The sequence below is a fragment of the Jaculus jaculus genome, chromosome 13, assembly GCF_020740685.1.
Source record: "Jaculus jaculus isolate mJacJac1 chromosome 13, mJacJac1.mat.Y.cur, whole genome shotgun sequence".
Taxonomy (NCBI): Eukaryota; Metazoa; Chordata; class Mammalia; order Rodentia; family Dipodidae; genus Jaculus; species Jaculus jaculus.
The window spans coordinates 38,659,717-38,948,074 of record NC_059114.1 but is presented as its reverse complement, the minus strand read 5'-3'; the positions used below and the strand labels follow the sequence as shown (position 1 = coordinate 38,948,074).

Here is a 288,358-nt window from a genome sequence, read left to right as displayed (position 1 = left end):
GCTGCTGGCTTGGCTTCCTGGACCCTACAAGCTTGCTATGGAAGCAGGCCCTCTGTTCCACTTTCCTGGTTGAAGGACATCTGTGTCCCCAATTTCCAGATCCCCTGCAGTGGAGGGTTGTGCACAGAGTGAGTAGGCCATATCTCCCTTTCCCCCACCCTCCAATTTCCCTAGTTCCTAATGGTTCCCTGTTGCTGGCATGGGCTACCTGGACACTGAAAGCTTGCTGCAGAAGTAGGCCCCTTGCTCTGCCTTCCTGGTTGAAGGGCCCCTGAGTCCCTAACTCATGGATCCCCAGGTCTGGAGGTTGCAGCCAAAGAATAAGCCAGAGCTTGTGATTGGTTCTCCACTTCCCACTTCCCTGGAATTGGTATCCCTGCTGCTGCCTTGGGGCAGCCTGGTCCCTGTGTGGAGGCTGCAGGAGCAGACCTTTTGCTCTGGTTTCCTGATCAGTGGTCCCCTGGGTACCCAAACTTCTATTCCCCTGAGCAAGAAGGGGAACAGGTCACTGTACAACACAGTCTCTTGCCCCTGACTCTCCAGCCTTCAGGCTCCTGGTTCTCCAAGCCCTGGTCCCCATGTGCTGAAGAGTACATGCAAATGGAGTGAGTAGGCCAGAACTCCTATTTCCTCACCTCTCAATTCCCCAGGTATCCTTAATGTACTTGAATTCTCAGAACTGCACACTTGTTGTTATAACCCCATCACACACCAATCTGCTTCACATTTAAAACAGAACTTTCACTGAGGATCCTACAAGGACAAATACTTCCTTCCCCCACAAAGGAATAAAATGTTTCCCCAAGATGGGTAGATCACAACACACACACACACACACACTCACACACAGAGACAGAAAACTGAGAGATCTTCACCAAGGATGCCTCGTCACAAAATGGAAGCCTCCAATGAACTTATAGAGAAATCAATAGAAATTGAATCTCAAAATGAAAACATAACAACCAGTGTGACCCTGATCAAAAGAAATGATGAACCAGAAACAAGTCATCAAAACACCAACAATCACATCAATGAAATTGAGCAGAATCATCTCTTAGAGAACTCAGCTTTTAACACTAGGCTTAACTTAATTGAAGAAAACCTTAGAAGCCTTAAAAGAGATGTAAATGAATTGAAGATGAGTCAACAAATGAAATATCTCAATAACCAGTTGGTTAAGCTTAATGAAGACATGATCAAGAATGAATTCCAGGAAGCATCAAGAAAATCAGAACTCAAACTAAAATTGTACCACAAAAAAGAGATGGAAATGATGCAAAATAGCACAACAGAAAACAAAAATCAAATAGAGCTTATATATATAAAAAAAAAAAAACTCTCTAGAACCCCTCACTAATGGAGTTAATACAGTGGAAGACAGAAACTGTGAGCTAAAACACAAGACAGACGATACTGGTTGGAAAGCCAAAAATTGCTAAGTTCAGAGCTTTGGGACTTCTGGGTAAGGTGGCAACATAGGAGCCACAATAATACAGCCTAGGGAGGGATTTGAGCATAACCAAAGCAAAATACACTCTTTGTCTGAAAAGTGAAAGTTTTTTCCACCACAGTGGAGAAGGTGAAAGGATGGAGAATGGTATTTCAAGAAAAGGGGCCCAGGAAACAAGCAGGGGTTGCTATGCTAATATCTGACTGGATAGGCTTTAAATCAACATTAGTGAGGAAAGATAAAGAAGGTCACTTTATGCTGATTAAAGGAATACTTAACAGGAGGATATTACAATCCTTAACATATAGCCACCTAACATGGGGGCTCCCAGTTTCATCAAAAAAATCCCAAAAAACAAAACAAAAGCACTATTAGACTTAAGGTCACAGATAATACTAAACACAATTGTGGGTGACTACAATACACCACTCTCATCAATTGACATGTCATCCCAGCAAAAAATAAACAGAGAGACATCTGGATTAAATGATGTCATGGAACAAATGGACTTAACAGATATCTACAGAACATTCCCTCCAAATAGTACAGAATATACATCTTTCTCAGCAACACATGGAACATTCTCCAAAATAGACTGTATATTACAACACAAAGCAAATCTTGACAAATACAGAAAAATTGAAATAATCCTTTGTGCTCTATCTGACCACAATGTGATTAAGCTACAAATCCGCAACAAGAAAAACTACAGAGAATACACAAATATATGGAGATTAAATAGTACACTATTGAATGATGAATAGGTCATAGAAGACATCAAAAATAAAATCAATAAATTCATATAATCAAATGATGAAGAAAATACAATATACCAAAACTTTTGGGACACAATGAAAGCAGTCTTAAGAAGGAAATTCATAGCTCTAATAGCCTATATTAAGAAATTAGAGGGCTGGAGAGATGGCTTAGCAGTTAAGTGCTTGCCTGTGAAGCCTAAGGACCCTGGTTTGAGGCTCGATTCCCCAGGACCCATGTAAGCCAGATGCACAAGGTGGCGCATGCATCTGGAGTTCATTTGCAATGGCTGGAGGTCCTGGTGTGCCTATTCTCTCTCTCTCTCTCTCTCTCTCTCTCTCTCTCTCTCTCTCTCTCTCCCTCCCTCCCTCCCTCCCTCCCTCTCTCCCTCTTTCTCTCTCTGTCAGTCACTCTTAAATCAATAAATAAAAATAAACAACAAAAAAAGAGAAATTAGAGATTTCACAAGTAAACAATTGAATGCTTCACCTTAAGGCCTTCAGAAAAGAACAAGGGCTGGAGGGATGGCTTAGTGGTTAAGCATTTTCCTGTGAAGCCTAAGGACCCTGGCTCAAGGCTTGCCTCCCCAGAACCCACATTAGCCAGATGCACAAGGGGGCACACGAGTCTGGAAATCATTTGCAGTAGCTGGAGGCCCTGGCACACACATTCTCTGTCTGCCTCTTTCTCTCTCTGTCTGTCACTCTCAAATAAATAAATAAAAATAAACAAAATTTTTAAATAAAAAGAAGAAAAAGGCAAACCAACAATCAGTACACAAGAAGAAATAATAAAGATTATGGCAGAAATTATTGGAATGAAACAACAACAACAACAACAAAATCCAAAGAATCAATGAAACAAAAAGTTTGTTCTTTGAAAGGATAAACAAGGTTGATAAAGCCTTAGCAAATCCAACCAGAAGAAAGAGAAAAGATACAAAAGTTAATAAAATTAGAGATGAAAAAGGCACCATTACAAAGGATACAAAAAAAAAATTCAGAAAACCATAAGGATAAACATTAAGAATATATATGCCTCTAAGTTTCAAAATCTGAAGGAAATAGATGATTTTCTTGATTCAGATGACCTACCAAATTTAAATCAAAATGATATAAATGATTTAAATAGACCTATAACAAGTATAGAGACCCAGGAAGTTATACAAAGTCTCCCAACAAGCCAGGCAAGTGACACATGCCTTTAATTCCAGCACTTGGGAGGCAGAAGGTAGGAGGATGATGGTGAGTTCAAGGCCACTCTGGGACTACATAGTTAATTCTAGGTCAGTCTGGACCAGAGTGAGGCCCTACCTCAAACAAACAAACAAACAAACAAAAAGACTTCCAACAAAAATAACATTCAGGCCCAGATGAATTCACCATAGAATATTATGATACCTTCATGGAAGAACTAACATCATTGCTTCTCAAAGTTTTCCATTAAATAGAAAGGGAAGGAATTCTACTGAACTCCTTCTATGAAGCCGGAATCACCCTGATAACAAAACCAGACAAAGAAAAAAAAAAAAAGAAAATTATAGCTCCACCTCCCACATGAACATAGATGCACAAATTCTGAACAAAATATTAGAAAATAGAATACAACAATATATCAGAAAGATTATTTACCCTGACCAAGTAGGCTTTATCCCAGATATGCAGGGATAGTTCAACATACACAAATCTATAAATGTAACACAGTATATAAATGAATGAATGCCAAAAATCATCTCAAAAGATGCAGAAAAGACATTCAGCAAAATGCAACACCCCTTCATGGTAAAAATCCTACAGAAACTGGAAATAGAAGGAACATATATCAACATAATAAAAGCTATTTATAGCAAACATATGGGGAAAAACTTGAAGCTTTTCCACTAAATTCAGAAATAAGTCAAATGTGTTCACTGTCCCCACTTTTATGCAATCTACTACTGGAACTCCTCACCATAACCATAAGGCAAGAGACATTCATAAAAGGGATTTAAATTGGAAAGGAAGAGATCAAATTATCATTATTTGTAGAAGATATGATTCTATACATAAGGAACTCTAAAGACTCTACCAGCAAACTGTAACAGCAGATAAACACTTTTAGTAATGTAGTAGGATACAAAATTAACATAAAGAAATCAGTAGCTTTCCAATATACTAACAATAAACGTGCAGAGGATGAAATCAGGGAATCTCTCCCACTCACAATTGCCTCAAAAAAGAAAAAAAAGAAATACCTTAGAATAAACATACCTAAGGAAGAGAAGGGTCTATACAATGAGAACTTTAAACACTCAAGCAAGAAATTAAAGAAGACACTAGGACATGGAAAGACATCCCTTGTTCTTGTCTTGGAAGAATCAATATTATGAAAATATTCTTACCAAAAGCAATCTATACATTTAATTCAATCGAAGGGGTGGGAATCACTAATCTGGACCTAAATGGCAATGGTAGCATAAAATTCTACTTCCTAAAAGGCAGACCAAATGGTTGAACCTTCACTAGACCCTTACAAGAAACACCTGAACCACAAGACACTGGAGAAGGTAGGATCAAATCTAACCTAAGTCTTCTACATCTTCCCTCCCTCCCTCTTCCCCTCCCCACCTCTCTCTCTCCTCTCTAACTCTTGTATATTAGTTATTTTTTTCCTCATTTTCTTAGTGGGCACTGACCTGTAACCCCCACTACCAGCATGGGGCTATCATCCACAATGATCTTTTGATCAGAGAAACCTACAAGTTTTCCTAAAAAAATGACAGACTTCTGGGCTGGAGAGATGGCTTAGCGGTTAAGTGCTTGCCTGTGAAGCCTAAGGACCCCAGTTCGAGGCTCAGTTCCCCAGGTCCCACGTTAGCCAGATGCACAAGGGGGCGCATGCGTCTGGAGTTCGTTTGCAGAGGCTGGAGGCCCTGGCGTGCCCATTCTCTCTCTCTCCCTGTATCTGTCTTTCTCTCTGTGTCTGTCGCTCTCAAATAAATAAATAAATTTATAATTAAAAAAAAAAGAATGACAGACTTCTGTCAGAATACTTGATGACCCACATTCTTAACATAAATAAAAAAATAAATCGTAAAATTCATTTGGAAGTACAAAAAAACCTCAAATAACCAAAACAATTTGAGCAATAAAAATAAGACTAGTGTTATCACCATATTCAATTTTAAGCTATATTAGAAAGCCATAGTAACAAAAATAGCATGGTACTGGCACAAAGACAGACATGTAGATCAGTGGAACAGAACAGAAGACCCAGATGTAAATTCAGGCAGCTATAGCCATCTTATTTTCAACAAAAACACAAAAAATATGCATTGGAGAAAAGATAGCTTCTCCAACAAGTGGTGCTGGGAAAATTGGATATGTATATGTAGAAGGATGAAAATTGATCCTTTTCTTTCTCTATGCACAAGAATCAAGTCCAAATGGTTCAGGGACCTTAGTTTCGGACCTGGAACTCTGAAACTGCTAGAGGAAAAGGTGAGGAAACACTTCAACATATTGGCATAGGCAATGACTTCCTGAATATAACCCCAATTGCTCAGGAAATAACACCACTAATCAACCACTGGGATCTCATGAAATTACAAAGCCTTTGCACAGCAAAGGACACTGTGAATAAAGCAAAGAGACAACCTACAGAATGAGAGAAAATCCTTGCCAGCTACACATCTGGCAGAAAATTAATATCCAGAATATACAAAGAACTTAAAAGACAAAAAAATTAGAAGTCAAACAACCCAATTAAAAATGGGCTATGGGGGGGGGGGAGGGAGGGTATTACCATGGTATTTTGTTTTTATAATCATGGAAAATGTTAATAAAAATTTTTTTAAAAAAATGGGCTATGGAACTAAACAGAGAGTTCTCAAAGAAAAATTACAAATGTCATATAAACATATAAAAAAGTATTCTACATCCTTAGCCAACAGGGAAATGCAAATTAAAACTACTTTGAGATCCCATCTCACTCCTTTAAGAATGGCTATCCCCAAGAAAACAAATGACAATAAATGTTGGTGAAGATGGAGAGAAATCAGAACACTTCTACACTGTTGGTGGGAATGTAATCTGGTGCAGCCATTGTGGAAATCAGTGTGGAGGTTCTTGAGACAGCTAAAAATAGATTTACTTCATGATCCAGCTATAGCACTCCTAGGCATATATCCTAAGGACTCTTCTCACTACCTTAGAGATATTTGCACAACCATGTTTATTGCTGCTCTATTCACACTAGCTAGGAAATGGAACCAATCTAGATGTCCATCAACACATGAATGGATAATAAAGATGTGGTACTTTTACACAATGGAGTTCTATTCAGTGGTAAAGAAAAATAAAATTATGAAATTTATAGGGAAATGGATGGATCGGGAAAGGATTATACTAAGTGAGGTAACCCTGGCCCAGAAAGCCAAACATCACATGTTTTCTCTCATAGCTACAAATGTTTAGACTTGTGTGTGAGTTGGAACCAAAAATCAATAACAGAGGCCAGTAAACTGGAAAATTCTATAAGGGAGGGAGGAAAGGGAAGAACACTAGGGGATTATATTATATATATGTAAGTAGAAGAACAAATTACAGGGAGCGGAATGGCCTAAGTGAGGCCAAAGGAAGAGTTTGAGTAAGAGAAGTGTGGGGAGATGGTCAACCAAAATTCAAGATCTTCTGAATAAGACATATGAAAGCCTACTTCTTTGGATAATGGCACATTAAGGAGACATAGATTGCTAAGAGAAAATGTTCAGTGCCAGGGATAGGATATCTTCCAGTGAGTTGTTGGACAGGGAGGTCCCTTGTTGCCTCCAGAAAATTATATGCTATTGCCAAGGACCTTGGTTTCCCACAAGTAACTAATGGTAAGACCCTATTGCTGAAGACTTCATATGCCTGGGTGGCAAGGTCACTAAGAAATCAAGCTGGTGCTGAGCTGAAAACCTTCTCCCTATAGAAAAGTCCACTGACAGCTGGACAAAGCTACACTCCATGCAGGCCAGTGGGAGACAGAAGTCATCAGCAGTGAAAACAGTGGACACTGGAAGCATCAAGCTTGGCCAGACAAACCAAATGACCAAATGGGTACAACTGTGACATGTGTGCTCTAGGGGAAAACCAACTGCTCTGTAATTAGACTGGAGGCCTGCTCTATGGGAAAAATACATGCCTAGTACTGAAAACCTAATCAAAGTCCTATGGCAGTAAAGGTCATGAGCCTTAGGTGTATAAAGCCTGATTTGTCTGGCTAAATGCATATATTAATCTCACCAAACTGCCCTGAAAGCATTTCACTTAATGTTCATATTCATATATTAATGCTACTCTCAATTTTGTTTAGAGAAGCTTCTCTTTTCACATGGCAGTGATCACTGGAATGACCCAAAAGGCAGCATAGTACTGAAAAGAAGTTACAGAGTAGTGTCCAGCACTGAAATATCTCTATCACACCCTCCAAGGCTCAGGATCAATTGTGGAAGTGGTGGTGGAAAGAATTTAAGAGCCAAAAGAAGGGTACCACTCCTCAAAATGCAACTGTCCAGACAGAAATTGGCCTTGATATCCATGACCTCACAGTGCCTAGCAATACCTTCACAGGAACCTAATAATAGGATAAAAAGATGATGACATCAAAATAAAAGAGAGACTCATGTAGAGAAAGAGGGGATATGATGGAGAGCAGAGTTGTGAAGGGTGGTAAAATGGGGGAGGGAAGGGAAATATCATGGTTTATTTTCTGTAAGTATAGAAGTTGTCAATAATTTTTTTTAAAAAAAAGGAAAAAACTTTTCTAAGTTCAAAAAATCATGCAAACAATACAAGGGAACTGTACAATAACCTAAAACAGTCAAACATCTAGATCATGGGTATACCAGAAGGAGAGAAAATCTAGGCCAGAAGCATAGAGAACATATGCAACAAAATTATTGAAGAAAATTTTCCAAATCTCTCAAAAGAGAGGCCCATCCAAATAAAAGCTACTCACAGAACACCAACCAGACAGGACCAAAGAAGAAACTCTCCAAAGAACATCATAGTTAAAACTTTTAACAGTGAAAACAAAGAGAGAGTGCTGAAAGCAGCAAGAGAGAAACAACTCATTACATACAAAGCAATACCATCAGAATTACCTAAGATTTCTCAATGGAAACTCAGAAATCCAGAAAGGCCTGTAATGGACCACTTCAAAGTCTAAAAAACTATGGCTTCCAACCCAAGCTACTATACTCAACAAAAGTATCCCTCATAATAGATGGTGAAAGGAAAACTTTCCATGAAAAAAATCAACTCTATAATTATATGGAAACAAAGCCAAACCTACAGAGAATACTTCAGGGAATACTTCACACAGAACGGTCAAACAACCAATCTTAAGAGCCTACAAGAAGATCACAATAACCAAAACTACACCAGACTCAAAAGAAAGTACAAAACACAAGAAAGCACCAAACCCCATAAAGTACTCCATCATGCCAGGGATTAAATCAAACATCACACTTATAATCTTAAACATTAACGGTCTTAACTCACCCATCAAAAGACGCAGGTTAAAAGAGGGATCAAAAAAAAAAAAAAATGGACCCAGCCAGGCATGGTGGTGCACGTCTTTAATCCCAGCACTCAGGAGGCTGAGGTGGGAGGATGGGAGGATCACCATGAGTTCAAAGTCACCTTGAGACTACATAGAGAATTCCAGGTCAGCCTGAGCTAGAGTAAAACCCTACATTAAAAAAAAAAAAAAAAAAAAAAAACTAGACCCTTCTTTCTGCTGTCTTCAAGAAACCTACCTCACTGCTAAAGACAGACACCTCAGGATGAATGATTGGAAAATGTTTTTCCAAGAAAATGGAAATAAGATACAAACAGGTGTTGTTATATTAATATCGGATTAAATAACTCCAAACCAAAAGTAATCAAAAAGGACAACAAATGCCACTTTTGACTCATCAAGGGAATGATCCAACATGAGAACTTGACAATCATAAATCTATATGCCAAAGTCAGGTGCACCACAGTTTCTAAAGATCTACTTGACAACAAAACACAGAGAAACACCAACACAATCATGATTGAGGACTTCATTATTCCATTATCATCAATAGACAGATCATTCAAGCAGAAAATCAACAAGAAAATAATAGAACTCAATGACACCATAAATCAACTAGACCTAATGGACATCTACAGAACTTTCCACCCCAATTCTACAGAATACACATTCTTCTCAAGAGACCACAGAACCTTCTCCAAAATAAAACAAATATTAGGCCACAAAGCATGCCTCTATAAATTTAGGAAAATTGAAGTAACTTCCTGTATCATATCAGATCACAATGCTTTAAAGCTAGATATTAACAATAAGAAACCCATTAGGAACTCCACCAGCTACTGGAGACTGAACAACACACTTTTAAAGAATGAATGGTTGTAAAAGAAATTATAAAATACCTAGAACTAAGTGATAATGAATGCACAACTTACCAAAACTTATGGGACAAAATGAAAGCAGTTTTAAGAGGAAAATTCATAGTGATAAAGGCCTTCATAACAAAGACAGAGAGAAACCAGTTAATAACCTAACTGTCTACCTAAAGGCATTGGAAAAATAAGAATAACCTTAAGAGCTCCAGATAGAAAGAAATAATCAAGATAAGAGCAAAAGTTAATGAATTGGAAATTATGAAAACAATTTTAAAAACTGATAAAGAACTAAGTCTTTTAAAAATAAATAAAGTTGATAAACCCCTGCCCAATTTGATAAAGCAGAAAAAGAGAATTCTCAAATAAAATAAAAAAAGAAAAAGAGGTCATAATAGGTATCAATGAAATTGGGAGATCATTTAGAACATACTTCTACACATTTACTCCTTAAAATTGGATGATCCAGAAGAAATGTGAATTCCTAGCCACATATCACCTAACAAAACTAAACTCAGAGCAGATTAATCTCCTAAATAAACCTATCACATCCATTGACATTAAAAAGGTAATCAAAAATCTCCCCCAAAAGAAAAGTGCAGGACCAAATAGCTTCTTAGCAAATTCTATCAAACCTTAATTGAAGAACTGAAAGAATTTTTTCTCAAAGTGTTGCACATAATCAGAGAACAGAGAATCCTCCCCAATGCCTTTTATGAAGCTAGCATCACCCTAATACCAAAACCAGACAGATACAACAAGAAAACTATAGGCCTATATCCCTGATGACTTTAGATGCAAAGATCTTGAATACAATATTCACAAACCAAATTCAACAACGTATCAAAGGCATTATCCACCTTAAGCAAGTAGGCTTCATCCTAGGGATGCAGGGATGGTTCAACATATAGAAATCAGCCAACATAGTACACTAAATAAACAAACTTAATCATAAGAACAACATGATCACCTCAATTGATGCAGAGAAAGCCTTTGACAAAATGTAACACAACTTCATGATGAAAATTCTGGAAAGAATAGTTATGGAGGGTTTATATCTCAACACAATAAAGCCTATATAGAAAGCTACTAAAGGTCAAATAATATTTAATGGCGAAAGACTCAAGGAGTTCCAATTGAGATCAGGAGCAAGACAGAGATGTCCACTCTCACCACTGGTCTCCAACATAGTACTAGAAGTCCTAGCCCAAGCAACAAGAAAGGAGAAAGAAATAAAAGGGATACAAATTAGAAAGGAAGAAATCAAGTTAGCCCTATTTGCAGATGACATGATCCTATACATAAATGACATGAAAATCTCTATCAAACTTCTGAAGGTGATTGATTCCGCCAGTAAAGTGGCAGGATACGAAATCAACACACAAAAATCAGCAGCCTTTCTATATGCAAAGGACAAAGATATAGAGAAAGAAATAAGTGAGACTGTCCTATTTTTCAATACCCACAAAAAATTAAATAACTTGTAGCAACACCAAAGGTGTGAAGGACCTATATAATGAAAAAAAAATTTTAACACAAGAAAAAAATCAAGGACTTGAAAAGACTGAAAGACCTACCATGCTCCCAGATAGACAGAATTAATATTGCAAAAATTGCAATTCTGCCAAAAGTAGCATAGAGATTTAATGCTATTCCAATAAAAATTCCAGCATCATTCCTCACAGAGATGGAAAAATTGATCTCAAAATACATATAGAATGGCAGCAGGCCTCAGATATCCAATCATATCCTCAGCAAAAGAAAAACCTCTGGAAGTATAACCATATCTGATATAAAGCTATATTACAAAGCTATAGTAACAAAAACATCATGATACTGGCATAAAAACAGAAACATAGGCCAATGAAAAAGAATTGAAGACCCAGATCTTAGGTCAAATAACGATAGCTACTGAATCTTTCATAAAGTAGATTGGAGAAAAGACAGCATCTTCAACAAGTGGTACAGGACAAAATGGATGATAACCACATGGATAAAAATGAAATTAGATCCTCTCATCTAACCATGTACAAAAATGAAGTCCAAATGGGTTAAAGGCCTCAATATAAGCCCTAAAACTCTTCTCCTAATAGAAGAAAAACCAGGAGGAACTGTCCATAATATAGGAGTGAGAAAAGACTTCCTGAGTAAAACCCCAATAACCCAGTAAACTAAACAATCACTCAACCAATGGGAACTCATGAAGCTTAAAAAACTTTTGTACAGACAAACATACCATAAGCAGAGCCAATAGATTACTCACTGACTGTGAGAAAATCTTCACTAGCTATACCACTGACAGAAAACTTATATCTAGAATCTAGAAGGAACTCAAAAAATTAAAGAATTAAAAAATCAAAAAACAACTATAAAAATGGGGCAGAGTTGGGTTCTGGTTAAGATGGTGGCATAGGAACCATGCCAAAGAAGCCTAGGGGAGAAAAAGCCAAAGAAAACCCAGCAAAATGCACACTTTTACTAAAAAGTGAGGTGTATAAGAAATTAAAACAGCAGCAGAGAAGAAGGAGAGATCAAAAGCATCCAGAGCCCACACAGGCAGGCCGAAACAGCTCTGGCAGCGAAGCGGCGGTGCAAGCCGCCGCACTGGTTCCAGCAGCAACAGCAGAGGCTCCAGCACCAACAACAGCAGCTCGAGCAGCAGTGGACCAGCAGCAGCAGCTCCAGCAGCAGCGGCAGATATAGCAGTGGCAGATCCAGCAGTGGCAGCCTCAGCAGCAGCAGCAGGTCCAGCAGGGGCAGTGCTGGTCTGCAGGGCCACAGTTGCCAGGCTTGGTTTGTCCCACAGGAAAAGCCAGTGCCCAGCTCCACAATTCATGACCCACATACCTCAATAAGGAGGGGCAAATGGGGAGGGAGTAGGTCATGGATGAGCCTAATAATGGTACCAAACTGATTGTATTTGCTTAATATAAAACTAATTAATAAAAAAAAATATCCACTAAAAAAGATAAATAAATAAATAAATAAAAAGCAGAATCGTACAAATTGTTCTCTCCAAGAAACTCACCTTTCTACAAAGGATGGATATTATCTTAGGGTAAAAGGTGGGAAAAGGGTGTTTCAAGCAAAGGGGCCTAGAAAACAAGCAGAGGTTGCTATCCTAATATCTGACAAGGTAGACTTCAGTCCAACGTTAGTCAAGAAAGATAAGGAAGGTCACTTTATATTGATTAAGGGCACACTCCAACAGGAGGACATTACAATCCTAAACATATATGCACCTAACATGGGGGCTCCCAAATTCTTCAAACAAACACTATTAGAACTAAGGTCACAGATAACACCAAACACAGTGGTAGTGGGTGACTTCAACACCCCACTCTCATCAATTGACAGGTCATCCCGGGAAAAAATAAACAGAGAGGCATCTGGACTAAATGAGGTCATAAAAGGAATGGACCTAACAGATATATACAGGACATTTCATCCAAAGGCTGCAGAATATACATTCTTTTCAGCAGCACATGGAACATTCTCTAAAATAGACCATATATTAGGACACAAAGCAAGTCTTAACAAATTCAGGAAAACTGAAATAATTCCTTGCATTCTCTCTGACCACAATGGAATTAAACAACAAATCAGTAGCATGAAAGGCTATAGAGCATACAAAAAATCATGGAAACTAAACAATACACTACTAAATGATGAATGGGTCAATGAAGAAATCAAGAAGGATATCAAAAAATTTATAGAGTCAAACGATCATGAGAACACAACATACCAAAATCCCTGGGACACAATGAAGGCAGTTCTAAGAGGTAAATTTATAGCCTTAAGTGCCTATATTAAGATATTAGAAAGGTCACAAGTAAACGACCTAATGCTTCACCTTAAAGCCTTGGAAAAAGAAGAACAAGGCAAACCAAAGATCAGTAGACAGGAAGAAATTATAAAGATTAGGGCAGAAATTAACAAAACAGAAACAAAAAAAAATACAAAAAATTAATGAAACAAAGAGTTGGTTCTTTGAAAGGATAAACAAGATTAATAAACCCTTAGTAAATCTGACCAAAAGACAGAGAGAAGACACCCAAAATAATAAAATTAGAGATGAAAATGGTAATATCACAACAGATGCCAGAGAAATTCAAAAAATCATAGGGACATACTATAAAAGCATACACTCCACCAAGTATGAAAATCTGAAAGAAATGGATGAGTTCCTTGATTTATATGACCTACCTAAATTAAATCAAGGACTTGAAAAGACTGAAAGACTTACCATGCTCCCAGATAGATAGAATTAATATTGCAAAAATTGCAATTCTGCCAAAAGTAGCATAGAGATTTAATGCTATTCCAATAAAAATTCCAGCATCATTCCTCACAGAGATGGAAAAATTGATCTCAAAATACATATAGAATGGCAGCAGGCCTCAGATATCCAATCATATCCTCAGCAAAAGAAAAACCTCTGGAAGTATAACCATATCTGATATAAAGCTATATTAATATTAATAATATTAATAATTTAAGTGATATTAATCACTTAAATAGACCTATAACAAGCATGGAGATCCAAACAGTTATCAAAAATCTCCCAACTAAAAAAGCCCAGGCCCAGATGGATTCACTGCTGAATTTTACCAGACCTTCAAGGAAGAGATAACACCATTGCTTCTTAAGTTTTTCCATGAAATAGAAAAAGAAGGAATTCTACCAAACTCATTCTATGAAGCCAGCATCACCCTGATACCAAAACTGGGCAAAGATAGAACAAAAAAAAAGAGAAAATTACAGACCAGTCTCCCTCCATGTTAGCCAGATGCACAAGGGGGCGCACGCATCTGGAGTTCAATTGCAGTAGCTGGAGGCCCTGGCATACCCATTCTCTCCTTCTCTCTCTCTCAAATAAATAAATACTAAAAAAACAATAATAATAATAAAACACAGATTAACCACTGGGACTTCATACAATTACAAAGATTCTGCACTGCAAAGGACATTGTGAATAAAACAAAGAGGCAACCTACAGAATGGGAAAAAAATCTTTGCCAGATATATATCTGATAGAGGTTTAATATCTAGGATATACAAAGAACTCAAAAAGTTAAATAATAAGAAATCAAACAAGCCAATCAAAAAATTAGCTATGGAGCTAAATAGAGAGTTCTCAAGGGAAGAAATACGAATGGCATATAAGCATCTAAATAAAATTTTCTACATCACTAGTCATCAGGGAAATGCAGATTAAAACTACATTGAGATTCCGTCTCACTCCTGTCAGATTGACCACCATCATGAAAACAAATGATCATAAATGTTGGCAGGGATGTGGAAAAAGAGGAACCCTTCTACACTGCTGGTGGGAATGCAATCTGGTCCAGTCATTGTGGAAATCAGTGTGGAGGTTCCTAAAACAGCTAAAGATTGATCTACCATATGACCCAGCTATAGCACTCCTAGGCATATATCCTAAGGACCCATCTCATTTCCTTAGAAGTATGTTCTCAACCATGTTTATTGCTGCTCAATTTATAATAGCTGGGAAATGGAACCAACCTAGATGTCCCTCAACGGACGAGTAGATAATGAAGGTATGGCCCATTTATACAATGGAGTTCTACTCAGCGGTAAAGAAAAATGAAGTTATGAAATTTGCAGAAAAATGGATGGATCTGGAAAGGATTATACTAAGTGAGGTAACCCAGGCCCAGAAAGCCAAACGCCACATGTTTTCTCTCATGTGTGGATCCTAGCTACAGATGATTGGGCTTCTGTGTGAGAAGGAAAAAACTCAGTAGCAAAAGCCAGTAAGTTAAAAAGGAGATATAAAGGGAAAACAAAAGGAAGGGAGGAGGGTACTTAATAGGCTCGTATTGTATATATATTAGTAGAATGATTGATATGGGGAGGGGATATGATGGAGAATGGAATTTCAAAAGGGAAAGTGGGGGAGGAGGTAGTGTACTACCATGGGATATTTTTTATAATCATGGAAAATGTTAATAAAAATTGAGAAAAAAGGGGGCAGAGAACTGAATAGAGAGTTCTCAGAAGAGAAATTACAAATAAAAATTTTCAACATCCCTAACCATTAGGGAAATGCAAATTAAAACAACCATGAGATTCTATCTTACTCCAGTAAAGATTGAAATCATTTAAAAAATCTAACAACAAATTTTGGTGAGGATGTGGGGAAAGAGGAACCTTCAAGGACTGTTGGTGGGAATGTAAAATCAAACAACTTAACTACTTCCAACATATAAAAGCACAGAGTATAAACATTTTCAACTTCTATAATGCATAGCAAGGAGAGACTAAAACAGTGAAAACTCAACCATCATCAAACTTCTGCAGTTCAAGTTCAGTAGAATCGGAGACTGCCAGTCTCCAGATATTCCAATTCTGCCCCTCCAACCTGGCAAAGGAGCCTGGGAACACTTCCATCCTAGGCCAGCAGTGTACTCTATGGTAGCCCTTACATAGTCCTGGCATGTCCAAAACATTTTTAGGTCTCTATGCAAATCATGGTCCATCTTTCAAAGGCTCTTTTAACCTATCAGGGCTCAGGCCCTGCTTTATGCTGCATCTCAGCAGTGGCTCCTGGAATTGTGTGTAATTCATGACCACTCCTCACATATTTTGTATTTTTTAAACTAATACCAGTTGTACAGGACATAGTCATATTCTTAATTCAGGGATGAAAGAAATCATACCCTTAGGGCTGGAAGGATGTCTTAGCAGTTAAGAGCTTGCCTGTGAAGCCTAAGGACCCCAGTTCAAGACTTGATTCCCCAGGCCCCACGTTAGCCAGATGCACAAGGGGGCACACCTGTCTGTAGTTTGTTTGCAGAGGCTGGTGGCTGTGGTGCGTCCATTCTCTCCCTCTCTGCCTCCTTCTGTCTGTCAGTCTCAAATAAACAAATGAAAAAAAAAAAAATCATGGCCTTGAAAAGTAGGTTCCTTCTCCAGTCAACTCTTTCCAAAAGCATTTGCATTTCTATGATAGGCCTTCCTCAGGCATCCTTTCCATTGCTTTAGCATAAAGCAGTTGACCCATCTTCCTTATGATTGTTAATGTGTTTGACAATAGCAGGTTTAGTAACATTAAACCAATCTCAGTGTCTGTAATTTTAACTTGCTTGAGGTTTTCCAACTTAAAATCTTAAATCTCTCAGACCAATATCTTTAGTCAAGCACATCAGTCCATAACAAAATTTAACCTTGATTAAACTCTCTGGGCCTGGACAGAAGTATACAGCCAGCCCTTATGCCAGCAGCCCAATTCCAGCTAAGCCTCAAAGTTTAATATTGTTTGTATTTAGTATTCTTAAACTCTTATCAGAATAATCCATAAAACTTGGCTTGTCATTCCAGAAGGCATCTTCAATTGCAAGCACCAAATACATGCCCATTGTTCCAAAACAAAGGTTCCAAAAGACCAACATCCACATGGTCAAGTACATCTCACCCCACTCCTGGTACCAACTTCTGTTGCAGACAGCTTCAGGTTTGCTGAGGTGAATGAACTTCCAGACCAGGCACAGTTATGAAGGAAGGGATTTATTTAAGCTTACAGAGCCAGGGGAAGTTCCATAATGGCAGAAGAAACCAGCCTGCCTTCACAGGCCCAAGCAGAGAGAGAGAAGTACAAGGCAAATAGCCAAAACCCACACAGCACTGAACACTTCAGGAACTCCAGTTAGGCACACTTTGCACATCTTTAGATTGAAATCTCAAACCCATGACCACACTTTAAGTTCTTCTCAGTGACATTGCCTCTAGCCAGGTGGCTGTGTATGCAAAGTACAAACTAATAAAACGCTAAATAAATTGGGGGGGGGGATCTTTTCAAACTACCACAACCACTATGGAAATCAAATGGAGATTCCTAAAAAAGATGAGCATAGAGCTACCAAGTGACCCAGTTATTCTTTTACTGGGCATATATCCTAAATGCTCCATGTTTTACTACAGTGATAATTGCTCAATCATTTACAGCTGCTCAATTCATTATATCTAAGAACTGGAATCAACCCAGGTGCTAATCTTTGGATGAATGGATAACAAAGTTGTGGTACATTTACACAATAGAATTCCACTCAACAGTAAGAAAATATTATACAATGAAATTTGTAGAAATATGGACCGACTTGGAACATATCATATTCAGCAAACACACAATCACACAAAGAAAAATGCTGCATGGTGTCACTTATCTGCGGTTCCTAACCTGGACCAGCTCCATTTACTGATTTACCTCATAGGCAACCTAAGTTCCATACAATAAAAATGGAAGGGTTTGGGGGAGGGAAAGGGGAGGTTGGGGAAAAATAAACACAAAAACAAATCCAAAATGAACTGATACCACAGAAGCCTTTGTCCTTGATGATATACTTAAAAATACAACACTCAAAAGGAGTAAGGGGTATAACCTGAAAAGAAGAGCCCTGGAGAGGGTGTGATGAAGCTTAAGCTTAAAAAACATTTTTGGTGTCTCTGTTCTGTAACTCCTAGTACCATTAATCAGTTGCTACCACAGTAAGCTCTTGATTGCAGAAACCTAAAAGGTCCCCAAATCAAGACAGGTTTTGTCAAAGCACCTGATTGTCTGCCTGAAGCAAAAGGTAAGATCCTATTGCTGAAGACACCATATGTTGCTGTCACAGAACCTGGAGATACCTGGTGGAAATCCAGAAAACAGCCAGTCCCCAGACAGTCCATCTAGTACTGGAAAGCACTACATGAGCCACTGGGGGAAAGTGGCCAACAATGGTCTGAGCAAGCCAAGGTCTGAGCTACTCAGAAGCAAGCACCCTAAAAGGATGTGCATGCCAGGCCCATAGTGACACACAGCCTTGGTGGGTAATCAATAGCTTTCTGATTGGCTAAGAGATCTGCTCAGTATAAAGGAACCCATATCAGGTATTGGGAACCAGATCAGAATCCTATGGAGACAAAGACTACGCTCTCCAGTGTCAAGCTCTTTTAGTCTCTGGCTAAAGAAGAGTTACATACATCAAATTCTCCCTAAATTAATAATGCTTATCTCATTTAAACTATGCTGACTTCACTCACCATTGGAGTATCTGCTCTTTTGCAGAAGGTAGTGAGACCAGAGGAGATAAATGACCCCTCAAACTTCAGCCAAACCATAGCTGAAACCACAGAGGAACTGGGGAGATGAGCAAGAGTGTTGCTTCCCTGATTAACCTGACAACCAGTGCCAGGGTGAAGGAGACAGACCCTGAGGATTTATTTACCAAAGAAAAGATCCAGAAGCTCCTAAGAACTGATCATTGAAGTAGGTTTAAAACTCACCCACCATGGCACAGGGAATATTGTGGAAAAGGGGGTGTAAGAGCCACAGGTTGATCCATCATGCCCAGAGGCATTCCCTCCCCCAAAATGTAACTATCTGCTGCTCCCACAACACATAACCCATAACCCCACAGGAAATATCTGCAACCCCACTGAGGAGGGTCCCCAGTAGAATGGGGGCAGGGATGAGCGAAAAGATGGTACCAACACATGATGTACCCATGAGAAATATGTTGTTAATATTAATAATAATAAACAATGGAACAAAGAGCTGATTTTTTGAAAAAAATAAATAAGATTGATAAACTCCTGGCCAAAGTGGTCAAAAGAAAAAGAGAGAAGAATCTAATGAACAAGATTATACATACAAAGGCAATTTTACAACATGTAGTAATGAAATCGAGAGAATCATAAGGAATATTTCAAAAACCAATATTCACAAATGTAGAAAATCTGTAAGAAATGAATCACTTTCTTAACTCATGTGACCTACCAAAGTGAAAACTAGGAGAGATAAATTGTCTATATAGATGTATAACATCTAATGAGATTGATGGAGTAATTAAAAGCCTCCCATCTAAAATAGTCCAGGGCCAGTTGGAGTCACTGCTAAATTCTACCAAATATTTATAGAAGAACTAAAACCACTGCTTTTCAAGCTATTTCACAAAATTATAAAGGAGGAAATGATCCCTAACTCCTATGAAGCCAGAATTATACTTACACCAAAACCAGAGAGAGGTATAAGGAAATTACACACAAATATTCCTGATGAACTTACTTGCAAAAATTCTCACTAATATTCTTACAAAACACATCAAAGAACATATCAAAAATATCATCCACCTCAATCAAGTTGGTTTCACTCCAAGGATGCAGGGATGTTTTAACATTCTGATATCAATAAACATCATTCATCACATAAATAGACTTAAGGACAGAAAGCACATGACTATTCCAATAGATGCAGATAAGACATTTGACAAGATAAGACATCCTTCCATGATAAAAACAATGGAGAAACTAGGCATGGAAGGCACATATCTCAAGATAATAAATGCTATGTACAACAAATTTGAAACCAATATAATACTAAATAGGGAAAATTTTAAAGCACTCCCACTAAGTTATAGAAAAAGACAAGGTGTCCACTCTCTCCACTCTTATTTAACATAGTTTTTGAAGTCTTAACTAGAATGATAAGGAAAAAGAAAGAAATAAAAGGGATACAAACTGGAAAAGAATTCAAACTATCCTTATTTGTACTTGATATGATTCTGTATTTAAGAAATCCTAAAGACTCCACCAAACAACTCCTGGAGCTGATAAACATGTTCAGCAAAGTGGTAGGGTATAAAATCAATAAACAAAATCAATAACCTTTGTATATACCAATGACAAACATACAGAGAAAGAAATCAGGGAAGCAGTCCCATTTATAGTAGCCACAAAATTTAAATATCTTGAAATATCCATAACCAAGGAAGTGAAAGACCTACAATGAATGCATTGAAAAAATAAATTGAGGAAGACATGAGAAGCTGGAAAGATCTCCCATGGCCATGAATTAAAATAATTAACATTATTACTAATTATACAATAATAATATATAATGAATAATAATTAACATTCATAATTAAATAATTGGAAAAATAGCCAGCCTTGGGTGGCTGCAGTGAAGGTGTTCAATTCCCCAGTACCCATGTAAGCCAAATGCACAAGGGGCACATGCATCTGGAGCTCATTTCCAGTGGCTGAAGGACTCTCTCTCTCTTCTCCTGCCTGTTTCTCTCTTTCAAATAAATAAAAATAAAATATTGAAAAACAATGGCCAGCCTGCCAAAAGCAATATGCAGATTTAATGTCAACTCCAATCAAAATTCTAGCATAATTCTTTACACAAATAGAAAAATAATATTAAAATCCATATGGAGGGTGGGAGAGATGGCTTAGCAGTTAAGACACTTGCCTGTGAAGCCTAAGCACCCATGTTCAACTCTTCAGATTCCATATAAGCCAGACACACAAAGGTGAGGCAAGCACAAGGTCATCTCACTAGATGGCACAGGCATCTGGAGTTTGATTGCTATGGCTGAGGCCTTGGAACACCAATTCTCTCTCTCTCTCTCTCTCTCTCTCTCTCTCTCTCTCTCTCTCTCTCTCTGTGTGTGTGTGTGTGTGTGTGTGTGTGTGTGTGTGTGTGTGTGTCTGTGTCTGTGTCTGTGTCTGTGTCTGTGTGTCTGTGTATCGGTCTCTCTAAATAAAATTTTAAATCCATATGGAAACACAAGTGGTCTTAGATAACCAAAATTGTCTTCTGGAAAAAGAATACTATTGGAAGTGTCACCATACCTAATTTTATATTGTACCAAAAAGCCATAGTAATAAAATAGCATGTCACTGGCACAAAAACAGACACAGAGATCATTGGAACTAAAAAGAATATCCAAGTAGAAATTTAAATGACTTGACCCACCTGATCTTTGATGAAGAGGCCAAAAAAATACACATTAGAGAAGATGGCATTTTCAACAAATGGTTTGGGATAAACTGGGTAGCTATATTGGAACAATGAATCTAGACCCTAAACTCTCACCCTGTGCAAAAATGAACTCAAAATGGATTAATGGCCATAATATAAGACTTGAAATTGTGAGATGATTAGGGGAAAATGTAGGGAGAACACACTGGGATATGGGCATAGAGAAAGACTTTCTGAGCCCAGAGACAAGCACTCAACCAATGGGATCTCATGACAATAAAAAGTTATTGTATAGCTAAGTAAACCATCAACTGAGTCAATAGATAACCTATCCAATGGCAGAAAATCTTTGTCTGCTGTACATATGAAGAAGTTTAATATTTAGAATATATGAGGAACTCAAAAAGAAAAGCAATAAAATATCCATCAATCCAGTCAAAAGAATGGGGTAGGGAACTGAACACAGAGTTCTCTAAGGAATAAATGCATATAGCCAACAATTGTTTTTAAGTTCAAACTAAAATTTAATTTTAAACTTTTTTTAAAACTTCAATATCTTAGGCCATCAGGAAATGCAAATTAAAACTATGTTGAGACTCCATCTCACTTCAGTCAGAATGGCTTTCATCAAAAAAAAAAAAAAAAGAAAAAGAAAGAAAGATAGCAAATGCTGGAGAGAGTGTATGGAAGGAGGAACCATTTGTTGGTGGGAATGTGAACACGTAGAATCGCTACAGAAATCAGTATAGTGCTTTCTGCAAACCTTAAAAATAGGTCTACCGAGCTGGAGAGATGTCTTAGTGGTTAAGGCACATGCCTACAAAGGCTAAGGACTCAGGTTCACATCTCCAGGTCCCATGTAAGCCAGATGCACATGGTGGCGCATGTGTCTGGAGTTCGTTTGCAGTGGCTAGCGGCCCTGGTGTGCCCATTCACTCTCTCCCCTTCCCTCTCTGTCTCTAATAAATAAAAACAAATCTTAAAATTAAAAAAAAAAAAAAATAGGTCTACCATATGACCCGGCTGTATCACTTCTGGACATATACCCTAAAGACTCTCCTCTTTATGGTAGAGATATTTGTTCAGTCATGTTTGTTGTTGCTCTACAATAACTAGAAATGGAATCAGCCCAGATGCCCATAAATCTATGAATGGATTATGAAGATGTGGTATATATACAAAATGGAATTCCAGTCAGCTACAAAGAAACATGAAATGATAAAATTTACAGGAAAATGGATGGATCTGGATGGTTACTAAATGAGGTAACCAAGGCTCAGGAAAACAAACTCCTCATATTCTCTTTCATATGCGGATGCTAACGTGGAGTAGTTAGATTTGTTTATAAGTTATAGTAACCCTCAGTAATACTGGTCAGGAAGCTACAGTGAAGTGTGGAAAAAGAAGTGGGGAGGCTTAAAGGAGGAGATAGGAAACAGATAGGAAGAGGGACAAAATATAACAGGGAAGTCATAAGGAGAGATGGAAAATGGAGGGAAGAGTGGGGACGGATACACAAAATTAAAAGACCAAAGATGGCATGAGTAAGTACTGTAGAAATGTACTTTTTTTGTTAGGTAATTAAAAGATATAACTTGCTTAAAAAGAGAGTACCCTGCTTGGGTAGAGAAAATTTTTGTTGTAAATCAAAATTGGCAGAGATGGGTCATTGTAATTATAATCACCCCCAGTGAGGAGGGCTCTCAGTGGAATTGTTGGGGGAGGGAGAGCGGGCAAAACAAGGAAACCTGATGGTAATATGACTTATTTATAGTATTTTTGAATATTAAAGTTCCCAGTAAAATTATTTTAAAAGAACCTTTTCTAGCTATATTTGCACAATGCATCTGATATTAATATTAGACATATATTTGAATACATAGTATTTTTAAAATATTCTACCTCACTACTTTAAGATTTTCTACCCAACTCTTGGGTTGGTCCTCAAAGTAGCTCTTGGATACAATATTATTTAAAAATAGCTTAAATAACCTTAAAGCAAGTAGTAGCATACTTCCGCACGAGTGTCTTCATCACCACTACCATCACAGTTTGTTAAGATAATTAGCTCTTTCATTCAAGAATGATTCTGCACTTGACATGTGTCTGGAATAGTCATAAGGAAATGATGGTGAACAAGCATTGTCTCCACCCTGTGCACACCATGTCCCCTCACACAGACAGTTAATAATCAAGATAGGGTACTGATGAGTTCCATGAGAACTACAAATTGTTGACTCACTCATCTGAGGCCAGGAGTGGTCTCTGCATTAGAAATGGTAGTCCAGAAAGAACTGGATGAAGAGGTAATATTTGAGCTGTCTCTAAGTGATGAAAAGGAACCAAGCAGCCTATTTAAAGAGAAATGCAAACACAAAACATACTGGCAAATTACACACTTGAAAACAGAAAGTGAACTCATTGGTTTTATCATGTCAAGGAGGATGGCTGATGCTTTAACATTAAATGTTTTCAGATAGCAAATATTTTAGAATATTTTTGCCTCAAGGGATTTCTAACATAAGCATATGTTGTCAGTTTCCTAAAAAAAAAAATCCTACTGCCCTGTATCAGGCTTTTTTTTAAAAAAATTATTTATTTATTTGAGAGCGACAGACACAGAGAGAAAGACAGACGGAGAGAGAGAATGGGCGCGCCGGGGCTTCCAGCCTCTGCAAACGAACTGTGAAGGCTAAAGACCCTGGTTTGAGGCTCATTTCCCCAGTACCCACAAAAGCCAGATGCACAAGATGCCACATGTCTCTGGAGTTCGTTTGCAGTGGCTGGAGACCCTGGTGTGCCTATTTTCTCCCCCCCCCCTCTCTCTGTCTCTCTTTCTCTCTCTTTTACTCTTTCTCTCTCTCTGTTGTTCTCAAATAAATAAACAAAAATTTAAAAACAAAAAAGAATGCTAATACATGATATATGTATACTAAGTATGTCATATAATATTCATATAATTTCATATAATATATTAAAAATAAATAAATAAAAGGACTTGAAAGGATTCCTTAGAGGTGACTAGTAGGCTGGAATCCATAGAGCTGTTCCTAAGTTCAAGGGTTGAATAAGCCCTGTGGGACATTGCACGTGCTTAGAAAATTTAGTGGTTTCTAGAATACAACTGAAATTTAAGTTTCTCCTAGGGAAGATAGACAACCAGACAGGGCAAGATCAGTTGGAACAAAGAAATGTCACTTTCATTATTCTTTATTTTATTGACTATATTATTTAATTGAATTCTTCTTAAAATTCTTTTCTTAACTAGTTATGGATGTACTCCACATGTAAACAGTACATGTTGGTACTATCCTTTCCCTCATGCTTCTCCCCACCCAAAGGGACCCTCCTCATTGGGGATGCAGGTCATCTCCATGGGGATTGTTAATTGTGCATTGTGAAGATAGCCATCAACTATGGGGAAGAGGCAATATCTCTGTGCATAATGTTCCAATCTGTGGCTCTAACAATCTTTACACCCCCTCTTCCACAAAATTCCCTGAATCATGTTGGGTGTGTTATGAGTCTACTTCAGCAATGGGCTTTTAGGAGCCTCTGGATCTCTGGTTTGGTAGGTGTTGAGTGTGTTCACTGTTTTTCTCCTTCACCATTGTGCTGATATCAGATTCACTGAGAAAGCAGCACTCTTTCTCATTTCCCCAGGTCCTCTATGGTTTTAGCTGGGACCCTGGTGAAGTTCAATGGGTCGTTTCTCTCCTCAGGTCCTGCTTGTGTCTGAAAAAGAGATGCAGATTCTTCAATGGAGAGTGAAGTCAGCACAGGTTAAATGGGATAACCACTGTTAGTTTAGGGAGAATTTGATGGGTGTGGAACTTCTTGTAGCCCAAGATTAGTAGAGCTTGAGGTTGGAAAGTAAACTCGTTATCTGGATAGGATTCTGACTTGTTTTCCAGTTCCAGATAAGGGTTCATTTCTACTGGGTAGATCTGTTAGCTAATCCAAGAGCAGTTGTTTACCCACCATAAGAAACAGGAGAAATTTAAGGTTAGGCTTCATCTCACCCTCTCCAGGGTCCTTTGATTCAGGTGCTTCCCCTAAGGTCCTGTTGAAGATTCAACCTTCTAGTCTGTCTTCCAGTATATAGGATTAGATGGTACCAGTTCCATTTGGGTTCAGTTTTGTGTTTCCTTACCCTCCCCTCAAGCCTTACCCTCCCTGTTGTTCCAGCCTCATTTGTCAGCATCTTGGGCTGATCAAGGTTAGAAGCCACAAATGAGTAAGACCATGAGACAATTGTCTTTCTGTGATTGTGTAAGTTTGCTGAGTATGATCTATTCCAAGTTCAACCATTTTTTCTACAAATTTCATTGTGTCATTTTTTTCTAACTTCTGAGTAGAATTCCATCATGTATATATATCACATCTTGGTTATTCATTTGTCCAATGATGGACACATTCCAGTTCTTAAGTATTGTGAGCAGCTATAAACATGGTTGAGCATAGTTGAAGCATCACTTTTTTGCACTTGATCAAATTGGTCAGGGGTTTATCAATCTTTATTTTTTCAAAGAACCAGCTCTTTGGTTCATTAATTTTTAAAATTGTTTTCTTAGTTTCCAGTTCATTAATTTCTGCTCTGATTTGATTACTTACTTCTGTCTGGAGCTTTTTGGGTTGGATTCATCTTGTTTTTCCTTTAGGTAGATTTGGGAATCTGTCTTTGTTAAGAAGGCATCTAGTTATCTCCTAAGCACTGCCTTCATTGTGTCCCATAAGTTTTGGTATGATGTGTTCTCATTGTCATTAAATTCTAGAAATTTTAAAAATTTATTTTTTATTTCATACACTACCCATTCATTGTTTGAAAGTGTGTTGTTCAGTCTCTAGGAGCCAATGAGGTTCCTGGTGCATCTCTTGTTAATTTTTAGCTTTATAGCATTGTGGTTTGATATCATGAAGAAAATTGTGCTGATTTTCCTAAATATATGGAGGCAGGCTTTATGGCCCAGTATGTAATATATTTTGGAGAAGGTACCATGGGCTGCAGAGAAGAATGTCTATTTTGTAGATTTGGGGTACAATGTTCTGTAGATGTCCATTAGGTCTAGTTGATCTGTGGTGTTGTTGAGCTCAATTTTCTGATTGGCTTTTCTGCTGGAATAATCTGTCTATTGATGATAGTGGAGTATTGAAACCCCCAACAATGATGGTGTCAGTGTTTATTTCTGTTTTGTTGTCAAGTAGGTTTTGTTTTATCAATTGTGGTTTGGTTATTTTGTTTTGCTTCTTGTAGTCTTGAGATTGGTTGTTTGACTCTTCTGTGTGGAGAATTCCCTGAAGTACTTTCTGTAGGTTTGACTTTGTGTTCATATAGTTGTAGAGCTGACTTTTATTGTGGAAAGTTTTTCTTTCACTGTCTATTATAAGGATACTTTGGCTGGGTACAGTAGTTTGGGTTGGAAACCATATGTCCTTAGACTTTGCAGCGTTCCAGTCCAGGCCCTTCTGGCTTTCAGGGTTTCCACTGAGAAGGCTGAGGTAATTCTGGTGGGGTTACCTTTATATGTAATATGTTGTTTCTCTCTTGCTGTGTTTAGGACTTTCTCTTTGTTTTCATTGTTTAGAGTCTTAATGGCAATATGTCTTTCAGAGTTTCTCCTTTGGTCCAGTCTGTTTGGAGTTCTGTTAGCTTCTTATATTTTGATGGGACTATCTTTTGAGAGGGTGGGAAAGTTTTCGTCAATAATTTTGTTGTATAAGTTCTCCATGCCTTTGGTCTGAATTTCTTCCCCTTCTGGTATACCTATGATCTGAATGTTGGGATGTTTATGGGTATCTCACAGTTACCTCATGATCTGTTCATAAAATTTTTGAACTTATTCAAGTTTTTGAATTCATGAACTGTTCTGTGTTGTCTGACAGTTCTGAGGTTCTGTCTTCCATTTGACTTACTTTGTTCTTGAGGGCTTCAAGAGAGGTTTGGACTTGTTCAATTTGGTTTGTATTTTCACTTGCATTTTCTGTATAGTATCCATGCCTCTGTTGAGTGCCATTTTTCAGGTCATTTTCTGATTTTCTTAATGCTTCTTGGAAGTCATCCTTGCATTTATTTTTGTCGTCATTGAGCTTAGCCAGCTTATGATTGAGGCCCTTGTTTGTTGTTTGGTTTTTGGGTTTTGTTTTTGTTTTTGTTTTGTTTTATCTCTCCTTCAGATCACTTAACTCTCTGGAAGACTCTTCAATTTTTTACTACTAGGTCCAACCTAGTGAGGACAGCATTCACACAATTGTTGGTCTTTTGTTGATTTTCTACAAGTTCTACCAATTTCTTGGTCACAGTCACATACCTTGTAAATTAATTTGGGGGTTTTGATCCTGTTGTCTCTTCCATGTTTTGATTAGAGACTTCCATTGTGAAACTAGGCAACCTTATTGAGGTTCTCTCCATTTGATGCTTATGTTGTTCCTTTTGCACTGTTGTCAACCCATCATAGTATGGGAATCTTGTTTAATTAAGGAGGATGCTGTAGTTTACCCTTGAAGTGTCTTCAGTGGTTGTTCCCTTTTATGTTTGATTAGATTAGGCTTTTGATGGCAAGTAGGCCAGTCTGCTCAGGTGGGAGGAGTCAGTGTGGTCTGGTGGGGACCTGGAGACCCAGTGGTGGGGCAAGGAGAGGAGCCTGGAGACTGCACATTCTTGGAGGAAGGTTTCAGGGCAGGGGGTGATGTGACTGCACATTCTCAGAGGCAGGTGGTGGGGCAAGGGGGGATGGCATGGCACCGACCCTTTGGTGGGTGGCAGGCAGGGGGATGGGACAATGCAATCCCTGTGGTGGCAAAGTGAGGAGGAATGAGAGCCAGTTGGTGCAGGTGAGAGATACCTGGCCCAGATCTGCAGAGCCTGTAGGTAGCGCAGGAGCATACCTGGTCTAGGGTCTAGAGGTAGGACAGCTACTTGAGGTTTCTTGGGGTCTAGTGGGCTACCCAAGAGCATAAGAATCAGAAGATTTCCTACTGTGCTCCTCCACACCCTCCCACTAGAGATCTGCTAGGACCTGCTGACCCTGAAACACCGCAGAGCTTTCCTTGTATTATCCCAGGAGCTGAAGCATGGTTAGGTGTATGCCATCTTGACTACAAGTGACTTTTCTTCTTTTTGAAAATTAGGCATAAAAATTTAAACCATAGGGCTGGGGGATGATTCTGTGTGTAAGTTCTTGCTGAACATTCTACACACATCTACCCACACAAAATCATGACTTTCACAATAAATCATGATCATTTTAAAACATAAACCTGAAGTTAGTGTTGGGTTTTTTTTTTAATAATTTTTCATTATCACACCCAGGAAATTTCACTTCTCTCCTTTATACTCTCCTCTCTGTAGTTTGTAGATGGGGCTACTGAGACCTGGACTAAGCTTTCCCATGATCTTAACTAATCAACTATAAAGCCTAGGAGCAGTAAGCACTGTGCTAGTACTAAGCCAGCTGAACAATACCTAATTCAAGGAGCTTTTTAATGAATCCTTAGTTTGTCTAGCTTTCTAATTTGTGATTCTGCTTTGTAGAAGGCACTGTAATCAGTCATAGTCAAGAATCATAAAATATCCTCAACAAGCAAAATCTGTCAGCAGATAGAAATATGTATGAGGACACTTAACAGTTGAGAAGTGTAGTATGAAGTCCCTTTCCAGCAGTTGGGAGAACTCCAGAGAGCAGAGAAACCCTTGCAGGAGGCATGTGTCAGGGAGGTAGTCTGGTTCCCACTATTTGCAGACCTGCCCATGTCTTACTCAGATCCAAAGAGAATGCTCAAACATTTGTATGTTCAGTATAATAACATGATCTGACCTTCCTAGTTCAGAAAAACCCAATGTTCCTTTCTCTTACCAACAGACTTTTACATGAATTGTGTGGGTTGTTTTATCAATTTTCTTCTTTACACAACCCAAGCAAATTGAATTTGTTCCAAGAAGAAAGAATAATGAACTTTCATTAACAAAGTCCCCCTACAAATCCTTAGCATGTAGCACACACTCCCACAAAAGGTTAAATTTGTGTCATATTACTGATTTATAATATATGATGACCTATGTGCTTATCTTCCCCTCAAATTTTTGTCACTAAAATATACCTCACTGGGGAATGGGGACAAGATGAGGGCCTGAAGCTCTGTGTATACTACATGACCCCTATTGGCTAGAATTATATGAGCCAGTTTCTCCTAGTTTCAAAAAAACTAGGACCAGCTTGAGCTGCTGCTTTGGGTAGCTCAAACTGAGAAGGTATTTGGTGCCATGGGAAGTCATTGTTTGACATGAACGTATAAAAAGAGGTAACCTCCCAAGTGGTTGGTAGAGAGAGAACAAAAAACAGATATGCAGAAGCAACCAGGAACACAAGTCAATGAAACCCAAAAGAGAATTATAAAGAAATTACTGCCTTGGGTTCTGACATTTCTGGTTCCTAATAGTCTTTCAATAAATTCCTTTTTATTTGCTTAAATGAGTCAGAGTTCTTCTGTAACCTACAACCAAAAGACTTCACATTCCCACGGGGCCTGGGGGAAGTGGGGGAGGTGAACATATAATAAAGACTGGATATGGCAGAAATCACATTGTTCCATTTGCCAGAACAAAGAACAATCACCCAGGAAGGCAATGGCTCATGAGGTGGCACATCCCAGTACCCCACACCACAGCAGGCCCTGTGCTGAGTTTATGGGGACGATGACAGTCAGTGCTCAGCTAGTGCTCAGAAGGCACTGTGCCTTTCACACCCTCTTGATCACAGCAATTTAATGACAGACGCTAATGAATCCTGCCTCTGCCTGCTTCAGCAATGGAGGAAGCCCAGCTGGCTTCTCCATCATGTACTAAAAGAAAGTACACAAGAGGAAGTTGTTTCCTCAGGTCAGAAACAATTACTGAAAAAGTCTATCCAGGGGCCACTTTCAAAAACATAATGTGCACAGTAGGCAGGAAGCAAGAAACTGTGTGCCAAAACTTCAGTAAATCAGTCTTCCTCTGAGGATGCATTGTATCTACTGAGATAAAATATTTTTCCACTTTCCTCTGCTTCCACATTCATGGCAGAGTGCTCTGTCTTTTCTTGTCAGAATTTCTTGGCTACATATCATAGTTATTTGTCTTCAGTCTTCCATCAGAAGAGAAACACTCTGGAGGTAGAATCCAGGTCAAGTTCATTTTTGAAAACTTGTCAGGGCTGGAGAGATTGTTCAGTATTTAAGGAGCTTCCCTAAAAAGGATAAGGATCCAAGTTCGATTCCCCAGTACCCATGTAACGACAGACACACAAGGAGGTGCAGACGCACAAGGAGGTGCATGTGTCAGGAGTTCATTTGCAGTGACTAGAGGCCCTGGCACACCCATTCTTTCTCTATATACCTCTCTCTCTCTCTCTCTCTCTCTCTCTCTCTCTCTCTCTCTCTCTCTTTCTGCCCCTCTCTCTCTCTCTCACTGTTTCTCTAATAAATAAAATATTTTGTAAAAACTTGCCAAAGTGCATTCTATAATGCCCTGCCCAGAAAACATGCCCAGTAACAAGTGCATAAGAACATTGGCTCTGCCATCTACTTCCTGCATGATCTTGAATATTATTACTCTCTTGAAGTCTTCTTTCCTTACTCATTAAATAAGTTTACACTCTATATTATGCATGTGTAAATAGAAAGTATTAGATAAGCCTACTGTAAGTGCTAGCTGTGAATTGTAAGCTCTAGGCATAAACTATACAGAACTAATCTTGCATAATCTGTTACAACCATCCTACCTGACTTGCATTTCAACTCTAGTATACGCTTAACAGCTATACACCAACCCTACCAGCAGAAGTTAGGCTAGAAGGAGCTAGCAACTGCACCAAGCTCACTATGGTAAGTACACGACACATGACTGCATTGTGCCTAGTTTTGAAATGTGCAAAAATTATACCTGCTCATGCCAAATTAGAGATGGCTTCCAAGTGCCTCATGTTACATTCATCACCATGTCCCAGAATGATGCTGACATTAGGTTTTCCAAAGCTTCAAATGGCTCTTAAAATAATTGCATATTCATTAGACAAATTAGTTCTAGATTATTTTTAAAATCATAACTGGGAAGAGAAGAACAACAAAGAATTGAATAGAATTATGCAGAGAATGTTTAGAATGTAAAACGCTATTCATTCTTTCTGAATTGAAGTGAGGAAATAAAGTGGGGGCAGAAGCAATAAACTCAAACTTAAAAGCTACATACAGAAAAATAGTCTGTCTTCATGAAATGCAGCCCTTGGGAGATAGACAAGAGTTTTTCTAATACTTTTGGTTGGATGGAAATGTACATTGTGCTTCCACCTTTATGGGGAAACATCACTGGGAAAATAATCACCACTATTATCACACTATTGTATCACCTGAATGGAGTGATTAATATGGTGTGACCTCTACACATATGTGGTGGAAACTTGTTCAATGAAGGGCCATAGTCTGGTATAATAAATCAGCTTTATTTTTTAGACTATTATACACAAAATAAGCAGCTACCACTTCACCGAGATGTGTTAATAGGGTGGAAAGTCAGAAAAAAGCGAAGAATGGCCACCAAGGGAGCACCAGGTAGCTCACAGATACAGAAGAGGAAACAACTCCTAGAACACAAAGCCAGGCAGGGGGTGGACACACTTGTGTCCACCAGGTGGTCAGGTTAAGTGGCACACTCATCCTGTGGCTACATGTACATTATTAAGGTATAAATTAAAGAACCCAGCAGCAGTTCCCGTTAGCTGCCAAAGCATGCTGAGGCTGATTACTTCACCATATGTGAAGGGTGGATTCCTGTCGGCTGCCAGAGCCACTGAGGCTGGCTAGCTACACCTGGCTGAAAAATCAAGAAGTGTCTCACCACTACTCATTTGAATCTCCAGGACTGTAAACTCAGCTCTCCACTGAGAAAGGCAAACAGGAGAAAGTGGACATATAATTAGACTTATGGTACAAACTGTGGCTCCTGCTCTGAAAGAAGGCAGAAAGAGATGCTATTTCTGAGAGGAGAAAGGACAGTCCAGGAAAATCAGTGTTTCCAGGCAGTGCCACACAGTTCTTAGACACAGATACCAGTGTCAGGAAGATTTGGATTTGCATTTAATTTGGACTTTTAGTAGCCCTGTGACTTTGACTTTAGGACAATCATTTCCTTCTTCAGCCTCATCCTATCACATGTGAAATGAAGACAGTGATTAAAGGTGCAACCTTTACACTTTGGTAAGAATCTAACAAAATTATTGTCGGGCATGATGGCCTAGTAAATTAGTTCACTAAGGTCACTTTAATAAACTCCACATACTATGTGGCTTAGGCATTAGAAACTTATTTTCTCTTTCATAATTCTAGAAGTCCAAGTTCATAGGGTCATCAGGTTTAGCTTCTGAGGACCCTCATGGGCTTAAAGTAGTCAGCTTCTTCCCGTGTGCTCACATGATCTCTGTATGTGTGCACCTGTGGCATCTCTGTCTAAATTTTCTCTTCTTAAAGGGATACCATTCACCTTGGGTTAGAGCCTATCCTGATGGCTTCATTTTAACTTAATCACCTCTCCAAAAGGCCCTATCTCTCAGTCATCCAAAGGCCCTATACACTCATTCTGAAGGACCAGACATTAGAGTTGAAGCACATGAACTGGGGGAGATGAGTACAAAGTAGCCCATAATACACAGTATAGCATGGGATCTGGCCAATTCAAATGCTCCTGGGCCACTGGCAAGTCTGAATAGCAGCTGGACATGTAGATTGAGCATAGAGAAGTGATGTACACTGGTTGTTGCTGCTGTGATTATTACCATCAGCATAGCCAGCTTTAGACAGAGTGACCCAATGTCTCGTACAGCAGATTCCAGATAACATTGCAGTCTCTGGCAGGGCTGAGAACTGGACAAAACCAAGGATCTTTAGAAGGTATCTTGTGGGAAGACACGAAAGAACTGCAGCAGTAGAAAGATATGGATGGCTCAATGTGGCTCAGATTTTAAGACAGAGATATGAAGGAAGTAGAAAATGACCACCAAAGATATAAGAATCTTGGGCAGGGAGCCTCGTTAGCCCATCCCTGGCTTTTGTTCCAATGAGGCTTGTAGAATCAATCAGAACTTTCCTGGAGTCAGATGGCCTCTTTCTAGAATATCTCCTTCATGTCACCCTGCTAAAAGTCTTCCTCATCATTTCTTCCCAAATAATTTGTTATCCTGCATTGTGTCACATCATAGGTTGTAGGGAGGCAAAAAAAAAAGAAAAAAAAAAAAAAACCTGGCCTTTTCACTCTGTATACTGTCTTTTCCCTATCCTCGGTAGCTTTCCTTCTGCACTTTCCATATGCAGCCCACACTCCATGCTCATCCTTTCATCCCATCCTCGTGACCTCAACAACTCTGTTGTCACAGATAATAAAATGTGAGGTCAAGCCAAGTATGGGGGTTCACACCAATAATTCTGGTACTTGGGAGACTAAGGAAGGAGGATTGCCTTAAGTTTGAGGATAGTCTGGGCAAGAGTTAGACCATGTCACAAAAAAAGAAAAAGGAAAAGAAGGGCTGGAGAGATGGCTCAGGAGTTCAGACACTTGCCTGCAAAGCTTAAGGACTAAAGTTCGGTTCCCCAGTACCCACATAAAGGCAGATACACAAGGTGGTACATGTATCTGGAGTTTGTTTATAGGGACTCCAGGCCCTGGGGTGCCAATTCTCTCCCCATCTGTCTCTCTCTCTCTATTCTTTCCTCCCTCATGCTCTCCCACTTTCTCAAATAATTTTTTTTTGAAAATTTAAAATGAAAAGAAATGAGAAGCAGAGAGAAATCCAGAGACAGTGAGTGATAACAAGTGGAGAGCTAGAATTTAGACCTACTTAAGGGTGTTGACAATTTGACAGGATCTAGAATCATCTAGGAGACAAGTCCCTGGGTATGTCTATGAGAAAAGTTAAGAAGTGGAAGGATCTACCCCAACTATGGCTATGAACATTCCAAAGGTTAGGGGCCCACACTGAATAAAAACAGGAAGGTGGACCTAATCATTCATATTTCAGTGCTTCTGGGCTTGGGTATTATGTGCTCACTTCCTCTGGCTCCTGCTGCTATATCTTCCCTGCCATGATGCAATGTATCCCCAAGTGTGAGTCAAATTAAACCCTTTCTCCTAGAGCTGCTTCTTTTTGGGTATTTCATCACAGCAACAGAAAGGTAATTATTAAAAACCACATCATCATGCTTGAATGTCACTTCTCTAAACCACAATTCTGTTTTGTGTTTTCCTGTGACTACTCTCAGCACAGAGAAAATATGGAAATACCATGCTAGGGTTGGTTAATGAGACACACCAGCACTTAGAGTGCAAACAGACACAAGCAAGACCAAACATCACCATGGCATCTGAGGCCAGTGCCCAGAACTGAGGTCCCAGCACTAGAAACTAAGGATGTAAGGAATCTGCTAACTAAGACCAGGATGCAGGAGGATAGGTATGAAGAAAATTGGACTGTCCATCTCTGGTTCCCTCTCAGCCTTTACTTACCACATAGAATTAAGTCTTATTATTCTCCTCTCTAAATAGTCTGTCATTTCTCTGCCCCTCTTCACCCTAAAAGCCACAATCCTAATCTTTTGGAAACCTAGTATGTTGCTATATTTGTGGATTAGCCCTTCTAGTTCTTGTACATCACTGTGGCCAGCTGGTTCTGAAATGTAAATCTGAGTGTACCACTCCCCAGCTCATATGTTTCATGGGGTGTCCATGGCCCTCAGGATGAGATGCTAGAAGAAGGGGAGAATGACCTGTTAAGCTTTCAGTCACCACCTTCACCTCTCACTTCTCCCCATCTCTCTCCATCAGTGGCCTCCTTTAGCTTCTCTGCTGCTACATCATGTGTTCCCAAGCACCCAGGACTTTGCAACTATTCTTCTTGCTCCCTGCAGTGTGGTTTCTATCCCAGTGCCTTCAGGTCAGAGCTTAGACATGACCTCAGCTAAGAAGCCCTCTCTGCACAGGTATGATCTTGGAGGACAAACTTCAACACAACACAGGCACCTGCCACAATTTCTTTGTCCCCTCAAGCAACCATAATATTCTATGATGATCCCATACCTATTTCAGGAGGGCTATAGAACAGTGCCCATGAATATATAGGAGAAAATTATGTGCATTAGAATAGAAACGAGAGGGAAAGTGCTTGTTATTAAAGACAAAACAAATACCACTGTAAAGGGCAGGAGGCTTCTGTATAGTGAAGAAGCGTGGGAAGCCACTGACACACAGGGACAGGGAACAGTAGCTCTGCTCTACAGAGTCACCAACAGAGGGGATGTGAAAATTTAAGGTCTTCAGCTTCACTGGGCTGAACAATTTCTGCCTTGGATTCTCTGAGAATTTATGGAAGAATCAAAAGCACCATTTGGCTCCTCTGTTCACCCTGGCCTCTCATTTCAGCATTCTGTGAAAAGTCCCTTGTCATTTATTTCCCATCATAAATAGGAAAGGAAAACATGCAGATATACAACCTGTAAACAAGATCTTCTCTTCTGCCTTTGTTCTTTATCATGGGATAAAATGTCTGTTACAATGATGTCAGCAGTATCTTCCTCCCAAGCACAGCACTGTGCCTTCCTGTAACATCTTGTGCTTATCCTTTGTCATTGCACAACCTGTACCCAGGTATACAGCATGTGGTGGTTTGAATTATCTATCCCTATAAAGTCATGTGTTCTGAATGCTGGGTCCCCAGCTGACAGCAATATTAGAGTTAGAGCCTTGCTGGAGGAGGTGTGTTGTTGGGGGCAGGCTTATGGGTGTTATACCAGCTGCCACTTGCCACTGTTTGGCACTCTTCTGCTGCTATTTTCTACTGGATGTTGGCCAGGAGGCGATATCTCGTCTCTGCTCATGCCATCCTTTCCCCTGCCATCATGGAGCTTCCCCTTGAGATTATAAGCTAAAATGAACCCTTTTCTCCTGCAAGCTGCTTTTGGTTGGGTGTTTTGTTCCAACAATGAGAAGATAACTACAACATAGCATTATAAATTCCCACAGTGTAAAGACCATGTCTAATTTATTTATTTTGAAATCCATCATCTAGCAACTATACATGTATAATGGGGGAAGTTCAATAAATAAGCTTGAATGAATATAATATAAGCAACATATTAATGTGTACCACTTCTCATCAATAAGAAACATAATACGTGACATTTCCTTCAGTAGCTACTGCAGCATGCCCTGGCCAAGTGCAAAGTATGGGTCTCCCCACAATGCCAGCTGTAGGCACCTCAATCTCCCTTCAGGAACAGCAGAGGAAAAACCACTCATCTACAAGTGAGAGCTATGAGCAGCCATTTTCATCCAGAGCTTCTCTGGAGACATCTGGACAATTTATAAATGTTCTTGTGGTCCAATACATGGTGCTGAAATCAGAGCATAAGGTTTCCCCTGCTTCTTCCTAGTTCTTGGAGAAAAGTTAGGGAGCTAACTCCAAGCATATCAAAACAACAAAGTACTCAGCATTTGGGTAAATTATAGATTAGAGACAGCAATTGTTCACCTTTTAAAAATAATTTTCCAAATAAAAATTTGAAATTTGAGTGCATTTTGTTCAATGTCCTACAGCTTTGAAAAATACATCATGATAGAACTGAAATAGCCTTACTGCATTCTACCCTCATGTGTTCTAATTTGACTAATTTTTTTGAGTGGTTCTATTAAATAGAACAGATTATCACCTTGAGAGAAAAGGACAAAAAAAGCAATAAAATACAGATTTTTAAGAAATTGTCATTCAGACCCAAGATACTAGGTGATGACCAAGAAAATAGCTAGCTTTGCTTGGAAGGAGGAGTTCTCTCTGCTTATTATCACATCAATGTTGCTGTTATTTCAAAACCTGGTGGACTGTTCTGGAGTAGAACTATGAGGTCTTCTGACCTCCAAGTCTTCTGGAAGCTTTTAAAAGGAAAGTGTATAAGACATGGGGTCAGGAAAGCTGGTCCCAGTCTTACCTTTGTCATTTGCTGGATGCATGGCCTTAAAAAGCATAGTGTAAGAAAGCAACCACAAAAACCCAAAATGTTCTACAAAACAACTGGCCTAGACCCTTCAAAAAATTTCAAGACCGTGGGCTAGAGGGATGGCTTAGCAGATAAGGCATTTGCCTGCAAAGCCAAAGGATCCAGGTTAGATTCCCCAGGACCCAAGTTAGCCAGATGCACTAGGGGGCGCATGCATCTGGAGTTCATTTGCAGTGGCTGGAGGCCCTGGCATGCCCATTCCCTGCCTCTCTCTTGCCCTCCCTGCCTCCCTCCCTCTTTCTCTTTCAAATAAATAAACAAATAAAAAATTTTAAAAATTCAAGATCATAAAAGTCAGTGAAAGACCAAAGCACTATTCTTGAGCAAATCTGACTAAAGGAACATAATGAAGGGCCATGTGATCTTGGGTTGGGGTGGGGCACAAAGAACGTTATTAAGTCAACATTGCCATTCTTGTTTTTATGGATGTGTTCTTACCTTTTCAGATTGTCTCCTTCCCATACAACCTCCATGGGGAGGAGCATAATCTGTAATCAATTTATTTATGTATTGTTAATATTTGTGAGATGGTCAAGGGCAGTTTGGAAGGAAGAAAGGAAGAAAAGAAGAAAAACAGTGGGACCATCCCTGCCAATCCCATCATTTTCCACAAACTACCAATATTTTCTAATCCAGTACTTAGGCACTGTAAACTACTTACCTTATTGAGCTCTAAGTACATAAATAAGTAGAAGCTATAAATCCCATTTTACAGATTATTAAACTAAGAATCTCCCCAAGGTCTCTATCTCCTGATGACCTTATAAAGCAAGGGCTAAGATATAAACCAAGTGTGGACTCTCGTATCTCTGCTTTCTCACTGCAAAAGGCAGCTTCAGAAAGTAGGTAGATTTAGTTTTCTCCACTAAGCCAGCACCTCTTCTTAGCATCCTGAAATCATATGTTCAAGGGCTTGACAGGGCTCCGTTTTCTCCTACTGCTTATCTCTAATACAGGGCCTTCAGTTATGCACATGATGAGAAGGCTTTTAACCTGGTGAGTAGGAGGCTGATCCCTGTCCACCTCTATTGCTGGAGTGACACAGAGAAGCCTCAGAGACACCCCAGGTCTTTAAGGCACCTTATGTGATGCCCTCGAGTTTCACTTTGGCAATTTTTACAACATTAACTTGTCCTTTGGATGGGAGATGAAAAACCTTTAGTAATCATTCAGGGCGTGACTTACATCGGCGGTAATGGGATCTGGAAGCGTGTCCTTGCTTCATAAAGCAAAAAGAAAGCACCGAAACTTTCTAAAGAAGTCCTTTGTAAATATCTAGTAAATTGGGCTAGAGAGATGGCTCAGTAGTTAAAGCACTTGCCTGCAAAGTCTAAGGACCTCGGTTTGATTGCCCAGTACTCACATAAAGCCCAGATACACAAAGTAGTGCATGTGTTTAAAGTTTGTTTACAGTGGCTAGAGGCTCTGGCATGCCCATTCTTATACTCCCTGACCAAAGGGGAATATATATATATATTCACTAATCTGCTAAAGTTGGGTTGGAGATATGGCTTAGTGGTTAAGGCACTTGCCTACAAAGCCAAAGGACTCAGGTTCAATTCTGCAGGACCCATATAAGCCAGATGCACAAGGTGGCGCATGTGTCTGGAGTTCACTTGCAGCAGCTAGGGGCCCTGGAGCACCCGTTCTCCACCCCCCCCTCTGTGTGTGTGTGTGTGTGTGTGTGTGTGTGTGTGTGTGTGAAGTAAATAAATCAATAAAATATTTTTTTAATCTATTAAACTATCTATTGGACTCCAGGCACTGCTTTTAAAATGCTTGCAGTCCAGTGGCAGGAAAAGGCAAGCAAAAAATGAGGGACCTCAGAAGAGAAGCATAAGGAACCACAGGAAAGGGGAAGATAGAGAAAAGGAGTCCCAAGGTAAATGAATCTTGTGCAGGTACCTGAAGGGTACAGAAGCAACAGCATATGCAATGACCTGATGGTGCCAGTATGGCATGTTGGAAGAACTTAGTGACACAAATAGATGTGTTGTAGAAGCTAGGCAAGGCCTAGAGGTTTGGCCTTTGTCCTAAGAGCAATAAGAAGTCAATATTAATCCCCAATAGGAAGATCTTTAGGCTTAGTTCAAGGGATAGCAAGACAATGAAGGTAACTGGTAATGAAACAGCTTTTGTCAGCAAACAGCAACTCCACCAATTATCTTCATGGAAACAACTAAGAAATATGCAACAGACTGGAAATTGAAAAGACCAAAAGAAGTCACTGGACTTTCATAAAGGCAGTAGCTTTGGTAAAAAAAAAAAGCCATGACTTCAAGGGATAGGGAAATTAGAAGAGGTTGATAGTATTAAAATTTATAAGATTGAAGGAAAGGTATGGAGAAATGGAGTTCAAGCCTCTGAGAAGAGGATACCAACTGGCTGGTGCCCATTCCTTTTGGCTGTAAAGGATTTAGCTGAACTGAGGTTTAGTTGTCACAGGAAAAACCACTTGCTAAGTATGAACATTTGGAGAGCACCATGTGGCAAGTTCTGAAACTGCACCACTAGGAGCAAATTTCACTGCTGAGGTGAAGAATCAGTGCTGGGTCACTTAAACAGTAAGGAAGGAGAAAGGCTTTTCCTCCTCTTGCTTTATATCTCCAAGTATATCTTATTGCTGGGAGAGAGAGAGAGAACCAAGCAGAACTGGGCTATAAAACCTCATGGTCTGCAGCCAATGACACACTTCCTCTAGCAAATTTAACTCATAATGGTTCCACAACCTTTCAGGACAGTGCCAGCAACCGGGGATGAAGTATTTAAACACATGAGTCTATGGGGTAATACTTTCAAATCGCCATATTCTGCCTCTAGGACCCATAGACTCCTGGCCATCTCATGATACAAAATGTATTCAGTCCAACTTTAAAAGTCTCCATAGTCTTTACCATTCCAACACTGTTCAAAAATGTATGTGCAGGGCTTAAGAGATGGCTTAGCAGTTAATTCACTTGCCTGTGAAGCCTAAGGACCCAGGTTCAACTCTCCAAGTCCCACATAAGCCAGATACACAAGGTGACGCAAGCATGGAAGGTCACACATGCACAAAAGTTGGCATATGCGTCTGGAGTTTGATTGCAGTGGCTGAAGGTCCTGGAGTGCCAATTCTCTCGCTCTCTCTTTTTCTCTCTCTCTCTTACTCACTCATAACAAAATGTAAATACAGAATTTGTTCTGAGACTCAGGCAAATTGACATTAATACACAAGTTACATACTTCCAAGATACACTGGTGCAAACTAAATATTCTCATTTCAGAAGGGAAGTAGAGGCATATCAAGTAATGATCAAACTAAAGCAAGACCAAGACCCATCAGGGAATATTGTAAATATTGAAACTCAATGTCTGGTATTTAGGACTTGTAATGAGGTCACCAGAGCTTCCAAGGGCTTAGGTTACTTCATCTCACCAACTATGCCCCTCTATAGCAGCTCCACTGTGAATCTGCAGCTTTCCTCAGTAGATATACTATGGTTCTGCCATCTCTAACATCCTGGAGTCTCCAGTACAACTTACGGTTCGCCTTCCTAGCTTCATGCAGTGGTCTCTCAGGGTCTCATGACAGGGCCTCCAACCCTGCCACACATTGCCTTGCCTTTACTGTTCTTTGAAACTGTGGTGATTACGTCATGACTCCATCAATCTTACATCCATCATTCCTCCAAAACCATTATCACATGGACAATGCTGCCAAGTTCTACTGCTAGCTTGGGATGAAACCTGACACCATTGAACTACAACTGTAGAGGTCTCCATATGCCTTTTGGTCCGGCATTGGTGAAATGTTTCCCTAAGTGTTCATGTCTCAGCAGGGAACCCCCTCAGTTTAGGCATTCTTCCTACAAGTGAATTTGGAATTTGGAAGGTGGAACCTCCAGACTGGGGTGTTTTTCCTCTCAGAACACTTTTCCCACTGTCCCAGGAGAGCATAGCAGGTTTCTCTTCACAAATGCTGATCTCTTTAACAATTACATCTGCTTTCTCAGCACCAGCCTGAATGTGATCTTGTCCAGAGATTTCCTCCACCAAATGAATTAATCCGTTACATTTAAGTTTAGTGTCATTTAAATTCTCAGGACAGGGGCAGAAAATAGCCAGTTTCTTTGACAGCATGGAACAGGAACTACCTCCATCCAGCTCCTGATAAAGTCCTTCTCTCCACTGAAACTCTCTGAACCATATGATCTGCATTTCTTTTGGTGTTCATGTCTTTAAACTTCAACCAGAATGCCTCATTAGGCTTTGCTTATAGTACCCAATGTTTTTTTTTTTTGTTTGTTTGTTTTTAGCCCAGAATTCCAAACTCTTCAACATTTCTCCTGAAAACCAGTTCCAAAGACTTATGAGCCAAATGGTCAGTATATCATAGAATAGCCCCATTTCTCTGTACCAATTTTCTGGATAAGTCTTAATCTCATTGTTGGAGCAAAATTCCCAACAAGAAACAGTTTATGGGAGGAAATGGTTTATTTCGGCTAACAGTTCCAGAGGGCAGAGTCTATCATGGCTAAGAAAATGTGGCAGGAGCAGAAATCCAGCATTACATCAACACAGTAGCAAGGAGGAGGAAGAAAGAGAATGAACACTATGCAGTCCTCCCCAGTAACTCACTTTCCCCAGCAAGGCTCTACCTCCTAAAGGTTCCACAACCTTTCAGGAATGGACTACCAACTGGAGATTAAATATTAAAACACAAGAATCTATGGGTGGCATGCGACCTTCAAACCACCACACCCAAATACCCCTCTTCCACAGGCAAAACCCAAAGGGAGCCATCCAGATAATGAGAAATCTGGTTTTATGAGACTGAGCCCTGAGTTTAAGTACCTAAGATGAATTTGGAGTTGAGAAGCAATATCTGAGTAACTATCACATCAGAAGTCTGCAGATTATGTCTCCACAGATACCACCTTAACACCTCTAGGGTTGCAAATAAATGGGAATGCAATAGATTTAAACAAGCTCCAGGGAAAGTGAAGCAAGAGAACACCAACAGACTGAAGTATGGAGAAAGTACCTGAACATTCAGAAGACTATGTTAGCCCTACTATTGTCAGAATCTCACTTTGGCATCCTCAGGTCCCTTTCCTTGTGTTCTCTGTCAAATGAGTTCAGATAAGACACTGCATTATGGAGAAAAGTGTTTATTACAGAATAAAGTGAGGTGCTTTCAAAGGTGAGAGTTAATGACCAAAGGTGCTATTGCAAAGGAAAACACTCTCTGGGAATGAGAGTGGACAATAGCAAGAGACCATTGTGTCAATCTATATGCCAAGACAAGCTTTCTTAAATCTCTGGAACAGATGAACTTCCTTAGGGGCCTTTTCCTGCCCAGATGATTGATAGACCCATTTGAATTAACTCTAAAAGGGGGAGGATATCATGTATTTTTCTATACCAGAAATCCATGCCTCTGCCTAGACCATCCATGCAATGCAGATTCTATTCTTTTGACTAATAATGCTGCAACAGAATAGATTTTTTTAAAAAAAATAATGTAGGGGCTGGAGAGATGGCTTAGCAGTTAAGCGCTTGCCTGTGAAGCCTAAGGACCCCGGTTCGAGTCTTGGTCCCCCAGGTCCCACGTTAGCCAGATGCACAAGGGGGCGCACACGTCTGGAGTTCGTTTGCAGAGGCTGGAAGCCCTGGCGTGCCCATTCTCTCTCTCTCCCTCTATCTGTCTTTCTCTCTGTGTGTCTGTCGCTCTCAAATAAATAAATTTACAAAAAAAAATTAATGTACAAAAACAGCTATGTTCTACAAGGAGGTAACAGCTGTCCATTAATGGCCCTGTTATTTCTACCTTCCTGCCTTGCACATGTTATTTCCATTTTGGAGGGGAGGGGGCTTTTCCATGTAGGCTCTCACTCTAGCCCAGGCTGACCTGGAATTCACTATGGAGTCTCAGGGTGGCCTTGAGCTCATGGCAATCCTCCTACCTCTGTCTCCCAAGTGCTGGGATTAAAGGCATGTACCACCACGCCCAGCTCTGGTAGTTCCAATTTTAAGGAGGAGCAATTGGGATACTACCCCTTTCCTTTAAATTATGTTACCAGGGACATAGAAGCTAAGACACAGAAGCCTAAGGCTCATTATGAGGGAGGGAATCCTTCCTAATAACCTTTAAGCTAGCTAATGTCTAGCTACCTCTAGAATTTCTAACTACACTACCTCTACTACCCACTGGAAAGACACAACTTAAATGGGGCATCCTGAGGCCACTTTAGAATAATAAGCGTTGTACCTCAGCCTTTGTATCTCCACTTTTTTCTAACTGTGATTCCTATCACAAAATGTCTATCTTTTATAGGCAATGACTATGATTAATATGCAATACTATAATGGAGGTCCACTTTATTTCCACTGTCCTGTGGATCCTCATCTCTAAGCTTTCATACTTGGTACAGTTCCAGTTCAGCTTCCCAGTAGAGCATATGACACAGATCTGAGCCAAAGCACCACAATAATTGCTGTAGAGTGTCCAGATGACCCAATCAGACCCAAGATAATTAGGAAAGAGAAGTTATGCTCCCTGCTGAAACCTTAAGTGACATTATAGAGTGTGGACACTTCTGTAACTACTTCATAACCACCAGGGGTGAGCCTGTCTGAATGTGGATTCAGCATCATGGCGGAGAGTACAGAATGCACACGTGGGTCCTGGGAGCATTGTTTGAGCTCTGAGCTGTGCTAGAGGCTGAATCTGCTGTCTATAATTTTCAGGTGGAAGAAGTACAAGTAATACTTTTTCATTTAAGTCATCTAAAGTGGTATTTTCTTTCATTTGCCACAAAAGCTACAATTAAAGCAGGTACTGATAATGACATGATATCTTGCATGTGTCTCTCTACTTTTTCCCCATTTTCAAAATATCCCTTTTGTTCTTCTTGGATCACAGTGCCAACAGGAAAATGACTTCATACAATAGATATTGGCACTGCTAAACAAATAAAACCAGGCTGAATAGATGGCTTAGTTGTTAAGGTGTTTGCCTGCAAAGCCTAAGGACCCAGGTTTGATTCCCCAGTACCCATGTAAGGCAGATACACAAATAAAAACCATACAGCCTCACTAGTAAAGAAATATAAATTATAATAAGAATGATCTCACACTGATAAATTGCCCCAAAACTTTTATAACTGGAAATAATAAATTTTAACAAAGTTATGATGTGCTGAATATATATGTATGTTATACGTGAGAGTGCAAACTGATGCAACTACTTTGGAAATGTATACTGCTATACGTGCCTAAAATTTCCATAACCTGTGACTCTGGTGATCTACTCATAGTTATTTATCTTAAGAAACGGTTTCCCTCCCCCTTCCTCCCCCTCCCTTAAGGAAAAACAAACACAAAACTAACTCCAAAATGAACTGGTACCACAGAAACCATTATCTTTAAAGGCAGACTAAGAGATATAACCATCAAAAGGAGTAAAGGAGGAGCACCTGAAAAGAAGAGTTTTGGAGAGAGTGGGATGAAGACTAAGATTTAAAAAAAATAATGTTTGTCTAAAAAAATAATGTTTGTCTCTGGCCTGTAACTCCCAGTACCAGAAATTGGTTTCTACCGACAATGAACTGTTGATTGGAAAGACCTATGCAATCCCCAAATCAAGATAGATTTCTGTCAAAGCAGTTGATTACCCACCTGAGGCAAAAGGAAAAACACTATTGCTAAAGATACCATATGCTAGCAACACTGAGCATGGAGAGACCTGACTGGAATCCAGAATTGAGCCAGTCCCCAGAAAGTTATACCATTTGGAGTTGGAAAATGCTACAGGAGCCACTGGGGGGAAGTGGCCAACAATGGTCTGAGGAACAAGAGGTCTAAGCTATTGAGAAGCAAAACACTCTGACAGGATGTACAGGCCAGTACAATAGTGGCTCAGAGCCTTGGTAAGTAACCAATAGCTTTCTGATTGGCTTAGAGATCTGCTCAGTTTAAAGGAAACCATATCTGGAATTGGAAACCAGATCAGAATCATATGGAGACAAAGATTATGTTCTCCAGGGGCAAGCTCTCACTAGTCTTTAGCTAAAAGAGGGGTTACAAACATCAAATTCTGCCTAAATTAATAATGCTTATCCCATTTAAACTATGCTGACTTCCTTCTTGTTGGAGAATCTGTTCTTTTTTTTCCAGAAGGTAGTGAGTTCCATGGAGATAAACTACCTCTCACACTGCAGTCAAGCCACAACTGAAACCACAGAGGAATTGGGGAAAGGAGCAAGAGTGCTGCTTCCATGGTAAACCTGATTATCAGTGCCAAGGTGAAGGAGACAGACCCTGAGGATACTCAACACTTACCAAAGCAGAGATCCAGAGGCTCCTAAGAGCTCATCACTGAAGTAGACTTAAAACTCACCTACCATGGCTCAAGGAATTTTGTGGAAGAGGGGGTGGAAAGATTGTAAGAACCACAGATTGAGACATCATGCCTGAAAGCATTCCTTCCCCCAAAATAACTGTCTGCTGCTCCCACAATGCATAACCCACACCCCATAGGGAATATCTGAAATCCCACTGAGGAGGAGGGTCCTCAGCACAATGGGGGCAGGGACAAGGGAAAAGAGGGTACCAACACATCATGTATACATACAAAATATGTTGTTAAGAAGGAGGAAGAGGGAGGAAGAAGAAGGAGAAAGAGGAGGAGAAAGGAGGGTAAAAACAAGAACAACAAAAGAAGTAGTTGCATAAACCACTATCATTCTTTTAAATTTTTATCTATTTGTATGTGTGTGTGTGAGGGAGAAAGAGAGAGGCAGATAAAGAGAATGGGCATGCCAGGGCTTCCAGCCACTGCAAACGAACTCCAGATGCATGTGCCACCTTGTGCAACTGTGGGTACTTGGGAATCAAATCTGAGTTCCATGGCTTTGCGGGCAAGTGCCTTAACTGTTGAGCCATCTCTCCAGCCCAACCTTTACAATTCTCAACCCTTGTCTACCTTTAACTTTTCAATGTTCTATTTAAAGACCAGTTACCAAGGCTGGGGAGATAAATGGCTCAGAAAGTAAGAGCACTTATTACACAAGCATGAGAACATGAGTTCAATTCCCAGCACCCACATAAAAAGCCAGGCATGGCCACCATGCATTTCTGCAGGTCATCATTCAGTTGGGAAAAGACAGGATTGCTGGGGCTCCCAGGTCAATCAGTCTAGCAGAAAAAGTGTTCCAGATTCAGTGAGAAACTCTGACTCAGGGGAATATGATGGAAGAGTGATCAAAGAAGGCATTTGATGTCTTCCTCTGACCCTGCATATATACGCCCAGGGCACATCTATCTGCACACAACACACACACACATACACACACACACACACACACACACACATACTTGTTACCAAAAGTCAATACAAAATTCAACATGTAGTAGAAATTAATGTTCCTATCTGTTTTAAACACCATGAATATTTCTGTGCATACAAATTAAGCTTGGGTTAACGTTTCCTTTTGGAGCATATTGAATCTCTTTGGACATACTTACTATTTAAGTTTTGTATAGTGAGTCTTTATATGCCCATGCCTCACCTCTCCAAAACTGAGAGTTCCTTAAAGTATAGCTTTCATCTCTAAAATATGTATTTACCAATCAAAAAACATGTAGTACCTATCTATTGTGAAGGGGAAATTGTGCACATTAATGTGATAAATGTCTTTCCAGGAATATCTACAATTAAAAGAATGGGAAATAGAGATAAGACTCACCTCAAATCAGTCCTAACAATAGAATCACAGGTAGCTTCAGAAATGCAGTGAACCCTAAGTTCTTCCCAGAGTCTTAACTCATAGTGCAAAGGTAGTAGTAGTTGACATGGCCTCAGTTGCCACTTCCTGGAGTCCCATGACCAGGAAAAGGGCTGCTTCTCAATACCTCAGCTCCTCTGCCTACAGAGAACTTCAGGACTTGAAGTCCCTGAATACACCATGCTACACAGCCTCTGCGTCTCTGAACACTTCCTTCCCTCTGTAATACAACCTGATGAATGCATCTGCCAAGACTCAACACAAATTAGCCTTCTCTGGGATGTGTGCTCTGTGCACTCTGCCTCCCTGACCCACCCAGACTATACCCCATGGTCTTCAATCAATTACCTGACTAATTTGTCCACAGTATCATTAAGTTCTTGAGGTTCTCACTTAGTTCTGCATTGCAGTATCTAGTTTAGACTATGCTCAATAAATTCTCATTGAACTCATTGATTGACTTTAAGCTAATTGTGCTGGAATGTTTTTGAGGATTCTGTGTATGTTGACCAGTCAGTTCTGCAAGCTGCAATGTGTGTGCCCATGTGTTTACAGACACATTGGCACACAGTCACATGCATGTACACAGACACAGATACAGACACACACACACACACCCCCTCAGGCCTCAGGTATAACCATACTGTGAGTTTCTGAGGATCTACAAAGGAAATATTTGACCAGCTGGAGACTTTTTCCCAAAATAGGGCCATGGATCCATCAAAAGAGTTCGGCTGACACTTTAAGAGGTAAAAATATTCAGTGTTTTCACCCAGAGGGTGACATTTTGTCTAACGATGTTAATTTTCTACCACAAACACTTTATACTACAAAAAAATCCAAGTAAATGCTTGTCAGGTCGACAATTACAAATGGCAAAGTGAAGATAGATTAATTCCTGCAACAGTGAACTTGAATTATTCTGAAAGGCAAGTATTTTAAAAACAATTTGACATAGATTAATTAGCTCTGTGCCTTCATAAAGCAAGATCTTTGTTTGGCTTGAAATATATTCCAGTTTGCCTGAAATGTTAAGGACACTGATCTGCTTTACCTGTTCAGTTTTTGTCTGAATTAGAACTCTGAAATATCCAATTATTGTTGATAGTTCTTTCCACAATTTGCACCTCACTTGAGGAACAATTTCACTTGTACTGGATATGAAGTAGATTGTGAACAAAAGCACCCATTTGACAAAGAGAAGTGGAAATACAGATAGACCTCACCAAAGTTCATGAAGCAACTAAGTAATGCTGCAAATGAACAACACTGAAATACTGCTATAGATACATGCATGTGCTGAACCTTATTTACCAGTTTGAGAAAGTTAACCTAAGGAAGACAATATATGTGTGTGGGGATATTTACATTCAAGAAGAAATAATCCTTAAAAATTATTTTTAAATAGAAGAACTAGAGGATCCACGTGTCAAAATAGTATACAGTCTTCATAAATGGTGTTGGAGAGGGACATATAACATTGAAGAAAATATGCTTGATACAAAAGGGCTAACTGGTAAACAAGATACAAACTATATTAGAAAGAAGCAGAAGTGGCTATGAGCGTGGATTCTGCAGTCATCCTGCCTTGCTCAAACCCCAGTTCCACTGCTCATGAGCTGTATAAACAACAGCAGATAAGTTAACTGATCTCTAAGGACCTTGTCTGTAATGAGGATAAATAGTACAACCAAGGAGACAACATCATGAGAACTAAGCCATAATAAATATGTAAATATTGTAAAGCACATGTAAATAAAACATCCAATGAATGTGAAAAGTGCAACGTAAGCATTGGCTCTAATTAACATTTACCATAAGCCTCATAAATGCAATGCATGAATGCATTCAATATTAAAAACCTGGATTATTTTAAAAGCCAGGTGTGATGGTGCATGCCTTTAATCCCAGCACTTGGAAGGCAGAGTTAGGAAGATCACCATGAGTTTGCAGCCATCTTGAGAATACAGAGTGAATACCAGGTCAGCCTGGACTACAGTGAGATCCTACCTCAAAAAACAAAAAAAAAACAAAAAAAAAAAGGACTATCTTAATGAGATTAAGGCTGATTTTAGGGAGCTTTTTCCTTTTTAGAATAAACATGTAACACTTTGTAATTTTCAAGTTTGTAAGTTATAATGAAATTCATCTACTATAATTTTTGTTTTAAAAATATTTTATTTATTTATTTGAGAGAGAGAGAGAGAAAGAGAGAGAGAAGGGGGGGGGAATAGAGAGAATGGGTATGCCAGGGCCTCTAGCCACCTCAAGTAAAATCTAGGTGCAAGCACCACCATCTGGTCTATGTGGAAACTGGGGAACTGTACCTGGGTCCTTAGGTTTTCCAGGCAAGTAAGTTAAACACTGAGTCATCTCTCCAGCCCTTTTTCCTTTAAAATAGCAAGAAAACACCATTTCAAAAAGTATTACAGGATGTCCAGGTAAGATATCAGCTTAGGAGCCATGCCAAACCAAGCTAGAGAGGGATTTAAGCAAAACCCCAGCAAAATACACTCTTGTTCTGAAAAGTGAAGGAATATCAGTTATTCTTAGACACAGTGGAGAAGCCAGAGAGACCAAGACCCACCAGAAAGGAGGAAAATGGCCATAGTCCCACTGAGGCGATCGTGCGTGATCCGCGTGTCCCTATCTGGTGCATTCCCGCCAGGCATGCCAGGCAGATGCAGAAGCAGCAGAGACCAAGAAACAGACTTTTCAACTTCATTAGCCTTCTTGCAAAGTTAAGAAATCTGAAGAAAAGACAGAGGAGATCAACTAAAGAGCTACTGAAAGTATGAGCAACTGCAGAAGTCTGAACTCTCCCATTCCCCACCATCAGAACCATGAACCTCCAGCATTTAGCTCCCAGTGGCAGCACAGCCAGCAGAGCTGATCAGAGGTACAGCTGCGCAGCACAACACGGAGGGATTGAGGAGGGCACTCAGTATTGGTGAGATTGGAAGCCACCCAAAAGGTAATGAGGCTGACTGACAAAAAAAAAAAAAAAAAAGGTAAACAGTCCTTCAAGAGCTAATCTCTCTTTTCTTATCAGAGCAGGTTATGTAGTATATATTGTTGGTTGGCTTTACCATTTTCAAATAACCTGTATTTGGGGGTGGGATTTTACTGCCTTTGGTGCTTTCATATATGTAGAGCCTTTGTTTTTTCCTTCTGTCATTACTGGAGAAAGGGTCTGATACAGATCCAGGTTGACCTGGAACCCAATTCAGAAAAGAAATCTCTACATCCCAGCTGACAAGATTAAGGATGAAGAACAACATACACCCTTAGGGATTTTGGCTTTATATGATTATCTGTTTGTTTTAATCCCCACAATTGCATACTTTGTTCTGGTTTTTATTGATCGTGGATGAACTTTAGAATTTTCCAGTAAATTATTCCACCCAGTCCACTAGAATACTTGCTTAGCAAGTAAAGTCAACACCTAGGACTAGTTCTGTGGCTTGACTGGGGTACAAGAGCAACACCTGGCAACTGGAACTCATTTCCTGAGGGTATATAGAAGTGGATTGTCACATTGGGGAACACTGAAGATAAGTAGAAAACTCAAGCATCAAATCAATTCAGAATGCAAAAGTCACTACATTATAATACAAGAAACTCAAAGAATCAAGACAACAGTCATACCAAAAACTATAAATCTATCAGAAATCATCACCAATGAGACTGTTTTAGATGAAATGCCTGACAAAGATTTCAAGAAAATGATGGTACCTATGCTCAAAGAAATCAGAGAAGAAATGAAGGGAGTCAAAGAAGAAAACAAAGGAATTAAAGAAGGAAACAAATTCTGAAAAAGAACACAGGAAACCAGCTTAATGAAATAAAGAGGTCATTACAAGACATGAGTAAGGGAATAGAAATACAAGAAGAACTAGGCTGAAATCCTGGCTCTGAAGAATACAGTGAATGAAATAAAAAATCTCTGTAGAAAGTCCCACAAGTAAAATGGATGAGGGAGAGAACCGAATATATAAACTACAAGACCAAGTGGCAGATCTAATACAGTCCAACAAAGAGAAAGACAAGCAAGGTATGAATGGGAATTTCAAGGTATCTGAGACACTGTGAAAAGATCAAACATAAGAATTCAGGGTATAACAGAAGAAGAATTTCAATCCATAGGCTTGGTAGGTGTTTTCAACAAAATCATAGAAGAAAATTTTCATCAAATTTGGAAAGAAATTCCAATGCAGATACAAGAAGCTTTTAGGACACCAAACAGACAAAATCTGAAAAGAACCTCTCCTCACCATGTTATAATTAAACTACTAAACACACAAACCAAAGAAAATATCTTGAAAGCAGTTAAAGAGAAAAGGCAAGTCACCTGCAAAGGCAAGGCCATCAGAATAACTGCAGATTACTCAACACAAACGTTAAAAGCCAGAAGGTCTTGGAATGATGTATTCCAAGTTCTGAAAGATAACAACTGTCAACCAAGATTACTTTATCCAGCAAAGCTATCTATCCAAATTGATGGAGAAATAAGGACATTCCACAACAAAAACAGGCTAAACAGATTTATGACAACTAAACCAGCTCTACAGAAAATACTTGAAGGAATTTGTAATGCTGAAGAGAAAGCAAAACACACACAGGAGGAAATAGGAAAAAATAAACCACACTCAAATAACAGTTAAAAGAAATCAGTAAAGGGAAAACAGGAAACACTACAAAATAAGAAGAATGGCAAGAATAAAAACATACCTTTCAATGGCAACTCTTAATATCAATGGCCTCAATGCACCATCAAAAAAGACACAGGCTTGCAGACTGGATTAAAAGGCAGGATCCTGCCACTTGTTGCCTCCAGGAAACTCATCTCTTAATAAAAAATAGACACCAGATGGAAAATTGTATTTCAAGCAAATGGGCTGATGAAACAAGCAGGGATTGCTATCCTAATATCTGACAAAATAGACTTCAAACCAACATTAGTGACAAAAGATAAAGAAGGTCATTTTATACTGATTAAAGGAATTCTCAAGCAGGAGGACATTATAATCCTAAACATATATACACCTAACATGGGGGCTCCCAGTATCATCAAACAAACACTATTAGACTTGAGGTCACAGATAGCATCAAACGCAATTGTAGTGGGAGACTTCAATACCCCACTCTCATCAATTGACATGTCATCCTGGAAAAAAATAAACAGAGACATCTGAATTAAATGATGTCATGGAACAAATGGACCTAACAGATGTCTACAGAATATTCCATCCAAATGCTGCAGAATATACATTTTTCTCAGCAGGACATGGAACATTCTCTAAAATAGACCATATATAAGGACACAAAGAAAATCTACAAATATAGGAAAACTGAAATAATCTCTTGTACTCTATCTGACCACAATGGGATTAACTTCAAATCAACAAGAAAAGCTACGGACCATACAGAAATTCTTGGAGACTATTTAGTGATCTATTTGTAGACTATTTAGACTATTTGTACACTATTTAGTGATCAGTGGGTCAATGAAGAAATCAAAAAGAAAATCAATAAATTCATAGAATCAAATGATGATGATAATACAACATACCAACCCTTTTGGGACACAATGAAGGCAGTCCTAAGAGGTAAATTTATAGCTCTAAGTGCCTATATTAAGAAATTAGACAGTTCACAAATAAACAATTTAATGCTCCATCTTAAGGCCTTGGAAAAAGAAGAACAAGGCAAAACAAACAGCAGCATATGGGAAAAAATTTCATAAAGATTAGGGTAGAAATTAATGAAATAGAAACCAAAACAAAATAATTCAAAGAATCAACAAAACAAAGAATTGGTTCTTTGAAAGGATAAATAATATTGATAAACCCTTAGCAAATTTGACTAAAAGAAAGAGAGAAGAGTGCTGGAGAGTGGCTTAGCAGTTAAGCACTTGCCTGTAAAGCCTAAGGACCCCGGTTCGAGGCTCAATTCTCCAGGACCCACATTAGCCAGATGCACAAGGGGGCACATGTGTCTGGAGTTCATTTTCAGTGGCCATTCTCTCTCTCACTCTCTCTATCTGCCTCTTTCTCTCTCTGTCACTCTCAAATAATAAATAAAAATGAACAAAAAAATTTAAATAAAAAGAGAGATGAGACAAAAGTTAATAAAATTAGAGATGAAAAAAGCACGATTACAGCAGATACCAAAGAAATTCAGACAATTATAAGGACATACTTTAATAATATATGTGGATCTAAGTTTGAAAACCTGGAAGAAATGGATGATTTCCTTGGTTCTTATGACCTACCAAAATTAAATCAAGATGAGATAAACCATTAAAATAGACCTATAATAAGTACAGAGATCCAAGCAGTTATAAAAATTCTCCTAACTAAAAAAAGCCCAAGTCCACTAGGATTCACTGGCGAATTTTACCAGACCTTCATGAAAGAACTAACACCAATGCTTCTCAAACTTTTCCATAAAATAGAAAAGGAAGGAATTCAACCGAACTCCTTCCATGAAGCCAGCATCACCCTCATACCAAAACCAGGCAAAGACAGAACAAAAACAAAACAAAAAGAAAATAACAGACCAATCTCCTTCATGAACATAGATGCAAAAATTCTCAACAAAACACTGGCAAATACAAGAATATATCAAAAAGATTATACACCCCAACCAACTTGGCTTTATCCCAGGGATGCAGAGATGGTTCAATATACACAAATTAGTAAATGTAATAATATATCATATAAAGTCTGAAGGACAAAAATCACATGATCATCTCAATAGATGCAGAAAAGGCATTCAACAAAATTCAACAACCTTTCATGGTAAAAGTATTACAGAAACTGAGACTCAAAGGATCATATCTCAACATAATTAAAGCTATTTATAACAAACCTACAGCCAACATAATACTAAATGGTGAGAAACTTGAAGCTTTTCCACTAAATTCAGGAACAAAACAAGGGTATTCACTGTCCCCACTTTGAGTTAATATAGTACTTGAAGTCTTAGCTATAGCAATAATATAAGAGACACACTGATAAAAGGGATACAAATTTAAAAGGAAGAGATAAAATGATCACTATTTGCAGATGATATAATTCTATACATAAAAGACCCTAAAAACTCTACCAGCAAACTGTTAGAGCTGATAAACACGTTTAGCAACATAGCAGGATACAAAATAAATACACAGAAATCAGTAGCTGTCCACTATACTAACAACAAAAGTGCAGAGAAGGAAATCATGGAATCTCTCCCATTCAGAATTGCCTCAAAAATAAATAAATAAGGTACCTTGGAATAAACTTAACTAAGGAAGTGAAGGGGCTCTACAATGAGAACTTTAAAACACTCAAGTGAAAAATTGTAGAAGACACAGTAAATGGAAAGATATCCCATGTTCTTGGATTGGAAGAATCAATATTGTGAAAATGTCAATCTTACCAAAGGCAACCTACACATTTAATGCAATCCCCATTAAAATTCCAATGGCATTCTTCACAGGAATAGAAAAAAATCCTAAGAGTCATTTGGAAGCAGAAAAAACCTCAAATAACCAAAATGATTTTGAGCAAGAAAAATAAGACTGGTGGTATCACCATACCCAATTTTAAGCTATACTATAAAGCCATAGTAACCAAAACAGCATGGTATTGAAACAAAGACAGACTAGTAGGTCAATGGACCACAGTAGAGGACCCAGAAATTAATCCAGGAAGCTACTTCCACCTGATTTTTGACAAAAATGCAAAAAAATATTCATTGGAAAAAAGACAGCCTCTTCAACAACTGGTGCTGGGAAAACTAAATATCTATAGGTAGAAAGGTGAACATAGATCCTTGTCTTTCTCCATGCACAAGAATCAAATCCAAGTCAATCAGTGATCTTGATATCAGACCTAAAACTCTGAAATTGCTAGAAGAAAAGGTAGGGGAAACCCTTCAACATATTGGCATAGGTAATGATTTTCTGAATATAACCCCTATTGCTCAGGAAATAAAACCACTAATCCACTACTGGGATCTCATGAAATTACAAAAATTTTGTACAGCAAAGGACACTGTGGATAGAGTAAAGAGACATCCTACAGAATGGGAAGAAATCCTAGCCAGTTACATATCTGAATGAGGATTATTATCCAGAATATACAAAGAACTCAAAAAACAGAACAATAAGAAATCAAACAACCCAGTCAAGAAATGGGCTATGGAACTAAATAGGGAGTCCTCACTGGAAGAAATACAGATGACATACAAATATCTAAAAAAGTGTTCTACATACTTAGCCATCAGGGAAATGAAAATTAAAACTACCTTGAGATTCCATCTCTCTCCCATCAGAATGGCTACCAATCAAGAAAACAAATAACAATAAATGTTGGTGAGGATGTGGTAAAAGGGGAACCCTTCTGCACAGTTGGTGGGAATGTAATTTGGTACAGCCATTGTGAAAATCAATGTGGAGGTTCTAGAGACCCCTAAAATTAGATTTGCCATATGATCCAGCTGTAGCACTCTTAGGCATATATCCTAATGACTATTCTCACTACCTTAGAGATATTTGCACAACCATGTATTGCTGCTCTATTCACAACAGCTAGAAAGTACAACCAGCCTAAATGTCCATCCACAGATGAATGGATAATAACATTGTGGTACATCTGCACAATGGAATTTTATTCAGCAGTAAATGGATGGAAAGGATTATACTAAGTGAGGTAACCCAGGCCCAGAAACCCAAATATCACATGTTGTCTCTTATATGTGGATACTAGCTACAAATGTATAGACTTGTCTGCAATCTGGACCCAGAAATCAGTAGCAGAGGCCCATAAGCTAGAAAAAAGCTATAATGGAGGGAGGAGATGAAAGGTCTTAAGAGAATGGTATTGAATATATGTAAGTAGAAGAACAGATTACAGGGAGGGGAAAGGCCTAAGTGAGGTCAGGGGAAGAGATTGTATAAAAGAAGGGCAGGGGAGAGGGTCAATCAAAATTCAAGATATTCTGAATAGACGTGAAAATCTACTTTCTTGAATAATAGCACATCCAGAAGCCATAGATTGTCACCAGAAAATTTTCAGTGCCTGGGATGGGATACTTTCCAGAGAGTCATTGGCCAGGTATTTCCCTGCTGCCTCTGAAACATTATAGGCTATTGCCAATGCACCTGGTTCCCCATGAGAAAGAGATGGTATGACCCTATTGCTGAAGACTTCACATGCCTGAGAGGCAAATTCACTCAGAAATCAAGTGGGTGCTGAGCAGAAGGCCTGCTCTCTATAGCCCAGCCAACTGAAAGTTGGAAAAATCTGCACTGTATGTAGTCTTATGGGAGACAGAAATCATCAGCAGTGAAAACAGTTGACACTGGAAACCTCAAGTTTGACCAGACAGGCCAAATGACTCAACGAGTGCAACAGTGGCATGTATGCTCTGGGGGAAACAAACTGCTCTCTAATTGGACTGAAGGCCCACTCTATAGGAGGGAATATATGCCTGGTACTGAAAACCTAATCAAAAGCCTATAGCAGGAGAGGTCATGAGCCTTGGGGGTATAAAGCCTGCTTTTGTCTGGATAAATGCATATACTACTCTCACCAAATTGTGCTGAAAGCACTACACTTAATTTTCATGCTCATATGTTAATGCTACTCTCAGTTCTTGTTAGAGAAGCTTCTCTTTTCAGATGGCAATGACCACTGGGATGACCCAAAAGGCAACATAGTGCTAAGAAGAAGGGACAGAGTAGTGTCCAGCACTGAAACACCTCCCACCCACCAAGGCCCAGAGTCCATTGCAGAAGAGGTGGCAGAAAGAATGTAAGAGCCAAGGGAAGGGTACCACTCCTTACATAAAACTGTCTGGACAGAATTTGGCCTCAATATCCAAGACCTCACAGTGCCTAGCAATACCCACACAAGACCTCACAATAGGAGAAAAGGATTATGACATCAAATTAAAAGAAAGACTAACTGAGAGAGGGAGGGGATATGACAGAGAGCAGAGTTATGAAGGAGAAAGTGGGGGAGGGGAGGGGAGGAACGGGAAATACCATGGCTTCTTGTCTGTAAGTATAGAAGTTGTCAATAAAAAATATATATTTAAAAATTACATAACAATAAATTGTAGTATTCACATAAGTGTCATATACAGTTGCACATTTTCTTTGAAATTAAAAAAAACTCTAGTGTATAATATAAAGTGTGACATGACTAGTTTTGGTGTTTCGATTTTTTTACATTTTTAGGACAACCCCATACATATGGGTAATATACCACGATCACAATCCCCTCCAATCACTTCCTTGCTTACCCTGAATCTCTTCTTTCCAACTAGTCTCTCCTCTATTGATATCAGCATTTTTCATCCTATTATGCAGGTCTTTATAGGCACCAGCCACTGTGAAGACATAAATGCTATGGCTACTTTGTATCTGGAAGACAGGATTACAAAGGACCCTTCCCCTTCTTTTGGATCTTACATTCTTCAAGACATCTTTTCCACAATGCTTCCTGAGCCTTAAAGAGTGTGATAGAGATGTCTCATTTAATGCTACTCCACTTTCATCTCTCAATACTTTGATGAGTTTTGAGTCTCATTTATTTCCTAGGATCAGCTATTTCTATTTGGCATTCAGAAATGCCATTCATTTATGCACTTAACAAGTGCTTAATATAGAAATAAAGCACAGAAACCCTTGCTCCTCTGTAGTTTCATATTAATATGTGGAAAATTGATAAAAATATATTTAAGGAGATGATATGGCATATTAAAAGGCAATAATTAGGTATGAAGGAAATGAAGCAGCATGCAAGGATTGTGCATAGGTACAAGGGGAAGGCAAAAGTTGATTATAATTTGTAAAGGGGTGGCCATATCACAGTGACTGGAAAGAGTGAGAAATACAAAAGAAAACATCCCATTATTCCATAAGTAGTTACTGACCACTTAGAATAGGTCAGGGAATGGGCTAGCTGCTAAGGACACAGTGTCCCAAAAAGTTATGACTCCTGTCTCACTTAGCAAAGTATAAAATCTAGTGACCAAATACCAATAAATCAAGTATATTCATAAACAATGACAAAGAATGCTAAATGGGCTGAAGGAAACAGTTGCAGGAGGGGACCTCCCCTGTTATAGGGAAACTCTGAGAAGGTGACATGGAAGTGGAGCCCTAAGGAATGAGAAGAGCCAGAATTGCTGAGCCAATTGGTGAGAATTCTAGAATTTTCTAGTATAAGATTCATATGATTGGTTTCAAAATAGGAACATAAAAGTATATACTGGAAATAGCATATCTTTGGACTAATTTGAACAGAGAAGTGTGAGAGAACCCAAGACATGAAAAATAAGTCTGAATACACAAAACACAGACAACTAAAGAGCAAAACAACATATATGTAACTAAGCAAATTTCTGTATGATATATATATCATATATTATGTTATTTATGATATTTATATAGAGACCATATATTATATATGGTCTGTATTTTATATATGGTATGTAATATATACAAAATGCATGTGAATAATAATTTACAAGCATATGGAAAATATGGATTTAGTTATAGAATATGTGGGTAGAGATCTATAGATCGTGATGCAGAGATGGACAGATAAATTAAGCTATCTCAGGTGTCAAGCTTTCCCCCATTTAATCTCACAACAATCCTTAGAAGTCAGTGCATTCACAGCTGACAAAACTTAGGATAAGAAATTTCCTTCAGGTATCAGCTTCTAAATGGTTCAGTCAGGATTTGAACATATATATAATTATAATATATATAATGTATATACAATTTTAAAGGCCATGTGTGTAACCAGTAGCCAGCAAGCTAACTTCTAATAGACCTGTCTTTTCTATTGCTGGTTTTTCTATAAAGTTTTATTGGAACAAACAATCCCATGCACCTTGCACAGGTTACTTTTATGCTAGCACAGGAAAGCTGAGAAGTTACAATGGAGACCACAGAACCTGCAAAGTCTAAATCATTTAATACCTGTCCCTTCAGAGAAATTTTTCAACCCCTGCTCTGTTTTTGTTTTGTGTTGCTTCGCTTTGCTTTTTTTTTTTTTTTTTTTTTTTTTCATGGTAGGGTCTCACTCTGCCCAGGCTAACCTGGAATTCACTATGTAGTCTTACACTGGCCTCAAACTCACAATAATACTCCTACCTCTGCCTCCCCAGTGCTGGGATTAAAGGCATGCATCACCATGCCCAGCTTTCAACTTCTTATCTTTAGTGTTATTTTATCAAAAAAAAAAAAAAAAAAGCCTACTTTGAGGATATGGAGAAGCTGTCATAACTGCAGTCCATTCAGATAAGAAATGCCTCTTGGGCCCGGTCTGGTTGCCAGCAAAGACTTTGTGCAAGTGAGCCCAGTTGTCTGGAGTGAGTAGCAAGACTCCTGTTTCCAGGCTCCTCCCACCTCCCTGGTCTGGGTTCCCTGCACCAGTCTGTGTGTTGGAGGGCACAGCTTGTAGTAAGTAAGCCAGGTTCCTATTCCCTTGCTCCTCTCAGTTCCCTGGTGCTGGTAGGTCCCATTGTGCCTTGCTTGGAGAGGCCTGGTCCCTGTGTGAGCTGTGGAATCAGGCCTAGTGCTCTGGTATCATGACTGGACACTAAGTACCAAGATCCCTGTTCACCTGAGTTAGAGGGTTCAAGAGTCAAAGGACACAAACTTGCTTCCTCCTCAATAACATACAGTGTCTTCCTAAAATGGGCAGACAACAACTGGAAAAGCCAACGAAAGTCAAAAAACAGATTTCCAACAAGGATGCCTAGTACTACAATAGAAGCCTCAAGGGAAACAATAGAGAAATCAACAGAAATTCATTCTCAAAATGAAAATACAACAACCAATGAGACCCTGATCAATAAAATCACTGAACTGAAAACAAACCATCAAAGAATCAATGAAATTGAACAGAATTGTCTCCTAGAGCATTCAAATTTTGACAGTAGGATTAATTTGATTGAATAAAATGTTAGAACCCTACCAAGAGATATGAATAAATTAAAAGTAAGTCAAGAAATGGAAGATATCAACAACTGGGTGATTAAGCTTAATGAAGACTTGATCAAATGCATGAATGAACTCCAGGAAGCCTCAAGAAAATCAGAACTAGACTTCCAGTTAAGATGGTGGCTTAGGTACCATGCCAAAGTAGCCAAGGGGGGAAAAAGACCAAAAAAAACTCAGCAAAATAAACACTTTTACTAAAAAGTGAGGTGTATAGGAAATCAAAATGGCAGTGGAGAAATAGAACAGATCCAGAGCCTGCACAGGGCGGTAAAAGTGGCCTCAGCAGGTCCGCCGACTGTGGTGGTGGCAGTGCACCAGAAAGCCGCCAGGCTCGGCTCCAGCCACAGAAAAAGCCAGGTGAGGGAAGCTTCCACTCACACCAGAGCTCTCCGCAACTCAAGAAACATGAAGGGAGAGCAGCAATGAGCAATGGAGGAGCAGATCACAAGGTAGAAGAACATGTGGAACAGCAAGAGAACCAGAGCAGCTGTGGCTCCCTCCCCTCCCACACTGCCTGTGCCCAGCTCCAGCGAACAGAGCAGTGGTCACAGGACCCGGTCACGCCAACTTGAGCGAACAGCGGGACCCAAGAAGGAGCAGAGTCTGGCAGCAACATCAGCGGCTCTGGCACCAGCACCAGTGGCCCCAGCAATGGCAGATCCAGTAGCAGCAGCAGCGGAAAATCCAGCAGCAGCAGCTCCGGAGGCAACAGTCGCAGATCCAGCAGCAGCAGAGGATCCAGCAGTAGCAGCTAAAGCAGCAGCAGCAGTGGCAGCAGCAGCGGTGGACACAGCAGAGGTGACAGACCCAGCAGCAGCAGCTTTAGCAGCAGCGGCAACTTCAGGAGCAGCAGTGGCAGTTCCAGCAGCAGGGGTGCTGATCTGCAGTGCCACAGTTGCCAGGCTCAGTTTGCCGCACAGGAAAAGCCAGTGCCCAGCTCCAGAAATCAGAACAGCAGCCCAACAACACAGCCAGCAACTTGACTGAGACCAAAGTCATCCAAAAAGGTAACTGGGATTGATTGCACCAGGGAAGAGTCTCACTTGGTCACAAGTTGACTTGGATCCATAAACAGACCAGAAATCTTAAATTCTTTGCTGCTAGAGGATCTGGTTCTTATAATAACTACTCTTGCATAAATATTCGGTGCTGTTTTTGATTAAATGTGTACAGTGTTTAGTTAAATTATAGAATCTACCTGTATTTTATTCCACTCAGCCTACTTGAATACTCCCATAGCAGGGAAACTCAACCCCTAGAAACACCTTTGTAGATATTCTGAGAGACTTAAGAGTCACACCTAACACCTTAAGCTCCTATCCTGAAGATATATAACATCAAATGAATTGATACAGCTAAGAATACCTAGCTAGCTAGAAAATCCAAGCATTAACTTAATCCAAGATGCAAAAATGTATACATTATAACAGAAGAAACACTAAAAAGCAAGACAATATAAATCCACCTAACAATATTAATGCATCAGAAATGACCTCCGGTGAGAACGAGTTAGAGGAAATGCCTGAGAAAGATTTCAAAAGAATGATTGTAAATATATTCAAAGAAGTCAGAGAACATATCAAAGGAGTCAAAGAGGAACTCAAAGAGGAAATCAAAAGAATCAAAGAAGATGCAGGACACCAATTTAATGAAATAAAGAAGGCAATACAAGACATAAATAATGAAATAGAAATACTAAAGAAAAACCAGATTTACTAGCAATGAAGAATACAGTCAATTAAATAGAAAACACTGTAGAAAATGTCACCAGTAGAATGGATGAAGGAGAGGACAGAATATCTAAGCTAGAAGACCAGGTGGCAGATCTAATACAATCATAACAAAGAAAAAGACAAACTTATAGAAAAGTATGACTGGGAATTTCAAGATATTTGGGACACTATGAAAAGATCAAACATAAGAATTCAGGGCATAGTAGAAGGAGAATTCCACTCCAAAGGCATAGTAGGCATCTTCAACAAAATCATAGAAGAAAACTTCCCCCAAATTGGAAAAGAGGTGCCAAGGCAGATACAGGAAGCCTTTAGAACCCCAGCCAGACAAAACCTGGAAAGAACCTCTCCTTGTCATATTATAATCAAACTACCAAACACACAAACCAAGGAAAAAATATTGAAAGCAGTTAGAGAGAAAAATCAAGTTACCTACAAAAGCAAGCCCATCAGGATTACAGCAGATTATTCAACACAAACTTTAAAAGGCAGAAGGGCTTGGAGTGATGTATTCCAAGTTCTGAAAGATAACAACTGTCAACCAAAGTTACTTTATCCTGCAAAGCTATCCATTCAAATAGATGGAGAAATAAGGACAATCCATGACAAAATCAGGTTAAAGGAGTATTTGAAGAAAAAAAACAGCTCTACAAAAAATACTTGACAGGATCCTCCATGCTGATGAAAAGGAAAAGCACACATGAAAAGGGCACACTCCAACAGTAGGACATTAAAATCCTAAACACATATGCACCTAACATGGGGACTCCCAAATTCGTCAAACAAACACTATTAGAACTAAGGTAACAGATAACACCAAACACAGTTTTGGTGGGTGACTTAAACACCACACTCTCGTCAATTGACAAGTCATCCCGGGAAAAAATAAACAGAGAGGAATCTGGACTAAATGAGGTCATAGAATGAATGGACCTAAGAGATATGTACAGGACATTTCATCCAAAGGCTGGAGAATATACATTCTTTTCAGCAGCACATGGAACATTCTATAAAATAGAATATATATTAGGACACAAAGAAATTCTTAACAAATTCAGGAAAACTGAAATAATTCCTTGCATTCTATCTGACCACAATGGAATTAAACTACAAATCTGTAGCAAGAAAGGCTATAGAGCATACACAAAATAATGAGAACTAAACAATACACTACTAAATGATGAATGGGTCGATAAAGAAATCAAGAAGGAAATCAGGAAATTTATAGAGCCAAATGATAATGAGAACACAACATACCAAAATCTCTGGGACACAATGAAGGCAGTTCTAAGAGGTAAATTGACAGCCTTAAGTGCCTATATTAAGAAATTAGAAAAGTTGCAAGTAAATGACCTAATGCTTCACCTTAAAGCCTAGGAAAAAGAAGAACAAGGCAAACGAAAAATCAGTAGGTGGGAAGAAATAATAAAGATTAGGGCAGAAATTAATGAAATAGAAACAAACAAACAAAAAAAACAATCCAAAGAATTAATGAAACAAAGAGTTTGTTCTTTGAAAGGATAAATAATATTGATAAACCCTTATGAAATGAGACCAAAAGAAAGAGAAAAGACACACAAACTCATAAAATCAGAGATGAAAAAGGTAACATCACAACAGGTCTCAGAGAAATTAAAAAAATCATAAGGATATACTATAAAAACATATACTTGCCGGGCGTGGTGGTGCATGCCTTTAATGCCAGCACTCAGGAGGCAGAGGTAGGAGAATTGCTGTGAGTTCAAGGCCACCCTGAGACTACAGAGTTAATTCCAGGTCAGCCTGGACCAGAGTGAGACCATACCTCAAAAAACCAAAAAAAAAAAAAAAAAAAAAAAAAAATATATATATATATATATATATATATATATATATATATATATACTCCACAAAGTATGAAAATCTGAAAGAAATGGATGAGTTCCTTGATTTATATGACCTACCTAAATTAAATCAAAGTGGGATTAATCAATTAAATAGACCTATAAAAATCAAGGAGATCCGAACAGTTATCAATAATCTCCCAACGAAAAAAAGCCCAGGCCCAGATGGATTCACTGCTGAATTTTACCAGACCTTTAAGGAAGAGCTAACACCATTGCTTCTTAAGCTTTACCAGGTAATAGAAAAAGAAGGAATTCTACCAAACTCCTTCTATAAGGCCAGCATCACCCTGATACCAAAACCAGGCAAAGATAGAACAAAAAAAGAAAATTACAGATCAATCTCCCTCATGAATATAGATGCAAAAATTCTCAACAAAATATTGGCAAACAGAATACAAGAATATATCAGAAAGATCATAAACCCTGACCAAGTAAGCTTTATCCCAGAGATGCAGGGATGGTTCAATATACGCAAATCTATAAATGAAATACATTATATAAATGGGTTGAAGGACAAAAATCACATGATCATCTCATTAGACGCAGAGAAAGCATTTGACAAAATCCAACATCCCTTCATGATAAAAGTCCTACAGAGACTGGGAATAGAAGAGACATATCTCAATATAATAAAAGCTATTTATGATAATCCTATCGCCAACATATTACTAAATGGGGAAAAACTGGAAGCTTTTCCACTAAAATCAGGAAAAAGACAAGGGTGTCCACTGTCCCCACTTTTATTTAACATAATTTTTGAAATCTTAGCCATAGCAATAAGGCAAGAGACACACATAGAAGGGATATAAATTGGAAAGGAAGAGATCAAGTTATCATTATTTGCAGACAACATTAATCTATACATAAAGAGCCCTAAAAACTCTACTAGCAAACTGTTAGAGCTGATCAAGACCTACAGCAAGTAGCAGGATACAAAATAAATACACAGAAATCAGTAGCCTTCATATATGCTAACAACAAACACACAGAGGATGAAATCAGAGAATCACTCCCATTCACAATTGCATCAAAACTGTAAAGAATCTTGGAATAAACCTAACCAAGGATGTAAAGAATCTCTACAATGAGAACTTTAAAACACTCATGCGAGAAATTGCAGAAGACACTAGAAAGTGGAGAAACATCCCTTGTTCCTGGATGGGAAGAATCAATATTGTGAAAATGGCAGTCTTACCAAAAGCAATCTACACATTTAATGCAATCCCTATCAAAATTCCAAAAGCATTCTACGTGGAAATAGAAAAAACAATCCAAAAATTCATTTGGAATCACAAAAAACCTCAAATATCTAAAATAATACTGAGCAACAAAAATAAGGCTGGTGGTATCACCATACCTGATTTTAACCTATACTACAGAGCCATAGTAACAAAAACAGCATGTTACTGGGACAAAAACAGACCTGTAGATCAGTGGAACAGAATAGAGAACCCAGATGTAAGCCCAAGTAGCTATAGCCACCTGATATTCAATAAAAATGCCAAAAATACTCATTGGAGAAAAGACAGCCTCTTCAGCAATTGGTGTTGTGAAAACTGGATATATATCTACAGAAGGATGAAAATAGATTCTTCTCTCTCGCCATGTACAAAAATTAAGTCCAAATGGATTAAAGACCTTAACATCAGACCTGAAACTCTGAAACTGCTAGAGGAAAAATTAGGGGAAACCCTTCAACATATTGGTCTTGGCAAAGACTTTCTGAATGCAACCCGAAGTGTTCATGCAATCAAACCACAGATTAATCACTGGGATCTCATGAAATTACAAAGATTTTGTGTTACAAAGGACACAGTGAAAAAAGCAAATAGGCAACCTACAGAATGGGAAAACATCTTTGCTAGATATATATCTGATAGAAGATTAATATCTAGGATATACAAAGAACTCAAAAAGTTAAATAATAAGGAATCAATCAAGACAATCAAAAAATGGGCATTGGGGCTAAATACAGCATTCTCAAAGGAAAAAATAAGAATGCCACATAAGCATCTAAAATATGTTCTACTAGTCATCAGGGAAATGCAGATTAAAACTACATTGAGATTCCATCTCACTCCTGTCAGATTGACCACCATCATGAAAACAAATGATCATAAATGTTGGCGGCAATGTGGAAAAAGAGGACCCTTCTACACTGCTGGTGGGAATGCAATCTGGTCCAGCCATTGTGGAAATCAGTGTGGAGGTTCCTAAAACAGCTAAAGATTGATCTACCATATGACCCAGCTATAGCACTCCTAGGCATATATACAAAGGAATCATCTCATTTCCTTAGAAGTATGTGCTCAACCATGTTTATTGCTGCTCAATTTATAATAGCTGGGAAATGGAACCAACCTAGATGTCCCTCTACTGATGAGTGGATAATGAAGATGTGGTCCATTTATACAATGGATTTCTACTCAGCGGTAAAGAAAAATGAAGTTATGAAATTTTCAGTAAAATGGATGGATCTGGAAAGGATTATAGTAAGTGAGGTAACCCAGGCCCAGAAAGCCAAGCGCCACATGTTCTCCCTCATATGTGGATCCTAGCTACAGATAATTGGGCTTCTATGTGAGAAGGAAAATACTTAGTATCAGAGGCCAGTAAGTTAAAAAGGAGATATAAAGGGAAGAGAAAGGAAGGGAGGAAGGTACTTAATAGGTTAATATTGTATATATGTAAGTACAATGATTGAGATGGAGAGGTAATATGGTGTAAAATGGAATTTCAAAGAGGAACGTGTTGTGGGGGCGAGGGAGGGTATTACCATGAGATATTTTTATAATCATGGAAAATATTAATAAAAATTAAATAAAACAATTAAAAAAAGAAAAAAGAAAATCAGAACTAAAATTGAAATCATATCTCATAAAAGAGATGGATACAGTGCAAAATAGCACAAGAGAAAACAAGAATCAAATAGAAATTACAAAACCTTCTGTGAAACCCCTCACTAACAGTGTTACTCATGAGGAACACAGAACCTATGATCTTGAAGACAAGATAGAAGAAATTGATCAGGAGGCCAAAAACTTTGCTAAGTTCAAAAACGGAAGTGACCAGAATATGAGGGAACTGTGGGACACCCTAAAATGACCAAACATATGGATCATGGGTATACCAGGAGAGAAAATCCAGACCATAAGTATAAAGACCATATTCCACAAAATTATTAAAGAAAATTTTCTGAATCTCTCAAAAGAGAGGCCCATCCAGATATAAGAAACCCACAGAATACCAAACAGACAGGACCAAAGAAGAAGTTCTCCAAGATACATTATAGTTAAAAGTCTTAAGAAAGAAAGCAAAGAGAGAGTGTTAAAGGCAGCAAGAGAGAAACAATTCATAACATAAAAGGTAATTTCATCAGAATTACATTAGATTTCTCAGTGGAAACCCTGAAAGTCAGAAGGGCATGGAATGGAACACTTCAAAGTCTGAACAACTATGGCTTCCAACCCAAGCTACTCTACCCAGCAAAAATTTCCCTCATAATAGATGGTGAAAGAAAATTTTTCCATGAAAAAAGTCAACTCTATTATTATATGAACATAAAGGCAAACCTACAGAGAATACTTGGAGGAAAACTCCACACAGAACAGTCAAACAAGCAATCTCAGGAGCCAAGACGAAGATCACAATAACCAAAATAGACCAGGCTCAAAATAGCACAACACGAGAAAGCACCAAACTCCATAAAACAGCTCATCATGGTAGGGGTTAATTCAATCCTCACAGTAATAAATCAAAAAATCTGGAACCAGATTGGAGAGATGGCTTAACACTTGTCTGTGAAGCCTAAGGACCTTGGATTGAGGCTCAATTCTCCAGGACCAACGTAAGCCAGATGCGCAAAGTGGGGCATGTGTCTGGAGTTCATTTGCAGTGGGTGGAGGCCCTGGCATACCCATTTTCTCTCTCTCTCTCTCTCTCTCTCTCTCTCTCTCTCTCTCTCTCTCTGTCTCTTTCTGCCTGTCTGTTGCTCTCAAATAAATAAAAATAATTTTTTTAAAATAACTGAATCTTTCTATCTGCTGTCTTGAAGAAACCTACCTGGCCACTAAAAGCAGACACCTCCTCAGGGTGAAATGTTGGAAAATAATATGACAAGTAAATGGAAATAAAAAAACAAGTGGGTATTGCTATATTAGTATCTGACAAAATAGACTTCAAACCAAAAGTAATCAAAAGGAAAAAGAAGGTCACATCTTACTCATCAAAGGAATGATCCAACATGAGAATATCACAATCAGAAATATATATGTGCCAAACACAGGTGCACCACAGTTTATAAAACAAAATCTACCTGACAATAAAACAGAAATAAATGCCAACACAATCACAGTTGGAGTCCTAAATACTGCTCTATTAACAATAGACAGATCTTCCAAGCAAAAAATCAACAGGGAAGTAATAGAGCTCAACAACATCTTAGATCTGCTAGACCTAGTGGATATCTACAGAACTTTCCACCCCAACTCTACATAATACACATTCTTCTCAGCAGCCCATGGAACCTTCTCCAAAATTGACTACATATTAGGCTATAAAGCATGTCTTCATAAATTCAGGAAAACTGATGTAACTTACCATTTCATGCCAGGTCACAATGTTTTAAAGCTAGAAATTAACAAGAAACACATCAAGAACCCCACCAGCTCCTAGAGACTAAACAACACAATTTAAAACAATGGCCATGGAAGAAATTTAAAAATAAATTGTAAAATCCCTACAATTGGATGATAATGAAAGCACAACATACCAAAACTTATGGGACTCAATAATGGCGCTCATAAGGGGAAAATTGATAGCCTTAAATGCCTTCATTACAAAGTCAGAGAGATCCCAAATCAGTAAGCTGACTGTCCACCTAAAGATGCTGGGAAAACAAGAAGAATTCAACCCAAAGGGCTCCAGATGGAAAAAAATAATCAAGATTAGAACAGAAATTAATGAATTGGAAACTTTTTTTTTTAATTTGATGAAACAAACTCCTGGTTCTTTGAAAAAAAAAATAAACAAGATTGACAAAATCCTGGCCAAATTGACCAAGCAAAAAATAAAAAGAGAAAGAGAAGTCTCACATTAATAAAATCAGAAATGTAAAAGGACAGATCACTACAGACTTCAATGAAATTGGAAGAATCATCAGGGAAAACTTACAAAACCTCTACTCCACAAAATCAAATAATCTGGAAGAAATGGATGAATTTCTAGATACATACCACCTACTAAAACTAAACTCAGAGTAGATTAATCTCCTAAACAAAGCTATCACATCTATGGAGATTGAAAAGTTAAACAAAAACTCCCCAAAAAGAAAAGTCCAGGACCAGATGGCTTCTCAGCTGAATTTTATCAAATATTCACTGGAGAACTGAAACCAATTTTGCTCAAACAGTTCCAGATAATCGGAGACCAAGGTCTCCTCCCCAACTACTTTTATGAAGCTAGCATCACCCTAATACCAAAACCAGACAGAGGTGCAACAAGGAAAGAAAACTTTAGGTCTATATTCCTAATGAACTTAGATGCAAAGATCCTGAACAAAATACTTGCCAACTGAATTCAACAACACATCAAAAGCATTATCCACCTTGATCAAATAGGCTTCATCCCAGGGATTCATGATGATTTAATATATGCAAATTGGTCAACATAATACACTATATAAACGACCTGAACCATAAGAAACACATGATCATCTCAACCGATGCAGAGAAAGTCTTTGACAATATACAATACCACTTCATGATCAAAACACTGGAAAGAATAGACATGGAGGGTTTATATCTCAACATAATAAAGGCTATATATAAAGATCCTAAAGCCCAAATAATACTTAATGAGGAAAAACTCAAGGAGTTCCCATTTATATTAGGAAAAAAGCAGGGATGCCCACTATGACCACTGTGCTTCAAGAAGCACTAGTAATAGAAATACTAGCCCAACCAACAAGACAGGAGAAAGAAAGAAAAGGGATTCAAATTAGAATGGATAAAGTCAAGTTAGCCCTATTTGCAGATCGCATGGTCCTATATATAAGTGACCTGAAATTCTCCATCTCAAAAATTCTAAAGGTGATAAATTCCTTCAACAAAGTGGCAGGATACAAAATCAATGCACAATCAGTAGCTTTTGTATATACAAAGGAATATACAGAGAAAGAAATCAGTGAGGCTGTTCCATTTCAATAGCAACAAAAAATTAAATGCCTTTGAATAACACTAATCAAGTATGTGAAAGAATGACATAACAAGAACATAAAAACACTCAAGAAAGAAATTGAGGATGACTTGAGAAGTTGGAAAGACCTCCCTTGCTCTTGGATAGGTAGAAGGAATGTTGTGAAAATGGCAATTCTACCAAAAGCAATATTCAGATTTAAGGTAACCCCTATAAAAACACAAGTATCATTCTTCACAGAGATTGAAAAAGATCTCAAAATTCATATGGAATGGCAGAAGGCCTCAGATATCCAAAACTATCCTCAGCAAAAAATAAAAAGAAAAAAACTTCTGGTGATGGTATCACAATACCCAATCTAAAAATCTAAAGCTTTATTACAAAGCCACAGTGACAAAAACAACGGGGTACAGGAATAAAAAGAGAAATATAGACCAATGGAACAGAATTGAAGACCTACACCTTAGGTGAAGTAACAATGGCTGCTTAACCTTGACAAAGGCACCAATGCTGTAGGCTAGAAAAAAGACAGCATCTTCAACAAATGGTGTTGAACAAATTGGATGACTATATGTGGAAAAATGAAATTAGACCCACTCATTTTGCCATAAACAAAAATCAAATCCAAATGGCTTAAAGACCTCAATATAAAACCTGAAACTCTTCAACTACTGGAAGAAAAATCAGGGGGCACTCTTCCATGATATAGTACTGGGAAAATACTTCCTGAACAAAACCCCTGTAGCCCAGGAAATTAAACAAGCATTCAGCTAATGGGAACTTAGGAAGCTAAAAAGCTTTGCACAAACATACCTTAAGCAGACCCAATAAATTACCCACTAAATGGGAGAAAATCATTGCCAGAATCACTGACAGAAGCCTAATATCTAGAATCTATGAAGAACTCAAAACACTAAGCAATAAAAAAAAAAAAATCAAACAATCCACTCCAAAAGTGGGGCAGAGATATAAATATGGATTTCTCAGAGGAAGAACTACAAATGGATAACAAACACACACTTAAGACAATGTTCAAGACCCCTAACCATTAAAGAAACGCAAATTAAAACAACATGAGATTCCACCTTACCCCAGTAATGATAGCAAATATTGAAAACTCAAATGAAAACACATGTTGGAAATGATGTGGAGAAATAGGAACACTCATTCACTGTTGGTGTGAATGTAAGATAGTATAACCACTATGGAAATCAATATGAAGACTCCTGAAAAGGATGAATATAGAGTTACCAACAGACCCTATTATTCCCTTACTGGGCATTTGCACTAAAAGTTCCACATCTCAGTTCAGAGAAATTTGTTCAACCATGTTTATAGCTCCTCAATTCATATTAGCTAAAAACTGGAATCAACCCAGGTGTCCACCAATGGATGAATGGATAACCAAGATGTGGTATATCTATACAATGGAATTCTACTCAGCAGTAAGGAAAAATGACACATTGAAATTTGTAGAATGGTCAAACTTGGAAGAGATCATTGTGAACTCACACAATCACAGAAAGACAACTGTTACATGGTCTCACTTATCTGTAGTTCCTAACATGGACCAACCCGAGTTGCTGGCATACCTGAATGGCATCTTGAGGCTTGGACAATAGGGAGGGCAGAGCTTGGGGGAAGGGAAAGGGAGGGAACACAAAATTGAACCCAAATTGAACTGATACGATAGAATCTTATATTCTGGAAGTCAGAATAAAAAGTAGAACTCTCAAGAAGACCTTAGAGGGAGCACCTGAATCAAAGGGCCCTGGAGAGATTGAGACAAAACCTAACCTCAAATTTCTCCTGTTTCTCTTTCTTCTGTCTTTTTCTTTTTCCTTGGCAATGGCCTTTAATTCCCTGTACCAGGATGTGGTTTACATCCACAATGACCTGTTTATCAGAGAGACCCACTAGATCTCCCAAAAAAAAACAAGACAGACGTCTGTCATAGCACTTGATTACCCACCAGAGGTTAATGGTAAGACCCTACTGCTGAAGACACAATATGCTGTTAGCAGGGACCATAGAGAGACCTGGTTGGAATTGGAAGAGAGCCAGTCCCCAATTAGTCCATCTAGTGCTAGAAATCACTACATGAGCTACCAGGGGAAAGTGGCCAACATCTGTCCAAGCAACTCAAAGTCTAAGTGACTCAGAAGCAAACAACCTGACATGATGCTCATACAAGTGCAATAGTGGCACACAGCCATAGTGGGTTACCAACTGCTTTTGGGTTGGCTAATAGATCTGCTAAGTGGAAAGGAAACCATGTCTGGAACTGGGAAACAAGTCAGAATCATATTCAGATAATGATTTTGCTTTCCATTGTCAAGTTCCCACTAACCTTAGACTATAAGAGGGTCTACGCCCTTCAAATTTTCTCTAAATTAATGGTGGTCATCCTATTTAACTGGTGCTGACTTCATTTACCATTGGAGAATCTGCTTTTCTTTTTCAGATGGGAGCTGGACCTGAGGAGATAAATGACCCAGTGCACTCCACCCCAGGCCAAGCTTAAACCACAGAGGAATTGGGGAAAATGAGCAAGAGTGCTGCTTTCTTAGTGAACCTGTTATCAGCACGAGGGTGATGCAGATAGACAATGAGGACACTCAATACCTACAAAACCAGAGATCCAGAGACTCCTAAGTGCCCGTCACCGAAGTAGACTTAAAATGCTCCCTGAATGGCTCAGGGAATTTTGTGGAAATAGAGGAAGAAAGATTGTTAGAGCCACAAGTTGGGACATTTTGCACAGAGACATTGCCTCTCCCCTGCCTGCATAATATATGACCCACAATCCCATGGGGTTGACTTGCATTCCCAACAAGGAAGGCCTCTTCAGAAAAGGGGAGGAGAGGAGGGAAAAGATGGTACTAATATGTGTTGTTTACACACAAAATATATATATATGTATATATATGTATAAAGAAAAAAAAAGAAATGCCTCTTGGATATGGTGCAGTCTGCTTAAGCAGTTTAACCTCACAGTGAGCTGGGAAGTACAGACTGTGCCTTTAAGGTTTAATGCATTTTATGCTTGAGAAGAATTACAAGAAGACATTTCATGACATTTGAAGCTGTTTCAATTTCAGCTGCCTGCTATCTGACACTCCAAAATAAAAATCACTAAAAATTTACAGCCTTTAAAGCTCGCATGTGAGATCTGTGATTCTCCTGATACCTCTCAAATACAATATATATATATAGATAGATATATTAGAAATACCTCTCAAATACCATATATATATATATTAGAAATCCTATGGGTTGCAAGGCAATGAAAAATGTATAGATTCAAGACTTTTGATATTATAATTAACTAAAAATAGTATGCAGACCTCTTTGTAAGCTTCATCATACACTTCTATGACAAGTGCAGAAAACAGTTAGGTTTCAGTGTCAAATATACAAAACCTCATTATTCATTCATTCAACTCATTTTTACTGAGGAGCTGCTTGATGCCAGTCATTGTTGTTGCCTACTGAATAGCACATTGTCAAGTTTCAGTGGCCTTAAGCAGTGTCACATGCTCCTCATCAATGATATTTTTATTTTTAAGTGAGATATAGAAGAAAGTATGCCCCCTCTTATCTTGGAGCTTTAGTCTACAGAAAAACATAGAATCAGAACAAACATACAAATAACAAAAGTGCTCATATCATGAAAATTGCCTTCATCCACTGTGACTGCTATCACAAACTGCCATAAACAGGTAGCTTATAAAACAAAAAGCAGTTAATGTCTCATAGCCCTAGATGTTGGATAGTCCAAGACCAAGGCACTGGAAGATGTGCTGCCTGGTGAGGACCTGCTTCCTGGCTCAGAGAAAGGAGCCTTCTCATGGTGTTCTCACCCCATAAAAGGGAAAAACTCTTAGGCCTTTCAGTGAGGAGGTATCTAAAAGCTGGGCATGGTGGCACACACCTTTACCCCAGCACTTGGGAGGCAGAGGCAGGAGAATCACTGTAAGTTTGAGGCCAGCCTGGAACTACAGAGTGAGTTCCAGGGCAGCCTGGGCTAGAGTAAGACTACCTTGAAAAATATAAAATTTCAGTGAGGGGCCTATGTACATTCGTGAGGACTTTCATCCTACTTTTGGATCTTATCATCTCTCCAAGGCTCCACATCCTAATATCAATCAATCAGATACCAGATTGGAAGTAGAAGTTCAACGTGTGGATTTAGGGGAGATACTGTCATTAAGCCCCTAGTACCAGGAGGGCTAGAGTGCTAAGGAAAACATAACAAGGCATCTGGCTCTCATTTAAATACTAAGAAAAGCACCTTGGAGGAAGTAAGACCTGACGGTAGAGCAAAACATGGCCAAGCAAATCATTTTTGTGAGCATAACCTTTGCCACAGTGTCCACATTCTAGAATGATGATGATTTGAGGGAACTGGAAACAGGATATGACAACTTACATGTGCAAGTTGGATATTAGTTTCATAATCCCTGTACACATACACACACTAGCTTACACATGAGCAAATTAAGTCTGAATGAGAGAGTCACTTTATTTTCTAGTACATTCAAGACTGAGGTCCAAACAGGCTATCTTCAGTAGCCAGAGCTTTCCACTGCCTCAGAAACTTTGGCGTGTGTTCTGGTTACCATTTCATCTCATGTGATACTGGGCCACTCTAAGGAAAAGCCATATTTTACATTAAGCTTTCTAAACTTAAGAAGCAAAATGTCAAAAGCTATTATTTGAGCAAAGCTAGCCTCAGACTGACCAGCAACCAGCAACCCACTCACCTACCAGCACTAGCATAATCACTTTGCACGTTTCTTTGCTGGAAAGAAAACATCACCATCAGTGCTTTGAACTTCCACACATTGTGGAAGCAGACCCTCAAAGTCAGTGAAATGCAATGGCTTTTCTGGTTTGTTGGCTGGAACGAGAGGCTCACTTTCCAGGCGTGTATGATGAGGCTCAGTAAACTGGACAGAAGTTCTGTAAACCTCTAAGACCTCCCAAGTGGAAATCTATTTAACTTTTAGAGCAACCACAGACATGGGCAGACACTTGATATGTGATGAAAGATGGTGGAGAGAATGTCAGTTTAACAGCCACTTATTGGAACTTTGGGCATGACCAGTGTTTTCATCCATATCAGCATGCCCACTTTCCTTCTCTCCTAGACGCCAACCTGTAACAACCATTAGACAAAGAGACCTAGATTCAAATCCTCCATATTTACTGTGCAATTGTAGGCAACTTAATTATATACCTGTGTCTACATTCACCAAAACCATATCCTGAAAAAGTATTTCCTTTCCTGAATTTCCATTCTTAAGCCAAACATTTGCAGATATACTGCTGTTTTTACCAGCAGGGCAATGGCAATTCAGTAAATATTAAACATATTTGAATTTAAATAACCAGCCACTGCTTTAAGCTCTCCAGGGACCCCTCTCCTATAGCCCCAGAATCTCTAGCAACAAAAGGGTTAATAACTTGTACAACTGGGACCTCTTGGACCCACAGCTAGTAACCTTTCTCATTAGTTGCTCAAGACAGTCAAGGTACTCCTAAGTATCCAGACTTGCTCCCCCCACTGCTTCTCCCCAGGGCCTCAAGGAGCTAACCACACTTTATCCAAGTACCTTGGCCCTGGCCCCAGCTAAGCAAGCCCTCAATACCCACTGGGATGCAGACCATTAAGGCTGCGAGTGCCTGCAGTTTGAGACCAGCATTCCCTAGATTATCTCTGTGTGGCCACTTGTAGAAATTTCTGCCATCCAACTTCAGGCCCTGTGAGAGCTAGAGAAAGATGGAGATAGCATATGGTTGAGACAAGAGATAGTAGGAGCCATTCCAGGCTCAGGACAGTGGGGCATGCTTCTACTTCGGGGCTGGCAAGACAGTTTTGGAGTCTTACACTTATCATACCTTTCTGTGCTTTACAGATAAGGAAATGAAGGATGAAGAGATGCTTAGAATGTAAATGGCAAAGGATAGATCCAAACCTGAGCACTGTGGCAACAGAGGTGTGAGGTGTATGTGTAACCTTCACACTACACCACCTCTCCTCTGACCTCAAGTATACTTGCAGCTTAATTAAAAATGACATTCCAGTAAATGATTTTCATGGCTTAGTTGGTAACAGAATTTGACCATATAAAAATTTTAGGCAAGATTATAAAATCTAGGAAAGAATTTTAATATAATTGCTTAGTTCAGCAGAAGCTATGAGAGGTCTACAGACCACAAGTACTATTGCTGATTTGAAAAGAAACACTACTTAAGTCTCCCAATGACTACCAATGAACAAAGACTGGTGCTAGAGCTTGCTATAAGTACCCATGCTAAAATACAAGGCATCATTTAACAACTGAGACCTATGTCTTCAATACATCCCAACACAGTTTCTAAAAACCAACATATAATCTATAAATCATTATCCTTTTAGTGACTGTGTTTTATAACTTAGACCATTTGATAAGCAGTTAAATAGTTTAGATCTGAAAATAAAAAGGAATACATGGCTAATTTTTATTTATAATTTGATTCATATGTTAATGAGCAGTGTAAGAATAAGTTTTTAATACCATCTCAGCAAGCACTCATAAAAGGATGTTTTCTTGTATATAAGAGTGAGCCTGTGAATGCATGGTAATCTGTGCACAATATTTCAGCACCACTGCTTTGCACAGAAGAGCCCTCCAAATCTTGCAACCCCATTGACCCTTCATCTCATCTGTGGCTGAGGGCCAGGCTGTGCAGAGAACCAGGATAGCCAGATCAACAAAAGATGCTGCTGTGGAGTATTTATACTTTTTTCTCTCTCCTTATTTTAGAATACATGAAGGAATTATTTCTCTACTTCACATTGTCCTAATAGAATGCATCATATGCATAGCAGGTTTTCTTTGATTGTAAGGGAAGAAGGAAGGATAGAAAGAAGGGAGGGAGAGAGGAAGAGAGGACCTGACAATTAGCTAAAAAATCTCACATCATAAGAAGCCAAGAGGTAAAGCAATTCAAGGCTTCCTGTTCCCTAAAGTGCTAAGAAGCCTTTCTCTGAGGCATTCCCCAACTCCACTTGGACTTTAGTCCACACACAGAGATCAGAACTGGGTTATATGCACAGCTCCAAGCACAGGAAAAAGGAATCGTCCTACAGGCGGCTGACTCAAGCAGTCAGTCAAGATGTTTGCTACTGTCCAGAGAGTATCTCCAGTGGGATTTTATCAGTCATAAGTCATAGAAGATATCATTTGGGCTTCAGCTATACATTCCTTTGAAAAGTCTTAAAGATAAACCATAAAACAGAAATGAAATCTTTTAACAGATTAACATATAGTTATTTCCCTATCGAAAGACAGCAAAAGCTGTCAAAGCAATCATTCATCTCTCAACCCTGACTAAAATATGCATTACTTATGCAAACATGATTTAGGTCTATATTGGAACTGATCATCACCATTCTTTCATATTTCTGACCCATTGTCCATCAAGTGATAAGTGTGTAAAGCATTTGTAGGAAGCCGGTCAATTTGTTAAGCAAGAAGAATCTATTGAGCACAGATATTTAGTAATATAGATCAGATTACTAAGTAGATTGCTCAAAACATCTTAAATTCCTTAAGCAGTTGAGTCTGACTTAGAATGGGCCTTTAAATGAGTCAGTTTGGCCATTCAGGCACTATTTCCAAGTACCCTGGGCATCTTGTTTGTTTTTGCTCTACTTTCCACAAGCCACAAGCCTGGCTTCATCAGAATGCACAGGATAGATATTTCCCCAGACATATACAATAGTTTAAGTTTTATACTTTTACACATGGTGTGTGTATACTATGCATGCCTGTATGTCTACATGGAGATGTGTGTGTGTGTGTGTGTGTGTGTGTGTGTGTGTGTGTGTGTGTGTGTGTGTGTGTGTGCAGGTGTGGGGGGGTGCACATGGTGTGTGTATGGTATGCATGGCTGTATGTCTACATGTAGATGTGTGAGTGTGTGTGGAGTCTGGCATTAGTTGTCATCCTTAATCACTCTCCACTTTGCTTACTGAGGCAGGTGCTCAGCTGTACACAGAACCAGCTGATTTAGCCTAGCTCACCTCAGGGAGCCCTATCCTTGCCTCGCAAGCATCGGTAGTACAGGCAGGCCACCATTCCCACCAGCATTTCACGGGGTGCTAGGATCCAAACTCTGGTCCTCATGCTTGCATGGCAAGTGCTCTGTCCACTAAGCCGTCTCCCCAACTGAAGCATTACTCTTAGGACAGCAAAATTGCTGCCTCTATTTCCAGTCTCACATTCCTATTGTGAACAATCCAGGAAGGGAAAAAATGTCAGTTCCATTAGAACAGAACCAGGTCTTGGGATCTTCTTCATTGTCCTGAAATGGATCACATGACTCAGTACAAACTAGTAAGGGCAACCAAGGGAAGAACATGCAAATTGGTCTGGATCAATAATAGCCTAATTCTTGAACTGAGTATTCGATTTCTCCCTCCAAAAACTACATGTCAAAAGAGTGTGGTAAGAGTATAGATACAGAAAAACATGAAGAAAGAAGTGGGGTGCTGAAGTAACAAACCAATTTTTACCATACCTGCATTCCACACTTGAGGTCTTCTCTAAAGGCAATTTTCTAGCCAGTCTCCAGTGTCCAGGACTACTTCAGAGTGATATTTTATAAAATCACATAGCAAATTTCATTCCAACTTCAGAAAAATAAATCCATGAAATCATGGCATATTTTATTAACAACTTCTCAAGAATGAGAGGCATGGTATCCAAAGCCTCCTCCCTAGGGGTCCCTGGCACAAGTTTTGAGGCTGTGGTTCTCCCTGATGTAGCATCATGTCAAAGCAGTTTCTGGCTTCATGCTCACTGAGCTGTAACTATCACTAATGGAGCTTGGAGATTTACTTACTGGCATTAGTCACGGGATGTAAGACAAAGCCTGGCTAAGTGATGAGCTGCCAACCCAGTAAAAATTAGTATCATTTTCACTCAACTTTTCTGCATTGATGGATCAAAGCTCTCTGAACACCACAGTCAACCGGGAGGAGATTCTAAAACCTGCATCTGTCCATCCATCCCTGAGCTGTGGCCTAGAAACCAAGCAAAGACACAGAAGGCATTCCAACCTACCAGTACTCTGTCAGGCAATGAGATGAGAACTGAGCAAAGCAGGTCTGCAGCCCAAATGTGACGTCTCTGTTTTACCATCCCAAGAATACAAAGGTCAACAATAGTCTCATTATAGAGTAAAGCAGTGTGATATACCCCAAACACACAGGGAATCTGGAATCCATAAGTTTGTATTTGACAAATCACCATTTGAGTAACTCATTTCCTGTCCATAGGATTCATTTTTCTTCCTCTGAAAAATGAGAGCAATATAAAGGTATATATGCTTTTTGAAGTATTTACCTAATCCACAATTAGCCCCTTATAACTATCACTAAATAGAAAAGCTAGTTTTCACACAGTTCCCCAGTGACAGTTTGTCTATAGTTGATTGGAGTGGTACTGAAACCTGGTTGAAGTTGGCTTGCTCCAATTTTTTTCTCCCTAATTACATTAAGAATTGGGTCAAAGATGGAGAATGGAATGTCAAAGGGGAAAGTGGGGGGAGGGGAGGGAGAGTATTACCATGGGATTTTTTTCATAATCATGGAAAATGTTAATAAAAATTACATTAAAAAAAAAGAATTGGGCCAAAAAGGGAAAAATTAGTTTCCTTTGAAGTGTTGGGACAGGTAGAATGGAGACTAGTTATTCACAAACAAGATTTTCTTGTACTGATGGGCAGATAAAAACAATCCATAACAAAAAAAAATTAGAATGCAGACATAATAGGGAGCTGAGAGGAGACCAGACTCCTGACTCCTCCCCATAACTCTTCGAAAGCTCAGAGGATCCCTGCCCAAGGTGCCCACAGCAAGACCATATTCTCACAGACAGCCATCTTCCATCTCCTTAATTTCTTAGGACACTCTGGTTTGTTTCTCTTACTTGCAAGCAAAGCCTTTTGATGAACATGATATTGAACGTGTTAGGTAACTGAAAATTAAGAGATAACAAGGTTTGTGATTGGAGACACTATATAAACTAATTAACAGAGGCTGAGGAGATAGTTCAGTGGTTAAGAGTGCTTGCTACTCAAGCATAAGGACCTAAGGGGGCAGGAGGCCACCCAAGTTTGATTCCCTAGCACCCAGGTAAACTGATTGAACCTGACAGAATCAGTAGCAGCTCTGGGTTGAATGAGAGACTCTATATTAAAGAAACAGGCAAATGAGTGAAAACAGGAGGACACGTAGATTCTCCTCTGCCTTCCACATGTGCAGACACAGAGCATATATGACACATATCAGATCACACATACTCAGCACCCCCCTAAAAAAATGAATACATTGGACCTGACTAAATACATGTCCATTTTTAAAATAAGAGACTAAAATTATCTGGGGAAAATATTTACCATTAATTAAATAAAGTTATACAAAAGGAATGATTTTTATTAGAGGTCATCAAGCTTTTTCCACAAAGGGCTAAATAACAAGCATTTTAGAGCTTGTGGTATTTTGCACTTAGTCACAATTGCTCCATTCTGCTAGTGTATTATAGAAGCAGCCATAGATAACTCCAAACATACTGTCTTCTAATAAGGCTATATTCATGTACAATGACCATATACAATGAAAATATTTTTAATTATTTAAAAATAAAAAATATTGTATTTATGAGCATCAAGATGTGCATTGCATATTAACTTTGTTACAAAATAATATTCTTCCATTTTTTGATCATTTGAAATATATAAAGTATAAAATCTATCTTAATCTGTAGAACACCTATACATCAATACACAACTTTGAAAATCATACTTCAGCCGGGTGTGGTGGCGCACGCCTTTAATCCCAGCACTCGGGAGGCAGAGGTAGGAGGATCGCCATGAGTTCAAGGCCACCCTGAGACTACAGAGTTAATTCCAGGTCAGCCTGGACCAGAGTGAGACCCTACCTCGAAAAACCAAAAAAAAAAAAAAAAAAAAAAAAAAAAAGAAAATCATACTTCAAAATTTTAAAATAATTTATCTTAAGGTGGTGGATGGGTCAGGTGTGGTCCATGCCTACAATCCCAGAACTCCAGAGGCTAAAACAGAAGTATTGTGCATTGGAGGCCCACCTAGAGTACAAAGTAAGATCCCATCAAAAAGAAGGAAGAAGGCTGAAGAGATGGCTCAGAGGATGAGTAATTCCCATGGAAGCATGAGAGCTTGGGGGGGCTGAGATTGCCTGGCTTCAATTTTCCAACACTCACATAAGCAGCTGAGTATGGCCACACACATATGGAACCCCAGTCTGGTGAATCTTTGGGGTTTGTGCAATCAGTGAGACACTCTATCCATAGGGAAACATAGATGAGCAACAGTTGGGAACCTGTGATTCTCTGCCCTGTGCATGTGTGTATATGTGGTGCCTACACTGCATACACATGTGCGTATACTACACACATACACCCACACACACATGTTAAAAATAAAAGAACAAAGGAAATTTATAGAAGTTTCAGAAAGTATCCTCCATGGATGAGAAAGACTTTGTTCTGACTTCACCTTAACAATAAACCTTCTATTTACAGGATTTTTAGAGGAGAATAGATCAGTTGCCAGGAGCATATTTTGGGTGGTGCTCAAGTTTGATTGACAGAGTTGGGTTACAGATTATTTTCTCTGCTGTGCATTTTCCTTCCCAGGATGCATCTGGTTTTAATCATATGTATGCCCAGTTATATACAGCCATAAGATGGTAAATAGGGGTTTGTCCCTAAAAACCCACAGTTTGCCCTAGGCCCTAACCCAGTCCAGGTCTATCTAAGAATGTATTTGAGTGCATACTGACCATGAAGAATGATTGTTAAAAGATAAAACTATTTTATTATGTGGAGCTGGGTATATTCCACAGCTCAGTACAGCTGAGGGTCTTAGGTTCCCAATAAATTGCTAGTACACTATTTAGAAGGGTGTGTTTCCTGCCCAAGCCAAGCAGTGTCCCAGGGCACCCTAACTATTCTCTTGTGCTTACCCGTCTCAATTGCTGTCCTATAAGAGTGTCTGAAAGGGACATTAGAGTCCTGTGTGTGAAGCAGCCAGGCTTGTACTTCTCCACCCACCTACTTCCACCCATAAAAGCAGTTTTATATGTTGAGCTTCTGAGTAATATTTGTGTTTCAGAAAAATTTCCATCAACAAAAAGGAAAAAAGTAAACTTTTGAAGACAACTAGTATCAAAAAAATTAATCAAGATACAGAAGAGAAGCAGATCACATGCCTGTAAGCCTAACACTCAAGAGACTGGGGCATGAAGAGCATTTCAGGCATATCTGTACTACCTAGGAAGTTCTACTTCAAATAAAAAAAGGAAGGGGGGAGGGAGGAACAGAAGGAGGAAGAATGGAAGGAAGGAAGGAAGAAAGGATGGAAGGAAGGAAGGAAGGAAGGAAGGAAGGAAGGAAGGAAGGAAGGAAGAAAGAAAGAAAGAAAGAAAGAAAGAAAGAAAGAAAGAAAGAAAGAAAGAAAGAAAGGAAGAAAGGAAGAGAGGGAGGGAAGAAGACTAACTCTAACATCTTATTTTTAGCTGTGTGACCTGGAACAAGTTGCCTTATTTCTCTGAAACCCAGTTTTATCACTGATAAAAATAGTTTGTTGAGTTAGATTAATTCTAAATTCCCTTCCAGCTTCCGGTGTAATTCTATTTTAATTGTCATCCCTTTTTATTTATTTCTTCATGTGTTTTCTGATTTGTTCTAATTTCTTTACATTGAGCATGCATTTTTTAATGAAAGAAAAAGGTTTTCAGAGACATAGAAATTAAGTTAAATTAAAATTTAAAAATTTCCTTCCAAGTATTCCCTATACTTGCATTGCTTTTAACAAAAGCTCCAAGAGATGGTTTCCATGTTTTCATCCAGGGAGAACAGAATTAAAAGTCATGTTGCAGGGAGAGCTGGAGCCTTCCAAAGCAAGCGATGCCTAATCTGTTCTATTTCTGAAGCACGAAATAAAACCAAACAAAAAAGAAAACTAAGCTCCCGCTTCACCATTGCCAAGTTTCCTCATGCATAAATAGAGATCCATCCAGAAAAACAACGTTCTCAGTAGGGTGGGACAAATCCTAGTGTGCTTTTGTGGAAAATTCCCCCAGCAAGCTGGCATCAAGGACTCTGTCTGCAGCTGTCTCTGTATATGGCCATAAAATTACCCAAAGGTGACAAGATGGCATGAGCTGTGCAGTGGACCTGGGTGGAAAGCTGCCCACCTCCCAAATCCCAAGCAAGCTGTGGAGCTGGCATCAGAGAACTGACTGCAGAGTGAATCCTGAAGGGTGAGGTCTGAGGAGAGACCAGGAATCTCTCTTCTCCTTTCTTTTCTGATCCATCCCCATCCCAGAACCACCCACTGTGAGTCTCTCTCTCTCTCTCTCTCTCTCTCTCTCTCTCTCTCTCTCTCTCTCTCTCTCTCTGTGTGTGTGTGTGTGTGTGTGTGTGTGTGTGTGTGTGTGTGTCTAGGTGCATGTGGAGGCCAGAGGTCTCTATAAGGTACTTTCCACCTTATTTTTGATTTAGGGTCTTTCATTGAACCAAAACTCACTGATTTTCCACTAGACAACCAGCAATCCCAGGTGATTCTCCTGGCTCTACCTCCCCAGTCTTGGGATTAGAGGCGCACACCACCGTGCTAGCATTTTATGCAGGTTCTGAGCATCCAAACTCGGGTCCTGGTCCCTTGTGCTACAAGCACTGGGATGACTGGGCTACCTCTCCAGTCCCCACTGTGAGTTTCAACACTCCTCAGACCCTTTATTCCATAGACAAACCAGTTGATGCTCTCTTCATTTTCCTTGTCTGTGCCTCTCTCAGCATGAGACCCAAACATTTTAAAAGGTAAATAAATAATTATGTGGCTTCTTGTGCCATCTCACACAGGTGATTAATGGAATTACATTACATAAATTACATTTAGTTAATTACATTAGTGGAAACTGAGGAACAGCTTTCAGATTGTGGAGTCTGACTGGTGAGATTGTTAGAAGTGCTAGGTCAAGCCTAGATTATAATAATCTGATCATAATACAAATACACTAGAACTGTCTCACCCCACAAGGCCAAGGCTTCCATTAGCCATAGTTGATTCAGTGAAATGGAAAGGATATTGTGATGGGAGGAAGAAAATGGAGCTAAAGACAGGTGCAGGAAACAAGTGTGGTGGTTCATGCCTATACTCTCAACTCTCAGGAAGCTGAGGCAAGAGGATTGCTTAGAGTTCAAGGATGGTCTGAGATATAATGGGACATGCTGACTCAAAGGGAAGTGGGAGGTTGGGGGAGATACACAAAAACTAAATCTAAAGTGAATTGGTACCATAGAAACCTTCCTCCTGGGTAGAAGACTAAAAGATATACTCCTCAAAAGAAATATGGAGGGATCATTTAGTAAGAAGGGCTAAGGAGAGAGTGGGATGAAGCCGAACCCTAAAATATTTCATTCTGGATTGTAACTGTCAGTACCAGAAGTTACAACTCACATTGAGCTGTTGATTGGAAAGATCTGAAAGGTCCCCAAAATAAGACACGTTTCTGTCAGAGTACCTGATTATCCAGCTGAGGTAAAAGGTAAGACCATACTGTTGAAAACACCATAAGCTGCCAACAAAGAACATTGAGAGATTCTGCTGGAATCTGGAAGGAAGCCAGTTCCCAGATAGCCCATATAGTGCTAGAAATATCTACATGAGTTGCTGGGGGAAAATGACCAACAGCATTGTCAGTAAGCAGGAAACACTGCTATACAAAAGCAATCAGCCTGATAAAATGTACACCCCTGTGTAACAGTGGCACCCAACCTACATGGGTAACAAATGGCTCTGTGGCTCAGTGGAAAGGAACCAATAGCTGGAACTGGGAACCAAGTCAGAATCCTATGGACACCAAGATTATGGATTCCACCAAGAAGCTCTCACTAGTCTTTGACCAAAGGAGATGCCATACTCAACAAAATTTCTCTAAATTAACAATGCCTATCCCCTTTAACCTATGCTGACCTCATTCTCCATTGAATCTATTTTTCTTTATCAGAAGGCAGTGAGAACCAGAGACAACTTTATTTGTCTATCAGCAAGACAAATAAAGACAGCTGACTCCCTATTAGAAGATGAACCATCCCTCACACACCAGCCAGGACCCAGGTGAAATCACAGAGAAATTAGAAAGATGGACAAGAGTGCTATTTCCATGGTGACCATGACAACCTGTGCCTGGATGAAGGACACAAACGCTAACAATACTCAAAATGTATTAAAGCAGAAATGCAGAAGCTGCTAATAGTGAAACACTAAAGTAGACTTAAAACACACCCACCAACATCTTAGGGAACATTTAAGAAGAAGGAGTGGAAAGATTGTAAGAGCCACAGGGTGGTAGGGAATATCCAGAGGCATTGCCCCTCCCCAATGACTGACTGCTGCTCTCACAACTCATAACCCACAACCCCATGGGGAATACCAACCACCCAACTGAGGAGGGCCCTCAGTGGAATGAAGTCAGGGAGTAGGAAATCATGGTACCAACACATGATGTGTCCATACAGTATTTCTAGAAAGATAGATGACATATAGATTGATAGATGGTAGATAGGTAGATCAGATAGATAGATAGATAGATAGATAGATAGATAGATAGATAGATAGAGAGAGAGAGATAGATAGATAGATAGATAGATAGATAGATAAGAGAGAGAGAGAGCTGTAAGAAAATACAGAGATGCTCCAGCTTCTTGGGAAATGGAAGCAAGTGGATTGCTGGCTAGCCTGGGCAACATAGAAAGATATCTGAAACAAAGGAAAACCAAAAAGAAAAACCAAGAAGGAAAAATATTCTAGTCCTAGGTCTATATTTTTGAAGACCATAAAATGAACCATCCCTGTTTGGAGGGGGCAGAGCAAGTATATTTTTTTCTTAATAATACCAAGATTGAAATTTTACATGATGAGACAGGAGCTAAAAACAAGTCCAAAGATTTTTGTATTCCTGATTTGTTTTCAAATGCAATACTCAAGAACATATATAGGAAGTGCTCACTCTATTCAGATGCTCTCAGATCCCAAAGCTATGGTGACAGATTGGAGGCTGTGTAGATGAGATGTGTGATCTTACAGGGAGGGCTCTGGAAGGTCTCCTGTCCTTCTAGAAAACGAGTCTCTAACCTATGTAATTTCTATCTCTAAAGCAGAGTGACTTAGTGTTATAGCTTTCTTTTGCTTTATTTCAGAAGGAAAAGGACAAATTTCTCACTGATCTACTTAGTAATAATGCATGTTACCAAGGAGGTAGAAGAATTCACATACAAGGGACCTTCTTCCAAATGATCTCTAGATGCTCCAGTCAGTCACAAAAACTTCAAATGGATGCCAAGATATCTTGTTTACCGTACTTAAAACACAAGACTTTAGTTATTTCTGATGCATATGAAGATAGGCAGAAAAATAGATGGATGAATAAAGATAGGCAGATAAATAGATGGGTGAGAGGTATAGAGTTGGGTGACAGGTAGATATTGGTGATATATACATACTTGCATACATACACATATGCATGATAAATATAAAGATAATTATAGACTTTAATTATATTTCTGCTCTTCTAAGGAGGAAATCTCCAAGTATATATAGAACATTTATAAAACTGATCAAATATTGGGTAATAAAGTATTAGCAAACCATAAGGAAAAATTATAATAATCTGATCATAATACAATAAATAAAAAATTAAGTTTAAACTTTAACATAGAAGTGAAATGTTCCTCTTAAAAGGGAAATATAATCCATTATTTCATAATTTCTACAATAATAAAAAACTCTACACATAAGAATCTATAAGTATTTAAACAGTAATTAGAAGACAGTAATTGATAGATACATATATCATTAAAATGAAATAATAAAAACAAATTAATTATAAATTAATTTTTTTTCAAGGTGGGGTCTCACTCTAGCCCAGCCTGACTTGGAATTCACTCTGTATTCTCAGACTTGCCTTGAACTCATGGCTATCCTCCTACCTCTGCCTCCCAAGTGCTGGGATTAAAGGTGTATGTTACCGCACCCAGCACAAATTTAAAATTTTTTAGAAACAATAGTCAAAACTTGGTATAGAAAGAAAACAGAGAAAGCAGAAATCATGGTCACCAGGAGAAATAGAGAAAATTTAATTAATAAGCAAAGGTCTTGTTCTTTGAAGATTATTAATAAAGTAGAAAAATTACCCTTTCTCTTGATGGAACAAACTAGTAATTAAGTACAAATTATGAATTGGGGCTGGAGAGATGGATTAGGGGTTTAAGTGCTTGCCTACAAAGCCTAATGACCCATGTTCGACCCTCCAGATCCCACAAAAGCCAGATGCACAAAGGTGAGGCAAGTGCAAGGTAGCACATGCCCACTAGGTGGCACAAGCGTCTGGCGTTTGATTTAAGTGGCTGAGGCCCTGACAGGCCTATTCTCTCTCTCTAAAATAAAAAAAAAAAAAATTAAAAAGCGAAATAAAAGAAAACTTTAATGTTCTGTAATTATATACCTCTATGAAAATAAGTTTGAAAGCCACTATCAAATGGTGATTTTTTTTGAAGAAATAGAAATTATAATATTGATTGAAGTTGTAAGCTAAAACAGGGCAGTTTTAGCTTTAAAAAATTAGAGAACCTTAAAAATATTTTTTAACTACAGAACTTTATTAAATCTATACCTCTCACACAAAAGAACCATTAAACCCAGAGATCTCACAAGGAAATTTTACTGAACTCTAAATTATACAAGATAGGTCCAGTGCTAGTAAAATTATTACAAAGCATAGAAATGCTGTCAAAATCATCTTATGAGGTAAGCATATTAATATCTAATTCTAATTATTTGCATTTTGGGTAATACTTAGCTCTAAAAAATTAAATCAAATCATTGGATGATATAGTTTTGAATGTTAATGCAAAATAGTAAATATTTATTATGAAAATCATAACTTATTACCACACTGTGAAAATAATCCATAGTGATCAAGTAGGCATGTAACATACATTCAAATTTGGGAAACCCATGAATATAAAGCCCACACACACATTGACTCTGAAGCAATGATCATACTTAATATAAAAACATTACAGAGGGCTGGAGAGATCGCTTAGTGGTTAAGGTGCTTCCCTGAAAAGCCTATAAGGATTCATGTTTGACTCTCCAAGTCCCACATAAGCCAGGCGCCCAGTGACACAGTGTGCAATATTGCACATGCACACAGGGGGCACACACATCTGGAGTTCAATTGCAGTGGCTAGAAGCCCTGGTGTGCCAATTCTCTCACTAGCCACCCCCACCCCCGACATAAAAAAGACCAGTCTGTTGGGCTTGCCTCCAAACAAACAGCAACATAAAAATAAAACACTACAGATAAGTTCAAGACTTACACCTCCAGGACAATCCCAAAGATCTCTGTCTTCATATATTTACCCAGTTTATATACACATAGATCCCTCCACATTGAATAGTCCCAGCCTGCACACCCAACAAATATTGTAGAATTCCATCATATGGTGTCCAGTGTTATGGAAACAAGTGGAGCTTCCATCTTGTTCTCTCTCTTGGCTCACATAGCCTGTGAAAACCAGCTTCTGTGGTGTGAAAATGCACATGCAGTCTTGTGAGGAGGTTTACATGATGAGAAACAGAACTATCACAGGTCAGTACCAACTTTAGAGCTGCAGGAGTGATGAAACACCCATCTAGTCTGACATGTTTGACACCCCAACCACTCTCCTGATTATTACATGATGAGAATCCTCCCTACCCACTACCAAGCCACAACTACCCAAGTGGGCCTCTACTGAACCCCTCTCCTATAGAAAAGTTGGCATTATTAATGTGCATTGACTGGAGGCATAGATAGGTAGTAGAAGTGCTGACCTGGCATGTATAAGGTCCTGGGTTCAATTTCCAAATTTCACACACACAAACAATACTGTGGAACTGGCACACAGATACACAGACTGGTACAATACAATAGGATGGTCAGCCAGAGTACCAAGTACATAAGAAAATTTAACATCTAATAAAGAGGATCCTTAAAGTACTGCATACTGGTAAACATTTTATTAAGTGGTACTGAGATACCTAGTCTTTAAAAAAAATACAAATAAGCCCATTCCTCACATTATACATGGAAACAAACTCAATCCACAGATACATTTAAAAGTAAAAAATAAGAGCATATATTTACTATGAAAAAATGCACTTGAATTCATCTATAACATGGGTATTAAAAAAAAAATTCTGGGGATTAAGAGATTGCTTAATGGCTAAGGAACTTGTCTGCAAAACCTAAGGACTCATGTTTGACCACCCAGGTCCCATATAAGCTAGACACAGAAGGTGATGCAAGCACACAAAGTTACACTTCCCACAAGGGAGTGCACATGTCTGGAGCTTGATAGTTGTGGCTGAGGCCTTGGCATCCCAATTCTTTCTCACCCTGTCTCACTCACTCACTCTCACTCACTCTCCCCCTCTCCCACACTCTCACACACTTTCTCACTCTCACTCAGTCTCTCTCAGTCTAACTCTCTCTCTCTCATTCTCTCTTGCTCTGTCTCTCTCTCACTCTCTCACATAAAAAAGATGGGAGGGCGGGGAGGGAATCAAAGAGTGGAAAACAGTAATCCGGACCCAAACGGCAATGGTACCATAAAATTCTACTTCCTAAAAGACAGACCAAATGGCTGAACCTTCACTAGACCCTTACAGGAAACACCTGAACCACAAGACACTGGAGACGGTAGGATCAAGACTGACCTAAATCTCCTACATCTTCCCTCCCTCCCTCTCCCCCTCTCCCCTCTATCTCTCTCCTCTCTAACTCTTGTATATTAGTTATCTTTTTCCTCAATTTCTTAGTGGACACTGACCTGTAACCCCCACTTCCAGCTTGGGCCTACCATCCACAATGAGCTTTTGATCAGAGAAACCTACAAGGTTTCCCAAAACAATGACAGACTTCTGTCAGAGTACTTGATGACCCACCAAAGGCCAGTGATAAGACCCTATTGCTGAAGACTCCATACACAGCTGACGCGTAAAATGGAATGACATGGCTGGAAGCCAGGAGAGAGTCAGTCCCCAGACAGTCAGCGTGTCTAGTGCCAGAAGGCGCTACATAGGCGACTGGGGGAAATGACCAAGATCTGTCCAAGCAACACATTGTTTAACCTAATTAGCAACAAATAACCGGATGTGATGCCCACACAAGTGCAATAGTGGTACACAGCCATGGTGAGGAATCAATTGCTCTTGATTTGGCTAACTGATCCACTCAGTGGTACTAGACCCTTAGCTGGAACTGGGAAACAAGTCAGAACCATACCCAAACACAAGCCCACTCTACAATATCAAGCTACCATCAATCACGGGGTATAAGAGGGCCTACACCTATCAAACTGTCTATCAAAAAAGTAAGTGTTATCTCAATTTTCCGGATGCTAACTTACTCTCCGTTGGAGAATCTGCTTCTCTTTTCCAGATAGATGCAGATCCTAAGAAGAGAGCTGCCCCAACACACCTCAAAAGGGGCCCAACTGAAACTAAGGACAACTGGCGAAATTAGCAAGGGTGATGTTTTCCTGTGAACCGGATACCATCACAAAGGGGAAGGAGATCAACGCAGAGAAAAATCAACTCCTACCAAATCAGAGAGCCAAAGCCTCAGAGGTCCCCAACACCTCAGCACTGAAGCAGACCAAAAATGAACCCAACATGGCTCAGGGAAATCTTGCGGAAGAGGGGGCGGAAAGAATGTCAGAGTTAGATGTTGGGTCATGATTTGCAGAGACATTTATCATACTAATAACTGGGGGCTAACTCCACAATGCACGACCCATTTTCATTAACAAGGAGGGTCTAATGGGAGGGAGTAGATCACAGATGAGCCTAAATAATGGTACTAAACTGCCTGTATTCACTGAAATGAAAACTAATAAATTAAATTAAAAAAAAAAAGTCCAGTCTATTGGATTTGCCTCAAAAAAATTTCTGACTATGACTGAAAATCTGTTTTGTATAAGATACAAAACTCACATATTTATTTTCCTTTTAACTCAGCAATATCAATTCTAGAAATTTACCTTTAAGTTATGCCTCCAATAATAAGAAAATACATTTGCATCTGGTTACCCATTGAAAGATTATTTATAAACCTAAAATCCTGGAAACACTTAAAGTACTTATACATAGTGGGTTAGTAGAATAAATTCTGTATTATCATATTTGTGTGTATATCATATATATGGAGTTCTATAATTATGTGATATGAGCCAATGTTATCTGAGAGAAGATATTGCTAAATGGCAAATGTGACATGCAAATGTTTCCAAGGTGACCACATAAATGTAGTTAGTTACAAGGAGAGAAGTGATCCTTGGAAAGCTCACCTTAAACAAATGGTCACAATTAACACCTTCAGCAATGGTTTAAATTTATTTGTATCCTATGTTCCCTGATATGATGCCCATAGGACACAACATACCCTTGTAGTAGTATTTCTGCCAAAAGAAAAATTTTATAATAATGGAAAAAAATTCAGACAAACCCAAATTTACCAACAGTATCCAATAAAAAGTTAATGTTATGAAAGACAAATAACTTTGAGGGACAGGAAGACAGTAAGGACACACACACAAAAAGACAACACAGAGAACCTGGTATGGAGCGGGATGCAGTTATAAAACTCATTTTCAATATGATTGGCAAATTTTGAATATGGACAGCAAATAGGGTAATATGGAATTATTGCTAAATTTCCTGATTCCTTATGTATACTCTATCAGTTTTTCTTAGAGAGTACATTGAAATGATAAGTAAAGAAATATAACTGCAATTCACTTGCAAATCATTCTCTAAAAACATAAAATAGGTATATGAATGTGTTGCACAAATAAAGTTTTAGATAATGCCCAGGGTTGTTAGAACTGTGGGCCTCTTGTGTATTTATAACCTGGATATTAGGAGTTTATACTTCTGTATTTGTTCTGAATATTAAAGTAGCACTACTAGTCAAATTTAATATATGGTCATTGTCAAAAAACTGCACATGAGGGCTGGAGAGATGGCTTAGCGGTTAAGCGCTTGCCTGTGAAGCCTAAGGACCCCGGTTCGAGGCTCAGTTCCCCAGGTCCCACGCTAGCCAGATGCACAAGGGGGCGCACGCGTCTGGAGTTCATTTGCAGAGGCTGGAGGCCCTGGCGCGCCCATTCTCTCTCTCCCTCTATCTGTCTTTCTCTCTGTGTCTGTCGCTCTCAAATAAATAAATTTAAAAAAAAAGTGCACATGACACTGGTTAAAAATGGCAAGGAAGGCCAGGCATAGTAGCACATACCTTTAATCCCAGCACTCAGCAGGCAGAGGTAGGAGATCACTATGAGTTTGACATAGATCCCTGCTGTAAAAGAGTGTGTAATTGGGGGTTGGATCTTCAGTCCAGCCCTATTAAGTGTGTTCAGAATAGCTGTTGTTCTGGAATTTCATATTTGTAGCTTTTTGTTTTGCTTTTATCAAGGTAGAGTCTCACACTAGTCCAGACTGAACTGGATTTCACTATGTAGTCTCAGGGTAACGTTGAACTCATAGCTATCCACTTACCTCTGCCTCCTGAGTGCTGGGATTAAAGGCGTGCACCACCACACCCAGCTCATATTTGTAGCTTTTGGTGTTTGCTGCCTGTTTGCTTGTTCTCTGCTTAGATGTATGAAAGGGATCCAGCCTCTTCTGCCACTGATAGAACTTCCCTTGGATCTGCAAGACTGAAGTCATCCCCTTCCTCCTATAAACTGTGTGTAGTTTAATACCTGCCCCAACAACATGAAGCTAACATGGAGAAAAAAATGCCTGTATTACTCTGCATTATCTTCTTTCCATAAATCAAAATTACACTACATCCTCTAATTTACAGGTTGTTTCTCTAAATGAATAAAAAACAAACACACTTCTGGAGCAATCAGAGTGCAGACACAGGGGAATTTCTACAATTTCCCCCAGATTTTTACAGTTGTCTAGCCCACATCAAATTCAAGTTTTTATTTCCCAATTCAAAGCAAAAAGGTAAAATTCTGCTCCTTTCCATCCCTCTTATTTTCTCCTTTCCCTCTCTCCTTCCCTCCTCTTTCTCTCTCCCCCTCAAGTTATCACCAGAACATGTTACTTAAGATGATTGTTAAAATCTTGACATGAGGAGATGATCATGTACCTAAGAAATAAAGTTATAACAATTTGAAGGTGCTATATTGTAGTTCTGAAGATGGAGGAAGAGCCCAGCCACCCTCAAGGGAATGTAGCTACCCAGATAAACTGGAAAGAGAAGGAACAGATTACCCATGAGAGTTGCCAGAAGGAACATGTTTAGTCCAATGAAGCCCATTTCTTGCTTCAGTCCTCCAGGAAGATAATATAACTGCATCATTTTTAGCCTTTAAAGTTATGGCACTTTGTTAAAGCAGCAATAGAAAACTAACATACCAGTTTATGTAACAGTCATTAAACTCTAAACGGCTGCATGTACAATGGCATAAATTGGTCTTAGAAGTAACCCTGGGGAAATAGAAAGCTCAGCTTTTTAGACCAAAAGTCTAGAGGATGGATAAGTGGAATGTACTAGCAGTAATTACCAAGAATGCTGCATAAATCAGCAGATATTGTGGAAAATGGGGAGGATTCATAAATACAACCAGCAGAGGATCTTTTAATGGCTAACCTTGAATACAGGTCATACTATATGACAAACACTATGGTGACCATTTTTTAACAATTGCTCAGTCATCAACTTTATTTTACCAATAAAGAAATATAAATTCAGATTGCTTAAATAATCTGTCCATTCTCATCAGTAATAGATGGCAGACACTAGCCAAACACTTGAACCATGATCCATCTAATTTGAAAGTCTAATACTAACATCAGATGGTAATGCCATTTCATCTGACCAATAGAAATGTTCAATTAATCTAACCTATCTACCTCTATTACTGTAATAGTGAGGACCACAGCAAGAAATATAATAAATCATTGAAAAACTTAAAGGGAATTTAATAAAGGGCTTTACACAAAGACATATTTCTATACACACTCAGTAACACATCATGTAAGTAAGAATGGAATTTAGTTCAGCTCTGGGAAAGTAAAACTGTATGACAATGGCATGGGATAGAATAAAGAAAATAGTTTGTAGCCAGGTGTGGTGGCACATAACTTTAATCCCAGCACTTGGGAGGCAGAGGTAGGAAGAACTCCATGACTTCAAGGACAGACTCAGACTACATAGTGAATTCCAGGTCAGCCTGGGCTACCTCAAAGAGAGAGAGAGACAGAGAGAGAGAGAGAGAGAACATAGTTTGTGGTTGGGGAAACAACTCAAAGGGCATTTAGACATTCATTTTTTAAATTTTTTTGTTTATTTTTATTTATTTATTTGAGAGTGACAGACAGAGAAAGAGGCAAAGAGAGAGAGAGAGAATGGGTGCCTCCAGCAACTACAAACCAACGCCAGATGCATGTGCCACCTTTTATATCTGGCTTACATGGGTCCTCGGGAATCCAGCCTTGAACCAGGGTCTTTAGGCTTCACAGGCAAGCAATTAACCACTAAGCTATCTCTCCAACCCCGACATGCATTTTTGTTGTCTCCATCATGACCCAACTTTATCATGCATTTACATTTGATGTTTAATAAAGATGTGGCCATGTGATAACTCTGTTCATCCACTTACTGGGTGCTCCTGGCCAAGCTATACCCCACTGAGTCTTTAGCTTTTCATTTTAAACCAACCTGTGGCCATTTTCACAGATTTGCTTTTGTGAATTAAATTAAATAAAGGATATAAAGTATTTAATAAACTAAAATGTCCTGCAGGGATACAAGGAAGTATAGTTTTGATTAAACAGGTGAAATGGTGATCAACATGCTCAGAGACAGTGAAAGACCAAACCAGTCTCACAGCTCCCTCAGATATAAGAGCTTCAACTCATCAAAGAATGTTGGGATTTGTTTATAACCTTGCTAGTATGCAGGCTTATCCCCCAGGACTTATCACTGTTTCTGACATCTGGGAAATGCAAATTGAGTAGCTCCTTTTAAAATAAAAAAAAAAAAGGGACTTCTGGTTAAGATGGAGGCATAGGTACCATGCCAAAGCAGCCTGGGGGGGGGGGGGGATGACCAAAAAATACTCAGCAAAATACACACTTTTACTAAAAAGTGAGGTGTATAGGAAATTGAAGCAGCAGCGGAGAAGTAGAAGAGATCCAGAGCATCCAGAGCCCACACAGGCCACCAAGAGCGGCTCCGGCAGCTTGGCCAACCACCAAGGCAGCGGCGCACCACAAAGCCGCCAGGCTCGGCTTCAGCCATAGGAAAAGCCAGGTGCGGGAGCTTCCCCTCACACCATGCTCTCTGCAACTCAGGAAACATGAAGGGAGAGTGGCAGTGAGCAATGGAGGAGCAGACCACGAGGCACACGTGGAGCAGCGAGAGAACCAGAGCAGCTGTGGCTCCCTCCCCTCCCCCACCACCTGAGCCCAGCTCCGGCAAACAGAGCAGCGGTCCGGGACCCGGCCACACCAACATGAGCGAACAGCGGGACCCAAGCAGGAGCAGAGTTTGGCAGCAACATCAGTGGCTCTGGCACCGGTAACAGCGGCCCCAGCAGTAGCAGCTCCAGTCGCAGCAGCAGCAGCAGACCCAGCAACAGCAGACCCAGGAGTGGCAGCAGCGGCAGACCCAGCAGCAGCAGCTTCAGTGGCAACAGCAGCAGTGGACACAGCAGCAGCAGTTTCAGCAGCAGTGGTGGCTCCAGCAGTGGCAGCTACAGCAGCAGCAGAGGCAGCAGCAGCGGTGGGTCCAGCAGCAGCACCTTCAGCAGCAGCGGATACAGACCCAACAGCGGCAGCTTGAGCAGCAGCAGTTCTAGCAACAGAGGTGCTGATCTGCAGGGCCACACTTGACAGGCTCGGTTTGCCCTGCAGGAAAAGCCAGCGCCCAGCTCCAGAAATCAGAACAGCAGCCTGACGACCCAGGCAGTATCTTGACTGAGACGAAAATCATCCAAGGGAACTGAGATTGCACCAAGGAAGGGTCTCACTTGGTTATAAGCTGACTTGGATCCTTCGACAGACCAGAAATCTTAACCTCTTTGTTGAAAGAGGATCTGGTCGTCATAAAAACTACTCTTGCATACATACTCGGAGCTGTATTTGATTGAATGTGTACAGTGTTTAGTTAAATTTTAGAATCTACCTGTATTTTATTCCACTCAGCCTGCTTGAATACTCCTATAGCAGGGAAACTCAACCCCTAAGAATGTCTTTGTAGATACTCTGAGAGTCTTAAGAGCCACACCTAACACCTTAAGCTCCTACCCTGAAAATATATTACATAAAATCAATTGATACAGCTAAGAATACACAGCTAGCTAGAAAATCCAAGCATTAACTTAATCCAAGATGCAAAATAATATACATTATAACACAAGAAACACTAAAAAGCAAGACAATATAAATCCACCTAAAAGCATTAATGCATCAGAAATGTCCTCCAGTGAGAATGAGTTAGAGGAAATGCCTGAGAAAGAGTTCAAAAGAATGATTGTAAATATGTTCAAGGAGGTCAAAGAACAAATCAAAAGAATCAAAGAGGAAATCAAAGAGAAAATCAAAGGAATAAAAGAAGATGCAGGACACCAATTTAATGAAATAAAGAAGGCAATACAAGACATAAGTAAGGAAATAGAAATAATAAAGAAAAACCAGTCAGAATTACTAGCAATGAAGAACACAGTTAATGAAATTAAAAACTCTGTAGAAAATCTCACCAGTAGGATGGATGAGGGAGAGGACAGAATATCTAAGCTAGAACACCAGGTGGCAGATCTAATACAGTCCAACAAAGAGAAAGACAAACTTATAGAAAAGTATGAGTGGAAATGTCAAGATATTCATGACACTATGAAAAGATCCAATATAAGAATTCAGGGCATAGTAGAAGAAGAATTCCAAGCCAAAGGCATAGTAGGCGTCTTCAACAAAATCATAGAAGAAAATTTCCCCCAAATTAGGAAAGAGGTGCCAATGCAGATACAGGAAGCCTTTAGAACCCCAGCCAGACAAAACCCGGAAAGAACCTCTTCTTGCCATATTATAATCAAACTTCCAAACACACACACCAAAGAAAAAATATTGAAAGCAGTCAGAGAGAAAAAGCAAGTTACCTACAAAAGCAAGCCCATCAGGATTACAGCAGATTATTCAACACAAACTTTTAAAGCCAGAAGGGCTTGGAGTGATATATTCCAAGTTCTGAAAGATAACAACTGTCAACCAAGGTTACTTTATCCTGCAAAGTTATCCATTCAAATAGATGGAGAAATAAGGACATTCCATGACAAAAGCAGGTTAAAGGAGTATTTGAAGACAAAACCAGCTCTACAGAAAATACTTGATAGAATCCTCCATGCAGAAGAAAAGGAAAAGCACACATATAAGGAACCTAGGAAAAACCAGCAATACTCAAATACTAGTTAACAGAAGAGAGCACAGGTAGAACCAGAACCACAAAAAAAAAAAAAAAAAAAAAAAAAAACGCAAACATAAATACACACCTTTCAATAATATCTCTTAATATCAACGGCCTCAATGCCCCAACGAAAAGACATAGGTTTGCAGACTAGGTTAAAAAGCAGGATCCTACAATTTGTTGTCTCCAAGAAACTCACCTTTCTACAAAGGATAGACATTATCTTAGGATGAAAGGTTGGAAGACGGTATTTCAAGCAAATGGGCCTAGAAAAAAAGCAGGGGTTGCTATCCTAATATCAGACAAGGTAGACTTTAGTCCAACGTTTGTCAAGAAAGATAAGGAAGGTCACTATATATTGATTAGGGACACACTCCAACAGAAGGACATTACAATCCTAAACATATATGCAGCTAACATGGGGGCATCCAAATTCATCAAACAAACACTATTAGAACTAAGGTCACAGATAGCACCAAACACAGTGGTGGTGAGTGACTTTAACACCCCACTCTCATCAATTGACAGGTCATCCCGGGAAAAAATAAACAGGAAGGCAACTGGACTAAATGAGGTCATAGAAGGAATGGACTTAACAGATATATACAGGACATTTCATCCAAAGGCTGCAGAATATACATTCTTTTCAGCAGCACTTGGAACATTCTCTAAAATAGACCATATATTAAGACACAAAGCAAATCTTAACAAATTCAGGAAAACTGAAATAATTCCTTGCATTCTATCTGACCACAATGGAATTAAACTACAAATCAGTAGCAAGAAAGGCTATAGAGCATACACAAAATCATGGAAACTAAACAATACACTACTAAATGATGAATGGGACAATAAAGAAATCAAGAAGGAAATCAAGAAATTTATAGACTCAAATGATAATGAGAACACAACTTACCAAAATCTCTGGGACACAATGAAGGCAGTTCTGAGAGGTAAATTTATAGCCTTAAGTGCCTATATTAAGAAATTAGAAAGGTCGCAAGTAAATGAGCTAATGCTTCGCCTTAAAGCCTTGGAAAAAGAAGAACAAGGCAAACCAAAAATCAGTAGATGGGAAGAAATAATAAAGATTAGGGCAGAAATTAATGAAATAGAAACAAAAAAAAATCCAAAGAATTAATGAAACAAAGAGTTGGTTCTTTGAAAGGATAAACAAGATTGACAAACCCTTTGCAAATCTGACCAAAAGAAAGAGAGAAGAGACACAAATTAATAAAATCAGAGATGGACAAGGTAACATCACAACAGATTCCAGAGAAATTCAAAAAATCATAGGGACATACTATAAAAGCATATACTCCACAAAGTATGAAAATCTGAAAGAAATGGATGATTTCCTTGATCTATATGACCTACCTAAATTAAATCAAAATGAGATTAATCACTTAAATAGACCTATAACAAACATGGAGATCCGAACAGTTATCAATAAACTCCCAACTAAAAAAAGCCCAGGCCCAGATGGATTCACTGCTGAATTTTACCAGACTTTTAAGGAAGAGCTAACACCATTGCTTCTTAAGCTTTTCCAGGAAATAGAAAAAGAAGGAATTCTACCAAACTCCTTCTATGAGGCCAGCATCACCCTGATACCAAAACCAGGCAAAGATAGAACAAAAAAAGAAAATTACAGACCAATCTCCCTCATGAACATAGATGCAAAAATTCTCAACAAAATATTGGCAAACAGAATACAAGAGTATATCAAAAAGATCATTCACCCTGACCAAGTAGGCTTTATCCCAGAGATGCAGGATGGTTCAACATACGCAAATCTATAAATGTAATACATTACATAAACGGGTTGAAGGACAAAAATCACATGATCATCTCATTAGATGCAGAGAAAGCATTTGACAAAATCCAACATCCCTTCATGATAAAAGTCCTACAGAGACTGGGAATAGAAGGAACATATCTCAATATAATAAAGGCTATTTATGACAAGCCTATAGCCAACATATTACTAAATGGGGAAAAACTGGAAGCTTTTCCACTAAAATCAGGAACAAGACAAGGGTGTCTACTGTCCCCACTTTTATTTAATATAGTTTTGGAAGTCTTAGCCATAGCAATAAGGCAAGAGACACACATAAAAGGGATACAAATTGGAAAGGAAGAGATCAAGTTATCATTATTTGCAGATAACATTAATCTATACATAAAGAGCCCTAAAAACTCTACTAGCAAACTGTTAGAGCTGATCAAAACCTACAGCAATGTAGCAGGATACAAAATAAATACACAGAAATCAATAGCCTTCATATATGCTAACAACAAACACACAGAGGATGAAATCAGAGAATCACTCCCATTCACAATTGCATCAAAAAAAATAAAGTACCTTGGAATAAACCTAACTAAGGAAGTAAAGAATCTCTACAATGAGAACTTTAAAACACTCATGCAGAAGACACTAGAGTGGAGAAACATCCCTTGTTCCTGGAATGGAAGAATCAATATTGTGAAAATGGCAATCTTACCTAAAGCAATTTACACATTTAATGCAATCCCTATCAAAATTCCAAAGGCTTTCTTCATGGAATTAGAAAAAACAATCCAAAAATTCATTTGGAATCACAAAAAACCTCGAATATCTAAAATAATACTGAGCAACAAAAATGAGGCTGGTGGTATCACCATACCTGATTTTAACCTATACTACAGAGTCATAGTAACAAAAACAGCATGGTACTGGCACAGAAATAGACATGTAGATCAGTGGAGCAGAATAGAGGACCCAGATGTAAGCCCAAATATTTATAGCCACCTGATATTCGATAAAAATGCCAAAAATACTCAATGGAGAAGAGACAGCCTCTTCAGCAAATGGTGTTTTGAAAACTGGATATATATCTTCAGAAGGATGAAAATAGATTCTTCTCTCTCGCCATGCACAAGAACTAAGTCCAAATGGATTAAAGACCTTAACATCAGACCGGAAACTCTGAAACTGCTAGAAGAAAAAGTAGGGGAAACCCTTCAACATCTTGGTCTTGGCAAAGACTTTCTGAATGCAACCTGAATTGTTCATGCAATCAAACCACAGATTAATCACTGGGATCTCATGAAATTACAAAGATTTTGTGTTACAAAGGACACAGTGAAAAAAGCAAATAGGCAACCTACAGAATGGGAAAAAACTTTGCTAGATATATATCTGATAGAGGATTAATATCTAGGATATACAAAGAACTGAAAAGTTAAATAATAAGGAATCAAACAAGCCAATCAAAAAATGGGCTATGGAGCTAAACAGAGCATTCTCAAAGGAAGAAATACGAATGGCATATAAACATCTAAAAAAATGTTCTACGTCACTAGTCATCATGGAAATGCAGATTAAAACTACATTGAGATTTCATCTCACTCCTGTCAGATTGGCCACCATCATGAAAACAAATGATCATAAATGCTGGCAGGGATGTGGAAAAAAAGGAACCCTTCTGCACTGCTGGTGGGAATGCAATCTGGTCCAGCCATTGAGGAAAACAGTGTGGAGGTTCCTAAAACAGCTAAAGATTGATCTACCATATGACCCAGCTATAGCACTCCTAGGCATATATCCAAAAGACTCATCTCATTTCCTTAGAAGTACGTGCTCTACCATGTTTATTGCTGCTGAATTTATAATAGCTGGGAAATGGAACCAGTCTAGATGTCCCTCAACTGATGAGTGGATAATGAAGATGTGGCACATTTATACAATGGAGTTCTACTCAGTGGTAAAGAAAAATGAAGTTATGAAATTTTCAGAAAAATGTATGGACCTGGAAAGGATTATACTAAGTGAGGTAACCCATGCCCAGAAAGCCAAGCGCCACATGTTCTCTCTCATATGTGGATCCTAGCTACAGATGATTGGGTTTCTGCATGAGAATGAAAATACTTAGTATCAGAGGCCAGTAAGTTAAAAAGGAGACATAAAGGGAAGAGAAAGGAAGGGAGGAGGATACTTAATAGATTGATATTGTATATATGTAATTATAATGATTGTAATGGGGAGGTAATATAATGGAGAATGGAATTTCAAATGGGAAAGAGTGAGCGTGGGGAGGGAGGGAATTACCATAGGATATATTTTATAATCATGGAAAATGTTAATATAAATTAAAAACTAAAAAAATGAAAAATTAAAGTCCAGGCAGGTTCTTTTGCAATTACAACTCAAAGGCCACACCTCACTCTTGTTGAAATGGTTTCATTCAATTCCCTCGTGCAATGTATGGTGCTTGACTACTGTTGCACAGTGGAAATACATGTTTATTACAAAGATAAAATCCTAAAAGTCATGAGTGCTTTTGCTTTTTAAAAAAAAATTTTAAGGGCTGGAGTGATAGCTTAGCAGTTAAGCGGTTGCCTGTGAAGCCTAAGGACCTCGGTTTGAGGCTCGATTCTCCAGGAACCACATTAGCCAGATGCACAAGGCGGCGCACGTGTTCCTTTGCAGTGGCTGGAGGCCCTGGCATGCCCATTCTGTCTCTCTCTCTGCTACTTCTTCTCTCTGTCTGTCGCTGTCAAATAAATAAATAAAAATAAAAAAATTTAAAAACTACACATGTTCTTTCCATTTAATTTGTCATTCTGTTTTATTTCAGGATGATGAATCAAAAACTCAGAGGGGAAGTGATTTGTCCAAGAGCACACAGTTTGATCTAATACAAGGATCATTAGTTTATGTACTTAAATTCAAATATAAAGTATTTGAGATTATATAAAATGAGTTAAAATGGACCAGATCAGTCCTTTTTGGAAGATACTTTTGTTTGGATGGATGAACTGGTGAGGCCAAATACATACTAAGGGAATCATGAACAGTGTTGTTTTAATGTCTTCTTTTATAGTCCTAGGCAAAATATTTGTTCAATAAAACCATAATGGAGTGAGGGGAGGGTAGCAGTCAGAGGAGCAAGTATATGCAGAGGGAATTCATGAATGACATGAAATGATTAATAAATCTATGAGGGAAAACTTCATAAGCTCTATGAAAAGAGAGACTTTACTTTGTAAACTGGGCCTGTTCTAATCCCCAAAGTCTCCCACGTAGTTTGGTGAATAATCTGATGCACATGTAGATAAGATGAATAAACCCCCCTTGTATACAAATACATGAAAAAAACATAATTAGAAGTTATGATTCATTTAACAGAAAAATCATAGTTTCAATTTTGTTTTTAATGATAAAACCTAATGTTAGCAGGGCAAAGAAGAAAGGTTCAAGTTCAATTCTAGTTGGGAAATGATTTTGATGAGTAGGGAAAAAGAAAAACAGAACAGAGAGAAGAATAGAAGAAGAGAGAAGAATAGAAGAAGCAGCAGAAAATAAGAGACGGAGGAGGGAGACTAAACTCATCTATTAACCAGTTTTTCATGTCCCAAGTGAGTATACCACTTAGTCAAGATGGGCTTAGCTTCCACCCTCAAGGAGTTTAGAGTCAAGTAGAGGAGACACCACTGTAGGATTCATACTGAGAAGTGTTATGGGAGGGTGAAGCAGTGACACAGCCTCTTGTGCAGGCTCAGATTTCCAGAAGAAGCAAAGCTCAGCTGAGAACTGAAGAAGAGATGGAGCTTGCACAGAGGAACATCACTAGCACCACCCCAAAGCATAATATATAAAACAAACATGAGAAGTCTGTGAAAATGAAGTAGGTAAAATGAAACAGAGCATCAGCTTTGAAAACGTCGGTAGAAGCTGGAGAGATAGTTCAGCACTTAAAGGCACTTGTTTACAAAGCCTGTCAACTTGGGTTCCATCCCCCAGCTCCCATGTAAGGCTTGAATACAGTGTGATGCGTATATGACATGCACACACACACATAAAAAAAATCTTAGGGCTTAAGAGATTGGCTTAACAGTTAAGGCACTTGCCTGCAAAGCTAAGGACCCAGGTTTGACTCCCCAGAACGCACATAAACCAGATGCACAAGGTGATGCATGTGTACAAGGTGGCACATGCATCTGGAGTTCAACTGCAATGGCTAGAGGCCCTGGCGTGCCAATTGTCTCTCTTATAAAAACTAAAAACATTTAAAAGATCAGCAAAATTAACTGGTATCTAATATAAGTAACAAATACAAATTTCTAATGTCAGGAATAAAATTGGGTATGATGAATGATCAGATGATGATCAGAGGAATAACAAAGGAAGCACAAGGAATAATTCAGATGAAATGAACCAATTCATCTTGAAAAATAGAAATTATCACAACTCTTAAAATATGAAATAGAGCCTTGAGAGAGCCTTAAACTGGAAGGAAATTTATAATTCAGTATTTTAAAGAGAAAGAGAAATTTTCAAGACTAGATGGATCCAGTGGAGAAAGCTACCAAATGTTTAACAGGCTGGAAAGATGGTTTAGTGGTTAAGGTGCTTGCCTACAAAACCTAAGGACCCAGGTTTGACTCCCCAGAACCCATGTAAGCCAGATGCACATGGTGGCACATGCCTCTGTAGTGTAATTGCATGGCTGGAGGTGTGCCCATCCACTCTCTCTCAACATAAAGTTTGGAGAGATTTTTTAAAAGAAGAAGAATGTATAACAACTGCCCACAATGGCTTTCAGAGACTGCTGAGCATTTCTGTGAGCCAGGTAGGCACCATATCATCTTCAATTATCTCTCTTAACTCATTTACTCCTTTTAAGAACTCAATAATGTAAGTTCTACTGGCATTCCATCATCTAGGGAAAATGAACACAGAGCTCCAACAACAAAGCTAGGGCAGAGCATTTTAGGACCCTGCCAAAGCTCCTGGTGTTGAGCCTATGTTACCTTAAATTACAGAGCTTGACATGGAGTCACTGATCAATGGGCATTTGAATCCTATCAGATGCAGAGATTTCTTACCTATTACAAAGTTTACTTTTGAATTTCCCTTTTGAGAAGGAAATTCAGATCACACTAGAATACACTAGAGTATACCATTATCATGATGCCATGCCTTCAGAATGTCCTGGGAACAAGAAAATTGGGGGCACTACTTTACTTTCTATCCTAAATAGAAATGTATGTGCTATTTAAATAAAATGGAAGCTATGCCTGCTGGAACTTCATTCAAGTCTCATCCAATAACAGTTAAAATGTATCTGAGAGAATACACCAGAAGGGAGGTTTGTTATTGGAAATGGTAAGAGCTTCACTATGGAAGAGCCAGCCACACCACTGTAATTACAAGTATCAAGAATCAAAATATTGCTACATTAATTCCCTTGTTTGTTATCTTATGCCTTCAAGACTAATTATACCCCTTCCCATTGATTTTAAGAAGCACCTCATATTGAGCACTGTAGACAAAATTGTGGGATGTGGGTATATAGCTGAATTGTTTCTATTTAGAAATACTGGCATGTTGAAAGTCAACAAATAACAATCAACAAATAACATTTTTCTGACTAGGAAAGTAAAAGAGAAATACATCATGACCAGTGCATAGCTAAATACGATCTCTCTCCCTATAAGGAAAAATTAAATAATTTAATGTTCAATAAATATTTACATATTTTCTACTAAGAGCTTTGACAACTAAATGCTCTTCATTGACTTAGTAATCAGTCCATGAAATGGCTGACAGCAAGTTTTGCCTGAATTTACTACATATTTGCTCCATTCTGTTTTACTAAATATTGGTAGGCAGAGGTCATGTGATATAAGGCTACCATGAGAAGACACAGGGTTTATGAGAGTTTCTGTGGTTAGCAGTGGCTTCAACTAAGGACTCTTGCTATTTCTTCAGAGAGATATCAGACTTCTGCTAGCAGACCAGAGCTCTGGCACACGTAGGGAGGCATTCGCAGCTAGCACTTGTATGAAATTACACCACAGGCTATGCCATTCCTTGGCCTCTCCAATAAGGCCACCCTCCTTTAACATTTCCCATATGTAAGAAGCATTACAAGGTTTTCACTGACTTTGCAAACTGCTGATACTGTTTTCAATAACCACTTGTGTCCACCATCAACCACGAGAGTTGTGGAGGGGTATGCTGCAGTGTGCAATAATCTTGCCAGGTTCCACCTCCTTGCACAAAGGGTATTCTCTATGTAGGCACAGATTTTCCTCCTAAGCTCACATGGTGCGTTGGAGACAACAAAGCTAGATGTGAACTCTCGGGTGGTTCTTGTCCTTCCACCTCCACTTTTGTGTCACTGCTCTGTGCAGGAACGGCTGTCGGAACGAAGGGTGTGCACCATTATCATGATGCCGTGCTGCTGCCTTCGGACTGTCCTGGGAACCCGCTCCCAAGTGTTCAGAATCGAGCGTCCCCGCTGTCTTGATATGTAACTTTCAAAATTAGTCTCATGCAATAAACATGTGCTGGCTACATTCAGCAGGTTTATTCTTGCAAGTAAATGGTTAACCATGAAGCATAACAGATTCTGTACTTGGGCTTTTGTTGTCTTGGTTTTTGTCAGGTTTGATTCCCCAGGGCCCATGTAAAGCCAGATGCACAAAGTGGCACATGTGTATGGAGTTCGTTTGCAGTGGCTGGAGGCCCTGGTGCACCAAGTCTCTCTGTCTTCTATTTCTCTCTGCTTGCAAAGAAATAATATTTTAAATAAATAAATAAAAAGCAGCTTGTAGAAGGAAAGGGTTTATTTTGGCTTACAGACTCAAGGGGAAGCTCAATGATCACAGGGGAAAATATACCACATTCCTGACATCTCCCCTGGGTCTCTACTACAACCCATGGTACATCCTCATGGCTCTACACAGGGACTCTCAACAATGTTGCTTCACATGGACATTTCCAAACAAAAAACATTGCAAATCCAATGGACCTCTCTTTCCTGCATTTGCTATACTCAATAGTAGCAAAAGGGGTACTAACTTGTTAATCCAGGGAGGAATAAGATGACTTTGAAAGAGCAGGTCACTCTTTCAGCATTCAGGCTCCTTACTTACTTGAGAGTCCACATTCTTTCTGCTGTACCAATGTGGATCAGCTGGCCTAATCTCCATGATTGTAATCCCTCAACCCTCAAACAATTGCAGCGGAACCAAGCTGTTGTCTTTAGCCCAAAGCTTTCTCTTTTTTTTTATTAATTAGTTTTGTATTCAGCAAATACAGCCAGTTTGGTAACATTATTAGGCTCATCCGTGACCTACCCCCTCCCCTTGGCTCCACCTTGTTGATGTGTATGGGTCATGCATTGTGGAGTTAGCCCTCAGTTATGGGTAGGATAAATGTCTTTGCATATCATGACCCAACATGTGGCTCTGACATTCTTTCCACCTCCTCTTCCGCAAAATTTCCCTGAGCCATGTTGGGTTCATTTTTGGTCTGCTTCAGTGATGAGATGTTGGGGACTTCTGATTTGGTAAGAGTTGATTTTTCTCTGTGTTGATCATCTTCACCCTTGTGCTGGTATCCGGTTCACCCTGGCTTGTTTCACCAATTTTTCTTAGTTTCAGCCGGGGCCCTTTTGAGGTATGATGGGGTAGCCAAAAGCTTTCTTTCTGTGCCATATCCATCTGCTCACATCAGTCCATTTCTATGCAATGCAACCCTGCACAAGCTCTCAGGACCCAGAAAGAAGCAATAAACCTCTCATGCAAACTGCTTCTAGTCTATTCTATACCAAGTTCTTTCTTCCCCTTATAAGCCAAACCTCATAGTCCATACACAGTTCTTATTGCATTCAGGTCTTTCAGCTTTGACCAGAATACACCAAGCTGTACTTAACAACTCTGCAAGGCATCTCTTAGCCCAAGGTTTCAAATTCTTCCACATCCCTCCCTCAAATCAGATTGAAACACCAAAGCCACACAGTCAGATGTCTAACAATAATGACCCTACTTCTCTGTAGTAATTTTACTGTTGCAGTCATCTTCATGTTGCTGAGAGAAAGCACCTGACCAAAAGCAGCTTGTAGGAGGAAAGGTTTATTTTGGCTTACAGACTCAAGGGGAAGCTCCGTGGTGTCAGGGAAAACATGGCATGAGCAGAGGCTGGACATCACCTCCTGGCCATCATCAGGTGAACTGCAGCATCAAGAGAGTGTGCCAAACACTGACATGGAAAAGCTGGTTGTAACACCCATGAGCCCGCCCCCAGCAACACACCTTCAACAAGGTTCTAATTCCCAAATTTCCATCAGCTGAGGATCTAGCATTCAGAACACATAAGTTGTGGAGGACACCTGAATGAAACCGCCATAACCCTGTTCTGAGGATCCTAGGCAATGCCCCTCAGAGGCAAATTAAAGAAAAATCCAGCTGGGCGTGGTGGCGCATGCCTTTAATCTCAGCACTTGGGAGGCAGAGGTAGGAGGATTGCCATGAGTTCAAGGCCACCCTGAGACTTCATAGTGACTTCCAGGCAAGCCTGGGCTAGAGTGAGACCCCACCTCAAAAAAAACAAAAAAAGAAAAATCCACCATCTGCCTGCTTCTGCCCTTCTCCACTTTTTCTCTACAACCCTTCCCTTAAATAAGACCTGAAAACAGTGTAACTGTTCATTTTTCCAGGAAGAAGTGGTTCTCATAGCACTTGACAGGAAAGCTAAGACCTAAGGAAAGGAATTACAATGCTAGCTTCTGACTTCACAAAGAAAGACTACACTGTACACTAGACTGGCTCCCAATGTAATCTTATGCTCTCTGCTTAATCAGATTGAAAGCTGTAATTAAAAATTATGGTTGTCTAGTTCCTTAATGTGACTGCAAGTTCCCCAAAGACTTTCCATCCCATCCAAGCAAACAGCAGAAAACCTGCAATGAACTTCTATCTGATATAACCAAGGATATAACCAGCAAAACAGATCAAAAATGGAAGGCATGAATTGAATGCTCTAAACCTCCATAGCAGAAGCTGTCTCTAAAATGTCATCGGTGAAAGAAAATATCAGACAATATGGCTTCCCGCTAGGCACCCAAATCTAATCAGTGACAGGTATAGCCTTGATAGGTTTTCCCTGTTCTCTCCCTATGCTCACCCCCAGGTACATTTCCATTATAATAAAATGTGCTCTGGGGTCATTCATTTATTAAATCCTTTTTTTTTTCTTCCCCACATTCTAAAGCTCTCATGTTGGTGAATAAATAGCCATTTTTAAGGTTTGTAGAGAAGAATGAGTCTCAGTCCCTCTTAGAACTTTCTAAATACATGTAATGCTTTTATATCTTGTATTTCTAGTTCACTTTCCTTTTTGTAAAGTTCCATCCTGGGTACCAGAAAGACTTTTTTTTTTTCTCTTTTTTTTCTCAACTTTATTAAACAGTTTCCATGATTATAAAAAATATCCCATGGTAATACCCTCCCTCCCCCGCTTTTCCCCTTTGAAATTCCATTCTCCATCATATCCACTCCCCATCTCAATAAGTCTCTCCTCTATTTGGATGCCATGATCCTTCCCTCCTCTTATGATGGTCTTGTGTAGGCAGTGTCGGGCACTATGAGGTCATGGATATCGAGGCCAATTTTTGGCTGGAGGGAGCACATTGTAAGGAGTCCAACCCTTCCTTTGGCTCTTACATTCTTTCTGCTACCTCTTCCTCATTAGACCCTGAGCCTTGGAAGGTGTGTTCGAGATGTTACTCAGTACTCTAGTTACTTCTTTCCAGCACCATGATACCTTCTGAGTTGTCCCAAGGTCACTGCCATCTGAAAAGAGAAGATTCTCTATCCAAAGTGAGAGTAGCATTAATACAAGGGTATGAATATTAAGAGAAGTGCTTACTGGGCAGTTTGATAAGCATAGTATATACACGTATCCAGACATCAGCAGATATTACAACCCTAGGGCTCATGACTACCCCTGTTTTAAGTTTTCAGTATCAGGGATGTATTCCCTCCCATGGATCAGGCCTCAAATAAATAGGCATTTTTAAGGTTTGTAGAGAAGAATGATTGTCAGTCCCTCTTAGAATTTTCTAAATACATGTAATGTTTTTAAATCTTGTATTTCTAGCTCACTTTCCTTTTTGTAAAGTTCCATCCTGGGTACCAGAAAGACTTTTTTTTGACTAGATGACAAGAGCAACTTCGGTTTCCAAAGATGAGACTAATAACAATACCCTTAAACAAACACGAACAGCAGCAGAGGCTCCCTCCAGAAAGCAATTTCCCCTAAAACATCTAGGGAAACTGGCTACAGGGCAATTTCAAAATCTGAGGAAATGATGAACTTTTGAATTTAGGGAGACATCTAAACTCAGAACAAGAAAACAAAAGCATCCAAGCAAGTAGCATTTTCTCCTTTGTCATCCCTTTGGAAAGTTTGTCCTGGCACTGACACAAGGAAGTAATGACTCCATCCTCAGCCTGACAGATGGCAGGCACGGAATGGCTCTAATGTTCTCTGAAAGTGAGGAAGAATAGCTCCGTGGAGCCTAATTTAACATGATAGCGGCTGCCCTTTCTCTCCACCACCTCTTGCATAGCAGCCCTGTACATAGTTCCAAGAGCTACATCTTAAGGTCTGGCAGAGCAGCAACTGGGGTAATCCTTATGGATAAGGAGGGTCCTGGAGTTATTTTCTGAGCCCCCTTTCTACCTGGGATCCTCCTCCAACACATACAATTCAAAGTTTTGGTCATAGTAAAGTGAGTTGCTTATAGTGGGTTAGTTTCAACATTTCATATATTCTTTTAGTATGAGACATTAGAGAATTTTTATGGGCAGTTTTGTTGTTGTGTTGTTTAGTTTTTTGTTGTTGTTTCTTTTCCTGAGGGACTATAGGCAAAACACTAAAAGGGAGTCATGTGTTTCAAACTTCCTCCCTCAGGTAGCTTCTTTAGAGTGAGCACTGATGGGGGAAAAATTACTCTGAAGTTGGTGGGAATCACTTGCCCATGGCTGAACAACCACCTGTAGAGTTTTAGAGAATCCTAATGCAAGAGCTGTGTGGTGGTTTGAACTAAGATATTTAAACATTTGAGCTCTGCTGGTGGTTAGGGAGATTGTGGCACCTTCGGGAGGCGGAGACTTGCTACAGAAAGTGTGTCAATGAGGATGGCCCATGCTACCTGGCCCAGGACCTATACTTTCTCTGCTTCCAGAACAACGCGTTGCTAGGTCTTCCCCTACCATGACCAAACTTCCCCTTGAAACCATGAGTGAACTTAAACCCTTTTCCTACTATAAGTTGCTTCTGATCATGTATTTATTTGTCCACAGCATTGAGAAAGCAACTGATAAGGCTGCAATCTAAGGCCAGTAAACCAGAGAGTCTCTCCAGGTGGAACTTGAGCATCAGTAGTTTTTAAAGCTTACCAGGTGTTTCCAAAAAGCAGGCAAGGCATGCAAAAAGCACTGCATTTTAAAATTTCAACAAGTTTCTATGAGTCAATTTACAAAGGTTAATTCTTATAAATTTACTCCTATTCTGTGTCCCCATGACACTGGGTTTATCATTCTTAGGGTTTTCTCTCTTTTTCTGGTGGTCTCAGACTCTCTAAGGCTTATGTTAATGTTCTGGGGTTGGTCTGTGATAGGTAGCATACCCTCCTACCTGCATACCTCAGAGACATTAAGGGATACACTGTGCTAATAATGCAGTTCTGAATTGTGGGATATCTCTAGACCAACCTGCTAGTCAGAAGTCTAAAGGCAAGAGGCCCGTACCTGCATGGCTGGTACCTTTCTGTCATGCTGCCACCTGGCTCCAGTGAGGAGGTTATGCACAGCTGCTCCATTCTTCTCTCTAGAAGGTTGAGCTACAGAGAAGCTTTTATCTTCCAAAAGGCCTGATATGTTCCTCACAGACTCAGACTCCATCTACCACCATGCTGGTGGGCTTTGGGGACCACCAATCTACATGCTTTTGTGCTTATTTTGCCTCTGTTCATCCTAGGCTAACCTTTCTTTCCTATATCCTGCAAATACTTGCCTCACCCACGAGGCTGTACCTACTCTTACCATCAATCGTTCCCACCCACAGCTGCAATCAGTTGCTATAAAGATGGTTCAAGCCTTCTAGTGACCTATAAGAACTGGGAAAAACAAAGAGAGGAACCTAGCCTTTCTCTTATGCACAGCAGGTGCTCATAAATGCTGATTGGACTAAGACCTCCAGTTGTAAAGTCACCACCCACCTTGACCCTAACAAAGGAAAACCACCAATGGGGCTAAGCCAGACAATTTAGTAACAAGGCATAGAAAAGCCATTGAAAGGAATCCAGGGAGAATCAAAGAAAAAGGACTAAAGTGAGTCTCAGAAATGCACAGAGAGCGCAGAGACCTGCAGGTCTAGGAGCAGCTTCGCCTCTCTGGGGCCACCCCTGCTGCTGTGTGGCTGTTCTGTGCTTCATCTCCTTCCTTGGTCCTCTGCTCCGCTAGTGCATGGCCTGCATGGGTCACCCAATAATAGCCGTTTCTTTATTTCTTGAAGCAACTTTACTGGCTCCTCTTAAGCTTGAGAGTGAAAGTCCTCTGGTTACTCCAATATGTTCATGTAGGGAAGCTCTCAAGAACCATGACTGTTACTACAACCAATAAGCACAAATTATTCTGGGAGATGTAATGTCCCCAGGAAATTAAAGTTCACACATAAATATTACTTGTAATGCCTTTATTTCAGAGTGACTCCAAGATGAAATTTTATAGCCTTACAACTGATTTGTAGCTCCAACTCCCAGTAACACTGAATTAAAACACATTATCCTGTACAAAAACCTGGCCTGAGCAATTTTCATTTGAAATTTAAGTTAAGCCACTTAATTTTCACATTTATAGAACAGAGAACAAATGAATATGCTAACACAATTGAGGCAAACAAGAGTTCAGACATTGAGAGAAATGAGCTCTAGTCACATCTCACGTATCTTCAGGCTGCAGAGCTGACAACTGCAGTTGACATCAGGAGGTCAGACAGAAGAAGGTAGCTGAGCCTCTAAAATGATGGCACAAGCCACTATGGCAAAGCTCATTCATTTGGATGTGATAAGGACCTAGCAGAGCCTCATTCAGAGACTGTTCACTGGACATAGTGTTCAGTTACACTGCAAATGAGAGGAAGGCTTCTAGAGGCAGACACAAATAGCAGCAAGAAATAACAGGAAATAGTGAGAGAAATGAAAAACTCTCCAACCACTGTGAAGCAAAGAATGAACACACTTAGAGCCACTTATTTGAAAGACTTTAACCAAACTCAGTAGGACCCAAAAGAATTAAAAATATAAATGATAACTTTTGAAATTTTTCCTTTGGCAGGCTCTATTTACAAAAGCAAGAAATATAAGGGGGGGGGGTAAAATCCAGGTAAAGATAAATTAAGCAGAAAGTATATGCTATTTAAAAGAATGATCTGGAGTTGTCTGTATTATGTCCACATAATGTCCAAGGAAGGGACAGATGTACTGTTACAAAGCACCCAAAGTAATCCATATGAAAATACAATGCCTTTCCATCCACACATGATTATAAACACATGAGCCCTTCCTGGAAAAAGTACCTCCATCATGAAGGATTACTTAAGCCAGCTTCTCTGTGTGAGGGCTGCATACTGTGTGCACGTGATCAACTGACTGTGAAAACTTTTTAATTGCCAGGAGACCCAGAGATCAAAATACCTCCCCCAAACCTGTTTTTCTCAAAATATGCATCCTAGATGTCCTGAAAAACTTGCCTCAAAGTACAGATCCTGAATCCTAACTGAAATTGCATGAGTGAGAATCTGTGGGGCAAGGACTAAGGACCGGCACTTCAGCACAGTCCCCCCACCCCACCACAGAGTGTCTGAGAAGGTCCCAGGCACCCAGGACATCCTCACCTTGAAGCACAGGCTCAGCCACTAGACAAGAACATACAGGCCAGGTCTATGAATTAATGCTTTCTATTCCTAACATGCCCTGCAAGGCTGTATTCCTGACATTGGCATTTCTTATCCTACACAGTAAATAACAAGTGTGGACTTTGATCATATTTGCATAATTTTAGAAAACCTAACAAACCCTAACCAATTCTAAAAAAGACCATAAGACTTGGAAAGCATATATACACAGCTTGAAGCTATAAATGCCTGCAGATAAAAAAAATACTGAGTAAGGAAGAGTGTTTGATTCAAGTATAGAGAATTACTTGGGAATGAATTAAGAAAAGCATCTAAAAGGCAGAATGCACAAAAGTAAATGTATGAAAACTTAGCTGGGATGTTTAGGCCATTGCTTAACACACTGGAAGCAGAGGCTGAAAAATACTGGCTGGCAAACATGTTTGGACGGCAGAAGATTTTAAACAATTCTGAATTTGTTGCCAACACATGAAAATTGAGATCTCATTTTAATTTCTTTCATTCTTGTCATTTCCTGGAAAGATTAAAAATGACAGAACCAGAGAAAAGAGCCACATGGCCCCAGTGCTGGAGCTGGGAAGCCACTACTTACCCTCAGCCAGCTCCCCATTATCCGGCATATGTAGCTAGAGCCTCAGCGTGCTTCCCTAATTGGAATAGTTGCCAGGACCCTGTGTTGGCCACCCTGGCTTCAAGGAATCACACACAAATCCAGCCCCTCTTTGCCTCACTCTATTACTAGTAAAAATTCCTGCCAAAAATATGCTTTCCTACCATGCACAGGTAAGAAACAAATCAGGAACTGAGCATGGTGAAACACACCTCTAATCACAGCATTCAGGAAGCTATCACAAGTTCGAGGATAGCCAGAAGGAAAGAAAGAAATCAGATGTATGCAAATTTCTCAGAATTTACAATAGAGTTCTTACCCTTAGAGGACCACTGGACACTGCTGAGGAGCTTTGAAACATACTAATTCTGGGGTGCACCTGGGGCTTTGGGATGAAATAAAATCCACCAAGTAACTTTAATGTACAACCAAGGTTGAGAATTCTGGCCTTCAGAGGCCAGAATTATTTTAGCACAAAGGGTAACTTTTATTCCAAAATCAATCTCCAAATACAAATTCCTTGACTCTCACCTCCATAAAAATTCACTTACTTTTTGCAAAGAAACTTATTCCAAATTCAAAAAGAAGGTCAAAGAAATGCTCTAGTTACTACCACTCACTTTCCTTCCTACATAGCTGAACAGCAAAATACCAAGGAAATGAAGGGAAAATATCCAAAGGGAAAAGTCGGGGTACAAACAGCTGAAGCAAAGCAAGAGGGGGTTAAGGTGACAGTGTGTATTAGGAAGTATAATTGCTTTGAAATTTATTAATACACTAAGAAGAAAAACTTTCAAATTCTAAAGTAAGGAACAATTTCTCTAACACTTTGCAGTAATGGCCCAATTGGCCACCTAGGCACAAGCTTTCTGTTAAGTCCTGGGTGTGCACTTAGACTCTGGATTCCCATCATGGGAAATGCAAACTACAGTCATCTAATTTTCAAACAATATCACCACCCTGCATGGTAGTTGAGAAGTAGATTCTCAACAATGATGTAACTGAGTCTGTAAGTGTTTGCCTAGCATGCAGGAAGCCCTGGGTTGGAGCCTAATACTGCATAACACCTGGTGTGATGACTTCCAGCACTGAGGAAGTGAAAGGAGTATCAGAAGTTCAAAGTCATTCTCAGCTTCATAGGGAGTATGAGGTCAGTTTAGCCTACACAAAACTGCCAAAAGAAAGAGGAGGCAGAAAGAATATAAGAGTGAAAAGAAGGGTAGAACATTGTAAATGTGTTCTTACAGACACAAAATGGCCTGAATATCCATGACCTCACAGTGCCTGACACTACCTACACAAGACCTTCATAATAGGAAGAAAAGATGACGACATCAAAATAAAAGAGAGAGTGAGTGAGAGGGGAAGGGGATATGATGGAGAGTGGAGTTGTGAAGGGAAAAGTGTATGTGTGTGTATGTGAAGGGGGATTACCATGGTTTGTTGTCTATAATTATGGAAGTTGTCAATAAAAAATTTTAAAAAACAATCTTTTAAACTGCCAAAAGAAAGGAGGAAAGGAGACAGAGAAAAAAGAAAGTAGATAAAAGTGCATACTCAAGATGTTTTCACATAATAATGGATTCTATTTAGTACACTTCCATCATAGAACAGGCCCAGTGCTAGGAACTTCCTAGACATGGTCTCAGTTAAGTCCACCACCTCATTGTTTTGTACAAAATTAGCTTTGGAAAGATTTTAAATGATATGCATGATCAGAAAATAGTAGGAGGCAGCACTCAGATTTAAAACCAGTGTCGATTTGTCTGACTCTTAAACCCAAGTACTTCAAACAAAACTATGTTGTTTAGTCATAACCCACAAGCAGAAAGACCTGAGTCTACATATTCCCACTTTGCCATGAAAACAGGGGGAAGTGATTTGCTCCACACCACTCGTAGCAGGAGTGACAGAGCCCCCCATGTTCCTCCCAACCAGAGTTCACATGTTACTTCATTGAGCTATCCTGGTTCCCGAGAAGCTTAAACATTGGAGTGCATATAGCTCAGCTTCAACACAGGTCTAGCATGTTGACTTTCTTTTTCATTCTCTGAAATAAGTACCAGGGTGACAATGTTAGTTGTTCCAGAATCCTCTCCTAAATCCAATGAATGATGGTGCTGATAACAAAGGAGCACAAGGTCCCTCCAAGGCCTTTACTCTGGCCGTGGCTACACTGCCACAATCACAGAAAATCAGAAAACCAGCAGGACATCTTGAAGCATAGATATCAACTCATTAATGCTTTCCCCTTTATTCATAAATTTATAAAGAGACCATGTCATTTAAAAAAAAGACAGTTAAAAGATCTCCTCCCACAAGTCCCGCTGTTGGAATCAGGCCCCAAAGGGACTGTGTCACTCTGCTTGTGGCAGGAAGGCCTCCTCTTCTTCATGATGCTGATGCTGTATCCTGAGGCTTGTATCCAGGAACTGTGCCTAGGAGGCCAAGAAGCGATTCTTGAAAAAAGAAAGTAGACATGGTTATAGCTCACCTGAAAGAGAAAGCAACCAGGCTTTATCACCTAATAAACACATGTTGACAATCAATACTTATTTGCCCTCTTTTCTGAAGCAACTCCTGAGAGTCACTTGAATTCTATCACTACAGATAGTTCTTAAAAAAAATTACATTCCTACCTCCTAATGATCTTCGAACAAAGCAAGCACCTCATTTTATTAAGTCCAACTACCTAGAGGAGCTGATTCAAAGAGTTGTTTAAAATATAGCTAAAATTGAGGTCTTAATCTTTTCAATGTGATAGAACTCTGCTATGTTATCAAACCTCACCAAGCTTCTCTCCCAATTTGTTTTGCCAGTGGAAAAAACAAACATATGTCAAAGCTATTTGTTTAATTCAGAAGTGACAGGAAATCAAAAATCCATCAAATGGATATGTCAGCAGCAACACCACAAGCGCACTGGTTAGCAAGATTTATGTGCCTCCATTTTTGCTCACAACAAAATAACCTTCTAATCATTCTAATCCTCAAATGCCTACTTGGACAAGCACATCAGAGTACAAGGATGTAACTCATTTTTGCATGTGTATGTGTGTGGAATACATGTGTGTGCCTATGTGGGTATGTAGGTGTGAATGCACCAGCGTGCATGTGAAGGCCAGAGATCAATGCGAGAAATATCCTCAGCCATTCTCCAGTGTACTTTTTGAGACAGGGTCTTTCTCACTGCACCCGGAGATCACCAGTTCAACTAGGTTAGCTAGCCATTAAGACCTCAGGAATATCCTGTTTCTGCCTTCCAAGTGTAAGAACTACAAACCCATGCCACTATGGCTAGCATCTGTGTGGGTACTGGGGCCCCACAAACAGCAAGTACTTCACTGACTGAACTATCTCCTCAGTCCCTAAGGATGTCACCTTTAATGCTGGGTAGCAACACAGAGAATGTGGCTAAGCATTCTGTGTGAATTTAAACCATACAAATTTGATATGTGTTATGATATAAAAGAATTACTATTTCCTCATGCACATTTATACAAACCTACAAAATGTCTTTTAAAATTTAGAATTGCAAAATTCCAAAGCTACATGACTTATAAACATTACAAACACTACTTCACACCACAATGACACTTTTTAATGTGCTCACAAATGCCTAATATATGTGCATTATATCTTATTGCAATTTTAGTGACTATTGGTATTAATAATTTTTTTTTTTTTTTTTTTTTTGGTTTTTCGAAGTAGGGTCTCGCTCTAGCCCAGGCTGACCCAGATGCATATGTAGTCTCAGGGTGGCCTCAAAATCACACCTACCTCTGCCTCCTAAGTGCTGGGATTAAAGGCATACACCACCACGCCTGGCTTGTGTTAGTATTTTTAATTTCATTGTTATCATTTTAATACTCACTTATGCCCTAAGATAGTATCATTAAAGTCTCCACGAAATGAGAGCATTACAACTAATGCAGGGAAAATAAACTGTCAAACTATGAACTTCAGAACAGGGCTCAGATGTGATCAATGTCTTATTTTAAAAAGGCTATACAATCACCACAACAGTCCTTGATGTTTATTTAGAAAACTATCTTAGGATGCAACTAACCTTTCCTTAATGGGGTTCACAATAAATAATTTGGGCATTGAGAGCTGTATGGTCTCTGTCACACCTATTCAAGTCTGTTGTTACATCTCTGAACACAATGAGGAGAATAAATATATTCCAATAAAACTTTATTGATAATAGCCAATAGCAGCCTTATAGGCTATGGTTTCTTGAGCCATACTTGCCCTCACTTTTTTGTCGTTGTTGCTTTGGTTGGTTTTGAAACTGTTTCACACTGTAGCAAGCTATCCTGGAACTCACTCTGTAGCCTAGGGGTGGTGATGAGCTCTTAGCAATGGTCTTGTCTCGTTCTCTTGAGTAATGGCCTCTTTTCTTTTAATGTAGCACTTACAACTCATACAACAAGTAGTTCCTCCCATACCTATGACTATCTCTACATTTTCCATAATGCTATTGTTGAGAAAATAAAAGGTTCCAAATGGAAGTATCACAAGCCACAAAAACTGTTAAAACTGTTAAGAAAATAAGAAGGAAAGGAATATGGTGGCAACATGACTATAATACTAAAGCCTCAAAATTTTCTATATCACATTTATAGTTATGGTTACATAACTAATTATCTGTCTAAACTCACAAAATGACACACTATAAAGTTGAAAATTAAATCATCAATTTAACTATAAATATTAATAATACCTCCATGAAGTTGATTTGGGAAACAGCTTACAGCCTCAATAGTAGCCTTTATTTATAGCAATTCTAGATTTATATGCTAGTATATATCCTCCATTTTATGTTGGTTCCTCTGAGGAACTGTTCATGAATTTAGAGAACTGAACTATGTAATTAATGCAATGTGGCAATGACTGCATTAAATGCCATTGTTCTCTTCTGAAGTCCTTGCAGCTAGACCACCAGATCTCACCAGAGATGGAGAAAACTGTTTTCTGCCCACAGTGTAAAGCCCAAGTTCATAGCTTAGCCTTACATGGTAGGAAAGGAAGAAGGGAGGGAGGGAGGGAAGAAGGGTGGAAGGAAAGACGGAGAGAGGGAGAGAAGAAGAAGGGTGGAAGGAGTGAGGAAGGAAGAAGGAAGGAAAGGAGGGAGGGAAAGAAAAAGAAAAGGAGAGAGAAAAGGAGGGAGGAAGGAAAAGAAGGATATATAGAGAAATAAAGAAGGAAGGAAGAAAAGAAAGAAAGCAAGGAAGCAAGAAAAAAAGAAAGAGAGAAAAGAAAGTAGGTCCTGCTGTAAACATGTCTAATTTGCTAATGCCTCTAAAATCACTTTAAACCAAAACTGATTTCAAACCACAAGGCCCTGAGTGCCAAGTGCTGCGCCTCATTTCCGTTGCATTGCTCTAGTATGGAGCCCGTCTACAGCCAAATAAGCAAGAAGAAAAAGGGAAGGCAACAAAAGCATGTGATGCTAAAACCAGGAGAAAGATACAGAAGATCATTCTTCTAACTGATTGAAAAGTTAACTGAACACAGCTTTGTCAAACCCAATTTCTTAGTGCAATAGCGCTGACTCTCTCTGTCTCTGCCTCTGTCTGGGGGGTTCAGGTGCCCATCCCAGAACCTGGAGTGGGGCCTGCCATTCTATGTTTAACAGATCCTCCAATGTTTCTGGTGTTCATTAGAGTTTCAAAACTACTATTTATGTTTGGAAACCAAAGATATATGCATTTCTGACATACAAACAAAAGTGCAGGCTCCACTCGAAGTGAACGTAAGGACTGCTGTGGTTAGAAAGGCCCAAAGGAAGCCATGACAGCTGCCTCTGCCCAAGAAAAGTGCTGCAGTCAGGTTCACATTGCTGGCAGAAATCACCCAACCAAGAGCACCTTGTGGGAAAAAAAAGGTTTACTTTGGCTTACAGACTCGAGGGGAAGCTCCATGATGGCAAGGGAAAACGATGGCATGAGCAGAGGGCGAACACCACCTCCAGGCCAACATCAGACGGACAATATCGGCACGACAGTGTGCCAAACAGGCAAGAGGAAACTGGCTATAATACCCATAAACCTGCCCCCAACAATACACTGTCTCAAGGAGGTTTCAATTCCCAAATCTCCATCAGCTGAAGACCCAGCATTCAGAACACCTGAGTTTATGGGGGACACCTGAATCAAACCACCACATTCTGTCCCTGGTCCCCATAAACTGATAACCATACATGATGCAAAATGAAATGCAGCATTCAGTCAAACTTTAAAAGTCCCCATAGTTCTTATAAATCCTAATGATGTTCAAACATTCCCATAGTCGAAGATCTTTTTAAAAACATTTTTTTATTTTTATTTATGTATTTGAGAGTGACAGAGAGAGAAGGAGGCAGAGAGAGAGAGGGGGAGAGAATGGGCACACCAGGGCCTCCAGCCACTGCAAACGAACTCCAGACACGTGCGGCCCCTTGTGCATCTGGCTAACATGGGTCCTGAGGAATCGAGCCTCAAGCCGGGGTCCTTAGGTTTCACAGGCAAGCATTTAACTGCTAAGCCATCTCTCCAGCCCACGTCTAAGATCTTTTAACTGAGCCAAAAAATCCCCCCAAAAGCCACAATAACACAGAATAAACACTCACACTGCAAAAGGTGGCATTGGGCATAGCAAAGAAATCTTCAACCAATACAATATTTAAAACAACCAGGGCAAACTTCAAACTCTGTAGCTCAAAATCCAACTCTAGCCAGTGACAAATTTCCAAGTCTGATAATTCTAACCAGCAACAAGTGTCTAGAGTTCCAATTTACCCCCCCCCCAGCTAGTTTACTCACAGTCCTGGAAAACTTCATCTGGGGCTGGCACCTCTCCTTAACAGCCATCCTGTAGTCTGGGCATCTCCACTGGGTCTCCACTGCAACCCATAGTCCATCTTCATGGCTCCACTGGGTCTCCATGAAGGCAATCGTTAGCTGACCTACTTCACACTGCCCATGGTGGTTTCCAAAACACAAGACCATGTTGCAAATTCAATGGCCCTCTCTTTACTGCATTTCTATACTCCATAATACCAGGTGGGGTGCCAATTTGTTAATGGGGGGACAGAATAAAGCAGACTTTGAAGAACAGGACACTCCTTTAGCATTCAGGCCCCTTCAAAAGACTGCATTCTTTCTGTTGTCCCAGTGAGGTCAGCTGGCCCAATCTCAATGGTTGTAATCTCTCATAAAATTATAGCTGAATGGGCAGAAGTTTCAGCCCAAAGATTTCATTTCTGTGCTATATCCCTCTGCTCACACCAGTCCATTTCTACACACTGCAACCCTTCACAGCTTCTCAGGACACAGGCATAACAGCAAGCCTCTCACACAAACTGTTTCTAGCCCAGTCCAGGCAAAGATCTTTCTCACCCTCTCAAGCCAAACCTCACAATACACAGTGCTTATTGCATTTGGGTCTTTCAACTCTGACCAGAATAGTCCATCAAGCTGAACTTACAGCACTTCAAGGCATCTCTTAGGCCATGATGCCAAATCCTTCCACATTCCTCTCAAAAATCAGGTTCAAAAGGCCAAAGCCACAAAGTCAGGTGTCTAGCAGTAATGAAGTGCTGACCTGCCTTCAAAAATTATACCTAGGGCTGGAGAGATGGCTTAGCGGTTAAGCGCTTGCCTGTGAAGCCTAAGGACCCTGGTTCGAGGCTCAGTTCCCCAGGTCCCACGTTAGCCAGATGCACAAGGGGGCGCACGGTCTGGAGTTCGTTTGCAGAGGCTGGAAGCCCTGGCGCGCCCATTCTCTCTCTCTCCCACTATCTGTCTTTCTCTCTGTGTCTGTCGCTCTCAAATAAATAAATAAATAAATAATTTAAAAAAAATATACCTAGAGACTGTGGAGATTTTAATGACTTGGGAGACACAAGAGTGATAGTTTAACTCTTCTATGTGGCAGAAGACAGATGAATCTTAGAGAATGACAGTGACTGACATGAGCTTAATCAACTGCTAACTCCAATTGCAGCTGCTATACCAGATGTGGTATCCATGCTTGAGCTAATTAACACATCTCCTGGTACCTGGTATGCAACTATTGATCTAGAAAATGCTTTTTCTTCCCTATCTGTCCATAAGACCCAACAGAAGCAATTTGCTTTCAGCTGGCATACCTTCATTGTCCCACCTCAAAGGCATATTAAGTCTCCAGTGCTGCGTCATAACTTAAGCTTGCAGAGATCTGAATTTCCATCATGTCCACAGGGTATCACACTATTCCATTACATTGATGACATTTTTCTGATTGGACTGAATGGGCAGGAAGGAGCAACCATTCTGAACTTGCTAGTAAGCATTTGTATAATAGAGGATGACAAAAAACTTCAACCAAAATTCAAGAACCTTTTACCTTAGTAAAATTTCTAGGAGCCATCTGGTGTGGGGCATGCAGAGACAGCCCTGAAGGACAATAGAGATGGTAAAACTTTGCAGTGGGCTATGGTTTCACATTTGCTTAGAAGAAAAAATGGTCAGCTGTACTATATACTGATTCATGAGATATGGCCAATGCTGAAGAGTCAGACTTATGAGAAACAGGATTAGAAAATGGGTGAGAACAACAACAAAAAACATATATTTGGGGAAGAGGTATCTGGATAGACTTCTCCAAATGGACAAAGAAAATTAAACATAGTTAAAGTTTCAAATGGGGATGATAGAGTAAGTGCCCACAAGACAACCACAACTATTAGAGGCATTGGCACCATTAAGAAAAACCTTACACTTTACAATGGGACAATAGGAAAGGTACCTGAGAGCAAAATCCTGCTCACTGACATCTTCAACTTGTACAAATACAAACTTACTTGAAAGGAGAGAGCCTCAACTGAGAATGTCACTTCCCTGCAGCCTGTGGAAGTGTTTTCCCAGGTTCAGCAGCAAGTGGTTGTGTTCCTTGCACAGAACTCCAGAGCAGGCTGTATGTGAAGCCGTGAAGTGTGAGTGGAGCTGCCTGAGAGGCAGCAGTGGGAAGCATGGGGCTACCAAGCCTGCGGGGCACGATGGCTTGAGGAGCCCCAAAAGCCAGGCATGGAGTTTCCGGGTTTAGTCTTTGCAATGTTGGGCTCTGTCTTGCTTGGCTGCTATTTATATTGAAAGTATGTAACTATTTTTTTTTTTTTAATTTTACAGGGGCTCACAGAAGAATTTTAGAAAAGAATAGGATTTGGAATTTTTCAGATTTTAGAATATTTGCACATACATAATGAGATTTCCTGGGAATAAAACCCAAGTATAAACATGAAACTAATTTATTTTCCATAAAGACCATATACTCATAGCTTGGAGGTAATTGTACTTTTGGTATAGCTGTGTTTTGACTGCCACCTAGCACACGAGGTCAGGCATAAGATGTTCCATTTGCAGCACCATGTCAACATGTAAGAAGTCACAGATTTGGGAGCACTTCTTGTTTGGGGCTTCCATATTGGCTTCTACATGAATAAGATGTATTTGTTTCACTGTCCAATCAACATGCTCCTTTCCTGTTATGGTTGCTGTTCCAGTTACAGTTTTAGAGTTCTCCTTTTATCATTCTCAGAAAAATCAAAGTAAGCTTTAGCTAATCCTGACTGCAGTCTTTACAAATCTATGTCACCTTGAGGGTCCCAATCATGGTAGATTATCCTGAATAGTTTTAGCAATTTGAATGCAGTTGGAACCCAATGCATAATACAAAACTGCTCTGAAAGCGAAAGAACCAAGCAAATAAAGCTACTTAACAGATAACAAAACACCTGTGAAATAGTATTCTATAGGAATCACTGGGAATCCTGCAGCATGAATAGCCCAGAAAGGATGATATACAATGCCAGGTTTAGAAGCATGAAAACATGGCTTTAGTAACTAATTCAGATTTTGCTTTTGGTACTCACTGATTATTCCTTATTTGGCTAAGGGGGCACCACACTGTTCCTTCAGCAGCATCTCCATTATTCTAATTCCCTATGGAGAAAAGAAGAAAAGATCAAAATGCCATATTTCATAGACAAGCACTGTAACATTTATCACAACCTTTCCCTCCAGGGAACCCAGTCCTCACTATATATTCATTTCAGAAAGTAGGCTCATAGTCATTCCTGACATTCTTTTTTTAAAAAAACAATATTTCACTCAGCAGTTCTCCAAATGTGCTTGAACTACTTGGGAGTCAGGCAGAGCAGAGTTTAGGATCTGCTCTTTAACATCAAGAAACAACCAGAGGCACTAGTGAAACAAACAGATCTCAAAAGATGAAGTACAAATGGCCAATAAACATAAAAAATGTTCAACCTCACCAGCCATCAGAGAAATGTGAATCAAAGACATATTGAGATTCTATCTCACCCTACTCAGAACGGCAGTCATTAAGTAACAGCAAATCCCGGCCACAATTATGACAAAAAGGGAACCCTTGTACACTTGGTAGAAATGCAAACTAATCTAGCCACTGTGAAAGTCAGTATGGAGGTTTCTCAAATACCTAAATATTTCAATGAATTATCACCTCACTGAAGTTAGAATGTTACTATGTAAGGTACAAAATAACTAATGCTAAAAAAAGAAAACTGTCATAATCTGGTGGGAATATAAGCTAATATAGCTACTGTAAAATGCATCATGATGGTTCCTTAAAATATAAAAACAGAAAGGAAGGGAGGAGGATACTTAATAGGTTGATATTGTATATATGTAAGTACAATGATTGTGATGGGGAGGTAATATGATGGAGAATGGAATTTCAAAGGGGAAAGTGTGGGGGGGGGAGGGAGGGAATTACCATGGGATTTTTTTTTAAATCATGGAAAATGCTAATAAAAATTTTAAAAATAGAAAAATAAAATAAAAAAATAAAAAATAAAAACAGAGCTGGAGAGATGGCTTAGTGGTTAAGTGCTTGCCTATGAAGCCTAAGGACCCCAGTTCAAGGCTCGATTCCCCAGGACCCAAGTTAGCCAGATACACAAGGGGGTGCACGCATCTGGAGTTCGTTTGCAGTGGCTGGAGGCCCTGGCGCGCCCATTCTCTCTCTCTGTCTCTCTCTCTGCCTCTTTCTCTCTCTGTCACTTTCAAATAAATAAATAGAAATAATAAAAAAAAAAAGACACAGGGCTAAGGGATGGCTTAGCAGTTAAGGTGCTTGCCTGCAAAGCCAAAGGATCCAGGTCTGATTCCCTAGGACCCATATATGCCAGATGGCATAAGGTAGAGCATGCATCTAGAGTTCATTTGCAGTGGCTGGAGGCTCTGGTGTGCCCATTCATTCTCTCTCTCTCCCTCTCTCTCACTCTTTTCCTCCCTCAAACAAATAAAAATAAATTTTTAAAAAGACACAGAATTACTATATTAGCACTCATCCCACAGAGGCTGTATATATTCAAAGGAAATAACATTAAAAGGAAACAAGAATATAGATGTATGACCCAGTTATAGCACCCCTGGGTATGTATCCAAAGGTCTCCAAGTCAACACAGCACAGAGATAACTACACACCAGTGCCTACTGCAACACTACTCACAATAGGCAAGATATGGAATCAGTCTAGGTGTCCAAAAAGAAAAGAATGGGGGAAGAAAATATGGGGTGCATACACACAATGGGATTGTTATTTTACCATAAATAAGACCAAAGTCATGTCATTTTCAGGAAAATTGGAGATAATCATATTAAGTGAAGTAAGCCAGTCTCAGAAAGACAGATGTGATGTTTGTGAGTCCTAGATTTTAAACAGGCACATACATTCATGTATGCATTTTTGATATGGAATAGAAATGAAACTGTCTAGGGCAGCAAAGGGAATTAACAGTAGGGACAGTAGTGAGAAAAAAGGAGGTCAAGGAAACATGTAAAGTCATTGTGTAACATATACTTGTAGGAAAATTAAAGAGTAATAATACTAAAGAAAAAGAAATAGTGTAAGAGAAGTTAAGCAACTTTTCATAAGTTGCCCCACTGCCAAAGTTGGAATAAGATTCCCTAAGTGGTTTTATAGATGAAAGGATGGAACTTCCATTCCAGGCTTATTTTTAGTGCCCAGGATAGGGCTGGGGAGTAATCAAAGACATCATTAGAGAACACAGTAAAATACAAAGCAAAGAATGGGACTGTGATTCAGAAGGTTCTTTGGCTTCTATTGGGGCAACCACCCAAGAAAATGCTGCTGCCTTAGAAGGCGGAGCCTGAAAAGATCTCAGCATAGACTGAGAAGCACAGAGTGTCAGCTGAACGAAGCACCACACCACAGCCAGCAGCACTATTAGCCAAATCTAGACACCTGGACTCTACTCACACCTCAACCAGCTTTGTGCTAGCTACCTCAGGCTGGTCACTTTTACCAGTGCATGCCACGGACTACCACGGCCAGAGGACATAGGGTCAATGGATTAGGGCCTTTTACGTCCAGTTACACATCAGAATTCCTAGGGCCATTCACAAAAGCAAATTAGGGTCACAAGCCTTACACAACAACTGGATCAGAAATTCCAAGGCAGGAGCCTGGATCTGTGCATTTAAAACACTGTGCCATTCTGAAGCATGAATAGGTCATTCCCCAATCTGTGTAAGTAGTAGCTTTGTAATACCTCCAAGATCCCTTCAAATTCTGAAGTCTGGGAAATGATGAAACAGGTTCTTCTCAATCATCCCAGAAGATGGAGTATATACTATACTGTTAAAACTGGTTTCCTTTTAGGGGCTGTAGGTCAATAGGTAAAGTGCTTACTTCACAAGCATGAGGATTGGAGTTCAGTCCCCAGGAACCATGTAAAAATGCTGGATGTGTGCCTCCTGAGGAGGCAGAGACAGAAGGATCCCTGGATCTCACCAGGTAGCCAGTTCAGCCTAACTGGTGACCTTTACAGCAATGAAAGATTCTGTCTCAAAGAAAGATGGATGGTGTTCCTGAGAATAACATCTGAAGTTGTCCTCTGGCTCACACACACACACACACACACACACACACACACACAACACATGTTTGTGCACACACAGTTGCACCCAAACATAAGCCCACACACATATGAACATGAAAAAAAAAAAAACCTGGTCTCCTTTGGGGAGAAAGAAGTGGAAGTCAGACAAGCAACAAAATGTAACTATATTTAAACACTACCCCAGACTATGTTCATTTCTATTCTTATACATTCAATGACAGACTCAGTTGACATTTATTATGTAACAACTATGTGTGATGAATATTAGATGACAAGTAACCTGCCCTGTGCTCATAGAGTTTATAGTCCTGCAGATTCCTGTTTCAACTTTTTGCCCCAATGAGCCTGTAAGTGATGCCCTCCTACTTCCAGACATAATAAAAATTGCCACATAAATTTATTTTCAAACTTCTTTTTGCAGAATAGGTGTACATATCCAGACAGTATGTTTTCAAAACAAAAACAGTACATTCCTTCCTTGGGAGTGAGAAGGTGTGAGCTCTCCCATTCATCTAAATTGAGACAGCCACCACTTACTGAGTGCAACACTAATTGACATAAGTGAAGACGATGCTTGCCTTGGGAATTGAAAGGCATTATTTATTGAATCAATTATGTTCATGTTGTGACAGTTGATTTTTCTTTCCCTCTTTCCCCTTCTCACTTTAGTCTTTTTAAAGAGAACAGTTAGAAATAGAAAGTGGAGAATGAGGGCAGCGAACAAGGTCTATAAAGTGAATTAAAAGAAAAAACAACAGGTATACCACCTATTATTTAGCACCTCTCTCTGGTAAGGAAAAGCCAAATCAAAGCTCAATCGATAGTCCTTTTAAATAAAGTTCGTTCTAACACTCACTCCCAGGAGATCAAGCTTAAAGGGCTAAATTTATGCCCCTTATCACACAATGAAGACTGCATGCAGAACAAACATTAAGTGGATCCACCTTTTAGATATGGCTTAAAAGCTTTTTGGACTGACAAACCATAAACCAGCTTGATTTTATTATCTCTTGCCCCTCAGAGAATTCTTTTTTTCTGTATTTCAAGGCTATCTTTCCCCATTTGTCAATGTGCGGATAAGTAAGCCATCTTAAAGCCTCACTTCCCTAATGCAAGTACAGTACTGCCTAAAGCTATTTCCACTCAAGTGTCTCACAGCCTCTCAGGTTCAAAACCCTTCAACACTTCCTTACTCTTGTTTCTAAGAAATAGCTGATTAATACTAGAAGAACAAAGCATGTCTTAAGACACATTTGAACCAAAGATGGCTAAATCCAGATGGTATGTTTATTTTGTTATCAAATTGATGCTTCCTTAAGAAGCTGATTTACCTGGGAAGCTGCAAAGGGAGTCATATTAGATCAAATTACAAACTTGTAAAGCAGTTCTCAGGAGGCACATCCATGCAGAGCTCTTAACTAGAGAGCGGCTCACTTAATTATCACTGTGATAAAAAAAAAAAAAATCAGCATTTCAGACCTGTGATGGTTAAGTTCTGGTTGTCAACTTCACCAGATTTAGAATCACTATGGAAACAATATCTGGTCATGTCTATAAGGGATTTTTTAAGATTAGATTATTTGAGGCAGGAGAACTCATCCTAACTGTGGGCATCCCTACCCTGCGGGCTGGGTTCTTTGGGACCAAAAAAGGAGAAAGCTAGCTGGACATTCAACACTCATCACTCTGCTCAGCTTCCTCACTGTTGACTGAATATGATGGGCTCCTGCCGCCACGCCTTCCCTGTCATAATGAACTGTAACCTAAACCACATGCTGAAATAAACCCTTCTCCTTTAAATTGATTTTTTCTGGCATTTTGTCTCAGCAACAAGAATCTGACTAACTCAAGAGCCCACTGTTAAGAATTCCTTTGGCTCATGGCTCTGGAGCCAAAGCCACCACAGTGTCAACAGCATTTGACGTAGAGGGCTGCCCTGCAGCTGCGGTGTGGAGATGTGCACAGGGCACGCTACCTCCATGCAGCAGTTACTGGCAGGACACTGAGAAATTAAAAACACCTGAAAGGCATGACCATCTCTGAAAAGTGTTGCAACTTACAGAAAAGAGATTAACCCAATGGAAGAAAGAAAGGAGAGGATAGCCTTGAAGGAAGGGAGAACGTGGAGAAACAACTGGAGAGATATGAGTCAGCTATAGAGTCTAATCATGAGTAACAGACACAGGAAAATGAAGACTTAAGAAGAGGCATGAGGGTGGAAATGCACACAGAACCTGCACTGTTGAAGAACTACCTCCCTGAGTCATGGGAAAATGGCCTGGACATAGCAGGAAACAACCTCTCCAGCTCCTAGTGCCTCACCCCTCCACCACATACATCCCTGCCTAGCTCTACTTATTCTTGGAAAGGAAAATACCACATAAAACTTTTCTGTACATAACCACAAACAACAGTTTAATTGGGAATGATTCCATTAGAGACATTTAGGGTCATGTCCAAGCCTTCTGAGAAACTCTGTGCAAGATCTTAAATTCTGTCGACATAAACTGCCTCATTTGAATATGATGGTAACATGGGCTTGTCCTAAAACTTGGTTAAAATCATGAAAAATCTAGTTATCCTACACCTAGTGTTAAAACATTGATTACTAATTTTTGGTAAACATTAAGTAAATTTCTGCTCTTCATCTAAATCTTGTGATTATCTCACTGGAATATAAATTGCATGAAGCCAGGAGACTTCTCAGTTTTATTCAATATGTATCCTGTGGGGGTGAGGACACAGCACAACTGTGCTTGTTTGACATGCACAGGGTCCTGGGTGCATGCATGTGTATATGCATCTAGACCTTTCTCCATATGAGGGAACTTTTTCTCCCCAACCTGGGAAGGGGGAAGTTTTTGTTTGATTTGGGCTTCCCTGCTAGCTTTCCTTCTGGATCCTAACTCTCCATAAAATAAATCTTATAATTTATAATTCACCCTTCTCTGAACCTATATTTTCAATTGTTTGATAACTTGGACAAGGACCTAAACTTGGAATATATGAAGATGAATCTTCTGCATCTTCATGGACATGTAATCCCTCCATGGACTTCAAAAATTTCCCATCAGAAAAACAGTTACACTCCGTATTGAGCTGTTGATTAGAGATACCTACCAGGTCCCCAAAACAAGACAGACTTCTGTCAAAGCACTTGATTACTCACCTGAAGTAAAAGGTAAGATCCCATGGCTGAAGACACCACAAGCTGCTGACACAGAACAGTGAGAGAACACACTAGAATCTAAAAGGAAGCGAGCTTCCCGATGACTAGCTCATATAGTACAGGAAAGCACTACATGAGATTCTGGGGGAAAATTTCCACCAACATTGTGAATAAGCAGGGGACCCTGCAATCTGAAATCAACCAGACAGACAAGATGTACACATCTGGGTAACAGTGGCACCCAGCCTAGGTGAGTAATGAATGGCTATCTGATTAAGAGACTTTCTCAGTGGGAAAGAGAAAGCAGGGGACCCTGTAATACGAAATCAACCAGCCAGACAAGATGTACACATCCGGGTAATAGTGGCACCCAGCTTAGGCGGGTAATGAATGGCTATCTGATTAACTAAGAGACTTGCTCAACGGGAAAGAGCTCTTACCTGTTGGGAACCAAGTCAGAATCCTATGGGAACAAGGGTCATAGACTCAGTGACAAGCTCCCACTAGCAGTAGTCTTTGGCCAAAAGAGAGGCTATACCCACCAACATTTTTATTAATTAACTGCACTTATTCCCTTTAACATATGCTGCTCTCACTTTCCACTGGGGGGAAAAATTTTTTTTTTCTTTTAGAGAACCTAGTAAAAACCAAGGACAACCAAAATCGATCAACATGACAAAAAAAAAAAAAAAAAAAAAGACAGCTGAATCCCTATTATGATATGAGCCCCTTCTTGCAAAAGACCCATGGTCCAGGTGAAAGCACAGCGGAACTGGCAAGTTAGGCAACAGTACTGCTTTCCAGGGAAGCCTGACAACCTTTGCCAGGATAATGGCAATAGACACTGAGGACACTCAAAATGTATCAAAGCAGAAATCTAGAAGTTGCTGAGAGCTTAGCACTAAAGTAGACTTACAACACACCCACCAAGGCTCAGGAAACATTACATAAGAGGAGGCAAAAAGATTGTAAGAGCTACAGGGTAGGAAGGAGTATCAGAGGCATTTCCCTCTGCCTCACAATAACAAACTGCTGCTCCAACAACACAGAACCCATAACTCCATGGTGAATACCAGTAACCCTACTGAGGAGGTCCCTCAGTGAGTGGGGGCTAAGGAGGGGAACGATACTAACACATAATGTGTCCATACAATGTTTCTGCTTTAATATTTAAAAAAAATCTCCCATCAATCTCAGTACTTAGAAGATATAAACAGAAGGATCATAAATTAAAGGTCATCCTTAGCTGTAAAACAAGTTCCAGGCCAGAATGGAATATAAGAGACTAGGTCCCAAACAAAAACATACAAACAAAAAAAAAAAAAGAAAAAAATACTGAAAGATGTATCTTATGGGAAAACAAAGTTCTGGGACAGAAGACAAGCCATGAATGTCCACTAAATGAATGAGCGAATCCCCCAGTCAGAAAATCAGTCTGCATGCCTACCACATTAGACAGCAAGGTACTCAGTCAGGGAACAGAAATTGCTTACATTTGAATTTCACTGTCTGGGGCAGAATTGAACACACAGTAGGTGCTCAATGTTGATAGGGTATAAAACTAATCAACTTGTGACTTCTGAGTACCAGAAGGATGAGTCTGGAATGAATGGAATTGAATTGAACCTGCCTGGTAGTCAGCATCCTTAGAGTGTGGTTAGAAGGTCAGCACTACAAGAGCTGCTACAGATGAAAGAATGAAACCAGAAAAGGACGAAGGCCTGAAAGTAGGAAGAAAAGAGAAACCAATGCAGAATGACTCAGCAGTAGCAGCTAGGTCCCAAGGATTCTGGATTACTCAGCATACGTTGAGGAAGTTAGATGATCTCCAAAACTGTGGTCTCAGTATAAAGCTGTTGACCACTTAATAAAAAGATCCACATCAAGTCCACTTCAAAATCCTTACTGTCAGGCTGGATAGATGGCTTATCAGTTAAGGCACTTACTTGCAAAGCCCAAGGACTCATATTTGATTCCTCAGTACCCACATAAAGCCAGATACACAGAGTGGTGCATGCATCTGGAGATCATTTGCAGTGGCTATAAGTCTAGTGCATACATTCTCTCTCCTCTCTTTGTAATAATAAAAAAATAAATATTATTTTTAAAAACCTCATTCCCCATTGGCTTGCATTTTTTAAGTTGGCTTATATAAAATGGTTTAGAGGGCTGAAGAGATGGCTTAGTGACTAAGGCATTTGCCTGCAAAGACTAATGACCCAGGTTCAGTTCCCTAGTACCCATGTAAAGCCAGATGTACAAAATGGCACATGCACCTGGAGTTCATTTGCAGTGGCTGGAGGCCTTGACAAGCCCATACTCTTGTCTCTTTTCTATCTCTCTGCTTGCAAATAAGTAAGTAAACAAGGAAAATTTAAACAAACAAACAAAAAAAAACTTGTTCAGAATCTTCTTGTTGACTTAATGCAAAATCATGGCAGTTTGAATAAGAAATACAAGAATATGTAACTTGTGACTACCTCAATCTCCATTGTCTGCCTGTCTGACTCTGTCTGGTCTGCTCTTACACCACTGCTCCAACTACAGCCCTCTTGTCACCTCTAAATACACAGGCCTGTTTTCTACCCAGGAACATGCTCATATCTTCTCCCTCACTATTCTGTGGGGGAAACATCCCCAGATCTTCAGGTAATCGACTAGGGCTGACTTGCTCCATGCAACTCTCAGAGCTCAATTCATCTACCTCCTCCTAAGAGGGTGTGTGCTCTTGATCACCCCAGCTCAATCAATCTACCCAGTATGGGTCAAAACACCCAGGTAGTCTTTACAACATTCACCCTGTAAGAAGGTCTCAGCCTTGTAAAATATTCCATACTGTCCATCCTGCAGTTGAAAGTGTGCCTCATGGGGTAGAAGAGAGATCTCGTGAGTGTTCACTGTAGAATCCCACCCACACTAGAACCCAGCATGGAATAGGTGTCATCTGAGAAGGCCTGGTGGAAAAGAAGCAAGCACAACAAGAATGGGTGGAGAGAGATCTACATTCATCCTTTTCATAAAAACATTAGAGAAATGTGGGCTGCAGAGGTGGCTTAATGGTTAAGATATTTGCCTGAAAAGACAAAAGACTCAGGTTCATTTCCCCAGGAATCATATAATCCAGATGCACAAGATGGTGCATGTATCTGGAGTTCTTTTGCAGTGGCTAGAGACCCTGGTGAACCCATTCTTTCTCTTTCTCTCTCTCTCCCTCTCTCTCTCTCTCCCTCCCTCTTTCTCTCTTTGTGCCTCTCTCTCAAATAAATAAATAAATAAAACTAAATTTTAAAAAGATTTTTAAAAGATTAGAGAAATTCTATTCAAAACTCTCTAGGGGGTTGGAGAGATGGCTTAGTGGTTAAGGCATTTGCCTGCAAAGCCAAAGGATCCTGGTTCAACTCTCCAGGACCCATGAAAGCCAGATACACAAGGGGGTGTATACATCTGCAGTGGCTGGAGGCACTGGTGTGCCCATTCTCTTTCTCTATCTCTCTTTCCCTTCATCCATTTCCCTCTTCCTCTTTCTCACTCTCAAATAAATAAATAAATAATATTTTAAAAATCTAGGAAGAGATCTTTGATCACAATACTGCATCTTTTAATCTGATGCTTCCCAATTCTTTCAGTGTAGGGCTTCATAGTCTCGAAAGCTAGGATAATTCCCAATAACAATAATATAGTCCAAACTTATTGGCACATGTGATATGCCAAGCACTATGTAGTGCCTTGCTGCATTAACATTCCACTCCGCCATCTGTCTTGTTACTTTTATTTGTTAATGACACCAAAACTCAGAGAAATTAAACATCCACACAGAAACTAAAAAACAAGTCACTGGACTCCAGGTAATCAACCCAGAATCTGGTGTCTTAGAATGGAGATGGAGGGTTAGGGCAGAAGTTGGAAGTTTACATGAGAATGTGAAAACCTCTGTTAAAATGCTGGATGCGCTGCAAGAACTTTTCTTCCTTCCCTATTGATTGTGCTAAAAAAAAATCTTGGTAAACAAATCAAATAGCTCAGTCCTACTCACAAACAAAATGTCATGAATTGTAATATAGGAATCAAGATCTAATCACACCTACAAATTATTTTAAAGACAATACTTTTTGTGTAGAATAGCTTGGTAGAATATGTGTCTTCAACAGAATTTCCCCATAGCTAACAGGTTCTTGAATATGATTCATTTTTATTTTCATTAACAACTCAAAATCTTTAGGTATAACTAACACTGAACTACTATAATAATTCATATATCTTTGCTTCATATTATGAATCTTTTTCTCTCCTTAAGATGAATATTTAATTCTCACAACTTGTAACAGGGAAGAATATTTCCCAAAATAATCAAATCTAAAAATTGGAAAAGACCTTATATTATCTAGCCCCAGTACACCCATTCAGTCTATCTCTCTTGGTGTGTCTACTTGCAAATAAAAAAGAAAAATAAATTTTTAAAAATATGGCCTGTACATACTTAATGAACAGAATTTATATTAAACATGGCTTTTGAAACTTCTGGGTAAAATGGCAGCATAATAGCCATGCCAAAGCAGCCTGGTGGGGGTGAATAAGCAGAAAAACAGAAAAATATACTCTTCTGCTGATAAATGAAGGTCTATATGGAATTGACAACCATAGCAGAGAAGAAGAGACCCAGAGCTTCTATCAAGTAGGAAACCAGCCAGAATTAGCTCCCACCACCATACTGGCAAGCCCTGGTCGTGTGCCTGTCCTGCCGGCAGAGAGATGCAGGAGCAGAAGCCTGGTCAACGAAGGGATTTTCCACTAACACCAACTTCCTTGGAAATACAGGAAAGCCTAAGGGGAAAACAGCAAGGACCAGGTGAGCAGCTATGGTACACCTCCAGGTACCCTGCACAGGCCCATCCAGATACAAGAAGTCCACAGAACACCAAACAGGCAGGGCCAAAGAGGAAACTCTCCAAGACACATCATTGTTAAAGCCCTAAACAATGAAAACAAAGAGAGTGTGTTAAGAGCAGCAAGAGAGAAGCAATTCACCAAATACAAAGGCAATCCCATTAGAACAACATCAGATTTCTCAGTGGAAACCCTGAAAATCAGAAGAGCCTGGAATGGAACACTTCAAAGTCTGAAAAACTATGGCTTTCAATCCAAGCTACTTTACTCAGCAAAAGTATCCCTCATAATACATAGTAAAAGGAAAACTTACTATAAAAAAGTCAACTCTATAATTATATGAACACAAAGCCAAACATACAGAGTATACTTCAGGGAATACTCCACACAGAACAGTCAAACAACCAAACTCAGGAGCCAACCAGAAGAAGATCACAATAACCAAAATAAGCCAGACTGCAATCAGTACATAAGACAAGTAAGCACCCAACCCATAAAACACCTCATCTGGGCAGGGATTAATTCAAACCTCATAGTAATAAACTTAAATGTTAATGGTCTTAACTTACCCATAAAAAGACACAGGCTATCAAGATGGATCAAAAAACTGGACCCTTCTATCTGCTTTCCTCAAGAAACCCACCTCACCACTAAAGAAAGATACCTCTTCAGGATGAAAGGTTGGGAAAATGATATTCCAAGCAAATAGAAATAAAAAACAAGTGGTTGTTGCTATATCAATATCTGATAAAATAGACTTCAAACCAAAAGTAATCAAAAAAGACAAAGAAGGTCACTTGTTACTCATCAAGGGAATGATCCAAAATAAGCACATCACAATCATAAATATATATGCCCCAAACATGGGGGCACCACAGTTTATAAAACAAAATCTACTCAACAGTAAAACAGAAATAAACACCAATACCATTGTAGCTGGAGACTTCAATATTCCACTATAATCAATACATAGCTCATCCAAGCAGAAAATCAACAGGGAAATAATAGAGCTCAACAGCATCATAGATCAACTAGACCTAAAAGATATCTACAGAACTTCTTACCCCAACTCCATAGATTACACATTCTTCTCAGCAGCCCATGGAGTCATCTCCAAAATTGACAACATATTAGGCCATAAAATATGCCTGCATAAAGTCAGGAAAATTGAAGTAACTTCCTGCACCATGTCAGATCACAATGCTGTAAAAAGCTAGACATTAACAACAAGAGACACATCAAGAATGCCACCAACTCCTGGAGACTAAACAACACACTTTTAAGCAATGATTGGATCATGAAAGAAATCAAAAAAGAAATTGTAAAATTCCTAGATGTGAATAATAATGAAAACACAACCTACTAAAACTTATAGGACTCAATGAAGGCAGTCATAAGGAGAAAATTCATAGCCCTAAATACCTTCATTACAAAGATAGAGAGATCACAAATCAATAACCTGACTGTCCACCTAAAGGCACTGGCAAAACAAGAAGTAGCCAACCCAAAGAGCGCCAGACAGAAAGAAATAATCAAGATTAGAGCAGAAATTAATGAATTGAAAACTAGGAAAACATTTTTTTTAAAAAAATCAATGAACAAAGAGCTGGTTCTTTGAAAAAATGAACAAGATTGACAAACCCCTGACCAAAGTGACCAAGTACAAAAAAGAGGAGTCTCAAATTAACAAAATTAAAAATGAAAAAGGAGAGATCACTACAGACATAAATGGAATTGGAAGAATCATCAGGGTATACTTCCAAAACCTCTATGCCCCAAAATTAAATAATCTGGAAGAAATGGATGAATTCCTAGACACATACCCAAACTAAACTCAGGGCAGATTACTCTCCTAAACAAACCTATTACATCCACTGAGACTGAAAAGTTAATCAAAAACCTACCCCAAAAGAAATGTCTAGGACCGGATGGCTTTTCAGCTGAATTCTATCAAACCTTCATAGAAGAACTGAAAATAATTTTCTCAAACTATTCTGCATAATCAGAGAACAGGAAATCCTCCCCGACTCTTTTTATGAAGCTAGCTAGCATCACACTAATCCAAAAACCAGACAGAAATGCAACAAGGAAAGAAAACTATAGGCCTATATCTCTAATGACCTTAGATGCAAAGAGCCTGAGCAAAATCCTTGCAAAACGAATTCAACAGCACATCAAAAGCATTATCCACCTTAATCAAGTAGGCCTCACCCCAGGGATACACTGATGATTTAATATACAAAAATCAGTCAGTGTAATACACGACATAAATAAACTGAACCATAAGAACCACATGACATCTCAATTGATGCAGAGAAGGCCTTTGACAAAATATACCACTTCATGATCAAAACACTGGAAAGAATAGGCATGGAGGGTTTACATCTCAACACAATAAAGGCTAAATAAAGCTCCTAAAGCCCAAATAATTCTTTTTTTAAAAATTTTATTTATATATTTATTTATGAGAGCAAGAGGCAGGTAGAAAATGAGAGAGAATGGTTGCTCGAGGACCTCCAGCCACTGCAAACGAAGTCCAGAGGCATGTGCTGCCTTGTGCATCTGGCTTACGTGGGTGCTGGGTAATCGAACCTGGATCCTTTGGCTTCATAGGCAAGTACCTTAACTGCCAAGCCATCTCTCCAGCAGCCCAAATAATTCTTAATGGTGAAAATCTCAAGGAGTTCCCACTGACAGCAGGAACAAGACAGGGGTGCCCACTGTCACCACTGCTCTTCAACATAGTACTAGAAGTACTAGCCCAAGCAACAAGACAAGAGGAAGAAACAAAAGGGATTAAAATCTTAAAGGAAGAAGTCAAGTTAGCCCTATTTGCAGATGACATGATCCTACATATAAGTGACCCCAAAGTCTCCAAACCAAAATTTCTAAAGGTGATAAATTTCTTCCACAAAGTAGCAGGATACAAAAATCAATGCACAAAAATCAGTAGCTTTACTATATGCAAAGAACAAATATACAGAGAAAGAATCACTGAGACTGTCCCATTTTCAATGATAACAAAAAAAAAATTAAATACCTTGGAATAACACTAAAAGGATGTGAAGGAACTATGTAACGAAAACATAAAAACACTCAAGAAAGAAACTGAGGAGGACTTAAGAAGATGGCAGGACCTCCCATGTTCCTGGATAGGAAGAATTAATATTGTGAAAATGGCAATTCTACCAAAAGCAATATACAGATTTAATGCAATGCCTATAAAAATACCAGTATCATTCTTCACTGAGACTGAAAAAATGATCTCAAAATTCATATGGAATGGCAGAAGGCCTCGGATATCCAAACATATCCTCAGCAAAAGAAACACCTCTGGTGGTATCACCATACCTGATCTAAAGCTATACTACAAAGCCATAGTGACAAAAACAACATGGTACTGGAATAAAAACAGAAACATAGACCAATGGAACAGAATTGAAGACCCACACCTTAGGTCAAGTAACAACAGCTGCTTGACTGCTTGACCTTGACAAAGGCATCAATGATGGAGACTGGAAAAAAGAGCAGCATCTTCAACAAATGGTGTTGAACAAATTGGATGACTATATGTAGAAAAATGAAATTAGATCCACTCATTTCATCATAACAAAAATCAAGTCCAAATGGATTAAAGACTTCAATATTAGACCTAAAACTCTTCAACTACTGGAAGAAAAAATAGGAATCACTGTCCATGATATAGGAATAGGGAAAGACTTCCTGAACAAAACCCCAATAGCCAAAGAAATTAAACAAGCACCCAACCAATGGGATCTCATGAACCTAAAAAGATTTTGCACAGACAAACATACCATGAGTAGAGCCAATAGATTACCCACTGAATGGGAGAAAATCATTGCCAACTATAATACTGACAGAAGCCTAATGTCTAGGATTTACAAAGAACTCAAAAACTAAACAATAAAAAAAAAAATCAAACAACCCATTCCATAACTGGGGCAGAGTTCTAAATAGAGAGTTCTCAGAGGAAGAATTACAAATCAGGGGCTGGAGAGATGGCTTAGTGGTTAAGTGCTTGCCTGTAGCCTAAGGACCCCGGTTTGAGGCTCGATTCCCCAGGACCCACGTAAGCCAGATGCACAAGGGGGCGCATGCAGCTGGAGTTTGTTTGCAGTGGCTGGAGGCTCTGGCATGCCCATTCTCTCTCTCTTTCTGCCTCTTTCTCTGTCTGTCACTCTCAAATAAAAAAATAAAAGTTTAAAAAAATTAAAAATAAAAAAAATTAAAGAAAATGTTCAACATCTCTAACCATTATGGAAATGAAAATTAAAATAACTATGAGATTCCACCTTATCCTAATAAGGATAGCAAACATTAAAAAAATCAAATGAAAACAAATGTTAGCAAGGCTGTGGAGAAATAGGAACCCTCATTCACTGTTGGTGGGAATGTAAACTGGTAAAACCACCATGGAAATCAATTTAAAAACTCCTAAGAAGGATAAAATAGAGTTACCAGCAGATCCTATTATTCCTTTACTGGGCCTTTACCCTAAAAGCTCCATATCTTAGTTCAGAAATATTTTCTCAACCATGTTTATAGCTGCTCAATTCATAGTAGCTAAAAACTGGAATCAACCCAGGCGCCAATCACTGGATGAATGGATAACCAAGATGTGGTACATCTATACTATGGAATTCTAGTCAATAGTAAGAAAAAAAAAATACACACTGAGATCTGTAGAAAAATTGTCAAACTTGGAACAGATCATTTTAAGGGAACTCACACAATCACAGAAACGCAATGATCACATGATCTCACTCATTTGCAGTTCCTAAACTGGATCAGCCCAAGTTGCTGACATAACTGAATAGCATCTAAGGCTTGGACAACAGGGAGGGAAGGGCTTGGAGAAAAGGAGACAATGGAGCGGAGGGGAACACAAAGTGTGAACCCAAATTGAAGTGGTACCATAGAATCCTATATCCTGGAAACTAGACTAAAAGGTGGAACCCTCAAGCAAAAGTTAGAGGGAGCATGTGAATTGAAGAGACCTGGAGAGAGTGAGATGAAACCTAACCTCAAATTTCTACTTTTTTCTCCTTCTCTTGCTTTCTCTTTTTTCTTTTCCCTTGGCACTGGCCTATAATTCCCTGTACCAGGATGTGGTCTGTATCCACAATGAGCTGTTAATCAGAGAGACCTACTAGATTTCCTAAAACAAACAAGACAGACTTCCATCAGAGCACTTGATTACCCACCAGAGGTTAATGGTAAGACCCTACTGCTGAAGACCCCAATTTCTGTTGGCACAGACAATGGAGAGACCTGGTTGGAATCCAGAGGAGAGCCAGTCCTCAGATAATTAGCCTATCTAGTGCTAGAAGGTGCTACATGAAAGTAGCCAATATCTGTCCAAGCAACTCAAACTCTAAGTGACTCAGAAGCAAACAACCTGACATAATGCTCACACAAGTGCAGTAGTGGCACACAGCCATGGTGGGAAACCAACTACTCTTGGATTGACTAACAGATCTGCTCAGTGGAAAGGAACCCATATCTCTAACTGGAAGACAAGTCAGAATCATATCCAGATAAAGATTCTGCTTTCCATTGTCAAGCTCCCCTAACCTTACACTATAAAAGTGTTTAAACCCTTATATATACTAGGAGAAGAATTTCATGCCAAATGCCTAATAGGTATTTTCAACAAAGTATTAGAAGAAAATTTCCCCCAAATAGGTAAAGAGATGCCAATACAGATACAGGAAGCGTTTAGAACACCAAATAGACAAAATCAGGAAAGAACCTCTCACTGCCATATGATAATTAAGTTACTAAACAAACAAACCAAGAAAAATATATTGAAAGCAGTAAGAGAGAAACATCAAGTCACATAAAAAGCAAGTCCATTATGACAACAGCAGATAACTCACACTTTAAAAGCCAAAAGCAAGCTGGAGAGATGGCTTAATGGTTAAGGTGCTTGCCTGTGAAGCCTAAGGACCCAAGTTCAATTCTCCAGGTCCCATGTAAGCAGATGCACAAAGTGGTGCATGTGTCTGGAGTTCATTAGCAGTGGCCACGGCATACCCATTTTCTCTCTCTCCCTTTCTATTTGTCTCAAACCAAACTAAATAAATAAGCATAGTGGCACACACCTTTAATCCCAGCACTTGGGAGGCAGAGATAGGGGGACCTACATGAGTTTGAGGCCACCCTGAGACCACAGAGTGAATTCCAGGTCAGCCTGAGCTAGAGTAAGAACCTACCTTGGAAAACAAAAACAAAACAAACAAACAAACAAACAAAAAGCCAGAAGGGGCCTGGAGGGATAGCTTAGTGGTTAAGACGCAGGCCTGCAAGTCCAAAGAACCCAGGTTCGATCCCCCAGTACCCACATAAGCCAGATGCACAAGATGGCACATGCTTCTGGAGTTTGTTTTCAGCAGCTGACGGCCCTGACACACCTGTTCTCATTCTCTCCCTCCCTTTCCCCCATCTCTCTCGTGCTCTTTCTCTGTCTCTCTAATGAATAAAATAAATAAATGCTAAAAAAAAAAAAAAAAAAGACTTTAGGATGACTCAGAAGGCATCATAGTACTGAGAAGAAGTGACAGACAAATGTTCAGAACTGAAATATCTCTATCATACCTTCCATGGCTCAGGTTCCATTGCAGAAGAGGTGGCAGAAAGAATGTAAGAGAGGGAAGGAAGGGTAGGACTGCTTACAATGTGCTCTTCTAGACACAAAATGGCCTAGATATTCATGACCTTGCAGTGCCTGACACTACCTACACAAGACCATCACAATAAGAGGGAAAGATGATGACATTGAAATGAAAGAGAGACTGATTGAGAGAAGGAAGGGGTATGATCAAGAGTGAAGTTTCAAAGGGGAAAATAGGGGTAGGAAGGGAATGATTATTGTTTACAGTTATGGAAGTTATCAATAAAAAATCTATTTAAAAAAGGAAACAAAATCATCAAAAAGAGAAAAGCCATAATGGCTTGGAATGATGTATTCCAAGTTCTGAAAGATAACAACTGTAACCAAGATTACTTTATCCAGCAAAGCTATCCATCCTAATTGATGAAGAGATAAGGATGTTCCACAACAAAAAACAGGCTAAAGGAGTATATAACAGCTAAACCAGCTCTACAGAAAATACTAAAAGGGATCCTTCATGCTGAAGAGAAAAGCATACACATAAGGAAATAGGAAACAATAAACCATATTAAGGTAATAGTTAAGACAAGAGAGTAAAGAAAAAACAGGAAGAACTAAAAAGAAAGAATGGCAAGAATAAATACACACCTTTCAATAATAATAACTCTTAATATCAACAAGCTCAATGCCTCCCCAAAATACACAGGCTTGCAGACTGGGTTAAAGGCAGTATCCTCTGTTTGGTGCCTCTAAGAAACTCACCTTTCATTAAAAGATGGACACTATCTTAGGGTGAAAGGATGGAAAAATGGTACTTCAAGAAAATGGCCCTAGGAAATAAGTTAAGTGTTGCCATCCTAATACCTGACAGGACAAACTTCAAACCAATTAGTGAGGAAAGATAAAGAAGGTCACTTTATGTGGATTAAAGGAAAAATCCACCAGGAGGACATTACAATTCTGAACATATATGTACCAAATATGGGGGCTCCCAATTTCATCAAACAAACAGTAGTAGAATTAAGAAAATAGATAACACCACAGTTGTGTTGGGTGACCTCAATATCCCACTCTCATCAGTTGACAAGTCATCCTGGAAAAACATAAACAGAGAAGCATCTGTATTAAATGAGGTCATACAACAAGTGCCACCCAAAAAAAAAAAAAAAAATCCTTTTCAGCAGCACATAGAGCATAATCTAGAATAGACAATACATTAGGACACAAAGCAAATCTTAACAAATACAAGAAAATTGAAATAATTCATTGTAATCTACCTGATCACAATGAGATCTAACTACAAAAATCAATAGCAAGAAAAGCTACAGAACATACACAAAATCATGGAAACCAAACAGTTCACTAGTAAATGATGAATGAGTCAATGAAATCAAGAAGGCCATCAAAGAATCCATAGAATCAAATAATAATGATAATACAATATACCAAAACTTTGGGACACAATGAAATTTACAGCTTTAAGTGCCTATATTAATAACTTAGAAAGGTCACAAGAAACTAACTTAATGCTCAACCTTAAGTCCTTGGAAAAAGAAGAACAAGGCAAAACAAAAACCAGTAGATGGGAAGAAATAATAAAGATTACAGCAGAAATTAATGAAATAGAAACCAAAGACAAGACAAAAAAATATTGAAACAAAGAGCTGGTTCTTTCAAAGTATAAACAAGATTAATAAACCCTGAGCAAATCTGACTAAAAGAGACACAAGTCAATAAAATTTAAGATGACAAAGGCACTATTACAGTAGATACCAATGAAATTCAGGAAATCATGAGGACATACTTTAATAACATATACTCCATTAAGTTTGAAAATCTGAAAGAAATAGATGATTACTATGATTCATATGACCTACCAAAATTAAATCAAGATGAGATAAGCCATTTAAAAAGACCTATAATGAGCACAGAGATCAAAACAGTTATTAAAAATCTCTCCCAACTAGGGCTGGAGAGAGGGCTTAGCAGTTAAGGCACTTACCTAAGAAGCCTAACAACTCATGTTCTGTGCTCCAGATGCCACATTAGCCAGATGCACAAAGGTGAGGCAAGCACAGATTGCAAAGGCCCACTAGGTGGCACAAGCATCTAGAGTTTGATTGCAGAGGCTGAGGCTCTAATGAGCCCTCTCTCTCTTTCTCTTTCTCTTTCTCTTTCTCTTTCTCTTTCTCTTTCTCTTTCTCTCTCTCTCTCTCTCTTCCCTCTCTGAAAAGAATAATAATGAAAGTAAAAAATTAAAAAAAAATCTCCCAACTAAAAAAAAAATCCAGGCCCAGAGGGATTCACTGGTGAATTTTACCAGATCTTTGGGGAAGAACTAATACCTCTGCTTCTCAAACTTTTCCATAAAATAGAAAAGAAAGGAATACTACAAAACAGCTTATACAAAGCAAGCATTACCCTGGTACCAAAACCAGACAAAGAGAAAACAAACAATAAAAAAAGAAAATTACAATCCAATAGCCTCCTGAACATAGATGCAAATATTCTCAACAAAATACTGGCAAGCAGAATACAAAAATATATCAAAAGGTCATTCAGCCCCAAGTAGGTTTTATCCCAGAGATGCAGGGATGGTTTATCATGTGCAAATAAATAAATGTAATACACTATTTAAATGGACTGAAAAAAATTACATGATCATCTCAATAGATGCAGAAAAGGCACTTCACAAAATTCAACATCCTTCATGGTAAAAGTCCTACAGAAACTGGAAAAGAAGGAACATATCTCAACATAATAAAGACTATTTATGACAATCCTACAGCCAACATAATACTAAATAAGGAAAACCTGAAGCTTTCCCACTAAATTCAGGAACAAGAAAAGGTGTCCACTGTCCCCGCTTTTATTTAATAAAGCACTGAAGTCTTAGCTATAGAAATAAGGCAAGAGACATTCATAAAAGGGATACAAAATGGAAAAGAAGAGATCAAATTATCATTCTCTGAAGATGATATGATTGTATACATAAAGGACCCTAAAGACTCAACAACAAACTGTTAGAGCTGATAAACACTTTTAGAAACATAGCTGGATACAAAGTACAGCTGGATACGCTCAGAAATCAGTAGCCTTCCTATATGCTAACAACAAACATGCCGAGGATGAAATCAGGGAATCACTGCCATTCACAATTGCCTCAAAAACAATAAAGTACCTCAGAATAAACCTAACCAAGGAAGTGAAGGATCTCTACAGTGAAAACTTTAAAACATTCAAGACAGAAATTGCAGAAGACACTACTAGGAACAGGAAAGACATCCCATGTTCTTGGATTGGAAGAATCAGTATTGTGAAAATGTCAATCTTACCCAAAGCAAATTTTTTTTAAATTTTTTATTTATTTATTTGAGAGCAACAGACACAGAGAGAAAGACAGATAGAGGGAGAGAGAGAGAATGGGCGCGCCAGGGCCTCCAGCCTCGTGCGCCCCCTTGTGCATCTGGCTAACGTGGGACCTGGGGAACCGAGCCTCGAACCGGGGTCTTTAGGCTTCAAAGGCAAGGGCTTAACTGCTAAGCCATCTCTCCAGCCCACCAAAAGCAAATTTAATGCAATCTCCATCCAAATTCCAATGGCATTCTTCACAGAAATAGAAAAAAATCCTAAAATTCATTTAGATGCACAAAAACCTCAAATAGCCAAAACAATTTTGAGCAACAAAAATAAGGGTGGCAGTACCACCATACCTTATTTTAGCTATATTACGGAGCCATAATAACAAAAACAGCATGATACTGGCACAAAGACAGACATGTAGATTAGTGGAACAGAATACAGGACCCAGATGTAAGCCTAGGAAACTTCAGCCATCTGATTTTCAACAAAAATGCCAAAAAGACAAGTGAAAAAGACAGCTTCTTTAACACATTGTGCTAGGAAAACTGGGTATCTATATGTACAAAGATGAAAACAGATCCTTATCTATCTCCATGCACAAGAATCAAGTCCAAATGGATCAAAGACCTTAATATCAGACCTGAAATTCTGGCACTGCTAGAGGAAAATGTAGGGGATAGACTGGAGAGATGGCTTAGCAGCTAAGGTGCTTGCCTGCAAAGCCCAAGGACCCATGTTCTATTCTCCATATCCCATGTTAGCCAGATGCACAAAGGAGAGGCAAGCACAAGGTTGCACATGCCCACTATGTGGCACAAGAGTCTGGAGATTGATTTCAGAGGCTGAGGCCCTGGCATTCCAATTCTCCCCCCCCCCCTAAAAATAAAAACTAAAAAAATTAAGGAAAACCCTTCAACATATTGGCATAGGCAACAACTTTCTGAATATAACCCCAGCTTCTCAGGAAAAAAAACCACTAATAACCACTGGGACCTCATGAAATTAAAAAGCTTTTATATAGCAAAGGACACTATGAACACAGCAAAGAGGCAGCCTACAGAATGGGAGAAAATCTTTGCCAGCTATACATGTGACAGGGGATTAATGTCCAGGATATGCAAAGAACTAAAAAAAAAAATCTAAATAATAAGAAATCAAACAACCCAATTTAAAAATGGGCTATGGAACTAAATAGTGAGTTCTCAAAAGAAGAAACATAAATGGCATAAAACATCTAAAACAAATTACATCCTTAGCCATCATGAAAATGCAACTTAAAACTACTTTGAAATTCCATCTAACTCCTGTCAGAATAGCAAGAAAACAAATGACAATAAATGCTGGCAAAGGTGTGGAAAAAGAGAAAGCCTACATTTTGGAGGGAATATAAGATAGTACAGCTATTATGGAAATCAGTGTAGAGGCTCCTGAGAAAGCTAAAAATAGATTTACTATACAACCCAGCTATACCACTTCTAGGCACATATCCTAAGGTCTCATCTAACTACCTTAGAGATACTCGCACATCCATGTTTACTGCCGCTCTATTCACAATAGCTAGCAAATGAAACCAGCTTAGATATCCCTCAGCTGATGAATGGATAATGAAGATGCGGTACATTTATACACTGGAGTTCTATTCAGTGGTAAAGAAAAATGAAATTATTTCCTTTGTAGGGAAATAGATGGATCTGGAAAGGATTACACAAAGTGAGGTAACCCAGGCACAGAAAGTTGAACTCTACATGTTCTCTCTCAAATGTGGATCATAGCTACAAATGTTTAGACTTGTATGTGAGGTGGAGTAAAAATTGGTAGCAGAGGCCAGTAAGCTAGAAAGATACTATAAGAGAGGGACTAGAGGGGAGGATTTAAGGGAATTGTATTACATATATGTAAGAAGATGAATAAATTGTTGGGAGTGGAATGGCCTAAGTGAGGTCAGGGGAAGAGATTGAGTAAAGGAAAGGTCAGGGAGGGTTCATAAGAACTTAAAAGGATATGAATAAGCTGTATGGAAACCTACTTTTTTGGACAATGGAACACACAGAAGCCATAGATTGTTATTAGAAAATTTTCAGTGCCAAGGATGGGATAGCTTCCTGTAAATTGTTGGCCAGGGAGGTCCCTTATGCCCCCAAAACATTTCAGGCCATTGCTAAGGCTCTTGGTTTTCAATCAGGAATAGATGGTAAGACCCTATTGCTGAAGACTCCACATACTTGGGCTGTAAGGTCACTGAGAAATCAGGCTGGAGCTGAGCTGAAAACCTCCTCCCTGTAGACCTGCTGACAGAAAGCTGGAAAAAGCTATACTGCATAAAGCCCTACAGGAGGAGAAGACATCAGTGGAGATAGACAACAGTGGATATTGCAAACCTTAAGTTTGGCCAGACAGGTCAGTTGAGCTGAAGGAACCCCAGGAGGGGGACCCCACGCTCTGCCCGGATATGGCGACACCCCAAATCACTCACGAGAAGCGGTCTTGATGCAAACTGCAAGAGGATTTTATTCCAAGCGCGCTGGGGCCCACAGTCGTACACCACACAGGGGTAGAGGACTGCAGAGCCCTGAATGCAGGAACAGGACAGTTTTTATAGGATTTCTAACAAAGCCTGTGCATTAGACCAATCATTTTTTTAATATCAGGAGCCCGCGGGGTGCGAGCCAGTCAGTTTGTGCCACCCCATAGTTTCTAAGCCAATTAGTTTAATTTGTTCAAGCCCCTCATGGACCAATCATTCTCTTATGACCTTGGTGGTCCTTGGGTGGGAGTAGCAGAGTGTGGTATCAGTCTCCTATGACCTTGGAGGTCAGCATTTGCGCAGCTCCTTAGGTGGGGGTAGCAGAGTGTGGTATCAGCCTCCTATGACCTTGGTGGTCTGAGGCAGGCTGCTACAGCTTATGGTGCGAGCTACTAAGCCTTACAGTGTGGGCTATTAAGGCTTATGGTGCAGGCTATTTACAGAAACCAAATAAGTGGTTCACTTCATTACTCATTTCCCATCCTTGAGGGCTATCTCATGCCCTTTTTACCTAGTTTTATATTAGGAGCGGGCTCTGATATAATGAGAAGAGGGATTCTTTACTTGCTTCCAACAGAGAGTAAAGCCTGGAGTTTGAGGTATGCAGGGGCCCGCTTAAGCTCCCTTTGGAGTGTGATAGTATTTCTGGGCTTCTGAATTCTTGGGCCTTTCAGAGCCAGTAAATTCAATAGCTGCCTGTCTGGTGTGGGGGAAACCAACTGCTAACTAATTAGACTAAAGGCTTGCATCACAGGAAGGAATTTATGCCTGACACTGAAAACCTATGACAGGGAAGGTCATGAACCCTAGGGGTGTAACACCTGCTGGTGTCTGGCTAAATGTATACATTATGTTACCAGACTGCCTGGTAAGCACTTCTCCTGGCATTCATAACTATATATTGTTATTCTCACTTTTGGTTAGAAAAGCTTCTCTTTTCAGATGGTGGTGACCTCTGGGATGACTCAAAAGGCACCACAGAGCTGAGAAGTGACATCTCTATCACACCTTCCAAGGCTCAGGGTCTATTGTGGAAGAGGTGGCAGGAAGAATGTAAGAGCTAAAGGAAGGATAGGACTCCTTATAATGCAGTCTTCAAGATACAAAATGGCCTGGATATCCATGACCTCACAATATCTGGTACTACCTACACAAGACCTTCATAATAAGGAGAAAAAGATGATGACATCAAAATAAATGAGTAACAAATTGAGAGGGGGGAGGGGATATGATGGATAGTGGATTTGTGAAGGGAAAAGTGGGGAAGGGCAGGGAATTATCAGAGGTTATTGGCTATAATTATGGAAATTGTCAATAAATTAAAAAAATAATGATTCAAAAAAAACTGTGGCTTTTGGATTAGAGAGATGGCTCAACAGTTAAGGAACTTGCCTGCAAAGCCTAAGGATCCAGGTTCAATTCCCCAGTACCCATGTAAAACTAGATGCACAAAGAGGCACATGCATCTGGAGTTCATTTGCAGTGGCTAAAGGCCCTGGCGTAATTTCTCTCTCTCTCTTTCTCTCTTCTTTCTCCATCTCCCTCTGTGCAAACAAATATTTTAAATTAAGTTTTAAAAAGTATGGCTTTCTCTTACCATTAATCCAGGCCAGCCTCTCACCTGGAGCCACACTCCACCTGAGACCTTGCTGGAAGCTGCTTCCACACATGAAGGTCTCTCTTCACTGCACCCTTGTCCGCTCTCATCATAACATCTTTACACCCCAGAACTGCTTCAGTGCCTGGCACCTGAGGGCCCTAGTACTACCCTTGCTGTGACAAATTAAAAAAAATAAGAAGATTCCTATGAATTCCCTCTTATCAGCAATTTGTTCACTGTTCACCCAGACATAATGCCAATCATACTTTCTCCTTGTTTCTTCCCTACTCTGAGATAAGCAGTATGCTTGCACATTTCATCAATAAATTGTCTCTACCCCAATACAGAAATCTGACTGATGCCCAAGAAACAAGTATACTCAACAGATGCTCAGACACTCATTTTATGTTTTATTTATCCCCTTCCTTTCTCCAGATTCATACATTTCTGAAAGTCAGCAATATTTACATGCACGGCTAGTCTGCTGCACCTTAGAATGGGTGGTTCTTTAAAACAAAGCATAATTTCCTAAAGCCATAGATCAGTCAAACATCCATCTCACTAAATCTCAGCCACATAGATGTTAACGATAATCTATTTTGTGCTTACTGCATGCATGGCCTTACCAGCAGTATCTCAATGAATGTTCTCCACAAGCCTATGAGTATGAGGTAAAATTTGCTTTCAATTCCAGATAAGAAAGCATCAAAAAAGTGAAAAAAAAAACTTGTTCAAAGGGGACATAGTGTAGGGCTTAAGATGTAAACCTGCGTTTCTGCCATTCACAGTGGGTACTTACTTAACTGAACGTCACACCTACAAAATGGCTGAAGAGAAGATGGGCATCCCGTCTTGCATAATTGCTCTTAGGGATCAAATGAGACATCTAAAGCTACTGGCACACAGCAGACGGGGCTCAGCAATGCTATCCTTCGTCCACTCCGTGGCCTAAAAAAAAGCTACTGACTTTTTACAGCCTGTATCTGTCCAGAGGCCTCTCACAGCACGCAGGCTGCCCATCTCAAGGTATACCTCATTCCCTTCAGTTGGTGTCTATTGGCCCATAGGAAATGTTATCACAGGCTTGCCTCATGCTTCCTCACATTCACAAAGCAAAGTGTAACTGCTCTTTCCATAACCTCTAAGTCACTAATGCTTTTTATGTGCTGAAATGCCAGCTGGGTAAACCAGCATTCCCTAAGCACAGCAGCCATCAGCAATAGGAACACAATTAGAATCTGGGTCCAAAGAAAGACCTGATTCCTGAGCAGGTAGAGGCCTCTACTGAGCCATGCTGACCACATGATATAACAGGTCCCATCTGACCCTCACACCCAATCTGCAAAAGTGAAACACAGAAAGATATAGAAATGTAACCAATAGTACCCACAAATAGGTGGCAGAACCCAGATGTACACACACATTTTTGCAGACACACATCCTCAGTACAGTACCTCCTGTGTTTATGATGGACCACAGCAGTGTGTTCCTGTAATCTCAGCACTGGGGAGGTAGAACAGGAGAACCAGGAGATCAAGGCCAACCTGGGCTACATGAGACTCTACAGAAGCAGAAGGAAGAAAGGAAGGGGGGAGGAGAGAGGGGAGAAGAGAAAAGAAAGTGTTCTCATCTCAAGTTACCAAGCCTCCATGCCATTTTATTCCCATGTACATCTAGGATTTATAAACTTAGAGGAGGCAGGGTAGGAACAAGCCACATGTACTCTTGTACTTACCACAGACAGTTGTGGAACCATTCGAATAAGACAATGCAGCAGACGTATTCAGGATATACAGACATTCCCTTAAAAACAAAAGCACCTCACCACGTTCCAATCTACAACATCCCCAGGAAACACTTCCACTTGAATATGGTACCTACCAAGTAGAAAGTTTTGGTTGCCTGTCTTATACCAACTAGTAAGTCCCTTTATTTCCTATTAAAGGCCTTTTGGTATCAAATATGCTCCTCATTACTTAGGGACAGACCATATTTGGTGAACAAGGTATCAGGTTATACCTAGGAGCCAAAGTGCTGTGATTAACAGCAGCAGCATACACATGTGGCTTGCCTGTGGGGTGACAGAGCTCTGCGTCCATGACAAGTTTAACAAATGAAGCTTTTCAAAATCAAAGTGTTTATGGACTTCCAGTTAAGATGGAGACATAGATACCACACCAAGCAGCCTAGAGGGAAAAAGCCAAAACAAAAATCTCAGCAAAATACACACTTTTACTAAAAAGTGAGGTGTATAGGAAATTGAAATGGCAGCGGAGAAGTAGGAGAGATCCAGAGCATCCAGAGTCCACACGGGCTGGCAAAAGCAGCCCCAACAGGTCTGCCGGCCGCCGTGATAGCCACGGTGCGCCAGAAAGCCACCAGACTCGGCTCGGGCCGCAGGAAAAGCCAGATGAGGGGATTTTCCATTCACATCAGAACTCTCTGGAAACTCAAGAAACGTGAAGGGAGAGCAGCAGTGAACAATGGAGGAGCAGACCACGAGGTAGAAGAACACGTGGAACAGCGAGAGAACTAGAGCAGCTACGGCTCCCTCCCCTCCCGCACCGTCTGTGCCCAGCTCCAGCAAACAGAGCAGCGGTCCCGGGACCGGCCACTCCAACATGAACCAACAGTGGGACCCAAGCAGGAGCAGAGGTAACTGGGATTACACCGGGGAAAGGTCTCAACTGGTCACAAGCTGACTTGGAACCCTCAATAGATCAGAAACCTTAACCTCTTTGTTGTCAGGATTAAGGGGGGGGGGGGCACCACACACCCTAAGGGACAGTTGGAGGATCTGGTTGTCATAATACCTACTCGTGGATAAATACTCTGAGCTGGTTTTCCTTGAAAGTTTACATTGTTTAGTTAAATTTTAAAATCTGCCTGTATTTTGTTCCACTCAGCCTACTTGAATACTCTCAGAGCAGACAAACCCAACACCTAGGGTCACTTTTGTAGATACTCTGAGAGTCTTGAGAGACACACCTAATGCCTTAAGCTCCTACCCTGAAGTTATATTACATCAGATTGTCTGATACATCTAATAATGCCCAGCTAACTAGAAAATCCAATCATTAAATACTCCAGGATGCAAAAATATATACATTATAACACAAGAAACACCAAAAATCAAGACAATATAAATCCACCAAAAAGTATTACTGCATCAGAAATGACCTCCAGTGAGAACGAGTTAGAGGAAATGCCTGAGAAAGATTTCAAAAGAATGATTATAAATATGTTCAAAGAAGTCAAAGAAGAAATCAAAGGAATGAAAGAGGAAATCAAAGGAATCAAAGGAATCAAAGGAATCAAAGAAAACACAGGACACCAATTTACTGAAATAAAGAGGTCAATACTAGACATAAATAAGGAAATAGAAATGATAAAGAAAAACCAGTCAGAATTACTAGCAATGAAGAACACAGTTAATGAAATAAAAAACTCGGTAGAAAATCAAAGTGTTTATACTACAAATTGACCAGCTTCATTAGAACCAAAGCCACATCTGAGAAAGCTACTAAATGGCACAAATGAATAAATAAAATATTTCTATAAAGGTCTGAAGATAAATTGCTGGATTTTGTTTGTTTGGCCAGTGGGTTGCTTGGTTGGGTTGGTGCTTGTTTGTTTCTGATATGGGTCTTCCTGTGTAGCCCAAGCTAGCCTCAAACCAGAGATCTTGCCGCTTGGGTCTCCGGAGAGCTGGAACAGCCTGCATGCAGTTCTCAAGGTCAGCCATTTGCAAAGAATAGCAATGTCTGATAGTACTCATACAGAAAGATGCCTTTACAAGTCCCATGTCCTATAATAAACTAGTAAGTGGAGAACACAGGTTGGAGAATTGGACATATGCTAACAGGCCTTTGATTTTTAAGAGTTACTCTCCCAAGTCAGCAACTAACAGAAAACATTTCTAGTTAATCCCTAGGGTCCTGGTGAAGAGGGAATGAGTTACAAGGAACACTGCAGTGCTTAGTCTCACATTAATCACCCGTAAAGATGAAAGTCTAAATCTACCAGCCATCTTTAACACTAAATAATGCAATGAGACATTTTACTTTGATAAAGAATCAATGGCTTATTTAAAAGTGCCAGGTAGTATTGCTTTTGAAACCACATGCTATAAGCCATTCCTGCTTTTGTTGGGAAACAGACAGGACTTCTTCAAGGTGAGGGACAGACTTTCCAATCTAACCAAGAAAGGCAGATATTCTAGGAAATGGTTTGTTATACTTGCTGAAGTGAAAGAATGGGGTGCTAAAAGAACAAAAGGGAGAAATGTCCCGATCTTCAAGCCATGCAGGCTGGAGGTAGGACTGGATCTTATTGGTAGAGTACTTGCCTCGCAGGCACAAAACCCTGAGTTTAATCTTTAGTATTGTTAAGATCCAGCCAATAAATTTTAATAATGGAAGTAAAAGATTTTCAAATTCAATTTCTTTAAAAGGCATATACCCTAGTTATCAAATGCTCAGACTCTGGTCTGAATATGATACTACCTATTGCTACCTGTGTGATCTTGGGCAAATTAACACAACCCTATGCTTTCTCATCTATAAGATGCTGATGAGAGTACTCACCACGGGAAACTCTTAAGCCAGCTGAACAAGGCAGTGCAGCAGAAGTGTTCAGAATGCACTTCTGAAGAACTCTACACCAGCATGTCACAGAGATGCTAACACATCCATGTTTGCTGCTTCATATTCACAATCACCAAGAACTGAATGGATAAGTACATTTCGGTACATATGTACGATGCAAGTTTATGCAACTACAGCATTGATGAAATCATAGCATTCATGGGGAGTGAGTAGAACTGGAGATCATGTTGTTAGGTAGTAAAGTAAGCCAGACTCAACAAGACAAATATTGGGGCTAGGGAGATGGCTCAGTGAACAAAGCACTTTCATCGCAAGCCTTAACCACCTGAGTTTGGCTCCTCAACACCCATGAAAGCTGAAAACTATGGTAAGCATATGTAATACAAGGGTACCTATGGAGAGAAGGGATGTGGAGGCAGGAGACCCTTCCTCAAAATAAGGACTAACATCCAAAGTTGGCCTCTGACCTCCACACATACATGAGCAAGTGTGCATGTGTGTTCATGCACACACACACCAAAAAGAGGAAATACCACACACACCGTATCACATTGCACACATATGCAAAAAAGTTTCACATTTTGTCAAACGCAGAGCACAAATTAAATTTTTTAAACATTTTTTGGTTTATTTTTATTTATTTTTTTGAAAGTGATACAGAGAGAAAGAGGGAGAGAGAGAGAGAGAGAGAGAGAGAGAGAGAGAGAGAATGGACGCACCAGGGTTTCCAGCCTCTGCAAACGAACTCCAGACGCGTGCGCCCCCTTGTGCATCTGGCTAACGTGGGTCCTGGGGAATCGAGCCTTGAACCAGGGTCCTTAGTCTTCACAGGCAACCATTTAACCAATAAGCCATCTCTCCAGCCCACAAATTAAATTTTATATACATGTAGGGGAAGGATGTGAAAGTAGGAAGGGGATTATGAGAGGGGAGAAAGAGGCCTAGGGGATGGGGGAGGAGACCAACAGAGGGGAATGGAGAAAGGAGACCAGGAAGATGACAGGAGGCATAGAGAGCAAAGAGAACATCAAATAAAAACAATGTACAATAACATATATAAAAATATCACAAAAAACATTTCTTTGTATTCTAAATAAAAATTAATAAGCAATAATAAAGAAAATATTGGAATAAATACTGTTACATTCCCTACTATTCCTATGTTTGACAGAAGTTTCTTTGATTGTTAAGACTATAGCTAAAATACAGAGGAATTATAAAGAAGTCTTACCAATTGTGGAGAATAACATGATAATACATTCATTAAGCCAAGAAATATCTACTGAACACTGAGAGGAGGCAGACTAATAAGGATAAAGTTGTGAGCTCCATCCAAAGTCATTCAGTGAGGAAGACAGTGAACACATTAAAAAAAAAAAAGAAAAAGAAAAAACAGGAATACAGTTACAAGCAGATACAAGTACTTGAGACCTTCTTAGGCAATGGTACAAAACACAAAAGAGTCTTTGCATGAGAATGTATTCCGTTGTGTCATTTGTAATAGAGCAATTTGGAAATAACCTCAAACTCAGTTCTAAAGAGAAAAACAAATTACTAGAGCCACTGAAATATACAGTTAGCCTGGCGTGGTGGCGCATGCCTTTAATCCCAGCACTAAGGAGGCAGAGGTAGGAGGATTGCCATAAGTTCGAGGCCACCCTGAGACTCCATAGTGAATTCCAGGTCAGCCTAGGCTAGAGTGAGACCCTACCTCGAAAAAAAAAGAAAAGAAAAGAAATATTATACTGTCATTAAAATGGCGGTTTTAAAGGTAGTTACTGTTAAAGGAATTTGTGATAAAATGAAAAAAAAAACATGAAATGTATTAGTAGAGTAGTGACAGCTGTTTAACAAGAATGTGCCATGTTGAATTGTTTGTTTCTTGCCTATTTGTTTTGAGCCAGTGCCTCACTATTTAGTACAATCTAAATCCTGCTACCTCAGCTTCCTGACTGCTAGGATTACATGACTACCCACATGTACCACCAAACCTGGCTTCATTTGTGCTCTAATGTAAAGATAATAATGAGAATTTGTGGAGTGTTTGCTGTATGCCAAGGGATGTTAAGCACTTCATTACACTCTCTCCTTTGCTCATACTCTTGAGGTAGACAGCATTATTCAGATGTCACCCACAGAGGTTGAGCTCATGCATTCATGATGAGCAGAGGCTCTGAGATTTAACCCAGGTCAGGCTGACTCTAAAGATAGGCTCATTATAACCATTAAATATCTGTCTACAATGTTATAATGGAAAAAAATAAGTCTTTGCTTTTAACTTCCTTGCACTTTGCTTTTTAAAGGATAACACAACAACCAATCATTTTCTATGTGCCAAGTCCTGACCCAAGTATTTTATGTAACACGTTTACTCTTCACAAGGACTCTATGAAGCAGGCTACAATTCTGGCCTCATATCACAGATGAGGAAAATGAGACAGACAATTTAACAGCTTGTCCAAGGTCACTCAGCTGCTCAATGCAGGGCATTCAGCCAGCTTCAGAGGAAGCTGGGGTGAAAGACCACAAATGGCTCTACTGGAAAAGCAGGTTGATATGTTCATGTGCATGGAGTAGCTACTTAAAAACATTCCTAAGCACATCTTATGAAATTTTTCTGTAAACTTTGAAGGAATATTTGGAGAAGGAATGTAATAATTTCTTTAAATTTGAACCATTTCAAGAAAATTAAAGAACAATAGAAAAACAAGTAGAATTTAGCAAATGCTATTATCCTTAAAAATAATAAAAGCTATACCCTACTACTGGTCACTGATCAAAAAAATTTAATTGTAGCTTTTAAATTCTAATTGAACTGGGAGTCAATATGAAAGAAGCTAATTAACAGCAAAAGACACCATTATCTTTCCCTCTGAAAATTCTGAGAAAAGTAGAAAGAAAAAAAATGTAGGACTGGGCATGGTGGATCCCAAATACAAAAAGTACTAGAAGAAAAATAAGAAATATGGTCTAGGATATAGTCATAGGTAAGAACATTCTGAATAAGGAAGAGTCCCAAGAATCAACAAATGGGACTACATGAAATTTTTAAAAAAAAGTTTCTGCAAAGCAAAAGAAATCATCACAAAAGCAAACCGACAGCTCACAGAATGGATCCTTGCCACCTACAATACATCAGACAGAGGGCTAATAATGAGATTTTACAAAGAACTGAAAAAATTAACCCCCCAAATAAATCACTAAATGAGTTAATGAACTGAATAGACATTTCACAAATGAAGAAACACAAATGGCCAAGAAGTACTTAAATAATGTCCAATTTCCCAAGCTATCAGAGAAATGTACAACTTTGAGACAATATCTTAATCCTGGTTAAGATAGCTATCACCAAAAAAACAGATTACAGATGCAGGCAAGAATGCAGGGAAAGAGAAATCCACACCCACTATTGGTAGGAGTGCAAACTAATGCATCCAATATGGAGGAATCCCAGAAAGCTTTGAGTCAGCACACTGCAGGGTGTATGCATACAGCTGCAATGTAACTACTGGCTCATACACTAAGAAATAACCAACCCAAGTAGCTATACCTAGAATTCCAGTGTAACCTGAGCTGAGGGTGGACAGTCTTCTGATATTTTTGATCAAACTAAAAGCCTTAATGTAGCACAAAAAGCCACATCCAGACCCAACTCCACAAGTACCATTTTTGTCCACCTCTCAAAAGCAGCTAGTCCATGCTCTTTGCAGACACCACCCCTATTCTTTCATCTTTTTTGCCATTTCAATGCAATCTGCCTAGAACTGTTTCAGCATTCAATTCCATGTCTACCTTAAGTTCATACAGGGTAGGTAGAGATTTATGGTAGCCACAAAATCTTGTTTTGTATTTTTATTTGAATTTAGCACAACCTGAGAGAGAACAGACTTAGAAAACCAATACATTCATGGGAAATTACAACCAGAAGTCTGGGGAGAACACAGTGCCCAAATTATCCCAGTACCTGGCTGAAGGTAACAGCAGAAGAACATTAAGAAAGCAAGTTTCGGGCTGGAGAGATGGCTTAGCGGTTAAGGCACATGGCTGTGAAATCTAAGGACTCATGTTCAACTCTCCAGGTCCAACATAAGCCAAACGGACAAAGTAATGCCAGGATACAAGGGGTGCACACATCTGGCATCTAACTGCAGGGGCTGAAGGCCTGGTATGCTGATTCTCTCTCTCTGTCATTGGAAGAAGGAAAGTTGGTTAGTTCAGTCAGAGCTAAGAAGACAAAAGCACTTTCTCTACAGTTTATCTACCTCAACATATGTATACCCAGTGCTGGTGGAGATGGGTCAGACACTTGTCCTATCACCTCACCTAAGCAGTTCAGGAAAAAGCATTTTGTCTTCCACAGTAAGAAGCTCTGAGATCAAACCAGCTGGATTCTAATTCCGGGCCTTCCACTCACTGGCTGGTGACTTTATGCAAGTAATTTATTCACTGTGTGCCCTCATTTCCTCACCTGTAAAAGAGAACATTGGGAATAACACCAATCTCTTTTCCAGAAGGTTACTGGGAGGGATCAATGTTCACAAAACTATGAATGTTCAATGAATTATAGTTACTATCATTACTTGACAGTACATTTATAGATCAAAAACAAGCTATTTTTGAGCCAGAGAGATTGCTCAGTGGTTGAAGACATTTGTTCACAAAGCCTGACAGCCCAGGTTTCATACCCCAGTACCAACATAAAGCCAGATGCACGCAGCGGCAAATGTGTCTGAAGTTTATCTGCAGTGGCAGGAGGCCCGGGTGCACCCAAACTCACTTTCTCTCTGTCTCAGTCTCTCTCTCTCAAATAAATAAGTAAAAATAGCCAGGCATGGTGGCATATGCCTTTAATCCCAGCACTCAGGAGGCAGAGGTAGGAGAATCACTGTGAGTTCAAGGCCAGCCTTAGACTATAAAATGAATTCCAGGTCAGCCTGGGCTAGAGCAAGATCCTGCCTCAAAATAAATAAATAAATAAAATACCCCTTTAAAAAAAAAGCTATTGTATTTATCACTGGTATCAAACTTGAAAGAACTAGAAGTCTTGGTAAGATAAGTTTCGTTCATATAAACAGGATTACAAAATAAAATTACAAAAGCTAGCACATGCTTTACCACCTCTTCTGCTAATAAACCTTATAAAAGTATGTTTCTTATTTTTAACTATCTTATGGTCTCCTCAACCCTTAACCATTATTTTTTAAATGAATTCTCCCTCATGACCTTCAATTCCCACTTTGCTGAATCTACTAGATTTTATGCATACTTAAAGACTAATAGAAGAACATGGTGATAGAATAGTAAGAGAGAATAGAAAAAAAATCAAAGAATTTTAGAACTGACAAACAAATACTTAATGCAATTTGATGTTACAGAAAATGATAGCACTCACAGCAAGCAACATCACCACCAGAGCGTGGCCAAGGCACAGCCTGAGCCCAGGATTCCTGGATCCTGGCTGGGTCAGAATTCTCATGGCCAGAGCATGTGGACACGCTTTCTCCTACCATCACAGAAACAATGACACCCATATGCCTGGGGCTCAGGAAACCACCTTCTGTCATCTAAGACAAGAGCTAAACTTCCTAGACTTCTCTAGCTTCAGAAAATGCACGTCCCAGAATCTGAGCTGGTGATTTAAGGGATTCTCAAAAGCTTTACCATTGAGCAAAGTCTATTACAACCTGGATGAATTCAAATGAGTCTTCAAAGGATTTTGGATTCCTGGGCTTCACAGACAAGGCAAAAGGCATTGATTTAAACTTAGTACATAGAAGGAACAAAAAACTGTCATTGCTCACACAATGCTCATTTTTTCCAAATGTTTTCCCTGCAAAGGCTATGTTTCAGGAGGCTGAAACTGCAGAGGAAACAGGGTGAGCAGTACTGCTGGGGAACAGACTCACAGGAGGACAGGCTGATCTAGAAATAAGCTGTTAAGTATTAGCATCCTTGACAATATTCTCATGGCATCCAATGAATAAATATCACCTAAATCAATCTATATGAGCACTCAAGAGTGGGATTAAAAGCATTCTCGGCAGAGGTAAACTTAAAGCTGGGAAATAAACTCTCTGCAACTGAAGAGAGAATATATTTTGTCAGTCCTTTCAGTGGCTCAAGGAATGTAAAGCCCCCTAAAAGAACACTCGTGGGCAAGCAGGAAAAGTCTACAAGCCACAGTCAGCAGGGTACACAGGAGTCCTTATGTCATATTCCTCACTGACATTCATTCTGCTGAATGATGGTTTTATTTGCTCTTGTCCTCCATCTTGGAATTACTGTTGAAATGCCTGCTCTTTTTTTCCAGGGTTGTGACTGCCCATAAGTGTGTATACATAGGGCATGCAATTTGTTGAAGAGCTGAGCATGATGACCAATCTCACCAATGCCACACACTAAAAAGCTTTGGGGAGGACTTGCTAATGGCAGAATCATTGACTTTTAATCATTTCTAGGGTAGATAATCATGACAGGCACTGACAATGTTGCTTCTTCATCACACTTCAACCAGGTAAAAATGGTTAGCAAAACTTTCCTATTGACAGTCACAGTTCTCTAAGTGGTGAAGTTGTATATTCATTCAAGCCTAAGGGGTGGAAAAAACAGTGACACCCAATGCCAACTTGTAAAGGAAGCTAAAAGCTGGCAGAATTCTTTTTGAAGAAAATTTGGTAATGTGCGTAGTAGATCTTAACCCAAAAAATGACCAGAAATGAACACAGGTATGAAGGATTTACTCCCAATCTTATTCCTTTTTTATCCTTTTCAAAAAACAATTATTATTTTGTTGTTGTTGTTGTTTTTTCGAGGTAGGGACTCACTCTAGCCCAGGCTGACCTGGAATTCACTCTGTAGTCTCAGGGTGGCCTTGAACTCACAGCGATCCTCCTACCTCTGCCTCCTGAGTGCTGGGATTAAAGGCGTGTGCCACCATGCCAGGCTCTTTTCAAATTTTTATTAACAACCATGACGATAAAAATTATCCCATGGTAATACCCTCCCCCCCAACTTTCCCATTTGAAATTCCATTGTCCATTATATCCCCTCCCCATCTCAATCAATCTCTCTTTTATTTTGATGTCATGATCCTTTCCTCCTCTTATGATGGTCTTGTGTAGATAGTGTTGGGCACTGACAGGTCATGGATATCCAGAGGCAGATCCTAAGGAGAGAACTACCCCATCATACCTCAAAAGGGCCCCAGCTGAAACTAAGAATAATTGGCAAATCAAGCAAGGGTGCTGTTTTCTTGGTGAACCTGATACCAGCATAAGGGTGAAGGAGATTGATAAAGAGATCAATCAATTCCTACCAAATCAGATATCCAGAGACACAGAAGCTCCCAAGACCTCATCACTGAAGCAGACCTAAAATGAACCCAACATGGTTCAGGGAAATTTGCAGAAGAGGGGGTGGGAAGAATGTCAGAGCCACACATTGGGTCATGATACATAGAGATATTTCCTTCTACCCATAACTGAGGGCTAACTCCACAATGCATGACCCATACCCCCCAACCAGGAGGGGCCAGGGAGAGGGGGGAGGACGGGGGGAGGCTAAAAACGGTACCAACTTGACTGTATTCACTGAGTACAAAACTAATTTAAAAAAAGTCAAAAAAAGCTTTAAAAAATAGACAACAAAACAAAGCACTACTATGCCAATGGTATGTTATGTGGTCATCAAAGGCCATGCTATCAATAATTGTTTAATGGTTAGACATGGAGGCACACAACTGTAACCACAAACTCAGGAGTCAGAGTTGGGTGGAACTAAGTTCAAGGCCAACATGAGTACATTGTGAGGTCCAAGTTGATTTGCACTATCTAATAAGTACTGTCTCAAAAAGTAAAAAACTAAAACATCAAGTAATATGTAATGATACTGAAAATTGTTGACAATGTATCCACAAATAAAAAGGTTGTTCAATAATTTCAACTCTGTTCTGTTTAAAATAAAAACCATACATACTCAGGTCTATGAACCCTCATACACATGAAAAGATTCACATCAAAATGCTAAATGTAGATATATTAGAATTCTAACTTTTATTTTCTTTTTTTTAAACATGCTAAGCCATCTCTCCAGCCCTAAAATTATTTTCTTAAATTATAAATGTTTGATCAAAGTGCAGTGAAAGTAAAAGTTAGGGGGCTGGAGGGATGGCCTACTGCTTAAGGTATTTGCCTGCAAAGCAAAAGAACCTTAGTTCAATTCCTCAGGACCCACATAAGCCAGATGCACAAGGGGGCACATGCATCTGGAGTTCACTTGCAGTGGCTGGAGGCCCTGGCATGCCCATTCTCTCTCCCTCTCTCTACCTCTTTCTCTCTCTCTAAGAAATAAATAAAATACATACTTAAAAAATATATTTTTAGGGCTGGAGAGATGGCATAGCGGTTAAGTGCTTGCCTGTGAAGCCTATGGACCCCGGCTCGAGGCTCAGTTCCCCAGGTCCCACGTTAGCCAGATGCACAAGGGGGAGCTCCCGTCTGGAGTACGTTTGCAGTGGCTGGAAGCCCTGGTGTGCCCATTCTCTTTCTCACTCTCTATCTGCCTCTTTCTCTCTCTGTCACTCTCAAATAATCAAATAAATAAATAAATATCTTTAAAATATATATATATATATATATATATATATATATTTTTTTTTTTTTTTAAAGAAACAATACAGGGCTGGAGAGATGGCATAGCAGTTAAGCACTTGCCTGTGAAGCCAAAGGACCACGGTTCGAGGCTCAATTCCTCAGGACCCACGTTAGCCAGATGCACAAGGGGGCGCAAGCATCTGGAGTTCGTTTGCAGGGCTAAAGCCCTGGCGTGCCCACTCTCTCTCTCTATCTGCCTCTTTCTCACTCTGTCTGATGCTCTCAAGTAAATAAAAGTAACAAAAAAATTTTTTTAAAAAAAGAAACAATACAGAAATGTCCTTTACTTGCTTTATTTAAAATATTGTCCAGAGGTGCTTCATTGGCACAGTAGATAGTGTATTGGTCTCATAAAATCTTGTTCAGAGCTACTGTGAGGCCATAGGGTCCACTCCAGCACTTGGGGTGGGGAGGGAGGAAGAAACCATAATGCCTGGATCCAAGGTCATAATTTCCAAAGGCAAATAAAAGCTTGCTCAAGCCAGGTATGATGGCCCACGCCTGTAATCCCTACACCTGGGGGACGAAGGCAGAAAGGTGGAGAGTTTGGGTCCAGCCAGTGACATAGCAAGTTCCAGGCCAGCCAGGACTAGAGAGGGACAGAAAGCAAAAAAGAAGAGAGGGCAGGGGAAGCAAGGGAAGGAGGAGGAGGGAGAGAAAAAGGGAAGGCAAGAAGAAGGGAGGGAAATCTTATTCACGTAAGCAAGTGTGTGAAAGGCTATTTACCTACAGATATTTGTCTTAGCAGAGAACCTCTCCTAATGGTAGTAATTATTAAAGTTTTAATATGTGCCAGGTATGTTCACATATGAAAACTGAGTCCTTTAAAATCCCTGTGAAATAAAACTGATAATGCCATTTTTTGCATGCATGCACGTGTGTGTGTGTGTGTGTGTGTTTTCTACCTGTATGTGTCCATGCACTTACCTGTGCCGTTGCCGGTTGCAGGGTGTGCTCACCAGCACTGGCTGCAGGGCAATGTCAGATGTCCAGTTCTATTACTCTGACACCCAATGTTACTTGTGCTGAGTCTCTACACTGGTCCTGCAGCTTGCCATTTTTTCTCAAAATCTAGGCATTGGGGTTATCGATGTACATGATCACACCCAGCAGAGGGTTGTGGGGATTGAACTCAAGCAGTCTGTTGTAGGCAGCTTCTTGTTGTTGGGATGAACTTCCAAACAGACACAGTTTAGGAAGGAAAGGATTTATTTCAAACTTCAGGTCCATCAGTGGTAGAAGGAGCTGCTTCAATACATCCAAGCGGAAACAGCAAAAACCAAAAGCAACAACAGGGAACTGCAGCAAGCAGACCCCTCCCCTCTACCAACACACACATACACACACACACCCAGATCAGACCTCTCTACAGACCTTTGAGCTGGAAATCAGATCCACTCCCAAACACTCCTTAGAGCTGGACCCCAGGATCTGGCCCCATGACACCACCTGGCTGGAGACCCAAGTTACGAGCTTTAATGCAACACCTGAGTCTATGGGGGGCATATTCTCAAACTAGCACTCCCTTTCTCAAGCTCCCTCAGGCCCTCATGCTTGCACACAAAGTGCTCTTCACTGCTAAGCCGTCTCTCTAGCTCAATCCCTCCATTTTCTAGAGGAAACACTGAGGGTGGAATTTGAAGGGTGACAACTAGAAAGTAAGAAAATCATCCTGGGGACCACCAAAGAGCCTTTCTTTTACATTCATCTCTATGCTAAAAGTATACCCAAAACCCTGTTTTACACTGAATAGTCTTGTAAAAGGCATACTGTGCTATGCTTTTAGTTCAAAAGTTGACATTTGGTGTTGTTAGAATGTCTATAACTTGCTTTCAATTTTTCAGCACACATAGCATAGTATATGGCATGTGTGTGCTACAGCAAGTCATACATGAGGTGCCATCAGTGCCCTAATATGGGCTGCACACTCCAGTGCCTGCCTATGAATATTCTAATTAGGAACCTCTCTCTCCAGAAATTTCAATTATCTTTATCCCTGAATATAATTAGCATAAGGGATGTTAGAAATGTGAATTTTCACTGGTAAAAGTACTGGCTTGTTAGCTATCATAATAGATATTAGAAATGGACACTATTAATGCAATGAATGGGATTTAAGATGTGGAGATAAGCTCAAAATTCTACAGAATTGCTCATCCTTGAATAATCAGGATGTATAACTCGCCAAGCAAGCTCTTCACCCTCAAACATTAGGTGATGTCACCCATACTTGAGGACTAAATGGTCCTACGGAAAACCATTGGTTCAGAAAATGTCAGCTGCCTGATGCTATCTGTAAATCAGCATATTGTTTGTTCTACCATCAGTGAAATCCATGTACTTCATGATCAGAACACTCAAAAATGTGGAGACCAAAGTAAACTTACAGAACATAGCCATTTTTGTGCCTAGTTGTAAATAAATTACTAAATACCTAGATGTGTTGTAGAAAATTTTCATCAACACTGGTATGGTGGCTTGATTCAGTTCTCCCCCATAAACAGGTGTTCTGAATGTTCCAGCTGATGGAGATTTGGGAATTAAAGCCTCCTGGAGGGAGTGTATTGTTGGGGGCAGGCTTATGCGTATTGTAGCTAGTTTCCCCTTGCCAAGGTTTGGCACACTCTCCTGTTCCTGTCGTCCACCTTATGTTGGCCAGGGGGTGATGTTCACCCTCTGCTCATGCCATCGTTTACACTGCCACCATAGAGCATCCCCTCAAGTCTGTAAGCCAAAATAAACCCTTTTACCCCTAAACCTGCCCTTGTTCAAGTGATTTGCCAGCAATGTGAATCTGACTGCAATAACTGGTAATGATTTTTAGGGTGCTACTGACCTTTGCCAGTCACTAATTATCACCAATTTTCAAAAGGAATAACAAAAGGCCTTAATAGTTATACAACCTGGCCAACAGATTGGCTTAGTTCAGTAGCAGGCAGCTTCTGACACGACTTCCAGTGTCACTACCTCCTGGCATATGCCTGTGAAAAAAAACTCTTTTGAGGGTGGACTGTACCTGTGACTTAACTTCTAACAGACAAAATATAGGAAGGTAAAGGGATGTCACCTTTGTGATCAGGCAACAAAATTGCATCTCTCCTAGCTATCACTTTTCCCTCCCTCACCTCTCAGTTGTGAAAAGCTCTATAAAAGGCACCATATGACAAGAACTATGGGATGCCAGCTGAATCCTGCCAGCAACAATGTGATTGTGTACCAGGTATGGTGGAACACACTTATAATCCCAGCAAGAGATAGAGTTGGAGGATCAGGAGTCAAGGTCATCTTTGGTTACATATATCCAGTTTGTGAGCAGCCTGGCCTATGTGAGATCCTGTTTTAAATAAACAACAACAGTGCCAGGGGTGGTGGGGCATTCTTTAATCCCAGCACTTGGGAGGCAGAGGTAGGAGGATCTCTTGAGTTCAAGGCCAGCCTGAGGCTACAGAATGTATTCCAGGTCAACCTGGGCTAGGGGAAACCCTAAGTCAAAAAAAAGAGGAGGGCTGGAGAGATGGCTTAACAGTTAAGCACTTGCCTGTGAAGCCCAAGGACCCCAGTTTGAGGCTCAATTTCTCAGGACCCACATTAGTCAGATGCACAAAGGGGCGCATGTGTCTGGAGTTCATTTTCAGTGGCTGGAGGCCCTGGCGCACCCATTCTCTCTCTCTCTCTCTCTCTCTCTCTCTCTCTCTCTCTCTCTCTCTCTCTCTGTTTCTCTCTCTGTGTGCCTCTTTCTCTGTCACTCTCAAATAAATAAGTAAAAATAAACAAAAAAAGTTTTAAAAATAAAAAAATGTCAATGTGAATCTAGAATTGAATCTTCCCCCTATAGCTAACAACAATTACCTCCTGTGAGACCTTGAAGTAGACCCAACTAAGCTGTACCAAGACCTATAGTGAATACCCACCTACAGAATTCATAGCCTGGGCCTTTCAATCTTGATTTCATGTTCTGGTAAGCAGTTCTCTGACCCATAGTGGCCAAGAGAAAAACAGTTGAAAAAGTCCTATTTTGGTTACTCTAGCAGTTTGAATATATGTCCTCCACAGACTCAGGTATTTTATTAAAACTTTTAACTTGGATCTCCAGCCACATGAGTGGAGGAGGTTTCATTGTGGACATGAGGATCCTAAGTTGTGTTTGGGGGCAGATCTGATTTCCAGCCAAAATGTATGTACAGCAGCCTGAGCTCCGGCAGAGTCCCTGTTGTTTGCTGCCCAGTTTTGTGTTTGCTGCTTTTGATGTGTGTGCTGGTGCTAGTGTTTGGCTTGCTACAGTGTTTCTCTCTGCTTGGATTACGGCAGCTTCCTCCACCACTGCTGGAACTTTCCCTAGATCTATAAGCTTGAAATAAATCCCTTCCTACCATGAACTGTGTCTTATTTGGATGTTCATCCCAGCAACACAGCAACGTGAAGCTATCTACAACCATTACCAATACAAATTTTAACCTTGAGGTAAGCAAGAATATTCAAAAAAATAGATTAAGGGGTTGCAGAGTACTAGAACTGCCCAGGCTAGAGACCATTCCTCAAAAAAAAAAAAAAAAAAAAAAAAAGTTTAGCCAGGCATTCTGGAGCACACCTTTAATCCCAGTACCTGGAAGGTAGAGGTGGGAGGATCACCATGAGTTTGAGGCCACTCTGTGACTCCATAGAGAATTCCAGATCAGCCTGAGCTAGCACAAAACTCTACCTCAAAAAAAAAACAAAAACAAACAAACCAAAAGTTTAAATATAAAGTGTGTGCGTTTGTGTGTGTGTGTGTGTGTGTGTGTGTTGGCCAGGAACTGGCAGGAAGATACTGAAAAGGGAAGAAGGAGATCTTAAGGAAAGTGGGAAATAGAGAAATGCAAATATACGTGATAAGGAAGAAGAAGAGGGGGACAACCAGGGAGAAAGAAAGGAACTGGTCAGAGTGGACCAGAAGACAGCGGGGGAGGAGAACGAATGAGAGCAAAATGTAATGATGCATATCTATGAAAATGCTATAATGAAACCCATTACTTTGCACCTTAACCTAAGAAAAAGTTGGGTTGGAGAGATTGCTTAGTGGTTAAGGTACTTGCCTGTGAAGCATAAAGGCCCAAGTTCAATTCCCCCTAAGCCAGATGCACAAGGTGGTGCATACATTTGGAGTTTGTTTGCAGTGGCTGGAGGCCCTGGCATGCCCATTCTCTCTCTGTCTCTTTCTTTCTCTCTCGCTCATAAATAAATGAATAAAATATTTTTTAAATAAATACATAAAATAAAAATAGAAAAAGATAACCTGATGGGCATATGACCAATTTACAGTATGCTCATATAATAATTAATTAATTAAAAAATAAAAACAATAATAAAAAAAGAGGTAGCTCTTGCTGCCAGGACTAGTGCAAAAGGCCTATAATTCCAGCTACTCAAAAGGCTGAGGCAGGAGGATTGCGAGTTCAACACCTGTATGGGCCTCAGAGTGAATTCAAACCACACACCTAGTTCAAAATAAAAAGTAGAAAGAGGGTACTCTACATGGTCGAGTACTTGCCTAACATGCACAAGGTCCTAGGATCAATGTTAGTACTGAAAATTTTTAAAAAATAAAAAGTAAATTTAAAAAGAAAACAGACCAAAGACACACATAAAAAAAAAAAAAATCTGGACAAAAGAAAAAAAAAAAAAAAACAAGGATTGGTAGAGGTCTGGGAAACATGAAAGGATCATACTTACTACTGCAATTGAGAGGAACAGCCAAAACCTATCTGATACACAGCTGGAAGGAATCCAAGCCCGACCATAACCACATCCCACAGCAGAAGCCAGGCCAGAATCCAGCCACACCTCACACTAGAACCCAGGCCAGAACCCAGCCACACCTCACACTAGAACCCAGGCCAGAACCCAGGTACATCTCACACTAGAACCCAGGCCAGAACCCAGCTACACCTCACACTAGAACCCAGGCCAGAACATAGCCAAACCTCACACTACAACCCAAACCAGAACTTTGGCATAGGTTCAGACTGGAACCAGGGATAGAGCTTTGTAAAACCTCACACTAGGATTCCAAGGAAACAGGTCACCTTGCTCCCTGGGGGCAAAATTGGTTTATCAACATTCTTTTAAATCAACCTCATCACAGGCTTGCTAAGATATTCTTTAAGCTGGGAGTGGTAACACATACCCAGCACTGGGAAGATAGGCAGAAGGAAGAGGACAAGGTCACCCTGCGACTACATAGTGAATTCCAGGTCAGCCTGGGCTACAGCAAGACCCTACTTTGAAAAGCCAAGAAACAAGAGATTTTTCTAGTTATTTACAAAATTTTAATAACATAGACACACTGAACAACTGTTTATGTACTCTGTAATTTACAAAAGAAAGTACAGGTTTTGCTTTTGAAATATTCACCAGCTCCCTACACCCCTCCAAAAACAAAACTGCAAATCAAAATCAAAGGTTTTGGTGAGTTCCCACATGGATTCTTTTGAGCTTCATGTTTCACTTCTCTGTGGAAGCTTAGGAGATAATGTGGGTGACAACAATCTTGTCATGGAGTGTTCTTTTTTTAGTCAGTTTGTCTTTGTAGTTAAGGACTGCTACAAATGCTGTGCAAGGGCAGAGCTCTCCTTATGCAATCACACAGACGTGCCTTTTTGTAAGTTTGTGAAATATATTTTCAATGTGTGATAAAATAATTTGTTATTTCAACCACTCTCCTAGAAGGCCCCATTATTAGTTCTATTATTATTCTTACTTTGTTGACCAGAAGGCAGAAGCCCAGAGACTGAATTCAACAGTGTGAAATATTTGCTACTGAAACAATTGTGGGGTAAGTAAAACAATTTGAACATGACTTTGAAGGTCTGGCTTGGACATGCTAAAGAATCAGAACATCCCACCTCCTTGGGGTATACACTTGTTATCTTGGTCTTAAAATTTCCATTGGGGCTGGAGAGATGGCTTTGTGATTAAGGCCTTGCAAAGCCAAAGGACCCAGGACCCACAGAAGCCAGATGCACATGGTGGTGCATGCCTCCAAAGTTCGTTTGCAGTGCTGGAGACCCTGGCACACTCATTCTCTCTCTGTCTGCCTCTTTCTCTCTCTCTCATAAATAAAAACTTCAAAAGCTATGAAATTTTTTAATTAAAAAAATAAAATAAAAATAGCAAGGGCAATAATTCCCTGAGTTCGAAGAAAAAGATGATATACATGTAGCACAAATGAACAGCTGTGGACTCTGGTAGTGTTTAGTTGCATGAGTTCTGCAAGCCAACTATATTGGTTAGTTATTGCTATGTAACTAGTTATTCCAACTCTAGTTTGAAATAACATACATCTGCTACCTCTTTATATTGATTAGGAGGCTGGGCATAGATTCAATTATGTCTGTGTAATGCTTCTCCAACTGAGAAACACACTGTGTGGCACACTCACTAATGCTCACTAAGATTTTGGTATTCACTCTTTACCACAGATGAGAAAGATATACAGTGATGGTACAATTCACACTGTCATGCACACAACTAACTAGCTATATAAGAAAAACTAGCCTACTCTCACCGCTTCTTTAAACATACTACTGGAAGTCTAACAATGAGGCAAGAGAAAGCAATAACAGACATTCAAATAGGAGAGGAAGCAAAAATGCCTGTTTGCTGATGACATGATTTCATCATATAAAAATCCTTACAACATTCAACTAAAAAATTAATAGAACAAACAAACTCAGTAGTTCCGGGATACAAAATTAACATGTAATAAGGCAGTGCTGTTTCCAAACAGTAACAACCAATTATCTAAAGATTTTTGGTGTGTGTGTGTGTGTGTGTAAGCACATGCACATAGAGTGGGTATATGTTGTATTATGTGTGGTGTATGCACATATATGTGCAGATACATGATGCCATGTTGGTACATGTGGAAGCCACAGGAGAGCTTAGGCTGTCCTTCTATAGTGCACACGTACATACTTCCTTGAGACAGTCTCTCCCTCAACCTGGAGCTACCACTGCTCTTTAGGTCAGAAAGCCCCAGTGATTCTCCAATCTCTACCTACCACAGACTAGGGTTATAGATATGCATGGTCAAACCCTGCTTCTTATGTGGGTTCTGGCAAGCCAAACTCAAGAAGTTTCAGGCCCTCCCAACCTCTCATACTTAGGCAACAAGTGCTCTTAACTACTGAGCCATCACCACAGCCCCCAAACTACTTTTTTAAAAGAACCATTTATAATTGCTACAAAAAAAGAAAACCACATTGGAATAAATTGTACAAGAAGCTCAAAAATTCCTTTTTTTTTTTGAGGCAAGTCCAACAGACTGGCCATGTTTTATGTGCATGAGTGACAGGAGGGAAAGAGGGAGAACTGGCATGCCAGGACCTCCGCCCACTGCAATGGTACTTAAGACACGCGCGCCCCTTGTGCGCACATGCAACACTGCACACTTGTGTCACTGTGAGTCTGGCTTATGTGGGACCTGAAGAGTTAACATGAGTTCTTATGCTTTGCAGGCAAGCACCTTAACCTCCAAGCCATCTCTCCAGCTCCACAGTCTTAAAATCATAAAAAGAGTTAGGAAGATAGCTCAGTGGTAAAGTGCTTAAAACTATAAACAGGGCTGGGGAGATGGCACAGCAGGTAACGTGCTTGCCGTGCAAATATCAGGGCCTGAGTTCAATCCCCAGCGCCCACGTAAAACCTGGATGCAGTAGAACATGCCAGCAATTCAAGCGCAGAGGACCCAGTCACAGGAAGATCCCTAGAGCTTGCTGGACAGATGGCCTACTAAAATTGGTGAGCTCTAGATTCAGCAAGAGACCTTGTCTCAAAAGCAGTTAAGAAAGACATCTAATGTCAACCCCTAGCCTCCACACACATACACACTCACACACACACACACACACACACACACACACAGAGAGAGAGAGAGAGAGAGAGAGAGAGAGAGAGAAGAAATAAGTAAATAAACAAACTATAAACATGGCCCTCATTCCTCTGTTCCAACTTTTTCCATCACAACTGAAGTCTTTGTTCTCATCTTGTTTTCATCCTCACTGGCCACACATCCCCTTGCTCTGACTATCACCAGGATATCCCAAGCACACACCTCTGGCTCCACACATGGTACAACTGCAGAAACCACGGATGGGACAGACAAGGACAGAGACCAAGAACATACTGCTGAGTCTGACAAGCTTTGCATCAAACTCTAACTGCACTACATTCTGGGTCTGTAACCTTGAGAGAACTTCATTACTTGGGACCTTGGTTTCCCTAAATATATAAAATGAGGGCAGCAATCTCTCCCAGTGAGTTCTTCAAGAATGCAGGCAAGGAAATGTAAGCTACGTGTAGTGCTTGGCATCTACTGAACACTTAGAAGCTGCTATTGCAATGCCCTCCTCAGGCAAATTAGAGTGAAAAACACTGAACACCAGGCCATACTGAGGAAATTTTTGGCATCAGCAGATGTTTATTCATTGTCTGTCATGTTTCTCCCCAGGAGTGAGATGTCCCAGAATTAAGCTACAGAAGCCATGGTCTCCACCTTGTGAATTTATCCTACATGTGGCCCCAAACACTCTACCAAATGCCTGGTATACAACTGACATTCAAAAGACACTTGTGTAGTTGAAACAAGTTTAAAATGTAGTTGTGTACACTATATGTATCCACATGACTTTCAAGAGGGAAGAAAATCAGCCAGACATGCCTCTAGTCCCAACACATGGGAGGCAGAGGTACAGAAAGATCGCTGTGAGCTTAAGACCTGCCTAAGACTACATAGTGAATTCCAGGTCAGCCTGGACTAGAATGAGACCCTACTATGAAAATAAAAATAAAAATAAAAATAAAAATAAAAATAAAGGAGGAGAGAAAAATAGTGGGGCTAGAGAGATGGCTTAGTGGTTAGTTGCTTGCCTGTGAAGCCTAAGGACCCCAGTTTGAGGATCAATTCCCCAGGACCCACGTAAGGTGGCACATGCATCTGGAATTTGTTTGCAGTGACAGGAGGCCCTGGTGTACCCGTTCTCTCCTTCTCCCTCTCTCTCTTTCTCTCTCCCTCCTCTTTCTCTGTCTGTCGTTCTCAAACAAATAAAACAAAAAATTTTTAAAAAGAAAGCATGTGATTATGATTTTTTAATTCTTGAAAATGGAGACCTGTGTTTTTTAGTTTGTTAAAAAGCTTTCAAACATAATTTTCATGCATTATCTCTGGTAATGTATTGAAATCCCTCAATTGGATGAACAACCTTGGGATGAAAGTAACTTGACCTAGGGATTTGTGCCAGGTCATAAAGGTAGTCAGACAGAGCACAGCGCCCTGCTTGCTCAGAACCACAAGGATACAACTGAGGCTCTATGCCCAAAATCCACACCTGGATCACAGATTGCCAACCCAATGTCAGAAACAGTCTCAAACTACAAACTGCACTAAAGGGGAAAAAAATAAAACTAACCATGCCTCCAGGTCCAAAACCACAAGTTTTACCAACAGCCAGATTTTAATTAACAAACACCAACATATAAAACTTGTAAGTGCCTAGTCTTGCGCTCACTGGGAAAAAAAAAAAAAAAGACACCAGATCCCACCTTTACCATTACTAAACAGCCTCAGGGATAAAGTCCAAAAGTGAAAATATGGTCACTTAAAATGCTCTCCCAGGCACTTGGGCAGAAGACATTTCCACAGGCTCAGCTGGGAAGGGTAACCTGGAGGGAAGGCTGACACTGGAAAATGCCCTCACTAGAATAAAAAAGACAAAAGACACTCAAACATGAACAGCTTTAAAAATTGAAAAAATTAGTCATTGCAAAAGAAAAAAAGTAAAGTTAGAAAAGGCAAAAGCTATCAGGAAAAAATGCATTCTTCTGGGCATAATAAAAAAACAAACAGAAATAATTTGGGGCTCATCACTGGAAAAAGTCACTTGTTTTTGTTTTTCCCAGTTAATATTCATCAGAAGCAAACGGCACACCTCACCTCACTGTGCATTCTATTTCCATTCTATTCATTCCCACATAAATGTATTGAGCACTGTGCAAGGTTCTACAGACTAGAGAGGAATTGGAATTAAGATTAATAAAGCCTTTTTCTCCTATCAAGTAACAGACTCTATCACGAGAACAAAGTAGGAAAAAAAAAGCTTGGGGGAATATTTGTCCCTTACCCTAGCCTTTTCTCTAAGGGGTTACCTCAATTCTAACCCCCATAGTCATGGCAGAGGTGAGCCATATTCTTTCAACCTCTTAGTTTGGTTTCACCTATAGAAGTCAGACAATTCCAGAGGCATTAGAAAAGAAAAAGCTGATAGTCTTTGTGTGGAACAGAATTATGTATAATATATACACCCAGTGGGTGGAAGTCCAGATACCCCACCACATGGCCTGCAGAGCAGAGAAAATCAGGTAACAGAAAAAGAGATGGGTAACACCACAATGCACAACCTATATTCCACAACAAGGAGGGTCCCTGTGGAGGGGGCAGCCAGGGAGGACGCTAACAGTGGTACCAACTTGACTGTATTCACTGAGTAAAAAACTAATTTTTTTTTTTTTAAAAAAAGGAAAAACAGAAAGAATAATAAAAAGAGGGGGATGGAAATGATGCACATGGCTTTCTGGACAGTGTTTGGAGGAGACTCCCACAGGAATGCACACAAGTTCTCAGGCTCACAGTATACAGCTCCCTGAAGCCAGTCAGCCTCACCACTCTTGCAGCCGGATAGTGATGCAGCCCCAAGTTGTCTCTGCTATTTGCAACCAAAAAATAATAAATACAAGAGGAGTAAGACCACAACTCATACTGTATCTAAGGCCTGGGAGCACTTGTGACATTTACAAGACTACGGAGGTAAGGGCTGCATTCCATCCATCCGAAGGCTGTGCGGGAGAGTGTTAAGAGTGAAAGCCGGCTGAAGAAAGATGGGTGGATAAGTCTGGACTCTGTGTTTCACTACTTCTATGACATGAGTAAATTAATTTAACCCACATTTTTCACACAGTATGTGTCCAAAATATATATATAAGAAGGAAGCTGTGCAAGTAATTACTCATATATTGGGTATTTATTTAAGTCATCTGTCATAACTAAAATGTTCACAATTCACATCTTGTAGGGTGAAAATGTACACAACTATTGTATGATTAAGGAATTAACAAGTTCAGATGGATGAGCAGAGCAAATGCAGACCTGCTTGAGTTAATTAAACAATTATGATTTTTCTAAAGCAGGAAAGCATAACCCCCAGGCCAGATCGGCCCCATAGCCTGTTTTTGTGCAGCCCATAAGGCAGGAAGGTATTTTACTGTGTCCAATTTGATGACAAGGAACACTAACTTTGACCTTAATTCAGCTTTTAAATGTTCTCTCCCCCAAAAAGAAATTTCATTTTTCTGATTGATAAATTTGTATGCAAAAGCTATGCTTACTATGTTTTCTACAATATAGAATTTAACAAATGCAACAAAAGTCAAGTAAGTCACAGATAACAATGAAGTTAATTTTCTCATCAGCATCATTATTTTGAAAATTCAATGTGCAGGATGTGAGTTTTGGGGTTTTTTTGTTGTTGTTTGTTCTTTTAAGGCATATGCTATAATATAGTAGAAAAAAAGAGCCCTGGTACTAAAGGTTACATTAGGTAGTCATTCTACAAGTTCAATTCCTCCCTGCAAGCCCAGGCTAGATGTTGGAGTGGTAATTTTTCCTGGACTTTATTTTTAACTTTTGGAAACAAATGAATAAAGATTTAGCGTACTTGATATATTTATTTTTAGGAAACACTATTTTTTATTTGATTTGATTTCATAACTATGCAAAAATATTTAAATAATTCTTAAAATATTTCTGTATTTCTAAAGTCAAACCTGCAGAAGACATAAACTCTGGCTTCTTAAGATGTCCCATCTACCTTATTCTGTAAGATATATTTATATTACTCTTCCATCTTTTTGAAAATAGGTAGAGAGGCTGGAGATGGCTTAGCAGTTAAGGTGCTTGCCTGAGAAGCCTCAGGACCCATGTGCAACTATCCAGGTCCCACATAAGCCAGACATAGTGATGCAAACTCACAGTGCACATGCACACAAGAGGGCACCTGGAGTTTAACTGGAGTAGCTGGAGGCCCTGGTACACCAACTCTCTCTGTCTCCCTTGCCTCTCTTTCTCTCTTTTTCTCTCCCTCTCTCACATAAAAAAAGGTCAGTTTGGCTTGCCTCAAAAAAGAAAGCAAGAAAAGTGCACTTATTTTTCTACACATTGTTTATTTTTTGCTTAAAATTATATCTATATTTTATGATTCCCCCCCCCATTCCATGTTATAGCTCTTTGGTTTGCATTGTATGATTCAGCTAGTGCCCTTGTTCTCGATAGGTCTGTTGTTTCCAGTGTATGGGACCTTAACAGAGTATATCAAAAACATTTTTTTTTTCTAATTCTGGTAGGTCAGCTATAGCTTCTTGTAGAGCAGTTTTTGTTTTTGTTTTGTTCTTATACGTAGGGTCTCTCACTCTAGCTCAAGCTGACCTGGAATTCACCATGTAGTCTCAGGGTGGCCTTGAACTCATGGTGATCCTCCTACCTCTACCTCCCAAGTGCTGCGATTAAAGGTGTGCACAATCACACCCAGCTATTATAGAGCAATTTTTTAGGACAATTTTTAAATTGCCTGAATTTTGTGGGTGAGACCAAACAACTTATCTGGATGAAAATTACTTGTACTTTGGTATTCTAAATTTCTGATTACTTCTTTCACTCATCTTCCTACTAAGATGGTGGCCATTTTCTCTATTGCTAGAATTACTTCATGTATTCTGAATATCAATCTCATTACAATGACCTGGAAAATGCAATTCAAAGCACCTCATTTGTCAGCTACTATCATTCCAATTTACCACAAAATGATCCACTATAGCCCTTTGATTTTATTTTGCTCCTATTTATTTTACTGTGTGTACATTTGCACAAGTATATGTGTGTGGTACTGAGGATTGAACCCAGGGCCTCACACATGCTAAGCAAATACTTTACCACTGAGCTATATCCTCAGCCTTCCTTTTACTGTTTATTTTGAGACAAGGTCTCAATAAGTTACTTAAGCTGGCTTTGAGCTTATTTAGTAGCCCAGGCAGACCTTGAACTACAGTTCTTGTCCATAGCCATGCCACCCTGAATATGCCCAATCTCATCTGAACTACAATTCTCCTGTCTCAGGCTTCCAAGTAGCTATAGTCTTGAGCCACTAGCCCCAACCTGTTAGTTCTTTTTAACAAGCCATAGATTTCTGACCTGGTTTAGTATCAGGCATGAATTCCCTCCCACTGAGCAGGTCTCATATTCAATCAGGAAGGAGTTCATAACCCCATAACTTATGAGCCACTATTGCTTCAGTGTGTACCTCTTGCCAGCTAGTGATTTTGCAGTTTGTTCACACTGTTGGTGACTGTTATCCCCCCGCAGTTCACACAGTGCGTTCCAGCACCGTACAGCTGCCAGCAGAAAGATGGCTTCCATCTCGGTTCCAGCTTGATTTCGCAATGTCCTGGGACCACAGCCTGGGATGTCTTCAGCAATAAGGTCTTACCATCTAGATCTGGTGGGTAGCCAAGTAGTTTGGCAACGGCCTGCATTGTTCTGGGGGCCACTTGGACTTCCCTGACCAACAACTCATTGGGAGGACACTGTGCTATATTGTGTTTATGTACCACATCTTCATTATCTGTTCATCAATTAACAGGAATCCCAGCTGATTCCATTTTCAAAGTAAGAGACATAGAGATGTTGAACATTTTATTAGACACTTATTGACCATTTATAATATTGTCTTTAAGAACTTTTTGTTCAGTTTCCTGCCATTGATATGTAATAAGGCTACTGGTTTTTGTGTGTTGACTTTATATCTTGCCACTTTGCTAAAACTGTTTATCAACTCTGGGAGTTTTTTGGTGAAGTCTTTCCTACATACAAAATTGTGTCTTCTGTAAGTAAGGCTAGCTTGATTTCTTTCTAATTTCTACCTTTTATTTCTTTCTCTTGTCTCATTGTTCTAGCTAAGACTTGATGAGCATGGACACTCCTACCTTGGTCTAGAACTTAGTGGGAATGCTTCAAATTTTTCCCTCTTTAGTATGGCACTGGCTTTAGATCTGTTGTAGATAGTCCTTATTGTGTCAAGATATGACCCCTCCATCCCTAGTCTCTCCACATTTTTAAACATTTTTATTTAACATTTGAGAGAGAAACAGAGAGAGAAAGAGAGACAGAGAGAATGAGTGAGTATGGGCATGCCAACTCCTCATGCTATTGCAAACAAACTCTAGATGTATGTGCCACTTTGTGCATCTGGCTTTACATGGGAACTGGGGAATCAACCTGGGCTATCACACTATATAAAACAAGTGCCTTTAACTATTGAGCCATCTCTCCAGTCCCTCTCCAGTGTTTTTACTATGAAGAGATATTGTAGAATATTGTATTTTGTCTAAGGTCTTTCCTGCATTTATTGTAATTGTCATGTGATTTATGTCCTTAAGTTTATTTACATGATTATTATATTCATTGATTCCCAAATGTTGAACCAGCCCTGCATCTCTGGGATGAAACCTACTTCAAGGTGATTTTTTTGTTTGTTTGTATTTGTTTTTCAAGTTAGGGTCTCACTTTAGCCCAAGCTGACCTGAAATTCATCATGTAGTCTCAGGGTGGCCTTGAACTAACGGTGATCCTCCTACCTCTGCCTCCTGAGTGCTGGGATTAAAGGCATGTGCCACCATGCCCGGCTTTTTTGATAATTTTTATGTCTAAGTTCATCAGGAATATTGTTCTATAATGTTCTGTTCTGGTTGTGTCTGTTTGGTTTTGGTATTAGTGTAATACTGGCTTCAGAAAGGAGTCAAAGAATTCTTTCTTTTTTCAATTTTATGCAATAAGAGGTTTTCTGTCTTCTATAAATATCTGATGTAATTCAGTGAGTTCATCTGGGCCTAGGCTTCTGGAGGCCACAAGCTTTTATTGCTACTTCAATCTTGTTAGATGCTATAGTCCTATTATTTATCTCTTCCAGGTTTAACTTTGGTCGATCTTATGTGTCAAGAAATTCATCCACTTCTTCTAGATTTTCCTATTTGATAGAACATAATGTCCTTAAATTCTCTCAATTTCATTGGTATCTATTGTAACATCATCTTTCATCTCCTGTGTTAAATAGGGGCTTCTCTATATTTCTTTTGCTAATTTACTTGTTTAGATTTTTTCCAAAGGATCTGCTCTTTGTTTCATTAATTTTTGTTGACATTTCTAATTTTTTGGGCTCTGCCATAATCTTATTTCTTTCCACCTTGTACTTTGGTGTTTGTATTGTTCTTATTTTTCCAAAGCCTTCAGATGAATCAGTAATTATTTGGTATCTATTTTTGTAATATAGGCATTTAGAACTATAAACTTCCCCCTAAGACTGCCTTCATTGTGTCTCATAGGTTTGGTATGTTGTGTTTTTAATTCCATTCAGTTCTAACAATTTTTTACTTTGTTTCTTGATTTCTTCTATGACTCACCATTGTTCAATAATGTGCAATTCAATCTGAAAAGTTTTTTTTTTTTTTTGCTGTTGCTTCTCTTGTTGATTTCCAGCTTTATTATTTTATGGTTGATAGAATACAAGAAGTTATGTGAATTTTCCTAATATTGTGAAAATTTGCTTTGTGTCCTAAAAAATGATCCCTTAGAGAAGGTTCCATGAGCTTCTTCTGAGTACAATATGAATTCTGTAGAGTTTTGTTGTAATGTTCTGTAGCTGTCTGTTAGGTCCATTTGATGTATAGTGACATTTAGCTCCTCTACTTTTATATTTTCTGTTTAGACAATCTGTGTACTGACAACAGTAGGGAATTAAATTCATCCACTATTATTGTGTTGGGAATTATGTCTGACTCTTCTTGACTTGTTCCCTTGATGAATATAAAGTCTCTTCTTTACCTCTTATAATTTCTTTTGTTTTAAAGTCTACTTTGTCAAATACTAATATAGCCATACCTGCTTGCTTACTATTTCCACTTGCTTAAAATATTTTTTCTATCCGTTCACCCTAAGGTGGTGTCTGTGACAGTAAGCTGGGTTTCTTGAAGACAGCAAATGAATGGATTCAGTTTTCTCACCCAGCCTGTTGTTTGGTTTGGGAGTTGGTTTCATTGATGTTCTGATTTATTCTTGAAAAGTGTGAGTTAATCTCTGACATGTTGATGATTTTGTGGAATTTGGTGTTTTCTTGATCTTCATTTCCTTTAACAACTATTCTAGACTTACTGTTTTCCCCTCCTGTAGCCTCTCGAGTGGTTTATTTTTCTCTGCAGTGTAAAGTATTCCATCCAGTATTCTAAGTCTTAGTGCTGGCTTGGTGCTCATATATATTCATGCATCAAACTATTATCATGGAAAGTTTTTCTTTCACTTTCTATTATGAGGGATAATTTTGTTGTATATAGCAGCTTGGATGGGCAACTGTGGTCTTTCAATATTTGAAATACTCCATTCCAAGCCATTCTGGCTTTAAGATTTTTCCATTGAAAGAATCAGATACTATACTGATGGACTTACCCTTGCAAGTAACAAGCTATTTCTCTCTTGCAATGTTTTCAAGTATAATGTGTTGTGGGGAAATTTTTTCCTGGCCCTATCTATTGGCTGTTTTGTATGCCTCTTATACCTAAATGGGCCTCTCTTTCAAAAGGTTTGGAAATGTTTCCTTTTTTCTTTTCTTTCTTTTTGTTTTGGGGTTTTTTGTTTGTTTTCATTTTTAGGTATGGTCCCACTCTAGCCTAGTCTGACCTAGAACTCACTCAATAATTCCTGGCTGGCCTTGAATTCACAGCAATCCTCCCACTTCTGCCTCCCAAGTGCCAGGATTAAAGATGTGCACCATTACACCTAGTAAAAATTTGTTTGTTTGTTTGTTTGTATAATTTTCTTGAAGATATTTCTATGCCCTTGACCTGAAATTTTTCTTGTATGCCCATGATTCAAACATTTCAGCTTTTTATATTATCTCATATTTCTCTTATGTTCTATTCATATTTTCTTGAAATGTGTCATTGGTTTTGGCTTCCCAATCTATGTCCTCAGCTTTGCCCTCAAGTCCTGATAGTCTTCCCTCTAACTGATCTGCTCCTTTAGTGAGGCTTTCTTGGGAGTCTTTTATTAGTTGATTTTCTATTTCCATTAGGTTTTCCTTTAGCATCTCTGTATCTATGTTGTATTTCATTTTCCTTTCTCATTGCATTCAGTTGATTGCCCTCTTTGAATTCATCCAGGTGTCCACTGAGTGCTTTAGCTGATTCTTGTGCATTTCATTCAGCCACCGATACATGTCTTCTTTAAATGTGTTGTACCTGTTTAGCATAACTGTGTTTTGCAATTATTTTTCTGGCATTTCCTCAAAGTAGTTCTCCTTGGAAAGTCCAACTATGGGACTAGGCATTCTTAAGATAACGTGCCTTCTTTGGTTTCTTGTGTTATTTGTTTTGTGTTTAAGGCTTACCCATTTGGAGATAACCCCTTAGACTTTCCAAGAATATACCAAAAGCAGCTCCAGTGGGGCCTGATCTCCCTTGATATGGCAGGTGTCTGACCTTCCCATTTTATTTTAAATTTTGTTTATTTTTATTTATTTTTTGAGAGTGACAGACAGATGGAGAAAGAGGCAGAGAGAGAGAGACAGAGAAGGAATGGATGTGCCAGGGCCTCCAGCCACTACAAATGAACTCCAGACATGTGCACCCCCTTGTGAATCTGGCTAACATGGGTTCTGGGGAATTGAGCCTTGAACGGGGGTCCTTAGGCTTCATAGGCAAGTGCTTAACCGCTAAGCCATCTCTCCAGCCCCCTATTTTATTTTAAATATCCAATTGATTTGACTCTATCCTAGGAAATGATATGCAGGGGGGAGGGATTCTCATTATTTCCCACAGTCCCTCAGCTAGCAAGTGAGAGTCCTAGACACTATCTTTTGTCAATGCTCTTTCAACACATTTTTATGCTATACAGCTGGGTTCTCAATGACTAACTTTGGCAAAATAAATAAATACATAACAAATAAATTCATTGTACAATGTATACATATGCAGTGATAAAACTAACCTTGTTTAACCACAAATGCAACACTGTATATTCAAAGGTACAATCCAACTATTGGTAACAAGCAATAAAACATGACTTGAAATGAAATGAAACTGGTTTTACTCAGAAGATACTTCAAAATCTGGAAAATAACATATATAATTTAAATAGAAAATATTTATTTTTATTATTTTTATTTATTTATGTGAGAAAGAGAGGGAGAGGGAGAAAGAGGCAGAGGGAGAGAATGGGCATGTCAAGACCTCCAGCCGTGGCAAACAAACTCCAGATGCATGTGCCACCTTGTGCATCTGACTTCCATGGGTCCTAGAGTTGAACCTGGATCCTTTGGCTTTGCAGGCAAGTGCCTTAACCACTAAGCCATCTCTCCAGTCCAAAAATAATTTTTTAAAAAGGTCATACTGCCCCTCCCCAAAACTCTAGGGTCACTGAATAGTCTGAGGGAAGAGCTGCGACAAAGCTTGAGCCTACAGGGCCAGAACCCTATGCACCCCCTGTAGCATTTTACCTTCTTTTTTCTGGGGCAAAAACATCCAACCAGAAGCAACTTATGGAAGGGGAGGGTTTATTTCTGGTTTACAATTTAGAGGGGAAGCTTTGTCATAGCAGAGAAAAGCAACCAACTCTTAACATCACATATCCACAGCAGAGAAAGGACAGTAAGTGAGAGATGGTGCTGAACACAAAGTAGACTGGACTCATCAACCCTAAGGTCCACCTCCAAAATCACACCTACTCAAACAAGCCTCCACCTCTCAAATGCTCTGCCACACCTGGGTACTAAGTAGGAAGTTTAATCACAAACACTTGAGGCTGTGAGGGACATTTACATTCAAGCCACCAAATCCCTGTGAACAGAAAATAAGGGGACTGTGGGAGGCCAAGTTAGTCTCCTCCCCAGGGCTACCAATGAGGCAGTGGGAATCTTCAGCAAGGGCTCTCATCCTGCCCTCCCCTACACAGCACTGAAGAACACAAGGGAAGAGCACCAAGGAGGAAACTGCTCACTCACAGCAGTTGTACCAGGAACTCAACCATAAAGACACCTGGTCTAAACACAAGAGGAGCAATGCAGTCCCCAAATCTAGTGTAATAGGCTTGAACTGGAATTGTAAGCTGCTTTCAGTTTGTTTCATGAAACAGCTTAAGGACAGAAAGAATTTAAAACCATGCCACAAAAGAGGAAATACTGGCTGGTGAGGTGTTTTCATCTAATGTACCACCATCACACTTTGTCTTTTGTTACTACTGTTGCTTCTATTGTTCATTTCTGATTATCTTTTAATTACATTTTTAATTGACTTAAAAAGTAGCAGGTGCACTTAAGGCATTTTCACAGAGTTAAGTTTGGCTGACCTTCCCTCTACCTCATCTTTCCCCCATTCTCCATGCTCAAGCTCTTCTTATCCTCAGCACTCTCCCTTCCATAATCACATATGTTCCATTACTCTCCCACATCTCTCCCTAAAAGTTTCTTTTTTCTTCATAGGCTCATTTCTAGCTTCTTGGCTATTCCCACGTAAATATACATACATAAAAATTAGAAGCTAGGAAAGACATATGAGTCAGAGCATACTATTTGCCTTTCTGAGCCTAGGTTAGTTCAACTTAATATATTTTCCAATTCCATCCATTTCAATGGAAAATTGAGAAAATATGTTTCCATGTTAGTTCCCTAATTTCTTTCATGTAGAAACTGTTGGACCTGGGTCTAGGCATCTATTGAAAGCACTAGGCCAAAAGTCAATTGCCTTTCCAAAAGGGAGACAGAGCTGAATTAAAAGCCTGATATTGTCTGCCCAGAAGGGCTGATATAAGTACCCTTTCTACTCATTTCCAAAAACATCTACAGTTTTTCTTTCATAGCACGTACTACTCAGACATTATGCTTTGTTTCTATTTTATATTTATTATAGAGTAGAAAGTGAGTAACTATAAGAATTTTTCCTGACTTGCCCATCTCACTTACCCTAAGGTATAACCCTGTGTCTGGCACATTTTCACTGATAATTGCTGACTTGCTGAATAAACCTACATGAATGAAGCAATACCTTAGAAACATTTTCTCAGTCCTAAAACAAATTCTGGTGGCAAGTTCAATATGCTCATAGTCTTTGCCAGCTTCAATTCTGTTCACTATTCATAACACCTTTCACACAGCAACCCTAGTTGCATGCTGGTGCGTTGTTCTTAAGGTGGCTCTTGAGGAGCACCAGTCCAACAAGAGCACGTGAGCAGCACAAAGTGTCATGTGCTGTGCATAAGTGCATGTCCCAAAAGCCAAGGGCATGGCTAACAGAACAAAACCGGTATACTCGCTTAGAAATATGTCCTCTGCTACTGTACAGATACAGTAGCTCCCCCGCCTTTCTCATGTCATGTCACCAGTAGTGTTCAAGACCCACCTGCATTCAGGACCATGACTTTATGCAGAGGGGCAGGTTGAGAACTACCTAATCCTAGGGGCATAACTCGCTTGGCAGGTGTCATAGATTTCTGTATCCATGAAGATAACTTAAAGACAGACGTGAGTGGTGTCTTATTCTAACAAAATCAACATGTAATGTCAACTTCCAATGACAGGAAGTGAAGAATTTCAGGAAAGGGTAGCTGGAGGAGACTCTATCAGGACAATAGTCCTCACAGAGTTGAGGAGAGATATGTCCATTCGTTAAGACAATAGATCAGATCTGTCTTCCTTTCACAACTCTATGTCATCCTTGAAATGGAAACTCACTTCCTTCTCCTAACTTCAAGGACAGGTCATTACTTTTCTCTGTCTTCCCTGACCATCTGAAGATAGAGAGAGAATGATAATAGCAATGTGTTATTTGTAATCTTTGGCTAAAAGAAGGGCTACATACATCAAATTCTCCCTCAATTAATAGCATTTATCCCATTTAACCTATGCTGACTTCACTCTCTGTTGGAGAATCTGTTCTTCTTTTTCAGAAGGCAGTGAGACCAGAGGAGATAAACTACCCCTCACACTTCAGCCAATCCACAGCTGAAACCACAGAGGAATTGCGGGGACGAGCAAGAGTGCTGCTTCCATGGTGAACCTGACAATCAGCACCAGGGTGAAGGAGACAGACCCTGAGGATACTCAACACTTGCCAAAGCAGAGATCCAGAGGCCCCTAACAGCTCATCACTGAAGTAGACTTAAAACTCACCCACTACAGCTAAGGAAACTTTGCAGAACAGGGGGTGGAAAGATTGTAAGAGCCACAAGTCGAGACATCATGCCCAGAGGCACTGCCTCCAAAACCTGACTGCTGCTCCCATAACACATAACCCATAATCCCATGGAGAATACCTGCAATCCTACTAAGGAGGGTCCACAGCAGAATGGAGTAAGAAGGAAAGAAAAAGAGGTATCAATATATGATGAATCCATACAAAACATGTTGCTTAATAAATAAATTTTAAAATTCAAAACTAAATAAATAAAATATTCTTTTAAATCCTTCCATCCTTTCTTTCTTCCTTGATTTGGAGATAGAGTACTGGAGGTTAGGAAGTTGAAGGTGCCAGTGGTCATTTGTACTAATTGCTAGGACCAAACAGTCACCAAGAAGCAAATGAAAGGAGAAAGGGCATATTTTTGGCTTGTAGTTCCATTGGATAGCCTACCATGGTTGGGAAGGCATGGCAGCAGAAGCTGGGGTCAGATGGTCACAGTGAGTGCGTAGTCAGGAAGAAGGGAATGATGAATGATTACTCATGCTAAGCCCACTTTCTCCTTATTGTTCAGTTCAGGACTCTAGCCCTGTCTTCCACAGTTAAGGTGAGGCTTATCAACTCAATTAGCTTAATCTAGAAAATATGTCACCAGCATGACTAAAGATTTGTCTCTAAGGTGATTCTAGATTAATCAAGTTGACAATGGAAATGAACATCAAGCCATTTCACCAGAATATGGAGAGAGTCTATCTATAATGAGAAAGAACCAAGATTACCAAACAGATGACTGACAGATCAGACAGTGCTGAATCCAGGTTCAACTGTCTGAGGAGTCCAAGGACCACTCCAGCTGTGTCCCACTGCTGTGGATTAGGCCGTCCTTTTTGTTGTTGTCAATTCAGTTACAGTAGGTTTCTATGATTCCAACCAAAAGACTCTCATTATTTAATAACCAAAAATAGTTATTATAAGGATTAAGTTAGAAATAAAATGAAAGCTACAATTATCCACAAAAAATTGCTAATTGAGGAACATAATTTACCCATTAGTTGGCATTCACTATGAAATCTGCTTCCTGTAATTGCACAAGCCCCAATAAGTACTGAGTAAATATTACACAGTGATATTTTTTAAGCTTCTATATGACCAAAATCACTGCCTCATCATGCTTAGTTCACTGTCTTGCTTTGTTTTGTTTTTTACACAGTTCTCAAGTTTTAGTTTCTGCTTATTGGGGCTGGGAAACTTGTTTTTAATAATAAGCTTTATGGGCTATGTAGTACTCATTCACTATTTCTAACAGTCACAATTCCTTTTAGTAAAAAAGATGGCCAAAAGAGAAAGCGTATGACTCAAAGGAAGTCTGTTAGTCCTGCTATCATGGTTCAACTATGCATGTCAAGAACAATGAGACAAGAAAGCTTATAAAAAAGATGGAGCCCAATCCAACAGCTGTGGTGATAGGACCACCCACCAGTGACGATGCACTGCCCTAGATTACTGCGGTTCCTGCCAATTCCTAAGTCTGCTCCCCTCGCCATGCACTGAGCATGTACACCATAGATCTCCTGCCAAGAAATTCTTCTGGGCTGTAAATGGTCAAATTTATGTGCCTTGTTTCACCCAAAGGATTCTCCATGATTCACAAAGCATCATCTTCAGGTTTTGATTCAGCTTTCTATAACAATTTAAGTTTTTCCAACAATGGCAAGCACTTTAGTGATGGCAATAATAGTGGTGTTTGTATGAGGAATGTTTTCATGTTTGTAGATCTCACATGCATAAGTTTGATTAGCGGGTGGTCCCAGCCCCTGAGGTTGCTGACAGGCAGAAGCACTTACACCGAGTGCCTTCCTCACCTTCCTTCACATGTCTGCTCACAAGGAATCCGAAGATCACTATATTTCTCCCCCTGTGTTTGGGGAAATCCTCTACAAGAACTTCCTCTTTGACATCCCAAAGATCCTGGACCTCTGGGTGCTCTTTAGAAAAGACAATTCAATGCTGCTCCAGAAGGTGTTAGGAAGCATCGCTATCCAGCAGCCAAGTTACTATCAACAATGTGGCTGAAACCATTCCCACCATCCCTCAGATCTTCAGCAATCACCTCAAGCACTGTGGATTGCAAGGGGATGGGGCACACTACCACACCCTAGAAACTTGAGGGGAGAGGCCAGCTAACCCCCAACAACATGTCTCTCCTGGAATTAAAAGGCACTGTTCTCTACGTGTGTGGTCCATGCACTGCACTCCTACCCATTTTCTGAAGTCTCCATTATACACTTGAGGGAACTGAGGTCATCTTATTCAAATAATGCTCATAAGAGCCACAGTCAGCAGAATGTGGTAGATGTAGAACTGGCATCACGTGTCCAACATTCTTCCTCTGAACCAATACAGCCCTTTTCCTTGGGTATGAGAACTACCCATATTGGCTATTCAGCCTGAGAAGAAGCAGGGATCACACACAAAATCACCTGTGCCCTCAATGATGATGTGCCATGATCCTCCCAGATAATCACCAAGTGACCTGGCAACCAGCTATAAAATGAATAGCACAGTGAGATAACTGAGAGAATTAATTGATCCATTTTATTTTCAGAATTTTGCCTCAGACTGCTCTCTGCCACTAACATTCTTTCAGTATTGAAATATATACTTTTATTTTTGTGAAATAATAACATCTTCATAAAATATTTGTCTTTTATTTCAATAGCATGAAAGCTTATGATTTAAAGACTATTTTGCATAAATATTTTGTTGGCTATTTTTATGATGGTTATATGGAAAGAATTGTTTGAATTTCTTGCAAATGATACCTCAATGCTGTTGTATTTCATTTCATTTCTTTCTTTTTTTTTTTTTTTTTTTTTTGGTTTTTTGATGTCGGGGGTCTTGGTCTAACCCAGACTAACCTGGTGACCTTGAATTCACTATGTAGTCTCAGGGTGGCCTCAAACTAACAACAATCCTCCTGCCTCTGTCTCCCCAGTGCTGGGATTAAAGGTGTGTGCCACCACGCCTGTCTTTGTATTTCTTGAAAGGTATTGGCTACAATAAGTGTTGTAGTTGTAGTTGTCATACCCCCTCCATGCATTTATAGAAATTTTTAGGATTACACTGATCAACTTGTTAATATCCATTTTAACAGGATCTTGGGTGTAAGGAGATGGCTCAGTGGTTGAAGATACTTGCTTGCAAAGTCTGTCAGCCCACATTCAATTCCCCATCCATCCATACAGAGCCAGACATTTGAGCTCCTGTGCACCAATACACACACATAAGTAAATTTTTTGAATACATAAAACAGATCTTTTCCCTCTGTGCTCTTATGTAGGTTTTTATTTTCAAATCCTCCTTTGTTCTTTCATATTTTCTGTATTAGTTTCTTCTTCATCATTGTAATCAACTACCCAAGAGAAGCAACTTAAGGAGACTATAACCAAAGAATGGATGATTGGTATTAATAAAAACCAAAATACGACAGAAAAAAAAAAACTAGACTAGCCATTAAAAGGAACAAATGTTCAAGTCTTATAGACCTCCCCATTTAATTCTGAGTGTGGATTACTGATCTGAGGTAGTACAATCACAGCTAGCAGTAACCAGATCAAAGGACTCTAGCTTTTGCTAACTATAAATAAAATGCTATGGGTATCTTCAGGACATTGGGCCAATGCCACCTTCACTTTACAATATCTACAAAACTAGATTCAGGCCAGTTCAGATCATCATCCCTTTTGATGAACAACTTTGGAATTAAACTCTGCATAATCTTAGTAGTGATCCTATTCATCTGCAGGCCTTGTCTACTTAACTGCTGTCTTAATTTTATCTCCTCCTATTTACAGTCAATCTACCTTCAGATGATCCTTCTACAATCTAATCTCATCTATTTGGGTCCCCCTGATCCACCTCCAAGGCCTGAAAGTTAACAAGAGTGCAGAGCCTAACTCCTCCCGTGTTCCATTTCATCTGGAATCATCTCCTAAGAGATTTGAGGGTCTCAACTCTTCAGGAGGAATTTGAAGTAGTCAGACAAGCATTAGCAGGATTGGAGGTCATTGAGGATAGACACTAACCTAATGATTAGCTTTGGACCCCGGCTGAGGAGATGCCTCAGCTGCTAACAGTGCTTGTTGCATAAGCATAAAGGTCGGAGGTCAGATTTTCTCTGAGTTCAATTCTCTACCACTCACATCAACAGCTGGGCATGGTCATGCAGACCTGTAATCACAGTCCTGTGGGAAACAGAGATCAGAAAATCTCTGGGGCTCACAGTCTGACCAAAAATGGCAGTTCAGTGAATGACTCCATCCTCCATCTGAAGGAAACATGCAGATGAGAGACAGAGGAAGACATTAATGTTTTCCTCTTGCCTCTGCACATTTGCACATGGGGTGCACATATCTACAAACATACACACACACACACACACACACACACACACACACACACACGTCATGTCACACCACATACTATACACACACATACACACACCAGGAGCACAAAAGTTTATCTAACTGGGCTTATCAATGATCACCTGACAAAGGTACCACTCCTCACCTATAGATGTGCTAAGGAGGTGAAAAGAACGTCACCCCCTTGATGAGATACTAAACTGTAATGAGATACCTGCACAAGCCCCTCCTGCAGGAAGCCACTTGCAGATCTTAAGCCAGCCCACTTTTCTGTGTTCCAGCACAAAAAGTGTTCTCCCTTCCTATCTCTTCCTTGGATCCTGACCCAAATCCTAAGCATGCTTGCTCACTTTAGGTTTTCTCACTTCTCTGAAAGCACCTCCCCTCTACCCCATGCAGCTGCTTTGAGACCTCTATTACTAAACCTGCCTATTTTCTGGATCTTAACTGGATCTTAACTCAAAAGGCATGACTTTCTGTCTTCCTTGTTCCAGCAGCTGCCCAGATTTACAACTTGCTCACCCTGTTGTTTTTCTCACAAAAACTAATAAAACTGTCCTTAAGCTTTGAAAAGGATGAAAAAAAAAAAAGATCCAGTTTTCCTAGAACTTGGGGGCACAGATAATAGCTATTGACTCTGGAAACATTATCTAGTATGGGTAATGCATGTAGACATCAACACTGGCAGAAAGGCCACCTCCATAGCACAAGGAGACACAACTCATCCCAAAGGAAGAGATTTCTTCTTCATTCTGTACCAGCAAGCCACCAGTGGTGAGAACATTCTGCTTGCTTCTCAGCTCTCCAGGTGTCAGTGACGTGCACAGCAATGGTGACCCAGCACCCGCCAGTCTTGTGGTTGGGTCTAAAGGCTACATAGATGACACAGAGGAGGCAGGTGCCAGCAGCCCACCTGGCTCTTAGAGAGTAAACACTCTTTATTTTGGTGGTACATTTTTATTATTATTAGTTAGTACACACTGTGTATACAACTATGTTGGTACCATCATTAGCCTCCTCCCTGTCCTCTTTCTCCAGCTTCAGGCAGTGGATCATCTCCTCAAAGGCTTGGCGCTGTTCCTGGACCAAATGTTGCTACTTTTATCAAGCATCTCTCCACCCTTCTTCTTCTCTTTCTTGCTGGATGGCTATGTTCTGGGAAAATTCTTCCTCCTCCTTCTTTCCCTTGTTATGTTGTTCACATTCTTTAGTGTCTCTTCTTAACAATTTTTCCTTGAGTCCTTCCACTCTGGGAAATAATCTGCTTTAATTTCTTGGCTATTTTTCTCTTGAGGAATGGTAGCTGACTTATAATCCTGATATATGAGGAGTTTCTCTGTATATTTGTCATACAGGACAAAGACTTGTTCAATATTCGCTGGCTGACAGTAAATGGATACCATCCACATGATCTCAGCTCCAGAGCAGAGGTAGAGATGTGATGGAGGAGTGTTATTCAACTCTGCTTTCCCAAGTTGTGAAAGAATCCCAGCTTGGGTATTAGGTGAGAGGCTGACATCTTCATGGTTTGCAATATTGGGATTAACATGTGGTTTGGAGCTCCACCTGTAGTTTTTTTTAAAGAAGGGTATGTTCTGATTTGGTACAAGAAGAATCTCAGATCAGAATACCAGGGTTTGCCTGGGTCACTGAAGCCAAAAGACACGTGTTCAGTATGAAAGACATCAGACATTACAGACAGCCTCATGGGAACCCCAAGATTCTATCAGCTGTTGACAGAATGCAAGTAGAATGATGCCACAAAGCATGCAGGAACAAAAGGCTTAAGGTGCTGACCTTCCTCACAGTCTAATGATGATGTATTAGTACATATTAGATGTGTAATTACTGTCCTTGAAGAGAAAGGAAGGTGACATCTAAGTTGCTCTGTAAACATTTCTGTTGATCTGATTTGTGAACTGGAGGCTGCTTCCAGGACAAAAGGTAGAGTTAAACAGCTCTTTTTGTAGGTACATGCTTACATATCTTCAATGCTAAACCTGTCAGCTTTTCTGGATTCTGTCTAAGAAAGTTTAACTTTCTTTTCCCCATATGTATCTCTTCCTTGGATATCAAACAATGCCCTTGCCCTCACTCTGAAGGCTTTCTCAATATTTTCTCTGAAGACTCCCACCCCTGCCAACACAGCTTCTTGCCAACCTCCATTGCTAAACATGTCTGATTTGTGGACTCTAAATCAAAAGGCCTGATTTTCACCCTTCCTTTTATCCATATTCCTCCTTCCAGTAGTGACTACGACTTACATCTTGCTTGCCCTGTTGTTTTCTCTCAAACTCTAATAAAATGACCCTTGAGCTTACTTCTGGTGTGCTTTTAAATTCTCTTAGCAACAAGACTAAGAACCTATAAAGGAAACCCAAGCTCCCTGGTAGCATATATCTTGCTCAGTTCATTATTCAACACACAAAAGAACCTGATACATTGCATCACAGGGTACCTAAAAGCGCTCCAGTTCTGTGCTCAGCATGTTTCTCCCCCATCCTATTCTTCTATTGCTTTTACAGCATGTCTCTGAGAGTTACCATTATTGTTGAACGCACCAATACATCATTTCTTATATGAGTGCAACACAATTTATGCATTTTCCTACTAATATCCATTTGGGATGCTTCCAATATAAAGTTTTCCAAGCTGTGTGTGTGAGTGTGGGTATGTGTATATGTGTGTATGTGTTTGCATTTCTCCTAAAAGGGAAAATTGCAAGATAAAAGGTAGAATGCTTGATTTTTATCTACAAGTCCCAAGCTTTCTTCCAAACTAGACATGTTAACCTTTGTTCTGCCTAAGTGACCTAACTGAATTTCTACCCTCTGTCTTTGGGAACAGGATGCCTACATGCCAGAAGTTCCACTTCAAGCAGGCTAGCCAAAAACACATGATGTATCCATGCAAAATATGTTGGTAATAATAATAAATATTTTTTTAAAAAATCAGTCAGCTCCAAATTGAGGTAACAATGACCACAAAATAACCTGTAGCTTCTTATAATCTAATTGTCATACTATGACACACCTCCCAACTGATAAGCACCAGAACATAACAGGGGTGATGGCTACATTCCAGAAGTCTCCAGTGATTCCAGAAGAGTTGTTTGTTTTTCTTCTTCTTCTTCAGTGTTTTAAGTTTTAACTTTTCATTGTACAAGTCTTTGAATCCCTTGGGTAGGTTTATTCACAGGTATTTTTATAGAAATTTGTGAATGGAATTTAAAAATCCACTAGAAAACTCTTAGACCTATAAACACTTTGAGCAAAGTAGCAGAATACAAAATCAACATACAAAATCAGTAGCTTTCCTACATGCTAACAGCATGGTGAGAAAGAAACAAGAAAAACAATTAAAACCAGTGATCTCTTTCGTTTCAATACCTACTGGAGCATCAACAATGATAGCACGGTATATGCTAAGATTAGATGTACAACAGATTCAGGCTGGGTAAGAATAGGAGTTAGTAACAAGACAGGCTTCCCGCTCCCACCACTGCTCTTCAACATAGTATTAGAAGTCCTAGCCCAAGCAATAAGACAGGAGAAAGATATGAAAGGGATGTAAACTGGAAAGGAAGAAGTCAAACTAGCCCTATTTGCAAATGACATGATCCAATACATAAGTGAGAAAAGACTATGAAAAAACTGCTAAAGGTGATAAATTCCTTTAGCAAAGTGTCAGTATACAAAATCAACACACAGACTGGGTGTGATGGCACACACCTTTAACCCCAGCACTTGGGAGGCAGCAGTAGGAGAATTGCTGTGAGTTCAAGGCCACCCTGACACAACATAGTGAATTTCAGGTCAGCCTGAGCTAGAGCAAGACCCTACCTTGGAAAACCTAAAATAAATAAATAAAAATTTCAAAATCAACACACAAAAATCAGTAGCCTTCCTAGATGCAAAAGACAGATACACAGAAAAAGAACTCAGGAAGGCTGTCCCATTTTTCAATATCCACACAAAAAAAAAAAAAAATCCTTGGAATAACACAAACCAAGGAAATGAAAGAACTATATACTATAAAACACTCAAGAAAAAAAATCAAAGAGGAAATGAGAAGATGGAAGGACCACCCATCTATATAGGTAGAATTAATATTGTGAAAATGGTAATTCTATGAAAAGCACTATACAGATTCAATGCAATACCAATAAAAATTCCAGCATTATTCTTCACAGAAAAAAAAAGATCTAAAAATTCATATTGGATGGCAGAAGGCTCAGGATATCTAAAAATATCCTCAGCAAAATAAGCACCTCTGGAGGTATCATTGTACCCAATCTAAAGCTATACTACAAACCCATAGTAACAAAAACAGCATGGTACTAGCATTAAAAAAAAAAAAAAGATATATAGACATGGAACACAACTGAAGACCCAGCCCTTAGTTCAAGTAACTACAGCTACTTGATCTTTGACAAAAGAGCGAACAATGTACACTGGAGAAAAGATGCATCTTCAACAAATGATGGCCAAATTGGATAAATACATGTACAAAAAGAAACTAGACATACTCTTTTCACCATACATAAAACCATACATAAAACATAAAACAGATGAAAAATCTCAATATAATACCTGAAACTCTCAAATTACTGCATGAAAAAAATACAGGGAACTCTCCACCATATAATAGAGGGAAAAGACTTCCTGAACAATATCCTAGTATTCCAGGATATTAAACTCACTCAACCAGTAGGATATCATAAAGCTAAAATGTTTTGGTACTGACAAATACACCATAAACAGACCAACAGACTACCCACAGAATGGGAGAAAATCTTTACCAGCTATACTACTGACAGCAGCCTAATATCTAGAACCTATACAGAACTCAAAAACCTAAGCAATAAATAATGTTAAACAATCCACTCAAAGAACTGAGCAAAGAAAGTGAGTAAGCAAGCCAGAGCTCCCAGTTCCTTCCCCACTTACCAGTTCCCTGATCCTTGTACCCAGCTCCTAGCTTGGGGCTACCTGGACCCTGTGTGTTTTCTGCCTCCCTGATTGGCTTGCCTCTGGGTCCCCAACTTCTGGATCCTCGGCTTCAGAGGCACACAGAGTAAGTCACGGCTCCTGGTTCCTTCCCCACCTCCCAGTTCCCTGGTCCTGATACTCCTGCTGCTGATTTGGGGTGGCCTGGTCCCTCCATGTGTGCTGTCTTTTGCCCCAGCTTCCTGATTGACTGGCCATGGGTCATTAAATCCCTTTCCCCTAAGCCACAAGTTGCACCAGCCCCTGAGGGAGCTGGCCTCTTGCCCTTGGCTTCCCAGCTTCACACTCCTGATTCTCTAACTCCTGGCTCCCCTATGCTGAAGAGTGCACACAAGTAGAGTGAGTAAGCCAGAGTCCCAGTTCCATCTCACATTTCACCAGGTATCTTTAATGTATTTGCAATCTGCACATCTGCAGTTATAACCCCATCCTACTCCAATCTGGCTCACCTTTAAAACAGAACAGTCACTAAAGATCCTACAAGGACAAATACTTGCTTCTTCCTTAACAAATAAGACTTTTACTTCAAGATGTGTAGACCACAATGCAAAAACAGTCAGAAAACTCAGCAATCTCCACCAAGGATGCCTACTCCCACAATGGAAGCCTCCAATAAAATAGAAAAACAACAGAAGTTGAATCCCAATATGAAACACAAGTTATGTGAGCCTAATAAAGAGAACTGCTGAACTGGAAGCACATTATAAAAAAAAAAAAATCACATAATTGAAATTGAACAGAATCATCTCTTAGAGAGTTCAGTTTTTGACACTAAGCTTAACTTAATTGAAGAAAACCAGAGAAGCCTCAAAAGAGCAGTAAATGAATTGACGGTGAATCAACAAATAGAGGATCTTAATAATCATCTGATTAACCTTAACAAATACATGCTCAAATGTAAGATGATTTCCAGGAAGCATCAAGAAAATCCAGCTTTGAATTGAAATTGAACTTCAAAAAAGAGATGAACATGATGGGAAAAAAAGACAGAAAACAAAAATCAAATGGAGCTATTAGAAACCGCTCTAGAATACAACAAAAGCTATATACAAAGCACCTAAAGCCAAAATGATGCATAATGGGGAAAAATTCACGGAGTTCCATTTAGATCAGGAACTTGACAGAGGTGCTCTTTTTCACCACTGCTCTTCAACATACTACTAAAAGTCCTAGCCTAAGCAATAAGACAGGAGATGGAAATAAAAGGGATACAAATTAGGGCTGAAGAGATGGCTTAGCAGTTAAGCACTTGCCTCTGAAGCCTAAGGACCCTGGTCCAAGGCTCGATTCCCCAGGACCCATGTTAGTCAGGTGCACAAGGGGGCATACATGTCAGGAGTTTGTTTGCAGTGGCTGGAGGCCCTGGCACACCCATTATCTCTCTCTCTCTCTATCTGCCTCTTTCTCGGGCTGTTGCTCTTCAATAAATAAATAAATAAAAATAAAATGAAAAAACTTTTAAAGGGATACAAATAATATGCAAGAAGCCAAATTAGCCCTATTTGTAGATGATGTGATCCTATAAATAAGTGACCCAAAAATCTCCATCTCAAAACTTCTAAAGGTAATTAATTCCAGCAAAATGGCAGGATACAAAATCAAACACAAAAATCAGTAGCCTTTCTATATGCGAAGGACAAATATACAGAGAAAGAAATCAATGAGGCTGTTCCATTTTCAATATCCACCAAAATAACAATCAAATACTATTCAATAACACAAATCAAGGACATGAAAGACCTATATAATGAAAACATAAAAGCATTCAAGAAAGAAATTGAGGAGGACTTGAACAGATGAAAAGATCTCCCATGCTCCTAGATAGGTAGAATTAAGATTGTGAAAATGGCAATTCTATCAAAAGCAATATACAAATTCAATGCAATACCAATAAAAAATTCCAGTATCATTCTTCATAGAGATAGGAAATGATCTCAAAGTTCATATGGGATAGAAGCAGGCCTCAGATAGCCAAACATACCCTCAGCAAAAGAAACACCTCTGGAAGTATCACTATACCCAGTCTAAAGCTATATTACAAAGCCATAGTAACAAAAACAGCATGGTACTGGCATAAAAACAGAAACATAGACCAATGGAACAGAACTGAAGACCCATACCATAGGTCAAGTATCTATAGCTACTTTATCTTTAACAAAGATGACAGTAGAGTAGATTGGAGAAGAGACAGCATCTTCAACAAACAGTGCTGAACAAACTGGAAAACCACATGTAGAAAAATGAAACTAGACCCACTCATCTCACCATACACAAAAATCAACTCCACATGGATTAAAGACCTCAACAGAAGACCTGAAGCCCTTCAACTACTGGAAGAAAAATTATGAGGAATTCTCCATGATATATGAATGGGGAAAAGCTTTCTGAACAATACCCCAGTAGCCCAAGAAATTAAATAATTTCTCAACTAATGAGATCTCATGAAGCTAAAAAGCTTTTGCACAAACATACCATAAGCAGAAACAATCCACAGAATGGGAGAAAATTTTCACCAGCTATACTGACAGAGGCCTAATATCTAGAATCTACAAAAAAAAAAAATAATAATAATAATCAAACAACCCACTCAAAAAATGGAATAGGGAACTGAATATGGAGTTCTCAGAGGAAGAAATACAAATGGCTAACATGCACATAAGAAAATGTTCACATCCCTAACTATCAGTGAAATGTAAATTAAAACAACAAGATTACACTATTCCAGTAAGAATGGTAATCACTACAAAATCACTGCAAAAAAAAAAAGATAACAAATGATGAAGATATGTGGAAAGAGGAACTCTCATTCATTGTTGGTGGGAATGCAAACTTGCACAACCACTATATAAATAAATATGGAGATTCCTGAAAAGGATAAACACAGAGCTACTAACAGACTCAGTTATTCCCTTACTGAGCATCTACCCTAAATGTTCCACATTTCACTACAGAGATATTTGCTGAACCATGTTTATAGCTGCTCAATTCATAATAGCTAAGAACTGGAGTCAAATCAGATGCCCATCATTGGATGAACGGACAACAAGGTTATGGTACATATATACAATGGAATTCTACTCAGCAGTAAGAAGAAACAATACAACAAAATTTGTAGGAAAATGGATGGACTTAGAACAGATCACACTCAGGAAATCCACACAATCACAGAAAGACAAAGCCAAATGTTCTCACTGATCTGCAGTTCCTAACTAGATCAGCATGAGTTGCTGACATACTGGATAGGCAGCTCTATATGGAAAGGTTTGGGGGGCAGGGAGACAGGAGGGGAAAGGTGGGGAGAAATAAACACAAACCTAAATCCAAAATAAACTGGTACCATAGAAACCTCTCTCCTTGAAGGTAGACTAAAAGATATACCTCTCAATTGGAGTATAAGGGTAGCACCCAAAAAGAAGGGCCCTGAAGAGGGTGGGATGAAGCCTAACCTTAAAACATTTAGGCTCCAACCTGTAACCTGCAGTACCATAAACAGGTGCTATCCACATCAAGCTGTTGATTGGAGAGACGTATGAGGTCCCCAAAACAAGACAGGCTTCTTCTGTCAAAGTACTTGGTTATCCACCTGAGGTAAAATGTAAGACCCTATTGCTGAAGAAACCATATGCTGCCAACACAGAACACTTGAGAGACTGGGCTAGAATCCAGAAGAGAACATGTCCCAGTTAGCCCAGTCTAGTGCTGAAAAGGGCTACAAAACCATCATGACAAGAAGTACATACCAGTGTAATGGTGGCACACAGCCTTGGTGGGTAACTGATGCCTTTCTGATTAGCTAAAAGATCTGTTCAATGCAAAGGAACCCATATCTAGAACTGGGAACCCAGTCTGAATCCTATGGAGACAAAGACTTTTTATGCTCTCCAATGTCAAGCTCCACTATTCTATGGCTAAAACAGGGGCTACAGCCATGAAAATCCCTAAACTTCCGGGCATTGGTGGTGCATGCTTTTGATCTCAGCACTTTGAAGGCAGAAGTAGGAGAATCACTGAGAGTTTGAGGCCACCCTGAGACTATATAGTGAGTTCCAGGTCAGCCTAGACTAGTGTGAAACCTACTTCGGAAAAAAAAAAAAAAAAAACTCCCTAAAGTAATAGCATTTATTCAATTTAATCGATGCTGACTTCATTCTCTGTTGGAGAATCTGTTTTTCTTTTTCAGAAGGTAGCAAGACATGAGGAAATAAACCACCCCTCGCATCTCAGTCAAGTCCCAGGTGAAACCACAGAGGAAGTGGGCAGACAAGCAAGAATGCTGCTTCCATGGTGAGCCTGACAACTCCAGGGTGAAGGAGACAGACGCTGAGAATACTCAACACATACCAAAGCAGAAATCCAAAAGCTCCTGAGAGCTCATCTCTGAAGTAGACTAAAAAAACACACACACCAAGGCTCGGGGAATTTTGCCTAAGAGGGGGGTAGAAAGAATGTAAGAGCCACAGGTTGGGATGTCATGCCAAGAGGCCCTGCCTACCTCCAATGACTGGCTGCTGCTCCTATAATGCCTAACCCACAACCCCATGGGGAATACTAGCAACCCCACTGAGGAGGGGCCCCTGCAGAATGGGAGTATTGAAGGGGGAAAAGATGCTACTAACACTTGATATATCCATACAAAGTATATCCTTAATAAAAGAAAAACAATGGGGCAGAGAACTTAATAGAAAATTTTCAAAGGAAGAAATATAAATGGCTAATACCTAAGAAAATATTCAATATACTTAGTCATCAGGGAAAGGCAAACTAAAACAACTATGAGATTCCACCTTTCTACAGAAAGGAGGACAATCATTAAAATATCAAAAGACAGTAACTATTGGCAAGGATGCAGGGAAAGAGGAACCTTCATTCACTGCTGGTGGGAATGCAAACTTGTACAACAACTATAAAAATCAACATGGTGACTTCCGGTTAAGATGGTGGCATAGGAACCACACCAAAGCAGCCTAGGGGAGAAAGATCAAAAATAAATAAATAAATTTAAAAAGCCAGAAAAATACACTCTCCTACTGAAAAGTGAGGTGTATAAGAAATTACCAACAGCAGCAGAGAAGTAGGAAAGACCAAGAGTGTCTAGAGACCACAGAAGCAGACAGAAGCAGCTCCAGCAGCTGTGGCACCAGGTCTGTGGGGCCACAGCCACCAGACTCAGCTTGAGCTGCAGGAAAAGCCAGGTGAGGGGATTCTCCACTCATACTGCAGCTACTTGCAAACTCAAGAAACATGAAGGGAGGGCAGGAGGGAAGAAGGGAGGAGCGGCTAGTGAGAAAGAGGATCACGTGGATCACTGGGAGAAGTAGAGCCATCAACCACAGCCTCTCCTCCTTCACTGCCAGCACAAGCACCAGCAAGCACCAGAGAACTGGGAAAGGGAGCTCACCTACACAGCACCCAGCACCGGTGAACAAGGCAATGATCCTGCAACCCAGCCAGCCTACCTGAACCCGCAGCTCAGTAAACAGGGACCCAAGCAGGAGTGCAACATAACTGAGACCAAAACCATCCCAAAAGGTAACTGGGATTACACCATGTCAGCACCTGTCAAATAAGCCTGGTAAATAGGCTTGAATCAGAAGTACTAATTGTACCTTCCATGGCAGGATTTATAATATGTTAAGTCTAATGGATGGTCAGATTTTCCATTCTTAAATAACCTACATTTGGGGCTTGTTATTTGTTGCTTACTGATTTATAGTGAGTTTGTTGCCTCTTCTGTTGTTCATTAGGGAAAGGTCTCACTTGGTCACAAGATGACTTGGAAACCTCAACAGACCAGAAATCTTAGCCTCCTAGTTGACAGGATTAGGGGTGTGCGGCACCACATATCCTAAGAAATTGTGACTTTGGTAGAGGATCTGGTTGTCATTAATACCTTCTCGTACATAAATACTCTATGCTGTTTTTCATTGAATGAGTACATTGTCTAAATTTTAGACTCTGCCTCTAGTTTGTTCCACTTAGCCTACTTGAGTACTCTCATAGCAAGCAAGCCCAACATCTAGGGTCATTTCTGTAGATACTCTGAGAGTATTAAGAGCCAACCTAGCACGTTAAGCTCCTACCCTGATGATATAAAACATCAGACTTATTGATACATCTACTAATATTGCAGCTAATTAGAAAATACAAGCATTAAATTAATAGCACATGCAAAAATATGTACATTATAACACAAGAAACACCAAAAATCAAGACAATATAAATCCACTAAAAAGTATTAATGCATCAGAAATGAGCTCCAGTGAGAATGATTTAGAGGAAATGCCAGAGAAAGATTTCAAAAGAATGATTATAAATATGCTCAAGGACTTCCAGTTAAAATGGCAGCATAGGTACCATGCCAAAGCAGCCTAGGGGGGAAAAAGACCAAAAGAACTCAGCAAAATACACACTTTTACTAAAAAGTGAGGTGTAAAGGAAATTGAAACAGTAGTGGAGAAGTAGGAGAGATCCAGAGCATCCAGAGCCTGCACAGGCCAGCAAAAGCAGCCCCAGTAGCTCTGCCAACCACGGTGGCAGCGCACCAGAAAGCCGCCAGGCTCAGCTCAAGCCGCAGGAAAAGCCAGGTGAGGGGAGCTTCCGCTCAAACCATAACTCTCCACAACTCAAAAAACGTGAAGGGAGAACGACAGTGAGCAACAGAGGAGCAGATCACAAGGTAGAAGAACATGTGGAACAGCAAGAGAAATAGAACAGCTACAGCAGCCTCCCCTCCCCCACCATTTGTGCCCAGCTCCAGCGAACAGAGCAGCGATCCCAGGACCCGGCCATGCCAACTTGAGCCAAAAGCAGGAGCAGAGTCCAGTAGCAATATCAGCAGCTCCGGCACTGGTAACAGCGGACCCAGCAGCAGCAGCAGATCCAGTAGCGGCAGCAGCGGCAGACCCACCACCAGCAGCTTCAGCAGCAGTGGTGACTCCAGCACTGGCAGCTGCAGCAGCAGCAGCAGAGGCAGCAGCAGCAGTAGACCCAGCAGCAGCAGCTTCAGCAGCAGTGGTGACAAGCCCAGCAGAGGCAGCTGTAGCAGCAGCAGTTCCAGCAGTGGAGGTGCTGATCTGCAGTGCCACACTTGCCAGGCTCGGTTTGCCCCACAGGAAAAGCCAGTGCACAGCTCCAGAAATCAGAACCGCAACCCGACAACCCAGGCAGCAACTTGACTGAGACCAATATCATACAAGGTAACTAGGATTGCAAGAGGGAAGGGTCTCACTCGGTCACAAGCTGACTTGGATCCCTCAATAGACCAGAAATCTTAACCTCTTTGTTGATAGAGGATCTGGTTGTTGTAATAACTACTCTTGCATACATACTTGGGGCTGTTTTTAATAGAATGGGTACAGTGTTTAGTTAAATTTTAGAATCTACCTGTCCTTTATTCACACAGCCAACTTGAATACGCCCCTAGCAAAGAAACTCAGCCCCTAGGAACACCTTTGTAGATACTCTGAGAATCTTAAAAGCAACAATAACACCTTAAGCTCCTACCCTGAAAATATATAACATCAAATCAACTGATACAGCTAAGAATACCCAGCTAGCTAGAAAATCCAAGCATTAACTTAATCCAAAATGCAAAAATACATACATTATAACACAAGAAACACTAAAAAGCAAGATGATATAAATCCACCTAAAAGTATCAATGCATCAGAAATGACCTCCAGTGAGAACGAGTTAGAGGAAATGCCTGAGAAAGAGTTCAAAAGAATGATTGTAAATGTGTTCAAAGAGGTCAAAGAACAAATCAAAGGAATCAAAGAAGAAATCAAAGAGCAAGTCAAAGAATATGCAGGACACCAATCTGGACTAAATGAGGTCATAGAACGAATGGACCTAACAGGACATTTCATCCAAATGCTGCAGAATATACATTCTTTTCAGCAGCACATGGAACATTCTCTAAAATAGACCATATATTAGGACACAAAGCAAATCTTAACAAATTCAGGAAAATTGAAATAATTCCTTGCATTCTATCTGACCACAATGGAATTAAACTACAAATCAGTAGCAAGAAAGGCTATAGAGCATACACAAAATCATGGAAACTAAACAATACACTACTAAATGATGAATGGGTCAATGAAGAAATCAAGAAGGAAATCAAAAAATTTATAGAGTCAAACGATAATGAGATCACAACATACCAACATCTCTGGGACACAATGAAGGCAGTTCTAAGAGGTAAATTTATAGCTTTAAGTGCCTATATTAAGAAATTAGAAAGGTTGCAATTAAACGACCTAATGCTTCACCTTGAAGCCTTGGAAAAAGAAGAACAAGGCAAACCAAAAATCAGTAGATGGGGAGAAATAATAAACATTAGGGCAGAAATTAACGAAATAGAAACAAAAAATCCAAAGAATTAATGAAACAAAGAGTTGGTTCTTTGAAAGGATAAACAAGATTGATAAACCCTTTGCAAATCTGACCAAAAGAAAGAGAGAAGAGACACAAATTAATAAAATCAGAGATGAAAATGGTAACATCACAACAGATGCCAGAGAAATTCAAAAAATAATAGGGACATACTATAAAAGCATATACTCCACAAAGTATGAAAATCTGAAAGAAATGGATGATTTCCTTGATCTGTATGACCTACCTAAATTAAATCAAAATGAGATTAATCCCTTAAATAGACCTATAACAAACATGGAGATCCGAACAGTTATCAATAATCTCACAACTAAGAAAAAGTCCAGGCCCAGATGGATTCACTGATGAATTTTACCAGACCTTCAGGAAACAACTAACACCAATGCTTCTTAAACTTTTCCATAAAATAGAAAAAGAAAGACTCCTACCAAACTCCTTCTATGAAGCCAGCATCACCCTGATACCAAAACCAGGCAAAGATAGAACAAAAAAAGAAAATTATAGACCAATCTCCCTCATGAACATAGATGCAAAAATTCTCAACAAAATATTGGCAAACAGAATACAAGAATATATCAAAAAGATCATTCACCCCGACCAAGTAGGCTTTCTCCTTAGATGCAGGGATGGTTCAATATACGCAAATCTATAAATGTAATAAATTGTATAAATGGGTTGAAGGACAAAAATCATATGATCATCTCATTAGATGCAGAGAAAGCATTTGACAAAATCCAACATCCCTTCATGATAAAAGTCCTACAGAGACTGGGAATAGAAGGAACATATCTCAATATAATAAAAGCTATTTATGACAAGCCTACAGCCAACATATTACTAAATGGGGAAAACCTGGAAGCTTTTCCACTACAATCAAGAACAAGACAAAGGTGTCCACTGCTCCCACTTTTATTTAATATAGTACTGGAAGTCTTAGCCATAGCAATAAGGCAAGAGACACACATAAAAGGGATACAAGTTGGAAAGGAAGATGTCAAGTTATCATTATTTGCAGATGGCATAATTCTATACATAAAGGACCCTAACAACTCTACCAGCAAACCATTAGAGCTGATAAATACTTATAGCCATTTAGGAGAATACAAAATAAACACACAGAAATCAGTAGCCTTCCTATATGCTAATAACAAACACACAGAGGATGAAATCAGAAAAGCATTCCCATTCACAATTGCATCAAAAAAAAAAATTAAATAAATAAAGTATCTTGGAATAAACCTAACTAAGGAAATGAAGGATCTCTACAATGAGAACTTTAAAACAGTCAAGTGAGAAATTGCAGAAGACACTACAAATGGAAAGACATCTCTTGTTCTTGGATCAGAAGAATCAATATTGTGAAAATGGCAATCTTATCAAAAGCAATCTACCACATTTAATGCAATTCCTATCAAAATTTCAATGGCAATATTCATGGAAATAGAAAAAAAAATCTAAAAATTCATTTGGAAGCACAAATATCTCTAATATCTAAAACAATATTGAGCAACAAAAATAGGGTTGGTGGTATCATCGTACCTGATTTTAACCTACACTACAGAGCCACAGTAACAAAAACAGCATGGTACTGGCACAAAGCAGACTTGTAGACCAATGGAACAGAAGACAGGAGCCAGATGTAAGTCCAGGTAGCTATAGCCACGTGACATTTGACAAAAATGCCATAAATACTCATTGGAGAAAAGACAGCCTCTTCAGCAAATGGTGCTGGGAAAACTGGATCTATATCTGTAGAAGGATGAAAGTAGATCATCTTCTCTCTTTCCATGCATAAGAATTAAGCCCAAGTGTATTAAAGACCTTAACATCAAACCTGAAACTCTGAAACTGCTAGAGGAAGAAGTAGGGGAAACCCTTCAATATATTGGTCTTGGCAAAGACTTCTGAATATAACTCCAGTTGCTCAGGCAATAAAACCACAGATTAAAAGCTGGAACCTCATGAAATTACAAAGATTTTGTACAGCAAAGGATACTGAATAAATCAAAGAGACAACCTACAGAATGCAAAAAAAATCTTTGCCAGCTTTACATCTGGTAGTGGATTAATATCTAGGATATACAAAGAACTCAAAAAATTAAATAATAAGAAATCAAAGAAGCCAATTAAAAAATGGGCTATAGAACTAAATATAGAGTTCCCAAAAGAAGAAATATGGATGGCATATAAACATCTAAAAAATGTTCTACATCCCTAGTCATCAGGGAAATGCAGATTAAAACTACATCAAGATTCCATCTCACTACTGTCAGATTGGCTACCATCATGAAAACAAATGCTGGCAAGGATGCAGAAAAAGAGGAACCCTTCTACACTGTTGGTAGGAATGCAATCTGTCCAGCCACTATGGAAATCAGTATGGAGGTTCCTAAGACAGCTTAAAAATAGATCTACCATACGACCCAGCTATAGCACTCCTAGGCATATACCCTAAGGACTCATCATACTACCTTAAAGATACTTGCTCAACCATGTTTATTACCACTCTATTCACAATAGCTGGGAAATGGAACCAGCCTAGATGTCCCTCAACTAATGAGTGGATAATGAAGATATGGCACATTTAGACAATGGAGTTCTACTCAGTGGTAAAGAAAAATGAAGTTATGAAATTTGCAGGAAAAATGGATGGCTCTGGAAAGGATTATACCAAGCGAGGTAACCCAGGCCCAGATAGCCAAATGTCGCATGTTCTCTCTCATATGTGGATCCTAGCTATAGATGATTGGACTTATGTGTAAGTAGGAAGAAAACTAACTAGCAGAGGCCAGTAAGCTAGAAAGGAGATATAAAGGGAATAGAAAGGAAGGGACGGGGTACTTAATAGAAGGGTATTGTATATATGTAAGTAGAAGAATAAATTAATGGAGGTGAAAAGGCCTAAGTGAGTTTAGGGGAAGAGACTGAGTAAAGGAAAGGTGGAGCAATGACTAACCAAAATCTAAGAGTATATAAATAAGTCATATGGAAGCCTACTTTTGGGGGGTAATGGAACACTCATTAGCCATAGATTGTTAGTAGAAAATTTTCAATGCCAGGGATGGGATACCGTCCTGTGAGTTGTTGGCCACAGAGGTCCCCGATGCCCCAAAATTACAGACCATTGCTAAGGCCCTTGGTTTCCCACCAGGAATAGATGGTAACACCCTATTGCTGAAGATTTCACATACTTAGACTTCAAGGTCACTGAAAAATTCTGCTGGAGTTTAGCTGAAAGCCTCCTCCATGTAGACCAGCTGACAGAAAGCTGCAAAAAGCCATGTTGCATGAAGTTAAGTGGGAGAGAAATCACCAGTGAAGATACTCAGCAGTGGACACTGTAAGCCTTAGATTTTGCCAGCCAGGCCAAAAGAGCCAACAGGTGCAATAGTGGCATGTCTGTCATGGTGGAAACCAAATGCCCTCTAATTGGACTGGAGGCCCACTTCTTGGGAGGGAATACGTCCCTGATACTGAAAACCTACAACAGGGGGTAGCCCTACGTGAGCCCTAGCGGTGTAATGTCTGCTGCTGTCTGGCTAAATGTATATACTATGCTCATCAAACTGCCCAGTAGTACTTCTCTTAATGTTCATACCCATACATTAATGCTACTCTCACTTTTGATAAAGAACCTTCTCTTTTCAGATAGCAGTGACCTTGGGATGACTCAGAAGGCATCACAGTGCTGGGAAGAAGTGACAAAGGAGTACTCAGCACTGCAATATATCTATCACACCTTCCAAGGTTCAAGGTCCATTGTGGAAGAGGTGACAGAAAGAATGTATGAGCCAAAGGAAGGGTAGGTCTCCTTACAACATGCTCCTCCAGACACAAAATGGCTTGGATATTCATGACCTCACAGTGCCTGACACTACCTACATAAGACAGTCATATCAGGAGGAAAAGATGACAACATCAAAATAAAAGAGAGACTTATTGAGAGGAGAAGGGAATATGATGGAGAGTGGAGTTTTTTTTTGGGGGGGGTTCCTTTTTTTTTTTTTTTTTTTTTTGGTTTTTCGAGGTAGGGTCTCACTCTGGTCCAGGCTGACCTGGAATTAACTCTGTCATCTCAGGGTGGCCTTGAACTCATGGCAATCCTCCTACCTCTGCCTCCCAAGTGCTGGGATTAAAGGCATGCACCACCATGCCCGGCTGAGAGTGGAGTTTAAATGGGGAAAGTGGAGGGAGGGAGGGCATTAACATCGGTTGTTTACAATCATGGAAGCTGCTAATAAAAAATAAATTAATAAAAAAAATCAATATGGAAACTCCTGAAAAGGATGAAAATACAGCTACCAACTGACCCAACTAGTTCTCTATTGTGCATCTACTCTAAAAGCTTCACTGTTCATTGTAGAGATACTTGCACAACCATGTTTACTGCTGATCAATTCACAATAGCTAAGAACTAGAATCAACCCAAATGTCAATCATTTGACGATTGGCTAATGAAAACGTAGTAAATATACACAATAAAATTATACTCGGCAGTAAGAAAAAAGTGATATAATAAAGTTCGTAGGAAAATGGATGGACCTGGAACAGATCATACTAAGCTAACTCACACAAATGCCACATGTAGTCCATCTTGACTCCTAACCTGGAACAGCTTGAGCTGCAAGCATAGCTGACAAGCAACTTGAGGGATGGATAAGAGGAAGGAAGGGCTTGGAGGGAGGAAAATGGGAAGGTAGGGGGAGATACATACAAAACTAAATCCAAAATACATTGGTATCATAAAAACCTTCCTCCTGGATAGCAATCTAAAAGATATAACCCTCAATAGGAGCGTGGAGGGATCGTCTGGTAAGAAGGGCCCTGGAGATGGTGGGATAAAGCCTAACCCTAAAATATTTGGCTCTGGCTTATAACTCCTAGTACCAGAAATTGGTAAATTGGTTGCAGCCTACATTGAGCTATTGATTGGAGAAACCAACAAGGTCCCCAAAACAAGACAGGCTTCTGTCAAAGCACTTGATTACCCACCTGAGGTGAAAGGTAAGACCCTACTGCCAAAGATACCATATGCTGCCAATGCAGAACATCTAGAGATCTGGCTGAATCTGGAAGGAAGCCAGATCCCAGATGGTTAGCCCATATTGTGCTGGAAAATGCCACATGAGCTGCTGGGGAAAAATGGCCAAAAATGTTGTGAGCAAGCAGTGGATCCTGCTACATGAAAGCAACCAGTCTGACAAGAGGCACACACCTGTACGATAGTGAAACACAGCCTAGGTGGGTTATCAATGGCTTTCTGATTAGCTAAGAAATCTGCTCATTGGAAAGGAACCCATATCTGGAACTGGGAACCAAGTCAGAACCCTAAGGAGGCCAAGATAGGGACTCCAGTGAGACGATCCCACTAGTCTTTGGCCAAAAGTGTGGCTACACCCATCAAAATCTAACTTAACAACATTTATCTCCTTTAACCTATCACAATCTCATTCTCCATTAGAGAATCTATTCTATTGTTTGTTTGTTTTCAGAGAGCAGCAAGAACCAAGGGCAACCAAAATCTATCAACAAGACAAGAACAGATACTTGACTTCCTGTCAGGAGATGAACACCCCTCACACATCAGCCAAGGCCCAGGTGAAACCACAGAGGAACTGGTGAGATGAACAAGAGAGCTGCTTCCATGGTGAGCCTGACAACCTGCACCAGAGTGATGGAGACGGACACTGAGGACACTCAGAACATACCAAAGCAGAAATCCAGAAGCTGCTGAGAGCTCAACACTAAAGTAGACTTAAAGCACATCCACCATGGCTCAGGGAATTTTGAGGAAAAGTAGATGAAAAGAATGTAAGAGCCATAGGGTGGAGGTGAGTATCCAGAGGCATTGCCCCCTTCCACAATGACTGACTGCATTTCTCACAACTCACAGCCCACAATCCCATGGGGAATACCAGCAATTCCACTAAAGAAGGCTCTCAGTGGAATGGTGGCAGGCAGGAGGAAAATTATGGTACCAACACAGGATATATCCATACAAAGTTTCTACTTAACAAAAATAAAATAAAATTTTAAAGAATAAGGGCTAGTAGTAGAGCAAATTGAGAAAATAACTGAGGTGGGGAAAAAAATTTTGGAAGGAAATGTTGGGAAACTGGTAAGTGTCCATCATGTTTGCAAATTATTAAGTTTTGGAAGTTATAGTTAAGTAAAAAGAGGAAATGACATAGGAATAAGAGGGAAGGTAGATGGCTGTAGCACAAGGTACACAACAGAAGAAGCAGGAACAGCCATCTACAACTTAACCAAAGTGAAGTAAGACGACTCAAGATAATTCTGCAAAAGAGAAAATTGAAACAGGAAAAGATGAGACCGGGTGATGGAGGGATCTGGTGGCACAAAGCACATGGTGGGGAGGAGTCCAAGAGCGGGGTGACAGGTCCAAGCAGATTAGAAGTGTGGCTCATAGGCGCCACTGGTGCAGAAGCTGCTGAGATGGCAGTGGTGCAGCTATGACCTGCTCTCAGGAAGCTCAGAGCAAGGCACATGGGACTTCACGTTAGATCAGGGAAAGTAGGACTCTGACGCTTGAGACAAAATCCAGCAAACTGACAAACAAGCCAGCTGCTTTCATGATCTATACACTACATGGTAAGGATTCCCCATAGTCTCATATATCCTTCATTAGCATATTTGAAATGTAATGAGCCAAAAGAAGTAACATTTTAGTTTGTTTGCTTTGATTTACACTTATACAATTGGAGAAATTATTTGTGGAAATATTTACTTCTTAACTACATTTGACTCCTCATCTACTCATTTTTTTTATTTTCAATTTATTTTTAAGAGGCAGATAGAGACAGAGAGAGAAGGGGAGAAGAAGAAAGAGGGAAGAAGAGGAATACAGAATGGGTATGACAGGGCCTCCAGCCACTACAAACAGACTCCAGATTCATGTGCCACCTTGTGCATCTGGCTTATGTGGTTTCTAGAGAATTGAACCTAGGTCCTTAGGCTTTCCAGGCAAACTCCTATTCACCCAGTTGGAATCCCCATGGTTTCTGAAATTAATATACTGGTTCAGAACAGAAACAAGCTTACCTTCTGAGCTCCTTGTTTTAAGAATGCACTGGCAAAAGTTTCCAAAATACAGTTGAGAAACCCAGCTCCTGTAATGGAAATCCTGCCTCTTTGAATAAACTCTGTCCTAAAAAGCAAGCAAGAAAGAAAGAGAGAGAGAGAGAGAGAGAGAGAAAAGTTCATCTTTGATGTCACGCAGCATTTATATATAAAAATCAGACATTTCTAATAATAATAATGAGTAATTGCCTGTTAAAAACATAAAAAATTGATTTAAAGGTGGAGTACAGTTATATAGTACAAACAAAAGTCATTCAAATTAAAGAAAATGTGCTCCCTCCAGACATAAAATGGCCTGGATATCCATGACCTCATAGTGCCTGACACTACCTACACAAGACCATCATAAAAGAAGGAAAAGATCATGACATCAAAATAAAAGAGAGATTGATTGAGATGGGGAGGGGATATGATGGAGAATAGAATTTCAAAGGGGAAAGTCAGGGGGAGGGAGGGTATTACCATGGGATATTTTTTATAATCATGGAAAATGTTAATAAAAATTGAGAAAAAATAAAACAAAAAAAATCTTTAAAAATGAGGCTTCATTAAGTGAACTAGTTAAAATTGTCTGCATTAAAAAAAAAAAATACTCAGTGTTGCTGGGCGTGGTGGTGCACGCCTTTAATCCCAGCACCCAGGAGGCAGAGGTAGGAGGATCGCCGTAAAGTCAAAGCCACCCTGAGACTACCTACTTAATTCCAGGTTAGCCTGGGCCAGAGTGAGACCCTACCTCAAAAAACCAAAACCAAACAAACAAAACAAAACAATCTCAGTGCTGGGCTGCAGAGATTGCTTAGTGGCTAAAGGTGCTTTCTTGCAAAGTTTGGGTTCAGTTCCCAAGCCACCCATATAAGCCAGATGCACAAAGGGGCTAAGGGACTAAGGGGCTAAGTGTCTAGCATTCATTTGCAGTGGTAAAAGGCTCTGGCATGCCTATACACACACATAAGTAAATATTTTTAAAGTAGTCAATGCAGAAAATGTTTCCCTGCTTTCTTATATCTCTATGGAAATGAAATGGGAAGCAAGTCTCTTCTGTACATTTGCATGTATATAAATACATGTACATATGAACACACACACACAGGATTACCAGAGAAATACCAGATCCAACAAGCTGTAACTTTAGTAAAAATAGCTTTTAATACCTTTCGCTGTTTTGTTCAGTGCTGGAGATTCAGGGCTTCATGTAAGCTAGGTAAGCACTCTACCACTGAGCAACATCTTTAGCCCATTTAGACCTTTTACATTTATGTTGTGTACACAGTAAAAAGGAAGCCTTCAGAATTCTCCCATCCCCACCCTTCCACCTTCCTCTTCCTGCTCTTTGGCAGAATCAATCTCCGCCCCTCCCCCCCACACACACTTTGCCTGACTCTTCCTGCACTTGGGTATACACACATTCTTATCCCACCCAATCTGACATTATGCCTCCACCTTAGCAGCTTCTTAAACTTAAGCCTATTTAAAATGATTTGCTCATGTAAAACTATATACCAGTGACACTAATCTCTTCTGTCTTTATTCTGGATTAGTCAAAGTAGAGTTTTACAGTGATTTTAATATTTAAAAATGAAAAGTTGAGCAGTCCCACACTCTTGGGAGAGATGAACTCTTCAATCCTCCAGGCAAGCATAGGTGAGGGATTAATAAAAATCTCTCATACATCATATTCTAACCAATATTTCTTCCTGCCACTTTTAGTGAAGTGAGTTCTCAGAAAAGAACGCTCAGGGTTTGTCCACATATCAGAGAATAACAGGGCAGTAAAGTGAGGTCATGCCCTTGCCATCCATAAGATGAGAGTTTATCCTATTATATTTTAAGACTGTCAAAGAAGAAAATGTTGCACTCTCCCACAATAACTCACTAACAAAGCACAGCAGACATTTCCTTCTTACAACACATAGCTAGCCCAAATCCCTCTGGTGTGGATCAGTCTCCATTTAGCTGTTTCTGAAAGCCCAGCTGGTAATGTACAGTTTCAGATGGTGCTTTTTTTTAAGACAGAAAAGATGAAGGTATATAATGACAGACGGATGGATAGATGGACAGATGGATGGAATAAACTGAAATGTCAACAAACAGAATCTGCAGGCATTAGAACTACAGATGCTATTTATTTACTATGTTCTTCTGTGGTTTACAAATCTTATATAAAATATATACTACTTAGTCAATCACTCAATATTATTGTAGGATCCTGAATATCATTTTATATAAATAAACCATGCTTTTGAAAACTAGGTTCTATGCTACCAAGAGCCATTTTCAGCAAAAGTGTCCGCTAACTTTGGATTTGCCTTTTATTTACACACTGTTAAAGTACTTCTTGGCTTTTCTTCCCTGCACTATGAAATCTCAGTTCATCGTGCCTTGTTCTGAGACTCTCTCCCTACACTACACTTGGAAGTATATGGCGTTTCACTCAAGAAGCATACATGAGGCTACTAAGTTGGGTCTTCCTACACCTGTCTTTCATCATTTTTATGACTTTATATACTCCAGGTCACACATGCTCCTCAAAAGAACTGCACAGTGGCAGTGTTTGTCACATACTAGGCAATGCATCTTCAGAGAATGTTATACTTTGAAATTATACATGAAAATACTGTAGTAACCAGACATTAAGTAACTTACTGACCTGAGTCAGATACTTCGTGTCAAGCAGGTTCATGATCCACCACCTCATAACCCTCATCCTCCTCTGATCTTGGTTCATGAGCAGTCTAGGAAATTATCAATCCCAAAAAGTTTGACAGTCCCCTCTCTATAAGCAGTCCCACATCCAGCAGTCACCAGATTACATTTGGTTTACTTCCACTGACCCTCAGAAACCCAAGTCATTCTCTCCTCTCTACTACCTGATTGCCACACTGTCCTTTCTCCTCCTGTGACCATGGCAACTGGCCCCCAGTTGTCTCTACCATAGAGTTTCCACACTTCACACTGCCCAAAACTCAGTGACCATGTCCCAGCCACTTTACTGGGGTTCAGAGAATAAGCCTGCATGCTCAAACTTAAATTTCCAAGTCTCAGTCATATCATTGCACATAGTTGCAGGTAGTTTACTGAGGTTCGGAGAAAAGCCTGGATGCTCAGACTTTCAGTTACAAGTCTCCATATTGTTGCATATAACCTCAGGCCGTTCATTTTGGTTGCTACATAGAATTCTACTGTTTGAAAACACTCCACATTATTTATCCACTCTGCTAAAGATGATAGCTACAATGAGCTCCACTTAGATCTATTATCAACTGTGAAATTGTGAAAATAGTTATAATGCTTCTAGGTATATATATGCACAAACAACTATAGAATATCAAGCAAATATCTGGGCTGGGGATATGCACAATTTTAGCTATAATGAGATTGTCAAGTATTTTATTAATGGTTTTATCAATTTTTTCATATTAATTTAAATTTCAATAACTAGAACATGGTAAGAAATCAACAAATTTGTTTAGGAAAGAAAGAATGGAGAGAAGGAAGAGAGGACAGGAATGGGACAAGGAAAACATGTATAGTGACACCAATACTTCTGTCAGGGAAAGGAACCATCTGCTAAGGTCAGTAGGGGGCAGCCTTTCCCCCACTGCGGGATGAGCCTCCACATACCTGTGTGTGGGCCTGGCTTGGATCTGAGTCCTCTCTTGACTTGTCTACTAACAACAGAATTCAACATACAAGGCACAAGAACCATGACAGACAGTACATGGCCCAAACCTCAGAATGCCTATATAAGAATGCATAGAAGAATACACAACCAAGACTCCTGTTTTGAGGTTGTTTGATTTTTTTTTTAACCTTTAGGTTTGGAAAAATTAAAAAAGTTCAGGAAAAACATGGACCAGGAAATAATCCACAGAGCACACAGATACCAACTCTGAATCCTCAAAAACACAGTTCCTGGAAAAGTGAAATCTCTTAACGAGATCTGTTTCTGAATTACTGGCTGACTAGTTACGACATATCTTGCCTAATTATTTTAATGATGGGAATTTAATTAAAATGTCTTTAGGTGGGAGAAAAGGTCCACAGATATTCTTGTGGTGGTGACATCTCAGTTCCAATCATAGACTATAGAGTCTTCTGTAACCACACAGAAAAGGGGTGCTGCACAGGAGACAGGGGGCCTTCAGGTTAACATGCTCACTACCTACGCAGTTCCCCACAGTTAACATGTCTACAGAGATCCTTCAGCTCAGATACACATACACCACACCAAACTATGTGGTCTCTTCCAAGCTGTTTGCTGAAACCAATTTATGTATAACTATACATCCTCAAAGAACCCATGCAATTTATACAGCTGTCAATAAATGTCATGTGATTTCAAGCCCTAATGTATATGTTAGTGTTGTGCTTATATAAGGATGTAAGAAGACATGGAAAACCTCTAGATGTATACATGCATATAGCCTATGCTCATCTAGACAGACAGATTATGGGATGCATTGTAGTTACCTCCTCATTGCTGGGACAGAACACTTGACCAGAAGCAGCTCATGGAAGACAAGAGTCTATTTCACCTGACAGTCTCAAGGGGAAGTTTCATCATAGCAGGGAAAGCATGCAGTACTGCCTCTTGCTATTGTTGACACAATGTTCCCCAAAGGCTCAATGTGGAAGGCATGGTCCCCAATGCAATGAGAGGTCTAACCTAACTGATGGAAGAATTCACTGGTGGATTCATAACTGTATGGATAATTGAGAGGTAGTGGAAACTATATAAGGTGCACCTGATCACAGGAAGTAGGTCATGATGGCATGCCCTGAAGGGTGTAACTGTGCCCACCACCCCCCCTCTCTCATTACTGGCCATATGAGAAGAGCAGCTTTGCTCTACCATTCCCTTCCTACATGATCTGTGCCTGGCCACAGACTTAAAAGCAATGGAGCTAGCTGACCATGGAACATAACCTCTGAAATGGAGAGACAAACAAACCATGCACCCACTAACTCCTCCTTCCTCAGGTATTTTGACACAATAACAAAACTACAGCACACTCAGAGAATTCAAGCTAGAACTAAGCTGAGCCCTCCTCCCTGTGACTAGCTGCCATGCTGCTGGGAAATGCTATGCAGCATGTGAGAAAAGACACCAATGTCTTTACCAGCAGTGGGTGCTGCAAGCTACAAAACTGGCCACCCAGGCAAGATATGCTGAGTAGTGAAGTAATGAAATGTATGTTTATGGGGTAACCAAGTGCTCTCTGATTGGATTTGAGGCCTGTTCCATGAGAGGGAATTCATGCCTGGTACTGAAAACCAAGCACAAAGCCTATAGCTGGGAAGGTTATAAGCCACAAGGGGAAACTACCACTGTTGTTTGACAAAATGGATTGATTGATTGATTGATTGATTGATTGATTGATTGATTTGAGAGAAAGAGGCAGAGAGACAGAAAATGGGTACGCCAGGGTATCCTGCCACTGCAGACAAACTCCAGACACATGTGCCACCTTGTGCATCTGGCTTATGTTGAGTCCTGGGAAATTGAACCTGAGTCCTTTAGCTTTGCAAGGAAGAGCCTTAACCACTAAGCCATCTCTCCAGCGCCAAATTGATATATTATGCCCACCAAATTGCCCTCCAAATATTTACGCCTATGTCCATATAGTAGTACAGGTCTAATTTTGTGTTAAAGAGGTTCTCTTATCAGATGGCAGTGACTACTGGGTAGATTCAAAACTTACCAAAATGCTGAAAAGCAACATTTGAGTTTCAGCACTAAATGAGACATCTCTATCAGGGACCATTGTGGAGAAGGTGGCAGAAAGAATGTAAGAAACAAAGGACTGGGAAGAGCGATTTGGAATGCTGTCTTCCAGACACAAAGTGGCTGGTATATTCATAACCTCATACCAGCTGTCATTACCTGCACAAGACCTGCATAATATTGGGCCCATGTTGTCATGGATGATGGAAAAAAATGATGATGTCAAAATAGAAGAACTAGTAGGAAAGAAGGGGGATTTCACTAGAAGGGGATGGGGAAGACAAAGAAGGGTGTGGGAGAGGATTATGATCAGGGTACAATGTGTATACGTATTCAGGTTATCAATTTTTCTTTGTTGTTTTTGTTTCTTTCAAGGTAGGGTCTCACTCTAGCTCAGGTTGACCTGTAATTCACTATGGAGTCTCAGGGTGGCTTCAACTCATGGAGATCCTCCTACCTCTGCCTGCCATATGCTGGGATTAAAGGTATGTGCCACCACACCCAGCTTAAATTTTCCTTGAAAAAATAGTATAACCCTGATGACAATCAAGCTTTCTGGTCCCTGATATGCAGCCAGACAGAGGAGGCAGATCCTGTGTCTAGACAGATTGTCACCATGTTTCTCTTAACTGTCTTGGGATCGTTGAGTGGTTCTGCATTATATCAATGCCTAACTGATATAATACTATCACTTTTAATACCTAAACTTTTTATCCATTATTGATGCAAAAGCTGACACAAAGAAAGTATGGCTACCATGTGTACTGTTCAAGAACAGAGGATTTCACATTCATCAGGTTCACTGAGCTCTCCGTCATCCCCTATATTGATCATTCCTCTCTCACAGTCAAAGGAGGGCTCAAAGTTTACAAATATTTTAGAAGGGTAGGTTTACTTATTTGCTGGAAAGCAAGTTTATCAACTGGTCATGCTTTATAACATTAAGAAGAGCTTTACCAAAAAAAAAAAAAGAAAAGAAAAATGGAAGTTTCAAAAGGGTACCAGCTTTGTTTGCTTATCACTAGGACCACAGGATCCTGACCAGTTATCAGAAGTTTCTGGAACTCCCTGCTTGGCAGATTCACCTGGAGCTGACTCTGACTAGAAAACTAGTCTCACTACAATGCATCTGCATTTTTAAAATTCTCTCCTGAACCTTAGACTAATGCATAAATCAAAATCAAAGGGTCCAGGAGTATTAAAAACAAAATCAATAGATATCCACTAAGACGCTCAAAAAACTCTTTTTGCAAGTGCCATATATTCTCTGTTGGTTAAATGTCATTGTTTCCAACTCAGTTATCATCTCCCTTTTTTTTTTTTTTTTTTTTGCCCGGCAAGGATGAGTTCATTTCAAATCCATGGGACTGAAGAGACATTCCAAAGCCCCCGAGCATGGTGTGGAACCTCTGGACACACTACTGACCAAAGTTAACCAATCACGGCTTAAACACAGCAGCAGCCCCAGGAGATATAGGGGACAGAGCCACGCAAGCTCAGGGTTCAGAAGGTGACAGGTTATGAATGTAAGTCACAAAACACACAAAATGTAAGGATGCAGGGCTGAGGTGCTGAGCTCCACCCTGGGCCAATGCAGACCTGGATTTAATGTCATGGAACTTCCTGAGCCTGTCTCACAATACAGAGTAAGAGTCAGAATCTCCCCTGCCCCCAGAAGAGCTCAGTTAGCTCCTGAATCCAAAGATGCCCTTGATGTAGCCCATGAGGCCACTCTTGGTCTTCTGCTCCAACTTGTCCTCCAGGGGTGGGAAGGCCACTTGGTTGAGGGCCAGATCAAAGAACAAAGGCTTGCAAGGGATGGGCTGGAATCCTGGTGGGAAGTGTACAAGGCTGGCTTCCTTGGTGACAAGGGAAGGATCCAGGCAGAAGGTCTCAAACCGTTCAATCAGAGGCTTATTGTCCTTGACTTGGGAGGAAGTCTCTGTTTGATGGGAATCATTTGCATCCATAATGGCAGCAGCTTGCAGTGAGCACTTCTCTGACCACACCTGGGTGATAAGCTCCTGCATGTCAGGCAAGTCCTTTGGGCTGTTCTTGAAGACTTCTTAATGGGAGATGACCTCACTGGCATATTTCAGAAATCTTGTCATACAGGACAAGGGCTTCACTACACTTCTTCACCAGCACATAGGACTAAGCAATGAAAAAACACCTGTAAACTTTGAACACCAGGGTCTTAAAGCCTATCTCTTTCTGAAAGGCTCTGTCCTCTTCTAAGCCCGGGAGCTGCAGCAACTCCACCAGATTCTGCAGAATGATGTCATAGAGGCAGATGAGATCCTGGGGCCAGGGGGTTAGGGGGTGCTTGCTGTCATCTTCCGGCTGCTGCTGCAGCTGAGCCCTATGCAGACCTTTAGCCATGTCCTCATTCCACTTGATGGCTGTCGACAGCTTGATACAGGTCAGGTAGCTATGCAGATACTAGAGATTAGATATCTTCCCAGACTCAGCTTCAAGGGTATAATCTCTCTGTTTCTGGTCAGGCTTGAGCTCTTCCCGCACGGCCTGGATGGCATCCTGACACTTGCTGAGCATGGACTCAAACAGACAGTCCCTGGTTTCTTCACTTTCAGCCTGGGTGATGGCCGCTTCATTGTCAGCCAATCCCAGCAGAAAAATCCTCACTTTGTCAATCTTCACTGGAACTGTTCTCCCTCTCCACTCTACTTCACTCATCGTGGCTGCCTGTTTGGCTTGGGTCTGGGTGATCAATGCCTCTAGTTTGTCAGCCAGGGGACCCTCTGTGCCCCCAGATCTCAGTCTCACCTGCATGAGTTCATTGACGGCAGACTGGTCCCCAATACTGTATGCACAGTAGCGAATGTTGGGGGAGCTCTCCTCCACACACTGGTTATACAACACAGCCTGCTCCTCTGTGAATGCACTGGCGAGCTTCTCATAGATTGTTTTGCATTTATTAAAAGCCTCAATGGCAGCCTTCCATTCTTGATGCTCAAAGTACAACATTACTGAGAGGTAAGCTGTGTGAGCCTGAGCCTCTAGCTTGGTCTTGGCATCTACACGATTGCTCTCACACAAGCGTTCCAGTTCCTCTGCATGCTTCACGGCTTTGCGAAGGCGAGACAAGTGAAACTGTTTTCGGGGTTCAGTGTTGGCTTCCTGTTTAAGCTGCATGGCACAGCTCCAGGCTCTTTCAGCATCCATCAGAACCAGCAGCAAGTACCTGTTATCAGTCAGAAGATCTTCAGTCACTTTTTCCCCTGTGAATTTGCACCTGTTCCCCATCTTAAAGTTGAACGTTTCCAAAGACGTCTTGTCTGCGGGAGCAGTATCCCCTGTACTGCTGAAAATCTCCATGCCGCAAGCCATGCTGCTGCTGGGAATCCTTGATAACCTGAAGAAACTCCAAACTCAGGCTGTCTGCGAACTCTCTGCTTGCCCTCAACCCCAATGACGGGCGTTCGTTCTCTGTATTTTCCTCTCCTTCGGCACTGAGCTGCCGCCGCCACCCGGAACCTGCTTCTTGCGGCCATCTTGCCCCTGCGCCACAGAGTCATCTCCCTTTTCAATGAAACAGCTTATTCCACATTTCAAATGTAGTAACTTTCAAAGAGACACCTTATATTTAAAAGCATATATTCACCATTAGATACAACAACAATTTACATTTACTTACTGTTTTATACTCTCCAAGTGTAGAGCATTCCTATTTGTAATCTTAGTAAACCTTCACATCACTCAGTAGGAGCTCAGGCCAACTTTTCCCAGAGTCAGAGAACACACAGATGACCAAGAAGTATAAAGAGAGACTCTCATATTACTGGCTCCAGATTTTTTCTATGTGCCATTTCCTACCAAATAGAGAGAGTTCCCCAATTTGCACTTGTCCTTTGTCCAGTGTCATTCCTTTCCCTTTGCTTCCATCATCTCCAGTTCAGTTCAGAACAAGAACATCCTTTATTCATTTGACAATGGCCACAGAGCATCTTCTGTGAGCCTCACACTGTGGCTGATACTGGAATCCAGTGCAAAACCCTGATCTTGGGGCACAAACACCACAAGACAGTAAGCATAGGTCAGGAAGCCAGAGAAAGGCCCAACTATGAGAACACCATTGGAAAGGCAGTCACTCTGCACCAAAATTAAGGCTCCAGCCTAGATGTTGCATTTGCGCAGAAACCTTGTAGCTCAGCTTATCCTTATGGAGCTGGGCTCCTCTGACTTTGATCACCCTCTAGTGTACTGGAAATCAAGGTCAATATGAGTACAGGGAGGTGGGTTTTGGGAGACACAATAGTATTTATTCAGATTATTAGATAACTACACCCTCAAGCCCTGTAGCACCAGAAATGAGGCTTAGAAAGAATTCCTAAGTAAAGTTACTAGATCTAGAGAATGTTAGCACTTGGGTAAAAGCAAGTTTGGAGGTTGATCAAAAAATGCTATTGCCTGTGCTGGAGAGATGGCTTAGCAGTTAAGACACTTGCCTGCAAAGCTAAATAAAGGACCTTGGTTCTATTCCCCGGGACCCACGTAAGCCAGATGCACAAGATTGTGCATGCATTTGGAGTTCATTTGCAGAGGCTAGAAGCCCTGGCGTGCCCATTCTCTCTCTTTCGCTTTCTCTCTCTCTGTCTCTCTCTGTCTCTCTCTCTCTCTCTCTCTCTCTCTCTCTCTGCCTCTTTCCCTTTCTCAAATAAATAAAGATATAATTTATAAATGGTGAATGAACATACTGAAAAGACATACTCAATGACATTAATATATACTTGGCTAGGCTGAGAAATTTTCATCTGAAATGTAAGGTCTGGTTCAATCAGAGGGCAAGCACACACTCTCCTATAGGAAACGTGCAGGGATGAGCCATGGAGAAACCACCCTGAGTGTGGAAGCATAAGCAAGAACAAACAGCTCAGCCCATCATGCCAAAGCAAGCCTCGCCAGCACCCAATACCTGAAGATGTTGGAAAAGTTCTCACTTTGCCACAAAATACATCCAGTTATAAAAAGAAGGAAATGCCTAAGGAAACACAGGAAGATGATTATCTTTTAGAAGTACAGTACTTGAGTAAAGTGTCAATCATAAAAAACAAATGTAGAGCTGGAGAGATGGCCTAGCAGTTAAGGCACTTGCCTGCAAAGCCAAAGGACCCAGGATTAATTCCCCAGGACCCACATAAAGCCAGGTGCACAAGGTGGCGCATGCATCTGGAGTTCATTTGCAGTGGCTAGAGGCCCTGGCATGCCCATTCATACTTCCTTTCTCTCTCTCTCTCTTTCTCTCTCTCTCTCTCTCTCTCTCTCTCTCTCTCTCTCTCTCTCTCTTTCTCGCTCAAATAAACAAATAAATAAAAATATTTTTAAAAGCAAACATACATCTATTATATTCTACATAGGATAATAAAAATCTATTATAAGGGTGGAGAACAAATAGGAGAGGAATCCAAAATAAATACATCCTAAAGAACAGGTGTGAACACAAAAATAACATATTAATAAGCCTATCTCATCAGATAAGTTTTCAGAGAGCAGCAGGGTCTATGACTCCTTTTTCTTCTGAAAATTAAAATAGTACATGCCATTCTCCATTTCCCGCAGCACCTGACTGTGTCCTGCTCTACATGAGTAAAGCACACTTCACACAGAGCTAACCTTAATTGCATTTTTTAAATTTCAGATTAAAAGCCACTTTCCAATCTGGGCATGGTGGCCCACACCAATAATCGCAAGACTTGGGAGCTAATAAATGAGTTTTACCATGAGCTTAAAGCCCTCCTGAGACACTCCCTGAAAGAATAATAATACCAAACTTTTAGCCAGGGTAATAGCTCAACTGTACAGAGCTTCCTCAACATGTGCAAAGCCTTTGGATCAATCACTAGGACCCATTCTGAAATGGAGAGAATGGTTCAGTATTCTCTTTGGTGATTTTGCATGAAGGTCCTAAATACAAGCAGAGCATCAGCCATGACTCTGAGTCAAAACACTTGGACATTCACTAAAGCACTACACTGATGTTCTTAATGGACAAAGGAAAAATTATATAGATAGATAGATTCACTCCAAATGTTTGCACAGACCCCTGAATACTATTCTTTCCAGGGCTAACTCTGACACTATAACTAAAAGAGCATTCTCCTAGTCCCATGACTCTTGAGTTGGAAAATCCACATCCTAGAGATAGTGTACTGGGAAAATGTATGATCTCAGCATGCTGTGTATTCAAAAGAGTTATCAACACTGTTCTATATTTCTAGCTATTCTTTCTGGAGATGTACTTCAGTGGTACAGCATTTGTCTTCCATGCACAAGTCCCAGGAAACACATCCATTCATACACACACACATAAAGTAGGAATTAGAAGGAATAAGATGTGGTTTTTAAAATCATAATAACAATATGTAAGAATAATCACACTGAACCCTATTGTTTACAGACTAGCTTTGGCTGGCATCACCATAAGCGTGTTCACAACAATCCTTGGAGGAAAGGCTATTGCCCTGTTATCCATAGGAGGAAGCTGAGGATTAGAGGGACAAAGTAGAAAAGACCTGAGGTTATTTTCAGAGGTGGGATTCTAACCCAAGAGATGTTTAGTAGGGCACAGGTCTTGAGGCCTGACTAGGGCCTGAGGGTACGGGGCAGGTTGTGTGTAGAAAGTAGATCTGTTTAATAAATAATGAGCGCAGGGTCTGGTGGCTTGATTCAGGTGTCCCCCATAAAATTAGGTGTTCTGAATGCTAGGTTCCCAGCTGATGGAGATTTGGGAATTAGTATCTCCTGGAGGGAGCGTATTTTGGGGGGCAGGCTTATGGGTGTTATAGCCAGTTTCCCCATGCCAGTGTTTGGCACACTGCACTGTTGCTATTGTCCACCTTATGTTGGCCAGGGGGTGATGTCCAGCCTCTGCTCATGCCATTATTTTTCCTGCCATTGTGGAGTTTTCCCCTCGAGCCTGTAAGCCAAAATAAACCTCTTTTTCCCCACAAGCTGCTCTTGGTTGGGTGAGCAGCAATGCAAACCAGACTGCAACACAGGGGCTGGTGAGATGGCTCAGCAGTTAAGCACTTGCCTGTGAAGCCTAAGGACCCCAGCTCGAAGCTTAATTCCCCAGTACCCATGTAAGCCAGATGCACAAGGTGGCACATGCATCTGAAGTTTGTTTGCAGTGGCTAGAGGTCCTGATGCACTCATTCTCATTTCCTCTCTCTCTCTCTTTCTCTCTCTGTCGCTATCAAATAAATAAAATATTTTTTAAAAAATAATAATGAGCACAGGAGGGAAAACATGCAACTCTGAAGCTGCCTTTGTTCTTGGGAGGCCAGACTCCCTTGCAGAGACAGTCCTGTGATCACTGGCAGTAATGAGTTTATGGTCCTTCCCCACCAAAACAAAGACAATGCACAAAGTGAAAAAGAAAAAAAGGGGGAAGAAAGCTAGTGTCCCCTTCCACTGCACTCAGTCATTTTGCTCAGATGCCCGTCCCTCACGCACTATAGAGGGAACCCACCTCACTCAGACTGGGTCAGCTAGTGTCAGGCCAGACAGCGGCAGCATTCCCAAGATCACTTGCTGGTCGCGGAAGGATATAATGACCTAAGTTGACACACCTAGTCTCAAGGCAAGATCTCTTTTCCCTCCTTGGAAGACAGGTTCTTTCTCTCCCATAATCATTCCCTCACTAATTGTGGCAGTTATGAAGAACACATGGGGAGACACAAGGAATGGTAGAAACAAAACTCAGTGTCTGTGGAGGTACAGCTCACTGAGGTACGAGGTGACAGTAGCTTCTCACTGAAAGGAAGGTCTCAGTAGTTGTTAATAGCATAGATTCTAAAGCCAAAGTGGACAGGTTTGGATCTGAAGTCACTAATTTCTCTAAGCCACCGTTTATAACACATGGATAAAAAGAGCTCCAACCTCATCAGGTTCATGAGCATTAAGTACATTTGTTTGCATATACCATACACACAGACATACTAAGCACTTAGAACTTAGAACAGTTTGGCACATGGTAAGCCTATATAAGGTAGGTCTGCTGTCATCTTGGGACATGTAGCTCCTGTTATTTGCAGCAAATAAATGTAGCCCTACTCATACAGCAGAAGGACTAGAGTAAAGACAGGAGAGTTTGAGGCACAGTGTGACTATCTGGGCTCTGGAAGAGAGTGGCATGAGTAAAATGACCCTCTAACTTTGGAAAAGGACAGAAATTCCATTCCATGGGAACTACAGAAGATGTTGGGCAGTTATGAAAGCATGGTAGAGCGGTCTAGACGTCTGAGCACACAAATGAGGCAAAGTCAATGTAGCACTTGTCCAAAAGGAGCCATAACGATGGGAAAGTCAGTGGTCAGCAGAAGCCAAATCAGACCTGTAGAGGTCCAGCCCACTGGTTGTGAGATAATTATCCTCAGGACAAGTAGCCGGCCATGCTTAATGGAAAGCACCTCCAACCCATGCCCTAGGTGAGCAAGCAGCCACGCACAGGGACAGAGTGACACCTGGTTCCCATCACATACCCACACCTGCTAACCAACACGCAGCTGGAAGGTCTACTTTCAGGCTCCACAGCCATGACAGAATTTGGTGGTGGTGGTGGTGGTTTTATTGCCTTAAAAAATAAAAACTGTCCATATTTCATCTTCTTAGCTCTCAAGCAAGCCACTCTACAGTCTTGACAAAGAAGAGAAATGAAGGTGTCTTTCTTCTTTGAACAGCTCCTCCCGCATTCACTCAGAATTTCTGTCTATATGAAGAGCTAAGGAAACAGACTAGAATCCGTGTCACACCTTTCTGCACATTCACCCCCACTTGGAAATCTCCATGTTGCTGCTTGTTGATGAAAGGATAATTCTGTCTCCATACCTGCTACCCAAAGCCCCCTGCAATGTGAGAAACTCCCAGCCCTTACACACGTCAGCTCCTGCCCAACCATGTGCTCAACAGTCTTCTATGGAGTCACCCCACATTCAATCATGCTCAGCAACTCAGGGGTGTCACTGTGGGCAAGTTATTTAATGAGTCTCCGAAACTACATGAGAGGTCTAGCCTTGACCCTGAGAGTGTTGGTGAGTATTATCTGCTGTGTCATACAACAAAGTATTTTCTTTGTGGTACACACACATGTATGCAATGTGCACATGCATGAGCCTGTGCAGAGGCCACAGGAGAATATCCAGTGTCTACTTTCACTGTTTCCCTGAGATGGAGTCTCTCCCTCAATCCATAGCTGCTGTTTTTCACTGTGTTTCAGTCAGCAACCCTTGAAATTCTCTGGCCACCTCCCACACAAGACTGGGTTTGCAGATGTACTTGGCTACACCCAGCTGTCTATGTAGGGGCTGGAGAATCAAACTCAGGCAGTTTCAAGCTCTCTTACTTGTACAATAAGGGCTCTTAACTGCCAAGTCATCTCCCCAGCCTCTACAGTATAGTACTTAGGAAAGAATTATATCATTTGGTCTGTTAGACCAAAGAAACAAGGGATGAAGAGGAAGTAATAGGTCAAACCTTTGTATAAAGGAATCTGACCACATAACTTTTGTACCAGAAATCCTACTTTATTTAAACTTCCGTAAAGGTAAATGACTAAATGAGAAAATATGTAACCATGAGATTTCTCTTCAACATTGTTTGTAATAGTCAAAAATTTACCTAAGTATCAAGTAAGAATGGACCAAGACAAGTGTGTGAACAGTGTGTAACAGACATGATATCTAGCTGATTATGTTTTTTGTCCCTTACCCAGCGGCTGAAGGAATGCCCTAGAATCATCACTATATGACCAAAGCGAGAGAAACAGGAATAATTTGGACAAGTGTTGGGGCTGACCCAGGAATGGATTTAAGATTTGAGGATTTTAGTTATTTTGGCTAGAAGGTTTTACTGTTTCCATTAAAACAATGGCTGCATAATAAAAACTTCCAACAACACAGAACAGTAACATAGAAGAACAGTAAGTTATCCTCTGAAATCATGGTTCACAGCCAAAGGTATTATTGACTCTCTGTGTTCGTGATTTCTACACTTGTTTCCAATATGTCTTCAGGAGCCAGAAGAGGTGACACATACCTGTAGTGCTGGCCACCAGAGAAGCTGAGGCAGCAGCATCACTCGAGCACAGGGGTAAAACAAGCATGGTGGGCAAGACGGTAAGACCTTCATCTTATGAGATGAACAAAATCTATCTCTAAGAAATTAATCATAAAACTTTAAATGTGTATGAAGTACTGACCATGTGGCATGGAATTCATGTGAAAACACTGGTAGACAATGTGACTGAATCATTATGTTAAAAGATATATATGTACATATGTATGTATGTATGTATGTATGTCTTGGGCTGGAGAGATGGCTTAGTAGTTAAAGCACATGTCTGTGAAGCCTAAAGACACAGGTTTGATTCTCCAGTACTCATATAAGCCAGATGCACAAGGTGGCATATGCATCTGGAGTTCATTTGCAGGGGCTGGAGGCCCTGACACACCCATATTCATTCATTCATTCATCCTCACACTCTCAAATAAATTAAGAAACAAAAAAAAGTCTACGTACCCTAAAAGTCATATGTTGAAACATTTTGTCTTACTGTATTTAGTTTTCTTTATTTTATTTTATTTATCTTATTTTATTATTTGTAGCACTGGGAATGGAACCTGGCCCTCATGCATGTGGGGCCAGCACTCTGCCACTGTGTGATCTCCCCAGCGCAGAAGTTGAAACCTTAACCCACAATGGGAAAAGTATTAGGACATGAGGCCTTTGGGAAGTAATGATGCTTACATGAGGTTATGACAGTGGAACCCCAAACATGGAATTAGTGTCTTTATAAGAGAGACAAACTTAGCTCACTTTCTCCACCATGAGGACATAACAATAGACAGTTATTAGCAAGCCAGGAAGCAGGCCATGCCAGGTATTGCATTGGTAGTACCTACATCTCAGAATTCCCAAACTCTAGGGCTGTTAACAAATTGTCATCACTTACACCATCTAGACTATGGTATTCCAGTTACCGTAGCCTAAGCTGAGACAACATATAAACTCAAAATGTGCATGTCTTGAAAACCAGGCACCTAACTCTTTAAATTTGACAACCAAGGGCTAGAAAGATGGCTTAGCAGCTAGGGCACTTACCTGCAAAACCTAAGGACCCAGGTTCAATTCCCCAACAACCACATAAGCCACACACACAAGGTGGCACATGCATCTGGAGTTCATTTGCAATAGCTAGAGGCCCTGGCATTTCTATTCTCTCTCTGTATCTCTTTCTCTCTCTTTCTCAAATAAATAAATAAAATATTTTTTTTAAAACTTGACACACAACATAAATACCATAAAGTTCACTTTCTTGCCTGGCATAGAAGGCTAAAGTAGGAGGATTGCTGTGAGTTCAAGGCTACTCTGAAACTACATAGTGAATTTCAGGTCAGCCTGAGCTAGAGCAAGACCCTACCTCAAAAAAAAAAAAAAAAAAAAAGGAAGAAAGAAAGAAAAGGGGAAAAAAAACTACTGTCTTTTAAATTGTACAATCCAACAGGATTTAGTGTACTTGCAGGATTGTATAGCCATTAAAGCTAGCTCTAGAGCATATTCACTATCACCCCTCCAAAACCCATCCCCCTTAGGAGTCAGTCCTCACTCCCTGCCTCTAACTCGCAGCAACCACTCATCTGCTTTTTGTCTCTGGATCTGCCCACTGTGGACATTTCAAATAAGTAGGCCCAAGTAACAGATGAATTTTTTGCAACTGGCTTCTTTCATTTAGTGTAATGTTTTGGGGATTCATCCATATTATAACAAAAGTCATTACTATCTCATTTTATAGATATACCACATTTGGGTATGTATTTATCAGTTGCTAGACATTTGACTTGTTCCATTTTCTAGGTAATATGATATGCTGCTGTGAATATTTTTCTTCAGCTTTGTGTATTCATATTTCCAGTTTTCTTTTCTTACAAACAAATGTTTTATTTACTAATTATGAATTGGTGCTAGTATCTGGAGGAGGAAGACAGACTTTCTAATACAGTAATTCTATGATAAAGCTACTTCATTGTCTTTCTTCCTTACACCTCCCTCCCTCTCTAACTCCTTTCCTGACTTCCTTGCTTCCCTTCCTCCTTAGTCCTTCTCACCCTTCACCCTCCCTCTTCTCTCTTTCTTCCTTTCCTGTCTTGGTTTCTATATATAATCCAGACTGGCCTTTGATTTGAGCTCCTCCCACTCCTGAGTGCTGGAATTTCAAGCATGTACCACATACTTTCATTTTTCTTGAGTATATCCCAAGAGTATAATTGTTGGCCCAAATGGTAACTCTCTATTTAACTTTTTGAGGTACCAAAAAATAGTTTTTGGGTTGGAGAGAGGGCTTAGCAGTTAAAGTGCTTACCCACAAAGCCCAAGGACCCATGTTTGACTCTCCAGATCCCATGTAAGCTAGACTCACAAAGGTGAGGCAAGCACAAGGTCACACATGCCCACTAGGTAGTGTAAACATCTGAAGTTCAATTTCAGTGGCTGAGTCCCTGGCGCACCAATTCTTTCTCTCCCTCACCCTTTTTGCTCTCACTCTTTCTTTCTTTTAATATTTTATTTATTTATTCATTTATTTATTAATTAGCGAGAGACAGAAAGAGAAAGAGGCAGATAGAGAGAGAGAATGGCCGCACCAGGGCCTCCAGCCACTGCAAACGAACTCCAGACGCCTGTGCCCCCTTGTGCATCTGGCTAATATGGGTCCTGTGGAATAAAGCCTCGAACCAGGGTCCTTAGGCTTCACAGGCAAGCGCTTAACCATTAAGCCATCTCTCCAGCCCTCGCTCTCACTCTTTCTAAAAAAAATTAAAAGAATAGAAAAATCAAAACACACACAGAGAAATAATCTTACCAGTTAGGATTTTCCATACTTTCCCGGAAGACAGACTCTTCCTTCATGGAAGCATACTGTGTCCATGTGAGACAGCGACTCCGTATGGCCATGTTTCTTTCCTGAAGATTGAGCCATGATTCCTCTTCTAACTGGATACTAGGTACCTTTAAAATGCTCACCTGTCCAACAGAGAAAGGGTGGCTTTCTCAATTTAGGAAGAGTAAGGTCCATAACGACTGTGTCTAGAGCTGCTTTCAGCGCTGGACAATGAACAGGACAAAGGACCCAGATACATGATGACAGTCTACCCATGACCATGAGTCTCTGGCAATCAAACATACCATGACCTCACTAAGTATTCCTGAGGATATACAAACAGCCCAAATTTTACATAGGCTGTTCATTTCCTGGCCCAATTTTCCTAACTGATAGATACTAAGCAAATGATCAGCATCCCCAAGTTGACAGATCCTCATCAGGCCCATTTACACGCTCACAGACAAAGCAGCATCAAGCAAAACATCTTCTTCATTTTAAACTGTGTTCAATGCCTAGACATGCATGCTTTCCTAGGGGGAGAAGACATGGAAAGCTACAAAGGCAGAATTATACAAGTCAGAGCTTTGAATTATTTAGGAACTGAGATACAAGACAAAGTTGAATGTCTTTTAAATAATAGATTTGATGGGTCTATATAGGGCAAAGGCAGTGTATGGACTCTGGAAAAGCCAGCAACCATTTGCTGCTACAATACAATACAGTCACCATCTGGAAAGCACAAGAAAGTTCATTTTCATTGTCACACTAGCTCTCTTTTCACTAAACATGACGGTCTGTTAGTCCATGGTGGAAGGTGCCATCTCTGTACACATTAGCCCAGTAATTGAATTTGCACACTCATCTGCAGGCACCATGCAGTTCTACATCACACACATACTCTTCCAGGATGAAACAACAACCTGGGACATTCTGTAAAATGCCTTTCATGGTACTCTCCTTTTACTTCCTAGTCTATTTAAACATAATTTTTTTTTAATCCCTTCTATAGCCAGGCATGGTGGCTCTTGCCTGTAATCCCAGCCCTTGGAAGGCTGAGGCAGGACTACCGAAGCATGCAGCCAGATTGGGCTATAGAATAAGATCCTGTCTCAAGAAAGAAAAGAGAAGAGAAGGGGAGGGGGGGAGGGGAGGGGAGGGGAGGGGAGACAGGGAGAGGAAGGAGGGAAGAAAGGAAGGGAAGACAGGGGGAGGAGGGAGGGAAGAAGGGAAGGAAGGAAGGAATGGAGAGAGGGAAGGAAGGAGGGAAGGAGGGAGGGAGGGAGGGAAGGAAGGAAGGAAGGAAAGAAGAAAGGAGGGAAGGGAGGGAAGAAGGGAAGGGATGGAGGGAAAGAAGGGAGGAAGGGAAGGGAGGGAGGGAAGGAAGGGATGGAGGGAGGGAGGAAAGCAAAGGAGGGAGGGAAGATAGGAAGGAGGGAGGGAGGGGGAGGGAAGATGGGAGAGAGGAAATAAAGAAAATCCCTTCATGGGCCAACCAATGCAAATAAAAGTTTCCACTCACCTTTTTCCAACAAAGAATCACCAGAAAGCTTAAGGGTTTCAAAGAGAGAAAACAGTTGTCTATCACAAAAATTTCATCATCAATGATCTTATTTTATAGAAACATATACAAAAAGACTTATGCAGAGCACTAAGAACATTATCCTGTCAGAAACAGCTATTATTTCTGACAGTGGATAAGAAACTGAAGCTTTTACTGCCTTTCCAAAAATGAGACTAATATTTACTACCATCTCATTTCTAAGCATCCTTACCGACAGCCATTTCTAACAAGGGAAAGATCAGAAAAAGATAGATGCCTCATGAAAAATGCTAAATGTGTCTATAAAATACTTATAAAATATCGTTATGTCCATTATGAGCCCTGTAGAGAAGAAATGAGACAGACACGGTGCCTCTGGTGGCATCTGCCAAAGCTAGCCTGGACATGAAAGAGATTTGCATTCCCCTTAAAAAGCCATAAGATGGGGAAAGTAGGAAATCCTAACACTCCATTACATCAGAAAAAAAAAATGTGTTTCTAGGACTATTAAAAATTACAAAATATAATGAGTACAAGTACCATGATTAAACTAGGAAACACGCTCACCTTCCTTAAGATTTCTGGAACCACATTCTCACAGATGGCAATCCTCTTTCTATAGATGATTCCTGTTGATTCATCTAGAAAAAGAAAATTTCATGTTCAAAACAGTTAGGAAAATGCATTCTTGTCTAAGTGTCAAGAAAGCTTTGAAAGTCCATCTCAATTCTCTATATGTATAACTCTTACAGAAGCCTGGTGACTTGGCTCAGTGGGGAAGTGTTTCTTGTGTATTTCAACTTGAATGTGATCCCCAACAGTCAAGTAAAAAGCCAGGCATGGCCACACATGCCTATAACCCCAGCTTTGAGGGGGACTGAGATGGGAAGATCACTGGAGCCTGGTGTTCAGCCAATCTTAAAAAAAAAAAAGCTAGCTGCAGTCTCAATGACAATTGAACAGTGACAATTTCTCAAGGAAATAAGTAGAAGAACAATGAAGGAGGGCAGCCAGTGTCTTCCTCTGGCATCTGTATACGTGCACACAGGGTACACACACATGCAAACATCATACACACATGCTATACATACCATACATACATAGCAAAAAAAGAAAGAAATAAAATGCTTAGAGGTAATGTTTGACTCAAAATTTGTTTCCCAGACCAGTTTTCTGGGTCACATTATGTTTAAGGCATACTAGAGACACAACGTACATCTCAAGTCGAAAGTAAAAGGAGCGCAGTGACAATGGTGAGGAAGCCTCTGCTTAGCAACCAGGGGATGTCAGGGTGATGGAGGATGGGACTCTGCCACCTTCTACTCCACACTTTCGTGCAGATTTCTGACTATAAAATGTGTGCACATGGGGCTGGGGAGATGGCTTGGTCAGTGCTGTAGTCAGCTCCTCATTACTGAGATGAACTTCCAAACTAACAGAGTTTATGGGAGGAGGGGTTTATTTCAGCTTACAGATCCAGGGAAAGTTCTGTAGTGGCAGAAGAAGCTGGCCCCCTTTCACAGATCCAACAAAGAGAAACCATCACACAGCCAGGACCATAAGCAAGCAAAACTGGCAGCAAAACATCAGGGGCCCAGGCAGAGCTCAGACCACTCTACATACCCATGGGCTCTAAATCCATTCAGACCTGCCCCCAGTGACACCTTAGGGCTGTACTCCAGGATCCACCCCCAGTGACACCTCTTCCAGCCAGGTGAATGGAAAGCCAAATTAACGCCTCAGTCTATTGGGGGACATATATTCAAACTACCATAGTCAGTAAAGTATGTGGCTGTACAAATGTGAAGACCTGGACTCAGATCCCAAGCACCCATGTAAATGCCAGGTGGGCATAGTAGCCTGCCTGTAATTACAGCACTGGGGAAGTGGAGAGAGTCCCTTGGGAAAACTGGCTAACTAGACCAGCTGCATCAGCAAGCCCTGGACTCAAGTAAGAGAACCTGCCTCAGTAAAGAAGGTGGAAAGGGACTGAGGAAGACACCTGGCCCCCACATACAACATGCACACACATGTGCCCACACACATGTAAGCACACATACACACACACCCCACACATAAAAACAAATTTAAACCTCAGCTAATTAATTACATTCACCAAATGCTTTACTCATAGAGGAGTAGAACCTCTGTGACCAGAAGCATTCGCTTCTGAAGAGATGCCTCCAGAACAGAGCCATGGAATTTAACTTGATGATAATGATGACAAATGTGAGTTGTGAATAAAAACATGAGCTCCAAGGTGCTGCCATTGCTCTGTGAGTTACTATGACTAAGCCACACTGTGGGGTATCAGAGTGCTGACTACAGCCCTTCCAGCCCTGACTGCCCGGAAACCGGGGATAGCTACACATACTTATTTAAAATAAAGTGACCTCCTCTAGAAGCAAAGATGACAGTGACTGAATTATAATCAAAGCCCCTACACCACTTAAAAATATGCATTTTCTTATTTGATTTTCACAGTTAACTGGATTATTTTCCCATCTGACAGAGAAAAATCTGTCTCCAAATGAGGGAGGTAACAGAATCAGGATTTGAAATCAGACTTGTCTCTGGCAAAAGAACAAACTTCTCCCCCACAAGAGTACAGGAACATAAGAAAATGCCTTTAAAATACATAGGTACTAAAAGACATGCAGAAAAAATGGCCACACAAACAAGCCAACTTTATGTTTATGAAGCAGGGTCACATAGCAAACAACTACCTCACATGGTTTGTAAGAAGCCTGAAGAGGTTGCTAGGCAGACTCTGAGTATCTCCCTAGGTCTATAACTTCTGGAACTGCCCACTCTCAAGTTCAAACATTAGCAGGGACACTGCCACTGGAGATGGAAATGGAAAGGACAGTAGAGAGTCCATTCTCTAGATCAAGTGCCGTAAACTTTTCCTATACAGTCATATTAGTAACTAACTTGGGTTTCGTGGGTCATAAGATCTCTATCTTAAATGCTCAGCTCTGTTATTACAGACAGGCAATAGTCATAGATAATATATGAACAAATGAGTGGCGATCATCCAATAAATGTCAGGAGAAACAGGCAATAGGAACCATAATTTGCCAAAGTACAGCCTTGATTCTATATGAACTTTTTACCCATATTTCATCTACATACTGTCTTTTTATTATTGTTATTGATTATTATTATTATTTGGAGACAGTGTCTCACGTAGTCTAGACTGACTTCCAATTGCTGATCCTCCTGCCTCTACCTCTAAGTGCTGGGATTACAGATATGTACCACCATCCTGGCTTCTCTATATGTTATTAATGCTCTGTCATCTACAAATTGACCTACAAGCATGTGATAGGCATAGAACCACGTGATCCTGAACAAGTTAGCCTCTCTGTGCCTCAGTTTCCTCAGTTATTACATATGAATAATCATAATGCCTACCTCAAACATATGCTAAAGGTTGAATGAGTTAATAAAAATTGGATCCCATGGGCTAAAGAGATAGCTTAGTGGTTAAGGTGCTTGCCTGCAAAGCCTAAGAACTCATGTTTGAATCTCCAGGTTCCACACAGCCAGACACACAGTGAGGAATGTATGCAAGGTCACACATGCACACAAGAGGCACATACATCTGGAGTTCATTCGAACCAGCTAATGCCCTGGCACACCCAGTCTCTCTCTCTGCCTCTTCCTCCCTTCCTCTCTCTCTCTCAATCTCTCTCTCCCCAAAGTAATAGTAATAAATGTTCCTAACCTACCCTTCTAAAACAAAATAGGATCCCATTTCCTGTGGTACCTGCATGGAGCTCCAAGGTGATGAAGGGCCCTGGCAGGTTAGTGGGGCTCCTCCTGCTTTTTGTGTCCATTCATGGTTTTGAGCTGTGTCTAGAACCTGCAGTAAATACTAGCTACAGATCAAAGTTAAAAAAGGCTTTATTTGGATAACCAGCAAATCTAGCCTTAGAAACTGGACCTAGGAACTGGCTACTCTGTGACAGAAGGGCAGTTAGGTTATTATGAGTTTTTTTTTTATCCTGTCTTCTTGTGGAATCAAAACTAAAGTATGCACATGTGGCATACTTTTAAAAAAAGCACAATCACTTATGAATCAGTGAATTTGTACATCTTTTATAAAGCCAACAATTATCATTTTAGATGAGGAACTTTCTCTGTAGTCCATATTTGTGAAAGCTTTTGCTGAGGTGGGAAAAGGACTTTCCTCAGATTTCAAATTTGTAATGTGGAAATTTTAAAAAATAAAGTTTTATACCAATATCATGCTATATACACAGAAAGTGCATTCACCTGTTGAACAAAATTAAAAGGGAAGGGCTGGAGAGATGGCTTAGCGGTTAAGTGCTTGCCTGTGAAGCCTAAGGACCCTGGTTCGAGGCTCGATTCCCCAGGACCCACATTAGCCTGATGCACAAGGGGACGCACACATCTGGAGTTCGTTTGCAGTGGCTGGAAGCCCTGACATGCCCATTCCCTCTCTATCTGTCTCTTTCTCTCCCTCTCTCTCTGTCACTTTCAAATAAATAAATAAATAATGAACAAAAATATTTTTAAAAAAATTAAAAGGGAATAATAACAACTACACATCCTAACAATCAATAAGAAAGTAAAAATCAACCTCAAATCAAGTGGAAAACCTAAAGAGTCAGAATAATATTTTCCCTTGTGGTCAACATACATTTTACCCCTCCCAATTAAGCATAGGAATTGAGCTGTAAATTCTGGATGGAGAGCCATGGTACTATGGCTGCCTGAGGAGACGCATGGCCCACTGGAGGTTGAAATAATGCCTATGGGTGACATCTTTTATCAAGCCAACAATTATCATTTTAGATGAGGAACTTTCTCTGTAGTCCATATTTGTGAAAGCTTTTGCTGAGGAGGGAGAAGTTTTATAGTTCTTAAAATAAAAAATAAATAAATAAAATAAAATAAAAATAAGAGGCCTAGCACACATTAGGTGCCCCAAAAAGTGACCTGCTTCAATTACATGTAGTGCAGGTTTTTCGCCAAATAATAATTTAGAAAGTGACAAGAGCACAGCTGAAGACTTAGTGGACACACACACACACATCTTTACAAAAAAAAATCAGCATTAATATACCCTGATGAAAGGGTATATTCAAAGAACTTACCTTTCTTTTCTTCCACAATTTTTACAGCGATGACATTTTTATCCATAGGATTGGGGTACTAAATGAAAACACATAAAGAAAAATCAGCATTCATCTTTTTCTAATTTTTACATTTTTATTTTGGAGGTGGGGTAAGTCAGTTTCATGTAGCCCAGGCTGGCCTAAGTGATGTCCAGGTGAAGAGCCCCATTTTCCCCTAATCAGCCTGTACACTGCTCTTCTGCTCAGCCCCTTGCCTTGACATTTCCTTTACATGGAATGTGTAATAATATCCCACGTAATGGACATGAAAATAGCATATAGATGAAATATGGCCATTTTCCATATTCCACATAAAGGAAATATTCCACTACAGGCACGCACAACTACATGTGTTTTATGGAGTGCTATGGATCAAGTCCATGCTTGCTAGGCAAGCACTGTACCAATGGAGCTCCATCCTTGGCCCCAGTATTTAGTTTTTATCTAAGTGAATTAGTTGATGGAAATCACAGCTATTTGCAGGACTAGTAAATATTTGCCAAGAAACCTCTGAATAAAGGACAATTTTGACTCAAGAAACTTGATTTTGCCATATGGACCACATCTCACATAGGACTCTCATGGAATCCAGGGGAAACCTTCTTTAGACCCCTCCCAGCCCTGAGATTGGGAATAAGAATATGCTAATTAACACATCATAATCCTATTAATATTGAGCCAACCTGACACAAGCCAAGAATGCTCTCTGTTCCAGGCACGGTGTTAAATGTTTTGATTACATAATCTTGTCTAAATGTAACAGCTACTCTGTTGTGAATGAGTTATAAGCAGTTTTCTAATGTGGAAAGTGAATGAATACTGGATTGTTTAGTCAGCCTGCTGCTTCTGGGTAGAACCTGGGAAGTAAACAGGTCTGCTCAACACAGAGAATTCCTTCACAAGTGCCCTAAACCCTAGCCTGGTGGCAGAATTAGCATCTCAGGAAAACAATCATAGCAGCATGTCAGGGACATAGCAGTATCTAATAAACACCTAAATGTTTTATTAAATTCTCATCCTGAAAGACAATTTGGATATGACATGGTGAATAACAGCTGCCGTTTTTATCCTAGGCAATGTATGTAAATGTATGTAAATACATTACCTCAGTTAATTCTCAGAAGCATTCCATGAAGTTATATGTTAGTTATTCCCTTTCATGTGTAAGAAATAATTCTTGGATAAATTAAGAAACTTGCTCAAAATGACTGCTGTTTACTGCATCTGAGGTAATGTAGCCAGCCCAGACACACTGCCTGCCTCTAAATCTATCACGACCCACTTCAATGCTCCTCTGGCCCAACCTTTTCCATTACTCAGATATGAACAGACAGAGAAGGGATTCCCCAAAGCCATGGATAAGGTGCTTGAAAACTAGAGCGTGCTCTTTGGACTAGCCCCTGTGCCTCAGGTTCCTGGCTTCATCATGTGATCAAATCTGAAAAGGAAATGACAGGGCAAGGGGCTGAGCAGAAAAGCAGTGCACAGGCTGAGCAGGGATAAGGAGGCCCTTCACCTGGACATCATGAGCTGTGGACTCCTGAATCCCCTGAACTGGGACATAAAACTGTGAGTGTGGGTCTCCCATGCCCCCACAGCAGCTACATGCAAGGGGGGCTGGTGACAGAGATAAAGACAAGAGACACATTACACATGGGAAGCGATAGATTGGCTGACTGACTTTTCAGGGAAAGACCCACACTTCCAACATTCTTAACAAATGGCTGAGAATGCCAGCTCTGTGAGGGCCAGAACAATGTCCACTACAGTCACTCCTGAATCTCCACAACTAGCACATGCTCTGCACACAGTTAGCTCTCAGTAACTCTGCTAAACAAGTGAATGACTGGGGATCTAGACCTCAGCAGCTTCAGGCAACAACTTAGAAGGCAGGCTGTCCTTCCCTCACACAGTAGCAGGCAGTGAAAAGAGCCACAGCTGGTTCTTCAGCTGCCTCCTCCTCTTCACTTCCGGGTAGGAAAAGGTCATTACACCTCAGTCCCTGCAATGGCAATAGTGGTGACTAATCAATTCTCAGAGTTTTGTTTGTTTGTGTTGCGGTACCAGGAATTGAACCTAGGGCTTCTCATATACTAGGCAAGGGCTCTATCCCAGGCCTCTTTGTACTTTTTATTTGGAACATGACCCTGCCTCAGTGATCCAAAAGTAAAAATTATCTAAAAGCACTCATGTATGCATTTTAGCCCCAGAAAAGGAGGCTCCAAATGATTCCTTTCTGAAGTCTAGCTTTGGAGATCCTTGACCACAGAGGGTGCAGACTCTGCTCCTCAGCAGAGGACACTTTCTTTCATACAGTACCCCTGAAGGGAGACACCCAAGACAAAAAGCAACCTGAGCCAGGCAGAGAGTTGTGTCATTCATCACCTGGACACTAATGTCAAATGAAATTGCTTACATTTTAGTTTGTTCACTATATAGACATCAATGTCACAAATAAGCTATAAATTGAAGAAGAGACTAAATACAGTTATGAAAAGGGCTGGAAATGTAATGACTAGAAAGGAACAGTATAACCCTTCAAGTTCCATTACTTCACTAACTTGTCAGCGAAGTTCCTACTTAATTTTAATATCACTTGTTAGGAAAAAAAAAAAAAGAAATTGGTTTAAATAGTAGTGAAAGACAAGCATGGTGGCTCACCTTTAATCCCAGCACTCAGGAGGCAGAGGTAGGAGGACCGTGAGGCCACCCTGAAACTACATAGTGAATTCCAGGTCAGACTGGGCTACAGGGAGACCTTACCTCAAACAAAACAAATCGATAGATAGATAGATAGATAGATAGATAGATAGATAGATAGATAGATAGATAGATGGATGGATGATGGACGGACGGACAGACAGATAGATGTGAAAACTGCTGCTTATTCTTCATGTGAGTTTTCTGAGTACATGCCATGACAGATACCATTCCAGGCACTAAGGATATGGTAATGAAAAAAAAAAAAAATAGCCCTCTACAGAGTTTGCATGTCAACTGGGGAAACAAATAATAGTAAATAAGTATACCAGATCTGTTCAGGAAGACATCTGACTGAAGGATGCTGAATGGATGGAAACTCATAAGGGAGGTGGGGGAGGGCTGGGAAATGCTTAAGGCTCACTCATTGCACAGCATTGCAAATAGCTACAGAAAAATGGAAATCTTATCAGCTGAACAGAAGAGACCACTAACTATTCTCAAATAATCATTTGCACAACTTTAGTCATTTTCCTACACAAATGCTTTTGGCATTGAACATATATAAGCTTCAAGTTTCCATATAAGAATGGTAAAAGACTCAAATAAATAAATAAAAAATTTTTAAAAAAAGAATAGTAAAAGAAATTAGAGGTTTGTGTGAGAAAACTAAGTACCATGACATGAATGGCACATATTTTAACTTCTTCAATAAGTTAAAATATTATTGAATGGAGGCTCCCTCTAGCTGGCATTACTTGAAATGGCATGATGCCATCTTGTGGTAACCTAAATATTCATGTTTTAATTTACCAAAAAAAAAAAAGTTACCTAAAGCCCCATAGTCAGGGCTACGAGAAGGATGGCTGCTCAGTAAACATTGCCACTAGGAGCAAAAACCCAGGAAGACCAGATTTTCTGGATGTCTTTTCAAATACTAAATGATGAGGGAAGTAATCCAGATGGATCCAGATCTAGCCAACTGAAGACTGAGTATCTACCATGTCCACTGTGTATGTGTTACACAGTGGCTGCCAGACGTGAACCCACCCAGTCCTCTGCTAAACAAGGAAACCATCTGACCATATGGAGTCTTGTTTAAAAAACTAATGGTATAATTCCTGAAGACAAGCAGAATCAGGCTGGGAAGCCCCAGTACCCACTCCATACTGAACACCCTCCTGGAAGCAAAGTGGTCTGATGGCCCAGTTTTGGCCAGAAGCCCTTATCATTGGGCCGGACTCAATGGCTCACACCCTGCACTGCGTATGAGAACAATCCCACAGGGCTGCATACACATACCAGGTACACTGTACTTCATGTGTAAGTTTGGGAATTTCTCAAGGTACATTCAACTTCATTTTGGTCTTATTTATTTAGCTTTTTTCATAGAATGAGCAAGTTAACTCTTTTCTCAACAACATAATCTGTAGTAGTTATAGAATTTTAGTAGAGTATGCATGTCATGTGTGTAATAGTCTACAATTCACTCACTCCTAAGGTAGTCATCTACCCTGCTTTCACTTACTTTTTACATATTAAAAGATAAGAGGCCAAAAAATACATGATGCTGGGCGTAGGGTATGAGTTAAAGCAAACAAATAGTTACAAAAGGTGAGCGGCCACTACATTGAGTTCATAGGAATAATATTTAACATATATGTGGGTGGAACTTTATGATGATATGGCATTAACCTTTATTTGAGAAGGGAACGTTCATCATTCAGAAAGCACACTCTTGGGCTTGATAGATAGTTTGTAACATGCCTGTTACACTGTTATGTGCAAGCATGAATATCAGTTTAGATCCCCAGAAACCATGTAAACCATGTAAACACTGAAAGCTATAGCAGGTATCTGTAATTCCCACATGCCAACATCAAGAACAATAGCAGAGCCAGGAGCAGCTCCTGCAAGCTCACAGGCCAGCCGATCTGGCAAATGGAGCAGTGAATGAGAGACACCCACACGTTGTCCTCTGACCTCCACACGCACACCATGGCACACATGCACACACACATCCGCACAGCATATACCCACACCAAAGTCAATGTCAGGCATGGTGGCATGTGTTAGTAATCCCAGCACTGGGGAAGCAGAAACAGAAGGAATTTGGGGGCTCACTGGCCAGCCAATCTAGTCTTGATGAGTTCCAGGCCAAACACAGGACCTATCTCAGAAACAGGTGGATGGCTTTCCTAAGGCTGACACTTGAAACTGTCCTCTGCTCTCCTCATGTATGTGCACACACAAATACTTGTAAACGCATGAACATGTGTTCACACGTGAATAAAAAATAATATTCTTTAAGAGTAAGGAGTCATTCCAAGGAATGACTCAGAAGGCATTATGGTGCTGGGAAGAAATAACAGAGGAGTGCTCAGCACTGCAATATCTCTATCACACCTTCCAAGGCTCAGGGTCTAATGTGGAAGAGGTGGCGGAAAGAATGTAAGAGACAAAGGAAGGGTAGGACTCCTTACAACATGCTCCTCCAGACACAAAATGGCCTGGATATCCATGACCTCACAGTGCCTGACACTACCTACACAAGACCATCATAATAAGAGGAAAAGATCATGACATCAAAATAAAAGAGAGACTGATTGAGAGGAGGAGGGGATATGATGGAAAATGGAGTTTCAAAGGGGAAAGTGGGGGGAAGGAGGGCATTACCACGAGATATTATTTATAATCATGGAAGTTGTTAATTAAAAAAATAAGTAAGGAGTTATTAAAATATCATCTTTTGGGGGCTAGGGAGATGGATCACAGATTATAGGTACTTATTTACAAAGCCTGCTGGCCTGGGTTTGCTTCCCTCACACCCACATAAAGCCAGCTACCTGCTGGCATTCATTTGCAGTGGCAAAAGACACACACACACATAGGAAGGAAGGAGAGAGGGAGGAAGGGAGGAAAGAGGGAGAAATGGAAGAGAGAGGGAAGGAAGAAGGGAGGGGAGGGGGAAAGGAAAAGGGAAGGAAAGAAAAGATCAGCTTTACAAAAAGCTCAGAAGTCAATGCCTGCCCTTTGAAACACTACCCCTGAAGTGTCAATGACCTCACAAAAGTCTTGTGGACTGACTTTGGAACCAGCTTATCCAAGAAAGCAGCTGACTGACAGATTTCTTTGTTTAGTTCTACAAGGAGCACAGTGAGGGCCTACAAGTCTGGCCCAGCAGCTATAACACTTTCTTGGTAAGCTTTATGGGATCTGTTACCCAGCAACCAAACACGATGTGCAAAGATCCTATGCTGCTGACAAAACTGTTGTTCAGCCCTCTAGAGTAGTCTGTCCCAGGGGAAAAGCAAAGCTGATTTTATGGCAAGACCAAATGAGTCATTAATTAATCAGCACTTCAGTGATATGCTGGGTATGATGGCACCTCACACCTATAATCTCAGTACCAGAGAGTCTGACCCAGAAGGATCAAGAGTTCAAGGCCAATTTGGACTACACAGGGAGACCCTATCCTAAAAATAGAAAAAGAAAACATACCTTCCCACAGGACACCTGCAATATGCCCCTGAGAAAGCATTTGTCACAAAAATCAATACATTCCTCTCTGTCATCCTTAACAGTTAGCACCTTGAGGACAAGGTCATACTTTATTTATCTTCAAAAGGTGCACAGACTTACCATGAATGCCAATTAGTAGGCACATGATGAATATGCAACTATTAACACTGTGATGGGTAAAAATCCTCTTTTATACACTAAGCCACAAACTCCTCTAGTCAAGCTATTAAGTATACTTCAAAATTATTTAAATTGCATTTTAAAGTAATTTGTCATTCAGATGTGCACCATTATTCCTGTTTACCTTCTCCCTTATTGTTCCAACTTAGTAACGATTTCTGAAGACTACTTCTCTCAGCTTTGCATTACAGGAAGCCTAAGGTCTACCACACCATTTTAGAAATGCAGGTTCTCCCTACATACTTCTGGAGCTCTGTGAAAGAAGATGGCTCACACGTGTAAATGTCAGATTTGTAGGAGCAAAGATAGGGTCAGAAATGGTAATGTTATTAATTGCCCAATCAACTTCTACTCTAAATGGAAATAGCCATTCATAAATCCCCTTTATAAGCTTAACGGTAAACACTCAAGCCATTCCATTCAGCACGCAGCTGGAATAAATACAACCTTGGTCTGTGAATGGAAGGAGAAATTATTACAACCTGTCTACTTTATTACAGCATTCCAAGAAAGGACATGCTTCTCAACCCTATGCTGATACTTTCATCCCTTTGTGGTTTTTGTTTGTTTGCTCACTTTGTTTTGTTCTGTGAAATGTGCGGGCAGAGAAGATATTGTCCAGGCTGACCTCAAACCCCTAGGCTCAAGCAATCCTCCTGCCTCAGCCGCCCACGTAGTAAAGTTAGCCTGATATTTGGTGAACAACCGAAAGAAGGAGGGGGCTTCATTCATTGAACAAGGCTTTGCCAAGTGCTTTTTGTGTTCGAGAACTGCTCTAGGTGCCTGGGGTATATTAGAAGTAACTAACACAAATGTCTACTGTGGAACTGACCCTCCATTCACATTGACTTCTCACTGTAGCATATGATGAAAGTCCACCTGACCAACTCCAGTGTAAGAAAAAGTCAAGCTCTCTGAGCCCATTTGGATGAACAAGAAAATCCAGTTCTCACAATGGCTCACTGGCTTCTTTTTAGACAGCTTTAAACTCCTGGTAGGTAAAAAGTTCCTTCTCTTTGCACCTACCACATGCAAGACACACCCATCAAAAAGACTTTTATCAGCTTCCACATAGTCTCTTCTGCACAACATTCATGTACACAACTTCATATCTGTAGAAGACTTTTAACCAAAAAGAAGGAAACAGTTGTAAGTGACGAGAGCAAGAAAAATGAGAATTATACAAAGAAAGCAAGCAGAACCCATTGTGAAGTCACTGCGCTCAGGGCAAGTACAGCTCAGCATTTGATGAATAAACCATGTCTGGTCTCAGAGTACTCTTCCATAAAAGCTTCATTGAGGAGCGCCATTCCACAAACAAAGAGTACTATATTGTTTGTCTTCAAGGTGCCACTTATCTGTGAAAGCAAGCAGCTAATATTTTGCCTGTGGTATCCAACAAACAGGTGTAAGGAGAGCAAACATTCTTCGGGTTTTAAAAATAGTAGTGTATTAGAACTTGGAAGGCAAGCTGAACATACCAAAGCCCCAGATCAGAAGATTCTATTTAAAACAGAACTTCCTGCACTCTGCAACAGCGTCACAGGCCACTGAACATGATCAGATTAAGTATCTCCGAAGATCCTCATATGAGTGTCCCTTCTGCCAAGGGCCTTCTTTTGAAACAAGCCAAAGAACAAATACAGAGAGCCTAGCAGAAAAATGAAAGCATATTTTGCCAAAAATAAAACACTTGTTATATTTTGTTTGTCAAACTGTTAGATTTTTTTGATCCTCACAACAATCCTGGAAAGTAGGTAGTATCACCATTTCACAGATGAGGGGCAAGAAAAGGAGCTGCTTCACACAGGTGTGTACACTGCTCCAGGGGAGGCAGGCTAGTCAATTACAACCATCCGACCCTACCTCGTCCAGGGATCAGTACACCTCCACCCTAATGGGCCAGGGAGTCCTGTGTAAATCCAACTTAAGCCCTGGTTTCTTTCTCCCACCTTTGTCTTGCTCTTTCTCTGTCTCCTCTCGCTAGCCCTTTGACTATACTCTTATGCTTCCACGGGGAATAAAACCTCCAAACCAATTTATACTACCCCCGGCCTGTCTTCTTAAGAACTTAAAGCCCCACGACTCTTGGACGACATCAAACCTTGCCATCTGATCTTTCTCTGCAACTCTGCCTGGCCACACTATAAGCTGGACAATGGGTCCAAATGGCCTAAACATGGCATTTTCTATTTCCAAATTCTCACTGATTTAGAAAACTTCTGCCAACATACAGGCAAGTAGTCTGAAATACCCTCTACTCAACATACAGGCAAGTAGTCTGAAATACCCTCTACTCAAGCATTTGTCACTCTGCGTGCACGGCCTTCTCTCTGCTCTACCTGCTCTTCTCAAAAAGCCCTTCAGCCCAGGGTCTCGGGAATGTGTTCTAATTCAATGACTCCCCCACACTCGTCCTCACCATCTGCTTTTGACCCGGATGCCACAGATGATCCGGTCCCAACAGCTCCTCCGGGTCCTCCAGCTCCCTCAACCTTTCCTGACCCCCAGCCTGATGCCCACATCCCTCCACCCTCCCTTCATCTGCCTCCTGTTCCATCTCCATGCCCACCACCACCACTGCTGCCCATCTCCTCTTTCCCCTGCTGCCCAGTGTACGCATTCTCACAGATAGAATGTACCCTTTATGTGAGGTTGCAGGCACTGAAGGAAGCATTTGCACTCATGTTCCTTTTTCTGAGTCTAATTTACCCTAGATTGAAAAACATCTAGGGTCCTTCTCTACTGATCCAACTCGCTATACCAAAGAATTTCCTACCTCACCTAGGCCTATGACCTAACCTGGCATGATCTCTTCGTAGTCCTTTCCTCCACTCTCACTCCTGATGAATGAGAACGTGTTTAGGTGGCTGCTCAGGCCCATGCTGATGAGGCTCACTTAGCTGGTAACACTTTCCCAGGGGACACTTGCTGTCCCCTGATGGGAATACCATACTCCCACTAACTTCCCCAGGTGGATGGCCCATGATAGAATGATTCTTTGCCTCCTGTCTGGCCTCCAAAAGGCAGCCCATAAGTTTGTCAATCTTTACAAATTCCAGAGGCCTAATGAAAATCCAGCTGAGTTTATGGATGCCAAAATGAGGCACTCACCCAATACACTTGCCTCAACCCTGCTTCCCATGAGGGCAAGATAGTTCTCAATACCCATTTCCTGTCCCAATCTGCCCCTGACATCAGGAAGATACTTAAATGCCCAGAAAAGGGCCTTCAACCCAATCAGAGAGATCTGCTTGACCTGGTATTTAAAGCTTTTAATAACAGAGGACCAGGAACAGACTGAGACAGGCTGTGACCCTGAGGCCTCCTCCAAAGAAGACAATGGGGCCACAATACTCACCACCAAAACCCTACTTCAAGTGTAGTCACACTAGCCACTAGATAAAAACCTGCCACAGCCCACGCCCGCCGCCAGGACCCTGTCTTCACTGCAGACTTGCTGAACATTGGAAGGTTGACTGTCCTTCTTTGTCTCAACAAGATATGCCAACCCCTTCACCTTGTCCCCCACAAGAGCCAATCACTGATCTTCCAGGCTTGGCAGCCAAAGACTCATGGTGCCCTGGGACCTCAGCCCCCACCAACACTCTTCATATCACAATGGAGGGGCCCAGGGTCACAGCCCAGCAGGCAGGAAGGCCTGCCTCATTTGTAACGGATACAAGTTCCAGTTGGTCAGTCCTGCCATCATATTCTGGTAAGACTTTTCCCTTACAGATCTCTGTGTTGGGTATTAACAGCCTATCCCACTCCCCATGCATCATTCCCCCCTTACCCTGTGGAGTCTGTGACACACCCCTCTCCCACTCACTTCTCATAATACCCTCTTTTCCTGTTCCTCTCCTAGGTCAAGATCTTATGCAAAAACTCTCTCTGTCTCTCTCTGACTTACCACCCACACCCTGTCTTCCTCCTCACGCCAACACCCTCCCTGTTATGAGCATGTAAGGACCAGCATATGGTCCAGGGCCAGTTTAGATAAATAAGTTTTTTTTTGTGAGAGTAAAAATGCAAAGTCAAACCTTGTAAGCAAAAACTAAGAGTAAGCTGTGTGCGGTGACATAGTGGAGATTAGCAGGTGTGTGTGTGGAACTCTAGATAAGTAGTGGAAAGTATAAAAACCCCAGCTGCTCAGCAACCGTTGTCTCAGTCTTCCCGACACTATGACTAACTGAAAGGTTGCTCAGCAGTCCGGACCGAGACCTCCGCGAGACGCATCACCGATCCGAATTCATCTGCCCGACACGCTGTCCGAACGATCAAGACTCGGCTTAAAACACCGCGAACCAAGAAAACACCGTGAACCGAGAGAAAAAAGTTGCAGCACGGACTCCGCGTTGCCAGGTTGTAAAGCATCTGAGACGTCGCAGCCCAAGTCTCGCGTTACTGCAGCCCAAGTCTCACGTTATCAGGTTGTATACATGTTAGACTCGTTAGAAATATTCTTGTGTTAGTAGTGATGAGTATAATTTGGTTATATATTAGCTATAATATTAGTTGTGACAGTTTGGACTTGCTTGTGTGTGACTTTCATCCCAGTAAACTCCTTTGCAAGTATACCAGTGTCTCCATATCATTGACCTTCGTGGGCAGAATCCTCTCAACCAATCATCTTTGAGAGTGCTCGCGACACCTCCCTTACAAAGGATCCAGGTATCCCCCACCCTGTCTCCAAAGTTAATCCCAGGGTGTGAGACACTTCCTTGCTGGCACTAGCCTCTCACCACGAGCCTAGCCTCATCAGATTCAAGGACCCCATGTCCTTTCCCTCCACCCTCAATACCCAATCTCAAACATCACCAAAGCCTCAAACCCATTATCTCTCACTTGCTCTAAGCTGGCCTCCTTCACCCCACTCACTCCCCTTGCAATACTCCAATATTGCCTGTTATCAAACACAACAGGACCTACCACTTAGTCCAAGACTTGCACCAAGTCAATGCCACTGTGATGCCCATTCATCCAGTGGTCCCCAGCCCTGTACTCTCCTCTCTCACACCCCCTCCTCAACTACTCATTTTTCAGTTCTTGACCTCAAAGATGCCTTCTTCTCCCCTCTCCATCCCGATTCCCACAATCTCTTCGTGTTCACCTGGGAGGACCCTGATACTCATACTGCCTCTCAAACTTGCCTGGACTTGTCCTTCCCCAGAGTTTAGAGACAGGCCCCACCCATTTGGTCAAGCTCTCTCCACTGACCTCTTATCTTTGGATCTGTTACCAGCACACTCTTACAATATGTAGATGATCTTTTGTTCACCCTGTTTCTCTATCTAAACAACATACCAACAAGCTTCTTAACTTTCTCAGATTTAAGGTATATCGAGTTTCTCCAAAACAAGCTTAACTTTCTTTAACCTAAGTGAGGCACCTGGGCTTTCTCCTTACCCCACAGCAGTACAACTCACCCCTAGACCACAAACAACTCCCCACCTACCTCTAAGGAAGAAATTCTTTCTCATCTTGGCTTTGCTGGGTTCCTTGGAACGTGGATTCCAAACTTGGCCCTCCTGGAAAAGCCCCTTTATGACAAGGCGAAGGGAAGCCTCATGAGCCCCTAGACCCTGAGTCAGAGACAGACGCTGCCTTCTCCTGCCTGTGTGATGCCCTTCGGAAAGCTCCCGCCTTGCACTTCCAGACCTTCAGCAGCCTTTTCTTCTTCATTCCACAGCAAAAGGGGGTGTGGCAGTGGGAGTTCTGGGTCAAATGAAGGGCCCATCCTTTGCCCCTATAGCTTGTCTTTCCAAACAACTAGAAACCTCTGTCCCGGGCTGACAACCGTGCCTATGCGCTCTTGTTGCAGCTGCTCTTGTGGCCCAAGAGGCACAGAAATTTACTTTTGGGCAACAATTCACTGTCGTCTCCCCCACAGACTTAAAGATCTACTCTCTGACTCTTGCCTATCTACTCTGACCCCATCTAAAATTCAATTCATCACACTTGACTCTTGTTCTCCACTTAACCACCACTTAACCCCGCTACCCTCCTGCCTCTACCCAAACAACTTACACACTCCTGCTTGGAGACCCGAGAGGAACTCACCTATCACAATCCTAGAATCTATCTCGTCTCCCAACCCTGATCACACCTGGTATACGGATGGCAGCTCTTCTACTAACTCACAGGGCTCTCGGATAATAGGATATGTTATTGTCTCAGCTGACCAGAAAATAGAGACTGGCCCATTGCCTAAGGAGAGTACGTCCCCAAAGGCTGAGCCGGTAGCTCTCACTAGAGCCCTAATCTTGGCATAAGGCAAGACAATTAACATCTACACTGACTCTAAATATGCTGTCCATATTCCACATCACCATGCTGCTATCTGGAAGGAGAGAGGCTTCCTCTCAGCTAAAGGAACCCCATTACTAATGGGCCTCTTATCCTTAAACTGCTACCTGCCTCCTATCTTCCTACAAAGGCAGCTGTCATTCACTGTAGGGGACACCAGGCTCTAACCTCACCTGTGGCCAAGGGAAACTCTTTTGCAGACAGAGTTCCCAGGGAATCCAGCCTACACAGCACACTCAGCTTCAGCCTTTCTCCTTGCCCCTACCTCCATCACTCCTTCATACACCCCAGAACAGTACCAAACTCTACCAAAACTGGGTGCTATCCTGGGACCACAAGGCTGGCTACTCCTGGGTGACCACTACTGCTTGCCTGATCTCCAAGCTACTACCATCCTGACCCACCTATGTAATCTAATTCATGTGGAAGCCCGCCCTCTACAAAGACTCCTGACCCCACTCCTTTTCCATCCTCACCTCTCCTCTCTAATCTCTTCTGTGACACAGGCTCACTCTGCGCCAAGGCCTCCCCACAAGGTGGAATCCATCCCCCTCCCTCTTTCAAACCCCACCAAAACAGGGGCTCCTTTTCCAGGGTGGACTGGCAGATAGATTTTTTTTTGTTTTAAATATTTTATTTTTATTTATTTGACAGAGAAAGAGGGAGAGAGAGAGAGAGAATGGGCACACCAGGGCTTCCAGCCACTGCAAACGAACTCCAGACGCACATGCCCCCTTGTGCATCTGGCTAACGTGGGTCCTGGGGAATAGAACCTCAGTCCTTTGGCTTTGCGGGTAAGCGCCTTAACCGCTAAGCCATCCCTCCAGCCCGAAAGATAGCTTTTTTTTTTTTTTTCTTTATTTATTTATTTGAGAGCGACAGACACAGAGAGAAAGACAGATAGAGGGAGAGAGAGAGAATGGGCACGCCAGGGCTTCCAGCCTCTGCAAACGAACTCCAGACGCGTGCGCCCCCTTGTGCATCTGGCTAACGTGGGACCTGGGGAACCGAGCCTTGAACCGGGGTCCTTAGGCTTCATAGGCAAGCGCTTAACCACTAAGCCATCTCTCCAGCCCGAAAGATAGCTTTTTAAAGGCAGTTTTAGTTAGGGATTGAGACTCAAAGAAAGCCATGAAATGCTACCCCACATGCCACCACAAAAATGGAACTTTGTTGTCTGATCAAGACTAATCTACAGCAACCCTGCTGCCCAGTCCAACAGCTACCTGGACAACCCTGGATGGGCTGGCCCAGGTGTCCTCAACCCACCAACCAACTGAGACTTACTTCCCCTTGCCTATGCGGCTCCTGTCTTCTTCTTGCTAGCCACCCTGCTCAGCTCAGCTTAGCTCAGTTTAGATTCTCTTCTCTGGCAGACAGATTTTACTACTGGCAAATAGATTTTACTCACATGCCTCCTCACAAAAGACTAACTACCTTCTCACTATGGTGGATACTTTCTCAGGGTGGTTTGAAGCTTTTTCCATGACAGGAGAAACTACAAATATAGTTGCCTCTCACATTCTCAAGTCTATTCTGCCCTGCTTTGGCCTTCTCCTTACCATTCAATCAGACAATGCACCAGCCTTCATTTCCAAGGTAACCCAGGAAGTATCCAGAGCCCTGGGGATAGAACAGAAACTTCATATTCTATATAGACCTCAGTCATCAGGCAAAGTAGAAAGAGCAAATGCCATTCTCAAAACTCACCTGTCTAAACTGACTTCTGAACTTCACCTATCCTGGCCTCAGCTCCTCCCATGTGCCTTAACCCAAATCAGAGCTACTCCTCAGGCCCCTCCTTCCTTAGCCCTTTTGAACTCATGTATGGGAGCCCCTTCTTGTTAAACAACCTCCCCTACTACCAGAAACTCCTCACCCTGGGGTACTTACCACCTTTCACCTTTATAAGAAACCTTCTCTGGGACCATGCTGACCGCCTTCTTCCCCAACCACCAGAGGGAGCCACAACTCTCTCACTTAACCCTGGAGATAAAGTCTACTTTAAGTAATCTCGCCCACAGGGACTCAAGCCACTCGGGACTGGACCTCATCTGGTGATCCTAACCATTCCCATGGCCACAAATCTTCAGGACATCCCCAGTTGGACCCACCTATCACAGCTCAAGAGAGTCAAGTCACCTCTGTCCTACCCTACCTCATCCAGAGTAAGTATACCTCCACCCTAAAGGGCCATCTCAGACTTAAACTTTTCAATCCCAGAATTTTCCTTTTGACACTGATGCCCCTCTGTCTCCTCTTGCTTGCCCCACACCCTTTATCCCACTCCTCTGAGTGCTCATCCTCCCCATGTGCCTGGCATTTTGATATCACAGCTGTTGACAAGGATAACACGCTCCTTAACTCTTCCTTCTGTCTTCTCATGGGACACAGAGCCCATCTCCCTCACCTTCTCTATAATAAGATGTCGCCAATGACTGCCCTGAAGCCAGCTCAGTACAGGGGTGGTATGAGAGAAGTCGCTGCTTCGCTCAGGGTCAAGTCGTCACAGCATGCTACACTGGCACCGCCGGAGGGTGCTCACTAGTGCCCTCACCACCCTGGCAGTACCACTACTTTCATCCAACTAAATCCTATAGCATCCAACCACCACAGCTAAAATCTCAGGGGATACTTGTAATTTTTGTCCATCACAGATCCATGGGACCAAAAGTGGGCAGATGGGATGGTAGGGGTGGCAACCCAATACACTGTGGGCTCTCGTTGTGGGGGCTAGATAAGAAATATTTAGATCCATTCAAAATGCCCCTAAGACCATCCAAAATGCCCATATGCAGACTGTTCTAGACATCAAACAGGCTCATGAAAAGCTCCAGGAAGATCTGTGTGATCTAACCTTCCCCACACCCCCGCCCTTAATACTTCTCTCTCCCTCCTCAATCAACTCAACCTTACCAATCACACTGCCTGCTTCCCGTGTGCTTCACTTGAGTGGCCCTCATTACTGCAGTCTGCCTGTGCAATGTCACCTCTGCTTCAGACACTCCCTGCTTCTGGTGTCCTCTCACCAAACTCCCTATTCCACTTGCTCTTCCAAACCACCTTGACTGCTGCCATAAGGGCATTCCTCAATGCTGGTTGGGAGCTTTCAGGAATAACTCTATTGTTAAAAACCATGCCTTACCTAAGGAAATGTATTTTTGGTGTGACTCCATGTTGTATACTTGCATCTCTCTGAGAACACACTTGGGCCCTTGCAATCCAGTCACTTTGGTACCTAGCCTCACCATGTACACAGAGGGAGAGCTGGCAGTCCTTCTTCCTAAGTGGACTCATCATTACAAAAGAGCTGTCCACCTGCCCGTGATGATAGGGGTAAGCCTGGCAGCCTCTATAGCTGCCACACAATTGGCTGCAAAAGGCCTGAGCCAGCCGGGCGTGGTGGCACACACCTTTAATCCCAGCACTCGGGAGGCAGAGGTAGGAGGATCACCATGAGTTCGGGGCCACCCTGAGACTACATAGCGAATTCCAGGTCAGCCTGAGCTAGAGTGAAACCCTACCTCAAAAAAACCAAAAGAAAAAAAAAAAGGCCTGAGCCACAGCTTCATCTCCTATGAAAGGCTTTCCACAGAACTGAGCATCTCATTCCAGGGGTCCACCGAGGCCTTGCAGCTGCTACAAGAACAACTTTCTTCTGTGGCCTCAGTCGTACTACAGAACCACTGAGCCCTAGACCTCTTGACAGCCAACAAACCTGCCTTTTTCTAAATGAAAGATGCCGTTACTGTGTTAACCAACCAGGCAAGGTAGAGGTCAAAATTAAAAAACTAAAAACCCTGGCCTACCAGCTTCAGGTATAAACACCAATTCCCTCTAGGTCATAGAACATCTTTGGGAGCATCTAGCCCTGGATTTTGCCACTCTTGGGGTCCATACCTGGACTATACTTGCTACTTATCCTGGTCCCCTACCTTTTGAGATGCATCCTAAACCAGGTGAACCAATCACCCACCAAAATTTCAACCAACTTTTACTGACCTGCCCCTCCTCTATTTCCTATCAGCCTCTAGCAACCAAAGAACCATCTCCTCATCACCTGCCCTGACCCATCGACCACGTTATCCAGCCTCTCCAATAAGAACTCATTGCCCCCGGTAGGCAGCATGTAGATATTACAGAGAAACCACAGTCCCTTGTCATTAATAAAAAGCTAGAATGTTAGGGCAGGATGGGCTCCCAAGATGTAGTCACCAAGGGCAGCAGAATGATGACAGAAACATAAGGAAGTTGATTATATACATTCCCCAAGAAACTGCCCAGCCATTATCCCTTCCTTACCTAACAGTGCCCCTAGGTCATGGTATCCTGCCCCTTATCTCATAAGTCATCTGGTCACTGTTCTTGTCTCATACACTGGCTATCTTAGATCTCCCCTAAAGAAACCTTTTTTTATTGTTATTATTCAACTTTTCCCTTCCTCATCTTCCCCCCAACTAAAGAGCCCTATAAAGCCCACTATCTGGAAACTCAGGTTGGCTGTGCTCCACTCTTGAGAGTCAGTCCTGGCTTGTGCTTTCCTGAATGAAAGCTTTGATCTTTGCCTCAGAGTGGTTTGTGTGGTCCTGGCACTCCCAAACCTTACAAACACCATGTTTGGTGTTGTTCTAGATTGTTTGGGAGTTGTTTGTGTTTTTATTTTGGGGATTTGTGGATTTGTTTTGTGGTATATTCATTTACATTTTTATTTATTTCAGACAGACAGAGAGACAGAGTATGGGTGCAACAGGGCCTCTTGCCACTGCAAATGAAATTCCAAATACATGGGCCACATTGTGTATTTAGCTTTTACATGGGTACTAGGGAATTGGAGCCCAAGCAGGCAGGCTTTGCAAGCAAGCACCTTTAACCCCTGAGCCATCTCTCCAGCCCCTCTTATGTGGTATTTTGCAATGAGGTCTACAATATTGTCCAGGCTGGCCTGAAGCTCATGGCTATCCTCCTGCCTCAGCCTCCTCAGCGCTTCGTTGAGGATCTGGAAGAACTGCGTCAGGTCCTGAGTGCAGTTACGTAAGTGACCTCAGCTGTGCCACACAGCACACAAAATCTCACCCCATGAGTGCCGTGAGCCACAGCATCATGAGCATGAAAAGCCCACCCAGAGTTAAGCCACTGAGCTCTTTCACTTATTTATTTATTTCAGAGGGAAAGATAAAACGGCAGATACAGAGAGAGAATGGGTGTACCAGGTTCTCCAGCCCCTGCAAACGAACTGCAGAGGCATGCATCTGACATTACATGGTTACTGGGGTGTCGAACCTGATCCTCGGGCTTTGCAAGCAAGCACCTTAACCACTGAGCAATCTCTCCAGCCCCCACTGAGCTCTTCAAATGATTTTTAGCAGAGTAACGGCTAACAAATGCTCAGCCCCATCCTTACATCAGTCACAGGGGTCCATTTGAATGACCAGACCCAAAGAAGAGAAGACACAAAAGGGGAAAGAAGAGCTGGAGATCTGCTCAGTTGGGAGAGAGCCCAGCATGCACAAGGCCAGGTTCAGTCCCTAGCATCACATAAACCTGACATGGTGGCCGAGAACTGTCGTCCCAGCACTAGGGAAGTAAAGGCAGGAGGATTAGAAATTCAAGATCATCCTAGGCTGCCCAATAAGTTTGAGGCCAGCCTGAGCTGCATGACACCCTGTCTAAAATAAATAAATAAATAAATAAATAAATGGGTGTGTTTGTTTGATTCCGGTGTCCCCTAAAAACATAGGTGTTCTGAATGTTAGGTTCCAAGCTGATGGAAATTTGGGGATTAATGCCTCCTGGAGGCAATGTATTGTTGGGGTTGGGCTTATGGGTGTTATAATCAGTTTCCTCGTGCCAGTGTTTGGCACACTCTCCTGTTGCTTATTGTCCACCTTATGTTGGGTAGGGGCTGATGTCCACCCTCTGCTCATGCTGTCATTTTCCCTGCTATTGTGGAGCTTCCCCCTCAAGCCTGTAAGCCAAAATAACCTTCTTTTTCCCCACAAGCTGCTCTTGGTTGGCTGATTTCTACCAGCAATTCGAACCTGACTTCAACAATGGGTAAGGGAAGGCTGAGCATAGCAAAGCTGACCCTGACCCACTGTCCTCTGCTGAGAATCCACTGAGTGCCTGCTTTGTTGGAGGCCAGGCGTATGGGCTTGGCTTCAGATGAGCTGAAATCCTGGGTGTCCTACAGCCAGCTGAGAAAGCTTGAGAAGTTGCTTAGGCTATTCAAACCTCAGTTTCCCCACACTATGAGTGAGTCAGTCATGGTTTCTGAGAGGAACAGAGGTGATACTGAACAGAGAGCAAATGCTCACATGGACACTGTTCACAGCTTGCTCGGAGAACTCCTGAGTATGCTTCAGCAGCCTGTTCCGAATGCCACCTCTCCAAGAAAGCCAGCCTAAACACCTCAGCTCCTTTTGTGCCTCCGGGAGCCCCACACATCACCCACTGAAATTAGTCTGATTTCCTCATCATTTATTTCTCAATGCCAGTCTCTTGCTGGAGACCATCAGCTCCACAGGAGCATGGCCTATCTGCTCTGCCCTTCTAAGTTTCCCCAACACATGTAAGACAAATCAAAAATACCTGCTGAGTTAAAGGAAAATCTCTACCTGAAGCTGAGATGCACAGTGTATGACACTGTGTATGTGCCTCTGCCTGCGAAGCCTCTAACTGGACCTATTCCAAAGTAACCTTCAGACTCTCTAGTGCTCACAAGGCCCAGACAAAGTGCCCTTCCCTTCAAAACAGGCAGAGATCCTTTCTCAAGATGACAGTCCTTCTCCAAAGGAGCAGTGTGACACAGATTGCATCTTGAATGCTCCCCAGGGTGGAAAAACAGATCCCCAGGGTGGCCCTATTGGGGGTGTAGGAGCCTTTAAGAAGTAAAGCTTTGTCTGGAGATCCTTAGGCACTTGGGGAGCCCAGCCCATTTCCCTTCTGGTTTGCTCCACCTTGCACTAATTCCACCACTTTGCACAAGACGCTGCCTCACCATAAGTCCAGGGTAGCTGATCATGGACTGGACCCTCCAGAACTGTGAGCCAAAATTGACCTTTTCTCATTATCAGTTCGTTATCTCAGTTATCCTATCACAAGTGGCATTGGGAATCCACACCCCAAACTGCTTGTCTGGGCAGAACACGGGATGTTGACTGTTCCATTTGTGAGCCCAGAAGCCAAGCCTAAGGCAAAGTCCACAGCAGATCCATAATTTACTCATTCATTCAACTCATCAAACTTTTGCTGATGGTATAGGAGGTGCTATATCCTTTCCAGATACAAAAACAACAACAACAACAAAACAATCAATGAACAATCCCTGACATTCCATCTGAAAAGAGAGAGAGAAGAGGAAGAAAAGGAGGATGAGGGTGATGACAGTGACTGTGGAGAGGACTCTGTACATAAAGCGCTTGTCGTGAACCTGAGACCTGAGTTCGAATACCCAAACCCATATAAAGGAGTTAGCTAGATCTGTTTTTCCATAAACAACCTGAGCCCCTCCCTGGGAAGGAGTTCCCCTTTCCTAGAAACAAGGGTTAAAGTTGATCATAATATTGTGGTTGGTTAAGCTCAGCTCCAAAAACTTGGCATCCTGGCGGCCTCTTCCTGAGCCAGCCCCAGAGTCCACACCAATCAACTCTCTCCTCTCTAAGAGGTCACCTGAGCCTGAAGGGAGACCATCCCCCCCCACACACACACACCACAATAAGACTATAAGTAAATGTTTACCAGGTGGGCAGGCCTCTCTGGGCTGTTCATCTCTCCTGAAACTCCAGGTCCCTGCTCTGGTAACTCTCCCCTACTCTCAAGTGGGCTCCCTACCTTCTCCCGCCTTCCACATGGCAGAAGCTCTCTTTTCTTTCCTTCTCTCAATCAATAAAGTCTCTCTAAATCTTACCCTCTGGTCTATAAATTATATAAATCTTTAAATTCATAAGGCAAGGATTCAGGGATACCCTAAATTTATTTGTCCGTTGGTGTATTGGGAAGGAACCCCAACACACCTGTTAAACAACCTTTACAAGCCTTGATGAAGACTGTGAAAGCTGAAGGAACTGACAGAGCCTTTATCTCATAGATACTAGTACTCAGTCTTGAGAGAAGACTTCTGGCCAAGGTCACCTAGAGAGCTAACTACACAGAATCCAGAGTCTCATCTCCCAGGTCTGAAAGCTGTCCCTTTCTCAAGCACTTTTCCCACTTTCCTGATAGCACGAGCCACAGACCTGGGAGCAGCCCTGGCGTGCCACTGAACGTTCTGGGAAGTAGCACACACAGGGATGATATTTTAGAACCCTTATTACCAGCCACTGTGATCAGCACGTTTTACTGATGATCTCAACCGAATCCTCAGCACGCCCCAATGAGAGTTTAGAGTACTGACCTCAGTCTGCAGATTAGCAAACTGAGCTACAGAGAGGGAAGCCATCTGCCCAAAGTCCCCAAGCTGTTTGCTACTACAGAAAGCGCTGAAGCAGCCGGGTAGCGCCGGTCCATGTAGACCGCGCTCTAACCGCTGCTGGAAGATCCCGGGATGCCGAGACAGCCGGGCCGCCGCTCCTCCCGGGGCCGCGGCGGGGGAGCGCACGCGGCCTTCGAGGAAAGCCCGCGCGCCCGCAGGCACCCCGGGCGCCCGCACAGCACGCGGACAGCCCGCGCGCCCCGGCTCGCGCGGCGGGTACCTTGCGCAGGAAGCTGGCCACCACCTGCTCGAACGGGTACTGGAAGACCTGGTGCACGTCCACCGCGACCACCATGCCGCCGCGCCGCGCTCCCGGGCGGGCCACACCCCGCGGCCGGGCCGGGCACGCCCCGCTTCAAACTCCCCGAACTTTATTGTCACCTCGGAGACAAGGCGGCGGCCGCCCCGCGCCCCTCGGCGGCCCTGCGGGTCCCGTCCCCGGCCAGAGCCACCGCCACCCTGCCTGCGAGGAAGCCCTGGGCTCCGCAGCTGCGCGCCGGGGCGGTCCCTGCCTTCGACGCGGTTAACTGCGGAGCGCGGAGCTGAAAATGACAAGACCCAGTCTCCAGCCGCCGTCCCCGGCTGAGAGCGCGCAGCCGAGCCCCGCGGCCCGAGGCGGGGGCCGCCTCCCACGCCCCAGAAATCGCCAGCCCCAGCACCGTCTAGGAAAGAACGGATTTGGCAGGGTGTCTCTGGCTGTAGAAAGCTCCTGTGCTAAGGTTCAACGTCGGGAGCAAGGAATAGAAAGGATACAAAAAGAACGTTGAGTGTTAGAACAGTCGTTGCTAGAAAGAGCAAGTTGGCCCTTTGATTCAGTAAGTTATTCCGTTTGCTCCTCCACAGTCGTTACCGTCCACACACTGCAGATTCGCAGCCAATTCAGCACCAGTCCTGCTGCCACAGAGAGAATAAGCCGCGTGAAGGTAGGAAAACGAAGGGCAGGATGAGTTACTGGTCGGGCTAAGACATGCTGGGGCCAGGCAGAACATGGAAGTTCTCTGAGGTTTGGGCGTCCACAGCTGCCCGTGCTATACATCTAAACTGGTAGATACAACCCTGGCCTTGGCCAAGTCTCCTAACACCCACTCACCCTGGAAGAGGCTGGAAGAAAATAACCTTACGCAGTGCCAGGCCTCTTTCAAACGCAAGCTCCAGTTTCTAAGGGTGCTAGGCTAATGCTCTCTTAAAATATGAAATCTGAAGCCTAAGGACCCAGGTTTGATTGTCCAGTACCCATGTAAAACAGATGCACAAATGGCGCATGTATCTGAGTTCATTTGCAGTACCTAGAGGCCCTGTCATGCCCATTCTATCTATATCTGCCCCCAAAATAAATGAATAAATAGAAAGAAAAAATATGAAATTTGGAACTGGGGCACTGGCTTACGGTAAAGCATTAGCCTTACCATGGCTGTATAGATGCTAGGCATGGCAGTGCTGGTGACTAACAAAAGACCCTGTCTGAATCAATAAATTGAAGACAGTTAAAAACACCCAAAGTCAACCTCTGGCCTCCACTCACATATTCACTCCCCCCCCACACACACACACATACACACACGTACACACACACATACTAGTGGGCATGCATACACTCACATTACACATGCAAAATCCTCTAATTCATTTGTTCTTGCACCATCTCCACACAACACCTCCACCACCTCCATTGACTGCTCAATTCCAAGGCAAGTACCTCGATTTCTCCATATTTGTCCACAACTATTCCAAATGCCCTGCCTTCTCTTATGTGCTTGTGAGTGAACTGTCCAGACTTCATTTAAGTCTTCCAAATGCAGGCACTGCTTAACAAACCATTCTCCTTTAGAAGGCAAATCAAAGCAAGGCACTGATCACTAAGTTGCTGAGTATTGTGGTGAACGCCCTGTAGTGTTTAAAGCTGGTCATGTTAGACTTGGGAACACACACATGGGAGCACATGCAGGAAGAGTCTTTTCACCACCCACATGTGATAAACATAGCATAAAGGATCACAGGAACATGGAAAAAAGAGAAAATAAAGTGATATAATTGTATTTATTACCTTTGAAAACATCATTTAATTACAAATATATATAGTGCGATATTTAATGAGGGCTGTTTTTATAACCAGCCCTAATTCATTACTGAAAGTTCCCATCCTCTTTCTTATTTGAAGGTATCTTTCTAGCAATAGCCCTGCTCTTTCCCACAGCATCAACATTTGCATCTACTAGAACCTTCCAGCCAGCACACAGGAACACTGTGTTTTCTTCCACCTTAAAACCCAAGAAAAGAGCCAGGCATGCTGGCTCATGCCTTTAAGCCCAGAATTTGGGAAGCAGAGGTAGGAGGATCACTGTGAGTTTGATGCCAGCCTGTGACTACCTAGTACATTCCAGGTCCACCTGGGCTACCTCAAAACAGCAACAAAAAGAAAGAAAGAAAGAGGGCTGGAGAGATGGCTTAGTGGTTAAGCACTTGCCTGTGATGACTAAGGACCCCAGTTCGAGGCTCAATTCACCAGGACCCACTTAGCCAGATGCACAAGGGGGCGCACACATCTGGAGTTCATTTGCAGTGGCTGGAGGCCCTGATACACCCATTCTCTCTCTCTCTCTCTCTCTCTCTCTCTCTCTCTCTCTCTCTCTCTGCCTCTTTCTCTGTCTGTTGCGCTCAAATAAATAAAAATAAACAAAAAAATTTTGAGAAAAAAGAAAGAAAGGAAAGAAAGAAAAATCAGTGTCCACTTCATACATTCCTACAGCCCTATTCTAAATTTTTGATCCACATGTGCTCCTCAGGATGGCTTATAATCTCCTGAACCCATTTTTACCAGCTTTGTCCCTACCACGCCTCTGAAACTATACTTAGCAGAAACATCAATGACAAAACTTCTAGGTCCAGTATGTTGCCTGAGACAAAACTTCTAGGTCCAGTATGTTGCCTGAGTTTTCCTGAGTAAACATTTATTTGTCCCAGAGAAATTTATTTGTCCCAGAGAAAGCATGAACAACAGACCAAAGAAACAATTACACCCAAGTCTAGCTCGGTGAACCAATGAGTTGGTGTGACTTACAAGAACATAGGTGAGTCAAAGGCAGGTACATCACTGAAAAGCCCTTCCCCCAGCATGGGTAATGACTCATGGAAGTTGCATCCCTGGTACTCCCTGCCCAACTTGCAGTCAGGTCACAGAAGAATCATCTCTCCCCACTGCTTATATGACTCAGGGAGAGGCCTTTTGAGCCTTGTAGCTTTCTGTGTTTCCTGAGTGCTGTTTCACTAACATCCTCAGTCTTAGGAGCCTCCTTCCAACCCCTACCTTCAAGACTTGAGATGCTGAATGAGGAGTAGTTCTGGTGCACTGCTCCTGCATAGGTTGAATTTCTGAATGAAGCAACTCCCTATGTTACCAACCGCCCTCGTGCCCTGAATCCTACCACCTGAGAGGTGGAGGTCAAGAGTTTGGGGCTAGCCTCAGCTGCATGTGACCCTATCTCAAAGAAGAATGAGAAAACGGGGCTAGAGAGATCGGTTAGCAGATATGTGCTTACCTGCAAAAAATGAGACCCATGTTCAGCTCTCCAGGTCCCATGTAAGCCAGATGCACAAGGTAATGCAAGCACACAAGGTCATACATGCACACAAGGTGTTGTATGTGTCTGCAGTTCAACTACAGTGGCTGGAGGCCCTGGCTCACCAATTCTCTTCCTTTCTCTCACTCTTGTTCTCATCCCCCAACTCATAAGAAAGGAGGAGGCAATCTGTTGGGCTTGCCTCAAAAAAAACAAGTGCAAAATCAAACAAAAATATTCCTTGGGCTACTGCATGGGCCCACAAAAAAAAAGAGATCAATTGCTTGCTGGAGTTTATTTGTAGGAGTAAATGGTATGCTTAGAAATAATATCCAAAAAAAGATAGTGGGTTTTTTCTTTTTTAAGATATATGTTAATTTATTTATTTGACAGAGAGAGAATGGGCACACCAGGGCCTCTAGCCACTGCAAACAAACTCCAGACCCATGTGCCACCTTGTGCATCTGGCTTATGTGGGTCCTGGGAAATCAAACTGGGGTCCTTTGGCTTTGCAGGCAAACACCTTAACCACTAAGCCATCTCCTCCAACCCAATAGTGTGTTTTGATATACTGAAAATTTTATTTTTAAAAAGACTTTTATTAGCATCCTCCATTCATACACACAATATACCCTGGTCATATTCCCCTCCCACCACCCTCCTCTGATACTCTTCCTATATAATTCCTTCACTGAACCCCTTCTTTCCAAATATTCTGTCTTCTATTTGATCATGTGTGTGTGTTTGCACTCTTGTTACACAGGTCTTGTGTATCCTGTATGCAATGGCCACTTTGTGTCTGGGAGACAGCATTTCACACACACACACCCTATCTTTTGGCACTTACATTCTTTCCACCTCTTCCACAGTATTTATTGAACAATTTAATCTAAAGAAAATGAAAAAGCTTCAGAAACAGGCTCATAACCCAGGTCCCTCATCCTTTTGCCTCTTCACTGGTAGGGCAGCAAGAAGCCAAATGCTTGGACTTATCAAAGCAAAAACAGTTACCTCTGCTCTCTGCCCTGAATTTTCATTAGCAAAACTCACTTAGCAGGAAGAAAGAGTGAAGTCTAGTAACAAACATCTTTTTGTCACAAACCATGGTCAACTAATATTCCAAAAAGATTCCCTTCTGGTCCACTCTTCTGTAGGCCCCATATTTGTCCCATCCCATTCAATTCTCCCAGAAATAATTACTGTTTCCATTATTAAAAAACTCTTCATTATCCATTGCTTCCTTCTACCCTCATGAGAAAGGAGTACATGGGTTTCTGAATAGTTCTGGGCTACTGGGTAGCCCATTCCTGGTCCCTTTTCTTCATTAGTACATTTTTATTTTTATACTTTTTCTTATTCCTGTTGTCAGTTTGTAAGGGTTTTAGACCTTAGTGAATGCAAAGCCAAAATAAGCACAGCCAAAACAGAAGAGTGGAGAAAGATTGATTACCTGCCACAGAGAATGAGAGTGTGTGGGAGTCATTCACGAAGATAACTCTCAAGAAAACAAGGGAAGTATGGGTTTTATTTAGGAGGTCTATACATAGATATATAGGGATGGGCCACCGGAGGTCACAGTTTAAAATAAAACAGTAATAACACAGTAGACACATTTTTGTGCATGCTTAGCTCAAAGTCATGGAACACATATGGGAAAAGGTTACAATGATGGATGGAAAATGCTTATGGGCATGCTTGCCTATTACCATAAAGCTTGAGCAAAAGTAAAGGATATTTTGAAGATCTGTGAGCACAGGAGTCTGCCCCTAAAAACGCCTGCCTTACTTAGTCACCAACAAGTGCATTTTGATGGACCTTCAGAGGGTAGAGGGGACAGCTCCCTTGGCCCCTGCATGTCTGTCTGCCCTCACTCCACTCTGATCACCAGTTTCTTCCTGAATGTGTCCTCTGGCAGCTGGTCATCAACCTCTGACTAAATGCCCACAAAGGCAAAGACTGTGTCCTGAGAGGTGAAAGGACCCTGTGGGGCTGGTTGGCCAAGCGACTGATCTGAGAACAAATACCACCTGCCAGTTTCAAGGACATTAAAACAGTTTAAGGTAGAAATCCATGCCAAATTTAACATAAGGCCTGTAATCTTGCAGCTTAGAGGCAAGCCCAGTTTGTACAACAGCAATCTTACTTGCTCTGTATATCCCTGGGGGAGAAAAAGGGCACTGTGAAACCAATTTCTTGCAGAACTAGTCAGGGACTTGGGTTTCCTTGACTAGTTAATTTCTAATGTGCTGGTCAACATTATTTGGTCTTTAAGACACCAGATTCGTTACTTACCAAAGAACTTTTATAAGATATCAAATGTCTTTTGTATTTTAAAGTGAAGTGGAAGATCTGAATATAGTCAATGTCTATTACATTTTAGTTGAATGAATTAATGCTAGATTAATGAATGCATTTATGAATAAATGCTGGGAAAATTAAGTGGACAGGTAACTTCCATCTTTATACTCTGTTTTACTCACATTTCTGGTGAATCCAGTTTCCTTTTCTGACCATTTTGACCATCTGTCAATGGTTCTTTCTTTTTTAAAAAAAAAAATTTGGTTATTTTTATTTGTTTTTTTGAGAGCAACAGAGATTGAGAAAGAGAGAGAGAGAGGGAGAGAGAGAGAGAGAGAGAGAGAATGGGCACACCAGGGCCTCCAGGCACTGCAAACGAATTCCAGATGTGTACGCCTCCCTGTGCATCTGGCTAACATGGATCCTGGGGAATGAAGCCTTGGACCAGGGTACTTAGGCTTCATAGGCAAGCGCTTAACCACTAAGCCATCTCTCTAGCCCAATGGTCCTTTTTTCTAATCTTGTATCAAATGTGTCAACTTTTCACCACAGGTGCTAAGGACTGAGAGGATCTGCATTATTCACTCTTCTCAGCCCAGCACCTATTGTAATACCTGGAATATATTGCATTCAGTAGATGTGTAATTATTCTTATTATAAGCTATGAGCTTCAAGCATTTCCTTCTTGCCCCATAACTTAGTTGCTCTACTACAAAGTGACTGAATGGGGACTCCTAGGTTTCAAGCAACTGGCAAGACTTTCAGGAACAAGGACCAAAGACCAGAGTTACTAAAACCAAAATGCAAAGGGGGAATTTAACTTTTTAGGGAGAACAAAGCCAAATCACAGAAAAATTCAATAAGGGTTGTAAGACACATGGATTTGTTGAACCAGAATTCTCTTCTCCCTTATAAGAAAGAAATTGATCACAGACTGAAAGAAAGTAGGAGATCTGTAGTCATAAAGGGAGGAAAATCTTCAGGGCAAGGAACCAGCTGGTCATCAAAACACCCAACATGTCACAGAGATCCTAGAAAGTTCCCTAAGTTAATGCCCAGCAAATAAACACATAAGGTCTTCATAGGATGAGGCAGCAAAAAAAATTAAATGAATAAATAATAAATAATTAAAATTAAAGCAAGAATGTTAATAAATGGAGACTGGGCAGAAAAAAGGGAGATAGTGTTAAAATTTTAGAAACGGGGCGTGAGGGATGGCTTAGCAGTGTAGGTGTTTGCCCGCAAAGCCAACAGACCCTGGTTCAATTCCCCAGGACCCACGTTAGCCAGAGGCACAAGGGGGCGCATGTGTCTGGAGTTCATTTACAGTGGCTGGAGGCCCGGGCACGCCCATTCTTTCTCTCTCTCTCTCTCTCTCTCTACCCCTTTTTCTCTGTCAAATAAATAAATAAATAAAAACAAATATTAAAAAAAATTTAGAAACAAAAAGCTAGGTATTATAATTCATGACTGGAATCCCTACATTCTGATGGTTGAAGGAGGATTTTAACGTTGAAGCCACTCTGAACCACAATGTGAGTTTCAGGCCATTCGAACTGCATAGCAAGGCTCTATCAAAAATAAAACATTTTTAGATTTGGCTCAGCCATTAAGGGGTCTTGCTTTAAAATTATTTTTAAAAAGCAATAAAGCATTTATTTATTTATTTATTTTCAGTTTTTTAAATTTTTATTAACATTTTCTATGATTATAAAAAAATATCCCATGGTAATACCCTCCCTCAACCCCCACACTTTGAAATTCCATTCTCCATCATATTACCTCCCCATCTCAATCATTGTACTTAAATACATACATTACCAACCTATTAAGTACCCTCATCCCTTCCTTTCACTTCACTTTATAAATCCTTTTTAACTTACTGGCCTCTGCTACTAAATATTCTCCTTCTCATGCAGAAGCCTAATCATCTGTAGCTAGGATCCATATATGAGGGAGAACATGTGGCGCTTGGCTTTCTGGGCCTGGGTTACCTCACTTAGTATAATCCTTTCCAGGTCCATCCACTTTTCTGCAAATTTCATAACTTCATTTTTCTTTACCGCTGAGTATAACTCCATTGTATAAATGTGCCACATCTTCATTATCACTCATCAGTTGAGGGACATCTAGGCTGGTTCCATTTCCCAGCTATTATAAATTGAGCAACAATAACCATGGTTGAGCATGTACTTCTAAGGAAATGAGATAATTCCTTCGGATATATGCCTAGGAGTGCTATAGCTGGGTCATATGGTAGATCAATCTTTAGCTGTTTTAAGAACCTCCACACTGATTTCCACAATGGCTGGACCAGATTGCATTCCCACCAGCAGTGAAGAAGGGTTCCTGTTTTTCCACATCCCCACCAACATTTATGATTATTTGTTTTCATGATGGTGGCCAATCTGACAGGAGTGAGATGGAATCTCAATGTTTTAATCTGCAGTTCCCTGATGACTAGTGACGTAGAACATTTTTTTAGATGCTTATATGCCATTCATATTTCTTCCTTTGAGAACTCTCTATTTAGCTCCATAGCCCGTTTTTTGATTGGCTTGTTTGATTCCTTATTATTTAACTTTTTGAGTTCTTTGTATATCCTAGATATTAATCCTCTATCAGATATGTAGCTGGCAAAGATTTTTTCCCATTCTGTAGGTTGCCTCTTTGCTTTTTTCACTGTGTCCTTTGCGGTGCAAAATCTTTGTAATTTCATTAGGTCCCAGTGGTTAATCTGTGGTTTTATTGCCTGAGCAATTGGGGTTGTATTTAGAAAGTCTTTGCCAAGACCAATATGTTAAAGGGTTTCCCCTACTTTATCCTCTAGCAGTTTCAGAGTTTCAGGTCTGATGTTAAGGCCTTTAATCCATTTGGACTTAATTCTTGTGCATTGAGAGAGAGAAGAATCTATTTTCATCCTTCTGCAGATATATATCCAGTTTTCCCAATACCATTTGCTGAAGAGGCTGTCCTTTCTCCAAAGAGTATTTTTGGCATTTTTATCAAATATCAGGTGGCTATAGCTCCCTGGGCTTACATCTGGGTCCTCTATTCTGTTCCACTGATCTACATGTCCGTTTTTGTGCCAGTACCAAGCTGTTTTTGTTACTATGGCTCTGTAGTATAGGTTAAAATCAGGTATGGTGATACCACCAGCCTTATTTTTGTTGCTCAGTATTATTTTAGATATTTGAGGTTTTTTGGGATTCCAAATGAATTTTTGGATTGTTTTTTCTATTTCCATGAAGAATGCCTTTGGAATTTTGATAGGGACTGCAGTAAATGTGTAGATTGCTTTTGGTAAGATTGCTATTTTCACAATATTGATTCTTCCAATCCAGGAACAAGGGATGTTTTTCCACTTCCTAGTGTCTTCTGCAATTTCTCGCTTGAGTGTTTTAAAGTTCTCATTGTAGAGATTCTTTACTTCCTTAGTTAGGTTTATTCCAAGGTACTTTATTTTTTTTTTGATGCAATTGTGAACGGGAGTGATTCTCTGATTTCATCCTCTGTGTGTTTATTGTTAGCATATATGAAGGCTACTGATTTCTGTATATTTATTTTGTATCCTGCCACATGGCTGTAGGTGTTTATCAGATCTAACAGTTTGCTAGTAGAGTCTTTAGGGTCCTTTATATATAGAATTATGTCATCTGCAAATAATGATAACTTGATCTCTTCCTTTCCATTTGTATCCCTTTTATGTGTGTCTCTTGCCTTATTGCTATGGCCAAGACTTCCAAAACTATATTAAATAAAAGTGGGGACAGTGGACAACCTTGTCTTGTTCCTGATTTTAGTGGAAAAGCTTCCAGTTTTCCCCCGTTTAGTAATATGTTGACTATAGTCTTGTCATAAATAGCATTTATTATATTGAGATACGTTCCTTCTGTTCCCACTCTCTATAAGACTTTTATTGGATTTTGTCAAATGCTTTCTCTGCGTCTAATGTTATGATCATGTGATTTTTGTCCTTCAACCGATTTATATAATATATTACATTTATAGATTTGCATATATTGAACCATCCCTGCATCTCTTGGATAAAGCCTACTTGGTCACAGTGAATGATCTTTTTGATATATTCTTGTATTCTGTTTGGCAATATTTTGTTGGAAATTTTTGCATCTATATTCATGAGGGAGATTGGTCTGTAATTTTGTTTCTTTGTTCTGTCTTTGCCTGGTTTTGGTATCAGGGTGATGCTGGCCTAATAGAAGGAGTTTGGTAGAATTCCTTCTTTTTCTATTTCCTGGAAAACCTTAAGAAGCAATGGTGTTAGCTCTTCCTTAAAAGTCTGGTAAAATTCAACAGTGAATCCATCTGGGCCTGGGCTTTTTTTTAGTTGGGAGATTATTGGTAACTGTTCGGATCTCCATGTTTGTTATAGGTCTATTTAAGTGATTAATCTCATTTTGATTTAGTTTAGGTAGGTCATATAGATCAAGGAAATCATCCATTTCTTTCAGATTTTCATACTTTGTGGAGTATATGCTTTTATAGTATGTCCCTATGATTTTTTGAATTTCTCTGGAATCTGTTGTGATGTTACCTTGTTCATCTCTGATTTTATTAATTTGTGTCTCTTCTCTCTTTCTTTTGGTCAGATTTGCAAAGGGTTTATCAATCTTATTTATCCTTTCAAAGAACCAACTCTTTGTTTCATTAATTCTTTGGATTTTTTGTTTCTAGTTCGTTAATTGCTGCCCTAATGTTTATTATTTCTCCCCATCTACTGATTTTTGGTTTGCCTTGTTCTTCTTTTTCCAAGGCTTTAAGGTGAAGCATTAGGTCGTTTAATTGCAACCTTTCTAATTTCTTAATATAGGCACTTAAAGCTATAAATTTACCTCTTAGAACTGCCTTCATTGTGTCCCAGAGATGTTGGTATGTTGTGTTCTCATTATCGTTTGACTCTATAAATTTTTTGATTTCCTTCTTGATTTCTTCATTGACCCATTCATCATTTAGTAGTGTATTGTTTAGTTTCCATGATTTTGTGTATGCTCTATAGCCTTTCTTGCTACTGATTTGTAGTTTAATTCCATTGTGGTCAGATAGAATGCAAGGAATTATTTCAATTTTCCTGAATTTATTAAGATTTGCTTTGTGTCCTAATATATGGTCTATTTTAGAGAATGTTCCATGTGCTGCTGAAAAGAATGTATATTCTGCAGCCTTTGGATGAAATGTCCTGTATATATCTGATAAGTCCATTCCTTCTATGACCTCATTTAGTCTAGATGCCTCTTTGTTTATTCTTTCCCGGGATGACCTGTCAATTGATAAGAGTGGGGTGTTAAAGTCACCCACCACCACTGTGTTTGGTGTTATCTGTGACCTTAGTTCTAATAGTGTTTGTTTGACGAATTTGGGACCCCCATGTTAGGTATGATTTTGGTCTCAGTCAAGTTGCTGCCTCGGTCGTCGGGCTACTGTTCTGATTTCTGGAGCTGGGCACTGGCTTTTCCTGCAGGGCAAGCCAAGCCTGGCAACTGTGGCCCTGCAGATCAGCTCCCCCACGGCTGGAACTGCTGCTGTGAAAGCTGCCTCTGCTGGGTCTGTCAGCAGCTCAAGCTGCTGCTGCTGGGCCCACTGCTGCTGTTGACTCTGCTGCTGCTGCTGCTGCTGCAGCTGCGACTTCTGGAGCCACTGCTGTTGCTGAAGCTGCTGTTGCTGGGTCTGCTGTTGTTGCCACTCCTGGGTCTGCTGCTGCTGGGGCCGCTGGTACCGGTTCCGGAGCTGCTGATATTGCTGCCGTACTATGCTCCTGCTTGGGTCCCACTGTCAGCTCAAGTTTGCGTGGCCGGGTACCGGGACGCTGCTCTGTTCACCAGAGCTGGGCTCAGGCAGTGGGGGAGGGGAGGGAGCCGCAGCTGCTCTGGTTCTCTCGCTGCTCCACGTGTCCTTCTACCTCGCGGTCTGCTCCTCCGCTGCTCACTGCCGCTCTCCCTTCATGTTTCCTGAGTTGCGGAGAGCGCCGGTGTGAGGGGAAGCTCCCGCACCTGGCTTTTCCTGCGGCTGGAGCAGAGCCCAGCGGCTTTCTGGTGCACCCCACTGCTACCGCGGTTGGCGGAGCTGCTGGGGCTGGTTTTGCTGGCCTGTGCAGGCTCTGGATACTCTGGATCTCTCCTACTTCTCCGCTGCTGCTTCAACTTCCTATACACCTCACTTTTTAGTAAAAGTGTGTATTTTGCTGAGGTTTTTTGGTCTTTTTCCCCCCAGGCTGCTTTGGCCTGGTACCTACGCCGCCACCTTAACCGGAAGTCATCGAAAGGTGTGTATTTATGTTTGCCATTTTTGTGTGTGTAGTTCTGTTTCTACCTTTGTTGTCTTGTATTAACTCGTATTTGAGTACTGCTTGTTTTTTCCAGGTTTCTTATATGTGTGCTTTTTCTTTTCTTCAGCATGGAGGATTCTGTCAAGTATTTTCTGTAGAGCTATTTTGTCTTCAAATACTCCTTTAACCTGCTTTTGTCATGGAATGTCCTTATTTCTTCGTCTATTTGAATGGATAGCTTTGCAAGATAAAGTAACCTTGGTTGACAGTTGTTATCTTTCAGAACTTGGAATACATCACTCCAAGCCCTTCTGGCTTTAAAAGTTTGTGTTGAATAATCTGCTGTAATCCTGATGGGCTTGCCTTTGTAGGGAACTTTATTTTTCTCTCTAACTGCTTTCAATATTTTTTCTTTGGTGTGTGTGTGTTTGGAAGTTTGATTATAATATGGCAAGGAGAGGTTCTTTCCAGATTTTGTCTGGCTGCGGTTCTAAAGGCTTCCTGTATCTGCATTGGCACCTCTTTCCCAATTTGGGGGAAATTTTCTTCTGTGATTTTGTTGAAGAAGCCTACTATGCCCTTAGAGTGGAATTCTTCTCCTTCTACTATGCCCTGAATTCTTATATTGGATCTTTTCATAGTGTCCCAAATATCTTGAAATTCTTACTCATACTTTTCTCTAAGTTTGTCTTTTTCTTTGTTGGCCTGTATTAGATCTGCCACCTGGTCTTCTAGCTTAGATATTCTGTCCTCTCCTTCATCCATTCTACGGGTAAGATTTTCTACAGATTTTTTTTTTTTTATTTCATTGAGTGATTTCTTCATTGCTAGTAGTTCTGAGTGGTTTTCCTTTATTATTTCTATTTCCTTATTTATGTCTATTATTGACCTCTTTATTTCATTAGATTGGTGTCCTGCATCTTCTTAATTTCCTCTTTGATTCTTTTGATTTGTTCTTTGACTTCTTTGAACATGTTTACAATCATTTTTTTGAAATTTTTCTCAGGCATTTCCTCTAACTTGTTCTCACTGGAGGTCATTTCTGATGTATTAATACTTTTAGGTGGATTTATATTGTGTTGATTTTTAGTGTTTCTTGTGTTGTAATGTATATATTTTTGCATCTTGGATTAAGTTAATGCTTGGATTTTCTAGCTAGCTGGCTATTCTTAAATGTATCAATTGATTTAATGTTATATATCTTCAGGGTAGGAGCTTAAGGTGTTAGGTGTGGCTCTTAAGACTCTCAGAGTATCTACAAAGGTGTTCCTAGGTGTTGAGTTTCCATGCTAGGGGAGTATTCAAGTAGGCTGAGTGGAATAAAACACATGTAGGTTCTAAAATTTAACTAAACACTGTACACATTCAATCAAAAACAGCACGAATTATTTATGCAAAAGTAGTTATTATAACAACCAGATCCTCTATCAACAAAGAGGTTAAGATTTCTTTCTGTTGAGGGATCCAAGTCATCTTATGATCAAGTAAGAACCTTCCCTGGTGCAATCCCAGTTACCTTTTGGATGATTTTGGTCTCAGTCAAGTTGCTGGCTGGGTCGTTGGGCTACTGTTCTGATTTCTGGAGCTGGGCACTGGCTTTTCCTTTGGGGCAAATCGAGCCTAGAAACTGTGGCCCTGCAGATCGGCACCCCTGCTGCTGGATCCGCCGCTGTTGCTCCTGAAGCTGCCGCTGCTGGATCTGTCGACACTGCTGCTAAAGCTGCCACTGCTGGGTCTGTCACCTCTGCTGGGTCCACCACTGCTAATGCTGCTTTAGCTGCCACTGCTGGATCTGTTGCTGCTGCAGCTACTGGATCTGCCACTGCTGGGGCTGCTGCTGCTGGTGCCGGGGCTACTGATGTTGCTGCCAGACTCTGCTCCTGCTTGTGTCCTGCTGTCCGCTCAAGTTGGCATGGCCAGGTCCAGGGACCACTGCTCTGTTCGCTGGAACTGGGCACAGGTGGTGGGGGAGGGGAGGGAGCCACAGCTCTTTTCGTTCTCTCACTGTTCCATGTTTTCTTCTACCTTGTGATCTGCTCCTCCATTGCTCACTGCCACTCTCCCTTCACGTTTCTTGAGTTGCGGAGAGCTCCTGTGTGAGTGGAAGCTCCCCTCACCTGGCTTTTCCTGTGGCTCAAGCCAAGCCTGGCGGCTTTCTGGTGAGCTGCCACGGTCGGCGGACCTGCCGGGGCCACTTTTGCCAGCCTGTGCGGGCTCTGGATATCTTCTACTTCTCCACTGCCATTTCGATTTCCTATTCACCTCACTTTTTAGTAAAAGTGTGTATTTTGCTGTCTTTGCAGTCTTTTCCCCCCTATGCTGCTTTGGCATGGTACCTAAGATGCCATCTTAACTGGAAGTCTAGCATTTTTAATAATTTTATTTATTTATTTGCAAGCAGAGAGAACGTGAGGAAATGGGCTTGCCAGGGCTTCTAGCCACTCACTTCAAATGACCTCCAGATGCATGTGCCACTTTGTACATCTGGCTTTACATGGGTACTGAGGAATCAAACTTGGGTCCTTTGGCTTTGATGGCAAGCAATTTAACCACTAAGCCATCTCTCCAGCCCTAAAATAAAATAAAAGCATTTTAAACAAAATGTATTTTAAGAAAGTAACTAAGAAAGGATCTCATGGCATACACTTGGGATCCTGGCTATTAGGAGGCTGATATCCAGTTTTGACTACAAAGTAGGTTCAAGACCTGCCTAGGCAATGTCTTATTTTTGCATGTGTGTACTTGGTATGGGTGTATATTTCTGTTTGTGGGGTACACGTGTGTGTGTGTGTGTGTGTGTGTGTGTGTGTGTGTGTGTGTGTGTGAAGACTAGAAATCAACATTGGATGTCTTCCTGAATTACTCTCCACCTTTTCTTAAAATTTTTTAGAGAGAGAATTGGTGTTCCAGGGCCTCACACACTCAGTTGAACACCAGACACTTTTGCCACCTAGTGGGCATGTGTGAACTTGCGCTTGCCTCACCTTTGTAGTCTGGCTTTCATGGGACCTGGAGAGTCGAACAGGGTCCTTACGCTTTGCAGGCAAGCCCCTTAACCGCTAAGCCATCTCTCCAGCCCTCCACCTTATTTTTTAAGACAGGTCTGTCACTGAACCTAGAATCCCCAATTCAGCTAGATGAGCTAGCTAGCAAACCTTAGGGATGCCTCCTCAGTGCTGGGGTTACAAGCATGCACCACCATGCCTGGCTTTAATATGGGTGCTGGAGATCTGAACCCAGTTCCTCACGTTTTTATGACAAGCACTTTATCTGCTGAGCCATTTCCCCAGCCCTGAAAAATCTGAACATTTAACAAGAAAACCCCAGAGTCAATCCCTAGTACTGCAGAAAAAAAAAAAAAAAAGAAAGAAAGATAAGGGAAGAGGTGGGGAGCAGAGAACTGAGGAAGACTTTCCTGAGAAAGTATTAGTTAAGCCAAAATAAAAAGAGGGAAGAGAGGAGAAATGGCATGCTCATATTTGGGGAATGATTGTTCTGGGATTTTGGGTTGAGGGAATGGACAGGCAAAGGTCTCACTCTGCTGGCGTGTTGAACAATGGGCGGAAGGCCAGAGCAGTGGAGCAGAGTCCCGAGAGGCAAGCAGAGCAAGGCTCTGGCTCACACAGGTCTCACCGGCTCCAACTGCATGAGATGGGATGCTACTAACACTTGATCAGGGAAGAGATGCAGTCTAGGAAAGATGAATTCAAGCATTTTCTCCAAAGGTATAAATTTTTCTTTTGAAATGAACTTATAGATTAATAGAAAATAATGATACTTGGGCTGGAGAGATGGCTTAGTGCTTAAGCACTTACCTGTGAAGCCTAAGGACCCCAGTTTGAGGCTTGATTCCCCAGGACCCACTTAAGCCAGATGCACAAGGTGGCACATGCATCTGGAGTTTGTTTGCAGTGGCTGGAGGCCCTGATGTGCCCATTCTCATTCTCTCTCTCTCTTTCTCTCTCTCTTTGTCATTCTCAAATAAATAAATAAAAATAAAATTAATAAAAAGAAAATAATGATACAAATTTCATTTGCAAGTAGAGTGCATGATGTAAATGAAACTTAAAGAAAATGCTAGATCTTAAAGTTTAAATCATTTCCTTTTTCTTTCTTTTTTTAAAGACAGGGTCACATTATGTAGTTTAAACTAACCTTGGATTTGAAATCCTGCTTTAATCTCTCTGTACTAGGGTCACAGTGTGTAATGCTGGCTTAAATAGCATTTTAAGCTTCAGGAAGAAGTAGAGATTTGGAACTCTGGCAGGAAGATGGTGACCGGTTATGGGAGAAGGACACTGCCCAGTAAGACCATGTCCCCAAACCCGTGCTTGGCGTGCAGTTTTCTAAATCCCAACCATCTACAAATCTGCATTTTATATTTTATCAAAATTACACTGACTACCTATTGTGTGGAGAGGTGATAGAGCATTGCTGCATCCCTCAGACAATGGTGGCTAGGATGGTAGTGGCACGGCTATAGTGGTGAGCAATGCTTAGATTCTGGCTCTCATGTGAAGGGAGGGAGAGGTGGCATGGTGTGCTGAGCTATAAGAAATAGAACAAAAGAGGGGAGGGAAGGGCCACCCCGGTCACCACCTAAAGAAAGCTTGCCTGTCTGTAGAAGAAGTCAAATCCCACAATATTAGTGTTCTGGGGCAGATACAATTAAGTACCACACGCTGGGTGGCTTGAAGAGAGAAATATGTCACTTCACAGTTCTGGGATTTAGGGAGTAGGAATCTAATCAAGGTGTCACCAGCAGGTTTTGTTCCTTCTGACTTTCCCATACCTTATGCATTTACTAGCTATAGATGGCATTTTCCCTGTGCCTTCACACATCTTCCCTCTTTGTCTCTGAATTTTTATAATACCACTAATACTAGATTAAGAGATATATTACTGCTTAGTGTGGATGGCTCTAGATTCAATCTTGAAGACCACACAGAAAAGGATAAGACAGCCTAGTAATGTAAATTAATTCAACTGTTATGGACTGACTACAGTTTACCACTGAAAAATACATATGTTAAATTTATAAGCTCAGTGCCTTTGGACATGGCTGTCTGTTACCTATCTACTTCTTTAGGGGATTGGAGACTGCATCTAGTATCTCACACATGCTATGCACATACTATATCACTGTTCACATATTGCGAGACTGTGCTGGGTTATAACACCAGTTTATAGAACTGGGTTGTAAACCTAGTTTATGGAACTATAATTAGAGCTGAAGACCTTTGAAATGGTATTTAAAGCAAAATAAAGTTATAAAAGTGGACTCTAACCTACTATGAGTGGTACCATTACAAGAGGAAGAGTTTTATAAAGATGGGGAAAAGGATGTCAACTATAAACCAAGGAGAAACAAACCCCCTGATATCCTAATCTCCGACTCATAGCCTCAGAACACATCCTGTTGATTAATCCATCCTTGGGCACCTTGTTATGAACCTTAGCAAACCAATACATCTAAGCTTGATCCACTTCTACAGGTCCCTTTCTCCCCAATGAGATGACATTCACAGGTACTGGGTTTGGATGCTAACACCTTTTTAGAGAACACAATCAATCCCATACTACCAGACATACACAAGCAGAGATGAGAAAGAAGAGATATCCTGGTGGCACCCAATCTCCATTTCCAGCTCCTGAGTCCCATGACTTATCTTATTCTTTATAGACCCTTCCTGGAGTCACTGAGCTTCCACAGTATCCTTCCAGGAACTCTTTTCTTTAGAGCTTAACTTAATTTTAGTTTTATATCACTTTGAAATGAGACTCCTACCTAATAGGAGGTACTTTGATTTTAGATGCCAGAAGAAAGGCAGGAAAGTTTATTGCCCAATCTTATTCCATCTCTAAATCATCCAGCTCTTAAGACCTTTCAAAGTTGCATTGCCAATCATACTTGATTTTTGGTTTCTTGTCCTCACTTTAATTGTTTAAAAATTCAATAAAAAATTTGTTCATTTTGTTTGGTAAAATTATATGCTTTAAGGCCAATCATCTACACTGTAAGGACAAAAAAGGAATCATTCTTTGAAATTGCACTAGCAATTAATGGCATGCACTTTAAAAGCATCTATCTAAAATGATTCCTGTCTGAGAAGAATAATTTTAGAAGACTGATCTCACAGCAGACTGGAGGCCAGAAGTTACTGCAGGGCAGTTGTGCTCATACCACAGACAATAGTGATGATAAGATCTGAAGGCATACCAAGATCCTCAAGTGAAGTGGTGTTTGCTTAGCCCATGTGAGGCTTTGGGGTGCCCTTTATTAAAATAAAGAAGAAAGTAAGGAAGGAGTAAAGGAAGTGAGAAATGGTGGGAGGAGAGAGGGAGAGAGAAGAAAAAAGAAAGGAAGGAAGTAAAGAAGAAAAGAAAGGGAGGGAGAGAGGGCAATTTAATGCAATGCAACTTGAAAAGCTAGGGAATAACATATTAAATCTAATGTGATTAATCTTGTTTCTTTTCTGGTGTGAGTATATGTGTGTGGTGGGTGTGCCTGAGTGTTATATGTATACGTGTTCGTGTGTGTGTGTGTGAGAGATGTGTGGGCTTGTATCAGAGGGTGTTTATGAATGTGTAGGTACATGTTTGTAGAGGCCAGAGGATGTTGGGTGGCCTTTTAAATTATTTTTCCACTTTACTCTTACTGAGACAGCATCTCTCACTGAATGTAGGGCTCACCAATTGTGATAGACTAGCTAGCCAGTGAGCCTAAAGACCTGTATGTCTCTACCTCCTCATCACCAGGGTTATAGTCACAACCACCATGGCTGGCATTTTTATGAGGGGTTGGGGATAATTTGTTCTGTTTAGATTTTTTTCTTGTTGCTACGGATAGAACCCAAAGCCTCACATAGACTAAGTTGATGTTATATCACTGAGCTCCACCTTCAGTCCTCTAAGTGAGTAATGGTAACCTTGACTAATGGTTACATGTTTTATCTTGAAGACTGGTGACATGAACTGAAATGGAAATGTCAGCCAATGAAACATAACTTTGGAATAATGACAACTATCAAATAATGTCTGTTCCCAAGTCCAGGTGCTATTCAAAGCTGCATATATGTCCTCAGTCTCTGCAACAATCCAGAGATGCATCTTGATTCATTTCCCTCATGTACAGGGATTTTGAGACATCTTTGGGAAAATACACTATGAGGGAACAAAAATAATGTAGGATTGGGTAGAGATTTAAGCTAGTTCTTAATTTGTCTCCATTTAAGGCCACATCAGTCCCCAGAAAGCTCTGGAGTGGACCCTCTTGAGACAAGCTGACTGGATGGACAAGTCCCCTTCGATAAAAGACAAGTCTCAATAAATAGGTCAGTTTTGTGGCAGTGAGAAGCCAGGTCCTGAGGAGAGGAGTGGGCAGGACACACCATGTCATTATATGGTGTGGTGGTTTGATTCAGGTGTCCCCCATAAACCTGGGTGTTCTGAATGCTAGGTTCCCAGCTGATGGAGATTTGGGAATTAACACCTCCTGGAAGGAGTGTATTGTTGCGGGCGGGCTTATAGGTGTTATAGCCAGTGTTTGACACACTGTCCTGTTGCTATTGTCCACCTTATGTTGGCCAGGGGGTAATGTCCACCCTCTGCTCATGCCATCATTTTCCCCTGCCATCATGCAGCTTCCCCTCAAGCCTATAAACCAAAATAAACCTCTTTTTCCCAAAAGCTGCTCTTGGTCAGGTGATTTCTACCAGCAATGTGAACCTGACTGCAATATATGGTTACCCATGGAATCCTGAAGCATAGAGAAACTAACTCATCCAAAGCTGTCAGAATTGGGCTTCCCCAGTGTTAGTCTGCAAAGAGATAATCTTACCAGTACAAAGTAACTATAAAAAAACTGTAATGACTTGAACCCAAAGCACACAAAGGCCCAGATTGAAGGCAGTGCTATTTGTAACAAAAGGACATAGTATGAAAAAGAAAGCTGGTAACTTATGAACTCATAGGAAAATAAAATTCAAGAAGCAGATGTTAATATTGGAGAAATTATTCCTACAAATAGAAGATATACAAAATTCTTTCAATATCTCCCCATTGTTGGAAACAAAAATGTTAACATCAGGATTTATCTAAAACAACTGCTTCTCACTGGGGATGGTGGCCCACATCCAAAGTCTGAGCTTTTGGGGATTGAGGCAAGAAGATCTGAAAGTTCAAGGCCAGTCATAGCAAGTTGTAGGCCAGTGTGAGCTGCACAGTGAAACCCTGCCTTGAAAATAAAAATCTTTTAGCAGGGCATGGTGCTCATTCCTATAATCCCAACCCTTGGAAGGCTGAGGGAGGAGAAATGTTGTGGGCTCAAGGACACTAGTTACATAGTCAATAAGCAAGACAGGCTGGGCTACAATGACAGATCTGTCTGGGGGGGGGGGGGATATACCTGATTCTCTCCATAAGGGTTAGCTAATCAAGCAAGCTGACATATCAAAAGAACATGCATTTTTCATTTTTATTTTTGAGAGAATCTCTCAACATGTAGCTCAGGCTGTCTACAAATTCATAATGCTCCTGCGTCAGCCACCCAAGTCCTGGGATTACAGGTGTGCACAACCAGACCTAGCTTTTATTTTCACCTCCTCTCCTTTTGGGCTAAAGATAAAATCCAAGCCCTTGTGCATGCTACAGGCAACAAATCCTTTGTCACTGAGCCACTTCTGCAGCCCCACAAAGAGATTTCTCATTGGCAAGGTGATCATGCTTAGAATGAAGTGATTCCTGATTGTGCACCTTTAACCACTGAGCCATCTCTCCAGCCAGACATGCTTTTATTTGCTATGGTTATTGCATTCTGTTGTGTTTGGTGAGCAGGAAGAGAGCCCTGCTTGTATTTTCTACAGGAAATAACATTCCAGTGGTGATGTCAGAATCTGTTGGGAAAACCAATTAACCAACTGTCAAAGGGTGGGAAGATCATTCTTAGTCCTCCAAAGATGCTCATTAGTTCACCCACAGCTGCTTCTCTAACCTCAGAGCTTGGACAAAGAGGAAGCCAAAATGGCAACTTTTCTGGGCATAAATCCTAAAGGATTGCTTCATTTACTACAATACACAATTACAAGCAGCCAAAAGCTGCCCCACAACCTTGGAATGAATGACAGATGTCACAGCTCATGATTAATCAACAAAGGACCCCAGAAAAAAAGGCCAGTCAAGACCTTCACTCTAGCAGTTCTGAAACTAGAAGGAGTTGGCAAGGGGAATTAAACAAGAAAAAACAGTTCAGGCTAGTTCCTGGGACAAGCATTCCTAGGATTTAAAGGCTTGTGTGAAGTGAGTCAATAACTCCCCTGTACATCTAATTACTATATATCCTTTCCACAGATGTGGGTTAAGTATTTTCTGTGTACCTGGCTCTGAATATATTATAAAAAAATGAAGATGTGGTTCTTCCTTTCCATCCTCAAATTAGAATCCTATTCTCCTTCAGGCTTTTGCTTTACCCTAATAAACTCTAGTCCCAGGATATGAAGAGAAGGTTCTACCCAGGCTTCAGGGCAGAAATGTAGTGGGCACAGGACCCAGTCTGGACCAGTAAGGTATAAAAAGAATTTTATAAGAGCTTTTGGAAGGTAGCTATGCTCCCACTGAGTGTAAATAAGAACATGACCCCAGCCAAGGCTACAAACATCCTATCAGTTAATAAACCTTGATTTGACATTTTATTAGTCAGCTTTCTGCCACTGGGCAAAGTATCTGAAATAATCAACTTAAAAGGAGGAAATATTTATTTTGGCTCTAGGCTTCAGACCTTTTGTGAGGTCATTTGGTTCCATTGTGTTTAGACCTGTGGCAAGACAGAACATCATGGCTGGGAAGTATTCACCTCATGGCAGCAATGAAGCAATAGAAAACAGAGCAGATAGAGTCCCAGTGCCCCCTTCAAGGGCACACTCCTACTGCCCTAACTTTATTCCACTGTACCCCATTTCCTAAAGGTCCTGACATCTTTAAACTGTGCTACCAGTTGGCAACCAAGATTACACTTAATACATGGCTTCTGGGAAAATTTCATACTCAAAGCATTACATATACCATCACTGTTATGAGCGGTATCAACAATTGAGGAAAAACTGGGCTTTTAGGGACAGGTTGGGGCCTTGAACTAACCACTCTGAAATATCAGACAATTTCCATTGAAATATATGAATAAATCCACTTTTTAATTTAAGCTTCTGTATACTTTATGTTATGATAAACAAATTTAAAAAATCTTAATTGGCAAAATGCTAAGAGTCTAGACTTATCTCCCCCAAGTGTAATATTTGTATCTGTAGCACCCAACAAGCACTAAATGCTAAATCAGACATGCAACTCAAAGAAGGCAGTGCTCTGCCTATGGAGCAGATATTCCAATACAATAATAAGGTAAAAACACTAATGCAAATTCTTATTGATAATAACTAACACTTACTGAGCACTTAGTATGTGGTAAGCACTCTTATTTGCATAATTGTTTTAGTACTTTTTCATGTATTCACTTATGTAATCCTCACCACAATAGCCAAGTACTACTATTATACAGTTTACAGTTGAAAGCCAACAAAAAATTCCATTACAGAGATATGTATAAGTCCGCTTAAGATGAAAAGTCTCAATCTGACTTCAATGCCAATGGAGGGATGGTAGAACCATGTCTTTCTTTTCCCAGGAGCCTTCATGATTCCTTGTCTTTCATTTTGGTCTGACCTCAATACCACTGGAGAGATGGTAGAAACCATGTATTCCTCTCCCTAGAAGTCCACATGATTCCTTGTCTTTCATTTTGGGTTAACACAGATTTGCAGCATTTGTATGTAATACCTAAAGATACCTGAATGTAGTTATCTGAATGACGGTAGATATAAGATTTCTATAAAGATCATTAGGCCAGTCATTATTTATTAAATGGTTTCTCTACTTTTAAAAAAAAATTGTTTATTTTTATTTATTTATTTGAAAGTGACAGACAGAGAGAAAGGGGGAGAGAGAGAGAGAATGGGTACACCAGGGCCTCTAGCCACTGCAAATGAACTCCAGATGCATGGACCCCCTTGTGCATCTGACTAACGTGGATCCTGGAGAATCGAGCCTCAAACCAGGGTCCTTAGGTTTCACAGTCAAGTGCTTAATCACTAAGCCTCTCTCTAGCCTGGTTTCTCCACTTTTAAAAGATTATTTTCTATAATTCAACTATATCTGGTATATGTGAAATTAAGCTATACCTTCCCACTCTATAGAATATTGAAAGGTTAGATTATAAAGTTTTGTATGTTGAAAACTTAGTACAATATTTGAAAGTGATTATGTTTCTATAGTCTCTAAGAGCTTATTGAGGGCAGCATATTTTGCTGTTTTTGTTTTATTTTGCTCATGTTGAGTAAATTTATTATTGAACTTAAAAAAAAAAATGAAAAGTCTCAATAGTGAAATAACTAATGAAGGACACAAAAAAAGTCATAGTCAGGTATGTGACAAATTCCATAATCTCAATACTACAGAAGTTAAAGCAGGAATATCATGAGTTCCAGGCCAGCTTAAGTTACACTGTAAGATCATCTCTATAAAAATAAATAAAATGGATTTCCAGGTAAGATGGCACCATAGAAGCCATGCCAAACCAGCCTAGTGAGGGATTTAAGCAAAACTACAGCAAAATATACTCTTCTTCTGAAAAGTAAGGTGTATAGGATTTTATTAGCCAGAGCAGAGAAGCAGGAGAGGCCAGGATCCACCAGAAAGGAGGAAAACAGCCAGAATCCCACTAAGGTGCTTGTGGCCCAATCTGCACAATCCATGCAGATGCCAGGCACCTCCTGCCCAGTGCTGACCTGCAGGAGCAGAGACCAAACAATGGGATTTTCCAACCTCATCAGTCTCCTTGCAAAGCCAAGAAACTTGAAGGGGAGGAATCAGAGATCAGATAAGGAGCTGCTGAAAGAGATAGTGATGGGACCAACTGAGCAGTTCCAGTACAGCCCCAGGCTTCCCGCACTCTCTCATCCACCAACCATGAATCTCCAGAGAACACATTTAGCCCCTGGTGACAGGGCATCCAGCACAGCTGGTCAGAACGCCAGCTCCACAGCACTACATGGAGGGATCAAGGTAGGCAGTCAGCATTGGTGAGATGTGATGCCACCCCAAAAAGTAACAAGGCCAATTGACAGAAAAGCAGGTACTTAGGCCTGCACTGGATGTGCTAATCTCTCTGTCTATGTCAGGGAAGGTTATGGGTTACATATTCTTGGTTGGCTTTACAATTCTCAATTAAGCTTTGGGGGTTGAGTATTGTTGTCTTTGATGCTTTCAGATTTATAGGGTCTTTGTCTTTTGCTTCTGTCATTATTGGGGGAAGGGTCTAATACAAATCCAGGCTGACCTGGAACACAATTCAGAACAAAAAATCTCAACCTCCCAGCTGACAGGATTGAGTGTTCAGCAACACACACCCATAGTGATTTTGGCTTTATAAGGCTATCTGTTTGTTTTAATCCCCACACTTGCATACTTTGTGCTAGTTTTTATGGAATGTGTATATTGCTCATTTGAAGTCTAGAATTTGCTGGTAAATTTTTTCAGCCAGCTCATGACAATATGTGAATATCAGGAAAACTCAACACCTACAATTACTTCTGCGGTTAGATTGGTATGCAAGAGCTACACTTGGCACCTTAAACTCATATCCTCAAGGCATATAAAGTTGAATCTCCACATCTAAGAACACAGCAGATAAGTAGAAAACACAAGCATCAAATCAACTCAGGATGCAAAAGTCACTGCAGTATAATAAAATAAACACAAAGAATCAAGACAATACAATCCCAGCCAAAAATTATAAATCTTTGAAAATGACCCCCAGTGAGACTGTTCTAGAGGATATTCCTGACAAAGATTTTTAAAAAATGGTTTTATCTGTACTCAAAGGAATTAAAGAAGAAAACAAACTCCTGACAGAGAACACAGGAAGTCAGTTAATGAAATAAGAAGGTAATTACAAGACATAAGAAAGGGAATAGAAATACTGAAGAAAAAAAAAAAAACAGGCAGAAATTCTAGCACTGAAAAACACAGTCAGTCAAATATAAAACTCTGTGGAAAGTCTGCCCAGTAGAATTGGTGAAGGAGAGAACAGAATATCTAAACAAGAAGACCAAGTGGTAGACCTAATATAGTGCAACAAAGAAAAGACAAGCTAATAGGAAGGTATGAATGGGAATTTCAAGATATCTGGGACACTATGGAAAGATCAAACATAAGAATTCAGGATATAGTTGAAGGAGAAGAATTTCACTCCAAAGACATACTAGGCATTTTCAACCAAATTATAAAAGAAAATTTTCCCCAAGTTGGAAAAGAAATGCCAATGCAGATATAGGAAGCTTTTAGAACACCAAACAGATAAAACCTGGAAGGAACCTCTCCTCGCCATGTTATAATTAAACTACTAAACACACAAACCAAAGAAAATATATTGAAAGCAGTTAGAGAGAAAAAGCAAGTAACCTACAAAAACAAGCCCATGAGAATAAAAGCAGATTACCCAACACAAACTATAAAAGCCAGAAGGGCTTGGAATGATGTATTCCAATCTCTGAAACATAAGAACTATCAACCAAGATTACTTTATCCTACAAAGCTATCTATCCAAATTGATGGACAAATAAGGACATTCCACAATAAAAATAGGCTAAAGGAATTTATAACCAAGCCAGCTCCACAGAAAATACTTGAAGGAATCCTTCACACTGAAGAGAAAGCAAAACACACACATGAGGAAAGAGGAAAAATTGAACTATACTCAACAGTCAAAACAAGAGTGTAAAAGACAAGAGGAAGCATGACAAAACAAGAAGAATAGAGAGAATAAATGCATACCTTTAAATAATAATTAAATATTAATGGCATCAATGCCCCAACCAAAAGACACAGGCTTGCAGATTGGATTAAAAAGCAGGATCCTGTCAGTTGTTTCCTCCAGGAAACTCATCTCTCAGTAAATTATAGATACTATATTAGGGTGAAAGGATGTGTTTCAAGCAAATATGCCTAGGAAACAAGTAGGGGATGCTATCCTAATATCTGACAGGATAGACTTCAAACCAACATTAGAGAATAAAGATAAAGAAGGTCACTTTATACTGGTTAAAGGAACACTCCAACAGAAGGACATTACAATCCTAAACATGTATCCACCTAACATGGGAGCTCCCAGTTTCATCAAACAAACACTATTAGACTTAAGATCACAGATAATATCAAACACAATTGTAGTGGGTGACTTCAATACCCCACTTTCATCAGTTGACAGGTCATCCTGACAAAAATAAACAGAGAGACATCTAGATTAAATGATGTCATGGAAAAAATGGACTTACCAGATATCTACAGAACATTCCCTCCAAATGAATATACTTCTTTCTCAGCAACACATGGAATATTCTCCAAAATAGACTATATATTAGAACACAAAGCAAATCTTGACAAATACAGGAAAACTGAAATTATCCCTTGTACCCTATCTGCCCACAATAGGATTAAAATACAAATCAGCAACAAGAAAACCACAGAGTATACAGCAATTCATGGAGACTAAACAGTAAACTATTGAATGATAAATAGGCCATTGAAGAAATCAAAAAGGAAAACAATCAATTCATAGAATCAATTGATGATGAGAATACAACATACCAAAATCTTTGCGACACAGTGAAAGCAGTCCTAAGAGGGAAATGATAAGTGCCTATATTAAGAAATATTATTATATTATATTATATTAAATATTAATTATTAAATTAAATATTAAATATTATATTATTATTAAATATTAAATATTATATTATATTAAATATTAGAAATGATAAGTGCCTATATTAAGAAATTAGAGAGTTCACAAGTAAACAATTTAACAATTTAATGCTTCACTTTAAGGCCTTGGAAAAAGAAGAAAAAGGCAAACTAAAAATTAGTATATGGGAAGAAATATTAAAGATTAGGGCAGAAATTAATAAAATAAAAACCAAAACAAAAGAAATTCAAAGAATCAATGAAACATAAATAAAACCTGGAAGGAACCTCTCCTCGCCATGTTATAATTAAACTACTAAACACACAAACCAAAGAAAATATATTGAAAGCAGTTAGAGAGAAAAAGCAAGTAACCTACAAAAACAAGCCCATGAGAATAAAAGCAGATTACCCAACACAAACTATAAAAGCCAGAAGGGCTTGAAAGGATAAACAAGATTTTCAAACCCTTAGCAAATCTGACCAGAAGAAAGAGAAAAGAGACAAAAATTAATAAAATTAGAGATGACAAATACACCATTACAACAGATGCCAAAGAAATTCAGAAAATCATAAGAACATACTTTAAGAATATATATGCCTGTAAGTTTGAAAATCTGAAAGAAATGAATGATTTCCTTGATTCATATGACCTACCAAAATTAAATCAAGATGAGATAAACCATTTAAATAGACCTATAACAAGTATGGAGATCCAAGCAGTTATAAAAAGTCTCCCAAATGAAAAAAAAAAAAAAAAAAGTCCAGGCCCAGATGAATTCACTGTTGAATTTTGCCACTGCTTCTCAAAGTTTTCCATAAAATAGAAAAGGAAGGAATTCTACCAAACTCCTGCAAAGCCAGCATAACCCTGATACCCAAACCAGACAAAGACAGAAAAAAAGAAAGAAAGAAAGAAAGAAAAGTACCGACCAATATCCCTCATGAACATAGATGCAAAAATTCCCAACAAAATATTGGCAAACAGAATACAAGAATATATCATAAAGATTATTCACCCTGACCAAGTAGGCTTTATCTCAGAGATGCAGGGATGGTTTAACATACATAAATTGATACATATAATACACTATATAAATGGACTGAAGGACAAAAATCACATTCAACAAAATCCAACATCCCTTCATGGTAAAAGTCCTATAGACACTGTGAATAGAAGGAACATATATCAACATAATAAAAGTTATTTATGACACACCTACAGCCAACATAATACTAGATAGGGAAAAACTTGAAAGGTTTTCCACTGAATTCAGGAATAAGGAAATGGTGTCCACTGTCCCCATTTTTATTTAATATTATACTGGAAGTCCTAATTAAAGCAATAAGGAAAGAAACACTCATAAAGAGATACAAGTTGGAAAGGAAGAGATACATCAATTTGTCATTTGCATATGATATGATTCTATACATAAAGGACCCCAAAGACTCTGCCAGCAAACTGTTAGAGCTGATAAACACTTTTAGCAATGTAGCAGGATACAAAATAAACACACAGAAATCAGTAGCTTTCCTATATACTAACAACAAACATGCAGAGGATAAAATCAGGGAATCTTTCCCATTTACAATATCCACAAAAAACATAAAGTATGTTGGGCATGGTGGTGCACACCTTTAATCCCAGCACTTGTGAAGCAGAGGTAGGAGGATTGCCAGTAGTTTGAGGCCACCCTGAGACTACATCATGATTTCCAGGTCATCCTGAGCTAGAATGAAACCCTACCTTGAAAAACCAAAAAGAAAAAAAAAAAAAAAAAAAGGAATAAACTTCACCAAGAAAGTGAAGGATCTCTACAATGAGAACTTTAAAACACTCAAGCAAGAAATTGCAGAAAACACTAGGAAATGGAAAGACACCCTGTGTTTTAGGATTGGAAGAATCAATATTATCTACATATTTAATGCAAGCCCCATTAAAATTCCAATGGCATTATTCACAGAAATAGAAAAAATATCCTAAAATTCATTTGGAAGCACAAAAACCTTGAATACCCAAAACAATTTTGAGCAACAAAAATAAAGCTGGTAGGATTACCACACCTGATTTTAAACTATATTACAAAGCCATAGTTAACAAAAACAGCATGGTACATGTAGATCAACAGAAAGGAATAAGGGACCCAAATGTTAATCCAGGCAGCTACAACCATCTAATTTTCAACAAAAATGCCAAAAATATATATACACTGGAGAAAAGATTGTCTCTTTAACAAGTGGTACTGGGAAAACTGGGTATCTATATATGGAAGGATGAAAATAGATCCTTGTCTTTCTCCATGCACAAGAATCAAATCCAAATGGATCAGAGACCTTAATATCAGTCCTGAAACTTTAAAAGTACTAGAGGAAAATATAGGGAAACCCCTTCATCATATTGGCATAAGCAATGACTTTCTGAATATAACCGCTATGGCTCAGGAAATAAACCACTAATCAACTACTGGGATCTCATGAAATTACAAAATTTTGTACAGCAAAGGACACTGTGAAGAGAGCAAAGAGACAACCTACAGAATGGGAGAAAATATTTGCCAGCTACACATCTGACAGAGGATTAATATCCAGAATATACAAAGATCTCAAAAAACAGAAGAATAAGAAATCAAACAACCCAAATTTAAAAAAAAAGGGGGGGCTATGGAACTAAATAGAGAGTTCTCAAAGGAAGAAATACAGATGAAATATAAACATCTAAAAAGCGTTCTACATCATTAGCCATAAGGAAAATGCAAATTAAAACTACTTTGAGATTCCATCCCATTCCTGTCAGAATGGCTACCATCAAGAAAACAAATGACAATAAATTTTGGCAAGGATGCAGAAAAAGGGGAACCCTTCTACACTGTTGGTGGGAATGTAATCTGGGACAGCCATTGTGAAAATCAGCGTGGATGTTCTTGTGACAGCTAAAAATAGCTTTACCATATGATCCAACTATAGCACTCATAGGCATATATCCTAAGGACTGTATATATGTAAGTAGAAGAACAGATTACAGGTAGTGGAATGGCCTAAGTGAGGCCAGGGGAAGATATTGAGTAAGAGAAGGGTGGGGGGAGGGTTCATCAACAATCAAAATTCTGAGTAAGACATATGAAAGCCTAATGGTACATCCAGAAGCCATAGATTGCTACTAGAAAATTTTCAGTGCTAGGGATGGGATAACTTCTAGTGAGTTGTTGACCAGGGAGTTCCCTGTTGCCTCCAAAACATTACAGGCTATTGCCAAGGCCCTTGGCTTCCCATGAGAAAGAAATGGCAAGACCCTATTGCTGAAGACTTCACATGCCTGAGTGGCAAAACCACTGAGAAATCAAGCTTGTACTGAGCAGAAAACCTCTTTCCTATAGCACAGCCAACTGAAAGCTGGAAAAAGCTGCACTGTATGCAGCCCTATGGGAGACAGAAGTCATCATTGGTGAAAACAGTGGACACTGGAAGCCATGAGTTTGGCCAGACAAGCCAAATGATCAAACAGGTGTAATAGTGGCATGTCTGTTTGGGGGAAACCAACTGCTCTCTAATTGGACTGGGGGCCCACTCTATGGGAGGAATACATGCATGGTACTGAAAACTTAATTAAAAGCCTATGGCAGGGGAGTTCATGAGCCTTAGGGGTATAAAGCCTGCTCTTGTCTGGCTAAATACATATATTATTTTCACCAGACAGCCATGAAAGCACTACACTTAATGTTCATATCTGTATATTAATTCTATTCTCACTTTTTATTAGAGAAGTTTCTCTTTTCAGATGGTGGTGACCACTTGGCTAACCCAAAAGGCAACATAGTGCTGAGAAGAAGTGACAAATGAATGTCCAGCACTGAAACATCTCTATTAGACCCTCCAAGGCTCAGGGTTCATTGTAGAAGAGATGGCAGAAAGAATTCAAGAAACAAAGGAAGGGTACGACTCCTTACATTGCAAATGTCCAGACAGAAATGGGCCTCGATATCCATCACCTCTCAATACCTTCACATGACTCTCATAATAAGAAAAAAAAAGATGATGACATCAAAATAAAAGAGAGACTAACAGAGAGAGGGAGAGGATATGATGGAGGCAGAGTTGTAAAGGAGAAAATTGGGGAGTGGAGGGAAATATCATGGTTTATTGTCTGTAAGCATAGAACTTGTCAATAAAAAGTTAAAAATTAAAACAAAAATTAAATAAATAAATAAAATGAAATCTTAGCATCTCATGCTTCAACCAATGGGATTTATCTAAACTAAAGCTGTTTAGATAACTGTTTTACCTGTTAGACAGAATAAGAGAATGAAAATATAATTTGTTTTTTTTAATATATTTTTTTAAATTTTTTATTTATTTATTTGAGAGTGACAGACACAGAGAGAAAGACAGAGGGAGAGAGAAAATGGGCGCGCCAGGGCTTCCAGCCTCTGCAAACGAACTCCAGACGCGTGCGCCCCCTTGTGCATCTGGCTAACGTGGGACCTGGGGAACCGAGCCTTCAACCGGGGTCCTTAGGCTTCATAGGCAAGCGCTTAACCGCTAAGCCATCTCTCCAGCCCTATAATTTGTTTTTTAACACTGTAATGTATTATGCTGATTTATAGATGCTTAGAAAAATGTTTCTTTTCATTTTACTGCAACATAAATGTTATTGTAGAATCATTTAATAATCCATTAGTCTAATCATTGCCTATATTGTCTTACTAACATGGATCTACTTGTTAACTTATAATATCAAACCATGTATCTTCATGCAAAAACCTCCAATATACTAATCTGTATTAGGGTTATCAAAACAAACAGAACTAAAAAGACATGAAGACATATGTAAAATGGGATTTATTACAGGAATTGTATTGTGCGGTTATAAAGTCTGAGAAGACCCACTATCTGTCACCTACGATCTACATGTTCTCTGCATGTTTCCTAGTGCAAAGGCCTGGAGCAGGCTTGCTCTCTGAGGCCAAGTGCCTGAGAACACGAGGTATGGGGTGGGGGTGTGCTGCCTTCGGTTATGGCGCCCAAGGACATCAGACCTGAAATTCTGTTATTTAAAGGTAAGAGAAGAAAAATGTCTCTGCTCCAGTAGAGAGCGAAATTCACCTTTGCTCTGCCATTTTGTGCTGTGTGGACCCTCAACAGATTGCATGGTGTTTTGTGCGGAAAAAAACTTCTTTACTCAGCCCTCTGATTCAAATGCTGATTCTTCTGGAAACACCATCAAGGACATTCCCAGGAATAATGTCTTAGAGTTACCTGGTTAAGAGTCAAGTTCACACATAAAACTAGCCATATGTGGTAGTTTACCTTCACTG

At 40.4% G+C, this 288,358-nt stretch overlaps 1 protein-coding gene and 1 pseudogene across 4 annotated transcripts; both read right to left on the bottom strand.

Moving 5' to 3' along the window:
* Window positions 1-116,265: 116,265 nt before the first annotated feature.
* Prelid2 (PRELI domain containing 2) lies at window positions 116,266-256,441 on the bottom strand. Of its 4 annotated transcripts, XM_004664715.2 has the most exons (8): window positions 256,339-256,441; window positions 234,917-234,974; window positions 230,350-230,431; window positions 229,770-229,797; window positions 228,230-228,390; window positions 209,589-209,694; window positions 123,930-123,999; window positions 116,266-116,494 (listed from the first exon to the last, which is right to left on the bottom strand). In XM_004664715.2, the coding sequence occupies exons 1-7, from the start codon at window positions 256,411-256,413 to the stop codon at window positions 123,940-123,942; spliced, it is 570 nt and encodes a 189-aa protein (XP_004664772.1). In that variant the 5' UTR covers window positions 256,414-256,441; the 3' UTR covers window positions 116,266-116,494; window positions 123,930-123,939. The 4 variants fall into 4 exon arrangements, 3 of the variants coding, with proteins under 3 accessions (XP_004664772.1, XP_004664771.1, XP_044989101.1); XM_004664714.2 differs by lacking the exon at window positions 229,770-229,797 and having other exon boundaries at window positions 230,358-230,431; XR_006633240.1 differs by lacking the exons at window positions 116,266-116,494; window positions 123,930-123,999; window positions 229,770-229,797 and adding exons at window positions 157,674-157,930; window positions 158,070-158,214 and having other exon boundaries at window positions 230,358-230,431.
* On the bottom strand, window positions 216,982-225,475 carry LOC105944498 (annotated as a pseudogene).
* Window positions 256,442-288,358: the final 31,917 nt, after the last annotated feature.

Excerpts from the sequence above, each read along its gene's own strand:
- Prelid2 (XM_004664715.2), bottom strand. The coding sequence starts at position 256,413 with ATGGTGGTCGCGGTGGACGTGCACCAGGTCTTCCAGTACCCGTTCGAG. Across the intron at positions 234,975-256,338 it reads TGGCCAGCTTCCTGCGCAAG|TACCCCAATCCTATGGATAA; the intron begins GTACCCGCCGCG and ends GTTTTCATTTAG. Across the intron at positions 124,000-209,588 it reads TAAAACAAGGAGCTCAGAAG|GGAATTAGAATAATGGAGAT; the intron begins GTAAGCTTGTTT and ends TTTTCTCCATAG.